The sequence below is a fragment of the Lynx rufus genome, unplaced genomic scaffold (assembly GCF_022079265.1).
Source record: "Lynx rufus isolate CCGP_SWC_20201006 ecotype Redwood Valley unplaced genomic scaffold, mLynRuf1.p SCAF_9, whole genome shotgun sequence".
Lineage (NCBI taxonomy): Eukaryota > Metazoa > Chordata > Mammalia > Carnivora > Felidae > Lynx > Lynx rufus.
The window spans coordinates 8,844,033-9,132,390 of record NW_025814897.1 but is presented as its reverse complement, the minus strand read 5'-3'; the positions used below and the strand labels follow the sequence as shown (position 1 = coordinate 9,132,390).

At 40.5% G+C, this 288,358-nt stretch overlaps 1 protein-coding gene and 1 pseudogene across 1 annotated transcript; both read left to right on the top strand.

The window, feature by feature from the left end:
- The first annotated feature begins 96,271 nt into the window (after positions 1-96,271).
- ARHGAP20 (Rho GTPase activating protein 20) lies at positions 96,272-221,723 on the top strand. The gene is made up of 15 exons (XM_047072269.1): positions 96,272-96,376; positions 115,691-115,773; positions 172,657-172,821; positions 181,039-181,188; positions 187,201-187,242; positions 188,131-188,215; positions 191,812-191,889; positions 194,435-194,501; positions 197,000-197,188; positions 209,443-209,621; positions 210,955-211,116; positions 214,896-215,005; positions 217,490-217,679; positions 218,853-218,967; positions 219,868-221,723. Exons 1-15 carry the CDS (start codon positions 96,272-96,274, stop codon positions 221,721-221,723), a joined length of 3,576 nt encoding a protein of 1,191 aa, XP_046928225.1.
- Positions 221,724-232,825: 11,102 nt separating this feature from the next.
- Positions 232,826-233,416, top strand: LOC124505068 (mitochondrial import inner membrane translocase subunit Tim17-A-like; annotated as a pseudogene).
- Positions 233,417-288,358: the final 54,942 nt, after the last annotated feature.

The window sequence follows — 288,358 nt, the reverse complement described above, 5'->3', positions numbered from 1 at the left end:
CCACCTGTAAGCACGTAGGTGTGTGTCTTCCCTTCCCACCCCAGCCCCACAGACAGATCAGGGATTGCCCTCTTCGAGAAGAGCACTGAAATAATTACACAAAATGTCATCACTGAGGGGAAGTTTAGAGATCATCTGGTCAAAGGTTTGTAAGCTCTGTTGTTGTTTTTTTTAAAGCGGTGGACACTTTTCTTCGAACGAAATCTTACATGGAAGCCCCACGTGTACATGAAATTGATCAAAGTAGAACTTCTCTAGTTGAAGCAGGGACTCAGAGCCCCACTCAGATTATCCTCACCTCTGCAGAAAGCAGGACACCATGACATAGTTTGAAAACCACACATCTCCTCATTTTATTCATGTGATAGCATGACAGTTAGAGCCCAGAGGGGTGATGGGATGTGCCCAAGACCATACAGCAAGTTTGCAGCAAAAATAAGACCACTGCCCCATCTTCCCAGTTCCTCGTTGTGATTTCTTCCCACTGCATCAGTCTGTGTCAGTCTGATCATTATGATGAGGTTTATTTAAACTTTCTAGTGGAAATATTTCATATGTTCCACATAAATTTTAACCAAGTATTGAGTACCTGAGCCATATATTTTTTTAACTGTATCTTTCCTTTGAAGACTCACTCAAGGCTCTCTCCTCAAGCTCTTTTTGGATATACAAAATTACCAGGTGCCATTTTTAACAAACTTGCTGACAGGCATGCCTCCTAAATTGTGACAACAAAGGAGTGAGAACCGATGTTTTGAGGTGGGGCATATCCCATTCTTTCCCCCCCCAGTAAAAGGCACCAAAAAACCCAGGTATAATCTCTGAACCCAGTCTTACCGCCATCAAACCAGAAGGAAGGAGAGCAGTAACATGAACCACCCCAACTTTGATTCTTTTCCAGGACCGTCTTCCAGTTGAGTTGTGAACTAGCACTAAAATCACCAGCAGGCAGGTGAGCAGCTGGAGATATTGGTATTAAAGAGCCTAACTAATTGGCAAACTAGCCAACCAGACCCAGGATTGTCAAGAATTTAAAATTGCTTTGAAGAAATATTTCTTGGTCATCTGCTCTGCACTGTTACTTTCTCCAAGAAAAGATGAGAGAGGGCAGGGGTGATATGATTATCAGGTAACACATGATACCCCCCACCATTTTCACCATCTGAGTTACAGGAGAGAAGCACCTACTCAGTGCAATGAGAGAGGGTCCCAATGTGAGAGAAGCATGAGGTCGCAATGCGCAATTCCAGAAAATGACTTTGTCAGGATATCCATCTTGTCTTTTAGCGTGACCCGAATTTTGGGACCAGGATAAAGCACGACAAGAGGCATGTAACAACGAGGGTTCTGCAGAGAAACAAAACCAATAGGAGATAGTTATTTACAGTCAAACCTTGGATTGCGAGTAACTTGTTCTGCGAGTGTTCTGAAAGATGAGCAAACATTTCTAACAAATTTTAACTTGATAAATAAGTTATGTCATGCAACACGAGTAGTATGTGACACCAAATGTGACATGATCACAACTGAGCCAATGGTTCTTGAAATTCATTTTGATATACAGTGCTTTGGATTACAAGCTTGTTTCTGGAACAAATTATGCTCGCAGACCAAGGTTTTACTTACATATTTATTTTAAGGAATTGGTTCACATGATTATAGAGGCTGAGAATTCCTAAGATCTTCAGTCCGAAGGCCTGAGAACAGGGAGGGCTGATACTATAAGTCCCGGGTTGAGTCTGAGTCCACAGTCAGGAGATGACTGGTGTCCCAGCTTGAAGATCTTCAAGCGGAGAAAGTGAATTCTCTCTCACGCAGCCTTTTTATCCTATTGGTGCCTTCAGTGGACCTCAACCCAAATAGAGGACAACAATCTGTTACTCAGACCACTGATTCAAATGTTAATCTCATCCAGAAACAGTCTTGCAGATACACTCCAGAAAAATGTTTAACCAGGCATCTAGGCGCCCCCTGACCAAGTCAAGTTGACACACACAGTTAACCATCACAAGGCCTGAGGAAGCAGGAAGGTTCTCAGCTGGTGTGCCCCTGAAAGCGTGTCACTACAGACACAAACTGGAGTCTATCTCAGGAGGTGTCCAGAGCCCATTCCGGAGCCCAACATGACTGAGGATGAGGCCACTCCGACAAGCCCTAGACTTGACTTTAACATTCCTCTTGAATGAAGCCATTGTCCATATGGGAAGAAATATAGAAAGGATTAAAAAAAAAAGTGTTCTGGAGCATTTTTAGGTTCTTTGGTTAATAAATGTGGGGAGATGTGGAGAGGCAAACTTGGAAACAAGTCTCAAAATGATTTGGCAGGAGAAACAGCAGGCTGTTGACAGCTTCTTGACTTGGCCTCAATGGCATAATAAGGGGACACCCGTTGCAGACATTCATCTGCAAATAAGGTCCCAGGGCATGGAGAAGACTGAAAGGCTGACTTTTCTTTAGAACAAGTTGATTATTTGATGTTAACGGATATTCTAACCATTTCTCATAAGAAGCTGCTTCCGAATAAAAGAGCCTAAAGGAGTCTATCCCCTTGCAAGATCTGGCAAGCGATGTAAGGCAGGGGTCCTTCAATGATCATTTCTTTAAAGGATTTTTGCTGTCCTGGTTTGTCTGAATTGGCCTCTTAGGCACAAGATTTGGCAAAGATCCATAATTCACTCATTTTCCTAACTTGCTTCAAGCAATCATAACTTTCCATTGACCTAGAATTCCTCCAGCTCGGGACAGACCTCAGCCCAACAGAGAACCAGCAGAGAGCCTGAATGCCCACTGAACTGAAAGATTGTTGATGCTTGCACAACACGGATTTGAACTGGGCAGGCCGGCTTACACACGGGTTTTTATTTTTATTTTTTGATAAATGCAGTACAGTAATGCGAATGTATTTTCTCTTCCTTACGATTTTCTTGATAACATCTTTTCTCTAGCTGACCTTATTGTAAGAATACAGTATGTATACATATAACATACGATATACGTGTTAATCAACCGATTATGTTGTCAGTAAGGCTTCTGGTCCACAGTAGGCTACTAGTTAAGTTTTGGGGGGAATTAAAAGTTATGTGCAGACTTTTGACTGCACGGGGTGGGGGATGACATGTCTAAGCCCCGCGTTGTTCAGGGGGCCACTGTACTATCCCTTTAATGCTGCATGACCAGGTATATTTACACAAGGATTCCCTCTACTTAGTAAACATCAGGTTTTTGACATAACTCATCCCTAAGCCACTTGTCAAGAACCTGCGGCAGGCAAATTTATCTCATAACCAGCTTAAATTGACAATATAAAACAGAAACCATAAAGTCTGTGAAAAAGCCAGACTTACGGGGGAAAGACAGACAGGTCTTTGGTTCTAAACCTGGATATAAGTGAAAAATCAGAATATTAATCGTCTGAAAGGACTACCCTGCCTCCCTCCCCCATTTTCCTGACCCCTCCAGGATACTCAGGAAATGGCATGTTTCTGCTGGGTTGGGTGATTGAGGGGAACGAACCTGAATTATAAAGTGTTACAGGCTCTTGGAAGAAGGAAGGTGCTGTCAGAATAAAAGATGCTGTACTTCACTCTCTCTGTGGCATTTGTATATAAGTCCACAGTTTGTGACCTGTTTTATAGTTGGCTGACTGGTCTCTCCTCCCCGCTCTTATTAAACAAAAGACTTGCAGGTTCTGGAAAGTACTGGCTACGATGCAGCCACGCCCCGTCATCCCAGCCGTGCTGTGATGTGCCGAAAAGAGCCCCAGGTTGGAGGCAGAGAGCAGCTCTGGCCACTGTGGGGTGCCTGCGACGGGCTCTGGACAAGGGTGGCCCAGGGTAGCAAGGGAGGCTGCTGGGGGAGGAATGTGCAGCAGCTCCCATCACACAGGCTTCATCAGCTTCTCTTCCCGCTCCCCCCCTCGCTGAGACTCAGGCCCTCCACTTTCTGTCACCTACGTCTCTCTTCCATCTATGACCAACTTGTCTCTATTTTATCACTTCAGATTCATTCAATACACATTTATTAGGCACCTGCCACCGCTGTTCAGCGCGCCTCAGTCTACCCTTCATCCTCACTGCCCTCACTGCTCTGGACAAGGGCACCTGTCTGTTGTTCCCAGCGCTCTCTCCGTGGCATCTGAGAGCACTGATCTCGGCACGTTTCATAAAATTTGCTCACCCTTTGCCTTCCTTAATAACCCTCTCCCTTGGTGTTGCTCCTTCCTCCGATGCCTCCCTCTGGGCCTCCTTCTCGTGCCTTGTCCTTTTTCAGCATTCAGTGTGGATATGTCCCAGAGCGACATTCCTAACCCTCTTCTACTTCTACACACTGCCCTGGATCGCCCCATGACTTCCCAGGGTGTCCCCCATCATCTACAATGCAGAAAACCTGGGGGGCCACATCGCTAGCCCGAACGTCTCTTCTGAACTGCAGACACGTTTCGTCAGCTGCTTGCACAACACAACCGTCTGTCCCAGTGAGCAAGGCTGCGTGACAAGTCACCCCCAAACCGAGCGGCATAAAACAACCATGGACTGGGTCAGGAGCTCAGGGCACAGGAAAGGCACTTGTTTCTGCTGTATGGCGTGTGGAGCTTCACCTGGGAGAAGTGAAAGGCTGGAGTGATTTAACAGCTGAACAACGGAATAACCTGGAAGCACCTCCACTCATATGTCTAGTGGTTGGTGTCTGTAATGACGTCACGTGTCTGTTGGCTGCGATCTCACCCGGGACTCTCAGTCAGAACACCTACACATGGCTTCTCCATGGGCCCAGGCTTCCTTACGGCATGGCAACCTCACGGTCCCTGGACTTCCTACCAGGCAGCTCAGGGCTCCAAGGGTCAGTGTCCTAGCTAACAATGAAGAAGCTGCACCACCTTTTGTGACCTAGTCACAGAAAGCACTTAATGTACTCCCGTCACTTGATACCAGTACAAGGCGTCACAAGCCGCCATATTCGGGGGGGAGGGGATGAGACCCCATCTGGTGATGGGGGCTGTGGAAAAGCCGTAGAAGAGCATGCAGGGCAGAAGATGTGACATCACTCCTGCGTCCCCAGCCTCATAACGGTGCTCCATCCGTACAGATGCATCACAGTGCCACATACACTCTCTTTCCTCCATGCTTTTACACATACTATTCCCCTGACTGGAGCATCTTCCCCTGTCTTCTAGCTCCCACCAGCATCTGACTTTTCTCTCTCACTGCTCTTTGTCCTTCAAGCCTCATCTCAGATGCCACTCCCTTCAGATCCAAGTTTGTCCTTATAAGAGATGCAGGGTCCACCTCATCTTGCTTTCCTCCCACCTCCCGTTGGTCTCCCTTACTCACTCGACAACTGGATGTGGAGGGACATCCCATGCCCGAGCTCTGCGTCACCTCACCTGAGCTCAAAGTCTGGTTGTGCCACTTGCTGATCCTGTGAACCTGAGCGATTTGCTTAACTTCATAAAACTTTCGTTCCCGCCTCTATAAAGTGAGAAAACGATTCTACCGCCTTTTGGGGCTGAGGGCTAAATGGGATGGTGTAAAGATATCAGCCCATAATTGCTAGCTATTAACACGATCCTCAGAACAGCTGTATGGGTCAAAGATTCATTTGAAGAACCGGTGTTTACAGTGCAAACATTGCCCCTCTAGTGCTGAGAAGCTAGATTGCTCAAAAAAGTAAACTTCTTAAGCTATATTTAACGCACAGGCATCTACTGACTCTATTTTCTTTTTTTTTTCTTTTTTTTTTAATGTTTATTTCTGAGACAGAGAGAGAGCGTGACTGGGGAAGGGCAGAGAGAGAGAGGGAGGCACAGAATCCGAAGCAGGCTCCAGGCTCTGAGCCGTCAGCCCAGAGCCTGACGCGGGGCTTGATCTCACTGACCGTTAGATCATGAACTGAGTCGAAGTCAGACACCTAACCGACTGAGCCACCCAGGCGCCCCCTATTGTCTCTATTTCTATACTTTCTTGTTTTAATGGTTACACTTAATGTACATTCGGTATTTAGGCAGCCATTCTTAAGTACGAGCATTTGTATAGTATGTCCTATATTTGGCACAGCTAATTATCTCTCACCAAACATGCTTTTACTTCCTACTGACGTTAGAGAGAATCTTCTGCTTTTAAAAAGACACTTGCCCTAGTTATTTCTCCTAGGAAGGGTACCTCTCTTTCTGCTTGCACCATGACCCCAGGAGGGCAGCCAGTTCAGCATAATTACTACCCACATGTGACTTTTCTTTCTCTCTTTGGTTCCACTAACCACTGTGTTTGGTGCTCACCATGCATGGTTTCGATCTGCTCTGGGCATTGAACATAGGGCTCCCTAAGATTGCCGTTGGGCAGAAAGCAGGCCCTGTTAACATATTTGCAGTGAAAAGCCACGTTCTTCTGGTGATTTTGAGGTGGTATTTTTGGTTTTGTGGTGATTTTTGTTTATTTCTGTTTTTGTTTTGCTTCTTTTCATTGCACTTTTCTAGCATGCCAGGCAGTTACTGTTTGCGCAATTTGTGTGGACGGACTGTTTGTTTTAGGCATGACCATGCCAGGGAAGAGAAGACTTCAGTGTTGTTCAAACGTCACGCATAAAATGACCCAAGTTTGAGCAGAATACAGGGAATACACAGGAGCGATGGAGAAAGCAATATAGGGACACAGATATCAGTTAAGCACAGGGATAGAGCCACTGGCAGAACGGAATGAGTCACTTGCCTTAGAGGCGATGAGCTTTCTATATTGGCTTATTGAAGCACTGCTTCATCAGCAAATTGTAAGGAAAATTTAAAAATCAGTGAAAGTTGGATTAAGATACCTTATTCTTCCAAGATTCATAACAAAATGCCACGAAGATTCACCACAATTGCTGGACAGCAGCTCTAGGCTGCATTGCCCGGGCCCTGGAGGAGAATAGATCTAGAAGAGCTGTATCTGCAGATGAAGAATTTAGTGTCCCCCAGTTACTGTGATGGTGAATACTGTGTGATCAGCCCCCCCCACACACACACACAAAGGGAGTCCAGAAAAGTGACATATTCTACAGCTGCTTGAATCTTCACCAGTACATGGAGACTGTCCACTAGAATTCTCTGAACCTATTCTTTCAAATTCAGACTCATGTTTGTCTCCATCTCCAAAAGTGTGCATTTGGTCCCCCGTCATATCCTTTCAGTATTCAAACTAGAGATGTGGTGATGGGTTAACAGAAGAGGCAAGGCAGGCCAATAAGAATGAATACACAGGAAATTAGAAAAACTGACCGAACAAGTACAGATACACCACGACCTCGTGTCTTTAAAATCCTTAAGACATTCTTGCTGGGAACAGTGTTGGGTGATCAGGGCCTGGAACCAGTGTGCCTCTCGTTACAGAGTCGTCTGTGGTACAAGAAGTCGGCTTCAGAGCTTAAAGCCACAGCCCACCGCTGTGCCCAGAGATTGGCATAAGAATTTAAACAGTGTTTAAAGGGGGAACATGGTCCCAGGATTTCAAAGCCAAAGAGGAAATAGCAAAATATTTAATTCAATCATTCTACTTTGTAATTTTCAGTTTAAATGTCACTTTCTCAAATAAACTTCTTCTAGGTTTCTGGACTGGATTAAGTTTCTAGTTGTATGCTCTATGACACAATGTACTTTATAGTACTTAATAGTACTATATAGTACTTACTTTATAGTACTTAATACGATTAGAATTAAAAAGTAGATGATGTAATAAATGGTGCAGTGTCTTTCCCCAACAATCTTTATGTTCCCAGAGGGAAGCAATTGTCTCTCTTCGCTATGTATTCCCATATTTCACTGGAGTACCTGACATTTAAGTAGGTTTTGGATAATATTGGTTTAATAAGTTAGATGAAAGTTAAGCTCAGATAAATTAGCAGTGAAAAATTAAGTGAATGTTACAGCCCAACGCACACCTCATTCCCAGCTCCTAGCTGTAGTTTGCGTACAGAGAGATAAAAGGAAGGAGAATCAACTGGGGCGCCTGGGTGGCTCGGTTGAGCGTCCAACTTTGGCTCAGGTCATGATCTCACAGTTCATGCGCCAGGCTCTGTGCTGACAGCTTAGAACCTGGAGCTTCCTTTGGATTCTGTCTCTCTTTCTCTCTCTGCCCCTTCCCTGCTCACACTCTGCATCTCTGTCTCTCAAAAATGAACATTAATTTTTTTTTAAAAAGGGGGTGCCTGGGTGGCTCAGTCGGCAAAGCATCCAACTTCGGCTCAGGTAATGATCTCACGGTTTCTGGGTTCCAGTCCCACGTCGGGCTTTGTGCTGACAGCTTGGAGCCTGGAGCCTGCTTTGGATTCTGTGTCTCCCTCTCTGTCTCTCCCAAGCTCATGCTCTGTCTGTCTCTCAATAATAAATAAATGTTAAAAATTTTTTTTAATTAAAAAAAAAGGAAAGTGAATCAAGGAAGGTTTTCTGCTACCTTGGATTTCCCAAGAATCTAAGAAATACCAAAGTATGTACATTTCATCTCATCTCGGATAGTTGCCATAGTTTCTACCTCACTCATTCAATAAATATTTCTCCAGTGCCTACTAGAGTCAGACACTGAGTTAAATGCTGGAGATACAAACAAAGAAAATGTTTCATTTCACTCTGTTTCCCTGTATCCAGTCTGCAGGAGCAATTTTTAATTTACAAAATCTCTTCACAAGTTAAAGCTTTCAAGCTTCCATGTCTAGAAGTTCATAGAAAAAATGTTCAGGAAGCATGTAACAAATGGATCCTCTGACATGATCCCAATAGCCAAAGTAATAATCGTTAGCAGGATTCAGGCCAGATATCCTCTCTCATAGGTTGGGTTACCCCAGAAGCAGAGTCTGAGATGAGAACATGAGAGCCAGGGATGTAGGAAATGGGACAGAAATGGCGTATTATCAAGCAAGATTCTTCTGTGGGCAACTGGGGCTTAATCCTGCTGGGGAATTCTGGAAAACCAGATACAACACATCTGAGTTCTCCCACGTGAAGGACAAGAAAATTTGAATATTCATCTTGAAATTCCCATCCAGTCATTGGCAGAGGGCTGCTTAATGGCAAATGTCTCCCTGGCCTGCCTTCAGTCACGGGAAGTCCATGAAGCTCTTGGAATGCACAGGGTGGTGCGGGCAAAGGGCCTCCGGACAACGTGCTGACGGTGTCGACTGTATTTTCACCTCCATTCAAAGAAAGTCTCAACATATGAAAATTGAGTTTTGGTCTTCCCTCTTCACTGTCTCTGTTTCCATTCTTCTCTCATCACCCCTGCAGTCCTGGAAAGCTGGCTGGAAATTCATGCCTGGTATGAGAATAAAGACAAGACTCTGTCTGGGCCAGGGCCCTGTGCTCAATGAATGACAACGACTGGGCAAGGGAAGGTGTGAGAACAACATGGGTACGATCCATTATCTTCATACCCACTCTGTACGGCAGCACATGGATGGAGAACGCCTTTAAAATGTAGATTCCGGGGCGCCCGGGTGGCTCAGTCGGTTAAGTGTCCGACTTCGGCTGAGGTCATGATCTCACAATCCGTGAGTTCAAGCTCCGTGTCGGGCTCTGTGTGGACAGCTCGACGCCTGGAGCCCATTTCAGATTCTGTGTCTCCCTCTCTCTCTGCCCCTCCCCTGTTCATGCTCTGTCTTTCTCTGTCTCAAAAATAAATAAACGTTAAAAAAAATTTTTTTTAAATGTAGATTCCAATCACACCACTCTAGGAATAAATCCTTCCCTTATTCCACAAGGCCCTCCAGGACTTGGCTCCAGCCAACCTCTCTGACTTCATCTCCTGTCACTTTGTCCTCACTCACTCTGCGCCAGCCTCACTGGCCTTCTTTCTCCTGCTCGAGCATGCCAAACTTGTTCCTGCCATAGACTCATGCACTTGTGGTTCCTCTGTCTAGAACGCTGCCTCCCGCTTGTCACAAGGCCACAGGGGCTTCATTTACATCGTGGCTCAAGTATCACTTCTCCAAATAAGATGCCCTTAACTGCCTCCACGTCATTACTTATTCATCAACCACGCTGCATGTTCTCTGTAGGACTTAACACTTCCCAAGTTTTCCTTATAGTTTATTTCTCACACACACATATGCCCAAACTAGACTGTAAGCTCCATGAGAGCAGGGACTTTGATGTCTTGTTCCTTAAACCTTCACTGCCTAGATTAGCATGTGTTCACCCATGAATATTTGATGAATATGATTATGGCCTAGGTCACTGCCCCTGCTGGAGCACACAGGGAGATGAAAAGCAATGTGAGTCTAAGAACATCCCTACAGAAATCCCTCTGTCTGGCTTTTATCAGCTTCAATATTCTCCTTTGAAATCAGTTTGCTATATATTGCTATTTCCTTTGACACAGGATAATTGTGTTATTCAGTAACAAGGATGGCTGCTTTCAGCACTCCCATTCAACACAGCACTGGAAGTTCGAGACAGAGCCGTTAGGCAATAAATAAACATATGGTGTCCCACGTGGAAAGGAAGAAACAAAATGATCTGTTTGCAAATGACATGATTTCATCTGTAGAAAACCTAAAAGATTCCACAGAAATGCTATTATAACTAATAAACCAAGCAAAGTTGCAAGACACAAAATCAACACACACAAAAAAGTTGTATTTCTATACACTAACAATGAACAATCCAAAAAGGAAACAATTCCATTTATAATAGCACACATACACACAAATATCTAGAAATCAATTTAACCCAGGAGGCAAAAGACTGATACACCGAAAACTACAAAAATTGCTGTAAGAAATTAAAGACAGAGACGCGGAAAGACAATCCATTTTTATGGACTGGAAGACTATTGTGAAGATGTCAATATTACCCAAAGCAGTCTACATATTTAATGCAATCTCTATCAAAATCCCAACAGCATTTTTGCAGAAATAGAAAAAATCCATCCTAAAATTTAGGTTGAATCTCAAGGGACTCTGAAGAGACGGGAACGATCTTGAAAAAAGAAGAGCAAAGTTGGAGGCCTCACATTCCCTGATTTCAAAACTTACTATGAAACTACAGCAATTAAAACAGTACGGTACTGGCCTAAGATGTATATATAGACCAAGAGGATAGAACAGACAGCCTAGAGATAAATACTTGTATATATGGTCAAATGACTTCCCTTTTTTTTTTTTAATGTTTATTTTTGAGGGAGAGAGAGACAGAGCATGAGTGGGGATGGGACAGAGAGAGAGGGAGATACAGAATCCGAAGCAGGAGTGCAGGCTCTGAGCAGCAGCACAGAGCCTGATGCGGGGCTTGAACCCACAAACTGTGAAAACATGACTCGAGCTGAAGTCAGACGCTTAACCAACTGAGCGACCCAGGTGCCCCGGTCAAATGACTTTACGCGAGGGTCCCACGACCATTCAATGGAGAGAGGGCAATCTCAACAAATGCTTTTAGAAAAACTGGGAGATCCACATGCAAAAGAGTAAATGTAGATCCTTACCTTCTACCCTATACAACAATTAACTCAAAATTATTGAAAGACATAAACCTAAGAGCTAAAACTATAAAGCTCCTAGAAGGAAACCAAAGAAAATCTTCATGACATTGGATTTGGCAATGATTTCTTAGATGGGACACCAAAAGCACAGGCAACGAAAGAAAAAAATAGATAAAATGGATCACACGAAAAATGAAAACTTCTGCGCATCAAAGGACACAATCAGCAGAGTGAAAGGGCAACCCACAGAATGGGAGAAATATTTGCAAATCATATGTCTGAGAAAGGATTAATATCCAGAGTACATAAAAAACTCCTACAAGCCAACATCAACAAAAATAAATAACGAGATTTTAAAACAAGCAGAAGACTGTAGTTGATGTTTCTCTAGGTGTGATATACAGATGGCCAGTAAGCATATGAGGAGATGGTCAACACCACTAGTCATTAATGAAATACAATAGGAACTACAGTGAGATGCCACATGTTCATTCGGATGACTACTTGCAAAAAAAAAAAACAAAAAACAAAAAACAAAAAAACAGAAAATACTTGTTGGTGAGGATGTGGAGAAATTGAAACCCTGGCACTGAGGGTGGGAATATAAGTGGTACAGTCACTATGGAAAACAGCCTATCAGTTCCTCAAAAATATAAAATAGAGAGTTAATTATGACCCAGCAATTCCTCTCCTTGAGTATACACCCAAAGGAATTGAAAGCAGGGTCTTGAAGAGATAGTCATACATCCATATTCATAGAAGCCATTATTCACAATAGTCAAGAGGTAGAGGTAACCCAAGTGTCCATCAACAGAGGAATGGAGAAACAAGATGTGGTATACATAGACAATGGAATCTTACTCAGTTTTAGGAAGGGAATTCTGTCACATGCTATACCATATAAGAACCTTGAAGACATTAAGCTGAGTCAAATAAGCTAGTCACAAAAAGACAAATACTGTATGATTCCACTTACATGATGTACCTGGAGTAGTCAAAGTCACGGAGACAGAAGTGGAAAGGTGATTGCCAGGGGGTGGGGGGTAGGGAGAAATGGGGAGTTGCTATTTAATGGGTATGGAGTTTCAGGTTTGCAATATGAAAACATTCTGGATATTGGCTGCATAATAACGTGAATATAATTGGCACTATTGAATTGTATACTTGAAATGGTTAATTTCATGTTACATGTATTTTACTACAATTAGAATTTTTGAATTGAAAAAAAAATACTAGCTTCTCAATTCATGCAGGAGAAAGAAAGTCTACAACGCAAATAATTTAGAAATTCTATTAACTCAAGCTTATAGAAGATATGAAGTCATTCTTTAAAATGTCATGGCCGGGGCGCCTGGGTGGCGCAGTCGGTTAAGCGTCCAACTTCAGCCAGGTCACGATCTCGTGGTGCGTGAGTTCGAGCCCCGCGTCAGGCTCTAGGCTGATGGCTCAGAGCCTGGAGCCTGTTTCTGATTCTGTGTCTCCCTCTCTCTCTGCCCCTCCCCCGTTCATGCTCTGTCTCTCTCTGTCCCAAAAATAAATAAACGTTGAAAAAAAAGAAATTTTAAAATGTCATGGCCTCGGGGCACCTGGGTGGCTCAGTCAGTTGAGCACCTGATTCTTTTTTTTTTTTTTAATTTTCTTTTAACGTTTATTTATTTTTGAGACAGAGAGAGACAGAGCATGAACAGGGAGGGGCAGAGAGAGAGGGAGACACAGAATCCAAAACAGGCTCCAGGCTCTGAGCTGTCAGCACAGAGCCCAACGCGGGGCTCGAACTCACGGACCGTGAAATCATGACCTGAGCCGAAGTCAGACGCCCAACGGACCAAGCCACCCAGGCACCCCAAGCACCTTGATTTCGGCTCTGGTTGTGACCCCCGGGTCCTGGTGTCTCCCCGCGTTGGGCTCTACACTGAGCATACAGGCTGCCTTGGAATATCTCTCTCTCTCTCTCTCTCTCTCTCTCCCTCCCTCTGCCCCTCTCCCACACTCATACTCTCTCACTCTCTCTCTCTAAAATAAAAAAGGAAAAACAAATAGAAAAAAAATAAAATGTCATTGCCTCCTTCAGCTGAAAAGCACTACTAGGGAGAAACTTAGCATATTTTCCATTTACACTTTGAGCACCCCAGCTCTGTCGCAGCTCCAAAACTTTTGGACTTTTCTTCAAGCAAACCTCTAAATCTGTGATGATTTTCAGAAAGGGGAATACACAGAGGCTTACGAGACAGAGGTGTCCATAGTTTTCTGCCGGAGGCAGTGTTAAACTGAAGAACCGCATGTGACAGGAGACAAATAAGGGAACAAGTCCAAGCTCAAAAAACCCACTGTGTTCCAACATACATTTAGTGGAACATATGTGGTGGCTAGAACACTGTTCTGAGAGTCAGAGGACTTGAGTTTTAGTCCCAACTCTGCCACCAAAGAGCTTCCTAAGCTTAGACAAGCATCTCATTGTGTTCTTTGTAAAATAAGCAAGAGGGAGAGATCATTTAGGACCCTGCCCACTCCTCCTCAACACACAGGAAAACAAGTTAAGAATCTGTTTAAAGCAGAAATTAATCACCTTGCTTGTGTATTCTCAAACTTGTAAAAAGGTAGCAAAGACAATTCAGTGTCCTGAAGTCTTCAAAGAATCGCTAGAGAAATCTGGCAAAATCCCACCTGCTCTGTATCGCCTTCGCTGCTATTACAAACTCACTTCAGGGGGTGCCTGGGTGGTTCAGTTGGTTAAGCGTCCGACTTGGGCTCAGGTCATGATCTCGCCATTTGTGGGTTCAAGCCCCACGTCAGGCTCTGTGCTGAGAGCTCAGAGCCTGGAGCCTGCTTCAGATTCTGTGTCTCCCTCTCTCTGCCCCTCCCCTGCTCGGGCCCTCTTGCTCTCTCTCTCTCCCCTTCTCTCTCTCTCTCCCTCAGAGAATAAATAAACATTTATAAACATTTTTAAAATAAACATTTTTAAAAATAAAAAAAAACAATTTCACTTCAAGCTGTGTGGTGGTAAACCGGAACCTGGTGTCACAAAATGCAATTACTTACCCTCCCCATAGCATCTCCCTACTGGGCGCAATTGGGTCTGCACACTGGGACATGGAGGCTTCTTCCAACTACGGAGTGAACCACTGGTGGGGTCATGTTCTCAGGGAAACTAATTTTCCCTTCGGCAGGTCTACCCCACGGAAACCGTGCCCAGCATCAGCGGACGTGAACGCTGCGACAGGACTGTACTCAGGCCCAACCTCGGTGCACCCGTCCGGTCTGAGATGGTCCAAATAGAGCTCAGCGTCTCCCTTCCCACCCCCTCCTCCTCCCACCACATCCTCCTGCCCTCCTACAACACGCCATGGAAAGGACTGAGGAAGACAATGTGTATTTCTTTTTCTTCCTGACAAAAATAAACATTCATATCATGTTTTAAAGTCTTCAGAGAAGTTTTCATATGCTTGTCTCATTTAATCCCCACACGGATGAGATAAGTGGTATTTTTACCCCTTTGCATAGACAGAGAAATTCAGACTTGGAGGATTGTGTAGCTTGTCGTAAATGACAGAGCCCGCAAATGGGGCATCCTGACGAGCGGTCACTGATGGCGCTAAGATGTGTCAAGTTCTCTTGCTGCTGGGTCCAAACAACAGTGTTTACTGAATGCCTAGCGGGCTTTATAGTAGACGGTCACAAACTGCTTTTAATATAAGCAAGAACAGAGTTTGAATACCAGCTCCGTCCCTTGCTAATCTTATAACATGGGTTGCATTACTCTTTTCTTTATTCATTCAGCAATAGTTACTAGGTGCCCTCTGTGCCAAGTGCTGTCCTAGGCTCTGGGAACACAGCAGCGGACAAAATGGGCAGGGGCATCATTCTTGGGGGCTTTACAGTGAGAGGGGAGAAAGCAAACTAGATGTACTACCAAAATAGTTGTAGGGAGATAAATGCCATGAAGAAAATGATACAGAGGAAGATGACAGAGAGCAATTCGGGGGAAGAAAATGCTAATTTAAATAGAATAGTCAGGGAAGGCCTCTTTCAAGATATGGGGTTTGACCTGCAATCTGATTAACAAAAACAATCTAGGCATTTGAGGAATCCGGGGCCAAGGGTAAAGAAAGTCCAGAGGCTCTAAGGCAAGATTAATTTGGGGTTTCACACAAAAAGAAGGCCCTTGAGACTAGAGCATAGAGAAAAAAGCATAGAGAAAGGCCCAGATATAAGTTGGGCCATATTATAGAGAGCATGGAGGCCAAAGTAAGGAGGCTGGATTATTCTAATCACAACAGGAAGCCACTAAATTTTTTAAGCATAAGAGTAACATTATCTGATTTATATTAACCGCTCATAATACAAGGACTGAATTTCCTAAGCCTAAATTTCCTCATCTGCAAAATTCTTTTTTTTTAGGTTTGTTTTTTTGTTTACTTATATAAAATTTAAAAGTTTTTTTAATGTTTATTTTTGAGAGAGTGAGAGACAAAGTGCAAGTGGAGGAGAGGCAGAGAGAGAGACAAAAGAATCTTTGTCTAGACAAAGAATCTGAAGCAGGCTCCAGGCTCCCAGCTATCAGCATAGAGCACAACGCAAGGCTCGAACCCAAGAGCTGGGGCCTCATGACCTGAGCTGAAGTCAGACACTTAACCAACTGAGCCATCCAGGTGCCTCTAAGTTTATTTACTTTTGAGAGAGAGACAGAGACAGAGAGAGAGCGTTCATGAGCAGGGGAGGGGCAGAGAGAGAGGGGGGACAGAGGACCAGAAGTTGGCTCTGCGCTGACAGGAGTGAACCCAAAGCAGGGCTCAAATTCACAAACCATGAGATCATGACCTGAAAAGAAGTTGGACGCTTAACCAACTGAGCCACCAGGTGCACCCATCTGCAAAATTTTTATAATAATAGTAGCTACTTGATTGTTTTGTTGAGAAAACTCAATTTGGCCAATGACAGTTCAATATCTAATAGCTCCTTTTCTTCTTCTTCTTCTCCTCCTCCTCCTCCTCTTCCCCCTCCCCCTCCTCTCCCCCTCCCCTTCTCCTTCCCCTCTCCCTCCTCCCTCTCCTCCTCCTCCTCTCCCTCTTCCCCCTCCACCTCCTCCTCTCCCTCCTCCCCCTCCTCCTCCTTCTTCTTCTGGTTATGGTTATGGTTAAGGGATGGGTGACATTTGAACTCCTAACAAGGAGCATAATAATCAGAATACACCATGTAATACTCATAGCATACACTAAAGGTATAAATTGCATATAGACACACAGGTTTCTAGACGACTTCAGGCTGCAAATTCTGGAGGCATTTGCTGCTTTGTGACTCGGCCTTATTCCCTGGGAGAGGAAGTGGGGAACATAAACTGTTTCAGCAGAGGGTATCCTGTTCTCTTCCCTCCAGCTTTTTCTTCTCTCAGGTGGGTCTCCAGAAGCCGCTCTGGCTTAGTTCTCCATTCCCCATTCATGGTTGTGGCAAAAACTGTTTGCTATCCACCAACTATTTCCTCTCTTCCTGGCATCACGAATGGGTGGGTTGCCTTTCCCAGCCACCGTTGGCCACTTAGCAGTAAGCCCGGACACTGAATGTGACCACAGGTGATTTGTATCACTTCCTGGTCAGCCTAGCCTGTAAAATCCTCTTATGTAATATCCCCTATGCTCTTTCCCCTTACCCTGGCCAGATATGTATGCCTGGGACAATGATGGGAAGTATGTATTAAAGGGGGTGGAACCTCCATCAACCTTGGCCCCTAAGTCATTTGCAGAGCACAGTCCTCGGACCCACCTGGAACTATCTGGGCTTCGCTATATGCTGTAGCAGACTGAAGAACAAGTCTGAGGTAACACAGTCCTGCATTCCATTTCTACAGTCTTGTTATATTAAAAATCGCCAGTGTTTGTGGCCTAGTTTCTGAAAATACATGGTTCTTGACAGAAAGCCTTCCACGGGCACTCATAAGACCCTGAAGGGTCTTCTCTGGTTTGATGGCATATTTTTCACTTTCCAGCCACATCTATCCATCAGCTTCTCTCTTAGATAGCAGCATAAAAGTTGCTATAGATTTATATCTAGTTCAGTGATGAGTATCCAGAAAGGGGACATAGAACCTCTATTTAGGGACCTTCAGCCACAAATTTAACTCCTCCATGGAATTATTTTAGGTTCAGCCTACTCTGTTCTCAGTGCACTGTGCTTCCCTCAGCAGGGCTGTATTTTTGGTGTGTCTGTCTCCTCCCCACGGCTCCCGAGGGTACATTCAACGTCTAGTGCAGCTTTGTGTCCTCAATACCTACCCTGCGACTCGTCCCGAGGAGGTGCTTAGGGATTGCATTAATGGTGGGGGGAGGGTGTTGTGGTTTTTCTAAACTTACTGATTCGACACAGACGTTAGACTATTGCACTAGCAGGTATCATTAACCAACATCCAACAAGTAACTACAAGCAATGTCTTAAACTCACTTCGGGAATGTTCCCAAGGCAACAGTTCTCAGTCACCAGGGCACCCACCGAAGATTCAGAGCAGTGCTATGATATCTACATCCTGTCCACAGTGCTTTCCTCTGAATCACGAACGGTACGTGGAGGCAAGGACAGTGGCAGCTTATGATAAACACTCGTGCACTTCCTGGCCTGCCTTCAGAGCTAACAAGGGAGGTGTGTGGTTCCCATCTTCCCCTGGGTACAGGGCTAGGCTCCCGACATGTTACAGGATCAATTAAAATCGAGAACTGGCCTTGTTCACATTTTTAAAGACTTTTTGGCTCTCCAGCAGTCTTGTTAGATTTGGGCAAGGGGAGAAGAAATCACCATGATTCTGTTCACTGCAATTTTGTTGTTGTTGTTTCAAATTTGAAAACGTCAGAAGGAAGTGGTAGGGACCTTGAGAAAAAGTGATCCAGTGGATAAGGGCAAAGGCTTGGGAGTTTGGGAGATCCAGATTGGAATTCAGATGCAACGCTTGCTAGCTTTTGAACCTCAGTACCCTGTTTAAACTGTCCAAGCCTCAGTTTTTTCATCTGCAGTTGGAAAGTGAAAATAGTACCCACTTCAAAGGATTGCTGATAAGAAAGTGAGATCATGTATATGCTTAGCACCGTGCCTATCATGTAGTAAGTAATCTATACACATATTAACTATTAACATAGAACTATAACATAGAACTACTAACATATTAACTATAACATTTTAACTATATTGGGGTTTTTTTGTGATTATCTTGTCCCTTACTTTTATAATTGAGTAAACTGAGTCCTGGAGAGATTAAATAATTTAAGCAACTAATTAGGAGCAGAGCAACTGCAATAAAACAGATTATTCTGAGCCTCACTCTGGGGGTCTGCCTATTACAGCACTGGATTTATTCTCGTGCCCCAGGATCTCAATGAAATGCTCCCCTGATTTGGAATACAATTTCCATTTGCTTGCAAGACTTTCAAACCAATTGTCAGGAGAGAGAGTCTTCCTGCCTTCAAGGAGGTCATAACGTAAGCACAATCTGAAACCTTTCCAGGTAGATGGAAATAGAAGATACTCAGATCACATACTGAGCTGGAAAAACAGATGTTCTAACATTGTTTCCAAGGTAATGTCCTTAGGAAGAGGCTGCAGATAATTTGGAATCTTTCTAATAAATCTTGAAGATGAAGAAAGTAGACACTCAAGCCAAGTGAAAAAAAATATCAAGGGATGCTAAGATCAGAGCTCGGCTCCACCCTCTGGGAGGAGTGTGGAGGAAAGCCCGAGGAGGGATAATACCCCTTACAGGTGAGAAAACCAAGAGGTGGGGTATTCACACACCACAGAAGTCTCAGAATGAATTCACACCCAATGTGTCCTTATATGAATTATTTTACCCAGTTCCTCACCATGCTTCAATCTGTTCCTTCTGTCCTTGACTCTGCGGGTGGTCTTTCCAGTCTCCTGTCCCCCAAGCTAGAAATCTTGGCTTCATCCTCCACTCTTCCTTCTCCTTCGCACCAAGCCATCGATAAATTCTATCTTTCCAACCAAACAAACTCAATCCAGATTTGGAAACTGGCCCCACCTCTTATCTCCACCGCCAATGCCCTATCAGAACATGGGCTTTACCTATTGTAGATACTCCAGCGGCCTCCTGTCTCACTCTCCTCTCTTCTAGAAGACATCAGAGTAGAGCAACTGATACAGAAAGTCAGCCATCCTTCAGTCTGGTCATGCATTTGATTCAGTACTTCTGTTTCAAAGGAAAAAAAAAAAAAAACAGACATAAATAGGGCAATTAGCACCATAGAGTGTGAGATCTGTCAGCCACTAAATCAGTGAGAAAGTTTTGTTTTGTTTTTGAGTAATAAACATCTATATCTGATTATGGAAGAGAAGCTTAGGTTTATTTTTTAACTGCAGGAATAACTAAACATTTTGAGATTAAGAATTCTCCAGCTCCTTCTACACTTTATCTCCTAGTACAATAATGAAGACATTTTAGGGTTTTCATGTGGAATGAGAATGAATTAATTGGATAATAAGCCTGAAAGAAAGATGAAACATCTCTCTTTCAAGTGTTTACTTAGCGCCTCCTACATACTGAACTCTCTCACAGTCAGGTACTATAACTGTGGCAAAAGAATTTTAAGACCTGGTCCCTGCTCTGAAGGACAACATAATCTCGTCCTGTGATAAAATGAAAACACACGATACCACTAGAGAATAACACAAGTTACCATTTGGTAGTATTAAGTGCAAAAAAATAAATAGATAGATAAAGTCCCAGAACAGGACATGAAACTAATCCGCGAACAACTTGTTCTAGCCTCATGATGCTGCATATTTCCAGAATATTAAAATTTGGTTCAGTCTATTTTTAAATGCTTTGTCAAGTTTCAAGGTCATTTCAGGTGAGCACTGTTACCCGTTATTTCAAAATGTTGCACATCATCATCCCCCAAATATGTAGAATTTCCTAGAATTTAGCTTGTACTGTTTTCAAACCATCTGTTCTAGTGCAGTCAGATATTGGAAGAAATATACATCTTCAGAGTCATGACTATTGGCTATAAGGCCACCAGAGGTGCTTTAGTAAACTGAATTTTTTTCAAAATCAATTTTCTTTTCCTTTTCTTATTAGTAAAGTAACCCATTTTGTGTAGATGTTTCTGCTACCGGTTGTTTGTTTTTCCTTCCAATCTCTCATTATTTCCATACATTTGCCTTTTCACACCAATGAAAACTTTCCTCCATGCACTGATGATAGTAAGAACATTTAATGGCTTCCCTTTGAGAGGCTTCTAAATACGAACCCCAGGCTAAGTGCTTTGTATGCCATATCCGTGCCTAATCCTTACAACACTCTGCAGGATAGGTGTTAACTAGCATAATTTTACAGATGAAGAAACTGAGGCTTCAAGAGGAAAGAAGCTTCAAGTAGAGGAAACTAGGACTGAACCAGAGCCTGTCTTTAACTGCTTCCTATCACCTCCATCTATTTACTCTCTGTAGCAAATGGTATAGATGCCAAAAGGACCGAATGACAAGGATGTGAGAGCAGTGTGACCAGCATCCCTAGGCACTGCCATCCTCCAGCCCGAGGGCCATGAGCTTCTCCTCACGGAGGACAGCAGCTCTGTCCTCGGGTCCTGTTTGACTGGGTCCCAGGTACAAGATCCGTCCAGGGTCTGTCTTCGGATCCACGATGATGACGAGCCACAGAGCACAGCATGTGCTGTGATTACTTCTTGCTTTTAAAATGGCATCATTCATTTCAGAAAGGCTGGATTATACAATATGTTGGAAATTCATAACATTTCCTTCTGGAGTTGACACTGACCATTGGCTCAGATTTCTATAATCAGGTTCTGGCATGGGGCCATGTTTTTAGAAGAAAAACAAATTCCTGTGAAAGCATTCAAAGTGGGATGATCACAGCAACCCTATGGCAATCACAGAACAGAAGGATGGAGCTTCTAAAATAGGTTGAAATGTATAAAATACACTGAAACTTCTAAAAGAGCCTGAAAGGCTTTGGAAGAAAAGTTCTGCATAAAATAAAAAATAAACATACGGCCAAAAGACTGTAATATGTATATACATAACTATTTATGTTAACACATGAATGAAATACAGGGTACTGAGAATATATTTAATAGAAGCAAAAAACATGTACATAGACATCACCTTGGGCCCCTCGCACTTTCTTGGGAGATCCTGAGCGACGTAACAGGAGCCTAAATCCACAGCCTGGAGAGGCTCCAACGCCTCCTCTACATTTTCTATGACTTCTGGGACGTCCTTCATCAGGCCTTTCTCTACCCCTCCCCTTGTACTGCCTATATCCTGTCCACCCAGACTACAAAGTCCAGCCCCTGCAACATGTTCCCTGGACCTCCCACCCATACAAATCCACCTGTACCCAAGCATTGAAGATTTAACGACTTTACTGATGATGTAGGGATTATGAGGTTGAATTAATTTCAGCATCTCATGACCTCCAACATCACCCCTTCCCTCCTCTCTTCTTCCTCCTTCCTCTCCTACTGGATTAATAAGGGGATTCTTTTCTCTCACATGTAAAGAAATTCGACTTCTATCTCTCTATCTCAGTTCTCTCCTTCTCAAACAAATGCTGTGTCCTTCCTAAGAGGAACTAGAAAATACAATTGTCTCCATCTCTGTATGTACGTCCACTTACATTCACAATGCACGGAACCCATTCCTCTTCACAACAACTCTCTTACATATTTATGGGTCAGGACTCTGGTCTGCAAGGGGCAGAAACCAAGCTCACACTGGCAGAAGCATACAAAGGAATCTAAGGGCTCATGAAATTAAAAAGTCTAAGGGTGCTAACCATGGATGAAACTTGAAACAGGGACTCAACTGAGCCATCGGGGTCTCCCTACATCACACAGGTCTGCTTTCTTTCTAAGGCAGGTCCTCAACAGGTGGTGGTCCTTGAAATTCCGGTGTTAAGAAAAGTTCTACCCTACTGCTAGATCATTATGAAGCCAATCACATAATGTTTATTTTTGCTTGGTGCCTAGTACACTGCCTGGAACATAATGAGAACCCAATAAATGTGAGTTGAATTCAATTATTTGTTTAATATTTATTCAGGGCCTATGTGCGTCCACCTAGAGAATGCAGCAGCACACCAGAGTCTCTGCTGTCATCTGGCTTTACAATTCTGCTGAAGGGGACAGGTAATAAACAAATCAGATAATTTCACACAGCAAAAAAGGGCTATGAATAAATTAAACAAGGCAATATGATAGATGGTGACTAAGGTGTGACGGAGGGCTCCCTTAGACAGGGTTAGGGAAGGATTGCTTTGAAGAGGAAATATTTGACCCTACATCTGGATGGTGAGGAGCCAACTGTGTGGAAATAGAAAAGAATGTTCCAAGCAAAGACAGAAGCAGAGCAAAAGCCTTATGGCGGGAAGGAGTTTAGCAGGTCTGATCTATGAGACAGATGATCAGTGACACTGGCACATTCCATGTAAAGACAGTGCTGTTACATGAGGTCATGGAGGTAGGCAGTTCACAAATCAGTGGGGCCTATAGTTCAAAAGGGGTCATTTGGATTTTATTCTGGTGCAGTGAGGAGCTACTAGAAGATTCTATGCGAGAATGCTGTGATCTGACTTACTTTTTTATGGTAAAATACATATAACACAAAATGTAACCATTTGCCATCTTAATTTTTAAGTGTACAATTGTTGTGCAACCAATCTGCAGAACTTTTCCCTATCACAAAACTGAAACTATACCCACTAAAACAACAAAAAACAAAAAAACTCCTCCTCCCTCCCTCCCTCAGCCCCTGTGAACCACCATTGCACTTTCTGGCTCTATGAATGGGACTACTTTTGATACCTAATCTCATATAAATAGAATACTACAATATTTATCCTTTTGTGACTTATTTCACTTAGCAAAATGTCTTCAAGGCTCATCCTTGTTGTACCATGAGTCTGAATCAGAATCTCCCTCCTTTTAAGACTGAATAATATTCCCTTGTGTGTATATTTTGTTTATTCATCTCCTGATGAATACTTACATTGCTCCCACCTTTTAGTTATTGTGAATATTGCTGCTACGATCATGGGTGTGCAGATATCTCTTCAAGACCCTGCTTTCAATTCTTTGGGGTATATACTCAGAAGCGGAATTGCTGGAACATAAGTAACTCTGTTTCTAATTTTTGAGGACTGCCATGCTGTTTCTCACGGTGGGTGCATGATTTTTACATTCCCACCAACAGTGCGTGAGGGTTTCAATTTCTCCATATCCTCACCACACCTGTTATTTTCTATTTTTCCACACTCATCCTAATGAACGTAAGCTGGGGTCTCACTGTGGTTTTCCTTTGCTTTTCCCTAATGGTTAATGAGATCGAGCAGCTTTTCATGTGTTTGTTGGCCTTTTGTATATCATCCCTGAAGATGTATCTTTTCAAATCCTTTGCCCATTTTTCAATTCGGTTGTTTGGTTTTTAGTTGTTGACTTGTAGGAGCTCTTCATATATATTCTGGATATTAACTCCTTATCTGATATATCATTTGCAAATATTTTCTCTCCTTCTTGTAATTGCCTTTTACTCAGTTATGCCCTTTGATGCACAGGTTTTTAGTTTTAATGTAGTCCAACTTATCTGTTTTTTTTTCTTTTGTTGTCTATGCTTTTGTCATACATATCCAAGAAATCACTGCCAAATCCAACGTCATGAGCTTTAACACTATTTTTTCTTCTAGGAATGTTATAGCTTTAGCTCTTACATTTGGTTCAACTTGCATTTTTAAAAGATCACTTTGACCCCCAGTGGGAAATGGACTGTAGAAAGGGAAGAATGGAGGCGGGAGTGATCAGTTAGGACACTCTTACCGTAGCAAGAGATGATGGCGACCTGGACCAGAATGGAAGAGTGATGGCTTAATCCAACTGTACAAACACTTATCGAGAGTCTTCTGCAAGGTAATAGCAACTGTTGAGGGTAGCAGAGGCTGCTGGCTGCTTGCACAATATCCTCGGTCCTTCTCTTTACTATGAGACCCTCGATCCTGCTTATGATGTCAAAATGGGTGGATTGAAATATCTGCCCTCTCAGATTCCCTTACAGTCAGGGGAGGCCATGAGAAAAGTTCTGGCCTGTGACATCTAAATAGAAGTCTCGTAGAGATTTCTGGGCGAGTTTTGGCTTTCCCGATACAGGCATTACCCTTTCCTTTTTCTTTCCTTCTTCCTGAATAGAACATGAGGCTGGAGGCGGAGTGGCCATCTTGTTATCATGACTTAACAAGCATAAAAAAGGAAGCCATATGCTAAGGAAGGCAGATACGAAAGTTCACAGGATTCTGGGACACTGGAACTATCCTAGTCTCTACACCAGCCCTGCACTGCTTCCCCCGGGACTTCCTAATTCGCCAGGAAAACAAACCCCGACTTGGTTAAGCCATGAGAGTTGGAGCTCTAGGAACCAAACACAAGTCTAACTCCCACACAGACACAGTGCTAAGCACCTACACACCATATTTTTGGGGATCGTCAAAACAACTATATGAAGTAGGTACTAGTTGTTCCCATTTTATAGATGATAACACTGACACTTATACACAAAACTCTGTTCCATACGTGAGACACTGGGTGAACAATAAGAAAACACAGAAAAATCTAATTCATGAGCAACGGCATTAGAAGATCCAGACATCTCATGAATTATATACAAGTAGAAAAAAATAATAATAATTCAAAAGGAAAATGGACAACAATGATCGTCTTACTTGTCCGGCCAACTCCTATTCATCTTTAAGACCCAATGGAAATGCCCACTCCTCAGTGAGATCTTCTCAGAATCCCCCAGGTCTAAGTGTCAATGCCGTAGTCCTCCCGCCCCACAGAGCTCCCCCTGTAGTAATATTTGTTGTGTGTTCTTGTAATTGATGTGCTCACACGTCTGTCTCAACCACCAGCCTGTGAGCTCTTGAAAGGGAGGAACCAGGTTCAGCCATTCAGCTCTTTCTACAGGCAAACACAAAATCTGGCACAATGGGTGGTGGAGTGCATGGTTTTGAACTTAATGGAACTAATGACCTCTTCATTAATAACATCTAAAGGTGATGCTTTCTGATTTTCAGACTGAGATCTCGGCAAACAATGAGGTGCTGTGAAGCAGCTTTGATAACGGGCAACAAATTACAAATGTAGGAAATTAATTATTAGGAGGAATCATGAGAGAGATAAATTGCAGTAAACGGAAAATTGCAACAATGCAAATCAGGGGCTTCCCTGAACTTATGTGGAACGACAACGTCTGCAGAAGTTACAGCAAAGGGAGCAGCGTCTGTCTCAGTTTGGTTTGGTTGTTAAATACCCGAGAACGTTTTTTTTAGCAGCTGCTAAAACTAAGACCAGAGTCATGAATGCCTTTTTGCTGTTCCTTTTCTTTTTCTCCTTTTCTTTTCTTTTCTTTTCTTTTCTCCTTTTCTTTCTTTCTTTCTTTCTTTCTTTCTTTCTTTCTTTCTTTCTTCCTCCCTCCCTCCCTCCCTCCCTCCCTCCCTCCATTTCTTTTTCTTGCTTGCTTGCTTGCTTGCTTCCTTGCTTTCTGGGCAAGGTTTACAAAAAGAAATATCTGAAAAACTTTACTTTATGACAGGCATTAAAGTTTAGATAAGGGCTCACACTAATCTTGTAGGAACATATTTGTGCTGTTTACTGGTATATTATCAAAGCACAAACAACAAGATCCTAATAAAGCAATAACATCCCAGACATAAGGCAAGTGGGGTCCTGTCTTCAGTTCCACACCTTAGAGGCTACGTTCAGGCCTCTGCTATCGGCTCCTCCGCACGAGGCAAAAAGTCCACAGAGCCCGTGTCCCTACTTCCAGGTTCTTGGAACTCTAGAATTTCCTAAACCAATGGCCTCAATCCCACTTCTGGGGCCAGTTGCAGCTCTTTCTTGGGTCAGTTCTCCTGAGGGCAGATTGGGCTAGGCCCAAAGGACTGCCACCAAGTAGCTACTAGTGGCGTGTGGGAGGTGAACAAGGCTTAAACATGCAGGAGGGATGTCCCCTTGCGTGCCCCCAAGGTCGTTCAACTAGTGCCTGAGGCAGGGAGGAAGAGGGGCCACAGACCTGTGCTATCTCTCTAAACAGTACAGAAAACCCCAAGCTGAGTAACTATGGTTAACTCAAACCTGGCCTCCCAAGTGCTTAGGGGGTACTTTTGTCCAAGTAGGAAGATAGAATGTCTTTTATCTAACAGTTTGTTATCCTGACTGTAACTTAAAAAATTAAGAGGTTTGCAGTGACGAGTACCTAGACCCCTATTTATGCTCTCGCCCCAGGTACTAATGTGAGCTATCAGTGAAGACAGAGACAGCAAATAAAATTGAGAGGGGAAATCACACACAAAAGACTAACAGTTTTAAAGCCTTTTGCTATAAATTCACAATCAATGTGAGCTCTGGGATGGGAAGGACTTCAGAGCCTGCCTAAGAGCCCATGACGCAAAATAGATGCTCATTAAACATTTGTGGAGTGAATTAACAAGGAACAAACGTGTTCACTGCATGCTCTGTTTGACAACCAACACTAGAGGTAAAGTCACCGTGACCAGCACCACCTTCCCCTTACCATTCCCCCGCCCCAGGGTGCTAGGCTCCACTGCACCTCCCCATGCCGTTAATGGCATTTCCATTCTCTTAACGTCCAAGCCTGACACCTCGGCAGTATCCCTGAGCCCTCCCTTCATTCTACCTCACCCTTAGCCAATCAGCAGCCTCCACCACTTCATTCCCAGTCCCTGCTCATCCCCCAAATTAATGTAGCCATCTCCACCTAGCTCCCTCCCTTAGAGGGAAACCCATTATATGTGACAACAACGTACTATTTGGGCTTTCCCACAGCACCCAGCACAGGGCCTCACACCCAAGTGGCACCGAGGAAAGTGTGTTGACTATTCACGGAATGAACCTGAGATGCCGCGGAACCTTTTCAAGACAGTTTTGTGTTCCTGAGGTCCACACCAATACTCTGTGTGAAGAGTGTGGGCTCTGGAGATGGGCTGCCTGGGTTCGTATCCCTGCTCTGCTGCTCCCTGCCTGTGCCATCTTGCACAAATCCAACTCAGCCTCCTCTGGAAAATGGGAACGATAATACCTACCCCATAGGGTCAGGCTGGGAATTGAGTGAGTTCATACGTGTAATGGGAAAAGCCCTCAGAACTGTGCCGGCCAGGCACAGAGTAAGCATTAGATACAGGGTAACTCATATTTTTTATTTTCTTTTAACTTGTCAACAACCTTACTTGGTAGGTACTGTTGCCCCATTTTATAGCTAGGGAAACCAGTTCCTGCTGGACTCCAGTGAAGTGTCAGGCGTCACAGAGCTGGTGTGGTGTGGCAGGATCAAAATATGAACCAAAGTCAACCCACCCCAGCCCTACGGCGACCGACGCCCCCACCTACACTGTTGCAGCCCACAAGGCGGTCACTAACGCCCAGTGACTCAGGGTGACAGTAACAATGGTACAGACACCACGCAGGTGCAAACGCATCAGCCCAACTGCCCTGTGGTTTGACGCTCTGGGAATAGGGAAGCACGGCTGGGGTAATTCCTCAAATCACACAGCCCTTTTGAGTCAGGCCTGGGAATAAATGTGCACTGAATATTTGCTTCCATGATCCTTCAGGTCTGCCCCATCACTTCCTCTGGCACCAGGAACACAATGCCTGGAGTGCCGGATTCTGTTGCACAACACGCCCCTCGGGCTATATAAAGAGCCACACGGCAGCTGTAGGAAAAGAAATTGGAGGTTTTGCAATGTGTACCATGACAGTTTAGCACTTAATGGTTTTAGCAGCACGAGGCTGGCTAAGAATCCAGCAGGCACTCAATAAATACCTGGGAGCTTGCCTGCTTGATAGAACATTCCCACCCTGGACAACTAGCCACATCATTGCTTGTGAAAACCACCTCTGTTCCACCCCTCCGTCACCTCCCCACCCATGACAAATTAAGCCTTTAATCAAAGAGCCAAAGAAAGCGGAAGAAGCTGTTTTTTGTCCATATATGAGGTTTTAAGCTCTGCAAATCTCAAGGCTCTGACATACTGGGTTTGTGTTAAAAAAAAACTCTTTTGAAAAACATATGCACTGCATACCCCGTAACAGGGAATCGGACCAGGATACCACAGTAATGATTCCTGATGCCAGGAAAAAGCAAAAATGAGTAGACCACAAAAGAAAGGACTCTAGAATGTATTCAGGTCATTCATTGGCTTGATGGGGTGTTCTTTCTTAGATTCTTTTTAAATCTTAATTTCATGTCAGGTGCTTCAAGGTTATTTTACTGTAATATTACAATTTCTTATTTTCAAAAATTTTCATTAACCATTGAATCCTCTCCGTTTTGGATACTTTGGTAAATCAAATTTAGCAATTTCTTTAAGGTCAAATCTTCAGGAATAAGCTGTCACTGAAGTAATAGTAACCAAAAGCTAAATTAATCCAAATTGAAATCGTAGCATTAAACAAGAAATTTGGTTCAGTTTTTCTAAAGAGAAAGAAAATAACTAGAAAAGCTTTATCCTCCTGAGTACTATGCTTAGGTGAATTATGCAAATGACAACGAAACAGGCCAACATAAGAGAATTGTTTTTCAAAACAGAGTATTTCAAGCTATACATCATAGTTCAATGACAGGTCATGAAATCAATTTAGTAGGTCACAGATAGCATTCTTTTCAAAAAGGAAATAGAATAGATTAGTGTAAAAATAATACAGCATTGCAGCTGGTAAGTACAGGTTTGCAAAAGCTTTCTTTCAACTATTTATATGGGTGTGTGTGTGTGTGTGTGTGTGTGTGTGTGTTGGTAAATGGTTTGCAATATAAAATGTATCTTTTTACTGGGGGTTGCTATAAAAGGGGTTGAAGACTCCTCGAGCATATCTTGGAGTCAACACGTCTGCCCAGTCCTCTATACCGTGTACATCTATAGCTCAGTACACTCAACAAATGTTTCTTGAATGTCTTGTGTAAGAATTAACAGCCCTGCTCATGACCCCGCACCATTCACCATCCTACAGTAAATTTCAACATGGATCAAAATGAAAAGGGTATCAGAGTTAATTCCCAAGTAAACAAAAAAATTAAATTAACTAGAAAACACCATTGTTCAAACACACTGGTTGTTATTTATAATCACCCTTTGGAAACTTGAAACTGAAAACTACTTCCTTAGCTTTTTTTTTTTTTTCCCCATCCTGTGCACACACTGATAAGTTATTGCAGGGCAAGGAGTGTTTGGGGAGGATATGAGTTAGCATAGCATTTTTCATTCAAGGGGGAAAATGTTTGTTTTGAGAAGAAATGTCATGTAAAAAATTATTCAGTTTCAAAACTTTTAAGCAGTGTATGGTTTCTGAAGCTTGATGGTGTCTCTTTTGGCATAATTTCCCAGTCTATTTAAATACTATGAACTTTAATCATTACTTAAAAATTTGCTTTCAAGAAAAATTCCATCTCAATTACGTCAATTCACTGTCATGAACTTTTTAGAAAGAATTTCTTTGGTCTGTAGCTTAGAACAATACCCAAACTCATTGATCCTAGAAGATTCTGCATTTGTGGGGGCTTTGCTCAAAAAGTTAGTAGTATAACTCGAATGGTTGTTAAACTTTTAAGTATCACTTCAATGTTTAAAATTTTAAATCATTTTGGGTACCTTAAGTACTTTAGAGAAATATCTCACACAGGATAAGCTCTGAATAAACGTTGATTAAATAAGTGCACAGCAATCAAGTAATTGCATAAAAAAATTGCTAAAACATACAGAGCCTCTGCTGTGTGCCAGGAACTGGGTTAAGCACTTTACATGTGTTATCCCATTTAATCCTCACAAAGTGTGGAAGTAGATATAATGGAGCATTATGCCCATTATAGAGACGAAATAAACTTTCTCAAGGTCTCACAGCTGGTAAGTGGCAGAATGGGATCTGGGATATGAGATGCAAAACGAAATTCAACTGTAGGCTCAAATTTCAACAATCTTAAGAGAAATCCTTTGAAATGCTTTGCCCTTATGAGCCTTTCCACCCCACCCTCAAGACCAGAACTCTTTGCTACTCCTTTTTGGAGTCTCTGAGAAACTGGATATATATATATATATATATATATATATATATATATATATATATATACCTCATATATATATGAGAGAGAAAATCTTGTTCATAGTAAAGGTAAAATGATGAGGGGGTTTTGCAACTGTGAGAGCATAGGAGGCCTCTGAGGCTAAGCCACTGATCTGCTCAAGGCAATTTCCCTCCCTCATACTCACACACCTGACACTTAGATGTCCTGGATCTGTCAGTCAAGTTTCTCTTCTGCTGGGAACCTGCAGACCTGCCCCTCCCAAGGGAGGCAGAGCTGGGCTGTTCTCTGCAAAGCACTGGCTGCCGGTTGAATCAATGGTAGGTGAAGTGGACGAGAAACCCACTAGGTGCATTAATTCAAAGAGCCTCACCCGACAAAGGTAGTAATGGTGAGCCAAGCTAGCCGAGCGAAGTTCCTCCGGGATTTGACCTGGAAAGAATGAGAAGGGAATGGAGAAGAATGTGGAAAGAAACTAAGACAAGAGGGGAACTATACAATAGGCCACAAGAGAGAAACAAGGAGATGAAAAAGACTCTAGAACTGGTTTTCTGTTCTGGCTCCAATCCATGCATAGTCATATATTTAATTTTTTAAAAAATTATAAATGACTCTTTTTTCCTTAAGGTACTCACTAAGTTTCTTCTCCTAACCAACCCATTTAAACTCTCACTGTGGATATGAAGCACAGAATTAAAACCATAGATACTACTCCATGAGCATCTATTAACAATGATCTCATATTAACTGTGTCACCCAGATTTTGTCAAAGGTTGAGAAAGGTCTGTGCTTTTTCCAGTGCGTTCCTGGTATATGTAAAAATGTCAAAACACCTTTAGGCAAGTCATAGAAAAGTTAAAGCTTCCCAGTGGGCCTTTTATTCTTCGGTCCTGTCAGTGGATCTCTCTGTGACCAAATAAACCTCATCCAAAGATCAGAACAAAACTCGGGCCTTGAGGCTCTACATGAACATGAAGCCAAATAGTCCTTTTTTTCCTGCCACTCTGCTAAACCTCGGAACTGTTTTAGGAAGGAGAGGGCAGAGCCCAAACAGAAGGGAAGGGGACACAGGACGGATGTGCAGGGCACAGGGATGTTTGGTCCCAGTTCATCTCCGCAGCCTCTGAGCAAGAGTGCTGAGAGCCCATGAGAAAGACAAGGTTAGGGAGGAAGAAAGAACACATAATAAACATCGGGGGAGCAACAAGAAGAGGGCAAAATTAAACTGCTCACTTCACATTTTTGCCTAGGGTCTAGTTCTGATCACACAAATACTTTGGCCTTGGGTTTCAGTCTCGTGACACTAAACCTCAAAACACAAATCTCATAACATCAACATCATGCTTTATAGTTTACAAAGACTTTCACTCACCATGCTTAATTCTTATAACCATCAAAGTGGGACAATATTGTTAATAACTCTGTTATTTTACAGATAAAACAGAGGCCAATGCTATAAATTTTGGACAACACAGGGAGAAGCCAACTCCAAATCCAGGAATCTTTTCCAATATGCCACTCTGGACACAGGTGGATGAAAAGCTTCCCCCAGGCATCACCTCTGTCTTTGCCCGTCCATTGAGACCAAGATAGAAGAAAAATGAAAATACTAATTTTCTAGAATATAGAACCTTGATTCAATATAAATGGATGTTTCTGCTACAGTTATTTTATATCCAGGATGCTGTAAGGATTTACCTTCAGATGACTCCATCCCTTCTTAGTGCCCAACTATATATAGCCCTTGTTATTTTGACACAAAAATGAATATTTCATTTACGCAAGCTGATTGAAAAGGGTAACACCCTATATGGGTTGCCCTACTTAAAAAGAGATTCTTTATGCTTTCTTGAGGTTAAAAATAGCTTGATTTTGCAGCAAAAGCCTAATACCACACATCCAACATAGAAAGTGTATCTGATTATGTCCCAGAACTGGTCTTTCTCACTCTCTCTAGTCTGTTATTTTCTTTCAGGCTCCCTACCAAACCTCACAAATTCTTGATACAAAACAAATAATTTTATGTTTTATTCATTTTTAGTTGAATCTCTGTAAAAATGTGTGGAATTTTTACCAAACGGTATGACTGCTAGCATATATTCATGAATGCGTGGTTTATAAAATGTTTGTATAAGCACCACATAACTAATAACACCCAGAAATTACTATTATTCCCTTTGTATAAATGTTGCTACTCAGAATCAGAAAAGTTTAGTAACTTTCCCAAAAGTTTCACAGTGGTTAGCGGCAGATCTAGAATCAGAACCCAGAATAGTGTGCTCAGTCTCTTTTCAACATTCTGCACTGATTTCTGTATCAATAGGAAATCCAGACAGGACAATTTACTTAACAAACAAGCAATAAAACCCTATTCATCCATTCACTCATTCATTCATTCATTCAACAAATATTTTCTGAGCCCTTCCTGTATGCACTTTTTTAGGTACTGAGGCTATGGCATTGAAAAAATAGAATCTTACATTCCAGTCAAGGATCCAGGTAATAATTAAGACATGTGTGTGTGTGCACGTGCATGCGTGTGCACGCGCACAATACAAGCTACTGATAAATATTAAGGAGAAAAATTAAGCATGCATGAAAGAGGAAACAACTTCTTATTCACGTACATCGGGAAAATATAAGACTGCTCATTGATGCTTTGATTTTGTAGTTTTAATATAAAACCACTGCAAACAACCCAAATGTTCATTTTCATGAAAATGGATAAATGATGTGTGGCATATTCATAGAATATAACATTATGCAATAGCAAAACTGTAAGCTACAACATGAATAGTATAATTAATATATAACATTGTAATGTATATGTAATTTATATACTAATTAAAATTTAAAATATATCACTAATTATAAGTATATGTTATAAATATATGTATTATTTATATACTATTTCTAATAAATTATATTAATATAGTAATAATTTTGTTAATACAATTATATGTAAACATAACATAAATTATGTAAATCTGTAAGTTATAGAACTAGTACATAGTAATATACAAATTATATGTATTTAATCTAATAATATTAATATTATAATGTTAATACACTAACATTATAATTTTAATAATAAAAATATAACATTAAGTGGGAAAAACGAGGCAGTCTCAAGAGACTATATATAGTATGGTGTCATTTTTATAAACTCAAAAACAAGCAATATACAGTTTAGGGATATATACATATATGGTAAAACTATTTTAAAAAATTAAGAACACAAACTCTAAAGGGAAAGCAGAGTTGAATCAGAGAAAAGCATGAAGGGTTTTTTCAAGGACATCAAGAATGTTCTAGTACCTAGAATGGTTGGTGGGTTTGTAGATGCTCATTTAATTATTATGCTTCAAAATTTAAACATATGTTACATACGTATTATTGTATATTATCATAATTTATCAAAATTCATGAATTTCATAAATTCATAAATGTATCAAAATTTATATAATAATTAATTTACAAAACGAGTACAGGAAGAATTGTGAAAACTGTCATCCTTGATAGCTCCAGATTGTTTATATCAGAAAATAACATTTTACATTTGAGTAGCAGAGGTCCAAGGATATTTGTACAGTATACTGAAGTTTTCAAAGGTCTTTCTCGTAAATTGTCTTTTTAAAATATTTCACGGTATTTATTATTATCCCTACCTTACAAGTGAGTAAACCAAGGGAGAGCTCAAGTGATTTATTCAATTTCACCTAGCTAGTCAATGGCAGAGATGTCTTAATTGTATAAAATTAATCCTCTTATAATCATTAAGAAGCATGGGGCTTTCTTACTGAACAACAGACCAAATGAATCCTAGAATGTTAGAGCTGGAAGAAGCCTGAAATCAGACTTTTAATCTCCCCATTTCACAGACGGAGAAACTAAAACCCACATACAATAAGGATTTGCCCAGCATCACACAGCTAGTTTAAATGAAAGAAAGGATAATTGACTCACAACTTCCGACTCCAAGTCAAGCTGTTTTTCAATTTGCCAGATTACCTTTCAAGTAGATAGACATCATTATTTTGTAGCCAGTGGCTAAAAGGGAACCCAAAACTTGAATTGTAAGGCATCTACGTGTATCCATTGTTCTGATGAATGTTAGAAAACTGTAATATACAATAAAAAAAAAGCTGTAGTATGGAGCCTTGTGTATAACAAAATTAACCAATATATTAAATAATGGGAGCATTTTAATTAATGGACATCAGTTTGACCTTTGAAAGAAATGCCTATAATGTAAGATAAAGAAGGGCCAAACAACTGCTTTCTGAAGACAGGAAAGGTCTGAGCCTTAGTTTAATACTCTGTAAGGTGATGATGATGATAAGTGCCGTAGAGAATTATGGGAAATGTACGGGAAAGGTCTTGGTAAACTGCAATATACGATACAAATACCCTTAGAGCTTTCATGCAAAATCCTGTGATTCAGTCATTTGGTCATTCAGTCAGCCACTCAATAAAATATACTGAGCACCTATTCAGTGAACGGATGACACTGCTCTACATCCACGCCCTGGAGCCTCCAGAGACGCAAGAGACCTAGTCTGTGCCCTTCAGGAACAGTTTTCTTTCTTTTTTTTTTTTAAGGTACATAAATAATTACAATGTGGACCTTCATGTGGTAACTCCAAGACGATTAGTACCGGTGGGGTGGAGGGGAGGGAAATGATGTGGGACCCCAAGTTTGAGAGAGACCGGTTCTGACTAGAATGTAAGGAAGGGCTTCCTAAAGGGGCCAGATGCTAATGAAGGTAATTTCCAAAGGACAAAGATGGCATTCCATAAGGCTGGACGGGGGAAGCGTGAGTGAGGACGGAGAAGCAGAAAAGCACACCTTCCGACATTATACCTGGGTCTTTGGCATTTGACTCCTATTCTGGCACCTGTTTCCATTCACCAGCGTTCTCTGTAAGTCCACTCACCTCAAACAGACCATGAGTTCTTTGAGCACCGGGATCTCACAGAGATCTCACGGGGCCCAAGGCGGCGCACGGCCCATGATGGGTCCACAATGGGGGTTCAGGAAATGAGCTGCTGGTGTATTTTTAAGGAAGGCTTACGTACACTTTCCATATGAGAGGGTAAGAAATAGAAAAATACCGTTACAGAAAATTGCTTTAAAACCAGTACGTTTCCCACTAACTTTCCTATTTTTTCCATAAGCTCTATGTTTCCTGATTTGGAAAACAAATCAGACAGAGCAAAAAAAAAAAAAAAAAAAAAAAAGCTGGGAAATAAGGTTTTTCTTGGGGTTTTAAGGATTCTTTCTTTTTCAGAGCAAACCTTTTAACCTGAATTCATAGACATTCAGGGCAACAAGCCTAATACCAATATGATAGATGTTGAATTCTATGGCAACATCTTTCTCTTGGCTTTGATTCTTCTTTTCATAATTACATTATAGTATTATTAGAGGGATCCTTGATCTGTTCCCTGTCCCTCAAGCAAGATAGTTGAGAGTGAATCCTAATATCAAATCCAAAACACTTGGTTTGAATTAGAAGCTGTAGTAAGATTCATCCTCAATGTAAAGTCATCTGTAGGAAAAATATTCCAAGACACTGTATGTGTAAATTACTAGCATATGCATTCTCAGTGAATCTTTTTTTCTCACTCTTTTGGTCCTGTGAGACAGCAGGAAAAAATATATTGCCAATAGAAATATTTGCAAAACTTTATTTCTATTCACTTTGACATAGAAGAGTACAAGTTTTTGAGATGATCCCCCAGCAAAAAGAGGCTATGTTTATCATATACGTTAACAATTACTCTATGGTTTGACTCTGCACAAAATAAGATGAAAACCCATACACTGGAAAGTTGGTATTGATATTTTTGTAAAGAAATAAATGCCAAGCAATCATACAGTATTGCTCTAGGGAAGTTTTCTGGCCTAAGGGTTTAAAAAAATATTTTTATTTATATAAAAGTATGAAGTAAGATCAATTTTGTTTCCTTTTCATTAAATAGCAGTAGATAGTTTTGTCTGCATTGCATGTGAGAGATACTGGTCTTCTTGCTTTTGGCGACATATGAAATTGTCTTGAAGACAGCAATGGATAGGAAAAGAGACATCTCTTCATATTGGCATCATATTTTGGATTCTAGGAAGAGTTGCTCTTGAAAACTGCTCCACTTTGATTTTTGACTTTTTAAAAAGCACTGATGAGTGCCAGAACAGAGTGGAGAACTGAACAATGTATCCAGTGATTTGAACTCTAAATGGCTTGCTTGGATAATTCAAGGGGAAAACACCTCCTAATCTCACTCCTCCATTCATTCACCCAACAAATGCTCTTCCCTGACACTCCGTGGTACCAGGCCCGTGTTCGGCCCTGGACAGACAGTGGGGAACAAGATGGGCAGAGCCCCACCCTCTGCCTATTAAATGACCTTCTCAGGACTCTCACTCTTCCCAGTTATAAGAAAATCATCTTCTGTCCAAGAATAGAGAGAATGCAAGCAAGAAAGCCTCCAGAAATAATGTTAATAATAATTCTGTAAGCACTGCTTGTGCTTTACATTATAAAATCACTTCTGTCATTACATTAGTCAAAAGATGTGCCTGAAAGCTCACTGCTTCTAAGTTGAGAGGCTTCAAGGTCAGTAAAGTTGATTGTTAAATGTACCGTACTATGAACACTGGCCATTAGTGTGAGCCCAAGTTTTCAAGGACAGTCTTCTAGAATTATTTTCCCGTAAACAGAATCCTTCTTATTGGGAGAGCTGTTTGCAGGGCAAGGAGTGGGAAGATGAACAGAGCATCTAGCCCACTTTTTCCTATTGATAATATATATAATTTAAGGAAGAATGTTAGGGATAACAAGATCGAAGGAACCCATTAACACGGGGTTTCTTTTTATCACTAAGCCTTAGTTTATGATAAACTGTAGTTCTCTCTGTTCAGTTCAATTCTGATCTTCCCTACTTCACTTCTAAGAGCAAACACTGGCCTTAACTTTCCCTTACGAAGTCAATAGATCCCATTTTGCACCCCCTCCCCAGAGACTAGAATCAGAGGGATGCTGGTCCCATTCCTCAGGCTGGCTCTGACCGCCCAAACAAAAGCCACTTAATAGTGTCTGCTGATCCCAGAAAGGCCCTAATCATGCTGTCCTCCATCCTGATAACTAGCCTGTGTCTTTCTGGTTCCAAAAATAAAATTTCCACATGCCTCGAAGGCCTCACTTAGAAAACGGGATCAATGATGATTCCTAACCACATCATGCAAGGCCCTCTCAAACGCAGGGAGAACTGATGAGCTGAGAAAACTCATAATGCTTAGAAGAAATGATTTTCTAACATGAGGCTTCCACCTCCCCAATAACTTTTCTTGCAGGGATATTTGATGTCTAATGGCCGAGATGTACTAAACACATATGACTACATTTTAAATGATACTATCAATGGTGGGTTTTCCTAGTATGGCATTAGCACTAATAAGATAGCAAACGTGATTATTATGAAGTATTACACAGATTTAGGAGTGGGAGAAGAAAAAACATTTGGTTAACGCACGTATCATATTGATGTCGGGGATATAGTACCTGTGGACACCTGTCCTAAAGTCACACGTTGCTGTAGAGCAGTGGTGATCCAAACAGAACAGGATGACTTCAGTTCAAGCCTGACAAATGTATGTAAAAGCAAGATGTGTAGACCCTCGCTGTTGGCTTCTTTGTTTTAAATAACAGTAGTAGTGGTAATAACTCTATCACATTAATTATATTCCATTAACTATATTATATTAGCTAATGTTTGTGAGCAGAAAATATGGACCTCACTCCTTAGGCATGAGATCATGTAATCAGCACAGCAGCCCTACTGAGGTAAGTACTGTCATTATCTTCATTTTACATATAAGGAAACTGAGGCACAGACACATTAATTTGCCCAAAGTTATGCTGCTAGTAAGTAATAAACTCAGGACTCAAGCCCAGGCAGTCTACTTTCATTACGCAACAGGACTAATGCCTGGATAACGAGAACAAAAAGTTCTGGCACTTGGCATTTGCTATAATGGAAAAAGGCAGGGTGAAACCTAAAGAAAAGAAGGCTTACAGTCCCTGGGAGCAGGAAAGGAAGTAAATACAGCATCTTTCAAACATTCCTTTACAGGAGATTCTTCATAGGAGAAACTCAAAACAGTTCTATGATTAAATAGGTTTATGAAATACTGGAGTAAGCCAAGTGAGACAGAGTTTCTTGCTGGAGTGTGTCTGAGAGTCTTAATACACAGAAATCACCCCAAATCTCTGAAATGGAGAGGTGGAAAGGAGGTCTTTAATGGAGAACACTTTTCTTTTTATGGGGCATGTCTGAAGAGATAAACTGAGGTCTTCCAACACGGGGTTGAGAAAAGCCAATCTAATGGACAAACTGGAGAAGCAGAGTCTGGGCAAGGAGAGCAGAGTCTGGGGGAGGGGAAGGGCACCCGATGCCAAGAAGGTAGCTTCTCTGGGGGTCTGAGCAAGCTCGGTCAGTCATTTGTGGATAGACTAAGTCACCTCATAATAGGTATTAGTGAAACATATTACATAGCAAAACACACTTAAAAAATTTTTAACAATTTTTTTTATGATTATTTAGTTTTGAGAGATAGAGTGAGACAGAGTGTGAGTGGGGGAGGGGCAAAGAGAGAGGGAGACACAGAATCCAAACCAGGCTCCAGGCTCTAGGCTCTGAGCTGCCACAGCACAGAGCCCAACGCAGGGCTTGAACCCACAAACCATGAGATCATGACCTGAGCTGGAGTTGGATGCTTAATCAACTGAGCCACCCAGGTGCCCCTATTTTAAAAAATTTTTAATGTTTATCTATTTATTTTTATGGGGGGGATGGGGCAGAGAGAAAAAGAGAGAGAGAATCCCAAGTAGGCTCCACACTGTCAGCACAGAGCCCAACATGGGGCTTGATATCACAAACCGTGAGATCAGGACCTGAGCCAAAATCAAGAGTCAGATGCTCAACCGACTGAGCTACCCAGGCACCCCAAATATACTTTTATGACTGAAAGTTCTGCAGGAATCCAGGAGGTCAAAGAATCACTCTTTTGGCAGTTTCTTCTCCAAGGAGGAGGAAGTGAGGCTATTTGCCCCCTTGACCACGATCATGGCTGGAAGCCACCAACTGACAGCCTGAGAGGCAGCAGGCCTGGCACAACCCATGCTGAAGGGGACAGAGCAGCCACGGAGAGGACTGCAGAGTCTGGGCCACTATCCAGTTGGCTTGCCATTTTGGAGGATCCGTGGGACCAACCTCAGAGGAGGAGAGGTGGCCATGGAGGATACAAGTGGCAGCTTTGATGACCAATTCTGACGGATACGAGAGGCACAAACTGGAATGTCAAAGGACTCTATAAGTGAATGTATACACAATTCTCCTAAGGGCTTCCTGAATTAGGTGAGAGGAATTTGAGTGTAGCTGAAGACTCCTCAGTTGCCCAGGTGGAAGCTGAGCCAGAAAAAGAGTAACAATGGCAGCTACCGTTGCTTGAGCCCTTACCTGGGTGCTAGGCACTATGTTAATGATTTTGTACTGTGCAATCCCCAAACCATCCTATGACGCAGACATTCTTCTCATTTTACAGTTAGAAACCAAGGATAGTTCCATTTACTTGTACAATGCAAAGAACTAGGAAATCAGAAACGAATAGCAGTCAAGGTTAGTTGTAAAATGTAGCTCCTATAAGCCCTACACCTCTTATGTAAGCCCTCCCATGACACTTCATCCAGCTCAAGCCAAACTCTTTTTCCTGGCTCAAGGTCAAAGTAGCCTGACTCTACACTGTCTCTACTATTCCAAAACTTAGTGGCTTAAAACTGAGGAGATAAAATTATAACTCATAATTTTGTGTGTTAGGATTTCAGGCAAGGCTTTGCTGGATGGTTCTTTTGTTTCATGATGCATTTATGGGAGTCACTCGGTGTATTCAGCTGAGAGCTAAGCTGGTCCAAGATCACTTGTCTGGTACCTTAGCAAAGACAATTGCTGGACTCAGCTGGGTCTCATCCTTTTTATGTATTCTCAGGGCCTTTCCTGTGGTCTCTTCAGTGGGTGATCAGCCTCCTTACCTGTCAGTTTAGGACCACAGAGGACCAAGGAAGAAGTGCTAGTCATCTTAAAGCCTAGGCTCAGAACTTGCACAGCATCACTTGTCACACTCTGGTGGTCAAAACAGTCAGAGGCCAGCCCAGATCCAAGAGGAAGAGAAACAGACCCACCTCTCTACAGGAGGCATCTCAAAGAATGGGCGGCCATCCTGGTTTTATCTGCCAAACTGTCCAACCTCCCCTGGTCCTACTGTTCCCTCACTCACAGTGCTCTAGCCACACGGGCTTTCTTTCTGTTCTTCAAATAGGACAAGGTTATTCCTCTGTCAGAACTTTACGTGTGACTATGCCAGAAGTGATCTTAACTCCTGGACCTTTCTTGTCATTCAGGTTTCACCTTAATTTCACTTCTATAGAAGCCCCCCTCCTCACCATCATGTGGAGACTTTCTCTGGTCACCCAATCTACCTCCCTAATTTATTTTCATGACATTATTGCCATCACTCTGAGATCATCTCTATTTTTGCTTCTGTTTTTCACTATTTCCTCCAATTAGAACAGAAAACCAGGGGAATGGGGCCCTTGTCTATCCTGTTGGCTCCCACATTCTCAGCACTTACAACTGTGCCTGGCACAGAATAAATCCTTAGTAAATATTTGTCAAGTGAAAGTATGAAGTAGTGAGTTGGGATTCAAAACTAGATCTGACTGACTTCAGAACTAAAACCAAACTGTCCTTGTATGTATTCCAGGCAGATATGGGCAGCCTAGGCTCTAGGGCAAAGATGCTGCATAAAGAAGACAGCTTGTGCAGCAAGGAAGCTTCAGCCAGACCAAACTACATTGACAATTCGAAGAGAACAGTCCATTCCCGCAAAGCCCCCAAACATTTCTTTGCCTTCATTTCAGCCATTCTTGTGTTGACTCTTGGAGATGAAAGATCTCCAAGGTGTGGAGCTGCCTCAAGGCCACGTGTAGCTCAGGCCTGGTCTCTGGCTGGACCCCTCCAATGCTCAGCTTTGCTGGGGCCACACTGCTGAGTGTTGCCCTGGCCAATCTGGAATTGGGCCACAGCCATGTTTGTGCTGAGGCTTCAGGGAAACACGATTTATAAACGCGTGTTTCCTCTGAGTCACGGCACAGACTTGTCCCTTCAGTACAAACATTCCATTTGGTTTTATAACTGGGGAAAGAGGGGGTGGGGGCCAAGGCTAACTGGACCGGGTTTGAAAGGAAAGGGGAAGTGAGAAAATTTAAATAGAGTTTTCTATATTAGTGAGAGTCACAAAGGAACCCTTATCTGGGGTTCAGAGGCAGGCACAAAGTTTCATCTTTATTTATTTATTTGCCTCAGCAAAAAAAAAAAAAGTTCACAGAGTGATTTTTTTTCCCTTCAAGCTTCCATAAAAATACTGGAAATGTGGCAAAAGTTTTCTGAAAACAATTTAAGAACAATTAGCACACATATAACCATTTTTTGAAGTTATATTAAATGCCCTTTACTAAATAAAAAGGAGTTTTGTTTCTCATTTCCTGGCATTGTTGACTATATTATTCTTTAACTAACCAACTATTAACTTTTAGCATTACTCTAAGTTTTCTGCAAATTATGCATTCCAGATCAAAAGAATTCTTTCTTTTCTGCTATTTATATAGATCATTCTACCCCATAACTTAATGCCAGGTTTCTTATCTGTAGAATTTGGCTGATGATAACAATATTTCCTCGTAAGTAACTCATACAGTTACTACGAGACTCAAATATAATTAAATAATGAATATAAAAATATGATTCCTAATTCATTCAATAACCACCTGACTTTGTGTAAATTATCATCATAACTATTGAGCTCAGACAGTTAGGAGTTCCATTAGGTGTGGAGTCCAAAGCCTGGCATGGAGAATTACGAGATAAGCGTCACAATTCCTCATCTCGGGACGCCTGGGTGGCTCAGTCAGTTAAGCACCCAACCTCGGCTCAGGTCATGATCTCACCGTTCGTGGGTTCGACCCCTCCATTGGGCTCTTTGCTGACAGCTCAGAACCTGGAGCCTGCTTCAGATTCTGTGTTTGCCTCCCTCTCTGTCCCTCCCTTGCTCACGCTCTGTCTCTCTTTCTCTCAAAAATAAACAAACATAAAAAAAAAGGTTAGAGAGGGAGGAAGCCAAAACATAAGAGACTCTTAAAAACTGAGAACAAACTGAGGGTTGATGGGGGGTGGGAGGGAAAGGAGGGTGATAGGTATTGAGGAGGGCACCTGTTGGGATGAGCCCAGGGTGTTGTATGGAAACCAATTTGACAATAAATTTCATATTTAAAAAAATTTTTTAAAGGAAACAATCTCTCATCCCAAGAGGACTGTATTTCAGGACAAAACTAGATATGACCCCTACTGAGCCATGGGTCCTTCATCAGTGATTTAGAGTGCTGTATGTGAAAATACTGAATACTGTGCCTGACAGAGAATGCAAGTACCTCAAATAAATTCCATAGCAGAATCTGTCAGTATCCTGCCTGGCCTACTCCCCACAACCTCTAACAAGAATCTGCTCCCAATTACAATATGGAGGTGTTCCCCTCACCCCCAAGCAATTCTCAGACTCCAGCTGGGTGACAGTTCAGCTCAAATCTGACACTATCTACCTGGAGACAGTGTCAGATCTCACAGGTGAGGATTCAGTACTGCAAGACTGTCCCACTACCCAACCCCCTGCACTTTGGATGCTGGTCGTAAGTCCAGGTTGTCAACTGTGCCTTTGATTCACCGACTATAGATAGATCAAAGGTTCCAACAATCCCTTCCTTGGGTTCAACTAATTTGCTAGAGCCACTCACAGCATAGAGAGACATTTTACTTACTAGATCACTGGTTCATTATGAAAGGATATAACTCAAGAACAGTCCTCCAAACCCTGGGTTTGGGTTTTCATGGAGACTTCATTCCATAGTCATGATTGATTAAAACATTGGCCATTGGTGATTAAATCAACCTCCAGCCTCACCCCCTCCCCAGAAAGGGTTAGAGGATGGGACTAAAAATTCTCCCCAATCATGTGGTTGGATCCACTAGTGACCAGTCCCCATCCTCTGGTTACTTAGGTACGATCCAAAAGTCACCTAATTAACATAACAAAAGACACCTTAATCACTCTCAGTACTTAGGAAATTGCAATCGATTTAAGAGTTCTGTGCCAGAAACAGGGAAGAAGACCAAATACCTATTTCTTATTATAAATTACAATATTGCCACCCATGATGGACTTTTCAGAAGGCTGCACTGGTAGCCACACACCATACCCTCTCACCCACACAGAAACAGGCTGGAAGTACACCCCCACCCAACTCCTCACAGTCTTCAAGCAATGAGCGATAGGAATGAGTGCATAAAATCCCCAGTTCCCTCAACTCTCAAGTGGGATAATTCTGAGGCATGTGTTTTATACTTTTCCTAGAGTTTTCCCGTGAGAATAAGCTTCAGTCACCCACTTTGGTAGCTGGCTTAATAACACATCCGTTCTTCACTGCCTTCCCTTTCCTGTATCACTTCCTTTTTTCCCCTGCTGGTGTCTCATGGGATCTTCTCCCTCATACAGCATTTGCACTTGAACCCTTGTCTTAGGGATTACTTCCACAGAAAAATCCACACTGAGAGTTTTCCTTTATACTATACAAGTTAGGGTTCAATGCCCAGATGAGCCAGCTAGCTTTGCACAAAATAAAAACTCCATTTCATTACCACATGTAGCAATCTTATTAATCTTGGTTATTGTTATTACCTTATGAATATCTAAAAATATAGTAAGCAAATTTATATTCAAGTTCTTCAATATACATGGCATCACTTAATCTTCACCAACAGCCCCAAGAGATAGAGAAAACTGACACTGGAGGAGAGGTTAACTGACTTGCCAAAAGTTATAGGGTCAGTGAGTAAGGGAACTGGACCTCAGGCCAAAGTCTTGTAACAGCAGGTCCTTTTCTCCTTACCCCCAGACTTCTGGGTGAGACAATGTATGGAGCTGAGACCAGACTTCCTGGAGAGGTGACTCTAAGTACATATTCTCCTGTTAAGGTCAGGAGTACCATCTTTATTTATAAATGTGAACTTCCCAAGCTATACTTTTTATATGAGAGAATGGTCATCACTTAATACCTCTGGAAAGGGCTTTAAATAGCAGTATGTTCTGAGGAAAGACAATAAGTGAACATGGCCTAAGTAGTCTGATCTTAACTGTTCCATGACACTCTCGACTATGAAGATTTAAAGTACCTTGATAGGTGACCTCTAAGGGCCTTAAGTCAGAGGCATTGAAAGGTTTGGAAGTGTGGATGAGCTTGGCGGCAACAGGGTACCAGAGCGCAGAGCGTGGATCCTGATGGCTCTAGCGTTCTTCTTTCCCTGCTCAGGAAAGCTTTAGTTTCTCTTCTGTAGAGTGAAGCTCATATCATCAATCTCTATTACCAATATTTCTTGTTATATGAAAAGATTGGAGAGTGAAATGCATGTTCTTTATTCTTAGCACTACTGAGGACATGCTTCATTGCGGTCATAATTGTGAGCTCAGATGAAAGGCATACAAGGAACCAAGTCACACAGGTCAAGGAGAAAGGTGGGAAATGGAAACCAGGACTGAGGCCTGAGTTTGCTGTCTCAACACCAGTGTTCAAAAATGCAGGATACTATAGAACCAAAGCAGTGGATGGGCCCAGTGGCAGGGGAATCCAGCTAGAGGTCCTATTACATTCAATTGGGTAGAAGCAAACCAGCTCTGTCAATTCAGAATCCCATTCAGAAGTTGGGTGATGTGGAGGACTGAGGCCAGCCTGGCCATGGATTATGCACTAGGCTTCAGGAAGGAGATTCTGTCCCAGTGGGAAAATGGACTATTGAGCAGGAAACCAAAGCACAAGGGAGACTCCTGATGTGACCCACGTAGTACGCCTTCAGGGAAGATTATGGCTAAATGGGCAAGTGCCCAGAGCTCCCTCCAGGCAGGTCATTCACGTGTCAATGTAACACAATAAATTCTAGAATACAAAACCTGGTTGAGATGGGATATAGGAGAGTGGGGTAGGAAGTCTCCTAATGCACCCTTTACCTTGGCCTGGACTGTCTCAGGAACCTCCACAGAGATGGGCTTCTTCATTGGTTACAGTGACTAAGGAAGGGGAAGGAAAGGGCTCTGGGACAACAGAGGGATGTGTGCTCTGGTCCCTGCCCTCAAGGAGCTAATAATCCTGTTAGGGAGCCAAGCCATGCACCCATTAAAGAGTCATGAACAGCATGGAAAAGCTTTATAATTGAAGGACAAAACAGAAAACCAGAAGCCAGTGATGGATTGATTATTTAGGGCAGCAGTAAACTAAAGGTAGTTTTATGGAGAAACTAGCCCTTGAGGTTGAGTAGCCTTGAAAGCAATAGCTACAAAGGAAATGATTGCTACCCTAAATTTCCTGATTTGCAAGGCTTATGGACATGAAGACCTTTGGAAGAGTAACCGATTTGGCTCACTAACGCTTCCTATAAATATGAAGAACCACAGTTGTTCCCACCCACAGTTTCCTAAGGATTTTGAAATAGGCACATATGGTAATGCAGAGTGTCATTTAACATTGACTCTGTGTCTCTACCATCTTTTCTTCGGAGACCTAAGGAGAACTGCCACAGGATATGGGCTCTGAAGCTTTCTAGACTTGGCCTCCGACCACTATTTTTGGGTGTTTTGTTCATTGCCCAGGAAAAACTCACAGAACACACGATTGCCCAGGAAAAACTCACAGAGCACACTCTGGAACAGCTCTTAGAGGAGGGAAGGGGCAAGAATGCTGTTGCCCTCACTCGTGAGAAGACATGGTACTTGCAATATGCCAAGAGTGTCTTTCTGGGTTACTGTGGAGACCCAGATCACACACATCAGAGTTCCCCTAACCTTTATCATACAAATACAATGCATTGTCATCTGAGACATTCCAAGACCTCCGAGGCAGCATAAGGAAACGGAAACCCTAGGGGAAAGTGGAAATGACAGAGGTTCTAAAGTTGAAGAGACCAGGAATCAAATTTCTGCTCAGCTGGGTGCCCTTAGGCCAATATTATAATATCTCTACAAAATGAGAAAATTATTTACATCTCAAGTTAGTTAGTAAAATTAATTGAGATAACTCAAGTAGACCTTATTAAGCAGCTCTTATGTTCCAGATTTGTAATTAGATACCGAGGACATAAAGATGAATCCATTCATTCATTCACTCACTCATTCATTCTGAAAATGCATACTGAGTACCTACTGTTAGCCTCATGAATAAAACAGAACAGTTTATGTTCTGTTGAAGGATATAGGTGAAAAAACACACGACTCAACACATATGTCCAATGTGTTTATAGCACAATTAATCCATGCTATAAAGAAAAACAGAGCTAAGGGGGCAGAGGCTGAGTGGGGAGGTGTAGGCCTTCTCTAAGTAGAGTGGCCAGGGAAGATCTCTCTGAGGAGAGGACATGTAAGCAGAAACTGGAATGAAATAAATGAGCAAGCTGAGTAGCTATCTCATGGAAGAGCATCCCAGCACAGAAGAGAGGAGATGTGTGCCTTATTGTGGGAGCATGCTTGCCATGTTCAAGCAAAAGCTTGGCTGCCCCTGCAGCTGAAGGGAAGTGGGCAAGGGTGAGCGTGGCAGGGTCTTAGAAACACCAGAATAAGTTCTGAGAGTTGTGAGAAGCCACCAGAGGGTCTTGACCAGGGGAATGACAAGATAGGGGTTTGTATCGCCAAGGGATCACTATGGAGTTGCATGGAGAATAGACTTGAAGGGAGCAGATGAGAACAGAGGCAGGTGAAGCTAGGACAGGTTAGGAGAGAGGACAAGGACTAGGACTAGGGAGCAGTGACAGATGTGTTGAGAAGTGACAAGACCTGAGGTAGATTTTGAAGATAAAACTAATAGAATTTTCTGATGTATTGGATACGGGTGTGAGAGGACTACAGTCAGAGCAAGTGGATGAACATTAGCATGACTCACTGTGATTGGTAAGGGGAAGGAAATCAACAGTTCTGTTTCGTACAGGTTAGGTTGAAGACACCAAACAGAGATATCCAGTAGGCATCTGGGTATGTGCACATGGACTTGTGGGGAGAGATGAGAGCTGCTGATATAAATGTGGGAGCCTTCAGGATAGGGATGGCATGTAAAGCCAAGAGAGGATGAGATCACCCACGAGTTAGCGCACATAAAGAAAAGAAGTACATAAAACAAGCCCAATAGAACACCACTGTTTAGAATTTGGGACATGAGAAGGAACAGATGGAAATAAGTAAGTCTCACCCTCAAGGAGCTCACTACTACGTACGGTAACTAGCACCAGATCTGGGATGTATCAGATGATCAATAATCATTGCTTTTCCTTTCTTCACCCTTGATAGAATCACTGGACTTTAAGGAGAGGCAGGTGACCACGTGAATTAAAATGGAGATAATATCTATTTCTCACCAGGCACATCTGTGCATTGGGGGAGGAAGCCTTGGTGCCCTGTTAATAAGCATACTCCTTGTCTCCAGTAGTTGAAAGCTGTTGCAAGATTCTGCATGACCATCTCACTGGAACATCTGTTCACTGAAGGGCAGGAGAACAAGATAAGGTAAAGGTGGGAAGTGGACTGAATATCAAAATTATGTTGATCCATTCATTGAAAGTATTACATTTTGATGCATGCTTCTTCTTAATTAGCTACAAAAGTATGTAGAAAAACCGGGACATGTTCTATATCCTTCTTGTGTTTGTTTCCTAGGGACACTGGTACTGGGAAACAAAAAGTCAAAAGAGAGGATGAAACAGAGCACTAGACTAGTTTTGAAGCCACAAAGATTAGATTTGGTAAGCTTCTTCGGGTCTCTAAATCTCACTTTCCTTCTCTATGAAATTGGGGTAATAATAATAACACCTTATTTACAAAGCATTTGTGAGGTTTAATTGAGATAGTGTATATAAAAATACATCATGACATGCAAAATGTCATATATATTTGTTGATAATTGCTTAAGCTATCATATTTTTAAGATGTGATGCAGTAGTCTTGAAATATGTCCAAAAATTCTTTAACACTCTTCTTCCAAAAGGTGGAATCCAATCCTCCATCCCTTGAATGCAGGCCAGACTTAGTGAATCACTACTAATTAAGTCAAATACAATAGAAGTCATGCTAGACAAATTCTGAGTCTAGACAATAAAATGGAAGGCTTTTACCTGTTGCTCTCTCTTGGATTTCAAGATCTAGGAGAAGCTTGCCACCATGTTATGAGGATACTCGAGCAGATTCTGGAAAGAACAGAGGCCTTACACCAACAGCCAGTACTAACTTCAACTTCGAAGTGCATAGTTCAGCCCCATTCAACGCTCAGATGACTGCAAACCCAGCCAACACCCCAACTACAACGTGGGAGACTATGAGCCAGACGCAATCGGTCAGGCCACCTCTGAGCTCCTGACTGACGGGATGGTGAGAACCAATAAACATGTTTTGAGTCACTAGGTTTTGAGGTAATGTGTTACACAGCAAAAGATAACTACTTCACACGGTCACATTAGCTCAAATCCGGTTAAAGAATGGAAGGTGAAGCTTTTCACCAATGGTGGCTCAGGTGAAGAAGAGAGAGAGAATGTTGGCGAGGGCTGAAGCAACCTGGGCTCTGCTCCCAGAACAGTCATGGGGGAGCTGCACCGTAGGCTAACTTCACACACTTTGTCTCTGCTGTCTCCATCTCTACAGTAAAGAGCCCTATCTGGGAAGCTTGTGGCTCCTGGATTTCTCATTCTCTGAAGGCTAATTTGACTCCTGGGGTTAAGACGAGTGTTTTCCAGATCTGAACATCATGTGTACACTTGAATACTTTCTGCCCTGGACACTTCACTAGGACTCACTTGTCATGGGGCCAACCAGCCTCATAACCTCTCGATGTATCAGCCAAAGCCTACCCCCTCCAACTAGCTTACAGATAATTGAAATTCCACAATTAAGAATTGATTCCTGGGGTGCCTGGGTGGCTCAGCTGGTTAAGTGTCCAACTTCGGCTCGGGTCATGAGCTCACAGTTTGTGAGCTCGAGCCCTGCATCGGGCTCTGTGCTGACAGCTCAGAGCCTGGAGCCTGCTTCGGAGACTGGATCTCCCTCTCTCTCTGCCCTCCCCCACTCGCACTCTGTCTCTGCCTCTCTCAGAAATAAACATTAAAGAATTGATTCCTTGCTTTGCCTAATATTAAAATGTACATTCCAGCAAAATCCCCTGTATCAATTTCCTTCTGCTACCATAAGGAATTACCACAAACATAGAGGCTTAAAACCACACAACTCTACTATCTTACAGTACTTGAGGTCTCAAGTGCAAAATTACTCTCTGTATATTAAAATCAAGATGTCAGCCAATCTGAATTCCTTCTGGAGACTCTAGGGGAGAATCCATCTCCTTGTCTTTTGCAGCTTCTAGAAGATTCCTGCTTTCCTTGGCTCCTGGCTCCACATTACCCCAACTTTTACTTCTGTCATCATATCTCCTTCTCTGACACTCACTCTCCTCCCTCCCTCTTATAAGGATTCTTGTAATTATATTGGATGCACTGATAATCCAGTGTGGGGATAATGTCCCCATCTCAAGATCCTTAACATCACATCTGTCAAGCCTCTTTTTCCACGTAAGATAACATATTCATAGGTTCTGGGGATTAGGATGTAAACGTCTTTGGGGGAGGGCATTATTCAGCCTACTGTACTTACAAACTCTAACTTTGAAGTTATTTATCTGTCAGTCTCAATCATGCAAGCTTTAGCAGAGAACTGGAAATCAGTCAAAAAAATAAGGCACCAAAATATATTCATAAAGTCCATACAATTTAATCATAAGAGAGCTCCCTCAGGCTTTCACTCAATTAAGTTCAATGAATGAAGATAAAGCATTTACTATATATAATATTACTAGATGCTCTAAGGAATACCAAGAAGCCTAAAAATTAGTTCCTGCCTTTTACAAGACTCACTCTCTAAGAAATAAAAGACAAGGGCATAAATAAATGAAGTACAAAGCAAAATGTGGTCTAGCTAACCCAACTGTACAACATTTAGTAGAAAGGAGAACTTAAGGTAGATTACTATCAGGTGAAGATTTTAAGGAAAATGTCAGGGGAAATGAGAGGAAGGAAACAAAGACAGCTGTAGGTATTCAAGCCCAGGTAACTAAGTAAAAATGAAGGAGTTGTCATCAATACAATCATGGAAATTAGAATGGCCATGGGGGGGGGTGTGGGCAGGGGCAGGCGGGCTGTCTCAGGAATGTAATGGGTGCAGTTTGAGACTTATTCTAGAATACCTAGGTCAGGATACCAGCAGATAGTTGGAAAGGAGAATGCATTCAGAGTCAAAAAGTGAAGCTCAGGTTGGAGATATAAATGAAAGTCAGTTCTACGGAGAAGCAGGTGAAATCACAAAAAGTACAATTTAAGAGGGTCGAAGAAAGAACTTTTAAAAGACAGGAAGATAGAGAAGAACAAGCAAAGGAAAGAAGAATAGTAAAAGAGGGACATCGACACAGTGAATATCACAAAAGCTGAGGAGGAGTTTCAAAAGAGAAGAGGAGGTCAGAGCTATGGTCAATTTTAAGTTACCAGTGTGAATGTAGAGTTGGAAGAGAAGCTCACCATTATAGAATATTTCCACTCAGAGGCAATAGATAAAATAACCTCAATAGCATATATAATAGTAAACTACTGTAGGAGCACCTGGGTGACTCACTTGGTTAAACGTCTGACTCTTGACTTCAGCTCAGGTCATGATCTCGTGGCCCATGAGATCAAGCCCTCTGGGCTCTGTGCTGACAGTGCATAGTCTGCTTAAGATTCTCTCTCCCTCCCTCTCTGCCCCTACCCCCACTTGTGTGGGCACGCACGCTATCTCAAAATAAATAAATAACCATTAAAAAATAGTAAAATACTGTAAAATAATGAAAAAGTTTCAGTTTTGACAATTTATTTTTTTTGTTGTAATATAATGCATTTAGTTGTAAATTTATATACTTTAACTTTCAGTAACTGTTGTGTTTAACAAGTTCACATAATTCCTGAAAATGTAATGATTGGTAACCGCAAGCCAGAAAGAGCCTGCTGCAGCAGCATATCGGTGATCAAACTTAAAAATTCCCACATCCATTCAATCATTCGTTCACATTGATTTCATCTCTGCACTTTGCTAGGCACTGAGCTAGTTACTGAGGAGACAATGATAAAGAAGACATAGGCTTTCCACCCGAGGATCTCAGGTTAATGGGATATACATACTTGCAAACAAACACCACAAACAAGCAGAAAAGGGTATATAGGTCTGACATGAGCACACAAGAGGGAGTAACCAGTCCAGCTCCATGAAAAATAAAAAGCCATATTCTTTTAGCATAAAGACCTCTGTGAGCCGGTCTCTCCTTACCTCATCTCCCATAATGCTCTCCTTTGCACCCAGCTGAGAGTGAAACATGATGATTAGAGACACTGGCTGTATCGTCAGGTGGATGTGGGTTCAAATACACATTCCACCGCTTATCAGTATTCAGTGACTAAGTAATCTTTATCTGCAAAAAGGGGGCTAATAATACCTACACCACAGGTTGTTGTGAAGACTGATGGAGATGATGTCTATAAAACATTTAGCGAGTACTCGATACCTAGCTTGCGATAAATTGTAGCAGGTGTTCTTATTTTATTCGTCCCCCACTAAGTTCAAATGAAAATGAAGTGCTTGCAGTTTTCTGAGCACAACATGCTTCTCGGGGACCTGTGCCTTTGCCTGGTGAATTGCTTCTCGCTCTTCAAAATTTAATGCAAACATCTGGTCTCCTCTGTCAAGAGTTAGTCATTCTCTGTGTCACCAGAAACCAAGAAAATACCTCACTGTGGCACCGATCACAGAATCACTTTGAACTGAGGATCCCTTGAGGCTAGGGACCATGTGTTATTCCTCTTGGTCTCTCCAGCACCCGACACAAAGTAGACACAAGATAAATGCTCGATTAGTGAGCATATTTAATAGGAAAAGATAAAAATTGAAATGAAGAAGGAAAGATTTCAGATTCTAGAGACTTCATGTTTTTTAAATGCTCTTGCATTTAAAATCAGCAATTCTAACTCTAGGAATTAATTAGGAAATAATCCTAATAAGAGAAATGTATACATATAAAAGGGTTTTTTTTGCACCATTACTTACAATTTCACAAACCATAACAAAGGAAAGAAATTGAATATATAATAATAGAACTATGATGAACATTGAAAATATTTGTGATTATAACCACTTGACAAAATATTACTAAATCATTAAATATGACAGCTGTAAAAGGTATACAATGACAAGAGAACATGCCAATGATATGCACATATGTGAAAAAAGAAGAATGCAGGATTAAAAGTGTTACCTAAATGCACACAAGCATGCATGGGTGTGTACATACACGCATAGAGAAAGGACTGGAGGGGGAAAGAAAACTGGCAAACAGAGCTCGTTTTCGAGAACAGGATCATAAGTGGTTAGTGATTTCTTTCCTTTAGTGGGAAAGAGACCATTTCAAAATTTGTCTTTCACATGTCTATAAATAATATATTACTTTTACAAAGTTTTAAAATTTTGATGTGCCGTTCAACGTGTTTTCCGAAATTTCTCTGGGAACGTTCAGCAGCCTAAGGGCAGGATCAGAGGAACCTCATCACTGGACTTCCCCAGAAGTGAAGAGATGTGGGGATCCTAATGAGAGTGTCATAGGCTTGGCTCACAATGAGATCCAGTCTGCATAAGGAAGTATATAAAAACCAGAATAGGGTCGTGGTCTCAAAAAATGTGGTGAGAGAGAATTTCAAAGCTCTCAATCTTGCAAATAAAGTCACTCTGAAAGCCAAGCTGACAAAAATGGATAGATTATTTGGTCTTACTTGAAGACACTTTTCTAATAGGCTAATCATCTGGCTTCCCAGCCCACAAGAGGTTAGAAGCAGTTAGTTGAAGGGGGAAGAGTAAGCCAGGTTGGATAGCTCAAACTGCTGGATACAGCTTCTCCAGCAATGAGAAATAGGAGGTGTCTCTGCAGAGGTGGGAGACACAAAGGCCCAGAAAGCATTGCAAACAAATGAGGACCTTAACAAGAGGCAACTGACGCTGACCCATGAATGGGCATGAAATACATCATCGTATCAGAGTGTGGTATGAATTATACTATAGTAACTTGTACTTGAAACAATGATTCCCATACTATGAACATGAGCCCAATGTCTTCCTTTAAAAACTGTCAAAATCAATGAGGAAATGTATGTGAAAGCACTGTGTAATGTGTAAAATGCGGCACAATTGGTCAATTATTATTTCTAATATCCTCAGCATATGAAGACGGGGATACACACAATGCATTTTTAAATGCTTCTATCCAAGCCAATTAATTCTTTTAATTGGCACTTAACACATATAATTTTCACTTATCTGGAAATTTTATTTATGTATATATTCTATTTATGACTCATTTTCTAATACTGCTGAATAAAAAGGACATTATTGTCCTACTGGGATGATGTCTCATAACTTAGAACAAATGAGTTATTCAGATTCTTTCCAGAGCAAATTTTGAGAGAGAGAGAGAGAGAGAACACAATAGTTCAGGGTGTCTGGGGGAAGGGAAGCCGCAGATGTGGAACGAAGGAGAAAGAGGCAGTAGGGTTGTCTAAAATAAACTTTCCTTATTCTCCACTTTTGCTAAGTGTTGGCTAGTGACTCGCTGCCAGGCTGCATGCCAAATTCCAAAGGACAAGTAAATAAACAGTTAATGTGAGTTATTCTGCAAATTTGCACATGCCCACCCACACAAGCACTAAATTAAACTTTCTCCAGCTGAAGCCAGTATGCCAATTGCAAGCGAATAAGAATTGTTACCTATTCTTTCCTCCTTAGGTATCCTTTAGGGGACTCTGGCTATGGGGAACATTTTGGTTACCAAGCAAGCACATAGTTAATTTGAACCCTTTTTCGTAAGTCAGATCCCTCCCTGAATAGGCAACTTTACTTGTTGTCCTCGAGGAGAAGCTACAGACAGTGGTGTGGTCAGATTTATGCTTGTAGAAAAAACAAACCCAAATTCCCTGAAATGTCTTCACGTTGACCAGCTCAAACTGGATTTTATTGCTGTTTGATTTCCAGAGGGCCATGTGCCTGGCCGCCCGGGGGAATAGACAGTGCTCAGAATGAATATTGAAATACCGAGTCATTATTTGCTCTGGGGGACTGCCAGCGCTGCCTGCTGCCTGGGTTTTAGGGGAGCCGAATAAAGGGTTCCTATTTTAAAGACCCAGAGTAAAAGAATTCTCTGTAATCCTTTCCAGAAAGAACAAAATGAAGCCACTGCAAACAGTATGAATCAGAATAATATGTATGATGAGAAAGAGCATTTTTTTTATTGTGACCAAAAAGCCAATGGTAGGTCCTGGGACGGGAACCATTCTAACTGGCCCCTTTACCTGTGCTACCCAGCACTTGTGTGCAGACGCAAGTGGTGAAAAATTAATGTCAAGGACAGATTTGAAAGGGGGCAGGGAATACGTCAGTGGTCCTACCAATGACTTTCAACTTCCTGTGTGAGCGGGTTGAGCAGAGGGGCGAAGGGGGAAGCTGATTGTGGATGCATAAAGTATATGCCTCTCTTAAGGCTCACAGTATGTTAGCTGGTGCCCTCTGAGTGCCTCATTTATCACAGGCAGAGGCAGTTAGGCAACGGATCAGGGGAATGGGCTGAGGCTTCCCCAGGCACTTTCCTGAAGACTGGCAGCTCCAAAGGTCATCCCGCCAACATGGGAAGTAATTTCACAGGCGGCTGGTGATTCTGCCTTGGGTAGTGGTAGACAAAGTTGAGACCAGTCATGATACTTGGGATCCCCCACTATGTAGGGATGAAGGAGAGTGATTCTGTTGAATTCTGATTAGTTTGGGGGAGGAATGCAAAGAACACTCATTTTCCCTGTAGAGGGAATGTGCTCATTGGAGGTAAATGGCCCTTACCTGAGGCAGGTCCCAAGCTCCTATTAGGAGTAAATAGGAGCTTTCCTTTCAGGGAGTAGTAGCATTTTTAATTATAAAAGCACCCCATAAAGCATTAAAAAATAATAATAAGGATAACTCACCCAAACGCCTGCCGTTGTATGCTACAGCACACAGGGATGTGGGCCCCCGTTTGGATGGGACCAGACTGGAATGCTGGATCAGAGTTCCACATTCACCCTGGATAAAAGATGGGACCCTTGATTTGAGTGTAAGCCAACTCTGGAGTTTCCTGTAACCATGGCAACCAGATCAGAAGCACATATTAATGATAAGCAAAAACAACTGGCAGCTTGCCTCGGCATCATTTAGAAGCATTAGCTTCCCAAGGTGAGTGTTGCAAATAAAGAGTCTGCAGAACGATGGTTCTGGAACAGTCACAGTTCAGCAGTACGCCTTTGTTCCTGAGAAAAAATCACTTTGCAGGCTGCCACTGTGCTGGGGGTTTCCCCAGGGGTTGCAGATACAGAAGCGCTGTGTAAGAGCAGGAAGTGGAGCCCACTCCTGGGCTGATTTCTGGGATTCTCTGCCTCTTTCTCATCAGGTATGTTCCAATTATGGATACATATTTCCCTCACATAGCCTTTGGTAATCCACCTGTACTAGTCCACTGAGATGTTACACTGCTCACCATAACATCAGGGTAGGCCCTGACCCATCTACGGACAGGGTATTGGCTCCCCATGGAATATGTGGGGGCCCAGGAGTCCTACAAGGGGAGTTTCAGGTCCCTAATCACATTACAATCATCAGCGAAACATGTTGAACAGAATACAAGCGTTAGCTTCTGGAGACCTGAGTTCTAATCTAAGTTTGCTGTCTTATTTCCTGCATAACTTTGGGCAACTGGCCTCAGATTCAGTTACTTATTCCATCTCTCAAATGAAGATAATCAGCTTCCACATTAAGGATTTCACAGGATTAAATGAGATACTGTATTCCAGGGCATTTGTCTTCGCCATAAAAAATGACCACTTTCTTCTGTGCGCTCATAGCTCATTTTATTTAATATGTCTCCTATTAGACACCCTGCAGTCTGGCCCTTACTGATAGTTTTATGTAAGTCTATCTCATTAAATTATGAGCTCCTTGAAGGCAGGAATACCTTTGATTAATTTCTTTGAGTCTCTAACCCTGAACCTAGTTCATTTGTACAGATTAGCACATTCACGTAATTCATATTATAAGGAGCTCAATAAATATATGTTGAACTAAATTTAACTGCCCTATTTGCCCCTCAACTACCACCTCCTACTCAGATTATCTGGATTGAGCACAGCTGGGCAGTTTGGGCAAGTGGGAATCTGAACCAGATTCCAATCAAGAGTTTGGATGGAGTTGAAGCAGCAAACCATAGGATTGGAGTTGTATCTGCCATGACCTTCTGTATAGGCTGAGGGTGTATAGGCAAATTAAACCATTTGAGCCAGGTTTCTCCTGTCACTACTCCTCTTCTTACCTAGATGACTGCAGAGATGACCCTTTCACTAATCCCATTTGCCCAAATTTGTTTCTCTACTTCTAGACTCAGGGTGCTATCTATCTCTTTAAGAAAAACTGTAGGAGGAGAAAGATTGGAAATGACTTTGGAGGTAATAAGTGCATTTGTATCTTCCCCTTAATACTTACTTTAATGTTATGAACTTTTAATGAAGATATCTGGCCTTTATTCCTCACAGGTGAGCAGCTTGAGCAGCAAGGCTAAGGGGGTAGCTCATTAGAGAATGTATTGGAAAGACTATTTGCAAACTTCAAAAGACTACACCAAGTTAAGCTGGTGTGATAAGGATAAAAATGAAGCATGGCTTCAGTTGCCTCTGCTCGATCTCTTTTAATTTAAAATATTTCTGAACTTGGATTCACATCCTGGAGACAGCTCCTAAGTCCAGCTGTCAGGAACATCACAGCTGAGTCAGGGTGTTCTGTGGGACATGCTCCCGTCCCCAGGATCTCCTCTCCCTGCACTGGGCCACCCATTAGTTGGACCTTTGCCTGTGTCATGCCAGTTATGCTCTCAAGCGTAGGACAAATAGAAACCAAGTTTCTTTGGGTGTTTCTGGGGGCTAGACATTCTTGACTTTGCAATCATACGGTACTTCATTATCTTCTACGAGCATTGCTTTTTGTAGCCAGCGTTGCTCTAGGAAGTACCAAATGCCCTGGCTGAAAGTGAGTCCTGGAGTCTTCCAGTACTAGCAGGGAAAATGATGCTTTAGTAGTAGCTGGCATTCCAAACTTACAAGACAAGAAATTCAATCTTTCAAAAACAGGGATCACAATAATAACAAACACTTCCACAGTACTAGATATGTGCCAGGCACCATCCTAAATTATTTCTGGTTACACATACTTAGTTAATTCATACTACAGCACTATGAGGTTGGTATTTTTATTAAACACATTTTTATATATGATGAGGCTGGGGCACGGAGAAATCAATGCCCTGCCCAAGGTCGTACAGCTATGCAATAGTGGTGCTAGCATTTGAATCCAAATAGTACGGTTTCGTCCTCTTAATTGCTAGGCTCTTCATTCACAGAAACACAGAAACGGGACATGGGAAAGCAAAAGACTCAAGTTCCAAAATCTCATGATAACAGTAATTTCAACCATTTCCCCCTCATTACGACTCTTTCCAGATGCAGTTTTGTCACTGAAGTGTTTTCTCCTACCATCTTTCTGGTGATGATGAGCAAGCAAATGGACAAAAGGAAAAAAAGAATCCTTCCTCTCCACTTTTCCTCTTTCCTTCCTTCCCATATTTATATAGTGAATTCTATGATTTACTAGGAACTAACTTCAGAGTGGAATATGAACACAAATAATGTCCAAAAATAGATCACAAGCTACAGGTGGCAACAGACACATAAGTGGTAGGTCAAAGTATTAGGGTCGAAATATAAAGAGCATTGCTTTTTGCAGGAGCACTGTGGGGTTCTAGAAAGGCAGAAAGAGAAAGAAAGGAAACAAGGATTTGGGAAAAGTCCAGAAGTAGGCACTAACCCCAATAACGGAAAGTTCTTTTAATTCAGTAGTTGCTTCTACAGAATCTACTATAAATGTAGCATTCTATTTGCGGCCAAAAGAATATTAAAGATAATATGACCAGGCCCTTACCTCAAGATGTATACAGTCTTACTGAGGGGGTAAGTTATACCCACAAAATTATTAGAAGTCCATTATAAAGTGCCAAATGCACCATATAGACAAATACACTAGAAGGTGAAAGAAAGGGGCTATAAATATAGTCAGGGAGTCACAAAGAATTTCATGGAGATGCGACCTCACTATAAGTGTTTTGTGTACTAACCTTATCATGGCTTCAACTTATTTATCTACCCTTATTTTCTCTTAGTTGGAATTTCTGCTTTTTTTTTTCATTTTGTTACATTTATTTTTATAAGCCCATTTAAATCTTTTTGATAAAAGGGTAAGCAAAATGAGGGAAGAAAAGAGGAGGGAAAAAGGAAGAAGGGAAGGACGAGAATCCCCATTAACCCTTGGACCTTATGCTCTAAGCTGTGCAGTCCAATCGCATATTATTATGTAGACACTACAGTAAAGCAGAAAGGTTAAGAACCGAACCTTAAGAGCTAAACTTCAGGGACTCAACTCTTGGTTCTGCCACTCACAGGCATGTGACCTGTGAAAAATCCCTGAAAAGAGAAGTTTGAAACTATTTTCTATGTTGAGATTTTGAAAGTTTTTGTGTATTTTGCTTCTCTAGGCTCCCTATTTCATAAACCACTTTTGAGGCCTCATCTATGAAGTGGAAATAATAATACTTCCTTCAATAGGTACATTGGGAGGATAAAATGAGGTAATTACATTAAAATGTTTAGGGCAGTCTCTACACATAATTATTATTCATTAGTCATTCAACAGTTATTTCCTCACATTCAGTATATTCCAAGAACCGAGCTAAATCCTGGGAATATGTAAATAAACAAATTACAATCCCTAAATTTAAATATTTCACAATCTAGCAGAAGAAACACTAAACAAATAATTAGCAGTATGTACAACCATATTTTCATGGTATACTTTTCTAGTGTAGCATACAAATGTATTAACTTTTTACAAGCCATACAATCACTGGCTAAAATTGAGCTTGTGGTCAACTAAACCTACTGGATTTTGTCATAGGAATCATTGCTGTTTCAAGTCTTCTCCTTCCTATACTATGCAATCAAATTTTTATGTGTTTTTTTTCTTCTGCATAATATTTCATCTGCTTTAAGTATATTATTCCAACTCTTTTGGATGGGTTTAAAGCTAAGTATCATTGCATGCCATCACTCTCCCTCCCATTTTTGTCTTTGGTAGATTCAATGAGCATACCTTCCATATCTTCACTAGATTTATTGAAGAGGACAAAGTCATGTACAGAGCCCCATGGCACCATGAAAGATATCCTTTCATGTTAATACCTACTTATTAATCACCCTTTTGAAATGCAACCAATTATAAGTTTTACCTCACTGTGGGATCATTCAGTCCATGTTTTCCAGTTTTGCTTACCAGAATATGTAACTGAGGTGCCATATTGGGTAATAAACTATGGTGTTTTGTTAACTTTATTTAACGTTTGTTTATTATTTTTGAGAGAGAGAGAGAGAGAGAGAGAGAGAGAGAGAGAGAGAGAGAAACAGAGCAGGGAAGGGGCAGAGAGAGAGGGAGACACAGAATTCAAAGCAGGCTCCAGGCTCTGAGCTGTCAGCACAGAGCCCTATGTGGGGCTCACAAACCACAAGATCATGACCTGAGCTAAAGTTGGCCATTCAACCAAATGAGCCGCCCAGGGGCCCCTAGAGTGTTTTGCTAAAGTCAAGAGACATTTACTCCCTGTATAGTACTCCCTGCTCTACTAGTTCAATAACACTATCAGAGAAGGAAAATAAATCCTTTTTCATGGTTCATTCTGACTCCTGACAATCACCACCTCTTTTCTAGTATTAAAATGCCTAATAGGGGGTGCCTGGGTGGCTCAGTCAGTTAAGCATCCAACTCTTGATTTTGGCTTAGGTCATGATCTCCCAGTCATGAGATGGAGCCCCGTGTTGGGCTCCAGGCTCAGTGTTCAGCCTGCTTAAGATTCTCTTCCTCTCACTCTGCCCCTCCCCAGCTCATGCTCTCTCTCTCTCTGTCTCTCAAAAAATAAAAAATGAAATGAAATGAAATGAAATGAAATGAAATAAAATGCCTAATGATTATCCCATCTCTCCAAATCCCCATTTCCCCCACCCTTCTCACCTCCTAAATTTTGAGCTCTCCTAGGTCAGAACCATATAACTTTTTGTCCATAGTGCCTAGCATAATTCCTGACATATAACAGACGATCAATAAATAGCTGTTGAATAAATGAATGAAACCATCTGTCCTACTTGGTTTTGGTTCAAGTTTTATCCGGGATATTTCTTTGCTAAATTGCAACAACTATTCCCTGCCAAGTATGTGATCACACTTTGGAATTTATTAAGTTATGGGTTATTAATAATAATAATAATAATTCCAGGCATTAACTTAAGAATGATGGTGTAATGTTAATGTATAACAAAAAAATATATAGAGCATGATTTCTGTTTTACTTTTGCCTTTTCAGGGAAAATTATCTCCATTTGAAAAGGATAGAATAAAATGGGTGAGGTAGATACAGAGATTGTAGGAAACAATGTGCCTACTCCTAGTGAGTTCAAGTTCCCCAGTGGATTAAAACCAGGGAAGTCAGAAATGTTGCAGGCAAAATCACTGCCCATACTAGTGAACTCTAAAGTAGAGAAGGAGTTTTAGCAGCTATAAGAAGTAAAGGTAAATAGCACTCTAATTTTCTAAAGGGGAAATAAAGTGGATTAGTGTTTTATTTATTTACTTATAGGCATTTAATTTAATTTTATTTATTCTTTGTCTAGATTTGGTTATTACTGTTATAAAGGTTATGTAATATTTTTAAAACTTTTTTTAATGTTCATTTATTTTTGAGAGACAGAGAGAGAGAGACAGAGCACAAGTGGGGGAGGGCCAGAGAGAGAGGGAGACACAGAATCTGAAGCAGGCTCCAGGCTCTGAGCTGTCAGCACACAGCCTGATGCAGGGCTTGAACTCCTGAACCGTGAGATCATGAACTGAGCCAACATCAGACACTTAACCTACTGAGCCACCCAGGTGCCCTGGTTATGTAATATTTTTTACAGGTTATTTAATATTATAAAATGAGTTGGAAATTTTTTTCCTATTGTTTATTTTTCCCATTGTTTTGAAGACTTTGTGTAAGACTAAAATAATCTGTTCCTTAGAGTTTGATGGAACTCTCATAAAATCATTACAAAATGTTTTTATCCTAGGAAGGCTGTTGATTACTGATGGAATTTTTTTTAAGTTTATTTATTTATTTTGAGACAGAGAGAGAGAGAGAGCAAACATGAATGGGGAAGGGGCAGAGAGTAAAGGAGAGAAAATCCCAAGTATGCCCCATACTGTCAGGGTGGAGCTCTACCCAGGGCTCAAACCCACAAACCTGTGCGATCATGACCTGAGAAGAAACCAAGAGTCAGACGCTTAACCAGCTGAGCTACCCAGGAGTCCCCTGATGGATTTTTTTAAAATTATAGGACTATTTAGGTTTTCTATTTCTCCTTAAGGAGTATATCCATTTTGTATATGTTTAAATTTTATGGGCAAAATGTAAATATATTATTCTCTACCTAAGTCTGTTGTATTGTATTATGAGCACTTTTCATTCCTAAGAGTTTGTATTACCTTTTTCTTTTTTTTTTTTTTTTTCAACGTTTATTTATTTTTGGGACAGAGAGAGACAGAGCATGAACGGGGGAGGGGCAGAGAGAGAGGGAGACACAGAATCGGAAATAGGCTCCGGGCTCTGAGCCATCAGCCCAGAGCCCGACGCGGGGCTCGAACTCACAGACCGCGAGATCGTGACCTGGCTGAAGTCGGACGCTTAACCGACTGCACCACCCAGGCGCCCCTGTATTACCTTTTTCATGATCACTTTCACCAAAGTTGTGCCTATTAATTTTTGGCTATATTGATCTAAATGATGGTATATGTATTTTCTGTTTTTAAGTTTCTGCTTTTGTTATCTCATTGCTTTTATTTTATTTAGATTAATTCTGTTGTTCCTTTTCTAACTTAAATTTTATCCTTAGCTCATTAAATTTCACTTTCTTCTTTTTTTGATAAAAGCATTTAAAACTATAAAATTCTCTATACCCACTTTTTTACCTATATCCCCCACATTTTGAATCATATTATTTTCATTACTATTTAGTTCTAAGTGTTTTCTAAGTTTTTTGGGGGAAAGGTTAGCTTATACTTCAATTATACTGTAGACACATAATATAATTGGTGAACATGATCCCTTGATAGTTGAGGTTTGTTGTTTGGTTTTTGGTGTCTTTTTTTTTTTTTTTTTTTTTTTTTGCCTGGAATGTGCTCAATATTTGTAAATTCTTCTTGTGTGCTTATTAAGAAAAACATAGTTGATCTTAATTATTTGTAGATTTCATATTTGTGAATTCACCTACTCACTAAAATTTTATTTGGAATGCCAAATTCAATACTTAGGGTGCTTTTGCATTCATTTATGGATACTCACATAGCAGTGAAAAATGGGAATTTCCCAATGTGCGTGTTCTCAATTGAGATCGAACAAGGTGACACCCTGCCTTTTTGTTTCAGCTCGCATACTCTCAAGAAGTGTCCTTTTCACAATCTATTTAGTGTCACATTTTTGTATTTTTGTGCATTTTGAGGGTGATCCTTCTCTCTAACATGGCCTCTGACCATAGTGCCAAAGTACTGTGTGGAGTCTCTAAGTACAAGAAAGCTGTCATGTGCCTTATGGAGAAAACACATGCATGAGACAAGCTTCACTCAGGTATGAGTTAGAGTGCTTTTGGCATTGAGCTTAGTGTTAATGAGTCAACAGTTTACATTAAATAAGGTGTCTTTAAAAAGAATACACATAAAATAAGGTTATGTATTGTTGATCATTGTAAGCCTCTGATCACAATAAAAATGTCAGATCAGAGGCTTACAGGAACTTATCCTTGTATTTCTCCCTGGACCAATGATTCCAGTATGCACTAATTAAGTGTTGTTGAGGGTAGGTGGGTAGGGGCAAAATAGATACAGGGTTTTCATAGGTAAAAACTTCCAGTTATAACATAAATAAGTCATAGAGATGAAAAGTACAGCATAGGGAATATAATCAATAACATTTTATGGTGACAGATGGTGACAACACTTTCGTGGTGATCAGTGAGTAATGTATAAAATTGTCAAATCAATATGTTGCATACCTGAAACCTAATATAATATTGTATGTCAATTTTATTTCGATCTATATTTTTTAAATGGAAAAAAAGAGCTGTTGGGACATTATAGACCATAACTACCACCGATAACAAGAATCAACCATATATACTCACTAATTATTGGGTAAATATTTCTAAATATACCTATTAAATTTTTTAAAGGAATATGTAGCCATAGTGTCAAAAATATGGCAAATCTGGACAATAGCAGGCTATTTTACAAGGTCTCTTATAACTTGAGGAATAAGATGAAGGAAGCCCAGAAGGAACCATTTAAATAATCATATTCAGAGAGGACTTATTAAGGGGCCAGCATCTTACTTACAGGGAGATTTCCAGTAGCTGGCTCCAGGGCAAAGGCCCTGACTGTCCCTTCAACACATTTATCGCGGTAGAGGATACGTTCTTGGCAACGTCTTGAATCCTACCAGTTTTATATATTTTTTCATCTTCTTGACCTACCAAGTTAAATTCTACCACCATTCACTTTCTCCATGATGCCCTTCTTCATTCAAGACTGGCGACAGAGTAGGGGTGCCTGCATGGCTCAGTCAGTCATCGAGCTCTTGATTTTGAATCAGGTCATGATCTCATGGTTTGTGGGATCAAGCCCCAAGTCGAGCTCAAGGATGACCCTGCTTGGGATTCTCTTTCCCTCTCTTTCTGCCCCTTGCCTGCTCTCTCTCTCTCTCTCTCTCTGTCAAAATAATTAAATAAACATTAAAAAAAAGACTGGATACAGAGTAAAATGCAGTTTCACTGTTCTTTTGTTATTTCTAGGGACTAGTACACAAATCCTCTTGTTTTAAGAGTTTTGAGTATTATTGCTATAAGGAAATACAAGATAAATTTGAGAAAGTTAACATGCTTTTCCAAAGAGCTAATAGTTACAGTCCCTAGTCTGTATTTAATTCATTTTGACTTAAAGATCATGATTCTGAACATCAAGCATAGGCCAGGCACTGTGCAAAGTGCCTCCAGGGACATGAAGAGAATAAAATTATTACACTGCCTTCAAGCAAGCTGAGGCTTCTTCCTTCACTGGAGCTGGTGATACCAGCCTGGGAGGCCAGCAGTCCTGGGGGCATTCCCCCAAGCCAATTTAGGAGTGTTGGCCTTTGTGAGTGCTTCAAGCTTCTGTGATTCTCATTACAAAGGATCTCAGCACAGTGAGAGAGCCGGTCCTGGGGCATTTCCTCAGCCCTATTTACCAACATATAGATGACCCCAATACACCACACCACCACCACCATTACCACCAACAATAACAGTTTGTAGGTGATTTGAATCTAGAAGAAAACACAACTATATAAAATGAGAGTTAGGATCCAATCCCCAAATCCAAATGAAACAAAGTAATGTAGCCAGATGTCGACAGGGCAAGGGTAAAAATGGACAGTTTTGGTTATTTGATTGTGTCACCTTTGTACTAGTTTATCTTGTTTATTCTAAGAAATAATTGAAAACTATACTGGGGGCTGAAGAAGGAAGGAATGGGGAGTTACTATTTAATGGGTATAGAGTCTCAGTTTTGCAAGTTGAAAGAGTTCTGGAGATGGATGGGGATGATGTTTGCACAGCAATATAAATAAATGCACTTAATACCATTAAACTATACACTTAAAAATGGTTAAGTTGGTAAATTTTATGGTATATGTATTTTACCACAAAAAAAAAATTTAAAGGAAGAAAACTATACCAAATGTTGAGGACAAGGCAAATACATAATTTTCAAATTTCATTTCCACTGCATAGGATTCTGTCCTCCACTTCCTAATCCTCTCTATGTACACTCTCTAGGTGGTCCCATCTAGTCCCAAATGCTTTAAGATAAAGACTTTGACATTTCTAGCCCGAGTTCAGGAATTCTTAAACTTTGGTGCCTTGAACCTCTTTGATGAAGCCTAGGAACGCCTTCACAGGATAACATTTTTAAATGTATAAAATAAAAATACAGAGTATTACAAAAAAATAACTTTTACTGAAACCCAGTTAGCAGATATAAAAAATACCTATGATATTTTAATAAAAGGTACTGTTTTTTTAACTGAGTAATATGATATAGCAGAGGGCCTAGTAACCACCATCTTTTCGGTGCCATAGTGAGTGTAAACAATATTCAAGATATGTTTAACAGTAATAAGATATGAAAATATCTCATTTTTACTGGTGAATATATCACAAGTATTGTTAATATTACTATGGTTTATTGCCTACAATCATAATTGGGGAAATACTAAATTTCAATTAAAAATATTCAATAAGACATAAGATAAATCATGACATAGTGCAATTTGCCCCAGGGAAACAAGACTGGTTTACTGTTGAAAGAAGCAGTAAGTATAATTTACCACATAAAAGATAAAGGAGGAAATTATGTGATCATCTCAAAAGATGAGAAAAAAAAAAACCAAGCATTTGACAAAATTTAATACCTATTCATGACTTTAAAACCTTTTTCAAACTAGAAATAGAAAGAAATTTTCTCAATCTGATAAGGGGCATCTATGAAACAATCTACAAATAACATCAGAAAAAAATGATGAAATTTCAAACCCTTTCTTCCCATGTTCAGGGTGAAATAAAGGATGTTTGTTTTCACCACTTTTCATTCAACCTTCTTTTAGAGATCCTAGCCAGTGAAATAGGCAATAAAATAAATAAAAGGCATAAATGTTAAAAATGAAGGCATATAACTTAATTCGTAGGTGACTGAGCATATAGACAATCCAAAGAAATCCTAAAACTAGCCACCAAAAGTGATGACTAAATTCGGCAATGTCACAGTATGCAAGGTCAAAACACAAAAACCAATTGCATTTCTATATAGTAGCAGCCATTAATTTAAAAGAGATTAAAAAAAATTATACCACTTACAATCACACAAAAAATGAAATGCTTAGAAATAAATTTAACAAAATATTATAAGACTTGAAGAATAAAAACTGTAACATAAAAACCACATGTTGTAGAAGGAAGCTGGGAGGATGGCAGAGAAGGAGACACTAAGCTCACCTCCTCCCTTGGCTACAACTAGATAACACATCAGCATAAATACAACCCAGAATCCAACCCAAAGACTGGCAGAACGAACTCTACAACTAAAGGTAGAAAAGAGGCCACATCCAAGAGGGTCGGAAGGGCAAAGACACAGCAGGGGAGCTAAAAGGGCCCCAGCTGTCTGTGGCCACGAGACAGCCTGGGGGCACGGAGAGGAGAGATAAACAGACAATTACTCAGGGAGCCCAAACCTGTGCCCCGGAAGATACATCACCAAAACATTTGGCTTTGAATGCAAAAGGGGGCAAATGTCACCATTTCTTAAGACCAGTGAGTCCTAAAGCTTGGAATTTAAAAAATCAGAGGGCTGCTCTGGGAGAGCCCAGGGGGCATTTGGAAGCTGAGTCCCCCACGCTTAAAGAGACAGCATGACAAACAGCCCATGGAGACCCAGCAAAAAAGTAGAAGTTTGAAAAGTGCCTGGGGTGTACAGCAGGCACAGGTATTTACTCATCTCAGAGCATGTTCCCAGAGGCAGGTATCCCAGGGAGACCCTCCAGAAACACAGGAGCTAGCAGGTGCCACTTCCTCGCCACCCACCTCAGCATAAACAGCCAGCCACCTGCGGAACCAGCACAGTGCAGACACTACCTAATTTGCTTACACCACACTCCATCCCGCTTCAGCAGATCTGCCCTTTCCAATCACCCTTGCCTCAGTCCCAGAGCGGCACATTCCCTCCCCCCAGAAGACCCGCCTAGACGTGGCCAAAACAGTGTCCCCTCCGGCCTGCATTTTGTGGGGCATCGGTCGGTCCGGGAGCAGCAGAGGCTGCTGAGGCACCCCTTGTTAAAGGCACACACCTGGCCCGTGTAGCCCCAGGCCTGGCTGCAGCAGCAGGTCTCATCTCACAAGCAGACCAGCACGCCCTTTGGTAAAGCTGCACACACCACCCTGGCCAGGGACCAAACGCTGCCCACGACAGGCAAGAAGAGCCACTGCAGACAACTAGACTGAAGAGAAAAGCGGCCAGGACACACTAGCAGGGCACGTGCAACACACATAGCAGACACCCCCTGAAGTGCCAGGTCCCGCAGGGGACACAAAACAAAGGGCACTACAAGACCTCTTCTTCATAGGGCCATTACCTTCAAGAGCGGGAGACAGAGCTGACTTTCCTACCTACCTACAGAGATGCAGACGGTTAGACAAATTGAGGAGACAGGGGAATACGTCCAAAATGAAAGAACAGGACAAAACCACAGCAAGAGATCTAAACAAAACAGATGTAAGTAATATGACTGATAGAGAATTTAAAGTAATGATCACAAAAATACTCACTGAACTTGAGAAAAGAGTGGAAAACATCAGTGAGACCCTTAACAAAGAGATAAAAAAGAACCAATAAGAGATGAAGAACACAATAAATGAAATTAATAATACACTCGATTAGGGGTGCCTGGGTAGCTCAGTTGGTTAAGCGACCAACTTCAGCTCAGGTCATGATCCCATGGTTTGTGAGTTTGAGCCCCGCATTGGGCTCTGCACTGACAGCTCAGAGCCTGGAGCCCGTTTTGGATTGTGTTTCCCTCTCTCTCTGCCCCTCCCCCCGCTCATGCTCTGTCTCTTTCCTTCAAAAATAAATAAACATTAACAAAAATTAAAAACAAAAATAAATATACACTCGATAGAGAAAAGAGCAGGCTACAGGAAGCAGAGGAACAAATTAATCACTTAGAAGACAGAGTAATAGAAAGTAATCAAGCTGAACAAAAGAGAGAAAAAAGAATTATGCAAAATGAGAATAATTTAGGGAACTCAGTAATCCCATCAAGTGTAGTAACATTCGCATTACAGAAGAAGAGCGAGAAAAGGGGGCAGAAGAAATTATTTGAAGAAATAATAGCTGCAGACTTTCCTAATCTGGGGAAGGGAACAGATATCCACATCTAGGAGGCAGAGAGATCCTCCAACAAAATCAACCCAAAGAGGTCCACACCAAGACACATAGTAATTAAAATGGCAAAAAGTAGTGATACAGAAAAAACATTAAAAGCAGAAGGAGAAGAAAACAATTACATACAAGGGGAAACCCCGAAGGCTATCAGCAGATTTTTCATCAGAAATTTTGCATGCCAGAGGGGAGTGGAAATGATATATTTAAAGTGCTGAAACAGAAAAATCTGCAGCCAAGAATACTCTTCTAGCAAGGCCATCATTCAGAATAGAAGCAGAGATAAAGTGTTTCTTAAACAAATAAAAACTAAAGGAGTTCATATGACTAAACTAAATCTACAAGAAATGTTAGAGAGAATTCCTTTGGTGGAAAGGAAAAACGATAAATAAGAGTATAAAAAGTAGTAAACACAGAAGCAGTAAAAATAAGTATATGTGTAAATAAGTCAAGGGATTCACAAAATAAAAAGATAAAATGTAACACCATACACTTAAAATGTGGGGAGGAGAGGAGTAAAGAATGAGTTCAAACTTAAGTGACATCAACTTCATATAGACTGCTATATACAGAAGGTGTTATATACAAACCAAACGGTAACCACAAATCAAAAACCAGTAATAGTCACGCAAAGAATAAAGAGAAAGGAATCCAAGTATATCACTAAAGAAAGCCAGCAAACCATGAAAAAGAGAAAGAGAAAAAAGTATCAGAGAAAAACTACAAAAACAACCATAAAACAAGTAACAAAATGGCAATAAATGCATATCTTTCAATAGTGACTATGAACGTCGCTGGACTAAATGTTCCAATTAAAAGACATGGGGTGACAGAATGGATTAAAAAAAAAACAAAACCCATCTATATGCTGCCTGCAAGAGATGCATCTCAGACCAAAAGACACCTGCAGATCAAAAGTGGGGGGGTGGAGAAACTTTGTCATGTAAATGGATATCAAAAGAGAGCCAGGATACCAATACTTATATCAGACAAAGTAAACTTTAAAACAAATACTGTAACAAGAGATAACGAATGACACTTGTAATAGTAAAGGGGACAATCCAACAAGAAGATGTAACAACTGTAAATATTTATGCACCCAACACAGAACACCAAAATACAAAAAATAGATAAAAACAAACATAAAGGAACAAATCACTAATAATATTATAATAATAGGGGACCTTAACATCCCACTTACATCAACAGGTAGATCATCTAGGCAAAAAATTGACAAGGAAAGAGTGGCCATGAATGATACACTGGACCAGATTTAACAGATGTAGTCAGAACATCCCACCCTAAAGAATGTGGAATACACATTCTTTTCAAGAGCACATGGAAAATTCTCCAGAACAGATCACATAGTAGGCCACAAAATAAATGTCAACAAAGTGAAAAAGATCAAAGTTATACCATGCATCCTTTCTGTACATGATGCCATGAAACTAGACATCAACCACAAGAAAAAAATCTGGAAAGAGCATAAATACATGGAAGTTAAATAACATGCTACTAAACAATGAATAGGTCAACCAAGAAATCAAAAAAAGAATAAAAAATTACATGGAAACAAATGAAAATGAAAACACAGCAGTCCAAAATCTTTGGGATGCAGCAAAAGTGATTCTAAGAGGGAAGTTTAGAGTAATACAGTCCTACCTCAAGAAGGAAGAAAAATCTCAAATAAACAGTCTAACATTACATCTAATGGAGGTAGAAAAAACAGCAATGAACAAAACCCAAACCCAGCAAAAGGAAGGAAATAATAAAGAGTAGAGCAGAAATAAATGATACAGAAACAAACAAACAAAAAACAATAGAACAGGTCAATGAAACCATGAGCTGGTTCTTTGAAAAGATCAGCAGAATTGATAAACTTCTATCCAGACTCATAAAAAAAAAGACAGGACTCAAGTAAACAAAATTACTAACAACAGAGTACTAATAGTAGCCAACACCACAGAAATATAAATAATTGTAAGAGGATATTGTGAAAAACTATAAGCCAACAAATGAGACATCCTAGAAGAAATGGATGAATTCCTAGAAACATATGACCTACCAAAACTGAAGCAGAAAGAAATAGAAAATTTGAACAGAATGATAACCAGCAAAGAAGTGAATCAGTTTAAAAAAAAAAAACCCTCAACAAACAAAAGTCCAGGACTAGATGGCTTCACAGGTGAATTCTACCAAACATTCAAAGAAGAGCTAGTACCTATTTTTCTCCAACTATTTAAAAAAATAGAAAAGGAAGAAAAACTTCCAAATTCATTCTGAGTGCAGTACAACCCTGATACCAAAACCAGGTAAAGACACCACTACAAAAGAGAACTACAGGTCAATACTCCTGACGATCATAGATGCAAAAATCCTCAACAAAATCCTAGCAAAACAAATCCAATAATACATTTAAATAATCATCCACCACAGCTCAAGTGGGATTTATTCCTACAAGTGTGGTTCAATATTTGCATATCAATCAACGTGATACATCATATCAATAAGAGAAAAGATAAGAACAATATGATCATTTCAATAAAAGCCAAAAAAAAAATTTGACAAAGTACAACATTGATTCACAATGAAAATCCTCAACAAAGTAGGCTTATAGGGAACATACCTCAACATAATAAAGGCCATATATGAAAAACCCATAACTAACATAATCCTTAGAGGGGGAAAAACTGAGGGCTTTTCCCCCAATGTCAGAAAGAAGACACAGATGTCCACTCTCACCACTTTTATTCCATATAGTACTGGAAGTCCTAGCCATAGCAATCAGACAACAAAAAGAAATAAAAAGCATCTAACTTGGTAAGGAAGAAGTAAAACTTTCACTGTTGCAGATGGCATGATACTCTGTATAGAAAACCTAAAAGACTCCACCAAAAAACTGCTAGAACCAATATATGAATTCAGTAAAGTCGCAGGATACAAAATCAATGTACAGAAATCTGTTTCATTTGTATACACCAATAATGAAGCAGCAGAAAGAGAAATTAAGAAAACATTTACAATTATACCAAAAATAAGAAGATACCTAGGAATAAACCTAACCAAAGAGATGAAAGACCTGTACTCTGAAAACTAATAAAACACTGATGAACGATACTGAAGACAACACAAAGAAATGGAAAGACATTCCATGCTCATGGATTGGAAGAACAAATATTGTTGAAATGTCCTGTACTACCCAAAGCAATCTACACATTTAATGCAATCCTTGTCAAAATACCAACAGCATTTTTCACAAAACTAGAACAAACAATCCTAAAAGTTGTATGGAACCACAAAAGACACTGAGCAGCCAAAGCAACCTTGAAAAAGAACAAAACTGGAGTTATCACAATTTCGTATTTCAAGATATATTACAAAGCTGTAGTAATCAAAACAGTAGGTACTGGCACAAAAATAGACACATAGATTGGGAGAACAAAATAGAAAATCCAGAAATAAAACCACAACTATATGGTCAATTAATCCTTCAACAAGGGAGAAAAGAATATGCAATGGGAAAAACAAAGTCTCTTCAAGAAATGGTGCTTAGAAAACTGGACAGCAAGGTATAAAAGAACAAAACTGGACCACTTTCTTACACCATGCATGGAAATAAACTCAAAATGGATGAAGGGATTAAGGCACCAAATGTGAGACATGAAAACATAAAAATCCTAGAAGAGATCACAGGCAAATAATTTCTCTGACAACAGCTGTAGCAACATTTTTCTAGATATGTTTCCTAAGGCAAGGGAAACAAAAGCAAAAATATTGGGACTACATCAAAATAAAAAGCTTCTGCACAGAAAAGGAAGCAATCAACAAAACTAAAAGGCAACCTATGGAATGGAAGAAGATATTTGCAAATGATATACTAATAAAGGGTTAGTACCCAAAGTATATAAAGAAATTGTGCAATTCAACACCAAAAAAACCCCAAAAACCCAAATAATCCAATTAAAAAATGGTCAGAAGACATGAGCACATATTTCTCCAAAGATGACATCCAAATGACCAACAGATACACGAAAAGACGTTCAAAATCACTCATCATCAGAAAATGCAAATCAAAACTACAGTGAGGTATCACCTCACACCTGTCAGAATGACTAAAAAACACAAGAAACAACAAATGCTTCCCAGGATGTGGAGAAAAAGGAACACTTTAGCACTGTTGGTGGGAATGCAAACTGGTATAGCCACTCTGGAAAACAGTATGGAGGTTACTCAAAAAGTTAAAAACAGAACTACCTAGTAATCACACTACTGAGTATTTACCCAAAAAGTATAAAAACTCTAATCTAAAGAGATACATGCACCCTGATGTTTATAGCAGCATTATCAACAATAGCCAAATTATGGTAAGAGCCCCAATGCCCGTTGACTAATGAATAGGATAAAGAAGATGCAGTACATATATTATATAAGTAATATTATTCAGCCTAAAAAAGAATGAAATATTGCCATTTGCAACAACATGGATGAAGCCAGAGAGCATAATGCTAAGTGAAATAAATCAGAGAAATACAAATACCATATGATTTCCCTCATATGTGGAATTTAAGAAACAAAACAAAGGTTAGAAAAAATAAAAGAAGGGAGAGAGAGTAACAAACCAAGAAACGGACTCTTTTTTTTTAATTTTTTTTAACATTTATTTATTTTTGAAACAGAGAGAGATAGAGCATGAGCAGGGGAGGGTCGGAGAGAGGGGGAGACACAGAATCCGAAACAGGCTCCAGGCTCTGAGCTGTCAGCCCAGAGCCCGATGCGGGCTCGAACTCACGGACCGCAAGATCACGACCTGAGCTGAAGTCGGAAGCCCAACCGACTGAGCCACCCAGGCGCCCCAAGAAACAGACTCTTGACCACAGAGAACAAACTGATGGTTACCAGAGGGGAGGGGAGTGGGGGATGGGTGAAATAGGTGAAGGGGATTTAAGAGCACACTTATCATGATGTACACTGAGTAATGTATAGAATTGTTGAAACACTATATTGTGCACCTGAAAGTAATATAATACTGTATGTTAACTATACTGAAATTGAAAAAAATAAATAAATAAACAACTACATGTTCTGGGAAAAAACTAAATAAGACCAAAATAAAGGTAAAGAAACACCATGTTCATGGATTGCAAGAATTGAGATTATTAAAAGATTAATTCTAGTCTCCTTAAGTGATCTATAGATCCAATGCAACTGGAATTAAAATCCAGTCAGGGTTTGTTTATTTGTTAGAAAATGAAAATCTAGGGGAGCCTGGTTGGCTCAGTCAGTTGAGTGTCCGACTTTGGCTCAGGTCACGATCTGACGGTTAGTGGGTTCAAGCCCTGCGTCGGGCTCTGTGCTGACAGCTCAGAGCCTGGAGCCTGTTTTGGATTCTGTGTCTCCCTCTCTCTCTGTCCCTCCCCTGCTCACACTCTTGTCTCTCTCTCTCTCTCAAAATAAATAAACATAAAAAAAAGAAAATGAAAATCTAATTCTTAAATTTTGTGGAAATTCAATGGACTTAGTATAGTCAAAGAAATCTGGAAAATAATCAACATTGAAAGGTTTATCTATAAGATTTCAAGACTTACTATAAAGACATGGTAGTCAATACAGTGTTCTACTGGCATAAAGATAGAGAAATAGATCAATGTAACAAATTAAAGAATCCAGAAATAGGCCCACATATATATAATAATTGATTTTTAGCAAAAATATTAGTGCAGTTTAAATGGGGAAAATCTTCCATACGATCGGATAACCATATATTAAAAAACAAATATGGGGGAACCTGGGTAGCTCAGTCAGTTGAATGACTAACTTCAGCTCAGGTCATGATCTCACGGTTCATGAGTTCAAGCCCCCCATGTGGCTCACTGCTGTCAGTGCAGAGCCCACTTCGGATCCTCTGTCCCCCCTCTCTACCCCTCCCCAACTTGTGCTCTCTCAAAAATAAACATTAAAAAAAAATACAACCTCAATTCCTCTACCTTACACTACATATGGAATTAATTGGAGATAGATCATACACCTAAATCTAAAAGCTAAAACTACAAAGCTTCCAGAAGAAAACATAGGAGATTATTTTTTCAACTTGATGCAAACAGATTTCTCTTTTTTTTTTTTTTTTATTATTTTTTTTTTTTTAATTTTTTTTTTTTCAACGTTTATTTTATTTTTGGGACAGAGAGAGACAGAGCATGAACGGGGGAGGGGCAGAGAGAGAGGGAGACACAGAATCGGAAGCAGGCTCCAGGCTCTGAGCCATCAGCCCAGAGCCTGACGCGGGGCTCGAACTCACGGACCGTGAGATCGTGACCTGGCTGAAGTCGGACGCTTAACCGACTGCGCCACCCAGGCGCCCCAGATTTCTCTTTTTTTAATTAATTTATTTTTTCTTGAGAAAGGGAGAGAGAGCAGAGGAGGGGCAGAGAGAGAGAGAGAATCCCAAACAGGCTGCATGCTGTCAGCATAGAGCCCAACTCTGGGCTCGAACTCATGAACCATGAGATCATGACCTGAGCCAAAAGCAAGAGTCAGATGCTCAACCAACTGAGCCACCCAGGCACCCTGATATAAACAGATTTCTTGAACAGATTTCTTAGTTAATGCAAAAGCACTAACTATAACAAAACTTTAAAAAAAAAAAAAAAACTTCGTGAAAATACAAAACTTTTGCTCTAAAGAAACATCATTAGATTATTTTAAAATAAGCATATACTTCAGCTGATATATATATATATATATATATATATATAACATTATATATATATATGTATGTGTGTGTGTGTATAAGACTTTTATCCAGAGCATGTAAAAACAAATCAATAACAAAAGATAACCCAAATTTAAAACATACAAAAAAAATTGACTAGATGCCATGTCACAAAAGAAGGTTTATAAGTGATCTTTAATTTCATGTGTCCACTTGACTGGGCCATGGGATGCCCAAATATTTGGTTGAACATTATTCTAGGCATTTCTGTGAAGGTGGTTTTGGATGAGAATAACATCGAAACGTATAGTCTACGTAAAGCAAGTTGCCCTCCCTGATGTAGGTACACCTCCTTCAATCCATACAGATATCTCATATGGAGGAGACAGAGATTTGCATTCACTTTTGGCAACTGATAAACAGGTGGTACAACTGAGAGAAAGAAGGGGAACAGTATAATGGGGAAGAGGAAGAGTCCCACTTAAATGTGTTGTATTTGAGTGTTTGCCTCAAGGAAATGTAGTTACAATAATATATTTAATGGAAAACATCTAAATTGAGTGGGCAGAGTCAGCCCTTCAGTGATCCTCGTTCATAGATTTTTCTTACACAAGTCCTATTAAGTCACAAAGAATGAGTTTCACCAGACTACAAATAGAAGGATAATAGAATGTCAGAGTTTCTTCTCTTCATCGTTCCCACTCCAGATTTGAGGCCTGTTAGCAGGAATGCTCTGAGAGATGATCAATCGTTATAACATTTTCTGTTCTTTCCAAAAGTCAAGTGGGCTGGTACTATTTGTACAATCTACCAGGTAGAGAGACTTAGAAAATGAGCAAGAAAATCTTTACCATACTAGACCATTGCTTCAAAGGATTCTTTAAAAAAGTATTTCTCGGGGCGCCTGGGTGGCGCAGTCGGTTAGGCGTCCGACTTCAGCCAGGTCACGATCTCGCCGTCCATGAGTTCGAGCCCCGCGTCAGGCTCTGGGCTGATGGCTCGGAGCCTGGAGCCTGTTTCCGATTCTGTGTCTCCCTCTCTCTCTGCCCCTCCCCCGTTCATGCTCTGTCTCTCTCTGTCCCAAAAATAAATAAACGTTGAAAAAAAAAATTTTTTTAAAAAGTATTTCTCTGGGGGCTCCTGCGTGGCTCAGTCAGGTAAGCATCCAACTCTTGATTTCAGCTCAGATCACGGTCAGTCAGGAGATCAAGCCCCGTGTCGGGCTCTGTGCTAAAGCATGGAGTCTGTTTGGGATTCTCTCTCTCTCTCTCTCTCTCTCTCTCTCTCAAAAAAAATTTTTTTTCTGAAGTCAAAGTAGAATATCTTTATTTGGCAGAGAAAAAAAATAGACTTTTCAATAGTATACAGCTATCAGAGGCATCCAAACCAGATCAGTCTATGTGAAAATGACTCCATAAGACAATTCAATCAAGTCAGCGTATTCTGGTATGAATTACTTTCCTCATTCCACCCACAGTTTGGGAATTAAATTTCAAAAAAGTTAATTTAATTTTAAAAAATAAATAAAATTTAAAAAAATTTAATTATGCTGAGCCCCTCTCTCATATGTTCTTTTAGGACATTAAGCTATTTATCTGCAATAGATTTCCTTCCTTAGGAAAGGTGGCCACAGTAGTTACAAAAGTTATTCTAATCAATTTGCACAACACACTGTATAGGTGGTATAAGAACTTGGGTGAGTTTCTTCTCCACCATAAGGTATTTCTATCGAATGCAGTGAAAGGCCTAATGTTTTTCTACCTCCCAGTCCTAGGTAAGTCCTTCACATACTTCTTAGAGATTTGGTAAATCTAAATTTTTTGCATACAATTATCGTTTTTTCTTTTCCTTTCCTTTCCTTCTCTTCTTTCCTTTCTTCCTCCTTCCCTCCTCTTTTCTCTTTCTCTCTCTCTCTCTCTTTCTCTCCCTCCCTCCCTCCCTCCTTCCACCCCCCTCACTCTCCCTGTCTTTCCCAAACACAGATCTGGACGTTTGAAGGTCAGCAAGTTGACTATGACAGTTAATGCAATGTGATCGTGTGGGCCAGGGAGACACTTGTCTCCAATTCTGCATCTGTGCCTGCGTAAATAAGACACAACACAAATGTGTAAAAGCATCAGCCAATAAAATGCTTAAATTCAGAATTCCCCCAATTTCTCTAGTTGTATTTCATTAGCATTTGGGAAGAGTATTAATATTTTGTTAAGCTAAGCCCTGCTGCTATTCTTGCCAAGATAACATAAAAATGCAGTATCAGCTGTAATTTTATCTTGTCCCCCCTTGATATCCCCCTACAGAGCAACAGTACGCCTTTAGCAATGCAGTCTGTGATACACTGGAGAGATCTTTACTTGGTGTTTTCCTTCTAGAAAGCATCATATTCTCACCTTGTCCTTGGATCCAGTGTAGTTGGTGCCTCATGTTTCCTCTTAACCAAAAGACTTAGAAAGATGTATCACACGCTCCTCAGAGAACCAATATGTATTTCTCTCCCTTCCCTGCCACACACAGTGTGCAAACAAAAGACTGATCGCCTGACCTGATGGGGCTAGCCCTTAAGCAATGCCACATGCTTAAAGCACATTTCTGCAAACTTTAATTGCCTAAAAACCCCATTAAACATTTATGTGCACTTTATTCCCTTCCATTCCTTGCTGATTACTAAAGCATTTCTGTGTGTCAACATAAGCATATTCTTTTCTCTTCACTCTCCTCTTCCTGCTCCGTTCTGAGTTATGGCATCATTCAGTAATTTAAGATCGAAATATTTTATCACGGAAACTATGAAAACAGCTTTCAGTGCCTTAATGATCAGCTCACACAGAAAAGAAAACTCTTCTCAAATTGAATTTACAGGGCACTGAATTCCTATTGTTTCACTCTTATTTGCATAGTCTCTGGTTTATAAGGCCTTTTTTGCATGGCTTGGGAAAGATGAATGGAAAGACCATTTCTCCCCTCCCTTCTTCTCTGTCCTCTCAGGAAAGGTCAGTGCCTGTCACAAGGTTTAGAGAGTCAGGAAATTCCAGAATTAACCCAAGGCTCCCACCTTAGAGCAAAGGTTCAGGGAATCTCATGTCTGAACTAAACTGAAGAGAACAATAGATACCACTTCTGTGGTGCTTTACATGGTTCGACATGCTTTTACCTACATCTCATACATGCCAAGCCAGAAAACCCTTGAGTAAGTGTTAAATGTGTTTAAATTGAAGTTCAGAGTTTGCTCATATTTACACAGTTGGGAAGTGGAGCCAGGAAACAAACTTAGACCCCTGGATCCAGACGGAATTTCTCCACTTAATTCCATACTTTGTGCTAATGGTTCTTAAAGGAAGTACCAGAAGCAAATTCATACATTTAGGTAAGGTTTTTTAATTGACATATAATTGACATATAAAATTAGTGTCAGGTGTACAACATAAGGATTCTATATGTGTGTGTATTGCAAAACGGTCACCACAATAAGTGTAGTTCATATCCATCACCACACAATTATAATTTTTTTCTTGTGATGAGCATTGTCAGGACCTATGACAGTCTTAGCAACTTTCAAATATATATTATGGTATTATTAACTGTAATCACCATGCATTACGGCCCCAGGATTTAATATTTTACAACTGGAAATTTGTACTTTTTGGCCATCTTCACCCATCTTAGATGTTTCTTTACTTTCTATTTTTAAGAATAAATTAGTTTCCACTTTAAATACAATGCTAGGGGGGGCGCCTGAGTGGTTCAGTCGGTTGGGCGTCCGACTTCAGCTCAGGTCACGATCTCACGGTCTGTGAGTTCGAGCCCCGTGTCGGGCTCTGGGCTGATGGCTCAGAGCCTGGAGCCTGCTTCAGATTCTGTGTCTCCCTCTCTCTCTGCGCCTCCCCCATTCATGCTCTGTCTCTCTCTGTCTCAAAAATAAAATAAACGTTAAAAAAAATTTTTTTAATAATAAATAAATAAATACAATGCTAGGTAGTCGAGTTATGGGATGTTCACATTGTGCATGAAAGTGCCAGGAGGAGCACCTGGGTGGTTCAGTGGGTTGAGCATACAACTTCGGCTCAGGTCATGATCTCATGGTTCATGGGTTCAAACCCTGAGTGGGGTTCTCTGCTGTCTGCACAGAGCCTGGAGCCTGCTTCAGATCCTCTGTCCCCTTCAATCTCTGTCCCTCCCCCACTTGCCCTCTCTCTCTCTCTCTTAAAAAATAAGTAAACATTTTTTAAAAACACCAGAAACATAAAGTGAGCACAAAAGATAATGTAAATTGGGGCGCCTGGGTGGCGCAGTCGGTTAAGCGTCCGACTTCAGCCAGGTCACGATCTCGCCGTCTGTGAGTTCGAGCCCCGCGTCGGGCTCTGGGCTGATGGCTCAGAGCCTGGAGCCTGTTTCCGATTCTGTGTCTCCCTCTCTCTCTGCCCCTCGCCCGTTCATGCTCTGTCTCTCTCTGTCCCAAAAATAAATAAACGTTGAAAAAAAAAATTAAAAAAAAAAAAAAAGATAATGTAAATATGCTTGGGAGATTAAAATATTTTTATGGAGCAGCTACTTGCTCTTCCCTGGATAAATATTGCAGGTCTTCTTGATTCTCTTGGAATAAAACAGCTTTTAGGATTCATACTTTAAATAATCCACTATAAAAGGTTCCTTCAAATAGCCATTCCATAAAATGATTTGTTAACCCAACCTAGGCATAAAAGGAATGAAGAGAACAGATTCAGGATTAAGTGCTATTTAAGTGTTCCTTACCCAGAGACAGATACATTTGCAAAGCTATAATCCTAGACCAGTGGCCTCCCTGAATCAACCAGTCAACATTTACTATTCTAGGAAATTAGTTCAATTGTAACATTACCCTAAATATGGTACAGTTAACGTATACACAAAAGACCCCTACTAATATTACCAAACACAGTGAACACATTCTTAAACTAATTATAAATTACTTTTTGCCTCATTTGTGGTTTTGATTATCTACATTTTGGATCTGTTACTTAATAATCTAAAACGTACTATTTTGCTTGAAGAACTTTTTTAAAAGGGTGTCTTGTGTTTGTAAATTTTCAGAGGAGCATCTATGGATTTTTTTTCATCCACGATTCCATGATTCTTACAGGGCACACCATTCCAAGAAACTAAAAGCTCAGTTCAAAGCATGATAGAAGCTTCTGTCCACAGCCTACTACCTCAGAATGTGAGTTCATAACACAGTAGAATAAAATCAGGGCATAAATTACTAACTGACAATGTGGTCTATTACACAAAAATAAAACCTATATTAATTGAGTTGCTCGTCCCTGAAGTGTTACATACTTCTGTACACATATCAAATACTTCTTTTCACATAACCCATGCCAAAGCAATTGCTCCTTCAAGGTCTTCTGTTTTCTAATTCACGAACACCAGTATTTGGCGATTGCTTCATAGAATCATATTGTAAAACATCTCCACATGTGACCATCTCACAGTAACTCCATAACTGGGAACTTTCATTCTAAAGCAATATATATATACATCCTTAGAAAAAAAAAGAAGAAAAAAAAAACAAAGAAAAGAAAGGACAAGGAAGGAACTATCTGAACAGACAGAGAAACTAGAGCTTATAGACTTGTTTTGTTTTCCTCAGGAAAACTTTGTTTCCAGGCGAAGGAATTCAGTAGAACAATAGTATTTAGTTATATTGTGAGAATCTCACCACTCTCTGCCCTGCTCTAATTTCTTTGGCTTCTGAAGCACATCTGGAACACAAGCTCTGTAGCCACAAAGTTCAGTTCTGATCTTGAATTAAAAATTGCCAAGGGCATGTTTACTAGATCATAAAATCGAGTTAAGTGAGTCATAGGAATCAGGACTTCTCTATACAGCATGTTTTCCAAGAAAAGGTGAAGAGGAGATGGGAGTGGGTAGACTCAGATGAAATTAATAATTAAGCCCACACACAAACACACACATGAACATACACACAAAATTCTAAAGGTTGGCACACTGGAAAGCCCATGACTGGTGGAATTATATAGGCCTGAATTGAAGCCCTATCAGGTGTTTGGGAAAATTATTTCACCTTTTAATACTTAAGTTTTGTCTTGTTTTGTTTTTAATCCGAGCAGGGGGGAAAATCATCCGGAGAATTATGATGAGAATTAAATGAGAGAATTACTATAAAGGCATATGAAGTCAGAATGCCTGGATTCTGGGCTCACAGAATCGTGGCAAGTGATTTTATGTCGCAGAACTTCAGACTCCTCATTTTTTTCAACGTTTATTTATTTTTTTTGGGACAGAGAGAGACAGAGCATGAACGGGGGAGGGGCAGAGAGAGAGGGAGACACAGAATCGGAAACAGGCTCCAGGCTCTGAGCCATCAGCCCAGAGCCTGACGCGGGGCTCGAACTCACGGACGGCGAGATCGTGACCTGGCTGAAGTCGGACGCTTAACCGACTGCGCCACCCAGGCGCCCCCAGACTCCTCATTTTTAAAAACAGGAATAATTATAGTACTTCCGTCATAGGTTCATTGTTAAGACTAAATGAGATAGGGATGCCTGAGTGGCTCAGTCGGTTAAGCGTCTGTCTACAGCTCAGGTCATGATCTCGTGGTTTGTGAATCTGAGCCCCCTTTCGGGCTCTGTGCTGACAGCTTAGAGCCTGGAGCCTGCTTCCGATTCTGTGTCTCCCTCTCTCTCTGCTCCTCCTCTGCTCGTGCTCCATCTCTGTCTCTCAAAAATGAATAAACGTTAAAAAAAAATTTTTTTTAATAAAAAAGACTAAATGAGATAATGTGCAAAGGACTTGGTCCAGTGCCATTTTGGCTGGGTAAAACTCTTGAGTCACTTTTCCTTTTACAACTTTGCAGTTATTAGTGTGTTTTCTTCTAGCTATGGAGAGGCCTAAAGCCAGTCTCAACTCTTTTCCCTTGTAGGTAATTTGTTTTTATTTCTTTTAAGGTTTTATTTTTTTAGAGCAAGTTTAAGTTTACAGTAAAATTGCAAGGAAGGTACAGAGATTTTCCACATACTCTCCGCCCCCCATATATATAGCCTTCCCCATGATCAATGTCATTCACTAGAATAGTACATTTTTACTAAAGATGAACCCATATTGACATGTTATAATCACACAAAGTCCAAAGTTTACCTAAGGGTTCACTCTTGATGTTGTACATTCAATGGGTTTGGACGAATGAATAATGACATATACCCATCTTTATAATATCAGGCAGGGTGTTTTCACTGCCCTAAAAATCCTCTTTGCTCTGTCTACTCATCTTCCCTCCCCCAACCCCTCTGCCAATCACGGATCTTTTTATTGTTTCTGTAGTTTTGTATTTTTCAGAGTGTCATAGAGTTGGATCATACAGTATGCAGCCTTCTCAGACTGACTCCTTCCACTTAGTACTCTGCACTTAAGTTCTTCCGTGTCTTGGTCCTCCATGTATCATAGTTTATTTGTCCAGTCAAGATGCAGGGCATCTTCGTTGCTTTCAAGGTTTGGCAATTAATGAATAAAGTTGCTGTAAATGTCAGCACGCATGTTTTTATGTGGACATATGGTATCAGCTCCTTTAAGTAAATATTAAGGAGCACAATTACTGGATCCTATGGTAAATATATTTAATTTTGTAAGAAAACACCAAACTGTCTTCCAAAATGGCTGTACCATTTTGCATTCCCATTCGGCAATGCTTGAGAGTTCTTATTGTTCTACATCCTCATCAGCATTTGGTTTTGTCACTGATTTGAATTTTGACCATTCTAATAGGTATGTGGTGGCATCTCATTGTTTTCATTTGCATTTTCCTGATGACACATGGTACGAAGCATCTTTTCTTATGCTTATTTTCCATCTGTATATCTTCTTTGGTGAGGGGTCTTTAAGGTTGTTGGCCCATATTTTAACCAGTGTGTTTGTTTTCTTATTGTTGAGTTTTAAGAGTTCTTTGTACATTTTGGATAACTATCTTTTATCAGATGTGTCTTTTGCAAATATTTTCTCCAATCTGTGTATTCTCTTCTAATTCTCTTGATAATGTTTTTTGCAGAGCAAAAGTTTTAAATTTATTAACTTTTTATTTTATGGGTAATTTCTTTGGTGTTGCATCTAAAAATGCATCACCATAACCAAAGTCACCCAGGTTTTCTCCTATGTCAATGTTCTAGGAGTTTCATAGTTTTGCATTCCACATTTAGGTCTATAATCCATCTTGAGTTAATTTTTGTGATGGGCTTAATGTCTGTGTCTAGATTCATTTTTTTGGTAGAAGGAGGGGAGAGGGCATACAGATGTCCAGTTGTTCCAGCACCATTTGTTGAAGAAATTATCTTTACTCCATTGTATTGCCTTTGCACTGTGATCAAAGATCACCTGACTTCATTTATTGAGAGTCTATTTCTGGGCTCTGTATTCTGTTATATTAATCTATATGACTGCTTTTCACCAATATCACACTCTTGATTACTGTATCTTTACAGTAAGTCTTAAAATCAGGTAGCATCAGTCCTCCAAATTTATTCTTCACTTTTGATATTGTGTTGGGTATTTTGGGTCTTTTGCCTCTCCACATAAATTTTAGAATCAGTTTATCAATATTCACAAAATAATTTATTAGGATTTTATTGGGATTGCATTGAATCCATAGGTCAAGTTGGGGATAATAGGTACCATGTCAACATTAAGTCTTCCTATCAATTAACATAGAATATCTTTTCATTTATTTAGTTCCTCTTTAATATCATTTGTCAAAATTTTATAGTTTTCATCGTATGGATCTTTTGTACATTTTGATATATCTAAGTATTTTATTTTTTTGGATGGTAATGGAAATGTTATTGTGTTTTTAGTTTCAAATTCCGCTTCTTCATTGTTGGCACATAGGAAAGCAATTGACTTTTGTATACTAACTTTGTATACTGTATCCTTGCTATAATCACTTATTGGGTCCAGGAGTTATTTGATTTTTTTCAATGTTCTACATAGATGACTGTGCCATTTAGGAGAAAAAAATGAGGAAAAGGAAAAAATGAAAAAGAAAAAAAATAAAAAAGACTTTTATGTTTTCCTTCTAATTTGTATACCTTTTCTTTTTTTTAAGTAGGCTTCACCCCCAATATGGGACTTGAACTCACAATCCTGAGATCAAAACTGGCGCTAAGATCAAGAGTTGTATGCTTAACAACCTGAGCCACCCATGTGCACCTACCTTTTATTTTCTTTTCTTGCCTTATTGCATTAGCAAAGACTTCCAGTATGATGTTGAAAAGAAGTGATGCAAAGGAACATCCTTGTCTTTTACCTGATCTTAGCGGGAAAGCTTTGAGTTTCTCACCATTAAGTATTATGTTAGTTGCATATGTGTGTATACATATACATATACATATGTATACATAACTAAATACACTGGCCACAATTATTGTTTTTAACAAACTGTTATCTGTTAGAGCAGTTAAGAATAAGAAAAAAAATTTTATCTTCACTTGTTTGTATTGATGCTTTTCCTTTTTTTTATGTAGATCTGAGTTTCTAATGTATATTATATTCCTTCTAATGAATTTCTTTTAATGTTTCTTGCAAGGCAGGTCTATTAGCAAGCAATTCTGTCAATTTTTATCTACATTTTTATTTCTCCTTCACTTTTTAATAATAATTTTTCAGGGTGCAGAATTCTAGGTTGATGTTTTTATTTCTCTCAACATTTCATTTTATTTTATTTTGTTTTATGTTATTCTATTCTATTCTACTCTATTTTGAGAGAGAGAGCAAGCAAGTGTGCAAGCAGGGGGGAGGGAGAAAAATTTAAGCAGGCTTCGTGTCCATTGCAGAGCCTAACATGGGGCTCAATCCCGCGACAGATCATGACCTGAGCTGAAATCAAGAGTCAGGTGCTCAACCAACTGAGCCACCCAGGTGCCCTTCTCTCAACACTTTAAATATTTCACTCCATTGTCTTCTTGTTAGCATGGTTTCTGAGAAGTCACATGTAATTACCTTTGCTTCTCTTTAGGTAAGGTTTTTTTTACCTCTAGATTTTTTCACTATTTTTTATTTCATCTTTGATTTTCTGTTATGTGAAAATTATACACTTAGGTGTAGTTTGTTTGTTATTTATCCTATGTAGTGTTCTGGACTTCCTGGATCTGTGGTCTCATGTCTGACATTAATTTGGAGAAACTTTCCATCATTATTGTTTCAAACCATTTATTCTGTCCCTTTTTCTCTTTCTTCTCCTTATCACTGGGTATTCTCATGAGTATTGTCATTATGTGTAAGCCTTTGTTCTCTTTGCTTTTTGGTCTTTTCAGGTATTCTGTTGATATATCCTCTAGCTCAGAGTCATTCCTCAGCCATGTCCAATCCACCAATGAGCCCATCAAAGACATTCTTCATTTCTGTTACTGTTTTTTTTAATCTCTAGCATTTTTTTTCCATTACAATTTCCATCTTTCTGCTTACACTGTCCACCTGTTCTTGCATGCTGTCCACTTCATTCAGTATATCCCGTATTATATTAATCATAGTTGTTCTAAATTCCAAGTCTGATAAATCTAATGGCTGTTATCTGATGCTTACCCTGTTTCTTCAAATTGTGGTGGTTTTTTTTTTTTTTGCCTTTTGTTATGCTTTATAACTTTATCTTGATAGCTAGACATGAGACACTAGGTTAAAGGAACTTCTATGAATAGGCCTTTAATAATGTGCTGGTGAGGTGTGGGAGAAGGGACAGGGGTTGATAGTTCTATGATTAGGTCTGTGTTTTCATGAACCTATGCTCCTGGACTGTGAACTTTACAAGGATTTCTCAGCTTTTTTTCTCGCCTGTTGGGTGGGACAGGATGGCTAATGAGGGCCGGGATTGGATATTTCCTTTCTCCAGGTCACTTAAGCTCTGATAATATCCCAGGTTAAACTCTGGTGAACTAGTTTTCCCTGAAAAGCAGGCCTTAATTAGAAAAACAGAATGCTCTGGTGTATTTCAAAATGGTTCTTTTCCCCCTGTCTCAGTTGGAAGACCTAGGGATTTTCCTCCACTACTTAGTACCTTAGAAATCTTACAATGTTGGGGTACACCCCCTACACCATGTCTGGGTCCCCCTGGACAACTTTCAGGTGGTCCACACTGAGCCTCCAGCAACTCATCAGTTACAGTTCAGGTTCTCCCATGCTGGGGCTGCAACAGCTTCTGTTTCTGAGTCTCCACGTCAGTAAGCCCAGGTTCCCTGTATTTGCTTGTCTCTCCAACCTTAGGTGCAGCACTTTGCCCTGTGTCTTCCCGTCCTATGGATCCAAAAAGAGTGGTTAATTTTTCAGTCTGTTCAGCTTTTTACTTTTTAAGCTCTGTTGGCAACTTCCAACCTCCTTATAAGTGGAATTAGAAATTAGATAACTTGGTTTTCATGCCTGAATAAGTGAAGTAATCTTCCTTTAGGCTTTCATTCATTCAACATATATTTTCTGGACACCTGTAACTTGCCCAACGTTTTCTAGGCACTAACAATATAGCCGTGAACAAAACAAACTCATGGCTTCACAGAACTTACATTTTGGCAGAACCTTGAAGTTTAATAGTTTACTAAGGGTGTATCCTTGTGCTAATTATTCTGTTTTTAATTTACCAAGAACATAGGATGTTCTTTTGATCTTAAAATTAAGTTTTTGCATCTAGTTTGCTTATTTGTTTTGTAATGACTTTGATTTGATTCTCGTTTTAGGCTTACAACCTCCCTTCATCTGTCATTTCAGCTTTGAGTTCCTATTCATTCAATACTGGTCCTCATTATGTTCTACAGAATGCAGCATTTATAAATTGTTTTCTATTCCTTTAGTTCATATTTCATTTAGGTTAGACTCTATCTTTTGCATGCAATGCATGGCTTCCATGCTGTGCTATAGTATTTTTCCATCACTGCCATGTCATTTTATGACATGTTTATGTTTCATCTTGCTCATTCCCTGCTATCTCTTCTGAGATTTTATTATATATTCTATACTAAGACTCTCTGCTTCTCTCTGCTTGCTTGTAGCTGGGGTGGAGGGTGGTACACCATTCAATAAAGGAAGACCTTCAAGCTTTAGATCATTTCTTGACTTGTAGCTCCAAAGTCCCCCTTTCCATAAGAAAAAGGCAGCTTCATTGTTCCTTTTATTATCACCATTTTCTTTTTAGCAGCAGTTCTGCTAATCATTGATCGGAGAAAAGGAGAAAAGTTTGCCCTCCAGGATTTGAGTGGCATAAGGAACATAAACCATCGCTACTCTTCTTTACTACTCTCTGGAAACTTTTTCACACTCCCCACTCCCCAACTTCCAACAACATGTTTTGGAATGTTTTACTTAGGTCAGTATTGTTTAACCTAATGCAGTATTGTTTAATGCAGGTAGGGAGCTTTAAAAAAATTCTACATTTAGGATGTACCCCAGACCAACTAAATTAGAATTTCTGTAGAAGATGCCCCAATATTATGTTGAAAGGTTCTCAAGGTGAAACGTTTTTTTTCAATGCTTGAGACTAAGCTTGAGAACTGCAGGCTTAGGTTCTGTTCCTTTCCTTCTCTGGTGGCAGTAGGTGACTTTTAAAAACTCTTTTTGTTCATTTTGTGGATATGCATTTCAGGAGAAATTTGATGGTAAGATTTTATGGTATGGTAAAATTTTAACCTGCCATCTTCCTAATCACTGCTTAACAGAAAATTGAGAAGTTCTCAGTAACTGTTTGCTAATTGCTTATGTGTTTTTCATATGTATGATGCAGTCCTCTGAAATCCACTTCTTCTTTCCTTCATTCAACACACACCTATTTATCAGAGGAAAAACATCAACTTCCCATTTCATTCATGTGTGATAGAACAATCCTTATTTTGAATAAAAATAATAGTATAAGTGTTATAGTTATACCTAGTATTTGGAAAATCATAAAGTCACTTATTCAAAATTTGTGGGATCAAAAGTCATGACTCTTCTCTTCAACACCTTAAGTGTGTGTGTGTGTCTGCCCACACAAGTGTGTGCTGGGAAAGGAGAAGTGACAGGGCCTTGAGAGATGCATATATTAAACATGTGAGTAGGAAAAGAGGATCCAGTGAAGGTGACTTTGAGAATTCAGAAAAATAGAGCAACTGGAAAATAAGCTTTAGAAGAGTAGAAAGCATGTCTAAATTGTTCATTTTGTGTCTTCAGTGCCCACCATAACTAGGTAGTTGATATATATTGGTAAAATGAATGAATGAATGAATGAATGAATGCAAGAGTAGTGTCATGGCTGCCAAGAGAAGAGTGGCAGGACATATGCTACAAAGTGTCATCTTGGAACTAATAATAGAAGCTATTGTGTTTGTTCACTGGGAAATGATGAAAGGGATCTCATAGATGCAAGAAGGGAAGGCAATGAAAAAGCAGAGGTAGTTTATATGGATTCCTTTCTCCAAAATCTGGTAATGAGGAAAAAAAGAAAGGCGAGGGGAGGGTAGTAAGTGATACTTCAAGAAGAAAGCATGATAGAAGAAAGTTTTATTTTAAAATTGTAAGGATGTGAGTGCACTGTACATCTAGAGAAAGAAACCACGGAGAGCACGTGACTAAAGGGTAACAGGCCCCATTCTCCCATCTACACTGCATTACAATTCATTGCATACCCAGCAATGTTCTTACAGGGCTATGTATTAACATGTTTAGCACAGAGAGGCAGAAAAAGATTAAGCACGTTTTTTTTCTTAACTACAGAATTCATCAAAGATTTACTATACCACATTTTATACGTACATTATCACATTAGTGGTATTTCCCATAGAACCCTTGACTATAGAACCCCTCCTTTTAATCCTAAGGGACTAGTGTTGCATACAACATGCTTTGGAAAATATGCTTTAAGATAAAAATTTTTTTAGAATTTCTATATCTAACTTCTTTTTAGTTGACATAAACACTATTAAAAAATAAACCTTTTTTGGTTTTGTTGTTTTATTTTTTAATTCAAGTAGAATTACCAGAGTGTTATACAGTAGCTTCAGGTGTACAATATAATGATTCAATAATTCTCTATATTACTCAGTGCTCATTATGATAAGTATGCTCTTAATCTCTACCACCTATTTCATCCACCTCCCCTCTGGCAACCGCCAGTTTGTTTTCTATATTTGAGAGTCTGGGAGATTCTCTTTATTACTTTGTTCATTTGTTCTGTTTCTTACATTCCATGTATGAGTGAAATCATATGGTATTTGTTTTTCTCTGACTGGCTTACTTTGCTTAGTGTAATACCCTCTAGGTCCATCCATGTTGCTGCAAATGGCAGATATCATTCTTTTTGTGGCTGAGTAGTATTCCATGCTGTATAGACACTACATCTTCTTTATCCATTCATCTATCAATGGACACTTGGGTTGCTTCCATAATTTGGCTACTATAGATAATGCTGCAATCAACATATTTTTGTTTTATTACCATATCATCTTCTGTTATTTCCTATGGCAAGTATGCAATAATTGATTTTCATATGTAATTTAAATAAGATTTAAGGGGAAGGATTTAAGTTTCATACTTCTGAGAGTTAGAACTGGACTGGAACACTGTTGCACCGTTTATTAGCTGAGTAATCTTGCACAACTTACTGAACCTACTCGTGTACTGGACCAGCACAGACAATACTCACCTCGCAGCAGATACAGCCGTGAAACAGGAGCATAGTTAGGAGAGCTAGTTTCCACAAATGTCCAGGGAAGATTATAACATAAATGTGTAGACAGAGCTAAAAACATGTCAATTGAAATGCCTAGGAAAAACAAAGAAAAAAAGGAAAAGAAACCTAAAGGGCTTTGTGGGGGGAGAGACAGCACAGATTGTGCTTACCCTTGAAGAATGGGCAAGAGCATAAGGCATGTGGTAGAAAATAAATGATAATCAGTTAATTAACGTGATCTGACTCACAGAGCAACCTAAAACTCTGATGGAAAACAGACATTTCTCCTTTTTGCTGTTTCTTATTAAAATATCAAGTTGTTTTGTAATATAACATACACTTTAAAAATAATTAAGCTAAGCCTCTGACCAGCAAGCAAGCTTACCATGAACTGAGTGGAAGGGTTTAGAGTCATATCTGGTTTTATCTCCCATGAAATGAATGGAACACAATTTATGATACTCCTCAGTCACAAGGAACAAAAATAAGACCATCAAGTGCAGGAGTTAAGAGCATGAGTTTTGGTGTCCTGGGTTTAATTCTGGCTCTTGGACTCAGTAGCCATATGATCTTTGATAAGTAGCTTAATCTCTCTGAGCTCTTCATTTGTATAGTAGGCATAAAAATACAAAACATTAGGCTTGTCTCAAAGATTATGACAGTGTGTAAAGTGTTTAGCTTAGTGTTTGATGACCAAATATATATCTCCGTATCCTTCAAAGTTAACTCCCAATGAATGATAGCTATTATTATTATAATATGGTGACATCATAACCATATAGCCTTTAAACTCAGTCAGATCTGGGTTCAATTCCTGGCTCCATCACTTTTTGGCTATGTCACCTCAGAAAGTTGCTAGTTTCTTGAGCCTGATTTTCATATTTAAAATGAGTATAAGAACACCAACGTCTTTGGTGACAGTAGAGGTTAAATGAGATAACGCATGTAATGTACATCTAACACATGGCAGGCATTCAACAAATGCCAGTCATTTTTACCACTTTCCTCAGAGAACAATGTCCAAATTTTACCATAGAATCCAAGGTCCTTCGTAGTCTGGCCAAGCTCTTTTGCCAGCCTCAGCTCTTAACATCCTCCTTCTATACTCCCCTTCCTCTTTTCTTCCTTCTCTGCTTTCCCTAACTTCTCCCACTTCATAAAACTTCTACTCTTAAATCCGGGATTCTGTTCTTTAAGGAAATAACCCCCTTTGAGATTCCAGGCAAGGGATGAGAAAGGAAGCCCCTGTATCTGACCCCGATAATTAACTAAGCCAAAATCTCTCTTATATCAAGGCTCATAGTCACCTTGGGGACGGCTTGATCTCTTGCAACAATAAGACACTCTCAACTTTTTCTCTTCCTGAAAAATTGTATCACTTTAAAACACACACACATACACACTCACTTGGTGTTTCTCATTCTTCTCTGGTCTCTTTACCTCTCTTGCCAGTTTTTCATCTTCCACTACCTTACTGTTAGTAGTTACCCAGCACTAGAGACAGTGGTGACTATGACAACCATAGAGTTGTCATGAGCATTAAATGTAATAACGCAGCTGCAACTCAGTTTTAGCTGACTGTTGCTTGGAGAAATTTCACCCAGATTTCTATGTGAAATATCTTGATTTTTAAGGTTGGCAACAAATTTGAAAAAAAAAATGAAAGGTTTATATGATGAAAAACACACCTGAATTCACTCTGTGGCCCCTCAGCTTGCAACCTTTGCTCTAGAAAATTCAGATAGCACTGCCCATGATTCTTGTGTGCATCTTGGGGCTCACGAGGGTCACACTTGAGGACTCAACTTGACTATATTCCAAGCGCATGGCACAGTGTCTGGCACATAGCAGGCACACAATAAATATACATTTGATGAATGAGTTGCACAGACATCCCCTTTCATAGTTAAATTTATTCACTGTTACTCATTCTAATGGTTGGCTAAACATTTTGGTTTCATTCTTAGACTAGTTCCTGTTAAAGGTCTGCTATTGGTGTTTCCCAGCTGCTTCACTTTGCTATTCTTAGTACTTTGCTTTACAGTTTGTTTCAAAATATTCTGGATGCATCCTGCTTGTGTCAGACATGGTCATCACACTCCTTAAAATGCCTTGTCATCACTTTTATTTTCTGGCATCATCCTTTTCTGCAACATAACATTCCCAGTGCAGGCAAAATTCTTTCACGGTCTAAGGAATGATACAGGACTAGTCCACGGTTATTTCTCCCCCATCAGAGCATCTTCCTTAAACTGTATGGCTTAATGAAAATGGTTGTTTTTACTACTTCACTCATTCATTCAAAACAAAGTTGTTGAAAAAAAATCATTAAGAGTGTAACTCTGCTTGGCACAAAGAAGAAAAGACAAAGCACAACCTTTAATTTCAAGAAGCATAAGCATGATAATAGTGTAGTGGAATGTGTGCTATGAAGAGAAGGAGCCACATGGGAAAGGCAGTATATGTAAGGGGTTAAGAGCACTTGTTCTGGGAGCGCTTGGTGGCTCAGTCAGTTGAACATCTGACTCTTGATTTCGAATCAGGTCATGATCTCACAGTCATGAGATAGAGCCCCACGACAGGCTTTTAACTGATGGTGCAGAGCCTGCTTGGGGTCTCTCTCTCTGTCCCTCTCCCCACCCCTGTGCACTCTCTCTCTCTCAAAATAAATTAAAAATAAACTGTAATTAAAAAAAAAAAAGAGAGAGAGAACTGGTTCTGGAACACAGCTCCCAGTTTCCAGGTTTGGTCTCACTACTTACCATCTGTTTGAACAAGTTATTTAACATCTTTGTGGCTTGGTTTCCCCAACTGTAAAATGGGGTGTAAGGGAATCTACCTTGTAGGATTACTATTAAGATTTAAGTGAATTAGTAGGTGTAAAATGTTTAGATTAGTATCTGGTATAAAGTAAGCACTCAATAAATGTCATGCTACTACCACAGAAGGTACACTTAACCCTGTGTGTGTGGTTGCTGTGTAGAAGTAGCTAGGTAGGGGCGCTGGTGGCTTAGTCGGTTGAGCATGCGACTCTTGGTTTCAACTCAGGTCATGACCTCACAGTTTGGTTTGTGAGATCGAGCCTGGTATCCAGCTCCACACTGGCATTGCGGAGCCTGGTTGGGATTCTCTGTCTCCCTCTCTCTGCCCCTCCCCCCCCTCAAATAATTAAATAGATATTTTTAAAAATTAGCTAGGTAAAGAGAAGTAAATTCAGAAAGATTTTCCGGAGGTAATTATTGACATAAAGATTTCTTTCCTCAACAAATTCTTATCATGTATTTACTATACACCAGGAACTAGAGGAATACATGTAAAACAACAGAGATTGGAACATATAGATGGAAAACTTCCTAGACAATGGGAACAGCAGGTTCAAAGGCATGAAGATGTGAGAGGTCCAAGCGCTCTTGGAAGTGCAAATAGTTCAGTGTGAGGGAGAACAGGGTGAGTGAGGGTTGAAGTAGGGCAGGAGAGAAGACAAAGAAGTGGGAGTGAGGCCTCAGATTGTAGGCAGCTTTGTATATCACACTGTGGCATTTGAAATTTATTACATAGACTTAGGAGCCAAGGAAGGTTTTAAGCTGGGGAGTGACCGTGATCAGATTTGTGTTCTCACAACATTATTCTGGTGATATTAATCTGAGCAAACACAATTTTCTTTACAAAGCGAGACCTCCCTCTAAACTCCTGAGTGGAATGGTTTTTTTATGCAAATCAAAATTCATGGAATTTGAAATAAAAGCACTTACAAATTCGGAACTGAAAGTGAGTTTTCCACATGTGCAGTATAAATAATACTTTGATTGGAGCATGAGATATTATCTCTGCATAAAATAACCAACTCAGGCCTGGCCCTTCTGGATCTATCTCATATCCTTTCTGTGTCTCACTCATTCATTCAACTAACAAACATTTGTTGTGCTGGACAGGGCTCTAGGCTCTTGAGATACAACAACAAACAACAAGATTTCTGACCCATGGAAGACAAACATAAATCACATTAAACATAATAAATGAAATATTAAATGAAATGCATATTTCGTAAATGTTTTATTTTCATAAATATAACTATTTCCTATTTAAGGAAATATTAGAAGGGGATAAGTATTATTGAAATTTAAAAAATGAAGCAGAGTAAGGAAAATTGGGATTGTCCATTCATGATAGGAAACACAACAGCATGATTTCAACAAGGAATGAAAGGACTGCAAAGCCCTCTGTGATATAAAAAATTCATGACAAACTCTATGGTGGGTGAAGTCGGCACTACACATGGGTCTAAGCGGGAAGCCACCCCTGAAAAACTGTGTCTGTGCACACATATATCCATATATATATTAGAATGATTTATGTACATATGTATTATATAAATCAAGACTTATAAAGCCTGTATAAGTCTGCTTTGAACAATGTGATGTGGACAAGGCTTAAAATGGGCTGGAACATTTTCTCCCTGTTACTTCCATAATAAACAATTCCGGAGTTTGGGGTTGTGTGTGTGTGTGTGTGTGTGTGTGTGTGTGTGTGTCTGTGTGTGTGTGTTTTGGATAGCATCTCCTGCTTGGAACAGAGCCGGCCAGAGCCCCATTCTTCTACAACCTGTCCTGATAACAGCCCAACCCCACAGGAACCTCGATCTTTTTTTTTTTTAACCACAAAAACAAATAAACCCCCTTCAACCACATAGTATCATGCAGTGGTGTCCTTCATTACTAATCCGCCCTTTCTGTAGTCCTGACTCCAAGGGAAGAATGCCACCTACCGAATCATCCGCACCAGTCAGTTGGTCCTGCAAAGTGCAGCAACACTCAACTCGACCCGGGTCGGCTCCAAATCCCCTCCCTCTGATTATTCTTTGGCCTTAAAAAAATTTGCCACTATTTGGGCTGTCAGGAAGTTATGCTCTCGGCGCAGATATCTGATAAACACTTCCACATATTGTAGCCTTCTCAATGGCTAAGCCAAATTTCAGAGTGCTCTCTCTCGCCTGCATGTTCCTTAACTGCGCTTTCACGTTCGGAATGCCAGTGTCTCTGCAGCCGCAGACAGCGGAAACCGCTGGTGCAAATTGTGCAGGGTCTGCTGACCTGCGGCTGCAGAAGCCAACGAGGGCTACCCGAACAGGCTAACGTTCGGGATTGCTCCAGAGGTTAAGCGACAGTGGGGGCTGCTCAGTGTGCGCGAACGCGGCACCCTGCGACGCGCAGCTCCATCCCGAGGCTTTGCGGGTGGAGTAGGGGTGGGGGTGGGGTGCGGGTGGGGGCGACCCCTCTGCAGTCCGCCGAAAGCGAGGCGGGAGTCACCGCAACTCCTCCGTTCGGGCTGAGGTCGCCGCGACTGCGCCGCCGCACGCGCCGCCGCGTCGCGGTCCCCCGCGGGCGCAGCGCTGACAGGAATGGGGGTCGGGTGCGCGTGGGCCGGGCGGCGGGAGAGGCGCGTGTCCGTGCCCTAGAGGTCCCCGTTCGTGACACGGGCCGGTGAGCTCCTGCGGGCTGGCAAGGTCAGTCGGTCGCCTGTACCCCTGGCAGAGCCGTGTCTGCAGAGAAAGACGCCCGGCCCCGCGCGCCGCAGTCCGAGGCAGCCGCTGGGAGCGCCGCGGCCCGGGGACGGCGGCCGGGGGCGGGTCCCCGCGCGGGGCGCCCGGCGCGGAGGGGGCGGGCCCGAGGCGGGGCGGGCCGCGGCGCGGACTGCCGGTCGCCGCCGCAATCGCCTGCAGCCCGCGGTGGTGAGCGCAGCGGCGGTGCATGGCCCCGACGGGAGGCGCGCCGCCCGCACCCGGAGCCCGGCTCCCAGCCTGAGCGCCGCAGCCGCCTCGGGCCCGCGCGTCCTCGCTCTGGCCGCCGTCCCGAGGACATGACCGCGTAGCCTCCTCCTGGGCTGGGCTCTGCGGGAAAGTCTTCTTCATGGAAGCGATGTCCCCCCAGCAGGAGACTCTAGGGGGGCAGCCGGGGCGCTCCTCTTCTCTGACAGGAGTGTCTCGGATCGCGGGAGGCCCCGGCACCAAGAAGGTGAGGACGTTGAGCGGCGCCCCCCGCCCGCCGCCGCCGCCGCCGCCGCCGCCCCACTCCCCGCGCGCGCCCTCCGCGCCGCCACCGCCGCGCGCGAGCCGACCGCCTCGGGGTTTTAACGCTCGAGGCTCGCGGCCCGCTGCGTGTGTCCCGGGACGTTCCCGCCTTCCCCGCCCTCACGGCGCCGCCGTCTCCCAAGTCACCCCGAGACCCCCGGGCCCTCAGCGTCTAGAGTCGTAATCGCTCCCGGAGCGGCCCCGCAGCCTCCCTCCCCGCGTCCGTCCGCCGCGGGGTTGGCGGCCCGGCTGCTCTTTCAGTCGGGGCGCGCGGGCCGGCTTTGGGGCACCGCCTGTCCCCCGTCCACCGCCCCCCCCGACACCCCCCGCCGCTCACCGCCAGCAGACGGGTCAGCTTCGAGTCGTCAGGGCCCGCGCTGAGGAAGGTAGGAGGGCGGGCTGCGGCGCTCAGCCCCTCACCTGGACGCTGAGGCGCGGCCGCTGCGCGGGTTTTTGTGGGTGTTTTTGGAGGGGGGGGGGTCGGTTCCTGCGCCCCGCGCGGAGCTTCCGCCACGACTCCGGGTCCGTGGAGTGGTTGGTGGTCAGACCCGCAGGTATGGTTGGGATGCTAACGGTCTGCAAAGCGGGGACACGGTGGTTTGGGTCGGCCTGGAACCGGACTGGGTGGGGCCGGAGGGCTGCGGGGAGGGTCGTGGGGGCCGGGCACAGGGGCCTTCGTCCTGCGGGTTCCCCGGGCCGCGGCGGGGCCGGAGTGGGGCCCGGGCGTGGGCGTGGAGCGGTGCGGGGGTGCCCCGCCAGAGCCGGGAGGGGACGCGGGCGACAACTTGTAGCGTTCCGCTCCCGTGCACCCGGCCGCTATGCTGCGTGCCGGTACCGACCCGGCCGGGCGTCTTGGAAAGGTCCCCGGAGCAAGTGCACGTGGCCTCGAGCCCCCGGCCTCTGCTGCAAGGCTCTCCGGGGACTGGATTTGGGGGTGTCTGGCAGCAGCCCTCGCCCTCCTCTCCTCCCCCCTCCCAGGACCTCCTGGTATTTGGCCTTTTATTGCCCTGTGTCTCGGTGGTGCCCTCCCAGCTTCTGTGGAAACACATGGGGATTAGAGGAGATCGCCGAACTCTTCCCAGAGAAATGCCTGGAGGCACTGCATTTATATTAGAGCCTGGAGGGGCTGCTCAGGCCTTCCTTTGGTGCGGATCTCACAGCCTTTCCTGAGTCTGCCCAGCAGGGTCCTGGGTTGGCTGAAGGTCAGTTGAGGAGAGCAGAGGTGGTGCCCCGGAGTATCGAAGGGAATGGGAGCTGCCAAGGACGTTGACCGTGTCGCGGAGCCACCTAGGAGTGCCCATGAACTTGGTGATTTATGTATGGGCTGTAGGGCTGGCCAGCCTTTGATGTATTGAGGCTATGGTTTGTCCTTGTCGCTCTTCCCCTTGCGAGATGAGACACAGGGATAGCGTGTGTGTGTGTGTGTGTGTGTGTGTGTGTGTGTGAGAGAGAGAGAGAGAGAGAGAGAGAGAGAGAGAGAGGGAATTTACCAGGCTAGCGCCACATTCAGGAAGGTAAATGAATGTTCAAAGTAATTGATTTTAAAGCCTTTTTTTTTTATTCTTGCAAACTTAAGGAATTGGGAAAATTCGAAGATTTATATTCCTGGACAGTTGTCTTCCTTTTTTTACTAAGGGAAATTAAGCATACTGGCAAAGGGCTTTGGAGTAGCTTGATCATTTATCAAGTAGTACTTGTTGAAGAAATGAAAGGTTGCCTCCAGTCTTAAGCCATTGTCCTTAAGATGCTGTCCTTCATTATACATCATAATGGGTTGTCACATTACCAGCAGTTTTTTTTTTCTTTTCTTTTTCTTTATTAACTTAAAGGAAATAGATTTTGCTAACCTGGTCATTCTACAGCTTTTTACTCCCTTTGGGGCAGAAATGAGGTTGAAGAACTGTTTTATTTTGCATTTAATATTTTTTTTCCAGAAAAGTGCATCTCTGCATATTTTAAATAGTAACAGGCATGCCTTGATTTCAGACCTCCATGTTAGCAATAGAAAGGAATAATAATAATAAACATTTCCAAAATGTAGCTCATAGAATCATTGCCATTTATACTGTTGTGGACTCCAGTCTTCATGTAACCCAAATATCCAACAGATTGATCTTTTTTATGTTTCATCTTGCCTTTTTGGTGTTTGGTAGTTTTAGTGAGTCACAAGACTTCTAAAAAAGTCTACCCTGCGGTTGTAGTGTTAATTTCCAAGGCTTGGATCAATGTTGTTTAAATTGACAGTTACAATCAACATTATAAAACATTAACTAGAAAAAGAAATGGTAGCAGGTTAGTAATGATAAGTACAGTTTTGTAGTACTTCTTTTTCTCTATTTCATACATGTATATGTATTTTGGGTAGTAATGTAAAATGTGTTTTTTTCTAATTGGCCAAAATTTTTAAAGACAAGTTTATTGGCCAAATCACTGTGGGGAATCAGTTCACCTGGCTTTTCTTTCTAGTTCTATTGCTCTCTTAATGATCTTGAGGAAATCACTTGTTTCGTTGTCCTCATTTGTGAAATGGGAATCAAAAGGGTAATGGTGCAGAAACTGCTTTGAAAAGCATATAGATGGAAATTGTATCCATTATTCTATGAAAATAAGGTGATCTTGAATAAGAGAACAAACAAAACAATAGCATCTTGCAAGCTAGTCATCCTGAGAGACTTTTAATCCAGTGTACTGCCATTGCCTAAAATATGGCTCACATTCCCAGAAATTAACTGTCAAGAAGGCAGTTTCATACAATGTGGTGAAATTTGGAGTGTGTTGACCTAGGTTCAAGTCTCTACTGTGTTGGTACTATCTTTCTGACCTAGGAAAATTACTTAAACTTAACCATCAGTTTCTTATTTATAAAATGAAAATAACAATAGTTAGTACCTATCTTCTCAAGATTGTTGGGAATATTAAATGTCAAATTGAGTGAATATTGTCATATAATAAGCATTCAGTATTAGCCCTAATTGAAGTTTCTCCCAGATTTGTAGTATACTGTGTGACACTTGTTTAAGCCAAAATCTCGGATTCATTTTTGACTCCTCTCATTTCCTTACTCTACAGCAACCTTCAGAAAGGCCAGTCAACTATTACTTCAAAGCGTTATCTTTAATTTCTCCACCCCACATCTACTGCTGCCACTGTCGTCCAAGCCAAACCACCACCATCTCTCCCTTCTACCTTTGCAGAAACTCCCTAACCTTATCTAACATCTTTCTTGTTCTTCCCTGGCCCCATTTCCACTTAGCAGCGCCAGGACTTTAAAAACATAAATTGTATTGCTCACTTGTTTAAAGTTCGTAGTGGCTTTCCATCATATTTAGAATGAAATTCAGACTCCTTTTCTTAGCTTTCTCTATTTCTCCCACCTTATCTACCTTTTCTATCTTGTGTATTCTCCAGCCACGTGGATCTTCTTTTTGACACATCAGACCTTCATATTCATTCCTCTTCATTACCTCTGCTTCTGCCACAGGTCTTTGCAATATTGACTTCCTCATGTTGTTCACGTGTTAGGTCCTAGAAGCCTGTTCTGACTGCCTAAGTGGAAGTTCCCTCTCAGTCATTCTGTGTACCTTCTGTTGTTGTTGTTCTGCTTTTTTTTGTTTGTTTTTTTAGTGTTTATTTTTGAGAGGGGGAGGGGCAGAGAGAGAGAGGGAGACAGAATCTGAAGCAGGCCCTGGGCTCTGCACAGAGCCTGACGTGAAGCGTGAACTCATGGACCACGAAATCATGACCTGAGCTTAAGTCAGAAGCTTAACTGACTGAGCCACCCAGGCACCCCTCTACCTTCTGTTTTATTGTCATCTTAGCATTCATCCTTACCTATTTGCTTACTTACTTCTTGTTATGTTACCTGATCCCTTCACCAGATTGTGAAAACCATGAGAATAAGGCTCTTACTTGTGTCGTTCAAGGCTGCCTCTCCATTGCTTAGGACAGTGCTACATATTAGGTACTCAATAAACATTAGTTGGTTTATGTACGACAATGAACAGGACAGATATGGCCCCTGTGTTCAGAGTTTTTTATGTAGACCAGAGTCAGCAAACCTTTTCTTAAGGGGCCAGATAGTAAATAATATAGGTTTGTAGACCGTAAGATATCTGTTACAGCCATCCAACGTTGCTGTTATAGCAGATAAAGCTGTCATAGACAGTATGTAGTTGAGTGGGCATAACTGTGTTCCAGTAAAGCTCTACTTAGAAAAACAAGTGGTTGGGTCCCTGGTGTATAGTTTGCTGACCCCTGGCTTAGATCATTGCTGTTGATTTTTTCATTGACCCCTGGCTTAGATCATTGCTGTTCAATTTTCTGTGCTGATGAAACTGCTCTTGATCTACGATGTCCAGTTTGATAGCCACCAGCTACATGTGACTGTTGAGCACTTGAAATGTGGCTAGTACAACTGAAGAACTAAAAAAATTTTAATGGCTTCACTGAGCTATAATTGACATACAATAAACTGTACGCATTTAAAGCATATAAATCCATAACCTTTGACATATGTGTATACTTGTGAAACCACCACCGCAGTCAAGATAATGAACATATTTATCATCCCCTAACATCTGTGCCCCTTTCTAATTCCTTAGTTTCCTCCCCATTTCTAGCAACCATTGGTCTGTTTTCTGTCAATACAGATTAATTTTCATTTTCAGTAATTGTATATAAATGAAATCATACTATGTATTTTTTTTGGTGTGGCTTCTTTAATCAATATAATTATTTGAAGATTCATCCATGTTTTTGCACATGTAAGTAGTTCACTTCATTGCTGAGTAGTATTCCATCATGTGAAGAAACCAGTTCGTTTATCCCTTTACCTGTTTAATAGATATTTGGGTTGTTTCCACATTTTGACTATTACAAATAAAGTTGCTATGAACATTCATGTACAAGTCTTTGTATGGACCTACGCTTTCATTTCCTTTGGGTAAACACTTAGAGGTTGAATGGCTGCATCATATTTTAGGTGTATGTTTAACTTTTTAAGAAACTGTCAGATTGTTTTCCAAAGTGGTTTTACATTCCCACCAACAGTGTATAAGAGTCTAATTTCTCCACATGTTTACCTACACTTAATTATCTTTTTGATTTTAGTCATCTTAGAAGGTATAATGTAGTATTTCACTATGGTTCTGGTTTTCATTTCCCTAATGACCCATGTTGAGCATCTTTTTATGTGCTTGCTTGTCATCCATGTGTTCTTGTTAGTGAAGGGTCTATTCAAATATTTTGCCTAATTTTAGTTGGATTTTCAGTTTTCATGTTATTGAGTTTTGAGAGTTATTTGTGTATTCTGGACTCAAGTTCTTTATCAGATATGTGATTTATAAATGCTTTTTTCCTGTCCTGTGGCTGGTCATTTTATTCTTTTAACAGTGTCTTTCAAGGAACTGAGTTCTCAATTTTGATGAAATCCAAATTTGTCATTTTCTTTAATTTTACTTAATTATGATTTATTTGAATTTAAATTCAAGTTGCCACATGAGTCTAGTGGATAATATACTGGAAAGCACAGGTTGAGAGGAAGAGACAGAAACAACAATAATAACAAATAAATGGTGATGACTGTTATTTAAAACAACAAATGCGATGCCAATTTAGACAAACATGGATGTGCAGCTAGGCCACTCTAGAATTAAGGTTTCAGGGAAAGCCTCTTTTAAGTGAGGCTTTACTCTTTTATGAGTGGAAACGAGATGCTGTAAAAAGATTTCAAAAAGTGGGAGCAATTATTTAAAGATCCTGAAGCAGGAAAGAGTCTGATGCGTTTCAGGAGCCAGTCTGTAGATGCTGTATAAGAAGCTACTCTCTTTATTTTAATAGCCACATTTATTATTTTAACCTGAAGCAGAGTTTCTTACCTGGTTTATCCACCTTTATTCACTAGTCAGATAATTTGATTACTTCTAGAAAGCAAGGATTTTCTGTCACTTAGGCTCTTCAGAAGATACACAATAGAATTGTATAGTAATTTCTAAAAATATGGTTCTAAAAGATAATAGAAACATATATATGTGTGTGTGTGTGTGTGTGTATATATATGTATATATATATATATATATAATGCTTCTGGATAATGAATTCTCGATAAAACTGTATAAATCTTCTGGGTAATGTATCTTTGAAGATATCTACATTTGGGATAGAGCAGTTTTTATGAAATGAAATGGAAGCACATATTAGAATAATTTTGGTTAGGGATCACTTGTGTCATACTCAAGCACCCTCTTGGGTTTCATGTGTTAATTGAAAACTTCTTAAATAAGACGGGTGTTGGGGTACAGAAGACAGACTTACAGGCGCAGAAAGTCAGTCAAAGCAATAGGATTTTAAAATAGCTCCAACATTTTAAAATGTGGCAGCTGTTGTTGTACACTTCATTCTGTCTTTTCTTTCTGCATTCTCTGGGTCCAGATCTGTTTATAGCAGCTCATGGTAGAACACCCACGAGAGCCAACTTTGGCCATGTGTATGTGTCTTATGCTGGGGTTTGAATGAAACATCTTGGTGAGTAAGCTTTAGTTTTACTCTGTAATACTGAGAAAATATTGTATTTGTGGTTAAACCAGGATCCTACTGAATCCTTTTCCGGTGTTATTCACAAAGTGAATTTCATAAAATCAGGTACATGAAGTGGTTTTGGCTGAGAGGAGTCTGGAAGTATCAAGATCTGAATTAGATTAATGAAAAATGGCCTCTGTTATCACTGGTGTGAACTCTGAACTTGTGAATGTACTTTGTTTCTTTGTCTGTAAAATGGTGGTGATAATCCATGTCTTGTATATCTCAAGGTTGTTTCTTATGGGTTAAAAGAAGAAAGTATTTTCTGCACTTTTGAGAAAACTGACGAAGCCAATTAGTATCTTTTAGCAGGTGGAAGGACGGGTAAAGCAATAAAAAGAGTTTTATTTCATTGAATTTAATACAAGAATATTTACATGCAAATGAGTGAATGCTATCTTATTGGGCTCAGGCTGCCATAACAAAATGCCATAAATTGGGTAGTTTAAACATCAAACATTGATTTCTTACAGTTCTGGAGGCTCCGAATTCCCATGAACTCAGTGTCGGCCAATTCAGTTCCTGGTGAGAGTTTACTTTTGGCTTGTGATTGGCCATCTTCTTTCTGTGTCTTCATGGGAAGGGTTGGGGGAATCAGGGAAAGGAAGAGAGAGGAGGATGAACTAGTTACTTCTGGTCTCTTCTTATAAGGGCACTAATTTCATCACAGCGGCCTCACTTTCATGACCTCCTTTAAACCTAATCACCTCCCAAAAACCCCACCTCCTAATACCATCACAATGGGAATTAGGGCTTCAACATCTGAATTTGAGGGGGACACGGACATTCAGTCCGTAACACTGTCTTTCAAAGGGGTCACCCTTGAAGGTCATAAATGTCAAATAAGATGGAAACTTGAGCAGAAAGATAAGAATTTAATGTTATAATGTATGGGATAGTAAAAATTTTAAAACCTCTTTATGTGAATGCCTAACTATATATAATACACATCAATGATATGAGGTAAGAATTATTAACCTATTTCTGCAGAAGAAGGAGCTGAGCTCTGCCAAGGCTACATGTAGTAAGCAGCAAAGCTGAAATTGGAACCAGATCTTCCAACTCTATTTCTCTTCCTAACTAGATTATAGGTGCTGTTGTTGTTATTTATAACATTAGATGTAGGAGAGAGTAGATCTGAATTCTATGTAACCAGCTGAGAAAAGCACATTTGAGAGGTTTTTATCCTGAGAGGTAATTTCATTCTTTGGGGAGCAGAGTCTGTCTCCAGTGCTGCCCTTAGGTAAACGTTAGGTAAATGCATTAGTCAGGGTTCTCCAGAGAAACAGACCAATAAAAGTCCCATGATCTGCCATCTGTAAGCAAAATACCCAGAAAAGTGTAGTTTAATTCACCACTGTCTTTTCCTGAGTCAAGAGGAGGTGAGATGTCCCAGCTTAACAGTGAGGCAGTAAAAAAGGGGCACATTTCTCCTTCCTCCACTCTTTGTTCCATGAAGGCCCTCCAGAGATTGAATGGTGCCCACTCAGTGTGGGGAAGGCAGTGTGCTTTATTGAATCCAATGAGATAAATGGTGATCTCATCCAGAAATAGTTCACAGACATACCTAGAAATGTTTAATCTGGGAATCTGTGGACAGTCAAGTTGACTGATAAAGTAAATCATCACAATAAATATGAACCAATAGTGACAATCAGTGCTACAGTCATTGGTCTGATTACGTTGGAAATGTGTAATTTTTATGCCTTGGTAGCTGTCATTTTCAGAAGTTTTATTTAAGGCACTTGTTGTACTTCCGGAGTTCCTCAGCCAGGCCTATTTGCCACGGTGATCTATCAGTCTTGCTTGCTGTTGGAAAGCTTGGCATATTCCCCAAACTTCTAGAACTGCAGTTCCAAGTTATGTGTGGGTGCAATGAATTCTGTGCCTCAGATGATTCCACTATGGACAGTAACATGTTTGGGAAACCCAGTTGAAACTCTCTCAATTCAGAAAACATTTTATATCCTGAATCTTTTTTTAAATGTTTATTTAACTTTGAGAGAGAGGGAGCACATGTTAGTAGGGAAGGGGCATAGTGAGAGGAGAGAGAGAGCATGTGTATGGGTAAGGGAGAGAGAGAATCCCAACCAGGCTCCACGCTATCAGCACAGAGCCCGATGCCGGGCGCCATCCCACAGACTGTGGGATCATGATCAAATCCAATGAGTCAAAATCAAGAGTGAGACTCTGAACCTACTGACTCACCCAGGAGCCCCTTATGTCCTGAATCTTGAGTATAGGAAGACATTACATATGCTTCCTGGTTATTCCATTTCATACGCTTCCTATAACTATGCTTCTATAGTTATTTTTATTTAAAATGTGAGCACAATATTGCAATTTAACATGGCAAAAGAAAAATTATTTTTTTTCTGAATCTAACATTCGTATGTTAGGACAGAATAAATTATGTTTTTATGGAATAAAACTTAGGACGATCTTATTTTTACACATTGATATAAAAAGTAATTACCAATTTAGGGGCGCCTGGGTGGCTCCGTCGGTTGAGCGGCCGACTTCGGCTCAGGTCATGATCTCGTGGTCCGTGAGTTCAAGCCCTGCTTTGGGCTCTGTGCTGACAGCTGAGAGCCTGGAGCCTGTTTCAGATTCTGTGTCTCCCTCTCTCTCTGACCCTCCCCCGTTCATGCTCTGTCTCTCTCTGTCTCAAAAATAAATAAACGTTAAAAAAAATTATAAAAAAAAAAGAAAAAGAAAAAAAGTAATTACCAATTTAAAGTAAAATAGCCAATCTGGAGAGTTGCAACTTAATGGACTTGAGTATTCACAAGTCACAGATACCTAAATAGTGCAGTTGTTGCTTTCAGTAGTGAAGTGAAGATTGTTGTGAAGCAGTTTCTCACTGTCCGTTTTGTCCCGGGTCTGGTTTGGTGGAATGTGTGTGGACAGAAGGTGGAACATGTTCCGTGGACCAGGAGAGGTGAGACGGCTGATGGCGCCTGCAGAAAATGGGACTTGAGTAACCGAGGTGTCTGAATTCCTTCATAGTTCTTATCTTGCCTCCAGGACTTGGTGGCTGTGCTTCGCAAAGTAAAGATATCTTCTGCCTTAAAGGACCACGTAACAACATAACAAAAATATGTGATTATACAGCTTTCCTTCCTGGGAGTTATCTGTAGCTGAAAATGTACTAGATTTCAATTTAAATTGCCACTAACGTGTTATAAACTACAGTGTCACAAAAATAAGTGGGTATATAGCATCAGGGTTATGTATGTGCATGTATACACACACTCGTGTACATAGTGCTTTGAAGAAATGTATGTACATCACATTACTGTGATCTGTTGGAGTTTCATGACTCATGCCTCTCATGTCTCCAGAGCATTTAGCAAAAACCTCTGCTACAGGGTGAATGTTTGTGCCCTTTCTCCAAATTCATGTTGAAGGCTAACCCCCAGGATTAGATGCCGGGGCCTTTGGGAGATGATTAGGTTAGATGAGGTCACAAGGGCAGAACCCTCATGATGGGATTAGTGCCCGACTAAGAGACCAGAGAGCTTGCTCTCTCTGTGTGTTTCTCTGTCTCCCCATATGAGGTGACAGCTAGAAGACAGCCTTCTACAAATGAGAGAGAGAGGGTCTTCACCAAGAACTGAATCTGCTGGTACCTTGACCTTGGACTTCCCAGCCTCCAAAACTATGAGAAATCGGTCTGTTGTTCAGACCACCAGGTCTATGTTATTTTGTTATAGTATCCTGAACATCCTGCCTCTAAGATAAACTTTTGTTGAGAGGAACGTCTGCTCTCCCGTTCTTCCTGTTGGTATCTCAAGTGTTCTAGATCACAGGGACTCTGCAGATGCCGGTGTGTGCAGAAAGCCTGCGGGGTGAATGCTCAGTTTGGTAGTAGCAACTGCAGCGGTTTTTCTGAAGCAACCTTGGATGGGGGTGGGGTTCAGCCTTTGTTTACTTATGAAGACTTGGCTACAGTGTGGGAGGCTGGAAAGGGAGCAGAGGAAGCTGCCCCCTGTCAGCCACCAATAATGGGGCTTGCAGGCAACACGGCCCAGTTTATTTTATAATTTTGTTTCAGTCTGATTTTCCTTATCTAGGACAAGTTTAGATTAGAAACATCCGACCAGCAGCAGAAATAGGCCTGTCAGCGCTGTATGTCAGCGCTGTGCTGGGCAGCCTTGACCTAATTTTGACGGACAGCTGTCACATGGCACAACTGAAAGGTAACACCTATTTCTGGATGTTTGGTCACTTGTGTAGGCACTCTGAAAATGGAACATATGTGTGCCCACATCAGCTCACATTTCAGAGATCTGGAAAACCCAGCTGCTCTATGGCCTTTTGCCTTCCTTGTTTACCTGGGTCCTAATTTACACCTAGGAGAGTGTCTGTATTTTCTCTTCCACCCCTGCATTCGTCTTCTTGAACCTCAGCTTTGGCAATAGTCATTACCTGGTTATTCTCTGTCTGAATCTAGATAGACCTGGGCCTGTCTTCTATTCTCATTTTATACATTCTTGGTTTTTTTGTTTTGTTTTGTTTTTTACTATGATGGTTTTTGGACTTGATTACTATACTCTTTCCCTGTGCATGAGAAAAGTCAGAGGAGGCTGTAATGGTAGAGCCAACCATTAGAGCTGTGTGAGATACACTCAGCCCCTTAGCCTCTGGGCAGGCAGATGGGTACCAGGGCAGCCGTAGAACCTCTTTGTTTACCATAGTGTGCCATGGATGTGTAAATAATATCACATTGTATGGGCCATGATGTGTATGATGTATGGAAAAGATGCAGTGAAGCCCTGCCTTGTAAGGGGTTATGAGGGAGAGGGCATTGGTGTTTGACCCTGTCTACTCCAGGATGCTCCCGAAAGGGAATGCGTCGGACCAGAGGTTGAAACTGGTGACTTTGCCACAAAAGAATGTCCAGCCAACTTCAGGGCCCTCACTGATACTCCAGAAGCCCTAAGGGTCCGGTGGAGGCAGAGGAACAAAGAATAATGTGTAAAGGGAGTCCTACCATCCTCATATTTATGTATGTAGAGTACGTATGCACTCTAAAGCACTCCTCTATATGTTACACTGTCACATCTCAGTGCTTTCCAATCAGAGGTCTCGCACATATAATCTTATTCTGTTCTTTGTGGTAGGTGGGACAGTTATGTCATCTTACAGAGAGGACTCAGAGGTTAAGTGCTAGAAACAGGGTGCAGAATTTAGGTCCAGTGCCTCCTAACTCAGAGCCCATTCTTCTACATTACATAGATTCTCATGTTTATTGTTTTATTTCAAAGTGGTTGTCTCCTAGAAAGAAGAAATGTAGCCAAAAGTAAAAACATTACTTAATCTCTGAAAAGAGCTTCTATTCTTGTACAACAGTCTACCGTGATGACATTTGTTTTAATCAAATGCTCACATTGATTCTGGATAGGATGATTATGAGTGAATAGAAGGTCATTCACATCACAGACCAAACTGCCAGTAGTGAGAAGCTTCAGCTCACCCAGCGGTCAAAACATGGTTGTAATACTAGGACCTAGAAGCAAGGCAGAAGGTTAAAATTAATGTTCTTGTTTCCTTGCAGAGCCAGTGTCTTTGAGGTATGTCTCCACAAATTAAAAGCTGTGTGTTGGGAAGACCAGAAAGAAACTGTTTATTGCTTGCAAAATTGTACAGACCATTCACAAAAGGATTAGCTTTGTCAAATTCGAGTAAGCTAATTTGTAAACTTGATTTTGTTTTTCTAGCCTTGAAACTTAAATTCTTTAAAAGCTTTCCTCAAAGCCTTTGTTTTGATGCTATGGTCATTTTAAATGTTTGAAAGCGACTTCACATTTGACTTAAATTCAGTGGAAATGCTTGGATTTTTTTTTGTTATAAAAGTGACTGTCACAGAGGAAAGTATGAAAACTTGCAGTTTATCTGACTTAAATCTTTCATCCTGCTCCTTTCTTTTGAAAGGCATTCTTTTCCTATAATCTCTGTGAGAACTAAGGATGACCAGATTCGGAGTGATTTAGAGGTCCAAAACTCATACGGTATCTCTTGGTTGATATGAAGTTAAACTTCAAGTGAGGGACTACATGCAGGTTTTTATGTAAACAGTGTTTTCTGAGTTGTTGAAAATAAAAGAACAGAACTTTTTTTCTTCAGTTACCTGTTTACAATTTCATTTTCCTGCATAGACATGCTTGTATTACCACCTTGAACTCTCATACAGGCAGTGTTAAGTTGCTGACTTCAGATACTGCTACTGAAATTTTACTGCATGAAAATAGTGAGTAGGGCTAGGGCGCCCTGGAGAGGAGGGGAGAGGAGGGGGAGGGAGGGCCGGTGGCAAACCCCAGTAGACAGGTGGGCATACTCCTCAGATCTCTGAGGAATTCAAATGGAGAGCCACTCAAACAGTTGGTACAAAAACATGTTGAACAAAATGCAAACAATTTTCATTTTCTTATATGCTACTACAGATGATTCTTACACAAATAAAGAAAATTATGGCTCTTGGTTGTGAACCAGTTTGCTAGGATGGAACCCAGTGTTTTAGTAGTTTGGTATTTAGCTCTTTTTTTTTTCTTTTTCATAGTTTTATTGAGCTATAATTCACATACCACACAGTTCACTCATTTAAAGTATATGATTCAGTGGCTTTTAGTCTATTGCAAGAATTGTGTATCCATTGTTACAGTCAGTTTCAGGACATTTTCATTACCCCAAAAAGGAACACCACACCCCTTCATCATCACATCCCAGTCACCTTACATCCCCAAACTCTGGGCAACCACTAATCTACTTTAAGTATGTAGATTTGTTTATTCTGGATTTTTCATATAAATGGGGTCATATGATACGTGGTCCTTTGGGACCTGACTTTTAATTAGCATAATGTTTTTAAGATTCATTCATGTTGTTACATATGTCAGTACATCTTTTATTGCCAAGTAATATTCCATTATATGGATATACCACATCGCGTTTATTCATTCATCAGTTGATGGACACTGGGGTTATTTCCACTTTTTAACCATTATAAATGATGCTGCTGTGAAGATTCATGTGCACGTTTTGTGTGGATTTGTTTTCATTTTCTTGAGTATGTACCTGGAGGAATAGCAGGATCATATGGTAACTCTGTGTTTAACCATTTGCAGAACCTCTGAACTATTTTCCAAAGTGACGGCACCATTTTACATTCCCACCAGCATTTTATGAGAGTTCAATTTATCCACATCTTCAGTAGCACTTCTTATGTCTTTTTTATTACAGCCATCCTAATGAGTATAAAATGATAGTTCATAGTTTTGATTTGCTTTTTCCTGATGGCTTATGATGTTGAGCATCTTCTCATATACTTATAGGCCATTTGTGTATCTTCTTTGGAGAACTGCCCATTCATACTGTTTGCCCATTGTAAAATTGGAGTATTTATCTTTATTGAATTGTGGCAATTCAGTAACAATTCTTTATATACAAATCCTTTGTCAAATTTTCTTCCATTCTGTGGGTTTTCTTTTCACTTCCTTAACAATGTCCTTTGAAGCACAGAAGTTTTTAATCTTGACAGTGTCCAAGTTATCTGTTCTTTTTCTTTTGTTGTTTGTGCTTTCGGTGTCATATCTAAGAAACCACTGCCCAATCCATAGTCACAAATATTTCTGCCCATGTGTCTTTCTAAAATTTTTTTACAATTTCAGCTCAAAAATACAATCTTTGATCCATTTTGAGTTAATTTTTATGTATGGTATGAGGTAAGATCCAACTTAATTCTTTTGCATGTGCATAGCCAGGTGTCTTTGTACCTTTTGTTGGCAGGTAATTAACTTTAATCAGCAGATGTTTACCATGTGGCTCAAAGAGGTACGTCAACAACACTATGTCAAAAGATGTAGTTTGTGTTGTATAAGGATGGCTCATAACTATACAGCTCACAGCAAATGCTTACATTTGCTTAATGATAGCATGCCAGCAGAGCCCCTTAAAGGTTTATTTGTTTTTCTGCGAGTGTGTATTTAGGGATAGCGATATAGGTATGGAGAATAGTAGGTTTTAAAATTCATATAAAGCTTTCATTTATTGAGTGCATACTTTGTGCCAGGCTTTGTAATAGGCTTGGGGAATGCAGAGATAGACCTACCACAGAGCAGAATTTCAGTAAATAATTGTTGAAGGACAGGAAAAAGTTGGGAAGAGGTTATAATCCCTACCCTCTAGAAAGTGGCAGAAAGATAAATAGTGTAACACGAGATGCCATAACTGAGGTGCAGTATGTGAAGCAAGATAGGAACACAGAGAATTGAACACATAGTGAATCCAACTGAGATGGAAAGCAACTTGTAGATTAGCTGCTAATGTTGTGCATTATTGAAATACCAAAAAAATGAATTGCAGGCATTTGGTTCTTATTTTCAATTATGGTCTCTATTTCACTTTTGGCAGAATGGATTTTTCCCTTTTTTACTAAATATAACTGCAGAGGAGACAGCTTAGGAAACCAAAGATCTAATTACTTTCTTGTGTTCATGTTATATTTCCCTAATTGCTGTTAGTAAAAAGAGGCATTTTTAAAATTTAATTGCATTTCTTCCCTTTTACAATTTCTCACAAGGTCCTCTTTATCTTTCCCAATTAGAGGTGGAGGGGTAAATAAATGCTACTTCATGTTTGTTTGTTTTTTAGCTCATACAAAATTCTTGTTTAGTTTTTTGGGCTCTTGAATACTAGGTAAATGGTACACTATCAATAAAATCATTCCCAAAAGATTAATGCAGTTTATTTTTTAACCTAATATGTATTTTATATTTTAAAAAGATTACCTTTTTATTTTTATTTGTTTATTTTTAAATGTTTATTTGTTTTTGAGACAGAGAAAGAGCATGAATGGAGGAGGGTCAGAGAGAGGGAGACAGAATCTGAAGCAGGCTCCAGGCTCCGAGCTGTCAGCACAAAGCCCGATGCGGGGCCCGAACTCACAGGCTGTGAGATCATGACCTGAGCCAAAGTCGGATGCTTAACCGACTGAGCCACCCAGGCGCCCCAAAAGATTACCTTTTTACAATACTCACTTTCAGAATGACATCCAGTATTTATGAGGTCATCTAGATAGGAACATCAAACACGTGGGCATTCTGAAAAATCATGCTGTAAATTGTGATTTTTAAGCTAACAACAAAAAGCACTGTCTTAAACTACCCTGTTTTCTGTGAGGCAAAGAATCATAGTTTTTCCTGTCATTGAACAACTGAAATTTGTTGATGTTGGGCAAGTATAGCTTCAACCTGTCCTGACAAGTTTGCACTGTAATCTATTTGTAAAGGAATCAGTAGTCTCATTCTATTTCCATGCATTGTCTTTCACGCAGTTGTTATAAACAAAAAGAAAATCCAGGTCTTTATTGCCTGAGAACAGAGTCTCTGATAGATAAGTGAATTTGTTTCGAAGTCACCATTGGCCCTTTGTTTTGCTACACTTTTGAGCCAAAGAAAGAGATCTGTGTATGTTTAACTAATTGATACCTAAATCTATCTATTAAGCTCATATTGGCCATTCTTAAGATTTTTAATTACTTACAAGAGGAATGAATCCTGTGAATCTTAAATTGGCAAATGTGATGTTTATTTCCATGCATATCTAAGGTAAATCGTTGGTGGACACTTAACATGAGAATATCAAAAATAGAAGGGACCTAAGAACCTATGTAGTCCAGATTTTCTGATTTTCTGGATTGGGAAATGAAATGCCCAGAGGAGTGACTGAATTGCCTTGGATGTTGGATTTCTCAATAGCGGTAGAGTGAGTCTCACTACAAACAATTGGATCTCAAAAATAATACTTTTCCCGTGGTTTGATCACACTCTGTGCATGTGAATCCAATAGATGAGGTGGACACACTCTGCATTGGACTCCTCATACATCTGACAATTTTATGACTAAGAAAACACAGTATAATTAGTGTGTGTATGAATGGTCCTCTACATTAAGCCTCCATGAAAAACTCCTATTTTAAAAGCACAGAAGAAAATTTGTCACCCTTCTTTGACTATTCGTTCTCATGTTTAGCAGCCATCACTCTCAGGAAGATTTCCTTATCGCAGAAGGTTTTAAATTTGGGGTCTGTGAATCCCCAAGGAATCCATTTTATGTGGGTTGCTGAACCCCTTGAAAAATTGTGTGCAGAACTTAATTCACAGCTTTTGTAAATTCCTCAAAGAACCACTACCCAAGACCAACCTGGATTTCTTTTTGCTTTATCTTCCTTGGGTGATGCTTTCTATCCTCTGTATTATGACTGCATTAATTTGGAGATTATTACTGTTTACAAATGAAGAATTTCAGGTCATTTTAGCCTTTCTCACAGATTCTTCTTCCCCCCACATTTTAAATCATATTTATGGCTATCTTTTGAATCCTTTCCAAATTCTCTGTAAACCTGAAAGGCAAGGAGCTCAGAATGAGAAATCGTTTATTAATGAAGATTTTGTTAGGAGCTTGGATCTGGGGACAGTGGTGTCAGAGGGTTAGGGGCCTCAGAAGTAAGTCTGCTGAGATAAATACAGGAATGTGGTTCCCACTAAGGTAGACTAGGCAGACCCTAAGGTCAAAACGGAGGATAAGGAGCCCAGGTAAAACTTAAAGGATTGGGCACATTTCAAAGTTTGAAGCATGGTAAATAGATACTGAATAAAGGGAGTCAGGAAGATTGGGAGTATAAATCTAGCCCAGACCTAAAGGTGAAACAGAATCCTGTGGAAAATCTGCATGTGAACAGATTGCTACCTTTCTTAGTAAAATCAACTAGTCTTTTACTATTGAGACTCTTCACATCAGGACAGGCCACTGGACCTTGTGGCACAAATACTTGTCTCCCAGATTTTCCTTCTTCCTGCCACCTCTGCGGTCACACTGGCCTCGGAATGGTGGATTCAGGAGAGTTAGGTTCCCAAGAGATATGAGTATGGAAACAGTGGGATGGGGCTTACAGCTTAAGATAGAAAGTAGGTTATCAGAATCACAGACTTTTCTGGGAACCTAATGAAAATCGTGGGCTTTCTCTCCAGAAGGAAGGCACTATATACATACTGTGTAAAAAAGAAAATTAAACAGTTTAACCCTCCCTGAAACCCATTCATGGTTAGTAACTTCTGATTGAGAAGAATGGTATTCTATATTTCTTGCCCATTTGTTTCCTGTCCTTTACCTTTATTCATGGTTTATTATTTCAGTTGCTATCTGAGCCATATTAAGGAGGATTCAGCATAGAGTTTCCACATGTGAACCAAAAGATTAATGGGGGGGGATCGACAACACTGAGGCATGACACTGGTGACAACAGTAACTGGGGAGAGATCCTGGGACATGGTGAATTTGGGGGATAAGAATTGTATCCCCTTCTCACTGGATTATTCTTCCTGTGTTCCTAGGCTAGGATCTAGGTTTTATTTTACTAGCTAAGAAGTAGTTCCTTTATGAATAATGTAATGAGGTACTGCCACTGAGCCAGTTACGTTTTCTATGGTTCCTGTTGGAGCATACCCAGTTCCCAGGATGGCTGGCCTGGGTCCTCCAGCAGTCGGTGAGCCCTCTGGCCAGGACGGGGTGGGGAACAGAAGAGTGTCCACAGCCTGTGCCTTGCTTATGGCTCGTTATGACTCTGTTGGTGATTTTACTCATCCGTATCTGGCAGCATGCCCTCTGACTCTATCTAGACTTGTTAAATATAAAAGACTGAATTTAGAGAGTACTTATCTGAATAATCCAAGTTGAGTAAATCCCCATTTACCATGAATTTTAGGTCCTTGAAACAGAGTACTTGAATTATCCAGTTAATCCTATGTTTATATACCACTTAGAAAAGAAAAAAGTGTTCTTTTGGTTTTTTTTTAAGTTCCAGCAAAAAAAAAAATCTGTGTGGAAGAAGGGAGTCCCAGATGTGTAAATATTTAAATTTAAAGGTCTATGAGATGTGTAAGAATCTAGTCTCTTTTGCTTTAATTTTTTTTTTTTCCTCCCTTTACTTGACCTTTTCAAATCCTGATTCCCCTTGAAGCCCAGTTTGGGGCCCACCCTGCCTGTGAAATAGAGATAGTGGAGCCTACCTACTCAGATGACATTTAGGGGTATAAATGAGATAATCCAGTCCTGCCTTTAGCACAGGGCCAGGTACATAATAAGTAATATTGTTAGCTGCAATTGATGATAATGGTTATGATCAAATACTCTGATCAACATTTAACCTCCTTATTCTCTATTCATAAAAAATATTTACTGCCTGTTTCACTTCTTGACACGTACTATTCTAGTTTAGATGTGATTATCTCTGTAATGAGACTGCAAACTCTTGGAGAGGCAAGGATCGGCAATACAAAATTTGCTGAATTGGTTTGAAAGTTGGCATTTACTTGCTTTAGAAGTCACGCGGTCTTGGGGCGCCTGGGTGGCGCAGTCGGTTAAGCGTCCGACTTCAGCCAGGTCACGATCTCGCGCTCCGTGAGTTCGAGCCCCGCGTCGGGCTCTGGGCTGATGGCTCAGAGCCTGGAGCCTGTTTCCCATTCTGTGTCTCCCTCTCTCTCTGGCCCTCCCCCGTTCATGCTCTGTCTCTCTCTCTGTCCCAAAAATAAATAAACGTTGAAAAAAAAAAATTTAAAAAAAAATAAAAATAAAAAAAAAGAAGTCACGCGGTCTTCATTTTGATTTTTTTTTTTCTCAACAGAAAATGAAAACACTAGCAGAAAGGAGGAGGAGTGCGCCATCTCTTATCCTGGATAAAGCCCTACAAAAAAGGCCCAGTACCAAGTAAGTAAATAGCTTTGTAGTACACATTTGGCAAGTGCTACGTTTTTCTTTTTTTTTTTTCAACGTATGGGGTTTTTTGTTTTTTATCAGCACCAGAATTCTCTGTTTAATAATAGAAAATATGACTTCTGTTCTGATATTATTTAAGAAGGGCTGTATTTTATGTGAATCATAAAGCCTTTTAGAGCTGGTCTGTGATCAGATGCAAGAATCTCACAGCACATAGTACACAAATGTGCAGGCCTCCGCGTATTGGTAAAGTTTATTTATAGAAACAAGTAGCGATCAGAATACTAAAAGATGAGTTATTTTAATCACCATATATCTTTGGTAACACACGAACTTTAGCTTATTTTTTATAATAAGGTGATGCTTGTGCATGGGCATAAGGTAAATTTTTACCAATTTTAGATATGAAGAAAGATAACCCAAGTTGAGATTATAAAAAACGGAATGCTGATTTCTTGTGTGCATTATTAAATTAATTAGTGAATTAATCAACAGAATTTGAAGTGGAAAAACAGGCTAATTAGCTGTTGCAAGGGCCATTTCACCTACTGAGGCTAAATACCGTTTCAATAGACATTTTAAGAAAGTCTTTAATAAGGTGTAGAAATTGAATGAATATTGCATCATTAACTTATTCATTAATCTTTAAATGGCATTTTAACCAGGAGTTTTTATGTTCAAAGGAATCCTGTGATGATTTCCTCTAATCTGTGAATCCTTTTACATAAAGTGAAGTCCTTATCCCCTTTACTTAAAGTGAGGGTATATCTGGTATTTCTGTGAATGATGTGCTAATTTAACATAAAATCTCTATGGAGGCATGAATTTTTTTCAGTGCCAAAAAGAAATTATATAACCAAATCCCAATTAGTGAAAATTTCAAAATACTTCAATCTCTCTCTTAGGACTCTTCATGTTCTCAGACTCAGGCAGCTCCTCAGCCTGCCACCAGAAGACACACGCTTTAGTCGTTGGGTTGATCAGGAAATGAAAGTAACTTTTAATAGATGCCTAATCAAAACTTAAGTAGGAAGATGTTCTTCTTCCAAATAAATAATATATTTCAGTGCCATTTGTAAATGACTTTTGGATTATTTTCATTAATGTATCTCTGCATTAGTATGGAAAAAAGAGAATGGTAATATTTTCAGTTTGACCCTGATTACCTAGAAAACTTAGGAGAAAGTATTTTTTTAGGGGAAGTAGAGAGAAGAGACAGAATTATTAGTACAACTGTGTATATGGATATACTCTACATGTAAAAATAGCCTTATTATCTACTTTTAAAAATACAGATAGAAAAAAGTTTTAGGTATAATTTCTTACTGGAAGCTTCTGGGATAGATGTATCCCAGGCTTTTCAATTACAAGTAGCCCTTATATCAGAGAATCTTTAGCCCAAGATCAGGGGTCAATAGTGGCCCACTTATCCCCTAGGCCAGTGTGAGAACCTATAATATTTATGCCATGTAGATATTTCAAGTTCATGTATACCAGTGATTCTCAGTGGGGTGGCACTAACTTCTAGGGGGCATTTTGGAATTTTGTGGAGCATTTGAGTTTGTCTCAGTGATTTAGTGGACCATGGCCAGAGATGGGAGACATCCTGTAATGCACAGGGCATCCTAATATAAAAGAATTGTGTGGTTCCTACATAGCCTTGAATATCACATGTATGGCATTTTTGTGAAGGGGACTAGAAAACTTTATATGATTGTCCATGCCTGTAACCTAACTCTACTTTATATACAAAATATTTTTACATATTTTTATCTGTTTCAATAAACACTAAATTTTCCAGAAATGCCACGATTTTGCATATCAAAGATAGTTGTACTTTATATTGTTTGGAACCATTTCAGAAAATCACGTGACTTTACTTCATTTTCCTATATTTGTTGTATGTCATAGTTTCTTATCATCCAGCTTCTCTTAAATTTAAATATATTAAATGTAAGTAGTGTAAGCATATGACTACTTCATTGTATTTTAGTATAGTCATGCCAGGACATACGCATATTGAAATACATAATTTATTATTAATTACTTTTATTTCATTTTCTTTTATGTTGCTGTTAGGGTATTTTGATGATATTTTTTGAAATTCTGTTAAACATCTGTGAATTTCTTTTCAGGATAGAAAAGGAGGAACTAAAATGAATATGTGTAGACTTTAATATAACAAAGGGGAATTGGGTCTAATAGGGTTGAGAACTGACAGAGATGAAGTGCCAGGCTAGAGAAAATGGTAACACTTACCCACTTTATGGGACTGTGTTTAGTTAGAGAACCAATATGATAGTACACAGCCATGCCTTTCCCCATTCCTGTCTTCCCATCACCTCTGCAATAACTGGTGCTTACATTAGAGCCAGTTCCCAAATTTATGCCTGAGATAGCGAAATATGATGGGTTTGTGTTAAAATAGCCACAGGAAAAAAGTTTATTGGAGTTGAAGCTGTACGTGTTTTAGTCTTCAGTTTGTCTCCTATGAGTTTCTCTAGGACAGTAAAGTGAGTGCACAGAGCCGAGGAGGAGGGCCTTCTCCCATCTTATAGAAATAATGCTTCTCCTCTGTGCAGTGTTGGGCGGTTAATGTGTATGAAAAGAAAGCTGTTGGGTGTTGAAAGTGTACAGAGTATTTGTAGGTAATGAAATCTCCAGATTGGAAAGAATCATAAAGGTCATCTGGTCTGGTGGTTTCCAGAGCTTTCTAAGTTAATGTTCTGCAGAGGTACCCAAGCAGCTGCATAATTGTCAGAAACTCTTCATGGCTGATTCTGATACACTCTCGAAGGAAAACCACTATGGCAAGCTACAAAAAAAAAAATCCTTTTTCCCCCCCAAAAGAATGCTTTTAAAAAATGAATATTGAAACTGAATTTTAAGAAAGTACAGAATTGCAATACGTACTTCTTATAAAACAAACAATGTGGACATTATAAAACAACAAAGTCCCTACAGGCTCCTCAGGAGTAACCACTATTAATCACTTGTTTGTCCCTCTAAACCCTTGTCTATGCAAATGTGATTAGAATGTTTATTTGCTTCCTTACTGTTTAAATTCCCACTTTAACATAATTATATAAGTTCTTTTCATTTTCAAGTCTTCAGGGTTTTTTTGTGGTTAGAGACCAAATCCTGTTATACCAACCATTTGAGAAAGCCTTTGAATTTTGTCCACCTATATATAATGTATGTTCTTGAAAAGTTACATGAATCAGACTATTAACGAACTTGCTATTTTAAAGAAATCCTATAGTGAATTGTTTTATAAAGTGAATCATTTCTTTTTCCAAAGTTGTTAAAAATAACTCATTTTCATAATTCAAGAATTTTGCTTTTCTATCAGACCCAGAAAACATGAAAAACTTCTAAAGTCCAAGCTGATAGCACACCTGTTTCAAGTAGAACTTTGTACAACAGAATTCTAGTACCTAAAAAGAATCTTTACTATTTCTTTACATGTAATATCATGGGAGTTAACTTGTTAAAGAATAGAGTACTTTAGCATTTCATATTTCTTGGATGAAATACAATCATCATAACATTGCATATTTCTTGAATTATACCCTTACTTGATTTTGGCTTCGTGATAGAACCTTGATGTTTCTTCTTGTGACTTCCTGATAAGGTGTTGCTTAGTAATTAATGATGATAAAGTTTTTATCCAAAGTTTAGCAAACATCTACAGGGGATTTAAAAGAATCCCTTCACTTAACAGCTGTTGCACCTCAATTTTTATTGAATTTAATGAACAAGAGCTAGGTTTAAAAGAGAGGGAAGACTTAGGTTGGTTGGTGAGTTAACTGTATTTATGTGTTAAACAATTTTATATCCAGAGTTCGTGGATCAGCACATACAGTACAGAAGGAGAGGTGGTTTATAGATTGTAACTTTTCTTTTTTGTATGTGGATACCATTCAGGTCAGCTGGAGGTGATTTCTCTAAGTAATTATTTTATTATGTGGCATAGCAGATGACAGACCTCTTTTACACTGAGGTTAGTGGTTTGCCAGCATGGCTGCATTTACCTATTCTTATTCTCAAACATCACATTGTTCAGTTCTGTGTTTAAGGACAACCTCACCTCATGCAGTAGACGTCCTTGGTAGGACACTAGGCACCTAATTTGAGGGCTTAGTTTCATTAAATGTAAAATGACAGTGTCGAACTTATTATCCAATAAAACCCTTCTAATTCTATAGCTACATAATTATGATTTGTGAAATTCAGTAAATCAACAGATCTCCTTATGCATGCTCTGAACTCTGATCAGTCTGAACTATAGCCAGTTTTCCTAAACTCACTCTACTCTACCGCTGGCTCAGGTGTCACCTCCTTCTGGCACTCCTCTAACCCATCATAAATAATGTTCATGCTTCCGGATCTCCTTGTGTTTCTTGTAATCCTAAGCACTCATGCCACTGCATTGGCATCACCATTTATGTCATGTTCCCTTTAATGTCCATGCCTTTGATTGATAAAATAATGCCTTGTACATACCTGGTGTTCATTTATTATTGTTGGATGATTGGTGAAAGAACAAGTGATTCCCATTTCCAAACCAAAATAGGAATTTAGTAAGTAAGCATAGTAGTTTCTGACTTTGCTGCCCTCCTTTCAGTATCCAATACCTAAGAGACCTTCCTTGTTTATTGGCATGATTTGTGAAATTCTGGCTAAGGAGAAAGGTAGGTTCCTTTTGACAAAATGATTCTGAGTTATTGTTAGGAGGTTATATCGTGCAGCAGAATACCTCAAGAACTCATGTATGTGGTCTGGAAATACCACATGAATAGCTTGTGGTATTTCTTCATCCTTTACTTGGGTACACTCAAGTCCTCCAGACTTTCCCTCCAGAAATTCACTCGTTTGGATAGGTACCCAACCCACCTTGTAGAAGTTACACAAAAATATACCCACCCACTTTTGTTTTAAGTTACAATCTATTAGCACTTTTAAGTTCATATTCACCTGTCTCCTCACCTCCAAATTAATTTATGTGTGGTTCGCAGGACTTTGTGCTCTGTACTTTATATGTTACCTTTAAGCGTCCGCTCAGTACTGCTGAGAGGAGAGGCCACGCCAGGCAAGCGCGGTGGGTGGTGAGGCAGGAAGTGCTTGGGCTTTGGCTCTCCACCCTGAGTTTCTGTGTGACCTTGGAATAATCACCTAATCTCTGAGACTCCATGTTTTCCTCTGTAAAATCTGAATCTCATGCTTGGAATATGGAATGTGAAAATTCTCAGAAGATTGACTTAGTTATTATTAGTTGCCTCTTTCCTTCCCTCAGACACTTTTCATTTTTCAAGCTTTAAACCTCCTGACTCATCCAGAAAACTCAAGTTTGTTAATGAAAAGCATCAACTTTATCTTCAAAGCATTGTATAACCAGGAGCAAATCATTGAGCCTGGCTTATTGTATAGTGGAAATTGAGTCAAAGACTTGCCCTAAGTCACACAGTTTATTATAGCTTTAGAGACGGGGGAACCGGTCCCCCTGGTCTTCATGGTATATTCTTTGCATTACGTAAACAAAAGTGTCTAAAAGCATGGATTCTGGAGCCAAATTGGCAGTTTTAAATCCCGATACTGGTCCTGACTAGCTGTGTGATCTTGGTAAGTTTATAAATCAGAGATAATAACAAAATCTATCTCATAAGGTTGTAAGGAAGACTAAATAGGTCTTTGCGTGTAAATTTCTTTGTTTTTAATTTTTTAATATTTATTTTATTTTTGAGAGAGACAGACAGAGAGACAGAATCTGAAACAGGCCCCAGACTCTGAGCTGTCAGCACAGAGTCCGACGTGGGTTTCAAACCCACAAACCGTGAGATCGTGACCTGGGCCAAAGCCGGATACTTAACTGACCGAGCCACCCAGGCGCCCCACATGTAAATTTCTTAATGTAATTGCTAACACATAGTCAGTGCTATATGTATGAAGGCTATTATTATTGTTACTAGTAGTAGTAGCAATAGTAACAACAGAAATAGAAGTACATAATCCTCATAGAAAGACTCTTTGAGGAGCATAACAGATTAGAAATAAAAAGGATGAAAGATGCCATATAAAAGCCAGCTAGACTCTAATACTAAATTCATTTTAGCAAGACAGTTATATTTCTAGGTCTGGCCTGAAGCATGGTTAGCTCAGAACATTTTGGATTTATTCTTGTTAGACCCTGACAACTCTTGATATCTCTGTAGGCAGAAGTTTGAAGTACACCTAGAATGATTCTGGAAAATAAGGCCCTGAAACATGGAAGATTTACCTGGTTTGCTCAGTTCCTCAAGGCAAAGAGTCTCCAGGAGATCCATATGTGCCAAAGCTATGAGTCAAGGGAAGGCACAGGTAGAATTGGCTAGTTTGGAATAAGGATGCTAGGGTGACAGAGCCATATAAAAGGGCATTGGAGAACTAGGAAAGCAGCTGTTTGCTAACTGGCTTCTGCTTCCTTTTGGTCAATTCACCCTGTCGTGCATAACTACACACACACACACACACACACACACACACACACACACACGCCAACGTTGCCTTACTTAGGCTATCCCCATTGTGTTCTACAAATTTCTCATCATCCCATTTCCTTGTTTCTCTGTTATGTTAGCATTATAATTTTAACACTAGTCTAAAGTAGATGATAACTTATCATACCTTCACATGCAAGGAGTATATTTATATTCTGGAGTAGTTTTCTGAGGACTGTGATCAAATCTACTCTCACAATATGAAAACCACCTCTACCTGTGATGGTTTAATGTGAACTTTCCAGATACAGTAACTGGAATGAATTGAATGACCTTATGAAGGCCATTCTCATACTGCACACCCTAAGATAGTTGTGGTAGCACTTTGATATAATTTGATGGAAAGGTCAGTTTGAAAGAGAAGTTACTAGATTTTCTTTTGGAATTCTGCAAACCTTCTACACCTAGGTACAATTTCTTGGTACAAGACTTTGAAATAAAAATTTGAATTTTAGAGGAATTTTGAAAAAATTTTTAATACTTTTACAAAATTATACTAAGCTATATAGATATGTTATCTTAGAAAAAAAGCCTGTGCCAAATACTATCCATTGTGCTGCCTGGCATTATATGCCAGTTGGCTCTACATAAGGCCTGTTCTTACAGTTTTGGACAATACATCCTTGGGTTTTAATTGAGAGACCCATAGATAATTCAAGGTATATGATCAGAAGAACAAAGTAGAAGTTTAATACATGAAGATTGCCAGTGGCCTGCAAGATCTCTGTTTCCTTGTGAGGAATATTTTCCAAAATTGTAAAATTCAACTGTAAAGGAAAGAGACAGCTATTGCTTTATAAAGTGGCAAAGTTGACAAATTTTTACCAAAATTGAATTCATTGCTTTGTTAAGCAAAAGGCTTCCCAGACCTACAGATCACTTTTTTTTTTCAAGCTACTTTTCATGTTCCTTAAAAATGATCAAATACATCTGGTCCTGGTATATTGTGCTGTTTTCCTATGGCATGATTCCTGGAGAAAATCATTGGAAGATCATATTAAGTCTGTCCACATTCTAGTGGGCTTTGACAGGGTCAGTCAATTTATTTTTGCAATTGCAAAACAGTGCATCCATTTAGTTTCTTCATTCCAACTATAGCCTAATTTGCTAATTGCAGTTATGATTCAATTTTATCTTTCATGTTGACACCAGGAAAGCACTGTCTCATTAGTGAATGTTTATTCGCCTTTCCTCACCCCTTCCACAGGGTGAGCCTGCTGTCCTGAGACATCCTTATTGTACTGGGCTGGGTCATCCCTTTCCCCTGTACAGCTTGAAAGCTAGGATTTCACAGAGGAGCTTCAGAATTTCAGAACTGGCTCTCCTTCAGAACCCTGAGAAAAGATTTTATGGGGGAGGCAGAATGATTGTCACTATTATTGAGAAGCTTCATGGTATCGTGGTTACAAAAGTGTGGACCCGCAGCCATCCTACCTTAGAATCTGGCCCTGCTTCTTACCAGGAGAGAGAACTTTGACAAGTTCCTTAACTTCTTAAGGCCTCATTTTTGCTCATCTATAAAATGAGGATAATCTCATAGGAGATTCAGAGAGTTAATACTGGAATGTATCTGACACACTGTAAGTATTATGGAAGTTTCTTGCTAAATAAAACTGTTAAAATACATAAATCCTTGTGCCGCCCTGTCATGTGATGTGTAATTGTCTTAGTAGTCCACATTTAGGCCTTGTTTTCTCCACCTGACTGCTTTTTGAGTGAAGGGACCATGTTTCCTGCTCTTCGCATGTACACGTTCAGTGCTGGGTACGGAACGGATACTCTAAATATTAGCTGAGCTGAATGAGTGATTCCTCCCTTCCCCCAGCTAAGTAGGGCAACTCTCAGTTGGAGTGGAAAGAAGGGTAAGAGTCCACTACTGCCTGATCAAGGAATGCAGCCAGCGTCAAAAGACCACACAAAGAAATACCAATTCTGGAGTGACGAGCTGTATAATGCATGTTGATTCAATGCTCGCTTGGGTAACATACCATCTGTACTAAGACTCGCTGCCACTGGTTCTTTGATGTACAGCTCCTGGTGTACTAAGACACAGAGAATGGAGTCTAGTCCCTGCTCTATCACTGTATATGACCCTGGTAGAGTCACCTTGCCTTTCTGCAACCTGGACTCTTTGTTCATCTGTCAGTGGTAGGGAGGAGAGAGTGAGGTTGACTAAGTCAGATCATTTATGTACTTCCTCCGTCAGTCCCTGACTCCACAGTTTTGTTTCTTGACTCTAATCCTAACTCCATCACATGGAAAATGGAAAATGGTATGAATGCTCCTTGCAAACCTTTTTATCACAACTCTTCCATCTCCAAGGGTGTGTCTGTCATACTGCTAAGGAATATGTATCCTGTCTGTCCCCTTTCATTGTACAAGTCAAACGTTTGCTTATGTGGGATCTTTGGTCTGTTCATTGTCATAATGTTATTTTGCTCGCCAGCCTCCATAATGGCCCCAGTGATTCCCACCTCATGGTATTCACATTCTTGTCTAATCCCTTCCCACATTATATCAGAATCAATCTGTGTATTCAGTAGAATATTGCAAAAATGATGGCGTATCACTTTTAAGATTATAAAGGCCCAAGCTTCTATCTTGATTGCACTCATGCTCTCTCTGTCTCTATTATCACCTGCTTGGGGTTGGGTCAGAGGGAACCACGTCCTGAGAGGTCCCATGGAGCAGCATATAGGGGAAGAACTGAAGCCTCTAACCACCACCACATGAGTGAGCTTAGAATCGGATTTTCTGACCCCAGTCAAGTTTTCAGGGATTGCAGGCCTAGCTTAACTGCAGCCTCATAAGAGTTCTGAGCCAGACCCAGCCAGCGAAGCTACTCCCTGCTTCCTGACCAATAGAAACTGTGCAAGATCATAAATGTTTGTTGTTTGAAGATGCTGTGTTTCGGAGTAGTTTGTTATGCAGTGATAGATAACCAGTAGTCATCTTCAGTTTATGAAACTAACTTTCTAGAATGTTTCTCCCATGTACCTTTTATGTATTCTTATAGCTAGAAGTGAAAAGATGGGAACAAATCTGTTCCATTTGTAAATGAAAACGCTCATTTTCCAGATCATGTAATTTGTTGGAAAGGGGGCCAGATGACATCATTTTTTTCTTTAAACAGCTTTATTGAGACACAGTTTATACCATATAATTCACCCACTTAAAATATACAATTCAGTGGTTTTTAATATATTCACAGAATTGTGCAGCTATTACCTTGATCTTAAAGCATTTTCATCCTGCCTACAAGAAACCCTATAACCATTAGCTAGCGGTCCTTTCTCATCACCCATGTCCCATCTTCCCCTGTCTCCAGTTCTAAGCAGGCACTTCCCTCTTTATGTTCTTATAGCTTGCCTCATCTGGCCATTTCATATGAAAGCAGTCGTGCACTGTGTGCTCTTTTGTGGCTGGTTTCTTTGAGTTAGCATCAGGCTCATTCACAGTGTAACTGTGTTGGTACTTCATTACTTTTGATAGTGAAATAGTATTCCATTAGAAGCATAGCTGGACGACATTTTGTTTACTTGCTCATCAGTTGGTGAACATCTGGGTATTTTGTACCTTTTAGCTTTTATGAATAATGCTGCCATGAAAATTCCTGTACAAGTTTTTGTGCGGACATGCATTTCATTTCTCTCGGATTATACCTAGGATGGGATTGTTGGGTCGTGTGGGAACTCTGTGTTTAACTTTTTAAGGAGCCGTCAAACCGTTTTCCAAGACAGCTGCACTGTCCCACAGTCCCACTGGCAACATGTACGGGTTTGAATTTCTCCCGGTCCTTAACATGCCTTGTTACTTTCCGTCTTTTTGATGATAGCTGTCTCTGTGAGTGTGAGAAGGTACCTCTTCAGGGTTTTCATTTACATTTCCCTTATGATGTAGAGCATCTTTTCATGTGTTTATTTGCCATTTGTGCCTTGTTGAGGAAACATAGTATTTAAAAGAGCATTTTTAAAAATTTTTTTAAATTTTGAGACAGAGAGAGACAGAGCATGAGCAGGGGAGGGGCAGAGAGAGAGGGAGACACAGAATCCGAAGCAGGCTCCAGGCTCTGAGCTGTCAGCACAGAGCCCGATGAGGGACTCGAACTCACGGACTGTGAGATCATGACCTGAGCTGAAGTCGGACGCTTAACCGACTGAGCTACCCAGGCACCCCAAAACTTGGAGCATTTTTAATTGGGTTATTTATCTTTTCATTAGTGAGTTGTAAGGGTTCTTTATATATTGTCAAACAATATTCTTAACGTTATGTGTGTATATACAAGCAGAGCACAGGCTGTAGCACTGATTTCTGGCTTCTGAGGCCCGCAAAGTACCTGAGCCTGAAACATCTGGATAATTCCATTGTCCACTTCATTTTGTATTTACATACTTTGGGTTTGCTTGCTTGCTTGCTTGCTTTCTTTCTTCCTCTTCATTGAAACTAACCCTTCTGTTTTGGGGAAGAAAATTTCTACAAGTTGAATCCCAAGCATGGTGCTTTAGCAGATTTCTATGATGTATATACTCTACAAATTAACTTAGTTTGAGAGATTTAATAATCAACTTTTTTGATAATTATGGTTTTCTGGAATACCTATTTTCTTATTTATTCTTTAAAAATACAGTTGTTAGAAAGTTAATATATGTGCATTTTAGAAAATGCACAGGTGACATAATGTTTTAATGAGAACATAATGTTTAATGAGAATATAAATTAGAGCTCACAGTTTGTAGAAAGGAGTGACAGGAGATGAGGCTAGCAAAACAGATAAGACCAGATTGGAAATGGCCTTTATCAGGCTGAGGACTTTGGATTTCTAAGTAGGAAAGCATAATCTAAGAAAATGCATTAATGATATGATTTAATTCTTGATTTTGAAAAACAGAATTGATCGGAAGAGAGATGGTCAGGGTAGGTAGACTATTAAGGAGACAGTTGAAAATTATTCAGGCAAATGAAAATGAAGAGCTTATATGGTGAAGGGGAAGAATTGAGAGTAATAATCAGATTTGGATGTAAAGGAAGTGGGAGGAGTTAAGAATGAAGTTTTGAAATTTGGAAGACTAGATAGATTTGGTGACATTAACAGATTGGCTAATTGAGCAAGTTTTCAACATCATGAATTTTGAGGTGTAGGACAAAGTATTAGTGTTAGCAATACTAATAAAAGCTATAATGTAAATTGAATGCTTAGGATTTACCAGGTTCTTATTTAAGTATTTTATGTATACATTTTTAAGTGACTTTTTTGTTTTACAGTAAAGATGTTTAATCTTAGAATTCAATCTTAGAAATCTTAGAAACTTAATAATTTAGCTTAAGTCTCAGCTGTTAAGTAGTGGAGTTGAAATTTAAATCTACTTGTCTCTAATGTTACAATTTGTGACCGTACCCGCCATACTATACTAAGTCAGTAAAGTCATTTCAATTTTCAGAATTTCCTATCTCATAAGATAAAGAACATTTCTAGAAGATAGGTTTATGCAACTTCATTGTTACTGTTATAATCTCATTGTGACCATTAGATTCTATTATGGACAGATCAGAGATCATCACTATTTTTTTTTTTAACTTTTTAAATGTTTATTTATTTTTGAGAGAGAGAGAGAGAGCGAGCGAGCATGAGTGGGGGAAAGGCAGAGAGAAAGGGGGACACAGAATCCAAAGCAGGCTCCAGGCTCTGAGCTGTCAGCACAGAGCCCCACACAGGGCTTGAATTTCTGAACTGTGAGATCATGACCTGAGCCGAAGTTGGATGCTTAACCCACTGAGTCACCCAGGTGTACCCCAGAGATCATCACTTTAAATGAAAATGATAGAATGGCTCTCAAATGATTCTGCTACTTTATCTCCAACTCAAAAGAGGCTAATCCTGGGGCACCTGGGTGCCTCAGTTGGTTAAGCGTCTGACTTCAGCGCAGGTCATGATCTCATGGCTCATGAGTTCAAGCCCCGCATCAGGCTCTATGCTGACAGCACAGAACCTGGAGCCTGGTTCGGATTCTGTGTCTCTCTCTTTCTGCCCTTTCCCCACTCATGCTGTGTCTCTCTCTCTCTCTCTCTCCTTCAAAAATAAATAAACATTAAAAAAATTTTAAAACAAAAAAAAAAGAGTCTAATCCTATAAATTACATTGTTTAATGTAATTATTTGTTTAACTTTGGGTATTTTCTAGTATAAAGCAGGAAGTTGAAATATTATATACTGCATTTTATATAACTTTGTTTTGTTTTTATTTTTTTTTTAATTTTTTTTCAACGTTTATTTAATTTTTTTGGGACAGAGAGAGACAGAGCATGAACGGGGGAGGGGCAGAGAGAGAGGGAGACACAGAGTCGGAAACAGGCTCCAGGCTCTGAGCCATCAGCCCAGAGCCTGACGCAGGGCTCGAACTCACAGACCGCGAGATCGTGACCTGGCTGAAGTCGGACGCTTAACCGACTGCGCCACCCAGGCGCCCCATTGTTTTGTTTTTATTTTTGACTATAATTTTTAATGTTAATAGCTAAATTTATGGCCTATACCAGAGAATATGGTTGTATGGTATATGATTTCTAAATTTTCTTTATGACTTGATACATAGGTTTTTGAAGCACTACATGTATGTTGAAAAATATGTAGCCACGTAAATCATCAATCCCTTCCTAGTGTTTTGTCCTCTTGTTCTGTCACTCCCTAAAAGAGCTGTGTAGTGTTTCCCACTTCAGCTGTGGACATGTACATTTCTTCATGTTACTGTATTCGTTTCTTGCTTTATGTGTTTTGAAATTATATTGTGAGGTCCATAAAGCTCAGGATAGTTCTGTCTTTCATCAAGTGGAAATACCTTTCTTTTGTCCTATTTATTTCTTTTGTACCTGTCTCCTTTGGCTCAGCAGAATGTTTTTGAGATTCATCTATGTTACATATATCAAAAGTTTGTTCCTTTTTATTGCCAAGCAATATTTCATCATATGGATATACCACAGTTAGCTTCCTTAGTTCGTGTTGGTAGACATTTGAGTTGTTTGCAGTTTAGAGCTATTATGAAGAAAACTGCTGTGAACATTTGAATATGGATCTTAATGTTTTCACTCTGTTGGGTAAATACCAAAGAGTTAAATTACTGGATCCTATAATTAAGTGTTTAAGTTTAAAATAAACTTCCAGACTATTTTCTAAAGTGTTTATAGTATTTTACGTACCCACCAGCAATGCATGAGAGTTCCAGTTGTTCCACATCCTTGCCGAAACTTGCTCATTGACTGTTCAAAATGGTTATCCTTACCATTTTGGTAAGTGGGTATGTAGTGGTATCTCACCATTGTTTCCATTTGCATTTTCCTGAAGACTAAGATACTGTGCATCATTTCATGTAATCATTGCCTGTTTTTCTTTGTGCAGTGACCTGATTAAATCTTTTGCACATTTCTTTATTTGTAAACCTAGGGAATTATAAAAGTTCTTTGTATGTTCTAGGTAGATAGGTCCATTGTCAGATACATATAGTAAAAATATTTCCTCTAAATCTGTCTTTTCATTTTTCTTAACAGTGCTTTTTGAAGAGCAAAAGTTTTAAGTTATGATGAAGTTTAATTTAACATATTTTCTCTTTTACAGCTTATATATTATGTGTCTTATCTAAGAAATATTTGAATACTGGAATGTCTCAAAGATAGTATGCTGTGTTTTCTTCTCTACTAGGCCTATGATCAAGTTGATTAATTTTTATATATGGCATAAAGGAAGGGTATAGGTTTATTACTTTTACTTATGGATATCCAGTTGTAGCAGTACCAATGATTGAAAAGAGGTTTTTTTTGCCAATTGGGAAAAAAGGACATATGTCTTCATTCTGGAATGTTTTTTCAAAAATCAACTGGCCATACTTGTGTAGATCTACTTCTAAATTCTGTTCTTTTCCATCAGTCTATAGGTCTGTCCTTACCAATACTATAAAATTTTCATTACTGAACTTTGTAATAAGTCTTTTATGGTTTTTGTTGATATTATAACTTTCTATTGCATGTTCCATTTGATCATTGCTAATATATAGAAAGACAGTTGATTTTTTGTTTATTGACTTTTAATCCTTTGATCTTATTAAATTCACTTATTCTGTTAGCTTTTTAAAAAATTCTATTAGTTTTAATAGATATTCTCAGGATATTCTGTATACACATTCATTTCCTTTGTGGATAAAGAGAGTTTTACTTCTTCCATTCTGATCTGTTAAGTTTTTATTTTATTTTCTTACCTTCATGTACTGGCTAGAATCTCTGGTACATTGCTTAATAGAAGTGGTATGAGCAGACTTGACCTTTTTTCTTCCTCATTTTAGGCAGGAAAATACTTAGCCTTTCACCATGGCATGTGATATTAGCTAGCTGCAGAGTCTTTTTGTACATGTCTTTTATTAAATTGAGGAAGTACTCTTTTATTCTAACAGCTTTTTAGTGTTTTATCATGCATGGGAATTGAATTTTGTCACATACTTCTGCTGCAACTTTGAAATGATCACATGATGGGTCACCGTGGTGGCTCAGTCAGTTAAGCATCTGACTCTTGATTTCGGCTCAGGTCATGATCTCATGGTTCCTGAGCTAGAACCCCGCATCAGGCTCTGTGCTGACAGCATGGAGCCTGCTTGGGATTTTCTCTCTCCATCTCCCTCCGCCCCTTCCCACCTTGCATGAGTGGCCACTTTCTCTCAAAAACAAATGTTCATATGTTGTTGGTCTCCTCTTTTAGTCTTAATATAGTGAATGACATTGATTTTTTTTTAAGTAAACTTTTATTTTAGAATAGATCTGAGATTTACAGAAAAGTTGCAAGAATATTAGAGTTTATGGGTACCCTCAAACAGTGTTCCTTGTTAACATCTTAAAATACTACAGGATATTTGTCACAACTAATGAACCAATATTAATACATTATTATTAACTAAAGGTCATACTTCTTAGATTTTTACTTACCTTTTTCTATCCCAGGATCTCATTCCAAATACAATACTAGATTTAGTCATTACATCTTCCTTAAGCACCTCTAGACTATGACAGTTGCTCAGACTTCTGTTTTTGATGACCTTGACAGTTTTTTTTAAGTTTATTTATTTATTTTGAGAGAGAGAGAGTGAGCAGGGATGAGGCAGAGAGAGAGGGAGAGAGAGAATCCCAAGCAGGTTCCATGCTGTCAGCGCAGAGCCCAACATAGAGCTTGATCCCATGACCATGAGATCATGACCTGACCCAAAATCAAGAGTCAGCTGCTTAACTGACTGAGGCACCCAGGTGCCCCAGATGACCTTGACAGTTTTGAGGCATTTAGTAGAAAGTGCTTCAATTTGGGTTTGTCTGATGTTTTCTTATAGTAAGAAAGGGTTATGTGTAGTTAGAAAGGGTTTATAGAGTATTTGCAGTCCATATACATTAGAAACAGGGTCTGCAGTTTTCCTGTGCCATTTTTGTCTGGTTTGGGCATGAGGGTAATGGTGGCTTCATAAAATGAGTTGGGAAGTACTACTTCTTCAAGAAGGGTGTGAAAGGGAATGCCATTGTATCTTCCTAAAACGCTTGGTAAAATTCACTAGTAAAGTTGTCTAGGGTTTGAGGTATTTGGGGGAGGAAAGCTTTCAATTATGATTTTCATTTCTTTACCAAAGATAGAACTATCTGGGTGTTCTGTTCCTTTTGAGTTAGTTTTGTTAATTTGTTTATTAAAAAAGTCAAGGAAAGTATGCATTTCATCCCACTTGTAAGCTTATTCACCACAGTTATTCATAACCTTTTTTATGCTTTTAATGTCTGTAAGAACTGTAGTGATATTACTTCTTTAATTTTTGATATTAGTAATTACTGAATTCTTTTTTTTTTCTAGATCAGTCTAACTAGGGGCATGACAATTTTACTTATTTTTTCAAAGAACCAGCTTTTGGTTTTGTTGCTTTTCCCTACTGTGTGTTCACTTTTTATTTCATTGATTTTTTTTGTTTTTAAAGATTCGTTAGAGTTTAATTATGTACAGTTCAGTACTCATATTTAAAGTGTGCAGTTTGATGAGTTTTTTGCATATGATGTCCATGAAACCACCACTACAATCAAGGTAATGAACATTTTCATAACTTCAAAAGCTTCCTCACGTGCCTTTGTACTTCATACTTTCCTGCTACCCTGCTGACTTCTCCTCAGGCAATCAGGGAACTTCCTGATGTCACTATAGGTTAGCTTACATTTCTGCAGATTTTATATAAATATACCATGTTACTTTTTATTGCTGAGCAGTATCGTAACAGTATCGTGTGTGGGTATGCCACAAGTTGTGTATCCCTTTTATCTACTCATAGGGTATTTTCCAATTTTGTGATTAAAAATAAAGTTGCTTTGTACATTTATGTACAGTATTTGTGTGTACTTTCATTTCATATGTTTTTGTTTTTTGCTAAGTACCAAGAAGTAGAATGGCTGGTTGTATGGTAGATGTAGTAAGAAACTGCCCAAGTGTTTTCCAAAAGGGTTATACCATTTTAGGTTCCCAGTAGCAGTATATGAAAGTTACAGATGTCCCACATCTTCACCAACACTTAGTATGGTCATTTTTTAAAATTTTAGTCATTCTGGAATATATTTTACCCTTTGTGGTTTCAGTTTGTGTTTTCCTGATTACTAATGAACTTGAGCATCTTCTCACAAGTTTATTTGTTACCCATATATATCATCTTTGGTAAAGTGTCAGGTCATATCACTTCATGGGGGGGGGGGGTCTTACTGTTGAATTTTAAGTATTCTTTATAAAATCCAGAGCTGTGCTGCCCAGTATGGTAGCTGGGAGCCACTGGCAGTGTAAATTTAAATTAAACTGAATACTATAAATTCAGTTCCTGTGTCACAGCAGCTACATTTCAAGTGCTCACTTAGTCACATATGAATAGTGGCTACCTGTTAGTGCAGATACAAGGTATTTCCATAATCTCTGAAAATTCAGTTGTCAGTACCATTCTAAATGTAAGTCCCTTGTTGAGCCCTAGGTTTTGTGAATATTGTTTTCTAGTATGTAGCTTGCCTTTTCATTTCAATAACAATGTCTTTCGAAGAGCCAAGTTTCAAATTAGGATGAAATCTGTCATTTTTTTTTCTTTTACACTTTTGTGCACTCTGTGTACTACTGAGTTTTTTTTCCTAGACCCAAGGTCCACATCTCTTCCTATGTGTTATGTTAGAATTTTTATAGTTTCAGATTTTACATTTAGGGTGACAATCTATTTTGAGTTAATTTTTGTATATCATATGAGATCAGCATCAATACTTTTATTTCATATGGCTCTCCAGTTGTTCCAGCATCAGTTTTGAAAAGATTTTTGTTTCCCCGCTTAATTATCTTTGCACCATTGTCAGATAATCATTTGGCTATGTAAATTTGTGTCCACTTCTGGACACTGTTCATGCTAGTATCACTCTGTCCTGATAACTGTGGCTTTAAAATGTTTTTAAATCAGATTGTGAGAGTTCTTCAACTTTGTTCTTATTTTTCAAAATTGCTTTGGTATTAGGTCCTATAAGCTTCCATAGAAATTTTTTAATGAATATGACAATTTCTGTAAGAATGTTGCTGGGATTTTTTAAGAATTTAAACCCAAGTTAGTTAACATATAGTGGAATAATTTCAGGAGTAGAATTTAGTGATCCATTGTTTACATACAACACCCAGTGCTCATCCCAACAAGTGCCCTCCTTAATGCCCATCTCCCATTTAGCCCATCCCACCACCCAATATCCCTCCAGCAACCCTCAGTTTGTTCTTTGTATTTAAAAGTCTCTTATGGTTTGCCTCCCTCTTTCTTTTTATCTTATTTTTCCTTCCCTTCCCCTATGTTCATCTGTTTTGTTTCTTAAGTTCCACATATGAATGAGATTATATTTATCTTTCTCTGATTTATTTCGCTTAGCATAATACACTCTAGTTCCAAACCACATTGTTGCAAATGGCAAGATTTCATTCTTTTTGATTGTCAAGTAATATTCCATTGTATATATAAACCACATCTTCTTTATCATTTCATCAGTCAATGGACATTTGGCTCTTTCTATGCTTTGGCTATTGTCAATAGTGCTGCTATAAACAAACATTAGGGTGCATGGGCCGCTTTGAATCACCACTCCTGTATCCTTTGGATAAATACCTAGTAGTGTAATTGCTAGTTCATAGGGTAGTTCTAGCTTCAGTTTTTTGAGGAACCTCCATACTGTTTTCCAGAGTGGCTGCACCAGTTTGCATTCCCACCAGCAGTGCAAAAACATTCCCCTTTCTCTGCATCCTTGCCAACATCTGTTGTTTCCTGAGTTTTTGATTTTAGCCATTCTGACAGGTGTGAGGTGGTATCTCATTGTGATTTTGATTTGTATTTCCCTGATGATTAGTGATTTGAGCATCTTTTCATATGTCTGTTAGCCATCTGGATGTCTTCTCGGAAAACTGTTCAGGTCTTTTGCCCACTTCTTCCCTGGGTTGTTTAGCTTTTGGGTGTTGAGTTTGATAAATTCTCTATAGATTTTGGATGCTAATCCTTTATCTGATATGTCACTTGCAAGTACCTTCTCCCATTCCATTGATTGCCTTTTAGTTTTACTGATTGTTTCCTTCACTGTGCAGAAGGCTTTTATCTTGATGAGGTCTCAGTAGTTCATTTTTGCTTTTCTTTCCCTTGCCTCTAGAGACATGTCAAGTAAGAAATGGATATGGCCGAGGTCAAAGAGATTGTGACCTGTTTTCTCCTTTAGGATTTTGGTGGCTTCTTGTCTTGCATTTAGCTCTTTCATCCATTTTGAGTTTATTTTTTGTATATAGTGTAAGAAAGTGGTCCAGGTTCATTTTTCTGCATGATGCTGTCCAGTTTTCGCAACACCATTTACTGAAGAGACTGTGTCTTTTTTCTAATGGATATTCTTTCCTTCTTTGTCAAAGATCAGTTGACCGTATCGTTGTGAGTCCATTTCTGGGTTTTCTATTGTGTTCCATTTGTGCCAGTGTCTGTTTTTGTGCCATACCATACTGTCTTGATGATTACAGCTTAGTTCAAAGTTCAAATTGTGATGCCTCTGGCTTTGGTTTTCTTTTCAACATTACTTTGGCCATTCGGGGTCTTTTCTGGTTCCATACAAATTTTAGAAATGTTTCTTTTAGCTCTGTGAAGAATGCTGGTGTTATTTTTATAGGGATTGCGTTAAAGTATGTAGATTGCTTTGGGTAGTATTGACATTTTAACAGTATTTGTTCTTCCAATCCATGAGCATGTAGTGTTTTTCCATTTCTTTGTGTCTTCTTCGATTTCTTTCATAAGCTTTGTATACTTTTTAGTGCGTAAATCTTTTACCTCTTTGGTTAGGTTTGTTACTAGGTGTTTTATGGTTTTTGGTGTGATTGTAAATGAGATCGATGCCTTGATTTCTCTTTCTGCTGCTTCTTTACTGGTGTGTAGAAATGCAACCAATTTCTGTATGTTGATTTTATATCCTGTGACTTAGCAGGTTTTCGGTGGAGTCTCTTGGGTTTTCCATGTAGAGTATCATGTCATTTGTGAAGAGTGAAAGTTTGACTTCCTCCTTGGTGATTTCGATGCCTTTTATTTATTTGTGTTGGCTGATTGCTGAGGCTAGGACTTCCAACACTGTGTTGAATAACAGCAGTGAGAGTGGACATCCCTGTTGTGTTCCTGACCTTAGGGGGAAAACTTTCATTTTTTTCCCATTAAGGATAATATTAGCTGTGGGTCTTTCATATATGGCCTTTATGATCTTGAGGTATGTATCTTCTATCCCTACTTTCTTGAGAGTTTTTATCAAGAAAGGATGTTGTATTTTGTCAAATGCTTTTTCTGCATTAATTGAGAGGATCATGCGGTTCTTGTCCTTTCTTTTATTAATGTGATGTATCACATTGATTGATTTGCAGATGTTGAATCAGCCCTGCAGCCCAGGAATGAACCCCATTTGATCGTGGTGAATAATTCTTTTAATGTGTTGTTGGATCTAGTTTGCTGGTCTCTTGTTGAGAACTTTTGCATCTATGTTCATTAGGAAAATTGGTCCGTGGTTCTTTTTAGTGAGATCTTTGTCTGGTTTTGGAATCAAGGTAATGCTGGCCTTGTAGAATAAGTTCAGAAGTTTCCTTCCATTTCTATTTTTTGGGACAGCTTCAAAAGAATAGGTGTTAACTCTTTAAATGTTTGATAGAATTCCCCTGGAAAGCCATGTGGCCCTGGACTCTTGTTTATTGGGAGATTTTTTATTACTGATTCAATTTCTTTACTGGTTATGGGTCTGTTCAAATTTTCTATTTCTTACTTTTTCAGTTTTAGTAGTTTATATGTTTCCAGGAATTTGTCCATTTCATCCAGGTTGCCCAATTTGTTGACATGTAATTGCTCATAATATTCTCTTGTTATTATTTGTATTTCTGTGGTATTGTGTGTGAGCTCTCCTCTTACATTTGTGATTTTATTTATTTGGGTCCCTTCTTTTATCTTTTTGATCAATCTGGCTAGGGGTTTATCAATTTTGTTAATTCTTTCATTGATCTGTTCTTTTTTAAATTTTGATACCATTGATTTCTGCTCTAATCTTTATTATTTCCCTTCTTCTGCTGCTTTTGGGCCTTATTTGCTGTTCTTTTTGCAGCTCCTTTAGGTGTAAGGTTAGGTTATGTATTTGAGACTTTTATTCCTTCTTTAGGAAGGCCTGGATTGCTATATACTTCCCTCTTATGATTGCCTTTGCTGCATCCCAGTGGTTTTGACTGTGATGTTTTCATTTTCATTGGCTCTATGTACTTTTTAATTTCCTCTTTGATTTCTTGGTTAACCCATTCATTCTTTAGTAGGAGTTCTTTAATCTCCAAGTATTCATGGTCTTTTCAAATTTTTTCTTGTGGTTCATTTCAAGTTTCATAGTGTTGTGGCCTGAAAATATGCATGGTATGATAGCGATCTTTTTGTACCTGTTGAGGGCTGATTTGTGACCCAGTATGTGATCTATTCTGGAGAATGTTCCTTGTGCACTCAAAAAGAATGTGTATTCTGCTGCTTTAGGGTGAAATGTTCTGAATGTATCTGTTAAGTCCATCCAGTCCAGTGTGTCCTTCAAAGCCATTGTTTGCTTGTTGATTTTCTACTTAGATGATCTGTCCGTTGCTGTAAGTGGGGTGTTGAAGTCCCCTACTGTTATGGTATTATCATCGATGAGTTTCTTTATGTTTGGGGACATAAATATTTACAACTGTTATATCTTCCTGGTAGATAGACCCCTTAATTATGATATAATGCCCTTCTTCATCTCTTGTTACGGTCTTGGTTTTAAAATCTAGTTTGTGTGATAGAAATATGGCTATTCTGGCTATCTTTTGATGGCCATTAGCATGATAGATGGTTCTCCATCCCCTTACTTTCAATCTGCAGGTCCTTAGGTCTAAAATGAGTCTCTTGTAGGCAGCGTTGCTGGAATTTTAATGCTGATTTCATTTCATTAATATCAGTAGAGGTAAATTGGTATTTTAGCAATATTGAGTATTACCATCCATAAACATAATATTTCTTCATTTATTTCAGCCTGTTTTTATTTCTCTCAACAATATTTTATTGTTTTCAGGGTATTGTATATATTCTGTCAAATTTATCCCTGGGTATTGTAAATTGGTGCTGTTATAAGTGGTACAGTTTAAAATTTTTAATTTCCCAATTATTCATTGCTAATATATAGAAAAATCACATAGTAATTGTATTTGGCAACCTTATTAAATTTTCTTATTAGTTCCAATAGCACTCTTTTGGTAGATTCATTAGGACTTTCTACATAAATAATCATACCAACTTTCACCCAAAGCCCCTTACATTAATGAGGTTCCTCTGCTTTGGCCATTGGAAACATGAACTCTTTCTACCTCTGTATTAGTTCTACCTGCTTTTTCCTGGTGATCATTTCCCTGGCCCCAGGTCACTTCCTCACACATATGCTTTGGTCAGTTCTCATATGAAAACTTGAGCGGAACCCTTAGCAGATCTCTGAGCTCTGTCCCTAGACAGCTCTTTCTTCATTGGTTCCTCCACTTTGTGAATTCTAGCCACTGTGGCCTACTTGAATTATTAACTCTTTCTTTTCAAGCGGGGGTCAGTTTGCCTTCCTCTTCCCTGCACTGTGGATTAGATCTCTATTCAGAGGTCTGGGATAACCTTCGAACTCACCTCATTTGTTTCTCTCTTCTTAGGGCTCACTGTTCTGTGCTCCTGTTGTCCACTTGTGAAATGGTTGTCGGTTTGTTTCTTTCCTCCATTCTTTCTCTTGCTTGCTTGCTTGCTTGCTTGCTTTTTTTTTTTTTTAAGTGGTTTCAGTTTTTCTAGCATGGTTGAGAACAGAAATCTCTTATTTTAATGACTTTTGCCCTTAACTTTATTATTTCCTTCCTTTCATTTATTTTGGAATTTATTTGTTCTTCTTTCCCTAACTTCTTAAAATGGAAGCTTGGATTAGTGATTTTTAACCTTTTCATCCTTTAAAAATGAAAAATTTTTTTCTAAGCAATATTCTAGCTGCATTTCACAAATTTGGATATGTTGTATTTACATTCTCTTTTAGTTCAAAAATATTTTTCAATTTCCCTGTAATTTCTTCTTATACACATGGTTATTACATTGTGATATTTAATTTCCATGTATTTTTGGGCTTTACCAGTGTTTTTCTGTCTTGGATTGCAATTTTAATTCTGTGGTAATTGGAAAACATTCTTTGTATGATTTCTGCAAATTACCAATGAAGATTTTGAATCTGTAGATCAATCAAGGCAGGATTGATGTTTTAAGAATATGTATTTCTCCATTTATGTAGGTCTTCTTTAGTATTTCTTAGCAATGTTTTATCTTTTTTAGTTTACTGATGTTTTACATATTTTGTCATATTTGCCCCTAAGTATTTCATATTTTATAAAGTGTTTTTTTATTTTTTTCAAGTGTTTGTTGCCTGTATGTAGAAATACAATTGATTGTCATACATTGCGCATTGTTTATCCTGCAACCTTGCTAAACTCACTTATTAGTTTTCATAGATTTTTTTTGTTCGTTCTGTTGAACTTTCTACAAAGATGATCATGTTGTCTGTGAACAAGGATAGTTCTGCTTCCTTCCAATCTAGATGCCCTTTATTTCCCTTTTTTGCCTGATTTCTCTGGCCAAAGCCTGAGTACAGTGTTGAAAAGAAGTAATGATGGTGGACATCTTTGTCTTATTCCTGACATTAGGAGGAAAAAAGAAATTCCCTTCTATTCCTAAATTGCTGACTCGTTATAAGAATATTAAGTTTTGTCAAACGTTTTTTTATCATCTAGTGAGACACTCATATGATTTTTTTATTTTTAATTTGTTAATATGTGAGTTATGTTGCTTGGTTTTAGAATGTTAAAGCAACTCTGCGTTCTTGAGATCAACCCAACTTGGTCATGATATAACATCCTTTTCAGATATTGTTGAATTCAGTTTGCCGAAGAGTATTTTTTTAAATGTTGGCATCTGTGTTCATGAGGGATATTGGTCTTTAGTTTTCTTTTCTTACACTATCTTGGTGTGTGTGTGGTATCAGGGTAATGCTAACCTCTATGACTGAGTTGGGATCTTTCTTGTCTTTACTTTTCTGGAAGAGTTTGTGTAGGATTAGTATTCTTTCTTAAATGTTTGGGAATTTACCTGTGAAGCTGCATAGGCATAACATTTTGTTTTGTGGGAAGGCTTCAACTACATATTCAATGTCTTTAATAGGACTATTTAGGTTATTTATTTCTTTTTGAGTAAACTGTGGTAAATTATGTAATTTAAAGATTTTTTCCATTTCATCATGCATTGTCTAATTTATAGCCATATAATTCTCCATAACCCTTCCTTATTAATTCTGTCAACATCTGTAGAATCTGTAGTGATATTTCCTCTCAAATTTCTGATACTAATAATTCTAATATTAGTATATTATATAATAGTAATATTAGTGTCTTTTTTTTATTCTTGATCAGCCTACCAAAGGTTTAACAATTTTTATCAGTATTCTCAAAGAACCAGTTTTTGGTTTCATTAATTTTCCCAATTTTCTGTTTTCTATTTCAATGATTTCCACTTTGATCTTGATTATTACTTTCTTCTTGTTTTGGGTTCAACTTGCTATTATTTTTGTTAAGTTTCTTAAGGTGGAAGTTGGGGTAGTTGACTTAAGATCTTTGTCCTCTTCTAACATAGGCGATGAACAGCATAAATTCCTCCTTAAGTGCTACTTCAGTGGCATCCCACAAATTCTGATATGCAGTGTTTTCCTTCTCAGTTGAAAACACTTCTTAATTTTCCTTTTGACTTATTTCCTCTTTGATAAATGGTTGTTTAAAAAGGTGTGGTTTTCAGTTTTGACAAGATGTTCCTGGTATATCTTGTGTATTTCCTGCTTCAGACGCGGAATCAGGTATTTCTTCAAGACTATAATCTGGGCACTTGGCACATACATTGCTACTAGGTTGGTCATCATTTTTCATTTTTAGGTCTTTTTCAATGGATATCATAAGAAGACTGTATCTCCTTTAGAGACGAAATATGTAGTAACTGAATATAAGTCAGTTTCCAACTCAGATTCAGGTGTTTTACTTAACATAGTTGCTGTTAATATTCATGTTTCCTTTCCTTCATGCTGATAATACCACTCCCAGTGACTCCAGGAATGTAGGAAGTAGAATATCGAATAATCACATTATCTTGTAATATATAAATATACAACAGTTTCAGAATTACTTCAGTAATTTCAGATTACTGAAAATAGTGTGACTCCTTATCTTTGTGGCATATCCCAGCAGTGATAGTTAGTTATATTATCGTTTTTTAAAATAACTTGGAATAATTTTTCTGTAGGTGATTATTTTGGCTAATTTGTTTTAATTTTATTTTTATGATTTCATAAAGTTTTATTATAAATTAAAACTATAATTTTACAAAATGTTTATTGTTTTATATATTACAATTTTACAATTTTATAGTTTTGTATAAAAACTAACTTTTTATACATTTATACGATTTTATAATTACATAGATATTTACATGGCACAAGTTGAATCTGTTAAGACAAGATATAGTCAAACAAGTTTAGTTTATTTTTCTTTAGTTTCTTTCAACTTTGTTTTTTTCCCCTTTCCCATTAGTAATTTTGAAAAAACTCCAGTATAAGCAAATGTGAATGTATATGTTATTTATCCTCTTTCTGAAACAATAATATACTATATGCTTTCTACCCCACTTCTTTTACATAACAATATATCTGTGTGATCACTTTGTACTTGAATATAGATATATTTTTCTTCCTTTTTTACAGCTTCCTGGTAAACCATTGCTTTATATGTACCATAAGCCAGTCCTTTAACTTATGAATGATTGATTACTTTGTTTCCATTCTTTTTCTGTAAATGAACCTGCAGTGAAAATCTGATACTTATCAGAACTAGGATCGCCATGCATAATTTTGCTGGATATTGCCACATTTTCCCTTGGTAAAAGTTGTACTGTTTCTGTTCTCCCCAGTGAGGTAGATGAGTTCCTGTTCTCGCCACAGCCTCGCTAACAGTGTATGGTTGATGTGAGGGATCAGGGTAGTTTGGGGTTTTTTTTAATGTTTTAAATTTTATTTAAATCCAAGTTAGTTAACATGTGGTGTAATAATGATTTCAAGAGTAGAATTTAGTGATTCATCACTTGTAAATAACACCCAGTGCTCATCCTAATACGTGCCTTCCTTAATGCCCATCACCCGTCTAGCCCATCCTCCCCACCTCCCCCCAGCAACCCTCAGTTTGTTCTCTGCATTTAAGAGTCTCTTATGGTTTGCCTCCTGCTGTTTTTATCACATTTTTCCTTCCTTTCCCCTATGTTGAGCTGTTGTATTTCTTAAATTCCACATATGAATGAAATCGGGTGATATTTGTCTTTCTCTGACTGACTTAATTTCGCTTAGCACATCACACTCTAGTTCCATCCACATTGTTGAAAATGGCAAGATTTCATTCTTTTTGATTACCAAGTAACATTCCATTATATATGTATACCACATCTTCTTTATCCATTCCTCAGTCGATAGACATTTGGGCTCTTGCCATACTTCGGCTATTGTCAGTAGCACTTCTATCAACATTGGGGTACATGTGCTGGGATCAGGGTAGTTTTCATTTAATTTTCTGTTGGTGTGAAGTAAAACTTATATATTAAATTGTATGTTACAATAAGTAAATGTAAAGTAAATTTTAAAATATTTACTCTGCCATGGAAGCATAATTAGAAGTATATGACATAAAAACAAAACTCATCAATGCAGTATAGAAATAAAAAATGCTGAGTTATTTTGACTATAAAGTGGCTATGTCAGTTTTTTAAGTATAATTTGGATGTGTTGATGATGAGAGTGTCAGTGAATTGTTCTTTAACTGAGAGCTTACACCCAGGTAATATTTTCATATTGGTATTACAGTAAGTAAAATTTCACCCAGATAATATTTTCATATCAATATTACAGTAAGAAAATTTTTTTAACTTGCAGATTAACTCGTTGGTTTTAAAGAACCTTTTTCAGTTAACTTCTGGATGTGAATTCCTTGTCCTCCTGCTGTTTTTCCCCCACTGTGATTTCCCCTCCTGTGTTTTGGATAAACACATAAGTTCTTCATTTATTATATAAAAATGAGCTTATGGTTATGTTTGTGCACCTGGATACTGAAATGGACTAATTCCTCTTGGACTTCGTAATTGTCTGCTTTTTTTATGAGAAAGGAAGTAAGATGAAAACAGGAAAAGAGGACAAAGTAATCAGTACCAACTTCTAATTTTTTAGCCTCCAGCAAACATTGGACAGATAGGACAACTTTTAAGTGGAATGACTGGTTCAACAATAGTCCTCTGATATGCTTGTTTTGGAATTGTGCAAACATTTGAACCGAATATCAGCAGTCTGTTGTGTAGAAATCTGGACTCCGTTCCCATAGGGCTAAATTTTTTTTTTAATCTAAAGACGATTATCTATAATGGGGGCAGGGGGGACATTCCAATGCTCTTTAACATTTTAAAATAGGAAAAATTGTAAACATAGAAGTTTATAGAATAGTACAATGAACTCTTACATACCCACTACCTGTATTTTATCTATAATTGTTAACATTTGCCTTATTTGTTTCATCCGTATTTATCTAGGTACCTGTATAAGCTATACTTTTTATGAAGCATTTGAAATTAAATTGCAGACATAGTGCTTTCAGCAAGATAGCACAAAACTCTTAACAATAGAGCATTCTTCCATACAACGTCGAAATCATTATCACACCTGAGAAAATTAAAATTTCCTTGATATCATCTAATACATGTGTATATTCAAGTCGTCCTAACAGTCACTACATTTTTTAACAGCTACTGTTTTTTAAACCAGGATTTAAATCAGAGTTCACAATTTGGTTGTTATGTGTCTTTACCTTCTTGTAATATAGAAAAGTACCTGCAACTGTCTTTTTTTTAATTCCTATTAACTTTTTAAGGAACTAGTCCTAACTTCTGGTTTTGTCTATGGGACAGCTGACTTATTATCTATTTCTGTGTAACAAGTTATTCCAAACCTAGAAGCTTCAAACAACAAACATTTCACACAGGTTTTGAGCATGAGAAGTCTAGAAGCAGTTTAGCTGAGTGTGTCTGGCTCAGAATCTCTGATGAGGCTATAATCAAGACGTCAGCTGGCCCTGCAGTCATCTTATGGCTTGACTGATGCTTTAGGATCCACCACCGGGAACCCACATGACTATTGCCAGGAGGCCTCAGTTTTTGCCATGTGGATCTTTCCATAGGGTTGCAAACAACTTGGCCTCTAACTCCATCCACAGTAGGTAATCCAAGAGAAAGTCACACACACACACACACACACACACACACACACACACACACGAGATGAAACCTATGTTATTTTTTGTAACATAGTCTTAGAAGTGACATATGTCACTTCTGCCATATTATCTTGGTCATAAGAACCAACATTAATACAGTGTGGAAGGGGATAAGAGGGTATAAATACCAATAGGCAGCTATCATGGCATGCCAACCTAGAGCCTGGCCACTATAGCCCATGTTCCAAATTTGTCTCGTTTCTTTGTGTTATCATTTTATTTATTCCTTTATTACACCCATATTTCTTATAAACTGGAAGTTGTGTCTAACTGCTTGATGGTACCCAAGTCATCATTTTGTGCAAGAATCTGTATTTCATACTGCATCACTTCAGGAAGTACATAATGTCATGTTGTCATATGTGGCCAAGGCGATCTGATATCCTTTGTAAAGGTGCAATTAGAAAGTAATCTGCAAGTTGATAGTTTGGACCGTTTACCAGATGTCTTGTTCTTTGGGCAAGAATTTGAATTTCATGTGATCTTTAATAGCAGTAGATAACTTTTTTTGTGCGTTTGTTACCTGCTTAGTGCTTTTAAATACATTTCTTCATTTTAACTTCCACAGTGCTCTGAGATAGGTCCTCTTAATTATCCCCATTCATAGAAAATTTTAAGCTCCTAGAATTTAAATGTTAAGGCACACAACTAATAAATGACAAAGCCGGTATTTAAACTCAGGTTTATCTGACTCCAGAACCCATGTTCTTGACCGCACTGCTTACAGAAAGAAAGGGAGAATTTACAGAGACCGTTACACAAGGTGTTGAAAGGAAGTCTCTTGAAGATACAGGTGGGAACCCTGAAGTACGAAGGGTAACCTCTGAAGGTTGTTATCTATGCCTCAGATACATGACATTACAGGCAGTATCCCTAGCTTCAAAGCAGAATCATACCTAAACTATTCTAGGCAGATGAGAAGCTGTGCTGTGTTAAGGATTTCTAGAGGCTATTGTACTACTAAAGAACTCGTTTCTTGGCAAAAATCATTTTCTATTCTGGAAATAGAATTGTGTTGTAAAGTTACATATTTCTGATGTATAGTTGTAGTTACAACTATAACATCAAGTTAAGATTGAGGCAAACGTGTAAATGATTCCAGGCAGAGTTTTTATTGGTGGGAGTGAGGGAAGGAGAAAAGAGGAAAGAAATGTGCCTCTTTTCAGGAAAGAGAACCGTTGACTCTTTCACGATTAGACCTTGAAAGCAGTGCTGACAAGTAGTATTTTAGTGATGAGGAAAGTGTTCTATGTGTGGCTAGGAGGTACCGCATTGAACCGAGCAACTTGAAAGGGTAGTTACAAAATCACATAGAATTCACTGTTCTTTTATTGTGTCTCTTCATTTCAGATACAAATATCCCTCTTTTCATACTGGGAAGGAAATATGGAATCTTGGAGTTTCAGAATTAGAAAGACTTTTCTAAAATAATCCTATAGCTCTTTCCACCACCAGTTCTTTTTATGAATAAGGAGGCTGAAAGTCAGAAGGATTGACTTACGCAGTCAAGGGAGTAAGGGCTGGGGCTGGGGCTGGCGCTAGGACCCAAGCCTTCACTGTCCCCGCTCTAGCTCCGTTGTTCTCTCCTATCTGACCTCACAAATAAGAAAGTGGATGTAAAAGGGACCAACGTAATCAAGCACAGGGCAGTCAGAAAGAAAAAAAATCAGAAGTCCCTGTTTGTTTTAAAAGCGGTACTCAGAAATGTGAGTAAAGTCTCTTAGTTCTGAGAGGAATGACCTCTGGGGAAAGATGGGGATAATTGGCCTTAGTGATTTTGTTCCTAAGACTATCCACTACACTTTGGTGTGTTAAGTAGGATGGAGCAAATGTTAATGGGCTTGGGTAAATTGGTTCTGTGCCCCCAGATCTAATAAAAATAATATGAAAAAAAAGGCTGACCTACCAACACTCCACCAACCCCAAAGTTAAGCCGCGGGTTTCAGCCCCTTTTAAAAACCGATGGAAGAACAATTGATCTCTCTTTCTTCTCTGCCCTTGCCTTGCCCTGTGTTATTTATTCACTGTATCCCATTGGTACAGTTGTCTCGATGAGCCAGTGACAGTGGACTCTTATAACACACGCCTCAGGTAAGCAGACGATACTCCTTCTGTGAAGACAAAAACTTCTGAAGGCAGTGGTCCTCCAAGTGTGGTCCTGGGACCCGGAGCATCAGCATCACCTAGGAATGTTCTAGAAATACCAATTCGAGGGCCCATTCCATCATGAATCAGAAATTCCAGGACCGGGGCTCAGCATCGTGTGTTTTAGCCAGTCCTACGTATCATTCAGATACAGGCTAAACTTTGAAAAGCACTGTCCTAGGCCTTTCTCTAGGTGAAGTCCTACTCTATGATGCAGTTAAGCTGTAGCCAGGGAGCATAGCCCAGGGAGTGAAATTCACGGAATATAGGTTAATTCTTAGCAACACTAAGGAAGCAATTTCCAGACCTCTTCGGGATTCCTAAATGTATGCAGAGAGCTGCTGCAGGCTCTGGTCGCCCAAGACAAAAGCAGACAAACAAACAACAGCTTGAGTCTTGGATGTTGTAGCCATGGGCTAATCCTTAGTTCTGAGTACAGGAATGGAGGGAGTCATTGCTGAGCAGTATATCTGTGTTTCACTGTAGTTGCGCTATGTGAACTTGAGTTTTAACTCTGGCCTGTAAATAAGAATGGTTTTTGAGTGTGTGCTTTTTTTAAATCTGTTTTCCCTCCTACGTCGACACAGTGAAACAGATGAAATTAGTAGTTCTTCCCGCTTGCCAGGCATAAATTGTTACTTGTGGTTTCCAGTAGGAGGGACTCTGAGCTACTTTTAAATATGTATTCTGGCTTTTGTGCCAAAAAGGAGATAGGAACTGTAATGTCTTAAGGAAGAAGAGGATTTTATACTCAGGCCACATGGAGACAATTGTTTTCCTAAAGCAGGTGACCCTCTAGGCTTCTTAAGATTTCTAGAAAAGTCCTAAATGACCAGCCATTATGTATGGAGCACAGATGCGTTCCAGATGTGCTTAGCTAGACTGTAGGTGGATTATCTCATTTCATCCTCACAACAAACCTGAGAGGTAAGCATGAATACTTTCATTTCACAGACTGGGAAATGCAGTTTAAAGGGCTTTACCACCTGTCCAAAGTCACACAGTCTTGAAATAGCAGACCAGGTTTCAAACTCGGGTGTGTCTGAGTCCACAGCTTCTGTTCCTCTCCTCAGACTCCCCGCACTCCCTCCCCACACCACCAGTCCTAAACCCTGCTATGGTGTATTTCCCTTTCTTTTCCTTGAATATCCTTCTCTCCTGCTTCCTCACTAAACAACTACTTCAAGACTCAGTTCAATTTATACCTTGTTATAGTTTTCCTGGCCAGATTTTCCTCTTTCCTCTCCAGCCTCCCCCAGTTCCTCACACTAAGTTCCCATCATGATTTTCCATGTAAGCTAGTTTGTATCTTTCTCATTGTAACACATTGTAACATGATCTTTTTTTAGGTGTCTGTGTCTCTCAATGGCCAGTGACTACCTCAGAGCCAGATTTAGTTTCTTATTCTCTTTCCTCATAGCTCCAGCCTACATTTATATTTCCCTTCTGTGATAGTCTCAGAATCTGACGAAGTTAGAAGTGGAAGAGACTTAACAAAAAAGAAAAGATGTAACTCACATCTTCAAGGACTGGGGTTGAAAAAGTACCAAATGTCTGATAACTGCTGCTTTCCTTAGTAAAATCAATACTCAGGTGACCATCATTCCCATCACAACCATGAGTAAAGGCCACAAAATCTTCAATTTATAACTTTTTTTGAACAAGTTGGTGAGCTGAGTTTGTAAGACAACCAAGTGAATTTAATTCCAGAGTGTTGAGCATTCTGAGCAGAGATGGGATACACAAGCTGTTTCACCTTCAGAACACAGAGGGGATTCCCATTCGCTTGCTGGTTATTTTTCGTGGGCCTCCTTTGGTTTTCTCACAAGAAAGATTAGAGGTAGGTCAGGAGATAGAAAGGAGCCCACATGAGTGTCACAGGTATGCCAGAGTTGGTTGGTTGTCTCCAGGAGACAGGCATGAAACACCCCCTTCTTCATCAGAATCTTCTGTTGCATTAAGCAAAGGCCTTAAAGCCACAAGGGGAGGGTCAGCAACCCTCTCACTCCCAGGGCCCAAGTGAAGATCCACTGCTTCCTAAGGAGGGGAAGCAGCAGACCCCATCTGCTTCTTGGAAAGGAACTTCTTACTCACTTACACACCTCCCAGGTACCCACTGCTTCTGGACCTTCTGCCTGTATGGGAAGGACAGAAACACCTGTTGGTCCCAGCATTCTGCACCAATAAAAACCAGAGGTCTGCTACCACTGGGGAGAACCTGGGAACTCTTTCTGCCTAAGAGCTGTCACTAATTCAAGGCAGAATTTGGCTCTTGTGGAGATTGAGGAGGGGCAGAAATTTAAAACCCCGCCGCAGAGGCCTGGGCGCGTAGACTCTGCCTAATGCTAAGTAACAAGCACTAGGATTCTATTGCTAGGGCAAGAGCAGGACTTGGCAGGAGACCCCCTTGTAGTGCAGGCATTCACGGACTGCTGAAAGCTGAAAGTAGAGCAGGGACGGTGACATAAACTCCAGGCCTCTCACCAAGCACAAGGCAGCGGTCGTCCACCACCAGACGGATCTGCAGCCGGTGGCACACTGAGGTTGAAGACGGCAACAACAAGATGCAAACCCAGCCCAACAGCTGATGAAGTTGACACAGGGTCTCATGCTAACGTCCTCGCAGAAGAAGAGGCACGCCTGTTTCCATGAGTACATACTGTTTACCTCAGTCTCCCTTCTTCTTCTATCACAATGTCCGGTGTTCAGGAAAAATGTCCCAACACATCACGTAGTAAGAAAAAAACCCACTGACACAAGATGAAGAAGTCAGGAGGAGTTTGGGAAGATGGCGGGGTAGGACAACCCGGAGCTCACCCCATCGCACGTTTCTGACTAGATGTCATCCACCTCCAAGTCATAAACCGGAGAGCTATCTGAAGACTGGCAGAATAAACTCTGCAACTAAGTGTAGAGAAGAAGCTGCCTCTGAAAGGGTAGGAAGATCAGAAAGATGAGGGGAGGCTGGCCACAGGAGGGAGGGAGCCGTGCGCATGGACAGCAGAGAGAAATGGACCCTCGTACCAGGGAGCTCACACAGGGAGAACTAATTCCCACAACGTTTGGCTCTGAAAACGAGAGGGGCTGAATTCCTTGAGTATAACCAGTGGGACTTGGAGCCTGGACCTTGAAGTCAGCTGACTCAGCACTGGGTGAGCCGGGAAGGCCAGTGACGGCTGGGTTACTGCCCTTAAAGAGACAACAGCCTGCATGGAGAGGCAACGTAAAAATGGCAGTTTGTACAATACCAGAGGCAAATGGGAGGCAGATATGTTCATACTGATTTCAGAGTGTGTTTGGGGACTTCTGTGAAAACAAGGGAGCCAGCGCGTGCCATTTTCCTCCCCCACCCCCCCCACCCCCAGCATAAACACAAAGCCATCTGCAGGAGGCACAACTACACAGGCCCTTGCTACCTGACCTTCTAGCAAGTGTGCCACACCCATGAGTTCTCCTGAGGATCTGCCCACTCCAAGCCTGCTAACCTCTGCCCTGGATTCAGGGAAAATTTTGTTAAAATCATGTGCCTATCGTGCCCAGCCTCGCAACCCCCAGGTGCCCTGGCACCTAGCCCCAACCCACCGCAGCACTTCAGGGGATCAGGCTTAAGACTAGTGGCCCAATGCAAATTTTGCTGACATTGCTGCCCACCTCCCAAGTTCCCCAGCAAGCATGCTGCCCCAACAGAGCTGGCCTGCCTGGGTCCCACTGACACCACAGAGAGCAAACACAGCCCACAACAGGCAGAAAGTCAGTGCAGATGACTGCACTGAAAGGAAAAGTGACTCAGACAAAACAGCAGGGCATAAGCGACACACACAGGATACTCTCCTGAAGTGCCAGTTTCTGATGAAAGGGGCACTTCCCTGCAGGGTACTCCAGGACCTCTTCTTCATAAAGTCACTACTTCTAAGAGAAGACATAGCTGACCTTCCTAACACACAGAAACAGACACAGAAAGGCAGACAAAATGAGGAGAGAAATTGAACCCAAATAAAAGAGCAGGACAAGGCCATGGCCTGAGATCTAAGCGAAACAGATATAATTAACATTCCTGACAGAGTATTCAAGGCAATGATCATAATAATACTCACTGGACTTGAGAAAAGAACAGAAGACATGAGTGAGACCCTTTACACACAGATAAGAAACAACGTGGCAGAAATAAAGGACTCAATAAATGTAATGAGAGGGGCGCCTGGGTGGCTCAGTCGGTTGAGCATCCGACTTCAGCTCAGGTCATGATCTCACGGTCCGTGAGTTCGAGCCCCACGTTAGGCTCTGTGCTGACAGCTCAGAACCTGGAGCCTGCTTCTGATTCTATGTCTCCCTCGCTCTCTGACCCTCCCCCCATTCATACTCTGTCTCTCTCTGTCTCAAAAATAAATAAACGTTTAAAAAAATTTTTTAAAAATGTAATGAGAAACATGCTTGGTGGAATGAACAGCAGCCTGGAAGAAGCAGAGGAACAAATTAATGACATAAAAGAGTAATGCAGAGTAACCAAGCTGAACAAAAGAGAGAAAAAAGAATTATGCAAAAAGAGAATAGACTTACGGAACTCAGTGACTCCATGAAACATGGTAATGTTCGTATTCTAGGAGTCCCAGAAGAAGAAGAGGGGGCAGAAAATTTATTTGAAGAATTAATAGGTGAAAACTTCCCTAATATGAGGAAGGAAGCAGATAATCCAGATCTAGGAGGCACAGAGAGCTCCCATCAGAAACAACAAAAGCAGATCCACCCTAAGACATATTGTGGTTAAACTGGCAAAATACAACGATAAGAAATTTTAAAGGCCAAAAGAAAAAAATACAGTAACATACAAGGGAAAACCCATAAGGCTAGTAGGGCATTCTTTAGCAGAAATTTTCCAAGCAGTAAGCATGATGTATTCAAAATGCTGAATGGGAAAAATCTGCAGCCAAGAATACTGTATCCATCAAGACTATCATTCAGAAGAGAAGGAAAGATAGTTTCCCAGATAAACAAAAACTAAAGGAGTTCATGACCACTAAGCCAGCCCTGCAAGAAACATTGAAGGGTACTCTTTGAGTGAAAAGGAGAGACCAAAAGTGACAGTATAAAGGTAGGAAACAAAAAAGCAGTAACAATGAATATTTCTCTAAAACATATCAGTCAAGGAATTGACAAGATAAAACAATATGAAATACGACAACATATACATAAAATGTGGGGAGGAGAGGAGTAAATAATGGGTTCAAACTTAAACAACCATCAACTTAATACAGACTGCTCTATACAGAAGATGTTATATACAAACCAAATGGTATATGCAAACCAAAAACCACTAATGTTGCAAAGAACAAAGAGAAATAACCCCAAATATATCACTGAAGAAAATCAGCAAATCATAAAAGAAAGATAAAAAAGGATCAGAAAATTTTCAGAAACAACCATAAGATATAATGAAATGACAATAAATACATATCTGTCAATAATTTCTTTGAATGTAAATGGAGTAAATGCTCCAATCAGAAGGCACAGGACATCAGAATGATTGGGGAAAAAAAAAATAAGACCCATCTATATACTCCCTAGGGAAGACTCATTTTAGACGTAAAGACACCTACAGATTGAGAGGGGATGAAGAAACATCTGCCATGCAAATGGATGTCAAAAGAAAGCTAGAGTAGCAATACTTGCATTGGACCAAATGGACTTTAAAACAAAGTCTGTAACAAGATACAAAGAAGGACATTATATAACAATAAAGGGGACGATCCAACAAGAAGATATAACAGTTGTAAATATTTATGCACCCAACATAGGAGAACCCAAATGCATAAGGCAGTCAAACATAAAGGAACTGATTGATAATAATATAGTAATAGTAAAAGACTTTAACACCCCACTTAATATCAGTGGACAGATCATCTAAACAAAATCAACAAGGAAATAATGGCTTTGAATGACACACCCTACCAGATGGATATAACAGATATACTCAGAACATTCCATTCTGAAACAGCAGAATACACATTCTTTTCACGTGTACATGGAACATTCTCCAGAATAGGCCACAAAACAAGCTTTAGCAAAATTCAAGAAAATAAAAGTCATACCATGCATCTTTTCTGACCACAGCAGTATGAAACTAGAACTCAACCACAAGAGAAAGTCTGGAAAGACCATCTATACATGGATATTAAATAACATGCTACTAAACAGTCAAGAAGTCAGCCGTAAAATAAAAGAAGAAATTAAAAAGTACCTGGAAACAAATGAAAATGAATGGCTAAAACCTTGGGGATGAAGCAAAAGCAGTTCTAAAGGGGAAGTTTATAGCAGTACAGACCTACCTCAAGAAGTAAGAAAAATCCCAAATAAAACCCTAACCTCACACTTAAAGGAGCTAGAAAAAGAACAATAAACAAAACCTAACATGAGCAGAAGGAAGAAAATGATAAAGATTGGAGGAGAAATAAATTATAACAGAAACTAAAAAACAAAAACAGTAGAATGTATCAATGAAACCGAGAGCTGGTTCTTTGAAAAGTCAATAAAATTGACAAACCTCTAGCCACACTTCTCAAGAAAAAAAAAAAAAGAGAAACTGAAATAAAATCACAAATGAAAGGGGAAAAATAACAACCAACACCACAGAAATATGAAAAATTATGACAGAATATAATGAAAAACCATATGCCAAAAAATTGTACAACCTAGAAGCAGTGGTTAATTCCTAGGAATATAAACTACCAAAACTGAAACCGGAAGACACAGAAAATTTGAACAGACCGGGGCATCTTTGAGCATCTGACTTTGGCTCAGGTCATGATCTCACAGTTCAGGCCCTGCATTGGGCTCTCTAATGTCAGTGCAAGAGCCCACTTCAGATCCTCTGTCTGCCTCTCTTTCTGCCCCTCCCCTGCTTGTGCACTCTTGCTCTCAAAAATAAATAAAACATTAATAAAAAAGAAAAGAAAATTTTGACAGATAACCAGCAAAAGAAGTTGAATCAGTAATCAAAAAACTACCAACAAACAAAAAGCTCAGGACCAGATGACTTCACAGGTGAATTCTACCAAACAGTACCTGTTCTTCTCAAACTATCCAAAAAATAGAAAAAGAAGAAAAACTTTCACATTCATTCTATGAGGCCAGTATTACCCTGATACCAAAACCAGATAAAGACTCCACTAAAAAAGACAACTACAGGCCAGTATCTCTGATGAACTCAGATACAGAAATTCTTAGTAAAATACTAACAAACTGAATCCTACAATACATTAAAACAGTCGTCCTCCACAATCAAGTAGGATTTATTTCTGAGTTGCAGGGGTGGTTCACTATTTGCAAGTCAGTGAGTGTAATACATCACATCAGTAAGAGAAAGGATAAGAACAATATGATCATTTCAATAGATGCCAAAAAAAAAAAGCCTTTGACAAAGCACAACATACATTCGTGATAAAACTCCAACAAAGTAGACTTAAAGGGAACATGCCTCAACATAATAAAGGCCATATATGAAAAACCCATAGCTAACATAATCCTTAATGGGGAAAAACTAAGAGCTTTTCCCCCGAGGTAAGGAACAAGACAAGGGTGTCCACTCTCACCATTTTTATTCAGCATTGTACTAGAAGTACAGAAATCAAACAACAAAAAAATAAAAATAAAAAGCATCCAGATTGGTAAGGAAGAAGTAAAACTTTAACCATTTGCAAATGACATGATAGTCTATATAGAAAACCTGAAAGACTCCACCAAAAAACTTCTAGAACGTATAAACAAATTCAGTAAAGTCACAGGATACAAAATCAATGTACAGAAATCTGTTCCTTTTGTATGCACCAGTATTTAAGCAGCAAAAAGAAATTTAGAAAAACCTTAACGGTTGCACCAAAAACAATAGAAATTGATACCTAGGAATAAACCTAACCAAAGAGGTGAAAGACTTGTACTCTGAAAACTAAAAACCACAGACGAAAGAAACTGAAGTAACACAGAAGTGGAAAGACGGTCCAGGCTCATAAATTGGAAGAACAAATATTGCTAAAATGTCTATACTACCCAAAACAACATATGCATTTAATGCAATCCTTATCAAAATACCGACAGCATTTTTCACAGAACTAGAACAAACAATCCTAAAATTTGTTTGGAACCACAAAAGACCTCGAATAGCCAGAATGATCTTGAAAAAGAAAAGCACAACTAGAGGCCTCAGAATTCTGGACTTCAAGTTATGTTACAAAGCTGTAGTCATCAAAACAGCATGGTATTGGCACATAAATAGACACATACATCAGTAGAACAGCATAGAAAACCCAGAAATAAACCCACAGTTATATGGTCAGTTAATCTTCAACAAAGCAAGAAAGAATATCCAGTGAGAAAAAGACAGTCTCTTCAACAAATAATACTGGGGAAACTGAACAGCCATATACAAAAGAATGAAACTGGACCACTTTCTTACACCATACACAAAAATAAATTCAAAATTGGTTAAATATCTAAATGTGGAACCTGAAACCAAAAAATCCTAGAAGAGATCACAGGCAGTAACTTCTGTGACAACAGCTGTAGAACTTTTTTCAAGATATGTCTCCAGAGGCAAAGGAAACAAAAGCAAACATAAACTATTGGGATTACATCAAAATAGAAAGTTTCCGCACAGTGTAAGAACAATCAACAAAACTAAAAGTCAGCCTGCTTAATGAGAGAATATATGTGTAAATGACATATCCAATAAAAGGTTAGTATCCAGAATATATAAAGAACTTAAACGACTCAAACTCAAAAAACAAATGATGCAATTAAAAAAATGAGCAGAAGACATGATAAGATGTTTCTCAAAGGTGACCAACAGATCCGTAAAAAGATATTCATCATACCTTTACCATCAGGAAAATGCAAATCAAAACTACGATGAGATCACTTTACACCTGTCAAAATGGCTAAAATCAACAACACAAGAAACAACAGATGTTGAGGAGGATGTGGAGAAAAAGGAACCCTCATGTACTGTTGGTGGGAATGAAAAGGGGTTGCAGCCACAGTGGAAAACAGTATGGAGGTTACACAAAATTTGAAATAGAACTACCCTATGATCCAGCATTTGCACTACTGGGTATTTACCCAAAGAATACAAGAACACTAATTCAAAGGGATACATGCACCCCTATGTTTATAGCAGCATTATTTATAGTAGCCAAGATACAGAAGCAGCCCAAGTGTGTGTCTACGGATGAATAAAGTTGTGGTATGTACATACAATGGAATATTATTCAGCCATAAGGAAGAATGATATCTTTCCATTTGCACCAACATGAATGGAGCTAGAGGGAATAATGCTAAGCAAAATAAGTGAGTCAGAGAAAGACAAATACCACATGATTTCACTCATATGTGGAATTTAAGAAACAACAGAGGAAAAGGAAAAAAGAGAAAGACAAATCAAGAAACAGACTTTTAACTGTAGAGAACAAACTGGTGGTTACCAGAAGAGAGGAGGGTGAGGGGATGGGTGAAACAGGTTATGAGGATTAAGTAGTGTACTTGTCATGATGGGCACTGGGTGATATATGGAATTATTGAATCACCATATTGTGTACCTAAAACTAATATAATGCCACATGTTAACTAAAATTGAAATTAAAACTTTCTTTGAATGCTACTTTTATACATAAAAAAAGCACAAACCAGACTGAAATGAGCTAGATGTTGGCACTCTCCATCAGGGTCATGAAAACAACTATGATTAATACAGAAAGGATCTAGGGGCGCCTGGGTGTCTCATTTGGTGGAACAGGAGACTCTTGATCTTGGGTCATGAATTCAAGCTCCACATGAGGCATAGAGATTACTTTAAAAAATATGTAAAGGATCTTGTAGAAAAGATGAACAGCATTCATGAGCAGATGGGAAATTTTAGCAGAGAGAAAGAAACAGAAAAAGAGTCAAATGTAAATCTTAGAGATTAACATGTGATGCCAAAGGTGAAGAATTCTTTCAATATGTGTATGTGCAGACTTGATGCAGCTAAGGAAAGAATCAGTAAACATGAAGATTGAGAAGTAGAAATTTTCCCAAGTGAAACACAAAGGAGAAAAATGTGAAGCATCCAGGAGCTGTGGAACAATATCCAGTGGTCTAACGTACATGTAATTATGTCCAAGAAGAGAGAGAAATGAGGTAGAAAAAATAATTGAAGATTATGGCCAAGAATTTTACAAAATTAATGAAGGCGCTCAGAAACTCTCACGCAAAATAAATAAAACCTAGGGTGTCTTACACTGGTAGTGGAGGGAGAATATCCAAGTGGGGAAGAGCGGCCGGGGCGGGGGGGGGGGAAGGGACAGCTGGAACTCTCAATTCAGTCTTAGCCCTTGTTTTGCAAACACCATGGAGCATCTCTCCCCAGTTATCCCTGATATCACCACACTGACAATTTAAGACTGGCCCAAGAGGAAATCCAAGGATCTTTCCTTAGAGCCAGCCACACAGCCAAGGAAGTCTAAATGGGGTTACCTAAGCAAGACACAGGGCTGCATTTCTCACGTGTGTCAATGCAAATGGGAAGCATTTCTCCTGTCAGAGGTTCAGTTGGGGAGAAGAAAGGTTTTTCATCAGTTTACACTGTATGTATAGCATAGTAAAAGCTCTGTGAAATAGGGATGTAAAGAAACATCTTCAATCTGGTGTTTCCCTCAGGCTTCTTTTTCCTGATGTTATGTCATCATGGGAAATAAACTCGAGAAGAGACAGGCATTTTGTTGGTGTCATCTCTTAGAACATTGCCTAGCAATTGTTAATTCATTCCACAAATAATTAAGTGACAGCTTTGTATCAGACACTTTCTAGGCATTTCTAGGCATTTGCCTGATATAGCTGTAAGGTCCCTGCTTTCACGGAGTTTACATTCTAGTGGGTGGGGATGTGGATAGCAAAATATAACAAATGAGAGTATTAGAAAGTAGTACCCAGGGGGAGCCTGGCTGGCCCAGTCAGTAGAGCATGTGACTCTTGATCTTAGGGTTGTGAGTTGGAGCCCCACATTGGGTGTGGAGATGACTTAAAAAATAAATAATAAAAAAGGAAAAAAGAAAAAAATAAACTAGTACCTTGTATGAGAAGACAAAACGGGGCAGTTAGAGAGGGAGTAACTTGGGTGAGTACTCACAGCAGTCTTCCCTGAGCTGATCACCTGTTAACATCCCATGGGAGATAACTCAGAGAAACGCTGGGCTCTAAAAGAAATAAAGACAACATCATCCCATTAGAAAATATCATCCGTAAGTAAGGACTTGTTCTTTCCTCCCTTTCTTCTGGTCATCTCAGTGCCAACCCCAAGGAGCTCTTTTATAAGACAGCAGATCAAAGAAAAAGTGCGAAGGCAGAGCTGGGCACTCTGGCCCACTTCAGAGACCTGCCTCCTTCCCACATCACTAACCCCGACAATATATGCCACCTTCAAAAAAGCCCCACAACTGTCTATAGCAGTCATAACAAGATGAGCATTCATCATCATAATTCATTTAGCAGATATTTTATTGAGTCTTTCCTGGGGCCAGGCACTGCCGGGAACATAGCAGTGAACAAGACAGACAGAAACCCTTGCCCTCAAGGAGGACAGGGACCCTGATTTTGTTCTGAGTATTTGGGGCATATGGAGCTCTGGTTCTAGAAGAGAAGAAGTCTTGCCCTCTCTCCTCCACCCCTACCATCACCACCCGTCTTCTTCTTTTTCCATAGAGTCAATCTACTTAGCTTCCTGGTTATAAAAAGGAGAATAGAATTTAGGCAGCTCTAGAAATGTAGTTAATTCGACTCTGTTTTTGTGGAATACTAACACTTTATGTAAATATCCAGAGTTGAGTTTCAGTGGAGAAGCTTTTTCTGAGGAATCAGGAGAATGACACTTCCATTAGAATTTAATCCCGTTTTACTTCAAAATTTATTCTCCAGTTTTCTCCAAACCCTCTGGAATTTTTTTCCAATGTAATTTTATTGGGAATGATGGAAACGGTAGAGCACTTCCCACTAACGTCTGCTTCCAGTAAGGCCTCTCTGACAGGGCGTATTGCTTAAGCACTTGTGCCCATCGGTCTGAGAAGGCACCTTCTAGCAGCGCACTAAAATGTTCACAGTCTGCAAGTAAATCGGGCCACATGTGTGTTTGCTCAGCTCAACCAACAGAGACGCAGTGCATGCTTTTTGCTTTGTGAAGGCAATGATGTCACTTTAGCTATGCAAAAAATGACTTAAAATGTGGTGTGGTTTTAGTTGAGCTGTCGAGTGTTATTTTGTCTAGCTTTTACTATGTGGGTTTCACACTTTAACACACACCAGCAGGCATTTTTAAGGGTTCCATTGATTATTAACATTTTTAAAGACTTCGAGTGGAATAGAAATGAAGACATGTGTTATTCAGCATTCATTTATGAACATTGTGAGCCCTCTCTTGATAACTTGAACATGAGAAAAAAAAAGTTTTGAGAAGGACAAGAGGATTTTTAATATGATTTTAATAAGATGGTTCCCCATGACTGGGATCCGTTTAGAGAGTACTTTAATGTTTCTTGGGTGTCTTTAGTTTACTCTGGGTTTCAGTTCAGCAAACACTTGTTGAGTGTATGCCAGGCTTTGTATTTTGTAAAGAGCAAAATTGAAAGGTTTGCCCTTGCATCAGGGGTTAGAATTTCAGAACCATGCTGAGCATCACAGTGCACACTTTTGCACATGTGCACCGCAGCCCAAGTCTTGGAGTGGCTGAGTTTGAGTTAGAGTCTGTGAACTTGGGCAAGAGAGACAGTTGGCTTAGGTTATTTCTAATAGCTTTTAGCTTTTTCTCACTGTTTGGAATGCTTTGATCACTGGGAAAAAAGCCCCACCACTCTGAACTAAATTGTGTGAAGCCAAATATTCATCTTTCTGGAATTCTTTGCCCCTCCTCTTTTATTTTAATTTAGGAGCACTGATGGAAGAGAATTCCAGAAATAGAGTGGCGTGTGACTGCAGTCATAAAGTAAGGTAGAGAACAGAAGCGAACAATCAAATGGGTCTGCCTCCCCTCAAGAGAGTCACTTTCGTTCTTTACCCAGTGCTCCCCTGGGCCACTGGGCTACTGGAACCGTGATAACCATCAGTCAGAAGCCACCCCTACCCTACTCCAGCTGAAAAGCATTACTAACAGCGCAGATTCAGAGCAAAGTGGTTTTGGGGTTTGGTCTTGATTTCTGAATGATGCAGATAAATTGAGTGATTTCTCAACTTGTTTTGTAGGGGGAGAAGAAATTAAGAAACTAAGGATGTTCTATTTCACTGTTCATCCTGGAAACATCTGAGGCTTCTGTATGAGGCACAGTTCTAGAAATGGGATTAAAAATAAGACACGGATCCTACCTTGATGCAGGATATAAAGGGCTCACTAGGAGCTTGCCTTCCAGCTGGGGAGACACGGCATATAGATAGGAAATAAGTAGAGGGCACAAAAGATAATATACAATTAAGTGCCATGTAGCACATTTGTAGTACGTTCTGTCAGCAGGTAATTATAATAACCTGTTATGAGTCAGATACTGCTAACATACCAGGATACTGACATTTTTACAAAAGGTTTCATATAGTTTCTGTGTTTAGAGAAGAGGATTATCACATAAGTTACATAAACAAATATTTCCTGTTCTCGGTGTCCTTTTTTGCCAAATGTTTGCTAATACCTTTCTTATCGTGACTTATTTCAGCCAGAAAAACAGGAAGTAGGTAAAGATCATTTATTATGAGAAGAACTATGTGAAAAGTACCACCAAAACTGCTGCTTTTGTCCCAAGTTTAATGCCTAATCGAAAGCCTACTTGCTTTGGGCACTGAGAAACCATTTTCCCAGGCCTGACTCTACAAAGAGTAGCTTTGTGACCTTTAGCAGATCACCTGATCTTTTTATGCTGAAGTTTTTCTCAGTTGTCAAAAACATAACTCTCCAAAGGCCTCCAATCAAATGCTGACTCCTCCGTGAAACTTTTCCCAGTCTCATGTCTTTCTCCTTGCGCATCCCTCTTCTTCCTTCTCTGCTACTTCGTTGTCTTGAAGGACACTTCCTGACTCCCAAACTCCCTTAATACTGGAGGTTATACCTCTTTTCTGTGGCCTTTTGTTGCATCTTTTTTATATCTGATTACACTGTTTTCAACGCATTTAGATGTCAATCAAAATATCCCTGGGCAATTTAGAGGATTTTTTGCGTTTGTCTTAGTTCTTATTCTGGTGACAGATGTTAAAATTGCACCAGATGAAAGGATTTTTTTAAAATACCAGGCCTTTCAATATGTAACAATATGTTACATCATATTTCATTCAGATACTTGTACCAATGGTGAGAGTCCCAGGTGAAAAGGATCAGTAGTTGGAAAATAGACAGTTTCTTATGCAGTAGTAAACTCAATACCTGTGTCTCTTTACTGTTTAAAAAAAAAAAATGTAGCACAACATTTGTTGACAGTAAATATTGTGTTGTACATAAAGCTTATTTTATGGTTTGGGTTTACTTTTGTTTGAAATTGGAAGGTATGTTAGAATTTGAATGCTTTAAAAGGTTAGTAACATCAACATGAGATTTCCCAGCATCTGCTTGCATGAAACACTTGAGATATATTAAGTCAGCCCTAACTCCCATAAACCACAGCATCTTTTTAATATGTTATTGTTTTTATTGTGCAGTAAGTAAGGTTTTAGTACAGTAAAATAAACAATCAGGTCACCTGGAAAGCTCAGTTACTTGAATTTTGGGTGCTTTTATCAAAAGGAGACCAATGAGAATATTTTATTGCAGGCCAACAGCAGAGATGTACTTATTTAAGAATCATTTCACGTTATGGCATGGGACTTCTGAGCCTTTTTTTTTTTTTTTTTTTTTGGAATTATAATTACTGGTGTCCTTACCAATTGTTAAATCCTGTTTTCAAGGATTCAGTCATCTGTATGACTGAGTTTGGTGGACAGAGTTTGGTTCAGTCCCAGCAGTTGAATGAAACAGCATCCCAGGCTTTTTGGTAGTTATTCAGGTACCTTTTGTGTACAGAGTAGTTTTAAAACGTACTCTTGTTTGTAAACTGAAATGCCTGTCAAAGAAAGTTCTGACATCTTTTCCTTATAACATACTAACTGATCCTTAAGTACCAATTTTATGAAAAGCTGCTAGTGTTTGATAGAATTTACTGCCACTAAGCACAAGAAAGCATGCTTTGCATTCTCAGAGGGAAAGTACTTTCTTAGTGCTGTGAGGGAGAAATTTCTGGAACATATGAAAATATCTGTTCTAATTACGAGATAGCTTATATGTTCCGTTCAGTTTAGCTGTGTTATCTATTATAGTGAGAGTCTACTGTTGGAGCTTTGTGATAGTCCTCCCAACTAATGACCAAGACCGTTTTATAAGTACTTCCTTGGGTTTAGATACTTCTTTTGTGTGTTTTCAGTTTTATTTGATATCTTTTTAACTGTTTTCTTTCAAAAGTTGAATGTGCTTTTGGACAGGTTAGACAGTGACTGCAGAATCATCAATTACCAAACATCTGATGTTAACCAGACTGGAATCATTTCTTCATAAAATTATTCTTGACAGGGTCGCTGGAAGTAGCAGATAACTTAAGTCACTGCCTTTAGCTTACTGCATTGAGAACTTTATAATTCACAGGTATAATACGATATTTCTTAATTTTCTAACTAGAAATTATCTGATGATATTTTTTAACTTTAGCATATCCAGAAATTGTAGATAGAACTGCCTTTATTCAGGTATGATTCTTTTGTTCTTTTCAGTGTACGATTGTATAATTATTGCCTGAATCAAACTAGTCAAGCCACTGGAGTGCCCAGTCAGGATATTGGTAACCTGGCTCATTGTTGAATCAGTAAACAAACTAACATATAAAGCATAACACATTGTAATCACTACACATATAAATCTCCTTGAGTAGCTTATATATATGGTCAGCATTCTTATCTGATTCAAGATGGCCCAAACCAATTTTAGTTGGCTATTAAGATATACAGTATTTTTAAGTCAATAGGCCACACAAGTGACTAAATTGGTTTCTCCAGTCCTTAGTTGGAATCTCTCTGTTCCTACTGATTATTTCGTAATCAAGTAGATTTGTTCTCAAAGACTTGCCGTTTTCACTGGAGCGTTTGTAGTTCTAAAACTCAGGTTTTTCTCCCCTCGGGCCTACATCATTGTGTATCATTTGTATGTAAACTGGTTTTTTTTTTTAACTCTCAGAGTTAAAATGTGTGATCTTGTTCTCTCCTTCCTTGTAATGTCTTGTCAAGGACAAGACTTGTCAAGACTTTCCTAAGTGAATTCCTAATAGATGTTAAGCATCTTCTGTCAAGGCTCTAAAGAAGTTATGTAGTTCAGTCCCGTTTTTGGAAGTAATGTCTCTTTGTGTATGATCGTGTGCTGTTAGTGTAACTGTTCATTAGTGTCCTTCTCGGTCCTTCACTCTCTCCTTCCATATTGCTGTTCTGTCTTTGCTTATGTAATGTTTATGTTTTCATCACTCTGTGTCTTTTTTAAGTTTTATTTCTTTATTTTGAGAGCGAGAGAGAGAGAATGCAAGTGGGGGAGGGATAGGGAGAGAGGCACAGAGAGAGAATCCCAATCATGCTCTGTGCTGTCAGTGCAGAGCCCGATGTGGACTTGAACTCACAAACAGTGAGATCATGACCTGAGCTGAAACCGAGAGTCAGATGCTGAACTGACTGAGCCATCAAGGCACCCCTCCTTGCTCTTTAAATATTAACACTGATGATATAAGACTGCTGTTACACCACTTGTGCTGCATGTTCCAGTCAGCATTTTGGTAATTTAAAAGTTCTCCGTTGTGTATTTCTTGTTTTTAAGGCCTTGCTCACGCTATTTATCCAACCATTCATTCATGTACTTACTCTACAAACCCTTGTCCTAGCTTAGTTCATTTTGATCCTGCCATTAACGTTATCACTAGGCTCCATTCTATAATTCCAAGTCAGGATTCAAACTGTATAACATGAGCTACATGATGCATCTCTAATGTTAATGTGAAGTGGACATGATTGCACATACTGCGTACAGCCACATCATGTTAGAATCTGTATGCAGTTTTCTTTGGTAATTTGGATGTGATTTTTTTTCCTAGATGATGACTATTGAAGTGTAATAGTGCTTTCCCATGTTTTATCCTATCAGTAAGACAGATTATTGCTTCAGACTAGGTTTCCTAAAGATCTGCTTTCAATGTTGACACATCTGAGATAGTCATGAGCGCCTGATGGACGTATTTTTATTGCTGACTAAGATAAAATTTTGATGTCGATAGTGGTTTTGTGGCTTCATTTCAATAGTCATCTCTTTTTGTTCTGAAGTGTTTCTGGACTGATTTATTCTGTTAAGACTCACCAGGGTTACTTTGACACAGGCAATATAGAGAGTTCCAACCTGAGATTCCATCAACCAGGTAGGGTTAACAGATGTCAGAACTTGAAAGCTAGGTTAATGAGTTGGGCTGCTTCTTTCGACAGTGCCCATGCCGTGTGTGATCATTGGCATGTACGTTGGAAAGACTGATTTGATGGAAGTTAGAAGCTGGTGGTATAGATTGAAGAAGGGAGAGCAAGGAAGTTAAGAGTTCGGTTAGGAGTTCGTTACAAACCGTAGGAGAGGGTGTGAGTATCTAGACTCAGAAGATTTTATTTTTAGTTTGAATATCCTTAGAAGGTAAGATGTGGTTCTATGTGGAGACCAAAGAGGGAAGAGTCAAAAGTATGGGCCCTTATGCATTGCTGATGGGAATGTATAATCATACCGCCACTGTGGAAAAGAGTTTGGCAGTTGCTCGATAATTTAAACATGGAATTGCTGTATGATCCAGAAGCTCCCTTCCTGGGTTTATACTCAAAAAAAGAAAAAACCTAAAAAAACAGATGTTCAAGTATCATACGTACATGAATTTTTAGAGCACCGCTATTCACAGTAGACATAAGGTGGAAACAGCCCTAATGAACATCAGCTAATAACTAATGAATGGATAAATAAGTGTGATCCGTCCATACAATGGAATGTTATTCATCAGTATGAAGGAATGAAGTACCGATAGATGCTACAATGTGGATGAACCTGAAAAACATTATGCCAAGTGAAAGAGGCCAGTCACAAAAGGCCTTGTGTCATATGATAGGAAATGTCTCGAACAGGCAAGTCCATGGAGACAGGAAGATGTTAGTCGCTGCCAGGGACTGACTAGAGTGGGGAACGGGCAGCGACTGCTTAATAGGCACAGGTGTTCCTTTGGGGATGATGAGGATACTGAGAACTGGACAGTGGTGATGGCTGCACAACACTGCGAATATAGTTAATGCCACTGGATTATACCTTATTACAGTGGTTTAATTGATAACTTTTATTTTATGTGTGTTTTCCCGTAATTAAAAAAAAAAAACTAAAAATTAAGCTGTAAACATGTAAAAGAAAGTAACACTAGGACACAAATCACACAGATTTAAATGCTTTCAGGTCCCTGAGAGGTGCAGTAAACAGAGGGGGGGAAAAGTGGAAAGAGAGGGAATGTGGTGAACTGGATATTCAAAACTAAATGTTTTTGAGGCCTCTGGGTGGGCCAAATAAAATACGATTGTGGGCTGTGGTTTTCAACCTCTGCTGCAAACGGAACTGAGCAAAAAATGATGGGTGATGTCAAGAACCTAGCTGACGGTTTAACTAGACTGAGAGTTTCACCAGAGGAGAGGATTGCTTACCCCATTTCTTCGCATTTAGCAGCAGGCCTACCCGACACATACAGAGGCTTAGCAGACATTTGTTGGATGAAAAATAAAACTGAATAAATAAATAGAGTCTGGGTGCTAAGTTAGTATTTTTTTTTCTTAGCTCTATCTCTGTCTCACCCCCATAACTAATTAATCACTTTGCAGATTTCAACAATGTATATTTTTAATATCTCTCTAATATGTTTTTTTCCTGTATCTTCTGTCCTTTCCTCACTGCCAAATCTGGTCCATGAGCTTTCTTGCCTTAGATCACTGCAGTGAATTCCTGAAGGTCTCCCTTCCTCTAAGCTTGCCCTCGTCTCTTTTCTTCAGGAAATTACAAGACACGATGTCTCGCTTGACACTTCTTAGTGCTTTCACATAAAGTCAAATGTGATAGAAACATCCAGTATGTGGCCCTTTCCTCATCCACTGCTGCTCCTCTTCAGGCCTGTGTCACCCATCTTCCTGAACTTCCCCCGGTCACTCGCAGCATCCGGCACGTGTGCTGTGCTCTTTCTGCATAGCCTGCCCATCAGCCTTCATCCGTCCGTCCATCCTTTAAGACTGGTTCCTCCAAGAAACTTCTCTAAGCAGTCCGGTCTCACATAGGGGCTCTTATGGTTGCTCCTCTCGGTGCCCCCGTACTATGAAGTTCTCTAGTGGCACTTACCAGTCTAGTTTAACATTGTTTACTTGTCTGATGTATCTGTAGCACTAACTCCCTGACTCTAAGGACCATGCCTATCTCCAGCACCTGGTCCATGGCAGGCACCCACCAAAGGCGACCCTTATCACTGTAATAATTAATTTGTCATGTGGTGATCATAGACCCAATACATGTTGAATGAGAATATTTAAGAGGTACAAGGCAGGATATAAGTCCTAGATATCAGATAAGAGATACCAATGAAGAATTCAACTGAATAAAATTTTCATGGAAGAGATGGCATTTGGAGTGAGTGGTGACCATGTGCTAGGCTTTGAGGTTATCAAGATCCTATCTAGTACTTGTCATCATAATCATTAATTACTGGTTATAAACATAGAAATATTCAAGAAGTATTCTGAATTTTAGTTTATTTTCTTCTGTGATTAAGGATGAAGCACGACCTCCTCTAAAACTGTACCTAAAAGTAAACTCACTTTTACAATGAGCCCTAGTAATAAGTATTAAGAGGTATTACGGTGACCCAAGTTTCATGAAAGCTATTATCTAATTTTAGTAAAAAAATCACTAAGGTTAAAAAATTCCTTTTTGCCTTTTAGAAATGGATTCACAAACCTATTTGAAAATGGAATGTTAATACATACGTAAGAAGCCGGCAGCAGGTTAATTCTTAGACTCAGCTTGTATTTGTTAGATCATTTTAGAGTTCTGTTAATTATAACTTGTAAATCCTAATCAGGCTATATTAAGAGGCTAAATAGAAGGTTACAGTCTTGCCCTCCTCCCCATTTCCATACTCTAAAAGACTAAAATAAACACATCTACATTGCACTCAGAATAAAAATAAACACTTCAGACTCACATAATTGAGAAATACATTTTTAAGTAGGAAACACTGATTAAGATTGTAGTTTTAAAAACACAAAGGTTATTTGTGCTTTTGTTTCCTTCTGGGACAGATTTTTTTCATTTTAAATTATGTGAGTACTGAGATGTTTATCTTTACCCTAGACTACTGCATAAATGTTGGTTGTATTTTTTTTCTTTTTAACCAACGCTTAGCTTGCTAAAGTCATGAGGTATCTCGTGCCATACTTATATGTGGATCTTCAAAATGACAGACCGCAGACGTGTACGTGGATAAATCCACACTGAAAAAGAAAAATATTTTAACTTCATTGTGGATTCTCCACACCACTGTCAAATCTACTTATTTGAAAGTATTATTGTAAGGTGGAAAAAGAATTATTACATGTGACAATCCTTTGGAGTTGCTTTAAAATGCAAAACATTTTTTTAGTGCCCTAATTAAATTTTGGTCTACACTAATCCCAAACAAACAGACAATTCTAATTCCCTAAGTGTTTCAGATTAGTCTTTATTTATAAGTATTTAAATGTTTTAGAACTAGGGCACCTGGGTATCTCAGTCGGGTAAGTGTCTGACTTAGACTCAGATCATGACCTCATGGTTCGCTGGTTCCGGCCACATTTGGGCTCTCTGCTGACAGCACAGAGCCTGCTTTCGATCCTCTGTCTCTCTCTCTCTCTCAAAAACAAATGGACATTTAAAAAGATAAATAAGTAAAACTAAATGTTTTAGAACTATTGTTTAAATCGGGGGTCATCAAACTATGACCCAGATAAGCAGATCACAGCCTCACCTGTTGGTGTAGGTATTGTCTGTGGCTGATTCTGAGACACAATGGCAGAGAGTTGAGCCCGCAAAGCCTAAACTATTTACTGTTGGAACCTTTGAGTAGTAGTTTGAACATCCCTATTTTCAGCCATACTGCTATCTAATGGTTTATAATTATAATTGAAAAGCAGTTAGTTATTAAACCTAAAACTAAAACGCCACAGGTGAGTTTTCTCCTGGAGAAGAGCTTCTGTCGGGCACTAACAGAACTACAGCTACGTAGAATGTGGTGTTAACCGTCCCTTCATCTGTCCAGGGCTTGCTAGCCTTGTCCTTGCTCAATTCTCATAACAGCAAGTGAAGTTTCATTCTTTTTTTGTTGTAAACTTGAAAATCACTACATAATAGAGGATGATAAAAGATGCCATTATGTCTCCTCCCACTCCCCAATCCCAAAAGAATTTGAAATAGAAAGGATTTTTTTCTATGATGGTGAATATGGGCCTTTTCTCACTGCCTAATTTCAGTCTATAACATTAAACATAGAAGCTTCCTTTTCCTTTTCTTTCAAAGGTCTTTGGTGTACTTGCTTTGTTCCTCACACGTGTCTTTAAATTACACATGGTATGTGCTTAAATAGTAATAAGTGAGCATAATGGAATTCACTTCTTCGGAGAGGTAACGGTGGCCCGAAAATGGCAGGAAAAGATGGAATAGCTCTCAGAAGCTCACCTTACCTGAAATGTAGATATAGATGCTACTAATACTTACTTACTTTGAACACAGAGTTGTAGAATTTTCTAATGTTAGAACCAGAATGTGTTACAGGGTCTTGGAGCGCATTGGTTCTCAAACTTCGGTGTGCATTAGAATTATCTGAAGACCTTGCTAAAATACAGAATGCTGAGCCAACCCCCTCCCCCAAGCTTCTGTTTGAGTAAGTCTGAGATGGTCCTGAGAGTTTGCATTTTTAAGAGGCCGATGCTGCTTGCCGGCCTCACACTTTGAGGACAGCTGTAGCAGAGGAAGGGACGGCTGACCACTTGGACATTCTCTCAGAGCGTACTCGGGTTTTTAGTGTACCCAGGAGAGCTCAGGCGCCGTGAGCCACACTGTCCCAACCCAAGAAATGTGGATAACCCAGAATCCCCACCTATGCTGGCCACCACATGGACCAGATACTCAGGATGACAGGACATGGCCTCTTCCACCTGATACTTTGATGGGAGACCCTGACAAATTCTTGTTCTGTGAGCTCCTTTTTAAAATTAGACTAATAAGGAAGTGTTTTTCAGTTCTCAGTGCTATTTTTGTTATTACTGTTTTTTGGTTTCTATTTTATTTGAGTTCCAACTTGTTTCCCTGAGGTGACTCTCAAGTATGCTTGTCCCTGTATTTATAAACTGTAGGTTAGGGTTGCTTGCTAACCATATCCATTATCTATTTCCTTCTCATCAGTAATCTTAATTCCACCTTTTGAGTACAGGTTTTTATACTTAGTCCCATATACAAATTATAAAAACAATTTAAGGGTCTTTCACTCCAACTGACTTTATTTTACAGATGAGGAAACTGAGACAACCACATAACTCCCCATGTTACACTACTTAGCAGAAAAGCTTGGATTAGCCCACTTCTTCCCCCACCCCCATTAAGTCCTAAACTGCTGAGCTCAGTTACCATGGGTGGATGAGGGATGAGTCAACGTGAATGAAAGACTACATGGAATTTTTTTAAGTACATGTTTTGAAACCATGCTTACTTGTAAATCCCTTTCACTTAGCAGCTGTGTTTTTTAACTGCCCTGAACATCAGCTTCCAAATCTGTAAAATGAGGGATAATAACACCTGCCTTCAGGGCTGATTGTTTCTCAACTCTTCCTGCCTTTCCTCTTAAAGTTGCCTTCTAGGGTTTAGCTGCTAACAAATAACCAGAACCAGCCTTTAAGTCTTTACTTTTCATTCCTTAACTCCTCATGCCCCAGGCCACTTGAGTTCCGCAGAACCTTACTGTTCGTTCTCCTGGAACTGTTTTCTTGAAAGTCCTAATGAGCAACTGATTTTTTTTCCCAGACATCTTTTCAAGCTTCAGCCCGTTATCCTTTCTACCAGTGTCAGCACCCCAGACCTCCTCTGCTTTTCATTCTTCTTCCTCTGCTACTTTTCACCAGCCTCCGTCTCCTTCGCAGATTCTCCTTTCCTCACCACCTCAAATCACCTCTTTTCTCAGGGAACTGTTTCTGCCTTTTTTTTTCTTTTTTTTCATATACTGTGCTCCTTCCCTAGGCAGTTCTAGCACTCCCATAGTATTATTTATGCACATGTCTTTGTATGATCACCAGTTCTACATCTCATTCTGACCCCTCTTCTGAGTGCTAGCTGTCTGCCGCATTTCCCCATGCCATCTGGTCCACTGATAATTTCAAACAAAGTTTATTTGAAACTGAGCTCAGTTCTTCTTCCCCAGCCTCAATAGACTTTCTCTCTTGTGTTCTTCATGTTTATACTTGCTAAAATGTATATGGAAAGGCAAAGGGCTCAGATTATCCAAAGCAATCTCAAAACAGAAAAAGTTGGTAGAGTTATACTACCTAATTTCATGATTTACTACAAAGATAAAACAGTAAGACGTTGTGTTTCTGGCATAAAAATTAACGAATAGATCAGTGGAACAGAACAGAGAGCCCAGAAATAGACCCATGCTTTATACTCATGTCATTTTTAACAGAGGTGCCAAAGCAATCCATAGAAGAAGAGTCTTTTGTGCACATAGTGCTGAATAATAAGGTGTCCATATAGAAAAGCAAAATGAACCTTAGCCCCTGCCTTCTACTGTGAAGAAGTTTTTTTGACATAGATCATATATTTAGAAGTAAAAACTAAAATTATACAGACTTTAGTGGAAAAAATTAGAGAATATCTTTTATAACCACTTGGGAGGAGGTGAGGATTTCTTAGAAAGGTCACAAAGAATAAATACCATTCAAAAATGATAAATTAGACTTCATCAAAATTTTAAAACTACATCAAAAACGCAATTAAGAAAACGTACAGGCAACAGGCAAGGAAAAAAAAATATTTGCAAAACATACCTGACAAAGGACTTTTATCCAGGATATGTAAAAAAAATTCCTATAACTCATCCATAAAAAGATACCTAACCCAATTTTTCTAAATAGGCAAAATATTTGAAGATGATGCACAAATGACCAAAAAGAACATGAGTCAACATCATTAGTCATCATAGAAGCGCAAATTAAAATCTTAATGAGATGCTACTATGTATCCACTGGAATGGCCAAAATTTGAAAGAGTGACAACACCACATGTTGGCAGGGCTGTGGAGCAACCGACCTCTCCGGAAATATTCTTGGCAATAAAAATTGGGGTGACCACTTTGGAAAACTGGCACTTTTTTCTAAAATTAAACATCCACCGGGGCACCTGGTGGCCCAGTCAGTTAAGCATCCGACTTTGGCTCAGGTCGTGATCTCACAGTTTGTGAGTTTGAGCCCCACATTGGGCTCTGTGCTGCCAGCTCAGAGCTCGGGGCCTGCTTCGGATTCTGTGTCTCCCTCTCTCTCTGCCCCTCCCCTGCTCGTGCTGTCTCACGCTCGCTCTCTCGCTGTCTCTCAAAAATAAATAAAAACATTAATAAAATTTGTTTAATTAAACATCTACCTACTCTGTGACCCAACAATTCCATTCTGAGGTATTTATTCAAAAGAAATTAAAACATAGGCCACAAAAAGACCAGGACAATGTTTAATTTATATAATAGCTGAAAACTGGAAAGAGTCCAGGTCTGTCAATAGGAGAATGGGTAAACAAACTTTGATATATTTATGTCATGGAATACTATTCAACCATATTAAAGCAATAGATTACTGGTTAATGTAAAAAAAAGTATGCTAACTAAAAAATATCTTACACAAAGAAGTACATATGGTAGCTCCATGTGAAATTGCAAAACAGGCAAAACTCGTCTTCATTGGGGAAAAAAAAAAGTCATAATAGTGGTTGCCTTGAGGTTGATGGGGTGGGGATAGACTGTTGTAAGGAATTTGTGAGACTTAGGGGCTAAACAAGGAAAAAGATCTCATTGGGCAGGGTTGCATCAGAAAGGAAACCCCTCATAACATGCGACTGTCTTGAGGTTTGGGGCCTAAAGACCACCAACCAGAAGGAGAGGAGGGCAAAGGAGCTCCTGAGGTGGCGGAGACCATAGAGTGTCTCTGGGGATTCCTTGTCCAGGGATGCAGGTCCCTGGTGCAGCAGGGAATCTCTGGGTCAGAGAACTCTGAAGGGAAGTCTTAGAGTCTTAGAATCATTAGACTCTATCTTACCAAGGCTAGCCGATATTGGGTGTAGTTACGTGGCATATGCAAAGCAGGCAAGCTACAAGTGGCTAAGAATCTGCTTGTTTGGACTATTTTTTAAATAATCAAGTGTATAAAAATTTCAGTTTGGTGCCAGTAGACTTTTGAGCTGATGGGTCTCAGCCTGCAGTGAAGAAATAAACAACCCAAAAGCCAATACATAGAAGCCATCTTCAGTTAATATATAAAACATCTGAGAAGGTACAAGAGGAAATATTTTGGTGTGATGATAATGTTCTCATCTTGGTAAGATTTAGACTACACAGGTGAATACATTTTTCAGAACTCAGTGAATATACACCTAAGGTTTGTGCATTTTGTGCATTGTGCATTCATGTTTTTTAAATTGTTAGTAAATGTTGAACCCTAGTCAGTGACCTCCATGCCAGAGTACTTAAGGGGAGACAAACTGCTGTGTTCAGTTAACACTGAAAGGCCAAAAATGGAACGGATTATTAAACAGATAGAAGGATGGGTAGTTCGATGGATGCATGATAAAGCAGGTGCAGTAAATTTTCATGGTAGAATCTAGGTTGGGGGTATATCATACAGCTTACACTTTGCTTTATGTTTGAAAAATTTTCATAATGAAATGTAAAAGACCACTGTGTTAGAGAGAGACTGAGGGACCAGTTAGGAAACTATGTCATGGCATTAAAAAGATACAGAGAGCTTTATTTATTTATTTATTTTTGACAACCAGAAGCTATAATTTTATAGAACTCCATCCTATATTTGATCATTTGACTAAAGATCTGTGGTGTTTGATCTGTGACAGGGAAAGTCCTTCTGCCAGCGTGGACACGTGTACATTTCTCTCATCGTTCGTGTGCTCCAGTAGGACCTTGCTAATTGATGGCCGGGTAGAACTCAAAAGAGGCCTGCAGAGACAGGAGCGGCATCTTTTCCTGTTCAATGATCTGTTTGTTGTGGCCAAAATCAAGTAAGTACACCGTGAGCTCTCTCCCAGTTACCCTTATACAATTGCATTCCCACTAACAGGGTAGCCTTTCCGTCCAGTGCTTACTGTAAGGAATGTCTGGCTTCTGTTACCAGAGCTAATATTTGAAGTAACTTTTATGTTTTTTTTGTTTTATTTTTGCAAAGAAAAAGTTTCAGTTGTTTATTCATTCAACAAGTGTTCATTTTAGGCCCCACTCAGTGCCATGTTCTGAACACATACAGGGAATACGGTGAAGAATGGGACAGGTATGGTCCCTGCGTTTTTGGCGCTTTTGTTCTAACATGTGGAGGAGTTGCAGATTGTGGTTAGTGCTGTGAAGAAAATAGGGTGCTGGGTGAGGTAAAATACAGGATATATGTTGGTAGGTACAGTCGGGGGAAAAAATCATCTAGGGCTGAAAAGCAACCAGCCATTCAGGTGGTAGAAGGAGGAGCCTTCTGGGAGAGGCAAGAGCAGGGGGTGGGAAGAGCTTGGCCCCTTGTCGGAGCTAAAGAAAAGCTGAGCATAATGGGCAGGAGACTGTGAACTGAGATTGGAGAAATCGATGAGGACCAGGTTATCGGGACCCTCTTGGGCTGTATTAATGATCTATTCCCATGTAACAAGTCACCCGAAACTTGTTTATACCTGCACACATCTCGGACTCAGGAAGACTCACGTCATCCTTAGCACTCTCCTACTGAGGAGGGGCTTGGCTGGTGGTTCTGGCTCAAAGTCCCCTTGAGGTCGCAGTCAAGCTGTTGACCAGGCTAGAATCATCTGACATCCTGATGGCAGCTGGCGAATCCACTTCCCCAGTCGCTCATGTGGACGCTGGCAGGCCTCAGTTCCTCCCTGGCTGTTGGCCAGACTCTGCAGGTTCTGGCCACGTGGGTGTCTCCACAGGGCTGCTCGTAACAGGGTATCGCTTCCTTCAAAGGAGGGCGGGACACAGTGTAAGCACGTGAGAGAACACCCAAACTAGAAGCCACGGTCTTTCATAACCCGATCCTGGAAGTGGTGTGCTGTCATTTCTGACGTGCTGTTGGCCACACAGACCCACGGGAGTGCAGCATGGAAGATACCCGTGCGACGGTGTGGATGCCAGGAAGCCAGGATCACTAGCGGCCTCTCGGAGGCCAGCTGCAACAGAGGCTGTGATAAGGAGTTTGGGTTTATTCTAAGGGATTTCAGTTAGAGGAGTTCATATTTTTAAGCTATTGTTTCTGAAAGGGCACCTGGGTGGCTCAGTCCGTTAAGCATCCGACTCTCGGTTTAGCTCAGGTCATGATTTGTGAGTTGGAGCCCCATGTCGGGCTCCACACTGGCAGTGTGGAGCCTGCTTGGGATGTATTCTCTCTCTCTCTCTCTCTCTCTCTCTCTCTCTGTCTCTCCCCCTCTCTCCCTCCCTCCTTGTCTCCCTCTCTAAAAATAAATAAACTTAATTTAAAAAAAAAAAAGATCTTGTTTCTGGCTGTGATAGGTAACGGGTTAGAGGGTAAGCGTGAGAAGAGAAGCAAGCAGCCTGGACAGGAGGTTCTAATAGTCCTGATGAAACGTAGTGAGGGTTTATGTGGGGAAGTGGCACTTAAATGAAGGATACACACATACTTGGAATGTATGTCACAGGTAGCCAGAAGAATTGACTTTCTGCTCAATACTCAGTGCCCCTGCGACCTGGTGGTTGCTCCTTGCTCCATCCTCCATTCTCATTGTTTACCGAACCTAATAAAAGATCAGAGTGTTTCAGTAAATCCAGTAACATTAACAAGATTTTAGTCACCAGAGAACAGTAAATACTTTTTTCTACTGTTGTCACTCGCACACCTAAGTTACGCCATGTCGTAAAGAAGACGCGGACAAGGCTCAATACTAATTTTGCAAAGCAGTGTATTTAGTCTGAGTGGTGCTAACAACAATAGAGACCTCACATTTATTTGGATCTTATTGTATAATAGGGATTTTTCTAGAGACTTTAACCTGTATAACTGTTCTGTCAGGCAGATGCTATTTTTTTCTTTTTAAAGAAGAAATTGATACTCAGAGAAGTTAAGTGACTTCAGCAAGATCACAGTTAGTAATTAGTTGAGCCCACATTTGAACCTAGGTCTGTGCTTTTTTTTTTTTTTTTAAGTAGGCTCCACATCCAGCATGGAACCTAATGCACAGCTCACACCCACAAACCTGAGATCTAGACCCGAGTTTCGAGTCAGACACTTAACCGACTGAGCCACCCAGATGCCCCCAGAGTGCTTTTAACCAGTATGTGTTCTGCTGTCTCGCTAGAATGCTTAGTGAGCCATTGATATTTTCTTTTGAAAGTTAGAGGCAAGGATAAAGATAAGAAAACTGTTTCGAAATGTGCTTCAGAATGTATTTTTTTATTATTACGGGAAGAACACTTAACAGGAAATCCTCTTAAATGTTTAAGTGTACAAGACAGTATTATTAACTAATAGGCACAGTGTTGTATAACAGATCTCTAGAATGTATTCATCTTGCATAATTGAAACTTTATACTTGTTAATTAGCAAAACTCTTCATTTTCTCTCTCCCCTCAGCCCTTGGCAACCAACATTCCACTCTGATTCTATGGGTTTGACTATTTTATATGCCTCATGTAAGTGGCATCACACAGTATTTGTACTTCTGTGACTGGTTTATTTCATTAGCACAGTGTCCGCTAGGTTAATGCGCATTGTTGCATATTGCAGGATTTCCTTCTTTTTAAAGTCTGCTGAATAATATTCCATTGTATGTATATACCACATTTTCTTTATCCATTCATTTACCAGTGGACATTTAGGCTCTTTCCATACCTTGGCTATTGTAAATAGTGCAGCACTGAACACGAGTGTTAATATTTCTTCAACATCTTGATTTCACTTCTTTGATAAATACCTAGAAGTGGGATTTCTGGATCTGCTTTTATTTTTTTTTGAGGAACCTCCATACTGTTTTCCATAGTGGCCGCACTATTTTACATTCCCACCAACAATGCACAAGGGTTGGAGTGTCTCCATGTCCTTACCGACACTCGTCTTTTTGTCGTTTTCGTTTGTTTTGTTTTTTTGGTTTCTTTTTTTTAAATAAAAGCCCTCCTGACCAGCAGTAGCTCAGGTCTTAACAAAATTAGTAAGGTTGAAATCTTACCACATATTTTTTATGATGACAGAGGAATGAAACTCAAAATTAGCAAAGCTTAAAACATTTTTTGAACACAAGTAATGCCTACAGATGTCGTTTTGGAAGTGGATTTGTTGTTATAGATAGCAATATAGCAATGTAGAGAAAGGAAAGTCTGTCCATGGAAGCCTCTGTATTAGGTCCATTTGAAGCTATGTGTTGTCAAATGAGGAACAAATCATTATTTTTTTAATGTACATTAGTTGCCGTTTCGTTACATAAAATGTATTGGATGGGTTCTGTATGCTAGATACTATAACAGAGTCACAAAGATCTTATTAGATTTTCCTAACAATCCTGCAAGATAAGACTTGTTTTAGCTCATGAATACTGAGACTCAGGGGGGTTTGTCCCAAAGTCATGTAACAGGAGTTGTGGTGGACTGGGATTTTAATCTAGGCCTTATTTCCAGTGGGTGGCCCTTTGTACTGTTCCCCATTTTACTCATTATGTGCATGGTTTTGTGCTCAGCCTGCAGAGAGATAAGCAAACAACAAAAACCTATTACAGTAATCCATTTCCTATATTTTAGGATCTTAGAGACTATTTACTTATAGCTTGTATTCAGTTCTTGTGAAGGAAAGTATTTTCCTTCACCTTTTTTGGATGTTTTTTCCTCAACAATTATGATAATATTTAGAGTAGAAGACTTGTTTTCTTACCTGTCACTTACTGTTCTGGTTATTGCTAATGTAGACATTATGTGGTTTTATGTAACCTGTATAGTGTTTTGCTGAAAAAATTTTTATATAGTTTCTTTACCACTAGAAAATTGCTGTTTTAATTATACTGCCAAATCTGTGCCCATCATCTACTTGTATAGCTGACTTTTTATTTTGATTGTCCCTTTCTCACATAAGATATACACCATGTTTTTTCACCTACTGCTTTTGGGATACCTGTTTGTGTCTACCTAAATGTTTTTATTAAGTGACAAAATCTAGTAACAGTTGATTTAATTCTGTTTTTATTTAAGAGAGTCAATTCATGAAAGATTATTTTAAGTACTTTCTACATTTATTGAGGATATTAAAAAGTGTGAGTGATTGAAGTTAATTTGGGGCGAGGGGCATGAGCCCAAGACCCTTGCCATAGAGAGGACATAAGGATTTGAGAAGATAATCATGATTTGTGAATACTGCCACCTTGCAGAAATTCTGACCACAATTTATCATTATATGGTCATTCTCGTAGATAACATTTGATATATTCACAGATCCTTCTTAATAAGAACTTAATACTTTTTCCTGAAATAAACGGCAACCAAGAAGAACCAGCCCCTATAATACCAGATCTCTGCCACTTTTTACCCTGTGACAGAAGATGGGGTTATACCCTCAATCAATTCATTTGTTGAAATGATAGGAGTTACTTAGTGCTTAGTAAACAAATTCACTACCTCAAGTTCAATACTACTTCAGCTCATCTTCAGGCTCCATTTGGGAACTGCTTTCAGCCCTTAGGTTGATGCTGTAGAAATAAGTTCAGGTGGGGTAACTAGTTGACCAGCTGTTCCGTATTTATTTATATTTATTTAGTGAAACTAAGTGATTTTAGTGAATGCAATAATACAAATCGTTTTTAATTTTTGTACTTTTACTGGCTAAGGTATTTTATTCACTTTATGCTGAATGTTGACAATGTTTACCTAAAATTACCTTGAGTTTGTGGTCGTTCTTTTCCATACTCAATTAGAACAAGTATTAAAACTGAATGGGACCTTAGGGACTACTTTCATATTCCTTCAAAAGCTAAATAAAAAGCTATTTTTCTGATAGAATTATGGCTTTCCATCTTTTAAGACAGTGCTTAAAAACTTTAAAGTATTTAGAAGGAAGTTAATACTCCATTAATAACTATAAAGCAGCCATTTGGAATTTACTAAAAGGAAGTGACTAGGTACTTTGTACCTTCCTAAGCCATAGCTTTTCTCATATTAATTTCCTATATAAATAGGGAAATAATGATGTGTTCTATTTAGGTCACAAAGATGATGAGAAAAAAAAGTTCTGATCATGTATTCATTATCAGTAGAATTATCATCAGATTCTTGTGGAATATACCATGTTCTCTACCCCAAAACGTATTTAGTAAAACATCTCCATCTTAGACTGGAGGGGCATCTCCCTAGAATCCTGTGTGTTTCAGCAGTTTCTTGGCATTCCTTCTAGTACAAAGACTGGAGCATAGAAAAACAAGGACATACATCTCTCATCTTAATAAATTTGTAGTAAGGGACTACACTGTGGAAATAAAGAATTGCTTTTTGGGTTGTTACTTTGTAAATTTTATTAGAATAGTCTAATACTATTGGAAATTGAGAGTGAAAATTTTGAAGAAACACACTATGACCCCAGAACTATCCATCTTAATATAAAAATATTATTTAATACAGGTTTTAAATATTTTGAAACTACTCCATTTATCTTTGCAGACATGAGTGGGTATGAGATTCCTCTCCACCTCTGTAGTGACAGTCCCATCAGAAAACCATGGAGATACAGAGAGAGAAAAAACAGGCTGAAGATAGAAAAGCTGAAGGGAACTTCATGGTAAAATACTTGCATCCAGATGCTTTATAAGACTGACAACATCCAGGGCTTTTTATAAATACATAGTTAAGAGCATTAAATTAGCTAGGAAGTCAACACTGCTCAAGTTCAGATTCAAGCTGTGTGACTTTTGGCAAGTTACTTAGCTAAATCTCTCCATAACTCCTTATCTGTAAACTGTTTGAGGATTAAACTAATAATATGTGTAAAGTGTTTACCACAATGACTGGATGGCAAATGGGAAATTCTCAGTAAATAATAGCTAGTAGAATGGAAGTGATTGTTTACACTTTTAGGCAACTTCTTATTTTTTGTATCAGAAGGTAGGTAATCTTGGCACTTTATTGATTTAGGGAAAAAAATAATCGCAATGACTTTTCTTCAGGGCCGTAAATGTGAACAGCTCCCACCTGGTATCTGAAGTATCTGATATAGAGAGACCTGCATTAGAAAACACAAACTGTGTGACAAGAGATACGGAAACATACCTTTCTTTGAAAAACGTGTACTTTCAGTTTTAGATTACCTAAATAGTCGCTCTCAAAAAATAATACTTTTTAAAAAGGAAATAAAATTTTATCTTCAGTGTCTGTTTGATTTTTAAAAATCCAAAGTTTTGGGGACTGCCTGGGTGGCTCGGTTGCTTAAGCGTCCGACTTCGGCTCAGGTCATGATCTCACGGTTCATGAGTTCAAGCCCTGCGTCGGGCTCTGTGCTGACAGCTCAGAGCCTGGAGCCTGCTTTGGATTCTGCGTCTTCCTCTCTGTCTCTGCCCCACCCCCGCTTGCACGCTGTCTCTCAAAAATAAATAATTGTTAAGAAAAATTTTTTAATCCAAAGATTTGTAGCAATGGGATGAAAAAAAATATTGAAATGAAATATAGAAAAATGCTATTATGCCACAAGGTGCTTTTCTGTTACACTTACAGTGAGTGTGCCCCACAGGAAGTATAAATGAAGCTTTGAATCTAGGTTATCCTTCATGCGTAGTTCCTGCAAGATCCTTTTTCATTTCATAAATCCGACTGAAGAGTTTTGGCTTTAAATATTCCATGGAGGAGTTTTAGGAATACTGCCATATGAAGTGTCTTTGATTTCATGTCAGTTTTTTTCTGTTTCCACAAATGGCTCTGAGTGATAGGAAGTGTCCAAGTTTCCCTAAGCATTCTCTTTATCTTTCCCAGTGCCTTCTAACTAAGTCTCAGGTCCATTATGAGCATGAAATCTGTGAATTTAGGTCAAGAGATAATGGTGGTTTCAATATTAGGTTCTAAGGAAGATTAGGTAGAAATTGTCAAAAAGCGATTTCAATGCTAACTTAAAGTAGATTACCTTCTGGGTCCTTGGAGATAAATATTAATTGTGTTAACTCCACTTAAGTGTAGTACTTCCTGCCTTTTTTTTTTTTTCCAGTTTAGTTAAGGGTCTGTTTTTAGCTAGAGTTTTTCAATTTTAGCCAGAATACAAGGGGAAATGATATGAACAAACTTTTAAGAAAGGAAATTTAGGGGCACCTGAGTGGTTCAGTTGGTTGAGTATCCAACTGTTGACTTCAGCTCCATCCTTGATCCCAGGGTCGTGGAATCGAGCCCCATGTTGGGCTCTGCGCTGTGCATGGGGCTTGCTTGCGATTCTCTCTCTGTCTCCCCTGCTGCCTCTCTCCCCTGCTCATTCTCTTGCTCTCTAAAAGAAAAAAAAATTTTTTAATTTTTTAATGTTTATTCTTTTTTGAGAGACAGAGAGCTTGAGTGAGAGAGGGTTAGAGAGAGGGAGACAGAATCTAAAGCAGGTTCTAGGCTCTGAGCGGTCAGCACAGAGCCCAATACTGGGCTTGAACTCCAGAACCACGATATCATGACCTGAGCTGAAGTCAGACACCTAACTGACTGAGCCACCCAGGCATCCTAGAAAAAACATTTTTTTTAAAGAAATTTAACTAACCTTTGCTTGTAAAGTCTAGAAAAACTTGTAACCATTCAGTTGGAAATATGCTGAAAATTCCTCCAATTCTAGATTATAATTTTTATGTGCATCTCTCTCTCTTAAGGTGAAAATTTTATAAATATTTTAATAAGTAATGTGTATTTTAACCTTTTGTTCATCCACTCAAATCTTTTTGGAAGTATGGAAGTTATAAATAATAAGTGCATTAATTTTTTAGTACGGCAGTAAATTTAAAATTAGATTTTTGATCCAAATGTAATGCTCAACTTAGATAAAAAATATAGTTTATGGCCGTTTGCTGCCCATAAATGCAGGCATAAGGACTAATACAACACATGTTTCCAGAGCCTTTGGGGTCACAGGTAACCAGCCATCTTACAGTCTCCTGCTGTAGGCACTGAAGTCACAAACAGTGAATAAGACACTCTTTGCCTATGATTAGTGGAAACTGTCCTCTTGTCACAAGTACAGGAGCTCTCATAAAATTTAGGAAAACAAAACAACAAGAAGTCCTGTGTGGTTTTTATCTTTCTAGATATAACAACAACTTTAAGATAAAAAATAAAATTAAATTAAGTGACATGTGGACAGCAAGCTGTGTGGACGAAGTGGGAGAAGGCAACACCAATGCCCTGAAATCGTTTGTCTTGGGCTGGCCCACGGTGAACTTCGTGGCCACTTTCAGGTAAGAACCATAGCGTCTGCTGTATTTACATGTTAAATGCAGTCAACTAGGTAATTTCTAGGATGAAAAAGAAAAAGTTAATCCAGTTTTGTTCTATTGATTTTTCAAAGGGAAATATTTTATTCTGATTTATTCTGAAGTCATCTTTTGACGTGCCCCCAGTAAAGACACTCGTATGCCTTGTGTTTCTCCTCAAGAGCTTCTTATTAAAACATGTGGAGAGTAATGGTAAATAGAACACTGGAGTCCTCTATCTTGGTTTGACCAGTGATTTTTAGAGGGGCTCTGCTGAAAGACCTCGGGGCTATGGGAGAGGAATAGAGGCTCACGCAGAGACCGCAGTCTCCAACCTCCCCTTTGCTTGTGTTCAGGTATTGTTTTACATAGTGAGCTTTTGACTTGATCTTTTCAACCCACTGAAATAGACTTTTACTAAAAAATTGTATAGAATCGTCCAGTTAAGCTTGAATAACTTTTATACTCCCAGATTTGCTAATGAAATAGTTTTTAATGATAGAAATGAAATTAATGTTGTGAAATAATGGGGGTACCTGAACTGTACAATCAGGTTCTGATTTGGCATAGAGATGTGACAATCAAAAATGAATTCATGACCCAAGAAGTAGAAGTTAGTTTCCTAAGACTCACCCTGTGACTGGGATGGGGATGGAGAATGTATAAATAGAGAATCTTTGTACTCTCAACCCGAACGTGCCACATTGGCACTTCTCAGGTCCAGGTGAGCATACCAAACCTCACACCTGTGATTTCGAACAGCTGCACCCTCACGTCTGGTATTTGTTTTACACTTAAAGAATTGGGCTCATCACATGCACACGTTTTTCTCTTGGTCTCTTCTCTCCCCTCTACCACCAGACACGTCAGGTATCATCCTAAAGCCAGATAACTCAAAATTTCCAAGCTGTTAATCTTCTAATAAAAAACAGGCATGTCATTAAGTTCTATTATGCATTATTGGCCTACCACAAGATTTTAAGAACTTACTTGGAAGAAACATGTGTGTATATCATTGTCTGCATATCTTCTTTTCCATGACAGATTTCTCTAGATAGTATCATTTTCCGTTGCCTAATCTCCTTGGAGTTACAGGTGAAAGGAAGGGATTTCTAGAGAGGGACAAGACTACATGAGGTCTTTAATTAAGAGGTTTTTATGAAACTTGTTATAAGAAGAAGTACAGATGTATAAACAAGTTTTACATATGTTGTATTCTTCAAAAACTATAGTACCTTACCCAGAAAGATTAAGGTTAACATGACTAATGATGTCATGTGCCCCTTGATAGAATGTGATGAGAAGAGCAGGTCACCGTTGTATTATCCTCGTCAAAACCCATAGTCCCAGTCCAAGCATGAGATGAACATCAAACAAGCCCAGATTGAAGGATATTCTGTAGGTTAAGCTGACCAGCACTCCTCCAGATTATCACAGCAAAAAACAAAAACAAACCAAAAAAAACAAAACAGGAAAAACTGTCATAGACCAGTCACTAAGGAGATGTGATAACTAAATGCAATGTGTTATCCTGGTTTGGGTCCCAGAACAGAAAAAGGACATTAATGGAAAAACTGATAAAATCTGAATAGTCAAGAACTTAGTTAATAGTAATGTACCAGTAATGGTTTCTTAGTTTGACAAGTGTGCCATGATACTATAAGAGGATAACTTTAGGAAACTGAAACTGGTGAGAGGTATACAAGGACCCTCTGTACTATCGCAGCAACTTTTCTGAAAGTCTAAACTTATTTCAAGTTTAAAATAGTATTTAAAATTAAAAAAAGTTGTGTTGACGAGTTCTGTCCCTGATACAGCAGACAGAGTGAGGTCTTAATAGACTGACCACCATACAGATAACAACTCTAAACTCTGAATAAAATACAGACAACGACCACCTAAAGGGTCTGGAAAGTGAACAAAAGTTGGCAGATTTTGGAGAGGAATTGAAACTTGGAAGGAGGCACCAGCATTGGGTGAGTTTCCCATGTTTAAGGCATTGGCCTAAGGGCAGGCTACAGTCATGTCATGGTGCAGGGCAACTAAACTGACAGAAACCCCCAGTCTTTCTGGCTGAACAACCAGAATAAGAGCCTGAGTCAGCCACAGCCACAAGACCGTGAGGGAAGGAGTCTCAAAAAGGATGGCACCAGAGAAGGGAAGGCTCACATTTTGCGGACAGACTCTACCCAAGTCTCTGGCTGATTGCTGAACCAACATGCATGGAAGAGACTCAAAACAGCTTGAATCTGAGGATCAAAGAATGGAACCAAGGTTCTGTTCACCACAAGTAAGATAGAATTTGCACCTTCAGTCTAATCATGTTAGTTACCTGTTAATAACAAAAACACCAATACTCTTTTGCAAATATAACAGCACTCAGAGTCTCTAAAACAAAATATTCATAATGTCTAGAATACAGTATAAAATTTCTTGACATACAAGGAATCAGAAAAGGGAAAAGGTCACCAATAGAGGCCAATCCTGAGATGATCCATATGTTGGAATTACCCAAAAAGAACTTTAAAGCAACTTTTATATTGTGTTCTCTAGGTAAAAGGAAAAAAGCCAAGTGAAATGAATGAAAGATTTCTCAACAGCGAAAGAGAAAATATAAAAAAGAGCCAAATGAAAATTTTAGAACTGAAAAACCGCAATATCTTAAATTAATAGTTACAGAATAGAAATGAAAGGGGAAAGAGTCAGTGAATTTGAGGATACATTGATACAAATTGTCCAATGTGCAGAACAGAGAAAACAAAGACATTTTTTAACGAAAAATGCACCAGAAACTTGTTAGAAAATACCAGAAGATATAACACACATGTAATTGGAACTCCGGAAAAGGAGAGAAGGGAAATGGGACCAAACAAATAGTTGAAGAAATGATGGTTTGGAAACATTCCAAATTTTGTGAAAGATACCAATGTACAGAATCATTGAACCCCAAACAGGAATATGAAGGGAATTTCACTTAGTTATGTTATATAGACAAACTGCTATAAACCAAAGATGAGAGGAAATCTTAATAGCAGCCAGAGAAAAACAGCACATTACATTTAGGGGAGCAGTATTTGCACCACTGTGGTTTTTTCATCAGAAACTTGGGCAATTTCAGAAGACAGTGGAATGGAAATGGAAAACTCTCAAACTAGAATACTATGTCCAGCAAAAATATCCTTCAGAAATGAAGGTAAAATAGAGATTTTTTTTTAACTCTAAAAATTTATTCCAGCAGAACATTGTTCCAAAAAAAAAAAAAAATGCTGACAAGTTTTTCAGCCCGAAGTGAAATGATATTGGAGGGAAGCTTGGATCTTTAGGAAGGGTTGAAGAATGCCAGAAATGGTATATATCAAATAAATATTAAGAAAAATCTAGGTCATGATCAGTTTAAAATACCATCAGGCTAGCAGCTCAAGAAGCAGTCTCTCCTAGCCAGTCACTATAACGTCTGTAAAGAAACCGAAAGTTAAAGACTGATAGTTTTGAAATCTAGGACTGACAACTGCCAGAATCAGTGAGGAATTCCCAGTTGTGTCAAGTTAGGGGAAGAGCCAACACTGAACTTTTCATGCTTTACCTTAGGAAACAGAGTACTTCATCACATCTCAAAAAAGACCAGAAGGAATTTCCTATCTCTTGTACCCTGATCCTCAAACCTAGGATCTATATCTACCAGAAAAACAGGTACCGTGCCTTGATATTACAGATAACTACACAGTAATGAGAACATTATTCAAAAGACACAGGAAGTACTTAAATCTGACATGGATCTATCTGTCAGAAGAATCAGAGGAAGAATATTTTAACTTAAGCACCTAATATGGATCTCAGTCTATAAACTCAGGTAGTCAAGAAAAGCCTGTTTATTTATAGATCAAATTAAAACTCACCCTGAGCCTCCATTTGCCAGCCTGTTAGGAAATCAAATTTTCTTCTTTACTGGAACCCTGTTTTCTTAGAGTAGAACCAGAATGCAGGAGGTTTCTGTGATGTCTTCCAAACAGATGAAAGGTTTTGACCTTTGGTCTGTTGTGGTCACTGCTGACATTATCTTTTTCTGTGCCCAGAGTTGTCCTTTACATTCAGAGATGCTCTGACTCCTTGCCGCGTGTGGGATGCAGCTGTTTTCACGGATATAAAAACTTAGGAACAGGCCTCCCCAGTTACTGCCAGCAGTCATTTCCTGTGGGGTCTTTCTCTTTCCTGAGGCACCTCAACCAAATAACATCCGGGTCCCTGTGCACTCTCAAGGATAACAGAGTCTGTCCCCTCCCAAACTTGAGAGAATCTGTCCAGGATGCCCTGCCATTTCTCCTTCTCTACGATATAATTCTTTTCTCCTCTTCTTGCTCTTATCACATGAGCTTAGGTGTTTGTGAAACTCTGAGATAACTTTGTTCTTATTTCTGTAGAAGTGCCAGAGATTAAAAATCACTGAAGAAAGAGAAGGTCTGGATTCTTACACAGGCTAGGTGAAGGGGAAAACACAGGAATGCTATATAAATCAATCTCAGTGAGTTAACTTGCACACTTCATAAACTGTTCATTTTTGAAGTAATTCATGCTGTATATTCAAACAATGGAACGCAATACAGCAGTGAGAATGAATGTCCTAAGAACAGTAATATACCTAAGTCTCAGAAACATAATGTGGAAGGAAAGAAGCCAGACACAAAATAGTACATATTGTTTGGTTACATTTATAATAGAGAAAACAAAACTATCCAGTTCTGTTAGAAGTTAGCCGCACACAGAGTCTTCCCGAGGTTTCGTAATCTGAATTTCAATCACACAGGTGTGTTCACTTTGTAAAAAATTTTCAAGCTGTACACTTAAGCATTACATAGTTTTTTCTGTGCCTTTCATGTCAATAAAAAATTAAAAGTTAACAAAAAATACCAAGTGTTTTAAAGGGGCAATTTTCTTTAACTGCTTTGAAAAAAGTTCACAGGTCTAAGGAAAACTCACCTGTTTTTCAACACAGTTTTTTGTAAATAAGTCTAAGATTTGACACAAATGAACGTAGAAAATGTTCTGTTTAAGAAAGGTGAATACATCAAAAGGTTGTAAAGAATTGTGGGAGATGGAAATTGTATGGTCAGTGGTAAAAGAGATGTCATACACTTTCTGATAACTGATCTTAGGAGGTTGCGGGTGGAGAAAATTGCTAAGCAACAGAGTTAGAAACAAGTTACAAATATTTGTTAAGTGTATTTTTCTGGAACAGAAGAACTAGGGTTTCCAAGTTTGTTAAGAAGATTAGAAATATGACTTTACAAGATAGTGAGTAACAAGACCATATAGAAATAAACATTGAATTATTTCTTAGCTTAAGAATTAAGCTAAGCAATAACTTCAGAAAAATTATTAATAATGATTTAGTTGTAAACTAATTGATCTTAGAAGATTATAGTAATTAAGGATACGTTTTATGAGAACCAGTTTGCTAAATTATGCTGTTTACATGTATAAATACTTCTTTTCCTGACAGGAAACTGGTTTCTGGCCCAAGATATGTCCATCAATATGCCAAATTTCTCTTTAATTGAGCATACTTTATATTTGTGTAACAATTAAAGCTGCAAAAACACTCTGAGACAACTAGCCCCATTTTACAGATGTGGAAACAAGCTTAGAGATGAGAAGTGATCTGCTCATGATCAGATAGCTTGTGTATGTTTTTGACCAGCCAAGTGTTTGGATTCCAGATCAAATTAGACTTATACTTGCAAAAAAGCCATTAAGTGGAAAGTGGCCCTGTCTTGGATCTACTCAAGAGGTTTTAGTAAAACTGAACTCGACCGTACAGTTTTTCCTGGTGGGGATTTTCCGGCTGAGGACTCTCCAGAACGCAGCTCTGTCAGAGTTGTGGGAGTATGTGGCTGCCCCAGCGACAGGCCACTGATAGTTCGTCTGGAACGACAGTCTCAGATATGTTAGCATAAATGTGTTGTGTGTTTAATTTTTCTCTCCTATTTTCTTTGATTGCAGTTCTCCAGAACAAAAGGACAAATGGCTCTCTCTCCTTCAGAGGTATTGTTTCCATGTGCATATTTTTAATCTTTAACTTGTAGTTAAAAGAATTAAATTCTTCTCCACAGAGATATACCCCAAGCTATTCCCCTTTTTCTTAGTAGAAATTATTCATTTGTCCTCAAAATAAACTATTGTGTGAACTGTACACCAGCTACTACTTACTGTAAATAATCTCTTCATTACATGTATTCCTTACTTCCTAGGAGGGAGAACTGAGGTCTGGTTAGATCATTCTAGACAGAAATTAGTCCATAATCTCTCGCATCTCCCGAGCCTACCATTTGGAGCTAACAGTTTCCTCAAAGCGTGTATTAAGTTTCCAAATATGGAGGGTTTTCTGAGCACCTCAGAGCTCAATTAGGATCTCCACCTTTGAGCATACAGACGAAAAATGGTCAGCTTGAGGTTCATCTCTTATTTCTATAACCCTTCCCTCCCTTCTCCCCTCTCTGCCTTCCTAAGGGAAGATATACACTCAACAAGAGAGCTAAATGAGAATTAAAAGGCCACTGTCTTAGTTTGGTGCAGTAAGGTATTATATATGTTACTGTACTTGTCAGTAAGATTCCGGGCCTCTCCAGAGAAGGTAGGAAAACTTGGAAGATGAAACACCCAGAGGTGCCTAAACCTGACTGTGCTCCTCAAACCTCAAGTGAAATAGATCCCCCATTCGTTTTGTGCCTGTACCTAATGTCCTGAGAATTTTTTTTAATGATCTTTCAACCCATAATGCAATCAGATTCTGCCGAATCTTTCCATCTGTCTTTTAAAAAATAGCATATAAGTATACTGAAAATATTAGCAAAATAGATTGATTTTAAGATAAGCCATTAGCGAAATCCATCTGACTCAGTGTTGTTTTGGGCTGTCGTTGCTTTTGATTAGATACATCAATCTAGAGAAAGAGAAGGACTACCCGAAGACCATTCCCCTCAAAATCTTTGCCAAGGACGTTGGGAATTGTGCCTACGTAAGTGTTTCTAAGCCAGAAAATTAAATTCCAACTCCCTGCATAAAGCAGAGCACTGTGGATAAAAACAGAGACAGGCAAACAGATAGACAGGCTATGTTTGTGCTATGGAAGGTAGGCATTTAGAAGTACCGTTGTGGGGGGGCGCCTGGGTGGCGCAGTCGGTTAAGCGTCCGACTTCAGCCAGGTCACGATCTCGCGGTCCGTGAGTTCGAGCCCCGCGTCAGGCTCTGGGCTGATGGCTCAGAGCCTGGAGCCTGTTTCCGATTCTGTGTCTCCCTCTCTCTGCCCCTCCCCGTTCATGCTCTGTCTCTCTCTATCCCAAAAATAAATAAACGTTGAAAAAAAAAAAATTTAGAAGTACCGTTGTGGGGAAAATGCATTTTTCTGGGTATATGTATGTCTTTGTATATGTGAAAAGTAAACCCTAGAGAAAGAGAAGCAAGAGAAATTACTATTCACAACAGTGTTTAACATTTACACTTGGAAAGAATATTGGTTGTCAGATGTCTCTTTCCTCCCTCTGGCATTAATGTTTCTCTGGATCCTTTCAGTAGCAGCTGCAGCAGCTTGTAGTAAAGCCATTTCCACAAGGATGTATTTCCTATTAGTATTAAGCAATTTTTTCTAACCTGTCACTTCTTTTTTTTTTTTTTTTTTTTTAATTTTTTTTTTCAACGTTTATTTATTTTTGGGACAGAGAGAGACAGAGCATGAACGGGGGAGGGGCAGAGAGAGAGGGAGACACAGAATCGGAAACAGGCTCCAGGCTCTGAGCCGTCAGCACAGAGCCCGACGCGGGGCTCGAACTCACGGACCGCGAGATCGTGACCTGGCTGAAGTCGGACGCTTAACCGACTGCACCACCCAGGCGCCCCTCTAACCTGTCACTTCTTAAGTAGAAGGTGGTTTGAGTTTTTCATTCTCTGAGTTTTTAGGGATTGAATCCATTGGCTTAATAAATGTATGAGCTGGGAGAGATGACATTTTTAAGGGATCAGCATGTTCCTACCCCACAGTTTTTATCATATTGGTCAAATAAAAATTAAGTCTACTTATCCCTCGTTATTATGTAGAATTTGATGGCTAAAGATAGAGAATAAATGCCAAGATGCTATCAACAACGAATAAAATGGACACTTGTGGATATTTTTATGACATTGTGCATTGCCATACTTCACAACAACTCTACATCACACTGGAAAAGGATGTAGTACAAAATAGTTATGCTTTGGCCAAAGGCCAATGTTATGCAAATGTTCTGACTTGAGTGCCAGATGTCACTGCTTGAGGGAAATACTCAAATTTTTACGGTGTGAAACACAGAGATCTACTATAGCAAAGTAGCAAAAAACAAACAAAAACCCACCTTCTGCCGGTCTTGATTTAATTGTTGTGGCAATTGGTTACATTTAGGATTTTCACGGAAAATCCCCTGCAATTTTTTTTTTTTAACATTTTCAGTATATGGAAAGCATGTATTTGACAAAGGACCAGAGTCCCACTCTTTTTTGGAAGAGAAGACAGGAGATGTCAGGTTGGGTGCTCTGTGTTTATCAACGGTACCCTGGTTAACTCAACAATGATATGACACACTATCCTTTGCTCTCTGAAGTTGCTTCATGGCAAGAGTCTCCTCTCAGGGAGGCCCGGCTTCCAGAAAAAGTGATTGCCACCAAAATAGGCATGCATGTATGGAAAACATTCTTTATCCTCGGCCTTTAGTTATACCCAACCGGTCAGTGAATTCTGCTAACGTGGTGGGGGGGAAAAATCCACATTTTCATTTTTGTCTGTTTTTTTTATTTGTTTATTAGCCAGAGAGGACTATCTGCCGAAATTCATTTGTTTTGTCTGCCACAAAGGCATGCAAGGGAAAACACACATCTTACAATTACTGGGTTTTTTTTTTATAATTACTGTTTTGAACATATGTCTAATATTAAGAAAAATCATTATCTTAGAAACCAGGTACATTGGGAGATAGTATTACAGGATAGATTGTTCACTTTACAAAAGACTTCATGAGAGAATTTCTTTAAAATTTAATTTAAGGATGGGTTTTTGGACTGAAAATTTTTAAAGGCAGATGCCGTTCATGAAATTATATCTCAGGTTAAAGTCCAGTTTGCAAAACATCTGTGCCACTCCAGTAGAAGACAGACACTGGGATTGGTGCTCAAAGCCCTGCCTGTTGGGTTCTCAGACGCTTTTGCATAATCCTTGGAGTTACAAGGAGCACAATTTGAAATCAGTTGGCAAACAACTTTCAGAGGCAGTTTGTCATGTTGAGTAATTGGCTCATAGAGAAAGAAAAATACTGTAATGGAAGGATAAGTGGTGAGTTGTCAGTGGATTTCACTTTAGCATTATTTTTATATCATTTTTATTTTTATGGGATTTTGTTTCCATTTATACTACTTATTTGTACCGTTTAAGCCCTATGGGGGACACAGCCCTCATTGCTGATTCATCTGATAATTATAACACATAAATCCTATGTGCATAGTAAATATTTCTTTTTTGATAGCATAGCGTTGTCCTATATTTAAGTGTCTTGGAATTGTATGAACTCTATATAGAAATCTCAAAATCTTGTTAATCCCTTTTCTGTTTGCTGCAAACTTTCTTTCTATTTTTAAGTAGTAACTTCTAAATGTAATTTAGCACAGAGCTATTCCGGATATCCTCTTCAGTAGCAGAGTTGATAACAGAATTGAGCTTTGTGAAATTTTCAGTTCTAGACCCACTGGTTTTAAGGCCTCTGCAGATTTCAACATTGGAAATCCCAGTAGCCACAGTGTTTGACATATAGAAGGTGCTTCAAAGAATAGTGGTTTTAAAAATTCTAAACTTGAAATGTCTTTGTGTAGCCAGTTTTTATTCTGATTTTACCTCCACTTTTTGCCATGTGGAGAAAATGACAGCGGGACCCACACCGTGTCAAACCCGCACTGCGGAGCCCGCGCTCAGGACACAGTGCGAAGTGGCGCAGCGCTCTCCCTTCTTCGTGACGGGTTGTGTGAGGGACGCGATGCATCGACCAACCTGTCTAGGTCCTTTTTTGTGGCTGGGAGAGTAGTCCATCTACTCTCTCTCATATGTAGTTAATCTTTTTCTTTCTTGTTTAAGGCCTTCTTTTTGGTGAGCCCCGTATTCCTTATATTAAGAGAAATAGGTGTTTTATCAAAAGCCATAGGGGCGCCTGGGTGGCGCAGTCGGTTAAGCGTCTGACTTCAGCCAGGTCACGATCTCGCGGTCAGGGAGTTCGAGCCCCGCGTCGGGCTCTGGGCTGATGGCTCGGAGCCTGGAGCCTGTTTCCGATTCTGTGTCTCCCTCTCTCTCTCCCCCTCCCCCGTTCATGCTCTGTCTCTCTCTGTCCCAAAAATAAAAAAAAAAAAAAAAAGCCATAATATATAATGGAATGAAAGTAAATGAATATCAAGAGTTTGTTTTCTACTTAAGTCATGTGCTTTACGCCGTCAACACTTGAAATCGAGAGATGCCTTTGGGTAATCATTTCACAGTACTTATTTGTTCACCTGATTTAATACCCTTTATTTATAACTATATTTCTCATTTTTTTTTTCCTGCAGTCTAAAACAATAACAGTAAGGAATTCAGATACAGCAAATGAAGTTATCAACATGTCACTACCAATGCTAGGGATAACTGTAAGTTACTCTCCTACATACTCTTAGTGAAAAACAAACTTTTTATTCTTTAGGTTCATATAAATATTATCCCTTTCATCATAAGACAGCTGATTACTGGCAATACCTAATTCATGTTTTGTCCCCCCCAAAATGGAGGAAATAAGGACAGGAAAGCCTTACTATTAGATGCTCCTCTTATACTGCCGTTGTAAAACTTACCTGAGCTGGAAAGCATAGTAAGATTAGACTCTACTGTTAGAATGATAATAATATGTGTTTTTATTGTATATGCTGTATACATATTCAGTTGGGGAGTTTTCTTGGTATAAGATTCTAATGAGTAAGTTCTAACCTCCTTCACATGTACGTGTCTCTCTACGACTGTTCTTCTCTTCTCTCCTTTCCTGGTTCTTCTCCTCTACCTAATTATTCTATTATCCCAAGATTCCATCAGTCTTAGGATGGTGAATTCTGAAGGATTTGTTCTGTAGTAGAATTTATACATGAAGAACACATAGCTAGAATCAATGTTCACTGACTGCAGATCCAGAAGATGAGTTGGCTGGTACCTCTAATGAATTGGTAAATTGAAAAACAAGCTTTGAGAGGGGCGTTAAGGAGGACACTTGTTGGGATGAGCACTGCACGTTGTAGTAAGGGGATGAAGCACTGACTTCTACTCCTGAAATCATTATTGCACTTTATGCTAACTAACTTGGATGTAAATTTAAATAAATAAATAAATAAATAAATAAATAAATAAATAAATAAATAAATAAATAACTTTTAAAAACAACAACAAGCTTTGAATCAGATCCTGGATTTAAAGAGTTTTAGTGTGCATCCCACATCTCCCCTCCATTTTACTTTTAGCTTCTGCTTTTTTCTGTTTTGCGGGGCAAAGGTGAGTTTTTGAAATTTAATTAATGGAGAAGATTGGCGTGTTTGAGGATGAGGTAGGGAGAACACTGGAAAATCCTCGTCCTCTCCGCCCTGCCAGTGTATAGACCGCATAACGTGGGCCTTGTGTTAACGGGAGTGACTTTCAGAGGGACGGACACTAGAGGAAGCACTTGAACAACACCACTTCTTGAGTAAGACTGTCTACGAACATGAAAGCGCGGTGTTACTGTGCTGCAGCATGCCAAACGTCTTAGATGTGTCACAGTCTTCTAAGCTGCATTTCAATTCACTTGGACACAGTGCTATCCTACGCCCCTAGGCACTCAGAGAAATCACAATTTAGGGTAAGAGATCTCATTTATTTTAGTCACATTTAATAATATACTTAAGATATGATTAGATTTATGTGCACTGGGTAAAGCTGGCGCCTCTGCATTGATTTTTAAGCTCATGTGTTTATATCTTGGAATAGTTTAAGGGAAGGGAAAGGAGATTGATTAGTGACAGGATTCATTTTACTTATGCTTTTCCTTTGAGAAAAGTAATCCATGTCCTGAGACCAAAAATATTCCTATTCATTATAATTAGGAATGGAGGCTATTTGGTTATGCTCTTCTAATGGGTTATTGCATATTTTCAGATACTACAAAAAAAAAAATAAAGGATTTTTATCAGATTGCCTGCCGTCCCTATTTGCAATAAAATTTTTTAAGTTGAGAATGGGGAAGGAAGTGACAAATAGGGTAGAGGAGGGGGCCAGAAGTAATTCTCCACATCCAGGACCCTCTATTATAAAGTCAGAACGTTGATTTTTAATCCAAGGATAAAGGCAAGAATATTGAATATTGCCAGTCTCTTCTAGCTTCATTTAGAACCTTTGTCCTTTATCCTGTCCTAGAGGATGCAGCAAAGTCTATTGAATTTGGTATTATTTCTTTCAAGTGAGATTTTTAGTATTGCTGGGCTATAATTCTGCCCGTGAACAATTTCTTTGTGTTCTATGACTGGGCCTATTCTCTAGAATTCTTGTCCTTTCTGTATCCAGGACTGGACTTGCCCAGAATAAAACCAGTGTAGACTGTGCCAGCCACCTATCTCCTCAAAGCCTCTTGGTCATTCTCCTTCTGCTCAGAAACTGCTGAGCTAATACAGTCAGCCCTTGAGATTTCACTTTTTCATCACAGACACAGCATTGTTGTGGCTTTCTGGATAACGAGGATGTCTTTGCAGGGGCATGTTGGAGATTAAGTCCAGTATTTTCTGAGAAGTCCAGAGGCATGGCAGAAGTCAGGACTCTAATGAAGAGATCAGCCTTTTAGAAAACTAGGACATTTCTTTCTGCTTTGTAAAGGGGCTTATAATTTTACGTTCTGTGGGCTACCCATAACCATAAGGGCTTTCTTCCATTGCAGTCTATGGATCGCTGGTCATCACTAGGAAGAGAGGACAGGACTGCTGAGTCCTCTGCCAGGGATGAGACAGGAATATGGATTGTAGGAATTAGCATTGCCATCTTCAAAAACTGTATTCACCCCCATGAACTTGAACAGCATTTATATTGTCCCCATTTTTTCTCCAAACATAAAAATCCACCCCCAAAATATGTCCTTATTCAGTTACCAAACATGACAGAATTATTGTTAATATTTTTATCTCCAAGGGCTCTGAGAGAGATTACCAGCTTTGGGTCAATTCTGGCAAAGAAGAGGCACCATACCCACTTATTGGTAAGTTTCTTCAAATATCTAAGATAGGATTGTGTTTTAATTATAATTCTAAGTGTCTATGAGAACTGGTCATGGAGTCCTGAATTTAAGTGCCATCAAATATTATATCTCATATAATATTTATTCATTCATGCAGTAAATACCTATCAACCATTTCCTAAGGGCTAGGCAAATAGTGTCTCTTCACTCAAGCAGTTAATGGTGTAGGTGAGAAGAGAAATGTAAATTTCTCTTTGTTTTTTTTTTTTACTTTACAAACACCTATTTTGCAAACCTTTTTAAAATTTTTTCCATGAGAAAACAACATGTATTGGTATTCCTTTTCCCTATATATATTTTTCATCTTCAGTTCTTGAATTTCCTGTTCCCTTTCCTCCCTACTACATTGCCTCTGTGGAAGACCATCTGTAATCCAGTCATGCCTCTTAGTTGATCAGTGAGTATTCAACACCTGCCCTAGGCATCCTAAAGAAAAGGAGATTAATCCATTTAGAGTCCTAAAAATATTCACTGACTTGTAAGCGAGCTACTACTTCAGTACTTTGCTATTTCTCTAGACAGATTTTCCAGCATTTGTTCTGGGGAATTATTGGAAGTGAATAGGTTACATCTCACCTTGTTTAAACTATTTAGCTAAAAAAAAAAAAATACTTCTTTTTTGTTTGTTTGTTTGTTTGTTTTGGGTGTTTTGTTTCTGTTTGTGTTTGTTTGCTTTGAGGAGGAGAGCGAGGGAAGGATAGAGAGAGAGGAAGAGAGAGAATCTTACAACCCTGAGGTCATGACTTGAGCCAGAATCAAGAGTCAGATGCTTAACCACTGAGCCACGCAGGCACCCCCGCTAAAAATACTTCTTGATCAGTAAGGTCACCCAGTGTGGTTTAACAGAAATAGAGCAAATAAAATAAGGGACAGTATCTGTAACAGATCTTGAGATGATAACAGTAATAATTATAAGGATGATAATGATTTCTGCCAATAAAAAAAAAATGCTTACTAGCTGCCAGAAAGTGTGCAGAGCATATTATATGCATTATCTCATGTAATCCTTTCATTTACCTGGGAGATCACTGCTTTCTAATTCAGGATGTTTCAAGTGATCTGAATAATCTAAAACCAACATATTCTCAGACTTAAAGTAAAGCAACCTGTCATGCACATAGCTGAGGATAAAATTCACTGCATTTGTTTTCTTTTTTAATGGTGTCATTTTTGTAAAAATCAGCAATGAGATTGTGATTAAAAATCAAATAAATAATTGTTTTAATAAAAATCTATTGATTAAAACTATTCGGATGGTAGCTTTCAGGCTTAAAACAGCTTCAAGCTTGATTGCTAACTCGCACTAAATAAATAAATAAATAACCAACCAACCAACCAACCAACCAACCATGGGACACGATTTAGCAGCGATTCTCCATTGTATATTTCAGTGTGCCTTGGAAACTTCGGTTGTAGTGTAGCTGCTGGCTACTCGTTTTTTGGCCTTAATCCGTGGAAGCAGCTGTAGAGCTTGATATCATTGGAACATTGGTATTACATGCCTCTGCTGGATGGACAGGGAAGAGGTCACAGGGTGACATCCAGTGATAAATTAGAAATAGAAGAGAACTTATTCTCTGTACTTAAAAAAAAATAAAAATAAAAAAAGGCAGATCTACAGCACAGTGGAACTTGAAGGTTTCAGTGAAGGAAATGCAACCACCGAGAAGACTAAAGAGCAATCAGATGTCCAGGATTTAGTTTTTGTTTGCCATTTCCTCTTTGAATCCTGTTTCTGTGTTTCTAATACCCCGCAGTCTTCCTTCTGATTATTGCCTGTGAACACTACCCTCAGAGGGCAGCAGTGGGAGGAAAGCATAAATCACACAAACCAGTCTTAATGCTCTGAAGTAACTCTGATTATATAAGTAATAAGAAGTGATGAAATGTCTTTTTCAGACAGACATCTTGTGTTGAATAATAGCGATGCTTGAAATAGATAGTCCTTTGCTCTTACTATTTGAATAATATTAACCATTAAAGTTTACTTATTTGATCCTTATCGCTGTGTGATTTTTTAATCCGTGGATTTAAGGGTGAGAGATGTCAAGGATTTGCTGAGGATTTACAGATACGGTTCGTGTTGAAGGAAAACTAGAATACCTTTAAATATTCTCAGAAGCGAACATAGGAAAAGTCAACATCATGCAACTCACAAGCTAATCTGTGCATTCCAAAGAAGATATTCTTTTAAGATTCTTTTCCCTTTGCTTTTTTTTCTCACCTCCCCCCCCCCCGCCCCCCGCCCCCAACCACCTGCTTAAAACTACTTTGATAGGGCCACCTGCATTATGCTGTGGTCTCCAAGCGTAAGAGCGTGCTTAGTGATCATTCAGTCAACAAAAGGATTCTTTATTCCCGAAGTCCCAGGAGCAAACTGCAGTGTGTTGTAGTATGTGGCACACATGTCCCCGGTGCCCGTCAGCCTGAAGTCTACATTGAGATTTTTCTCTGTGTAGGGCATGAATATCCCTATGGAATTAAAATGAGCCATCTTCGGGACACTGTGCTCCTGACACAGGGATCGAAGGACAGCAGCACGCCGTCCGGCCTCCAGGAGTCCTTCCTCATGGAGCAGCTGCCCCGAGAGCTGCAGTGCCAGTTCATCCTGAAGCCCAGCCGCCTGGCCGCAGCCCAGCAGCTGAGCGGTGAGTTGCTTCTCCTCCTTCGCGGAGTCTGTTTTGAGCAAAAGTTTTTATTCTTGAAAAAAAGTCAGTACAAAGGCAGAGATCCAAACTTCCAGCCAGATGAGGTATTTTTTTTTCTTTTGAATTTGCTAAGTGTTTTGAAGGGAAAGATGGAGTTTTAGAAGATAATTTTATAAATCAGCAGTAGGCGTGTACTCAGCAGTTAGCAGAACAGGCTGTTCCTTCTGTCTTCACTGTGCTTTTCCCCTTTAACCTTCTGCTCGCTGCAGCGTCAGAGGCACCGGGCAGTGGCTCAGGTCCTCACTGCCTTCTTTGTACTGTAACACATCACCCTGTGTGGTGCCCCTAACTGGTCACATGATAAGAGGGAGTCCGTCAGTGACGGGGCTCAGGAGACTGTGGATCTTGCTGTAGATAAGTATGTGAAGACTAAGGTGATCTGCATGGGAATCTCTCCCTAATCTGCTAATCTAATCTGCATTCCCTGTCAACATAGCCATCTCTTTCACTCACCCCATAATACTTTAGAATGATAAAAGTGATCTTGAACACATGAGGCCCGTTACTTACCCGAAACCATGTTTGAGCTTTAAGCCCTCAGTCTGAAAGCTAGGTTGTATGGGAAATAGAAGAAAATGCATCATACAGAAAGTGTGAGTGGGTGAGCAGAAAGTTGATGCCGAATTTCCGTAGACACCTTTGTCCCTTTGAACCAGCTGGGGGATCGGGTGAACACGGCAACTCTTCTGTGTGCATTCCCCCACACAGGCACGTGCCCCCTGTCCCTCTGTGGTGGTGACCAACCTCAGACTTCATACTCCACTGAAGCCCTCCATCGGGGGCTGCGCCATCTTGCCAGCACAGCTGTAAAAGCCTAACCTTGCGTGTGCGCCGGCCACCTTCCCTCCTAGGATGGTAAATTGAGCTTTGGGGACTCCAAGGCTGTTTCCTCACATCTTTGGGCCATTTTGAAGGGGTATCATAGAGACGTCATAGTTTTCCATCCACTAAAACGTGAGCTCCGTGAAGGCGGGTATTGTGGTCTGTTTTGTTATTCTCAGCACCTGGAACAGTGCTTGACATACCTACAAGTAAGTGCTCAATAAATATGTGTTGGTCTTTAAAGATGCAAAAGGAATGTCGCCTCTATAAGCTGAGAAGAATATTTCGCTCTTCTACCTTAATACTCAGGTTTTTCAAAATTATTTCTCTGTGTCCCTTGTCACTTTCATTTTAATTAGTTTGACCAATAATCAGGAGTCAAAAATCCTAAGGGTTTTACCCAATTTTGCCAACGACTTGCTTAATTAAATTGTAGGCACTCTGTGCTTATTAATCCTCTGTTTCTCCTAATTGGAAGTTAGGATAATTGTGGTTACAGCTATAAGAGGATCAGAGATGGAGTAATTATAGACCAATGGTGCCAACAAAGCTGGGCATCAGAATCACCTGTGCAACTAAAAAGTTACGGTTGAACCAGTGCTGTATTTTTTAACACATAAGATTTAGAGCTACAGCTGCTTTGGAAACCACTAATTTAAATCAGGGTTCAGATTTTTTCCGTAAAGGGCCAGATAGTAAACTTTGCAGGTCAACAAAAAAAATTGAGGAAATTATGTAGCTACTCATGTGACAAGAGAGAAAACAAATTGCCACTCATTTTTATTGATGATAATTAATATATAGTAATGAGTACAATTTCATGTAATACAGGTCTAGTAATGAGAAGAACTGAATTCTTTTGGAGGAATAACCTTTTGCATAATTGGAGCACCAAGGTCATCATAATTGAATGCAAAATGTTCTGATCTGTAATGAGATTTTATATATTTTATCGTCTTTGAAAATATCTTTTCACATAGGTAGTTCCAAGTACTACTTTCATTCTACTAACATATAATTTTAGTTGCATATATTCCCCTCTTCGAAGGCGTTTGTAGAATTTTGATATTTGTCTTTGAGCATGTCACTGTAGATGAATCACTTCCAATTGAAGATGGGGCAGAAGCTTCTCAATGGCACAGTTAAAGGATCTTGGGAATCTGGAAATTTCCTTTGCACTTGCATTGAGGTTGGTAAAATAGCACTGCAACTGTAGTTGGAGCTCAGAAAATATATCTGTTACCAATGTGTGTGAGAATGGAGATCTTGCTTAACTTCTGATAGCACAAGAAGGGGAGAAACAGCTTGACGTTACTCGTGGTTAAGTGTCAGTTGTTTTCAACATGAAACTTTCAGAAGTTTTATGTCTAAACACGTTTTTGCCTTGTAATTCATTAAGAAACATCATCCAATTTGCAGCAAAAACTAATTTCCAGAGCCAGTCACTACTAGAAAAAATCTTCTCTTTCATAAAAATTTCAATCTCAGCCATGAGCTCAAATCTCATTATAAAACTTTACCCCTGGTGAGCCATTGAGCTGCTATGTGATAGCACAGGTCAGGCCAGTCAGCTTCTGTTTCTGACAGAAATTCACAGAAATGGCAATGGGTAAGTCCAGGAGAGCGAATCAAGTTTACTGTTGACTCTGCTGGTCCAGTAATCCATGATGGATGCAAATACTTCCCGTGCGGTACTGCTGATGAATTATACACTGAATACCGCTGGTTACTAAACACTTTACATTTTCACAAGCTTTGCAAATTTGTCAAATTACATCTTTTTTCTGGAATCTGAAGATTCCACTTGAGGTTGTACTGAACTATTATTAACTTTTCAAATTCTATGACAGCATTCTTACCTGTAGTTGTTCTTTGCAGACTGTTCAAGGCTGACACCTCAGTCACTTCAAACGAGGCACTGACTTCTCAAATAAACAACTGAACAGTATTGGTAACATCTGCCAACTAATCAAGAACCAAGGAAAGTCGCTCAAAATAATTTGCCTTGTTTTTTAGTTTCCTATTAATGTTACTCCGAATGTTCTCAACTATTCAAGCAGCTGTTCTCACCAAAAAGGCTAATATCCTCAAGTGTAGTTTCTGTGTACACATCTCTTTGTCAGCTGCAAGCATACAAAACTTAAGCAGCTGACCCCTGGTAAATGGCCTTACCTGCATCAATGAGCCGCTGAGAAACGGACATTTTTTGGAGCCTCATTTTTTTTTTTATTTTTGTGAAGAAATTCTGCAATGCTGAGATATTTCATTTAAATATTCCACACTTTTCTACTCATCACTTTCTTCTGAGTTGGGAATATTGTGCTGAGTTCCTAGTGTGATTATGTCAACATATAGTATATTCTTTTACCACAGCTGTTATATCCTTGCATGATTTATTGCAATAACGCAGTCATCCATACTGCTCTGTGCCTTAAAAGCTCAACACTAGACATGACAGGTAATAAAAAATTAAAATTTTACAGTATCATGATACCCAAGGCACTCAAAATATTATCCACATGTAAATGTGTCATTGCAGTTCGTTGTGTTGAGCAGCAGTGCAAAGCATCAGTGAGAGCCCCACTGATGGCCTTTGTCACAACTACTAGGCTGCCATTGAGCATGACGTCAAAGCAGCCATGGACAGTACATAAACGAATTAATGTAGCTGTGTTCCAGCAAGAATTTCATATTATTTTTAGGTGTCACTGAATGTTGTTGTTCTTTTGATTTTTTTCAACTTTCAAAAATGTAAAGACCTTGAAGGCTGTCCAGAAAGAGATGTAAGGCCAGATTTGGCCCATGGAGCATAGTTTGCTCCCTCAAATGTAGAATTTTGTCAAGTGCATTTTCCGCATCTACTGAAATGATGATATGACTTTAACTCTTCCTTTTGGTGATGTGCTGTACCACATTGATTGGTTTGCCAATGTTGAACCATCCTTGCATCCCTGGAATAAGTCAATAAGGTGTATGATCCTTCTAATGTATTGTTGACTTTGGTTTGCTAATGATATTCTTGAGAATTTTTGCATCATGTTCGTTAAGGATATTGGCCTGCAATTTTATTTTCTTGTGTCTTTGTCTGATTTTGATATCAGAGTAGTGCTGGCCTTACAAAATGAGTTTGACAGTGTCCTTCCTCTTCTATTTTGTGAAAGAGTTTGAGAGGGATTTGTATTAATTCCTCTTTGCATACTTGGTAGAATTCACTAGTTAAGCAATTTGGTCCTGGACTTTTGTTTGTGGGGAGGATTTTAATTACTGATATTATCACCTTACCAGTAACTGTTTAGATTTTATTTTTTTTCTTAATGGATTTTATTTTTATTTTTATTTGAGAGAGGGAGAGAGAGCATGTGAGAGTGTGGAAGGGGTAGAAGGGGAGATAGAATCCCAAGCAGGCTCCATGCCCGGTGCAGAGCCCAATACAGGGCCCTATCCAACAACTGTGAAATCATGACCTGAGCCAAAATCAAGAGTCGGATGCTCAACTGACTGAGCCACCCAGGCTCCCCTGGTCTGTTTAGATTTTCTGTTTCTTCCATTATTCAGGCTTGTAAGGTTGTATGTTTCTAGGATTTTATCCATTTCTCCTAGGTTTTCCAATTTGTTGGTATGTAATCGTTCACAGTAGTCTCTCATGATCATTTGTATTTTTGTAATATCAGCTGTAAGCCTCCTATTTCATTTCCAATTTTATTTATTTGAGCCTTCTCTTTTTCTTGGTGAGCTAGCTTAAGATTTGTTAATTTTCTTTATCTTTTCAAAGAAGCAGCTCCTGGTTTCAGTGATTTTTCTCTTGTCATTTTAGTCTTTGTTTCATTTATTGCTGCTCTGATCTTTGTTATTTCCTTCCTTCTGATAACTTTGGGCTTTGGTTGTTCTCCTTTTTCTAGTTCCTTGAGGTTTAAGGTTAGGTGGTTTATTTTAGATTTTCCTGTTTCTTGGCATAGGCATTTATTTCTACTAATTTCCCTCTTAGAACTGCTTTTGCTGCATCCCGTAAGTTTTGGTATGTGGTATTTTTTTTTTGACCCATGTTTTTCAGTAATTTTCAGTTTGTTTAATCTTCATGCATTTGAATTTTCCAGTTTTCTTTTTGTAACTGATTTCTAGTTTCATACCGTTGTGGTCAGAAAACATGCTTGAATATGACTTCACCTTCTTAAATTTGTTAAGACCACTTTTGTGGCCTAATATATGATCTCTCCTGGAGAGTTTTTCCATTTTCACTTGAGAAGAATGTGTGTTCTGTTCTGTTTGGATGGAGTGCTCTGTATGTATGTATGTGAAGTCCATCTGGTCTACCATGTCGTTTAAGGCTAGTATTTCTTTATTGATTTTTGGTCTGGATGGTCTATCCATTGATGTAAGTGGGGTATCCCACTTTACAATGTTATTTCCTCTGTGGATTGATCTCTTTATCATTATATAATGACTTTCTTTGTTTCTTATTATAGACTTTGTTTTTGAAGTCTGTTTTGTCCGATGTGACATAAGTATAGCTTCTTCAGCTTTCTTTTGGTTTACATTTGCAGGGAATATCTTTTTCTATCACTTCATTTTCAGTCTGTGTATGTCCTTAAGTCTGAAGCAAGTCTCTTGTAAGTAGCATATAGATGACTCTTACGTTTGTTTTTTTAATCCATTCAGCCACTCTGTGTCTTTTAATTGGAGCTTTTAGTACATTTACATTTAAAGTCGTTATTCATAGGTATGTGATTATGGCCATTTTGTTATTTGTTTTCTGGCTGTTTTGTAGTTCCTCTGTTCCTTTCTTCTTTTAAGCCTCTCTTCCCTTTGGTTTGATGGTGTTCTTTAGTGATGCCTTAGTTCCTTTCTCATTGTCTTTTGTGTATCTACTGTAGATTTTTGCTCGGTGGTTACCATGAGACTTACATACAACAGATTTATAACATTCTAGTTTAAGTTGATAGTAACTCAAGTTTCTAAAACTCTGCATTTTTACTCTACCCTGCTGTGTTTTGTTTTTGATGTCACATTTTACATCTTTTTATCTTGTGTAACCCTTAACTAATTATTATAGTTTGTTATTTTTACTACTCTTGTCTTTTAACCTTCATGTTAGCTTTATAAGTGATCATTCCACTATCTTATATGTTTATTTACCTTTACCATTGGGAGTTATATTTTTATATGTGTTATATTTTTATATGTTTTCAGCTTGAAAATGTCCCTTTAACTTTCTTGTAAGGCTGATTTAGTAGTGATGAACTCCTTTAGCTCTTACTTTTCTGGAAGACTATCTCTTCTTTAATTCTGAATGATAAGTTTCCTGTGTAGTATATTCTTCCTTGGAAATTTTTTTCTTTCAGCACTTTGAATATATCATGCTACTCCCTCTAGCCTGCAGAGTTTCTGCTGAAAAATCTAATAGCCTTATGGGGGTTCTCTTGTACATAACAAGTGATTTTTCTCCTGATGCTTTTAAGATTCCCTCCTGGTCTTTAAATTTTGGCATTTAATTATTATGTGTTTTTGTGTGGGTCTCTTTGGATTCATCATATTTGGAACTCTCTAGGATTCCAGGGTGTGGATGTCTTTTTTTTTTCACAGCTCAGGGAAGTTTTTAGCCATTATTTCTTCAAATAAGTTTTCTGACCCTTTCTCTATTTCCTCTCCTTTTAGGAATCCTAAAATGCAAATATTAGTTTGCTTGATATTGTCCCACAAGTCCCTTTACCATCTTTAGTCTTTTTTTTTTTTTTCATTCCTTTTTCTTTTTGCTGCTTAGATCAGGTGAGCACCTCTGCCTGGTCTTCAGGTTCACTGATCCTTTCTTCTACTTCCTCTGGTCTGTTGTTGAACTCTTCTATTGTCTTTTGTTTTGTTTTGTTTTGTTTTAAGTTTATTTATTTTGAGAGAGAGCAGGGGAGGGGCACAGAGGGAGAGAGAGAATCCCAAGCAGGCTTCACACCAGCAGTATGGAGCCTGACACAGGGCTTGAACTCATCAACCATTAGATCATGACCTGAGCCAAAACCGAGAATCGGACGCTTAACTGACTGAGCCACCTAGGCTCCACTACTGTGTTTTTTTAGTTCAGTTATGATACTCTTCAGCTCTGTGACTTCTGCTTAGAACTTTCCTGTATTTTCTGTCCCTTTGTTGAAGTTCTGTGTGTATCCATTCTTCTTCTGAGTTCAGTGAGAATCTAAATGGTCATTACTTTGAATTCTTTATCATTACTTACCTTCACTTCATTAAGTTTTTTGAGGTTTTTTTCTTCTGTTTGTAATATCTTCCTGTGTTTCTTCATTTTGCTTAACTCTCTGTACAAGTTTCTATAGATTAAATTCTATGCAACTACTTCTCCCAGTCTTTAAGTGTCGGCCTTGTGTAGGAGATGAACGTTAACATTCACCCCTGCCCTGGCTCTGGGTTGTCTCTAAAACCTTTGTGATTGTCCAAGCAGCCTGTCTTATTGTCAATAACTCCCAGTAGTTGAGGGTGTGCCAAGACCAGTCAGTGTTCCAAAGGGGGAGGATCTCACTCAGCACCTATATTTAAGCTGATTGGAAGCCAGACCTCCAGGCAGCAGCTTTTAAAGAATGCAAATATATGCTGTCCTTTGGGACCACAAGCGTACAACCTGCTGGTCCCTAAAGCCAGGCCATCTGAAGGTGTCCCCTGGGCAACAGTAGCAAAAGTCAGGGTTCCAGATAAAAGTGTAAGCTTCTTTCTGGGAAATACCGGTGATCTATAAAGAGGCAGAGGGGAAGTGCAAAAATGTATCCACCATCCTGTGTTCCCTGAGAATACCTTCATGGCCTCTAGATGTGTGCCAAATCTGAAGCTTGTCCCTAAAGCTGAATCTTCAGGACTGGCAAGTAGGCCTCGTTCACAGAAATGATGGGGGTGTGTTTCAGTCTGCTGTCTTCAGTGCTCTGGGTGTAATAGTCTGCCAGGAACCATCTGTGATTCTTACAGTTTCATGAGACATAGGAATGCAAGTCACCGTGGCCTCCAGTACCAGGCAGTCATTGGGCATCCCCTGGGTGAAAGCCACAAAAACCTGTCAAAACTGGTCACCAGACATGTGTATCTCCAGGAGAGGAAGAGCATGAAAATGGCATCCACTGGCTGGAGCAAGGCAGACGGGGAGTGTAAAAACAGCACCTGCCCAAAAAAGCGGAAAAAAAGGAAAAGGAAAAAAAAGGAAGGGAGGGAGGGAGGAAGGAAGGAAGGAAGGAAGGAAGGAAAGGAAGGAAGGAAAGGCAAAGGGAAAGAAAAAGAAAAAGAAAAAAAGAAAAAGGAAGGGGGAAAAAATGGCACCTGCCAGCTTTAGTTAGGCAGAGGGAGAGCGTGGAAGATGATGCCCACCCACTGGAACATAAGGATCATAAAGATGGCACCTGCTGTAAAGGGAACTGTGTGTGTGTGTGTGTGTGTGTGTGTGTGTGTGTGTGTGTGTGAAATATATATACATGGTACCTGTTAGCTTTAGCAAGGCAGAGGAAGAGCAGGAAGCCTCCATCCCTATAGAGTGTCCCGGTGGGTCCCTAACCCTCAGACCAGTGCTCTAAAATTAGGAAATGAGTCTCTTACAGATAAAGTATGGGTGCTTTACAAAGAGCCGCTTCTGCACTGGGCAGTGGGGCCAGTGAATCTGCACGTGGGCATTTCAAAAGCCATTCCTCAGTTGGGCACCGCCCTGTGGGTATTGTGAGTGTAAGCCTTAGTGGTCTTCGAAACCACACATTTTGGGGACTCATCTCTCAGGTGCCAGTCTTGAAAGCTGGGATGCCTCATGTGTGGGGTATGAACGCTGCACTCCTCAGGGAGAAGCTCCAGATTTTGAATTTCCTCCCAACTGTGGATCACCATGTCAGTGGTGGAGTTTATGACAAGGTTGTACCTCAGCCTTTACTACCCACTTTGATGTGGTTTCCCTCTTTTTCCCAGTATGAAGGCATTGCTCCAGCCGTTTTTAGGTTTCTTTAGAGGAAGTTGTTCCATATCTAGCTGTAGACTAGTGTCCCTGTGGGAGGAGGTGAGTTTAGGACCTTCCTATGTTTCCATCTTGCTAGATTTCTAACTAAGGGCTCTTTTAAATTATTTTGCCATAACAATTTATAAGCACAGACTTTTAAGAATTGTAATTTTTAACATTCAGATCCCTAATTTAAGCATGAAGAAACAATAGCTTGGACATTGCTGGGATTGTTCAGTAAAGCTCAATCTATTCAAATTTAGTTTGCTCTACAATTACATCTCCCTTATATTTTTTATAGCAATCGCATGTTTTTTCATCAGCCTTTGACGTTTAGAAAGTAAGAGCTATGCATTGAAATCTCTGCAAGAGGGGCGCCTGGGTGGCGCAGTCGGTTAAGCGTCCGACTTCAGCCAGGTCACGATCTCGCGGTCCGTGAGTTCGAGCCCCGCGTCAGGCTCTGGGCTGATGGCTCGGAGCCTGGAGCCTGTTTCCGATTCTGTGTCTCCCTCTCTCTCTGCACCTCCCCCGTTCATGCTCTGTCTCTCTCTGTCCCAAAAATAAAAAAAAAATAAAAAAAAAAAATCTCTGCAAGAAAATAAACTTTATAATGAAAATGTTTTTCTCTAGGTCCCAGAGTGAACATGAACTCTGAAATTGAATGTTGTACATAACAAAAGGCATGGCCGCAGCTGAAAGTATTTATAATGAAGTACAGGACTCCATTTCTGCTTTATCCTCTGTCAACACTCATAGGATAGCTGGGTATATAACTTCATGGTGAAGCATTTTTCCTAAATGTTGGAAAGCTAAAAAGTTAAATAAATCTGAGAGTTTTAGAAGTAACAAAAACAGGTTAAATGCAAGGAAAGTACACTGAGTACAACTACTCAACATATATGAACATACATATTAAACAAACATTTGCAGATTGACATTGGTAAACACAGGACCCCCCCCCCCCCCGCCCCTTCCTGGGTTTAAGGATGGGTTTGGTTTCCTTTTCTGTTTCTTTAAAATGTTGAAGGTTGGGAATGTCAAGGCAGGAAGTGCTCTGGTTAAGCAGAGTCTGGTATTCCTTTCTGTCTGCACATTCCCAAAGGGTGTTTCACTAAATGGATAATGGAAAGAGGAGGGGGTCCTCTTTGTGGGGAGGAGGTGGAGGACTTTGCAGTTTTAATCAAAACTGCTGTGGCCCATACCCTTGCAAAGCAGTACTTTAACATCCATTTAATCCTCTTGACAAGGCTTTGAGTTGTAGGTCATAAGGTTAAGTAACTTGCCCAAATAAATATCTGAACCAGGAGTCTCCCTGGGCTCCTGATTCCAGAGCCACAGACCTTCACACCTGAATATCTGTACACTGATGAGGCACTTACTGTATTCTAAGGAAGCCAACGGTGGATGATGGTCTGAAGCCATTTGGTAAGATATCACTTGTATGATTGTCTTCCCACAGTTGGCTTTTGTGGTGTTTGGTTTTAAGTTGGTTTTTCTGAGGACATAATAGCCGAACAATATAAAACTCTTCTAGAAAACACATATTTGAAATTAGTATTTGACACTTACGACCTTTTCCACCCTGAAAAGACAGTCCCCTTTAAATGTCCCATTCTTAGGCAATGTTGAGCAGCTGACCATCCTCTGTGGTAGCTTGCTCGGCTATGGTGCCCTGCGGCACAGTCGGGTGACTGATCGCCGCGCACTCTTCCTGGAGAAAATAGCGTCCGATGTTGTGTGGGCACCACCTGAGGGTTCTCCCGCCTCAGACCTCTGTTCTCTGAGTCTTAATCACAAGCCGTTTTGAATCTGCCTCACACGTGTGTGTCTGGTGGGCCAGCCAGAGATTAGGGCAGAACCTAGACACGATATTTGGGGCTCCCACTCTTCATTTTTCTCCTTTCTGGGATTCCCCAAACACATACACTCTCCAGCTGCTGTGGTTCCCCCCATCTCCATTCTGTCGCTCTTCCAGCCAGCGAGAGTGCAGGTTTCCACAGATTTCAGTGACCCTACTGCCCTGGAGCCTGTCCTCAGGCTAAAAGCTGTGAACATGGGAAAGCTGTCTTGTGCCATCCCTTCTTGTAAGCGTCACACTTTTACTTACCCACTGTCTTCTGGTCACTGTTTCCTGCCTTTAGGTAGGCTATCGTATTTTAAAATTTCATCTAGAGTTTATCATTGTTACCAATGTATAATGTGCTGGGGTTGGGGAACCGCAGTGGAGGGGTCCAAAGGAACCTTAGAGAGCTGTCTTTTTATGTATCAGATCGTGTGCAAATCCATCAACTTTCCAGTTAAAATTAGATACAGATGACATCAAAAATGTTTTAGCGCTATGACCTCACAGTCATGATTCACTGTCGACCTTTCTTCTGCCTGTTTTGTTCACGCTGTCCCTTTCCGGCTAAATCTCTCAATTCAGTTACTGCTAGAGAATGATTTACTGAGTACTTACAGGGTGCGAGCCATGATGCCAGGTGCTCTTGTTGAAATTTTGTTCATTCAAAATCCAAATCAAATGCAAATGCCTCCAGGATCACTCCCTCCCCCTCAATGGGTAGATGTGCTTTACCATTCTTCTGAATGCCTTTGGTGCTTTGTCCTTCCCTTAGGAGATTTTATTTATTAATATACTTGCTCCCCCCCCGCCACCAGACTTGTTCCCCCATTAGATCATCAACTTCACCTTGGCAAGGGCAAGTCTCACGCAAGTTTGCACCCATCTGTGCTGCCTTAAATATGCTTTTTAAAGTCAGGAACTAAAAAGATACCTTAGAAAAAGTCTTTGCAGTTGGAAAGAAGTGGGGGGAATGTAGAGCATTAGCTTCCTGTCTTTGTTTTTAGCTCTAGAGAGGGGCATCAAGTAATAAAGCATCATTTATGTGTAAAGAACATCTGAATAAAGACAACTCTTGTTTTTTTCCTTCTCCATCCTCCTCCTCTTCTTCCTTCTTCCCCTTCTCATTTTCTCCCTTCTCCTTTTCCTTCCTCTTCCCTTCTGTTTCTCACCATTTAATTGTGGTTTGATTTAATCTTCAGCTTCTTTGTGTGCATGGTCTCATTTTAAAATGGGATAATATATGTGTACATATGAAACAATTTTTGCTTTAAGTTGTTATATTTCAATAAGGGAGGCTTTTCTTTGTCTTTGAAGGTCTAGTGTCAAAGCTCAAGTAAATAGACCAGTGATGTTCCAAAGTTGGGATGGAGAATAACCCAAATGTTTGATTTTTCCTTAATTTATAAAATGTTACAGTGAAATTTCTTTGATTGAATTATCAGTAACAAAGAACACCTGTAAGCATTTTTTTCCTCTTTGAACCATAGTAATGAACATACTGTGAGTTGGAAACTATAAAAGTAAGGTTAAGTGAATAAAAGAGTTTTTCTCATAATCTCACTTCTTCCTTAGATTCAGGACAGAAGACATTTAAAAGGAGAAGGTCTCTCATAAACTGGGCCTTTTGGCGAGGGTCTAGCATTCATCTGGATAACTTGCCTGTGTCACCAACATCCCCTCTGCCGGGGCAGCTCTTTGGAGTTTCTCTGCCAAATATCTGTGAGAACGACAATCTGCCCAAACCTGTCTTGGTGAGTTTTGGCCTGTGACACTAATGGGAAACGAGAGCTCTGGGAGGGAACTCTGTTCTTAAATAGAAAAATTATAGACACCCATGGCTTGGCTGAGAATATTATCACTTCATAGAATAAAGTCTGATTAAGCTGTTGCAGAATCATAAGGAACACATAATAGGGAGAGAGCGTGTCGGCTGCTGGTTCCAGGAAAAAGCCACACAAGTCTGCTCACCTAAACACAGTTCGCTCTGTAGGCAGAGTCCACGCGAGAGTCCCGTTAACCCTCACATTTCTCTCACGGTCTTTCTTGAACTCTGTGTGGTTCTGGAAGTTTGCTTTAGTCACCCTAGAAACAGAAACTACCCATTTTTGTACTTGTTAAAAATCTGGCGTGTGTCATATTTGTGCTTCAGGTGTTTACACATATACATCCTCTGGCATCTAGTTGCCTCCCATAAATAGAATGGGTCAGATGAAACCACTGAGTCTGTCCTGTCTCCTTGCTCTGTGAAATGATCACTGCAGGGACGCTGTGTTGAGTGTCCACTATCAAGATGCATAGCACTTACCCTGTATTGTGCACTCGTAACATGCCATACATTTCTCTAGCCGCTTTATGGGCTTACGCCTCACAGCAGAGTTAGCAGTTAGTATCACTACCCTGGCCCCCGCTTTACAAATTAAACAAAATAAAAGCTTCAAGTTTACCAGAGGTCACACAGGTTTCTGGTCCCATGGATTGCCTGTCCCCAACACCCACCCTCCTTCCTACACTGCAAGCAGAGGAAATTTCTTTGCTAGAAAGCAAGCAAAATGAAGCATTGATCATGATGCAATGGAGCGGGGAAAGCTTCCTGGAAAAGGTGATTTTTTTTTTCTTTTTAGCTGGATTTTAAAAGAATGACGTAAATACAGGAAGTAGAATAAGGAAGAAAGACAAGTGAGTGGAGAATGAGTCTGGCAAGGATATTTCCATATTCAGGGAAAGAGTCCGAATTAGAGAATAAAGGGCAAAGGGTAGTGAGGTAAGGAGAGAGAGACAAGTTTACAAGGGACCGTGAAGCAGTCCGAGAAATTTGATTTTCAAGCGGCTGGTTGTTGTTGGTTCATTGAAGAAAAGACGATGTCAGTGAAGTAAAATATTTTAGATGCTGAATATAGCAAGGAAAAAACGGGGAAAAGATTTAGAGATACCAAAAAACAAACAATTGAGTCCTTCTAGCAGCTCCTCCTTCACCACTCTTGCCCTGGGCCATCCTCACCGCTGGCAGCCAGAGAGGGCAGGTATGTGTTCCCGTGCTTGTATGTGTGAAGTGCCATTTTGGTTTTTTCCTTTGCTTCCTTATAGGATATGCTTTTCTTTCTTAATCAAAAAGGACCCCTCACAAAAGGTATCTTCCGACAGTCGGCCAATGTGAAATCCTGCAGAGAGTTAAAAGAGAAACTGAATTCTGGAGTTGAAGTACACCTAGACTGTGAATCTATTTTTGTGATAGCATCTGTCTTAAAGGTAGGAAAGGTTCTCCCTTCGTCTATCCCTGCCATAGCTCTGGAGAAACATGACTGGTTCCTCCCATGACAACATTTTTCCCAGCTGCAAAGAACCGTAATAGATTTAGAATCTAAGAAGTGTTAAAAACACTTCACAAAGCCAACACTGGCCCTCAAAAGCCACTGCCAGCGATTTGGTGTGTCAGATGTGCTTGTATGTCTTCTCACCCCACCCCGCTCCCCCCATCACTGTGCTGCCCCATACCAAAAATAATAAAATTAAAAATCACCAAAGTACGTGTGGCATATTTACCAAAATAAACATCCTGATTATGATGACTTCTTCACAGTCTCATTACCTTCCTAATAAAGGCAAATTTTCAAAAAGAAACCTGTATTAAACTTTGAAGCAGAGTTTATCATAATAAGCATTTGTCGAACAACTAAAACAAAAAATTTCTCCGAGACCGCTGAAAATCCCATTCACTTTTACAATCACCAAGCCTTCCCCTGTCCCCTAGTGCCTTTTTAAAGTGAAAGTGGAGTAGGAAAGACTCCGACATCTGGGTTTTTTATAAAACCCTTATTACTGCATTTGGCATTTGTTATGGTTCTTAGCCTTCACCCCATGGTTATTTAACTCACATCCATAGCTGAGTTAGAGCTCTTCTAGAATGTTTTCCTCCCCACATTCTTGAAAACGCCTCACATTTTTTGAACACCTAGAGTCAGAACCAACTCGGAGCAGAGGCTTCAGCCGCAGCAACAGCCTCTGCAGCCCCGCCTCAGGCTCCCGTCTCCCAGCCCGGCTGGAACTCAGCGGGGCCCCGGCCAGAGGCCAGGCGGGGAGGAAGACCCTTCCATGTCCCTCCTCCTGGTCAGCTGCTTACTTCATGACTTTAGGAACAGTCACGTGTTTCCCGGCACATGAGCCATGTCTGCTCTCAGCCCCTGCTGTAGGCTTTTGCAAAAAAGCCTCACTCACAAAACCTGGAGAGCTGGAGCTAGGGTCATCTCATGTGCTTTGCACAGTTTGTCACTCCTCTTCACTCCTGAAACACAACACACGTATGTGTGGTGCGCATAGCCAGGCATGTGTGCGGGGTAGATAGGCACAAGGAATTTTCTTTTTCTTATCATGTAATTGGCTTTCTTCCATCTCTTAAGAGGTTAAAGCCTACGTTTTAGAAAATTTTCCTTACCATGCTGTTCTTCCTTCACAGCACCACACTTAAAATTTTGTGCTAAATTTTTGAGGCTTTTATCAAGAAATATGATTCTAGAGGAGTCAAATTGTATCTCCAATTGCAGAAATAACACTTGTACAAAAATAAGCAAAAGACAAATGATTGAAACATCTGGTTAAATGGGTTCCAAGTAATTGAAGTTTTATAATCACATAACTGTGTTTTACTCTCATTTCTTCCAAGTGGTTGCAGGAAAGGAGATACTTTTTGCCAAAAGTTTTTCAACTTTTGGTTTGTTTTGTTTCTTGTGTTTAAGACTATTTGGAAGTGGTACTTAAGTTTTCCTTTATTTTTTACTTAGGCTGGTTTTGCTTAAATACAAGCTTAACTCTTTAAACTGTAATTGGAAGAAAATTGCTTGAGACACTGTAACTTTGATCCTTCGAACCTTTGAGGAAGAGTTCCCTTTTAATCCTAGAGAAATCTCATCTCAAATTAATTTGGGAGTTCTGCTGATGACCTGGGCTCTGCTCTCGGAGGGAAGGAGACTCATTGGAGGGCTGTGAGCTGGTGATTGTAATTCAGAACCAGCTCTCACATCCTTTCCCGGCTGTGATGGTGGTCGTATTTCGTAACTTGTTATGCCAGCTGTGCAGAGTTCATTGAGATGTTACGAGTTATTATCTTTCAAGTGTAGGTTTAAGATTTAATGATGTTTTTCTTCAAGACAGATCATAAGTATGTTTTCCACTGAGATTTAAAAAGAGAGCTATTGTCACTGCCCCACTTTGAAATAACAAAATTTGCCTCTTCTAAATCTGACTTTTAAAGTAGGTGCAGCAACTAAAATTAGTTTGGAATTATGAAAATTCAGTAGCTTTACCCAAAAGGAGATAACTGTCCTGTGATGACACATCTGAGTTACACGTATGCAGGTGCACTTCTACGGAAGATGTACTAGAACAGAGAAAGACTTTGAAGCAATCTCTTCCTACTTGTTAGCCACTTTTTAAAAAATGTATAATAGGTAACATCACTACAAAGGGGTGTTTTAAATTATCTTAGAATCTCAAGTACAGTTAGTTGGCCTTCCTTTGTTCCTTTTCAATATTTGACCATGTGAAAACTAGCAACAGTTCAGTAATGACCTCTACTTTGTCTGGGACTGTGTGGCATTGCGGTGCACCAAGGAGAAGTTGAGGGTGTATCCGTGCCCTGGAGGAGCTCATCCTGGGGAAGATGCACACCTAATCCCCTAAGTGTAACAATTAGATACCACAGCCTCCTGGGGCGCCTGGGTGGCGCAGTCGGTTAAGCGCCCGACTTCAGCCAGGTCACGATCTCGCGGTCCGTGAGTTCGAGCCCCGCGTCGGGCTCTGGGCTGATGGCTCAGAGCCTGGAGCCTGTTTCCGATTCTGTGTCTCCCTCTCTCTCTGCCCCTCCCCCGTTCATGCTCTGTCTCTGTCTGTCCCAAAAATAAATAAACGTTGAAAAAAAATAAATAAAATGTTAGATACCACAGCCTCCCTATCAGTGATAACAAACATGGCACGTGAGTAACACGTGTGCCTTCTGTAGGCACTTGGGTGAAGCTACTGACTCGGTTTTGCAGGCAGAGTTAAAATTGAAGTGTTGCTGACTTTGACCTTCTCTGTGTTGTTAGCGGGTGCTTGCAGGAGGCTCGTCAACCATGGGTGCAGTGCTGAGACATGAAATTGAGTTTTCTCTGCCTGAGGTTTATTGAGGTAGAGATCAGACTTTGCAAGCTTGGCCCTGTTAATACCATGCCAAAAGCAACAGAGAGAGTTGGCCGGGAACAGAAATGAATATAGGACCAGGACCAAATTTAATTTATTTTTAAGCTTTTTATAAACAAAAGTCAAACAACAAATACCTTTGGTCATATCCTACTCGCATTATAGTCTGGTTCCACCACACCCAGCCCTGCCAGCAGTCTCAGCAGATGGGAGTCTCAAAGGCCAGAAAGGATGGTGTACTAGGGACGTGCTTAGTGTCCCTAGGCATGTGGGTGCGGCCCCATGCTCCCAGAGCCTGGCCAGGCCTGGTCCGGCATGCTGTCTCCCCTCCCCAAATGTGGGAAGGGAGTGCCAGGGGAAACTCTTAAGTACCTCTGGATGGAGCTGGGCTTTGTTTTCTTCACCTCTCTATCCCTAGCACCTCGAACAGCACCTGGCACACAGGAGCACATGTGTGTAGAGCAATAGGATGACGGACTATGGCGTTTTGAACCTCACAAGTGTGTCAGTGCATTTCTTGGAACTGGAGATTTGAGAGGGAAAAAAAGGACTTGGGATGGTTTGCCAGACCCCTGTCACATGCTAACATGTATGCAAAGGAGATTTCAGCCCAAACAGGTTGTCCTTATCTTTCCCACTACAGTCCAGACTCCAATTTGCCTCTGCTTTTTGTTAGAAAAAATCAAAGCATGTGTTTCTTATGTGTGCACGACAGTAGAGTGGGCACAGAGCTCTGTATATTCCAAAGAAGGGAGGACTTAACTTTTCAACAAAACGCTTGCTTTCTGATTTCCCCAGTACATATTTAGCATGAGAATAATGATTTAAAATATTTATTTTTCCTCCTGTGTAAGGATTTTCTGCGAAATATTCCAGGAAGTATTTTTTCATCAGATCTCTATGATCATTGGGTCTGTGTAATGGATCAAGGAAATGATGAAGAGAAAATAAATACAATTCAAAGGTAATTCTTCTAATTTGGTCATGTCTCAAAAATACTTAAAAAATAACTTCTATTTTATAAGCTTGTCTATTCAAGTAATGATGACTAGCAAAGTCAGATCCATGAGGGCCAGTTTAAAAACAGATTTATGCTAACTGCTATCATTGTTATTATTGTTCTCCCCTAATCTTAGTCACATGGAATGCTTGACCATTGTACACCTCCTGTGTATCTGAATCTGATAGAGCTGAAACCCATTAAACCAATAATACTGTAGACTCAATCTACGATCTGTGATCTTAATTTTGGTAAATATTTAACTAACCAGACAACTCCTCGTATATCTCATTCAGCAACTGAATTCACACAGAGAAAATTCCCTCCCCTCAAGGAACTCACTGTCTAGTAGAGTGGGTAGGTAAACCAAGAATCACAGTGTAGCATAATGGGTGCTATAAAAGAAATGTGAAAGAGGTATTGTGGGAGCACTGGAGAGAGTTAATTGTTGAAAGTGTCACAGAAAAAGGGAGTTGCACAGCCTTAGTCTTATCACAAAGAATGCATTGTCTTTTCTCCTGCGAAGAGAGGTTGCTGGCAGAACTCACAGCTGGTATTCCGATCGCTTCCTGCCCTTATAAGGGAATAGGAAAGAAGTGTCCAAAATGCAGTACTCCAGTTCTGTGAAAACCCAGGAATCCCAAAATCGTTTATTTGCATTTGCTTGTTTAGTACAGTTTTTTTTTTTCCTTGAGCGGCTTTCAAATATGAATTATTACCTATCTACTGCTATTGATAGACATCTATCAGTAGAACATAGTACAACTTCTGATATGCTAGAAATCAAAGCCACATCACACATGCTATCTCTATGCTTCCATTATGGTTTGGTGAAAGCCATTCAGAGATCTTGAACATCAGCTTCTCTACTTCGTTGCCCATTGTCTAAAATTTTATATTCTACAAACTGTTAAAGGATGATTAAAAAAACGGTAAAATTAAGACTTCTACAAATATACAGGCGCTTAGGTGGTTCTGTTGGTTGGGCATCTGACTTCAGCTCAGGTCATGATCTCATGGTCCGTTCCGTGAGTTCGAGCCCCGCATCAAGCTCTGTGCTGACAGCTCACAGCCTGGAGCCTGCTTCAGATGCTGTGTCTCCCTCTGTCTCTGCCCCGCCCCCCCCCACTTGCACTGTGTCTCTCTCTCTCTCTCTGAAAAAATAAACACAAAATTTTTTTTCAAGAAAGACTCCTACAAATATAAAATGAACACATGTGAAAATTTTTATTTAACTCTTTAATTAATGAGAGAACCAGTAAGATGTTACCATCAGTTCAAAGGAGATTTCAGACTACCACACCTATGTAGTTGAATCAGAAATGCTGAAATGAATTTACATATGAATGCAAAACTGGCTTTTTCTACTGTAGTGTGAAGGGGAAGCAAATAAATCATTTGTCTCGCCACCAGACGGAATTGTCAAGTCTGTAGACAAATGTTAGGTATGCTGCTGTCAGTAATCTACAATTTACAGAATTATAAAATAGCTCAAAGGCATAGGGCCTCTGGGGAATCAGATAACCCAGAAGCTTATGCTAGACAATACCTTACTCTCCATTGAATACACTCAGCAATCTTTTGGTTTATTTCAATATCTTTGATAATTTGTCTGTACAAAACCATACTCAGTGTCAGTCCATCACACTTGAAGAAATGCCTCTGGGCTCTTTATGCAGCAGGAGTCAGATCGCCTTACTTTCTCTCCCAGGTTGCAGACTTCTGTTGGGAAAAAAACAACCATGAGTATCAACATATACATCTCTTTACCGGATAATAGTAAAAATAATTTTCAGTGAGTGATAATCTTAAGATCCCTGATCAATTACAAAATAGAAACAGTAGGAAATGTACTAGTATAAGCTTGACTTATATATGTGAAAGTGATACCAATGAGATAAAGATATTTGGGACGAAATCTGGCCTTGGAAGCTGGTGGAACAGAGCGTCAGCTCTCAGATGGATCTCAAAGTCTCAGTAGTGAAGGTTTGGGCTCTCACCAAGGGACTGCATTCCTGTGTTGCTACTTGGAAATAAAGAACCACTAAAATTTAAGTGTTTAATTTCATCAAAAAGCTCTTGGGAGGTGGGGGGTTGGTTGAGAATATCCTGAAACATTACAGCATCTGCCTGAGTTAAAACACATTGTACTAATTTCAGGTACATATTTCAGGCAGCATTTTTTTTACAAGCTGTTTTTCTGCATTCTTTGACATCTTCGCTGGGTTGTGAAGACAGTGTACGGAATAAATAAATGAATCCCCAGTGCATATTCGCATTCTCTGTGTAGAGGTAGCCCTTACTTTGCATGTGCGATGTTAACTGAAACCCCACGTATCTGAACCGGGTTCTTGCTTTGCGTGGTTCCCTGTGAAAACCCAGGGTTGCCTATCGACGCAAGCTTCTTATGGAATGTCTTTATTAAAGAGTGCATTTTTCTGTCTTTAGGCTATTAGACCAGCTCCCGAGAGCCAATGTTGTTCTCCTAAGGTATCTTTTTGGGATATTACACAACATTGAGCAGTGTTCCTCGTCCAATCAGATGACTGCATTCAATTTAGCGGTGTGTATAGCTCCAAGCATTCTGTGGCCTCCTACTTCCTGCAGCCCAGAACTAGAAAATGAATTTACAAAAAAGGTAATGAGGTTTCTCATTTTTATGCCCTGGGGGATTGAGTCCCCATCTCGAACCTAAAATTCAGAGTATTAATTCTGAAACACATTTTCTTAAATAACTTAAATACACCTCCTTAGAAATTTGAGTGCATTGAGTGTTTTATACCTATGTTTTATACCTACCTACCTATCCTGGTAGATTATAGAAAGGTGATCTCTTAAGCAAAAAAGTGATAGCAGTTGGGTTACTTCTCTTTTCCCTTTAAGGAGGCAAAAACGCCATGACCGACTTCACCCTTAGAGTCATAAGAAAGCAATTGATATATTTTAATATAGAAAAAAGGACTTTGGACTTAGGTAAGCCAAGATTCATTCCTCAGCCCCACCACTTGCCAGATGTACAATCTTGGGTGAAATTAATTACATTGATCCAGTTTCCTCATCTAAAAAATGGAGGTAGTGATACTACCTAGTTCAGGTATCTGAAATCATACTCCTCTAGTGCCTGGTAGTTAACATGGGGCTTAGGGATATTGATTCCCGTTGCTCCCAACATTCTGCCTGCTCCTTTGCCTTGTCTCTTGGGGCAAGGAAGCTAAGGAAAGGTTCCAGTACATCCCAGTGGAGGTGCAAAGCTCTCCAGTAAAATCTTACCTCTTCCCCAAGCTCCTCCAGGGAGCCTAAGGGAGGGAAATGCCTAGGTAGAGACTATTGAGGCAGAATGCAAGGGTTCTCTAGCTGTCTCTCTACTTTACAAGAAACCCACAGAGGATGCATAATTCCCACACTTCTGACAACTGCCTTTTACATAGGAAATACATTTCATAAGTCTTTATCTAATAGTGATACTTTGTGAATTTTAATGAAGTTTATTGCTTCACCCCAAATGCCCTATGAAGAATGCTTTAAGTTACCCTAATTTTAAAGACCGAGCATTAGTATAAATATGTTAGCACTGAGCTAAGGCAACAGGTGACTTCAGTCCACCAATTAAAAATAATTTCTATGTCCAAACTAGTCTTGTAAGTATCATTGCCTTTTAGGGGGAACTGTTCTGTATACTTTTAAAGAAGACATGAATTTTTCTCAGGATTCTTTTTCATTTTTGGCAAAATCAGGATTTATATGTGAAATGTGACTAGTTGATGTGCTATATATGAAAAGCAGCACTTTGTTTTTGTCCTTTTTCATGCAGGTTTCTCTGCTTATCCAATTTCTGATTGAAAATTGCTGTAGGATATTCGGAGAAGAAATCACTTCCCTCTTAGGAGAGGTTTCAGTGAGGTGTGATTCTCAAGAGAATGCGTCAGGTACTGTGAGTGCTTGGAACATTGTTTGCCGGGGCCGTGGCTGTCTTGGGGGCCACAGCTCAGGGAAGGAGGCCCCTGCTCCTCCCTGGACCACCTGAGTGTTACCACTGGTGGGGTTAAGCAATGTGTAAGATGAGGTCCAAAACTTTCAGAAGCATCATCTGGTATGTTTCTGCCCTTTTAAAAAATCTTTACAAAGGTCCCTAATGTCTGCAGTACCACTGCTGTGGCTGAAACTGGCATGAGAAGCCCAGCAGGGAGAGGCAGGCCTGCTCTTCTTCCCCCTCCTTCCTCCGAGCGGCCCAGAGACACTCCAGCCAAGCAGCAGTTTAGAAACAACCAGCACTGTAGGACCTGGGGCGATTTTGAAACCATTCAACCTTCCAGAATTACTAGTTAGGTTATCTTTGACCAGTTATTCTAGGCCACTGAACATGAATATTTTCAACTATAAATATAGGTAACCATAATATGTAACCTCTATGGTTGTTGTGAAGGTTAGATAAAGTAGTGAATGGTAAAGAGTTTTGCTTAGTAAGGTTTCTCTGAGACTAAATCGTGTGCACTCACCAGCAAGCAGCTCCTGAACCTGGATACACCCGGCATGAATTCCTTTGTCTTTTTTACCATTTCTTGGTATTACAACATGTCCTCATTGCTTTGAGGAAATCTTAATTAAGAAAGCCTATTTCTTCAGGAACTGAGTTAAATTTAGAAATGCAACATTTTTTTTTTAATTCTGGGAAGACAGTGAAAGTTCCTTTCTTTCTTGAGAGTACGAATATGAACAATCTATATGAAAGGAGAATTAAATTAACATAGATTTTTTTTTCTTTTTTTAACACAGCATGCAATTTCAGTAAGTAAAAATGTTAATTATAGTTTGATTTTTTTTGACAGATATCTCTTGCTTCCAACTGAACGACTCCTCCTATGACAGCTTGGAAAATGAGCTAAATGAGGATGTCGATGCTCCTTGTAGTGACTTGGTGAAGAAACTTGGTCAGGGTAGCAGAAGCATGGACTCTGTGTTAACCCTCAGTGACTATGACCTCGACCAGCCTGAGGTGGAAGGCCTCTTAACCCTGAGCGACTTTGACTTAGACCGTTCTAAAGATGAAGACATTCAAATGGAACGGCCTCTTGAACCCAAGCCGGTGGACCTCACAGGAGTGTATGCAAAGGTCCCACTGCGAGATCAGGCCCGGGCCCCGTCGGGCCTGAGCACTCCTGGCTACCTGTCCACAGCTGCCGCAGGGGTTCCAAAAAGCCTGAGGCGACACCGACGCTCCTCGGAGCCCAGCATCGATTATCTAGATTCTAAGCTTTCGTATCTCAGGGAATTTTATCAGAAAAAGCTACGCAAGTCCAGCTGTGATGCAATTCTCTCTCGAAAAGATGAGGATTATCTGAAGCAGAATCAGCCCCTCCAGGAAGAGGGTAAGACATGTTTTAAACAGAGTTTAGTCGCAGGCACTGATACCAAGAAAAACGCCACTAATAAAAATGTTAAGAAGAAAAGCTTGTCTGGTAATGAAGGAAATCATGTGAAACTCTTTTCTAAATCCAAGCCAGTGGCCATCTCTGTGGCATCTTACAGTCACATGTCGTCTCAGGACCATCCCGGGAGCCAGCCCTTCGGCACAGACACATCTGGATACTCCCCGACACACACAGCGGATGCCCTCAAGAGCTCGCGGAGGCACCGGCGCTGCTCGGAGCCCAGCATGGATGACCAGCACTGCAAACTGACCTATCTCAGGGGAATTTATTCAAAGAAACAGCATAAAACCAGCTGCGGAGCCGGTCTCCTGCACGGAGAGGAAGCTTATCTGGAGCGGCACAAGTCTTTGCAAATGGAGGGGCAAAAGCTCATTAACCAGAGTTTGGTGATGGGGATTGAGGTGGGCAAGAGCAGTAGCACAAACAGGAACACCGAGAAGGGCTTACCCCCAAGACTAAATGTTTGCCCGCGGACCAGCTACTCCAGCTTGTCCTCCCCAGGCACTTCCCCCTCTGGCTCGTCAGTGAGCTCCCAAGACAGCGCTTTTTCTCAGATTTCGGAACACTCTGTGTTTACCCCCACTGAAACTTCCTCTCCAATAGATTGCACTTTTCAAGCTCCAAGAAAACAGGAAGAGCTTGCTTCTGATTTTAGCAATTCCAGCCTCATTTCTGCAACTCCTGGTCCCTCATCAGGGCAGGCCAGCAGCCGCCTGGCGTATACAAAAAAGGATGTTGTAGAGTGGCACTCACAAATACATTCTGTAACTCTTCACCCAAGCACATGGTTGAGAAATGGTGTGGCCAGTTTGAAAAACTGGTCCCTCAAAAAGAAGGCAAGGGCATCCAGACCAGAGGAAAAGAAAGTAAGTTCTCTAAAAGGACCCATGGAGCCACCTCCCTATGCTTCTGGTATTTCAGAAGCCAGCCCACTGCAAGAGACACAGGAAGACATGCCCCAAAGGGCAACGGAAGGACTTGGAGCTGTGCAGACAGCCCAGTGGTATAGCTCGTACCCCAGCCAGGACTCAGAGAAGCACTGTAGCTCTCCATTCAGCCTGGTGGAGGATGGACTCAAGCTTTGTGTGAAGTCACACAAGGAAGGAGAGAGCAGTGAGCAGCGCTCTCCTGGTACTCTGCCGTGTAAGAGATCCTCACCCAGCTCCTTGACTGTGGACGATGCACCCAGCCCAGACTCGGGGCCTACAGTGGTTTGTGATATTGGGGACCAGCATTTAACCAAAGACGTTTAACCATAGTAAGAACGTGATATGTACAAGAGCAGAAACTGGGCTAATAATGACATAAAGACAAGAGTACTATGACCCCTTTGTATAAAATACGTGGGATGGGTAGCATAAGGATAATCATTGCTAACACTTAGGACAACAAAAGAATTCTCTTTACTGAGACTATTTGGCAAAAAGTTTAAACTAACAAATTTCAGCTCCTGTTTGGGAGGCTTTTCCTTATTAGAGCATGGGATTGGTCCTATCATGTGTTTTTAGAGATAACTAGCAGGGGGCCAGAGAAAACATCTTCTGTAGGGAGAATATGGCCTACATGTTGAGTGAGATTCATATCCTGAGGCCAGGATATCTTAAGTGAAGAATAAGGACTGTGGAAACGGGGAGGGTGCAGAGAAAACGTCCGTGTTCCGTGGAATATGTTTAACAACTAAGCAAGAAAAGGCCAGTAATCAAAGTATTAAAAAAAAGAAAGTATGTCCAGTAATGAAGGAAATCATGTGAAACGTTTCCCTGAATGCAAGCCACTAGCCATTTCTGTGACATTCTCTAGTCACGTGCCATCACAGGAAGATTCCAGGAGTCAGCCCATTGATGCAGCTAGAATGGAATAAACTAGAATATCCAAGAGCCATGAGTATGATAGTTTATTTGTTGGTTGTGTTGGTTGGTTGGTTTTTCTGTTGGTGTTCCACTGTTCTTCCAAGGCTCCAGGACACAGGACTGTGAAGGGGAAGAAGGAAATGGTTGCTTGTTTCAGGGTCCTTTTTAAAGATGCCAGTGCTAGGAACATTCTCCAGAAATGCAACTTTTCCTATTAGGAGGCGACCTCCTGACCTCATCCGCTGTCCTAGTGAGGCAAAGAGGGCCACACGAAGCTGCTGCCAGCATGCACTCAATGGAGGCTCCTCTTTGCTGTGCTGGGTAGTGTTTTTCCACAGCCCTGCCTCTTCGATTAGCAGCCAGAAACAATTACTGATAAATCATCCCCTTTCTGACGGCCACTGGCAGTTGAGAGAGCGGTTTTAAAGTTGGCAGTTTACAAAGAGTCACAGAATGGAATCCCCACCAAAGTAGCAGTCAGGCCTTCCTCTCAGGCAGTCATTGGCTTTGGATTTTCTTACCTCCACAAGTTTTATATACTTCTGTCCCAGAGTATTCATGGTTTACATCCCATTAGTTTATCTCACATCCATCAATGCTTCTCCCCTCTCTGACCTTAAAGGTCATACCTGTACATCTCCTGGATTATCTCCACGGATTCTTAGGCCTCCCAGCCAGTATGAAAGGATAGAATCAGGAATGGATGTGCATCTCCCTTCATTTTAGCTACTTACAAGAAGTTGCTTAGAACCCATTTAGTCTCTTTAATTCACCATCAGATGGACCTTTCTCCCACAAACTAGCTTATCCCCAATTATTTTTCTTAGCCACTAGGAAACTTTCATGTCAAATGTTCTTTCCCTGTTGTCCTAAAGGTTTCCTTTTTCAGTTATAGAAAAAAAATAATAATGTATTCTGTAAAGTAGAAGTCCTTTCAGTATTAGCTGTTAAGTGCTGCCTACCTCTGTGGGACATGGCCCCTGTTGGCCCTAAGCATTGTAATTAACTTTCAGAACTCTGTTTCCAAAGAGCTCCTTCATGACACTGGCCATCTCAGTCACAGATGTGAAGTAGATTGTACCTTATAAACAGCCACTCCTGTATTTAGACTCCTGAGTGTCCATATGCATCTTTTGTGGTATAATATCTAAAGGCAATAGGGATTCATTTCCCTTACCCTTAGGGCTTACTACTGTTGGAACTGCAAGATGTGAATGACATTCTTACAGCTTGGAGTGTCTTTCTGGAAGAAATTGTTTCTCCACTTACAAAATAATAGTTCTGTCCTTTTTTCTTTCATATGGGTGGGTAGAAAATTATCCACCCAATTTGAAGCATAGAAGAAAATAGATGCTGAGGTTTTCAATAACTATTCCTATTCGCTGTGTTCCCTTAGATACTCCTGTAATATTTCATGTGAATAGTTTGTTAATATTGCTGTAAAGTATTATATTGTATGATTTGAAGACAGACTACATGTCATTTTATTATACTCTGTCAATCTATAATATATTAGACTGATGCTTTATCTAAAATGCTTTGAGTTTGTATAATATATCTTGACAAATTTTACTACCATATGTAATGTAATAAATGTGTATTTTTGTACTTGCAGAAACTGCTGCTAACTTTTAAAGTTGTTTGGTTTTCAAGGCACTGATAATGGATATGTATGAAGTCCATGCTGTCTATTAAATAATAAAAAATATACATGCTGTAGAGTTAACAGTCCCTCCAGAGCAATATTGCCCTTTGTAGAATTGTTAATGAACCCAATTTCTGCTTAAGCTTGGAAATTTTATAAAATGTACTTAATATTGAATTGGAACTTTGAACTTTTAGTCATAGACTATGGTCAGTCTTTCTAGAAAAAGAGGGTGTTTTTTTTTTCTTTTATGTTTTCCTAATCTTATCATTTACCAAATAAGTCCTGCTTTAGACACATCATGTTCATTTTCTTAGAGATTGTGTTTTCATTTTGCTCCTGGAATCAGATATGATCTATGTTCTCATATCAAAAGAACCATTAATTCAATTCGATCGATTGTAGATCGTCTTACCCAAATTTGAACCATTCTGCCCCGAGTACCCAGTTGACCCCAGACACATCCAGACAATCCAAGATGTCTGGATTCAGGTACCCCAAGACATCAGAACTTATAAAGTCATGTAAACTTACTAAATGTTACCGGTCTCTCATGACTGCTGTATGTTTCCCTTCTCAGAATTCATTGGGGTTCACTCTGTGCAAGTTCAGCCACCATTTCAAAGAGATTCAAAAATATAAACTACCTTAGTCCAGAAAAAGTGATTTGCCCTAATGGAACCCTGAAGACTACCTACCAACTCCACAGTTGGAAATGGCACTGATTACATCTGGGTGTACAGAGACAATGATGTTAATTTCTCTCTAAATTTTACAGAAATACAGATAATTTTTCTTTTAAAAAAGAGTTCAGTCGACTGAAAACACTGGATTCAAGGAATTATCTCACGTTGTGTTTTTCTACTTTTCATGGCATGACATTGAATTTGAAAGGATCTAATGTATCCTTGAACTACTGGCATATTCTGTCTGTTGAAAAGAAACTCTTAAGAATATTATGTATCTTAATCATAATTATGGTAGTAAGTGTTTTACTGATATTTTCCTACCTTGTCATGTTTTAATGGCTTGAGAGGAAGTCTTTGTAAACTGCATAGATCAATACAAAGAAAAAATGGAATAATAAAGTTAGGTAAGATGTTAACTTTCTTTAATATCTATTCTGGTTATCAGGATATCTCATAAGCTAAGTTTCCTGCTGAAAGGAAGAGTTCTCTTGAGTTCTGTGCTGTCTACCCCAAGTATGAGTCCTACTCATTTTCTGAGCCACCTGTGAGTATAAATCCTTCATCTTTATTGTTTGTGGGGTTTTTAAAATACAGTGAGCTCCTTGAGTTTCCAGTCTGCATAATGTCAGATGTATGGCAGAATTGGCAGAAGGTGTGCAATTTGGAAAATTGTGTTGTGAAGTCTCAAAGAGACATGTACAGAGGGAGGTATTAGATGCATATTGTCCCTAACTTCATAGAGTGTGTGTTCACTAGAGCGTACATATGTATGTAGATAATTCAGGGTCTTTTTCCAGCCTATTTAATTTGTGAGGGCAAAGTAAATACATTTTCTGGAGTTTGATTTTATTTCACATGGCAGTATTAAGGTGCAGACACGAAGGAAGGGATTTAAATATTATTTACGTATAGGCTTGATTCTAAATCACAGTAACTTGGAATCAAATTCAGAACTTCTGGCAGCTTCTTGATCTGCTTTGAAGAGTGAATACATTGGCCAAAAACCTGAACTTATGAAATAGACCCATTTCTGAGCAAGTAACATGGATGGTATAAAGAAATACTCTGCCAGGTCACAGGGGCTGTGATTGCTACCGCCTAAAATTTTCAGGATGAAAAAAAACATTTTATATCTCTGTTCAAGAATGAGATGACTGAAAAATAAAAGAAGATAAAAACAGAGAGGGAGGCAAACCATAAGAGGCTCTTAAACACAAAGAACACACTGAGGGTTGCTGGAGGGGTGTTGGGTGGGGTGGATGGGATAAGTGGGTGATGGGCATTAAAGAGAGCACTTGTTGGGATGAGCGGGTGTTATATGTAAGTGATGAATCACTAAATTCTCCTGAAACCAACATTCCACTATATGTTAACTAACTTGAATTTAAATTAAAAAAAAAATGAGATGACTGAGAAGCAGAATCATCAAAATACGTGAATACAGAGAAGCTAACTTATTGAAGGTACAGTAAATGGAGAGAGGAGGAGGAAAGCTGTGGATGAGCTCATTAATTCAAGCAAGAAACTGAAGTCACAAGGAGTTCAAAGAAAATTGGAAAAGGGGGAAGAGTAAGGCTTGCGGGGAGTAGAGGGTGTCATAAATGATTTAATGCTATTCAGGTAGTTTAATTGTTATTACCAGGTACTCTTCTAGTCCCTAGAGATACAAGGTAAAAAAAAATTGTTTCAGTCCTCAGGAACTTTAAACAACTAAGGAAGAAATTAGGCTGTGTAGAAGAAAGCTAACAGTAATATTCACTGGGCACTTACCGTTGCCTGCATGCAACTGATAATCAGTACATCCTATGTATTGTTTCATTTAATGCTCACAGTAGTCCTGTATGGTGGGTACATTCAGCTAGAGCATCAATCTGACTGTGGGCTCTTTTTTCTCACCTTTTCACCTTAAAATTGGGATGGTAATAAAGCTTCTTCCACACTAGGGGCATCTGGGTGGCTCGGTCTGTTGGGCATCCAATTCTTGATTTCGGCTCAGGTCATGATCTCATAGTTTGTGAGAGAGAGGCCCACATCAGGCTCTGTACTTACAACACGAAGCCTGCTTGGGATTCATTCTCTGCCCCTCCCCCCCCCTTCTCTGCCCCTTCCCAGCTCGCTAGCTCTCCTTTTCTCAAAATAGATAAGTAAACTTTAAAAAAGAAAAACTTCTTCTGTAATAAAGCAGACAAAAGTTACAGGCATGAGGACAAATCCAAACTCTATTTAAAGTTAAGGAAACAGCTAGATATATCTAATATAAAAAAATAATAACCCAGTACTGGGACTAATTCAGAAAACTATGACAAATGTAAAAATTATTGAGCTGAAAATTTGTTCCAGAGAAAATGGTGTCGACTTGTGTCTCCCTACTTCTCCCCACTAAATACAACTACCAACCCTGGAAATAATACAAAAGACTACCAAAGGAGAACTCTAAATGGTGGTAAGGGGAAGGTGAATTGGTTCAGAAACCTAGGGCTAGAGAAACAGCACAGTAATTGAGCATCTTACATCCCCTTACCCCATAGAAAAAGGTGACCAAAGCCTACCTTTCTCAGCCTGGCAACAGAAGACAGCCCAGATGTGTACATTTCCCCCGTGATCAATCCAGAGTCCCTCTGACACCTTCAGGTAAGCCAGACACCACCCGCAAGTGGAATAGATGAATGCCCTGCTAACAGGTGGCCGTGGCGAGAGTTATCCTTTCCTACTAGGCCTGAAATCCCTCTTCCCCACTGGGAGATACCAGAATGGCCAGGCAACTACAGAAAGAAGAACCCAGTCAGAACAGACAGCTCGGCCTGGGAAACATCTCTCTCTCTCTCTCTCTCTCTCTCTCTCTCTCTCTCTCTCTGCCCCTTCCCAGCTCACTAGCTCTCCTTTTCTCAAAATAGATAAGTAAACTTTAAAAAAGGAAAACTGATGCCCAGCAGGCATAAGACTCCCCTCCCCCAGCCAAGACACCAAGACTGCCAGATGGCATGGTCAGGAGGCCTCTACCATGAAAAGCACCAAGCCAGGGGAATCTAAGGCCTGTGGGACTGAGAGGCTTCTCTGGCTGAGAACAGATCACAATGACACCAGAGAGTCTAAAAATTAAGTGGCCCATGGACCCACAACTCCTGAATATAGGCCAGGACCTGTGAGTAATAACATCCAAAACATCCAACATTTGTATCTTTGGAGTTCCAAAAAGAACTCCAAAAGGCTGAAACAGTCATTCAGGGAAATGGTGACTGACAACAGCCCAAATTTGGTGAAAGACCAATCTGCACATTCCAGAAGCTGAATAAGACCCAAACTAGATAAAGCAAAACTATATGTCTTAATTAAATGTTTAGAAACTAAAGACAAAAAAAGGTCTTGAAAGCAGACAGAAATGACATCTTACCTATACGGGAACACTAATTTTCAGATTAATCATTTGAAACCACAAAGACCAAAAGAAAGTGGCACATGAATTTTCAAGTGTTGAAAGGAAAGAACTGTTAACCCAGAATTTCATATGCAGTGAAACTGTCTTTCATGAATTAAGGGTAAATAAGGACATTCTCAGATGAAAGGAAACTTAAGAATTTATCACTAACTGGTATACCCATTAAAGATTGGCTAAAGCAAGTTCTTTAAACAAAAAGTAATAAAAGGAGGAAATTGGGAGCAGTAGGAAGGAAAAAAGGACAACAGACAGCAGAAGTGAGAGTACTTGATAGACTAGTCTCATGAGTTTTATAAATCATATTTAGTGCTTGAAACAAAAATTGTAGCATCATTTGATACTCAGGACAGGGGCACCTGGGTGGCTCAGTTGGTTAAGCATCTCACTCTTAATTTCAGCTCAGGTCAGATCCCATGTTGGGCTCTGCTGACAGAGCAGAACCTGCTTTGGGATTCTCTCTCCCTGTCTCTTTGCCCCTCCCCCACTTGCGTGCACATGCACTCTCTCAAAATAAGTAAACTTTATTAACAAAAAAAAAAAAGATACTCAAGACAATGATATTTAAAAGTGGGAAAAACAAAGAGTGCTAAATGGAAATGGAGTTCTCATATTTCCCTTGAAGTGGTAGAATGTTGATAATAGTGAAATAGGATATGATATATATGTATATTTTAATACTTAGAGCAACTATAGAAACTATATATTTGGAGAGTCTATCTCTCTAAAACACTGTAAGTAAATCATGGTGGAATCCTAAAAAAAAATGGTTAACCCACAGTAAGGTAAATAAAAAGAGAGGAACAAGAAACAGAGTAAAAAGAAAAAAAGAAAAGAAAACAAATAAAATGGCATACTTTAGGTCTAACATATCAAGAATTGCCTTAATCACAAATGATCTACATAGACTAATCAAAAGACAAAGATTGACAGAGTGGATTTAAAACAAAACAAAAAACTACCTAACTATATCCTATCTATAGGAAATTTACTTCAAATTTAATGACCTATGTAGGTTGAAAGTAAAAGGATAAAAAAGATATACCATGCGAACATTGATCAAAAGAAACATTGATCAAAAGTATTAAAATTGGATAAGGTGGACTTGAGAGCAAAGAAAATTGCCAGCGACAGGGACATTCTATAACAATAAAGGGCTCAGTCCGCCAAGAAGACATCACAGGCCTAAAATGTGTATGCACAAACAACAAAGCTTCAAAATATGTAAAACAAAAACTGACAAAACTGAAAACAGAAATAAACAAAACCACAATTACAGTTGAAGACTTTAATGCTCCTCTCTCACTAGTTGATAAAGCAACTAGACAGAACACCACCAATGATATAAAACTCATGAATGCCATAAACTGAAAGCTTAATATTGGCAATTATAGGACATTTCACCCAAAGATAGCAAGATACACATTCTCTTCAATTGCCCATGGAACATAAATCAGAACAGACCATGGCCTGAACCATAAAACATTAACATTTTAAAAGAATTAAAATCATGTTGCATATGTTTTCTGAGCACAATGCAGTCAAACTAGAAATCGATAACAAAGATAACAGGAAAATCTTCAAACACTTGGAAGCCAAAAAACACACTTCTAAATAATCTATTGGTCAAAGAGGACATTTTAAAGGAAATTTTTCTAAATCGTACAACTAAATGAAAATACCTGTCAAAATACGTGGGATACTGCTAACAGTGTTGAGTAAAATGTGTAACATTGAATGCTTACATCATAAAAGGAAAGATCTTAAATCAATAAGCTAACTTTTTCAAGAAACTAGAAAAAGAAGAGCAAGCGGAAGAAAGGAAGTGAGAAGGATTAGAATAGAAAACTCTAAAATTGAATATAGGAAAACAATAGAGCAAATGAAAACAACAAGTTCATTTAAAAAATAAAGTATAGGGGTACCTGGGTGGCTCAGTCGGTTAAGTGTCTGACTTCAGCTCAGGTCATGATCTCACAGTTGGTGAGTTCAAGCCCCACGTAGGGCTCTGTGCTGATAGCTCGGAGCCTGGAACCTGCTTCGGATTCTGTCTCCCTCTCTCTCTGCCCCTCCCCTGCTTGCACTCTGTCTCTCTCAAAAGTAAATAAACATTAAAAGTAAATAAAGTATATAAACCTCTACTGAGACTGATGGCAAAAAAAATTGAAAAAAAAACCATAAATCACCACTATCAGAACAAAAACAGGTTATCATCATAGATCCTACACTATTAAGAGGATAATAAAAGAACACTCTGAATAATTTTTACATTCATAAATTTGACAATTTAAAAGAGATGGGAAAATTCCTCAAAAAACACAAATTACCAAGCTTCAACCAAGATAAAAAAAAAATCTGACCATTCCTATAACCATTAAATAAGTTGAATTCACAATTTAAAAACACCTGAAAATAATAATAAATACATACACACAAGCTAATAAAGAAAAATCTCTAGGCCTAAATCTCTTCTAAAGGAGAAGTCTAACAAACATTTAAAGAAAAATTAACACAATTTACATACAATGTTTTCCAGAAAATAGAAGGGAGCACTTTCAATTCATTTATGAGGCCAGGATTACCCTGATAAGGAAACCAAACGAAGCCAGTACAAAAACAAAATTGCCAATTAATGTCTCTCATGAACTTAAATGCCAAAAAGCAAAAATATTAACAAACCAAAAACAGTGAATAAAAAGAATTACACGATATGACCATGTAGAATTATTTTCCAAGTATGCGGGATCGTTTAACATTTGAAAATCAGTGTTACCTATGAAAAGCTAAAGATGGAGAATCACAATATATCAATTAACACAAAAACATTTGACAAAATTTGACTCCTATTTGTGATTTCTGAAATTCAACAAATTAGAAGGAAATTATCTCAACATCTACAAAAAGTCTACAGCTATCATCATGCTTCATGATGGAAGAGTACTTACTTATTCCTAAGATTGGGAACAAAGCAAGGGTGTCTGTTCTTACTACTCTTATACTACTAGAAGGTATAGCCACTGGGATAGAGCAAGAAAAAATTTAAAAAGATACCCTGGGGCACCTGGGTGACTCTGTTGGTTAAACATCCTGACTCTTGATTTCGGTTCAGATCATTGATTCACAGTTTGTGAGATTGAGCCTTGCGTTGGTATCTGCCGTGACAATGTAAAGCCTGCATGGGATTCTTTCTCTCCCTCTCTCTCCTCCTCACACACTCTCTCTCTCTTCTCCCCCACCAAATAAATCAATAAACCTTAAAAAAATAAATAAATAAATAAAGATACCCAGATTGAAAAAGAAGAAATAAAACTATTTGCAGATGATGTGATTGTTCACATAGAAAATTCCAAGGAATCTACGGAAAAAAAAAAAATCTACAAGTAATAACTGAATTTAGCAGGGTCACAAGATACAAGGTCAACACACAGAAATCCTTTACACTTGTATATGCTTTAAGTATGCAGAAACTAAAGTTAAAAATAATACCATTTATAATCACTCAATAAACTTAAATACTTTAATAAAAATTTAATGAAACATGCATTAGGTATGTATTCTGAAAATTACGAAATGTTGACAAAATTCTGATGAAAGAAATAAGACCTAAGTAAATGGAGAGAGATGCATGGACTGGAAGAGTCAACATAGTAAAATGTCATCTCTTCCCAAATTGATACATAGGCTTAATGCAATCCCAGCCAAAATCCCAGAAAGGACTGTTGTAGACAGACAAACTTATTCTTTACAAAATACGTGTAAAGGCACGGGCCATAGAATAGGTAAAACAATTTTGACAATCATGAAGTGAGAGGGATCTCTCTATCCAATATTAAGACTTCCTGTAGAACTACAGCAATCAAGACAGTATGGTATTGGAAAGACAGACAAATAGGTCAGTGGAATAGAGTGACCTACACAAATATGGTCAACTGGAATAGAGATCAGGTAGCCTTTTCTACAAACAGTGCTGGTGCATTTGGACATCTAAAGGCAAAAAATACAACAACCTAAATTTCACATGTTGTACAAAAAATTCAAAATTGATCGTGGAGTTAAATGTCAATTTTAAACCATAAAACCTTTAGTAAAAATAACAGGTGAAGATCTTTAGGATCTAGATGTAGGCATAAACTTCTTAGATTTGACATTAAAAGCATGATCTATAAAAGAAAAACATTGGACCTCATAAAAATAAAATAAAACAAACTGGACCTCCGCAGAATTAAAAACTTTTGCTCTGAAAGAACATGTGAAGAGGATATGAAGCTCTACCCTGGGAGAAAATGTTTGCAAGGCACATATTTGACAAAGTAGTAGGATCTAGAATATGTAAACTCAAAACTCAATAGTAAAAAAAACAAAAACAAAAACAACTTTTTTTTGAAGTCTAGTCTGGCCTATAAGGAGTTTGAAAGTTTTCCTCACAACAAGCAAAAAGGCTGAACAAAGAAAATCAACAAGTCTCCTCAGATCCATCAGAGAATGGACATTGAAGGTAAAACTGCTGCCCCCAAATTGAGAGAGGCAAGCAGATACAGAGAGGGACAGCACCCCAGAACAGAGGCCCAGAAGTAGAAACTTTTGCTGGAACCAGTACTGAGTAAGAAAAATTGTAATTGACATATTGTTGGAGGCTCAGCCTAAGACAAGTTTGAGAGTTAAAAGTTCCAGGGTGCCCATTCTTAGGAGACCGCCACACTTCTGTGAGTTTTACTGACAGGAGCCTTACCAAGTTCTCATGGTAAAGATCAGAAAAAGGATCTTTTGCACTGATGGAGTCAAGGTGGAAGAGTACACACGCCCTTGCCCTTGGCAACCTGGATGGTTGTGGTGGGGCCTTTACAATGGGTACCACAGGCGCCCATTGAATGATACCATTCAAGCAGTCAAAAGGTTTTTGCAATTCTGCAGTGGGAATAAACCACAGACTACAAGGCAGTTTGACAGCTTTTAGAACCAGGGCTCCGCAGTTGGGAGGTAGCTTTGCAGTTTCGGAGGTTTATTTTCCGTGATTGACGGCAGCATGGTTCAAGTCAGGGGGAAAGAGACCCCTGGAACTCCATCACAAGGGGTGCCTTAACGGAGCCATGCTGGCAGCAAGAAATGGACCAGTGGCATGGTTGGGTCAGCCACAATGGGTGGCATTCTCCTAGCATTAATTGAAGGAGCTGCCTTGTTGACAAGGTCTGCCTCTGCACAATTTCCCAATGGTCCTCAGTTTGCTGAAGACCCCTCTCAGTTGCCTTCAGCCCCGTTACCATCGTCACCTTTTGGAAATTATCAACAATATCAATACACTTTCTTTCCCAGGATTTCTGTAACAGAATGAACGGTAGTTCAAGAAGGAATTTGAGAAGATAAGTTACAGTCTGTTTTTAAACCATAGGTGAGATAGCTATGGCCAAATAGGCTATGAAAAGACACTTAGCTCTTTTTTTTTATTTAAAGGAACATGGGGAGGGGCAGATGTTAAAAGATAACACATTTATTTATTCTCACTTGAATTGCATTTGTGATTAAAATAGCTAATATCTTTAAAAGAAAATATAATAAATACTTAGAAGATGAAGGACCAAAGGGCAAACAGCAATGAAACCTGACCATCATTTCCTTGGGCCCATCTCCACCTGGTTTTGTGTGTTCTGTCAGTCAAACAATAAGAATCTACTGGAATTTGCTCTTTCAAAAGGAAGGAAGGAGGGAAGGGAAGCAAGGAAGGGAAGGAGAGGGAGGGAGGGAGGAAGGAAGGAAGGAATCAAGGAAGGAATTTCATGCTTCCAGCAAGGAGACAAGCAGCCATTTTGAAATATGCCTATTCTGTTCTTTTTCACAAGGCCCGCCCTGAAGGAAAACTATTTTATCAGCACTAACCGACAAATGGAAATGGTTACATTCAACTCCAGCCCACTTAGCGTTCTGTGGTGGGGGTGGGGAGGATACCCAACTCCTGTCCCTTCCAGCCTTGCGGTCTCACCTGAGGAAGAGCAGGGAGGGAAAGAGGCAAAAACCTAGTCATTGGAAATGTTTTATTCTGTCTTTCAAGAAGCTGGGGGTCAGGAACATAGAATCACTCAGCCTCAGTATCCTAATTTGTTAATGAAAGTTATCTGCTCTACTTAAATGACAGAAAACAATTACTAACTCATTCAACAAACACATATTAATCACTGTGTGCAAGGTGCTATCCCAGGTGGGTACAGCAATGAGCAAGCTGTGCACAAGGGGAAAGCTCTGGCCCTTGTGGAGTTCACATTCTAGTGTGGAAGGCAGACAAGACAAATAAGGAAATATTTCGTGTATTACATGAGGGTAAGTGCTAAGGAGAAAACAAGCAGGGAAGAGAGATGGAAGCAGCAGGTGAAATTTTACATCAAAGAAGGCCCCCAGATGGCAAGTTTAGGTAACAAGTTGGAGGGAGTGTGGGAGGCAGGCAGAGAGCTTTGTGGATATCGAGCGCTGGAGCATGACTGGCAGTGTGGTGAGTGAGACAGTCAAAAGTTCATAGCATCGTATACGTGTACAGGTGAGGGAGAAATATTCCGATGTCTTCTTTGGTATTTTGTGGTCTGATTTTTCCTTCTGTTTTCTCTAGCTTTTGTCCAAAGATTATTACCTAAAATCAGAGCCATTTGAAGTCATCTAAGAAATCGGCAGGCCAACCTCACATGATCCCCAGAGAGGCCACATCTGGCAGAGTTTTCCACGGTCAGGAAGGGGCGAGCATGTCTCAGTGCTCTTTCTCTGGTCCACATTCATCCCTGCATTTGTCTACCTGGGAAGGTGACATTTGAGGTCCACTGAGAACCCACAACTGGGTTAAGCCAAGTCCAGGGTGTAACCCAGAGGCTAGTTTCCCTAAGGCATTTCTCAAATGCCAAACCCTGTCTTAGCTGAGGATGTGTTTTGGGGGGGGGAGGGGCTCTGGTTTCTAATTCTCTCAGTTGCAAACCCAGCACGGTGTCTTTGAGCTTTTTACCCCCCACAACACTTTCCATTCAGGGCAACAACTAATGCCACATACACACCTGGATTGTGGCAGTGGACAGAACAGCGCTTGGTCCTTCGAGAGCAGGGCGTATGGAAACGGCACCCAGGTTGGTGATGTTTGACTCAGTCTGGGTCCGAGGAGTTCTCTTACACAGGGCTCTACCTTCCCTCTACACGGTGCCAATGCAGGCTGTGGACTCCGCATGTCGGAGCGGCTGATTTCAGTCAAAACAGCCCTTGGTGCCATGTGGCACCAATGTAAACAACTGGTTGGTTTGGTGTCATGTAGACAGAACGACTCTTTGATGGATTGGGTTTTCGCTTTTCACTCGGCTCAAGTTGGCATGAGTCTAGGGCGGTGCCTGCCAAGTATGTGGGCAGGTGGGGGCCCTGCACGGGTTGCTGGGTGTGGTGCTGGCAGCAGACCTGTGTTCCCACCGCCTTTTAGCTGTCTGCAGTGCTCGGTTTCGAGGGTGGGGGCAACAGAAGAGAGCTAAGTTTGGGAAGCCGATAACTAGGGTGGGGACTGAGTAGGTCAGTCACCTGAAAAAGTCGCAGATGTTTCCCAAGTTTACCGTCTTGTCCAGAGTGGAATTTGCCAGGACTTTGACATTCTCCCCAGCCGGTGCCTGTGTGTGACTGACCAGGCTGCAGCAAAGGCTTTCTTGGAATCTGAGGCTAAGAAAGATGAAAGGCCAATGCCGCCTGTCTGTCTGCAATGGGCATATTGCACAATAATAACTCTCTCTGATCTTTCTTTTGCATGTTCTTGGTTTCTCCACTTCTTTCTTTCAGCTTTGTAATATGACACCCAGCTGCTTCTTATCTTTGCTGCCTCCCCTCACCTCTCAACTCTCCTCTCTCAGATCCACACAGAGAGCACAGACCACTCCTGATTTGAAGCCTTAAGGACCCTGTCACTTCCCTTAATACCCTCTGTTTTCTGGACTCACTGCTTAATGATGCTGTAGCCAGGTGAGGACCGTAAACCAAGCCCCTCAACCCCTGCCTTTACCCTGCCTTCATTTCCTCCGTCTTTCAATTACAAGATGTCTTAGACAGACTCCTCATAGACCCCGGAGGCCCCTTCTCGAGATAGGGACAAGGACCTAGATTTGAATCTTTTATTTGGAGTTTTTTGGCTCCTCTGTAAACTTAGGAGGTGTGGAAAACCAGACTATTGACTTTCTTAGGTGGCTTCTATACTTTGTAAACTTCTTCTGGAGGATAACAAAGAGGCTTGTACTGTCAGGCTAAGCCCAAAAGACATGGTGTTTTCCGTTTGTGGGCCAGCTTCTGGGGTTACCACAGTCCAGTCGCCCCCCAGGTTTGGCCACTGGGTAGCTGCATGATGAGCTGTGACGTGAAAGACCTGTCTTGACCCTTCTGGGTCTGAGGAGTCAAAGCCACCAGCTCAGCAGGGGCATAACGAGAGTAGGTGTTTTCCAAGTATCCCAAACTCGGAAAACAGATCATTCCCATCACCAGTGGACAATTTACTTCATAAAGAGAGTCCCTGCCTGCTTCCTTTGCAACTTCCAAGAAGGTGGACTGTACTTTGAAGCAAGAAAAGAATTGCCCTCCCTATACCTTCTCTCAAAGACTTTGAATGCAATGGACAGGGGCCCCCAGCTGCTTGGGCCTCTCAGAGGTAGGAGTGGAGATTCCCACATAATTTTCAACATTAAGAAAAGCCAGTTATGAAATCACACGGGCTAATGGCAATATCAGCAGCATCTTTTACTTTTAGTTGTAACACATGAGCCTAGTATGTTAACCTATGGGAAAATAAGGTCTGCCTCCTGACAAACTACTTAAAATAATTTAAGTGAGGGATTATTTTGCTAGAAAAGTATGTTTAAAACTGGGACGTGCAGGGAACCATAATCAAAGGACCCATTAGAGGGGGAAAGGCAAGATGCATTTGGCGGCTTGTTCAGGAGTTTGTTGTGTGGGAACCTCTTCCAGATGTCCCTTTCTTTACACAGAGCTCAGTGCCCGACACACAGTCCCAGGGGACTGACACACTTCACGGATTTTTTTCTGGGAACACAGATAACAGGAGATGGATTTAGGTTTCACAATCCTTCCTTTCTGCTCATCCCCCAAGAAAGACGTAAAGATGCTTAATAATGAGGGTTGAGGGCGGAGGAAGAGGGATAAGATAATACAAGCAGGATAATGGACAGGAATAGGGCTGATGATAATAATGGCGGTAGTTACCCTCTGCTTGTGCTCTGTCTCTGTCTTTCAAAAATGAATAAACATAAAAAAAAAATTTTTTTAAAGGGGGGGGGGCACCTGCGTGGCTCAGTCAGTTGAGCGTCCGACTTCGGCTCAGGTCATGATCTCCGGCACTTGAGTTCCAGCCCCGTGTCGGGCTCTGTGCTGACAGCTCATTGCCTGGAGCCTGCTTCAAATTCTGTGTCCCCCCCACCCCTCTCTCCGCCCCACCCCTGCTTGTGCTCTTGTCTCTCTGTCTTCCAAAAATGAATAAACATTTTTAAAAAAAAATTTTTTTAAATACTGGTGGTAGTTACTGTAAGACTCATGATTGCTTGTCTGTGGATTTCAGAGTTTATTTAAATCCCATCGTCCAGAGCCCATTATGATGTCAGCTAAGCAAGTGTGACTACCTCCATTTTGCAGATGAATAAATTGGTTACTCAGTAAATTGGTTTGAATCTAGACCTCCCAATTACTCAGTTAACCTTATGTCTTTCCAGAGTACCAAGCTACAGGGCTATGGTACAGTTTAAAGATGCTACCAGTCCTGCCCCACTCCTAATTATTCCAGAGCCTTTTGTGGTTCCTAGACCTATGTTTTATGGTCGAAAACAACCTCTCACAGGAAAATTAGACTACCCATAACTAATGATAAAAGAAAAAATTTACAGCATCAGAATTGAACTTTTCTCCTCATAAAAAGACATCTTTAAGAAAATAAATGGATCATCCACAGATGAATGGGAAAAATATACATAGCCAATATCTGACAAATCTGGGACAAATCAAGAGCAAAAAGACAATGTAATTTATAAAATGGGCAAAAAATCTGAAAGATATTTCACCAAAGGAGGTACACAAATGGCCAATAAGCATGTGAAAAAATGCTCAGCATCATCGGTCATAAAATGCAAATGAAAACCCCCGAGGTAGCACTACATACCCACTAGAGTGGCTAAAATTTCTTAAAGGGACATCACTAAAGGATGTGGAGCAACTGGAACTCTCATACATTGCTGGGGCATTCATAAAATGGTCCACCCACTTTGGAAACCTACCAGTGTGTTATAAACACACATTCACTCTAGCTACTTACCTAATAATAAGACTGACAAATATTTGTCCATACAAAGAGTTATAGCCAAATATTCATTGCAGATTTTATAGCCAAAACCACTAAACAACCTAAGTGTTCAGTGAGAGGAGAATGGATAAATAAGCTTTGGCATATTCGTCAAATGGAATGCTACTCATCACTAAAGAGGAATAAATGACAGACTCCTACAGCAACATGATAGAATCTCAAACACACTGTGCTGGGTAAAAGAAGACAGACACAAAAGAGCACATCCTGTATGAGGCCACTTATGTGGAGACCAAGAACAGAAAAAATATATATAAACTTACAGTGATAGAAGTCAGAAAGTGGGTAGGAGGGTGGTAGAATTGATATGAGAAGGATCGAAGGGAAATTTGGAGGGTAATAGAGATGTTCTCCGTTTTGAGTCGTGGTTACATAGGTGTCTAAAACTGTCAAAACTCTTCTAACTCTCTGAACTCTTAAGATCTACACATTTTATTGCATGTTAAGTATATCTCAATAAATTATTTTTTTCAGCGGACCCTGCTCAGTTAGCCACAAGGGTTATGGCCTTGCTCCTTGGAGGCCAATTTCTTCCCCTCTGGCTGAAATCTGAGATCTAAGCTAATGAAGTCCCCCAGCAGCCTGGGCCTAACTGGTGAAGGCCAGTGAAGGTGATGAACAGTTTCAGCAAAACAACTCTAACCAAAAGGCCTTTCTGCACAGTGGTGCTCAAAAGGCTGCTTCTCTCTGCTGCACCCCCGCCCCAGGGATCTACTGACCCCTTATTTATTATCTTCATCTGTTAAAACTCAAAGGGCGAATACCAGAGGCTCTTGCCAGTCATTTCTCACTGTTGTCCAAAAAGGAGTAAAGTACAAGTCTCTGTAGAATGCAGCTGGTTTAATAGGCCCAGAGTTACCCATCATACTGGGTGGGGAGATACTTCATTGTTGACCTAGAAGCCAGCTCCAGTGGCAGACTTACTCCTAATTTTAAGGTTCCCTGGGCCTCACATAGAGATAGATTTTTAAACTTCGGGAAGGGATAATAAAAAAGGAGACTCAAGCCAGACCCATATGTTTCTAGACCAAGGATGCATGGTTTCCCCAGCGGAAGGATGATGGTATTTAAACATTCCCTGGGGACCAGGGAGTGCCTATGCCAGTGAGACCAGGGGAATTCTAAACGAGTCAGGGACAGTCACAAGAATCATGTGCCTTTATCCTGGATAGAGTATAGGAAGATTCCACAGCCATTTACTTGAAAGACTGTCTAAAGAAAGAAGAAACAGGCTTTATGTATCCAAATGGCAAAACTGACTAATGTATAGCAGTCACAAGAAACTGGATTTCTTTTTTTTTTTTTTTTTATGAAATTTATTGTCAAATTGGTTTCCATACAACACCCAGTGCTCATCCCAGCAGGTGCCCTCCTCAGTGCCCATCACACACTTTCCTCTCCCTCCCACCCCCCATCAGCCCTCAGTTTATTCTCAGTTTTTAAGAGTCTCTTATGCTTTGGCTCCCTCCCTCTCTAACTTTTTTTTCCTCTTCCCCTCCCCCATGGGTTTCTGTTAAGTTTCTCAGGATCCACATAAGAGTAAAAACATATGGTATCTGTCTTTCTCTGCCTGAGTTATTTCACTTAGCATAACACTCTCCAGTTCCATCCACATTGCTACAAAAGGCCATATTTCATTCTTTCTCATTGCCAAGTAGTATTCCATTGTATATATAAACCACAACTTCTTTATCCATTCATCATCAGTTGATGGACATTTATGGTTCGTTCCATAATTTGGCTATTGTTGAAAGTGCTGCTATAAACATTGGGATACGGGTGCCCCTATGCATCAGCATCCTCTTCCCACCAACAGTGCGAGAGGGGTCCCATTTCTCCACATCCTCTCCAGCATCTATAGTCTCCTGATTTGTTCATTTTAGCCACTCTGACTCGCTGAGGTGGTATCTCAGTGTGGTTTTGATTTGTATTTCCCTGATGAGGAGTGGAGTTGAACATCTTTTCATGTGCCTGTTGGCCATCTGGATGTCTTCTTTAGAGAAGTGTCTATTCATGTCTTCTGCACATTTCTTCACTGTATTGTTTGTTTTTCAGGAGTGGAGTTTGGTGAGTTCTTTATAGATTTTTGGATACTAGCCCTTTGTCTGATATGTCATTTGCAAATATCTTTTCCCATTCCATCAGTTGCCTTTTAGTTTTTGTTGATTGTTTCCTTTGCTGTGCAGAAGGTTTTTATCTTCATGAGGTCCCAATAATTCATTTTTGCTTTTAATTCCCTTGCCTTTGGAGATGTGTCGAGTAAGAAATTGCTGCAACTGAGGTCAGAGAGGTTTTTTCCTGCTTTCTCCTCTAGAGTTTTGATGGTTTCCTGCCTCACATTCAGATCCTTTATCCATTTTGAGTTTATTTTTGTGAATGGTGTAAGAAAGTGGTCTAGTTTCATTCTTCTGCATGTTGCTGTCCAGTTCTCCTAGCACCATCTGTTAAAAAGACTGTCTTTTTTCCATTGGATATTCTTTCCTGCTTTGTCAAAGATTAGTTGGCCATACTTTTGTGGGTCCAATTCTGGAGCCTCTATTCTATTCCATTGGTCTATGTGTCTGTTTTTGTGCCAATACCATGCTGTCTTGATGATGACAGCTTTGTAGTAGAGGCTAACGTCTGGGATTGTGATGCCTCCTGCTTTTGTCTTCTTCGAAATTACTTTGGCTATTTGCGGTCTTTTGCGGTTCCATACAAATTTTAGGATTGCTTATTCTAGCTTCGAGAAGAATGCTGGTGCAAGTTTGATTGGGATTGCATTGAATATGTAGATTGCTTTGGGTAGTATTGACATTTTAACAATATTTATTCTTCCAATCTATGAGCGTGGAATGTTTTTCCATTTCTTTGTATCTTCTTCAATTTCTTTCATAAGCTTTCTATAGTTGTCAGCATACAGATCTTTTGCATCTTTGGTTAGGTTTATTCCTAGGTGTATTATGCTTCTTGGTGCAATTGTGAATGGGATCAGTTTCTTTATTTGTCTTTCTGTTGCTTCATTATTAGTGTATAAGAAGGCAACTGATTTCTGTACATTAATTTTGTATCCTACGACTTTGCTGAATTCATGTATCAGTTCTAGCAGACTTCTGGTGGAGTCTATCGGGTTTTCCATGTATGATATCATGTCATCTGCAAAAAGTGAAAGCTTGACTTCATCATTGCCAATTTTGATGCCTTTGATTTCCTTTTGTTGTCTGATTGCTGATGCTAGCATTTCCAACACTATGTTCAACAACAGCGGTGAGAGTGGACATCCCTGTCGTGTTCCTAATCTCAGAGGGAAAGCTCTCAGTTTTTCCCCACTGAGGATGATATTAGCTGTGGGATTTTCATAAATGGCTTTTATGATGTGTGAGTATGTTCCTTCTATCCCGACTTTCTCGAGGGTTTTTATTAAGAAAGGATGCTGAATTTTGTCACATGCTTTTTCTGCATCGATTGACAGGATCATATGGTTCTTATCTTTTCTTTTATTAATGTGATGTATCACATTGATTGATTTGTGAATGTTGAACCAGCCCTGCAGCCCAGGAATGAATCCCACTTGATCATGGTGAATAATTATTTTTATATGCTGTTGAATTCCATTCGCTAGTATATTGTTGAGAATTTTTGCATCCATATTCATCAGGGATATTGGCCTGTAGTTCTCTTTTTTTTGCTGGTTCTCTGTCTGGTTTGGGAATCAAAGTAATGCTGGCTTCGTAGAATGAGTCTGGAAGTTTTTCTTCCCTTTCTATTTTTTGGAATAGCTTGAGAAGGATAGGTATTATCTCTGTTTTAAATGTCTGGTAGAATTCCCCAGAGAAGCCATCTGGTCCTGGACTCTTATTGTTGGGAGGTTTTTGATAACTGATTCAATTTCTTTGCTGGTTATGGGTCTGTTCAAGTTTTCTGTTTCTTCCTGCTTGAGTTTTGGAAGTGTGTGGGTGCTTAGGAATTTGTCCATTTCTTCCAGGTTGTCCAGTTTGTTGGCATATAATTTTTCATAGTATTCCCTGATAATTGCTTGTGTTTCTGAGGAATTGGTTGTAATAATTCCATTTTCATTCATGATTTTATCTATTTGGGTCATCTCCCTTTTCTTTTTGAGAAGCCTGGATAGAGGTTTATCAATTTTGTTTATTTTTTCAAAAAAAAACAACTCTTGGTTTCATTGATCTGCTCTACTGTTTTTTTAGATTCTATATTGTTTATTCCTGCTCTAATCTTTATTATTTCTCTTCTTCTGCTGGGTTTCAGGTGTCTTTGCTGTTCTGCTTCTATTTCCTTTAGGTATGCTGTTAGATTCTGTATTTGGAATTTTTCTTGTTTCTTGAGATAGGCCTGGACTGCAGACTGCAATGTATTTTCCTCTCAGGACTGCCTTCGCTGCATCCCAAAGCATTTGGATTGTTGTATTTTCATTTTCATTTGTTTCTATATATTTTTTAATTTCTTCTCTAATTGCCTGGTTGACCCATTCATTCTTTAGTACGGTGTTCTTTAACCTCCATGCTTTTGGAGGTTTTCCAGAATTTTTCTTTAATACCCCACTTACAACAATGGATAGATCGTCTAGACACAGGATCAATAAAGAAAGAAGGGCCCTGAATGATACATTGGATCAGATGGACTTGACAGATACATTTAGAACTCTGCATCACAAAACAACAAAATATACTTTCTCCTCGAGTGCACATGGAACATTCTCCAAGATAGATCACATATTGGGTCACAAAACAGCCCTTAATAAGTATGAAAGAACTGAGATCATAGCATGCACACTTTCAGACCACAATGCTATGAAACTTGAAATCAACCACAAGAAGCTGGATTTCGATGCAACATAAAAAGGGCGTTTGTAACAACCAGAGCTTCTTGGCATTCCATTCACATACCTACCCATTCAGCCTGTAATTTTTGAGTACCTACTGTGCTGTGACACACCACACTGCATCAGTTGCAGACTCGGCCCTGAAAGATGTTCACTGCAGAACACAGGACAAGGTGTGACTGACTATAGGTAACGCAGATACAGGGCAGCAAGAGAGAAGCACAGGTATGAGGGCCACATCAAGAGAGGGAAGGATTATTTCTAGGCTCAGCCGGGCCCTCCATGAGGTTCACCAGTCATTTTGCTCCTCCTCATTTATTCTTTCATCCATTCAATAAATATTCATTGAGCTCTACTACATCTCAGGCACTGTTCCAAATGCTGGGGATACTGAGTGGATATGTCCTACTGCCAAAAAGCAAACAGATCTAGCATGTCAGTTGGTGACTGGTCCTATGGAGAAATAGGGTTGCTCTGGATCTTTATCACTCCCTTCAAGCAATCAAATAGTCCCTCTTCTCTCACTGGTGACTAGAGTGACCTCCCACCTCAGCAAGAAAATTGCCTCAGACCCCCCTCCCCTGCACATCCCAACTACCATCACCTCTTGCCATTCTTAGTTAATTAATTTCTGACTCAGAGAAAAGAAAAATTCTGACTCCTCCACTTATGCTCTTCCCCTCCCTCAAAGGCGGTGCTCTACACTAGGTGTTATATGTAGGGGATGAATCACTGGCTTCTACTCCTGAAATCATTATTGCACTATATGCTAACTAACTTGGATGTAAATTAAAAAATTAATTTGAGGGGCGCCTGGGTGGCGCAGTCGGTTAAGCGTCCGACTTCAGCCAGGTCACGATCTCGCGGTCCGGGAGTTCGAGCCCCGCGTCAGGCTCTGGGCTGATGGCTCAGAGCCTGGAGCCTGTTTCCGATTCTGTGTCTCCCTCTCTCTCTGCCCCTCCCCCGTTCATGCTCTGTCTCTCTCTGTCCCAAAAATAAATAAACGTTGAAAAAAAAAAATTAATTTAAAAAAAAAAAGGCCTTGCTCTCTCAGCTCTGCCAGTCCCCATGCTCCTTACCTTTTCTCTCCTCATTCATTGGCCTGTTTGAAATCCACACATTTTTCGTTCCTTATACTCCTAAAGCAACGTTCCTTGGCTGCACCCCCAAGATGGCAAGTAGTTTTTAGTCCAGAGCTAGTTGGACCGATTGGGGCCTTACCTTCCTGAGCATGGTGGCAAGGGAGAATTCCCCAGATCATGTGTGGACTCACAGAAAAGATATATCTGATGGGTTATTATGCTACTACCCATGGTCACAGAAAGCACCAGGTGTTGTGGGGTTCCTGATGAGCACCTGTGGGTCCTGTCGCACCCTGACTCTCCTTCTCAACCTTCAGTGCCAAACTTCTTCAGAGCTCATGTTATGCTTCTTGCCTCTACCAGTTCACCTCATTTTGATTACATCACCTAGCCCACCATGCTTCTGTCTACTGACCTGCTCCTGCAAAGAACACACAGTGATCACCTAAGTGCAGACACAATAGCTCTCCCCCTCATTGTGTCGGATATCTTGGGAGCATTAACTCTTGGTGTTCCCCAAGGTTGTGTCCTCCGGCCTCTGCTCACCTTTCCGTCACTTTTACTCTGGTAGCTTGTCCCTTCAGTCTCCTGCCCAGAGAGCTACCCTGAGCCACTGCACATTTCCACTTGGGACCTGCTGCGCATCACAAACTCTTGGTATTTAAAAGAAGACTCGTTATCCTCTCTCCAAATGCTTCCTGCTCCTGAATGCCATTTCATAGTTTATAGTCGTGCTCATCTTGCAAGCACTCGAGCCAGATTAGTTGAAGTGATTGTTGACCTCTTCCTCTCCTTTACCTTATATTCAAATCCATCACACACCCCTTTCTGTCAATACCACCTCAGAAATGTGTCGAATTCATGACCTCTTCTCTGTCCTCACTGCCACTTCCTTGGTTCCGGCTGTCGTCTCTCTCCCACAATTGGAATGACCTATTTATCTCCTTTTCTTTATGCTAACACCATGTCAGTCTAATTCTTGTCTTCTGCCACTAGAATTCTTGAGAGACAAACCTCAGCATGCTATTCCCTTAGTTAAAACCCCCTGGAAATTATCCAAATGTCCTTTAACCGGTGAGTGGTTAAACAAACATACCATGGAATACAACCCAGCAATGAGAAGAAACAGACTCTTTTTATGTGACACAATTGGGGTGAGTCTGAGGGAAATTATGCTGACTGAAAAAAACAAAAAGCCAATCTCAAAGGCTACATACTGCATGATTCCATTTATGTAACAGTCATGAAATGTCATAGACAAAGTATGGATTGGTGGTTGCCAAGTACCAGGGACAGGGGGATGGGTGTGGCTATAAAGCAGTGACACAGGGGAGTCTTTTTTTTTTTTTTTAACGTTTATTCCTTTTGTGAGAGACAGAGCACAAGGATGGGAGGGGTGGAGAGAGTGAGGGAGACACAGAATCTGAGAAGTCTCCAGGCTCTGAGCTGTTAGCACCGAGCTCGATGTGGGGCTCCAGCTCACGAACTGCAAGATCATGACCTGAGCCGAAATCAGACACTTAACCAACTGAGCCACCCAGGCGCCCCTGACACAGGGGAGTCTTGTGATTATGGCACAGTTGAGTATCTTGGTTGTGATGGAAGTTACTCATGGCTACACAAGTGATCAAGTTGCCTAGGGCTGTACATATGCACACACACAGATGAGTGCATATAAACTGGTGAAATCTGAATAAGCCCTGTGGATTGCATGAATCCTGGTTCCTCAGTTTTGATACTGTGCTATGGTTGGATAAGATACTAACATTGATGGAGGCCAGGGGAAGGGTACCTGGGACCTCCCTGGACCTTTCTTTACAAACTCCTAGGAATCTATAATTATTTCAAAGCTGTAAGGTAAAAAGTAAGTAAATTATTTTTAAAATAAAGTAAAAAACAAAGAATCTCAACAGCTCCCATATTTCACAGAACAAAATACAAACTCCTTTGCTCAACATTCAAGGTACTTAACTATGAGCTTCACGTCCCATTGCCCCTCTTTTTAGAGCCTTCATTCGTTCGTTCATTCATTCATTCATTCAATAACCATGGGGAACCCATGATGGGCTGGGACACTGAAACTATAATGGTAAGCAAATAGATAAGGCCTCTGCCCTCAGAAACTTCCAGTCTTTGGGGAAAACAACCAGTCAGATGAGCAATTCCACCTACATGGGCATGTGCTACAACTGAGAAGGACAAAAGGCTGTCTCAGTCTCCTCACCATCCCTTTTCATGTGTGCTGTTCCCTCTATCCAAAATGCCCTTCCCAGTACTAGTGAACTTCTAGTGTCAGCTCTTCTATGAAATCTCATTCATTCATTCATTCATTCAGCAAATATTTACTGAGTACCATCTCTGGGCCAGGCCTTGTTCCATGCCTTGGGGCTGCGCTGTGGACACCACAGCACAGCTTGGGCCTTCTTGCTGATATTAGTGGGTAAGACACATAATAAACAGGCAAATAGGAAAAATGGCAGCAGTCAGCTGTAAGAGCAGTTGGAGAGCTGATTTAAACTGGATGGGTCAGAGGATTCTCACCAACCAGATATTGAAACAGATTGCTCAAATGCTAAGAAAGAGCAGGGAGGAATAGTTAAGATAAAGGAAAGGGAAAAGCTGATGCAAAGTCTTAAGAAGGGAAACATTTTGGCCTACTGAAGGAACATAAAGGTTAGTGTGGTACAGCACAGTGGAAGAGGCAGACAGCGGAGGGAAGGTCCGAAAGGTGGGAAGCGGGCCATTTTGAAAGGCTTTATGAATCTGAGTGATAAGTTTGGATTTTATTCCAAGCATAACAGCAAGGGTCTGGAGGGCTTTAAGTAGGGGAAAGTCATATCTGATGGGCTTTTTAAATGATTATTCTGACCGCTGTGTGGAGAAGGAAATCTAAGGTAAGGGGGTTGGGCAAGAGAAGAATTAGACAAGTTAGTAGACAAGAGATGATGGCAGTCCTTGGTGGCCCTTGAAAGTCCTCGATCACATTGCTGTTGTCCATTTGTTACTTGGTTTAGGGTCTGTGGTTTCTGCGCCTGCCTTCCTGACTAGATGGTTGCTGATGGAAAAGATGGACCATTTGTATTTTTTTTCTCCCTCATGCCTACCTAGCTCAGCAGTTTCTTAAACTGAATTGAATAGTTACGTCCAGCACAGGAGGAAGGAAAGTGAGTCCAGGAAGACTAGAAAAAAACTGGCATTAAGTAGAACATGAAGGATGGGTAAAATTTGGACAGGTAGGAATGGGAGGAAATAGCCTTCTGGATGAAGGGGACAGCTCAGTGAAAGAAACAAAGATGGGAAAACATTGTGGATGGAGGAGGGACAGGATACAGTGATGTAGCAGTCAGCCTGGGGTGATGGCTGGTAGATGATAACAAGAGAAAATTAATTGGAACGACTGGAAAGATGGGTTGAAGAAAAATTATGGTGGCTCCTTGAAGGTCGAACCAAGGAACTGGTCTTAAATTTTGAGAACAAAAGGGAAGCTATGTAATGTTATTAAGCAGAGGAATGATAAAATTTTGAACCCTGTCTCAGAAAAAAGCCACTGGGTGAGAAGAGATAGGAGATGAGAAAAGTGATTTGCGGGAGGAGGGGGGGAAGCAGCTTTCAAGGTAAATGGTAATGAGTGTTACCTTGATCAGCCTTTGTTCTTCTCCACCTGAAGCACTTTGAAAGCACTCACACCATCATGTCAGGGTTTTTAATCACTATGAGACTTCATAAGGTCATCACAGAAAGTACAGGGAGGGTAGGTTAAGATTGTTTCAAGAGAAGTGTGGACCATTTCATTCCATCAGTTTCCAGACAGAAACCTAAGTACAGCTGAAGAGGGTTAAGAAAGATGGAACCTGCAGAAGGTGGAGCTTGAGGCTGGGAGCCCCTGCCCCCCACCCCCGGCCCCGGCCCAGGGACCAGGCGGAGATTCCGGGCCAGCCTGCTGACTCCAGGTCTGAGCGTCTGTTTTCCCACCAAATTTCCTTCCAAGAATGCAAATGTGTTTTCTTCTCTTGGTCACCGGTTTGCCACGCTTCCCAGCTCATTCCACTGGGTTGGATTACCCGCTGTGTTGGGTTGTTTTCCCCTGAATCCTTCCAGCTGCTTTACTCCCTGCCCTCTGCTTATGTGCACTTTCCCAGTCCTGGGGTGTTCTCCTCTCCCGCGATGCTATTCCCAGCACCAGTTGTGAATACAACTCTGATTTAGCTTCCTCCCTGCCCTCCCCTGCCTACCATTTGCTACTCCTACTCATTTCTATTTATGTTTCACTAGCCTCAGCAAGAGGAAAGGAACCAAAATTTAATATTTATTCAGCTCTTATTACATACCAGGCACCGTGCTGAACAATTTACATACGTCTATAATTCAGTCTTCACAGCAAGTCTATAAAATAGGTATTATTATTGTTTCCACTTACCAGATGAGGAAACTGATGTTCAGGAAGTTTCTATGCCTTGCCTGTGGCTGTAAAGCTTGAAGCCAGGATTTGACCCAGATCAGTGTGACCCTGGAGGTCATCTGTAGCACCAAGTACTTTAATAACTGATATTTTTTTTCTTTCTTTTTCTAAAACTCACATGAATGATTTCATATCAGGTTATCCTTATACAACTTGCTATTTTTCATTCAACAGTATATATTTGAGATTTATCCATGTTGATAAATTTACCCTACTTGCTTTCATAACAGTATTTCATTTTATGGATATACTAGATTAGTGAATGTTTAAGTCATTTGCAGTGTTCTGTTATTACAGTGTGTACTCCAGTACTTAGCTCTGTGTGCTGTGTGAGAGGTCTTTTTTAGGGTACATGCTAGAAATGAGACTTCTCAGTTGCAGGGTATGGGTGCCTCCATGTTTAACTGTCTTTGAACCGCTCTCGTCTAAGCGGTAGGATCAGCGTATACATTCTTACCATCACTTGGTGCTACCAAGTTCAGAAGCAAATACGGCAAAATCTGGATGGTAGGTGTGTGGATGTGCTGTGTTATCTTATTTTCTGTACTCCCCTGTACTTTTGAAATATTCCATAATTAAAATTAAAACTGTTATGATGACTGCCTACTTGCATCAGTGGCTGGGATGAAGACTTAGAATTCTTACTGATAGTGTCTGCAAATAACACAGAACTTAGAGAAGCAAGACCTGGGAATGCCAGTGTGATACTAAGAAATATATATCAGGCCTTCTACCCCATTCCTGGCACAGATCTCCTAAAACCCTCGGAATTTTCTAAGTAAGTGGGTGATGAAGGTGTCTTTTGTTACGTTAATGAAAGGACCTAAGGATGAGAGCTGGTTGCCTGGAGAACCAGCAGTGCAACAGTTACTCTTAGAGGGGTGGGGCTTTCAGTCCCATGCCCTGATTTCCCGGAAGGGTAGAGAGGCTGGAGGGTAAATCAGTTGCCAATGACGAATGATTTAATTGATTGTGCCTATGTAATGAAGCCTCCATAAAAACCCGAAAGGACTGGGTTCAGAGAACTTTCAGGTAGGCGAACATGTGGACGTTCTGGGAGTGGTGTACCTCGAGAGGGTATGGAAGAGCCACACCCTTCCCATATTCTTCGCCCTATGCATCTCTGCCATCTGGCTCTTGCATCCTTTTATAATAAACTGGAAATCTAGTAGAATGTTTTCCAAAATTCTGTGAGCCGCTGTATCTAGCAAATTAACTGAGCCTAAGGAAGGGTTCTTGGGAACTTCTGATCCAGAGCTAGTTGGTCAGAAGCATAGGTAGCAACCTGAGCTTGCGATTGGCATCTGAAGTGGGGAGGCTGGGGGGAGTAGTCTCCTAAAACTGAGCCCTTAATCTGTGGAATCTGATGCTATCTGTGGGGGCAATAGTGTCAGAATGAGCTGAATTCTTGGATACCAACAGTGTGCCCAAGAATAGCTTGTTGGGGTGGGAACCCCCCCACACACACACATTGGAAATTTGGGTCCCAGAATACCCCAATTTATCCTGGCATCCACATTAAAAATAACCTCAATGGAAATTGACCAAACCAACAAAATTAAGTTTAATGGAGATTGATTAAAAGTTAAAGATCACCTTCACAAGCACAGGATGGAGAGATCTAGCTTAGGGACAGCTTTGGTATAAAGGAGTGTGGTGGAGTGGGTTAAGGATGAGTTTGCATGACCAGAATCTCAATGTGATCCATCAGTGGAATATCTTTTTGTAATAAAGAGGTGAATGACTCTGCATCAGCCAGGGCTCCTTGACTACAACAACAGAAACCGACTCTAGCTAACTTACAAAGAAAAGGGGTTTAATAGCAAATAATTCCTGCTCAGGAAGTTGGCAGGAAATCTACAGAGCCAGGTTTGGAAATGAGCAAAAACCTGGATTACCTTGGAAGTAGTAACCACAGGAGAGATCTGGTAGCAGGAACGGTGGAGTATGAACCCCATCTGTAAACAGAGGTCCAGGGCAAGAGAAACATTGCTCCTAGTAGGTGTGAGCTGGCCAGCCCAGACCTCAGATAAAGTTCTCAGTTCCCACCTTGCATTTTAAAGAAACAAGCAGTTAGAAGAGGTAACCCTGGGAAACCTGGCTTTCACCGAAGACAGTCTGAAAGCCACTGCCAAGACCTGCCTCTTGTTACTCCACAGACTAGAAGAACTATGAACAATGAGTGGGAGTTCAAGGCGACAGAGTTGAGATCATTATGACCAGGCACTTTCTAATAAATAGAGCTAACCAACAATGTATTTAACAGCCTTCATGGTGACGAGCTCATTGGCCACTGCACTTGTTCAAGGAAAGACTGAATTCCCTGTGGTAGAATATAAAGGAAGGGAACCCTGCATTAATAAGAAATAGATAAGACAACCTAGAGGGTCCCTCTCAATTCCTTGACTTGTGATTTCAAGCAAGGCTTTTGTAGCTATTTATTTGCTGGAAATGAATATCCCCTACAGTCATTCCTGTCCCCTTCCACACCTTTGCTGACTGGATCGGACAGATAGTTGTTGAGTTATGTCAATATAAGATTAGAGATGCAAAATCATCTATAGTCATTAGTATTATCCTTTAGAATGTATTATTTATTCATTTTTCTTGTTATAAATACCATAACCGCCCCCACAGAAAATCTGGGGAAAAGAAAAGACAAAAAAGGCGTCTATAATCCGAACCACAACAAAAAAATGTGACCATTTGTGACTTTTCTTCCAATTTTTTTTATGTGCATTTTTCTTAAGTGAAAATAGTTAATTTCTTCTGAATGTAGAAATGACACACTATAGAAAAGTGTGTATGTTCAATCACTATAGAAAAGTTCAATCACTATTAAAAAGAAGTTAAAGATTATTTAAAATGTCACTACTTCAGACATTTTGGAACACATCCTTTGTGATGCTGCTGTATGCATAAATATGCATATGTAATATGTGTAACATTTTATATAAGCGGAATCCTATACGTAGGGGGTTTGTGATCCTTTTTTTATTACTCTGTCATAGAGTCCATTTTTTGCTAGTGAATATATAAATATTATCTTTCTTAATGACCACATAACATTCTTTAGGTGGTTGTTCCATAATTTAACAGATATCCTGTTAATGAACACTTAGAACATTTAGGTCATGGGGGTGGCTGGGTGGCTCGGTCGGTTAAGCATCCAACTCTTGATTTTGGCTCAGGTCATCATCTCACAGTTCCAAAGTTCAAGCCCCAAGTTGGTATTGTCAGTGCAGAATCTGCTTGCCATTCTCTCTCTCTGCCCCTCCGCCACTCATGGGCGCTGTCTCTCTCTCTCAAATAAACTTAAAAAAAAAAAAAAACATTTAGGATATGTCCAATTTTTTACTGTTTTGAACAATGCCACATTGAACATCCTTGTATATCTGGCCCTGTGTACCTTTCTGCTATCTTCTCAGACTATATTTTTTTCAAATAATTCTAAGGGAATTAGACTAACCAAAGTCAGTCTAGGGTTGTAAATGGGACAAGAGAAAGCTGGCAAACTCCAGCAGTAGATGCAACAAGGGTATATTTTGTGTAAGGGCAGAGAAACTGCCCTTCCCGACTGGTGAGATGCCCACCCCACTAGTGGACACTCCTAAAATGTTCTCTGGCACACCCTCAACAGAAGACTCCCAAAACTCACCACTGTTATCCGAGTGCTAAAGGTCCTCCCTCCACCCCCAGCCCCAGTGACCAAAGCTCTGCCTTTCCTTCCCTCAAACCTGCCTGCCCTGTTTCTAACCCTTTCCCCCAAGACACTGTCACTGCCATATGTGTTTCTCCCTCTAGGAAATGAGAATAAAGAAACTTGCTTTTTGCCCTCAAGGCTAGCTTCTTTCCATCCAAAGAGCAAAGTCACACCTTGTCACGCTGGTGCCTGGTGCCGTCTGGGTTAGCCCAGGTCAGTACATCTGCCCTCCAGAAACCAGTGAGTCAGAAACGGCCCAAGAGGACGTGAAGGGCTCTGAGTTAACTCTGGCGATTTACCTTACTAGAGGTTGGATTTTGAAGTCAGCTCATAAGCAATAACTCACTGTGGCAGAGAGGCTGTTTGCCTCCCCAGTAATCATTCTCCTCTTCTTTCATATTAACAGAACCCAAATTTTATTCTGGGTAACAGTATGCTCAGCTAAAGGTTTATATTTCCCTGTCTCTCTTGAAGTTAGGTGTGGCCAGTTATACATAAGCTACAGTTAATGGTTGGAGCTGCCAGGAAAGCATTTTAGATGGGAGATTCAACTTTTTTCTCTTTCCTCCCTTCTTCCTCCTTCTTGCCTGGATTATGAACTCTGAAATGTTTCTGTAACCATCCTGGGTCATGAGGGGACCTTGAGATGGAAATGTGTACCAACATTAGTAAAGCCAAAAGATGGGTCCCTAACAGCCATGGATGGAGTCACCAACACACTTTTATCTCTGGACATTTTTTTGGCTGGAAAGAAACCCGCTTGCTTAAGTCACTCAAGTTTTCCACTTTATGCATCTAAAGTAAACTTACACAATCTCAAATGATTTAAAATACTCTTGGAAATTCCTTGGGACAGTACCATGTTGGAGACCCTATCTGTCAGTAAGTTCAGCAGAGCCATGGTTTCCTTTATGGTTACAACATATCTGATTCTTCAACTGAGTATGAAATGGGAGCAGATGGATCACATAAAAAAAAAACCAACCAAACAAACAAACACAAAAACAAAACACCTCTCAACACCAAAGTGACAAATAACTCCCTCTCTGTAAGGTTCATAAAAGCTGAGACCACCTGAAGAAGGGACATATTTTAATTTCCCACCTATGCTTATAGGTCTGTAACCACTGAGTGGATAGGTAGGCAGGGAGAATAGCCCAGATCATTTAATCATTTAAGTGTGTATGTGTGTGTGTGTGTGTGTGTGTGTGTGTGTGTGTGTGTATGTGTTTGCACGTGTACATGCAAATCCCCGCACAAATTCTCAACATTTGTTCTTTATAGGTACTCAGCAGCTGTATTATAAGTTCCACAGGGGTGAACTCTCAGGCACTAGGCTAGGTGCCTTGCAGCAGAGGCTGGCCACAATGGTGAGCTGGGATGGGACCAAAACTCCCTTCCAGAGAAGTAACCTAAAAAGTGAGTGCTCTTTGCTTTATCTTTGCCTTTGCTTGACCACATCAACAGAGACAAGAAAAACTAACTCCATCTCACTCATTTGGCAAACTTTAGTCAATGCTACTAGTTCCCAAGCCCAGAAAAGTGTTGAAGGAAAGAGATGCCATTATAATGTCAGATAAACAGAATCCAGTCTTTGCCCACCTGTTGCTCACAGGCTAGTGAGCAACTAGCCCCAACTGTCAGACTATAAGCAGAGTCTCCAAATAACACAATGGGTGTTAAACAGAGGTCTCTGGGGGCCCAGTGGCATATGCCTAGACTGTATTAGTTTTTCAAATAATAGAAACTGAATGCATTATTAGGTATTAGAATATCATTAGCTGTCTTTTTTTTTTTTTTTTTTTTTTTTTTTAGCAAAACTTTGTTGAGTGAATAATTGATCATTTTGGAGCCACCATATGCCTTGGTCTTGCTCTGATGACTACAAATTCTAAGCCATCTATTCCCACGTGGGGAGACTTGGTGAATATTTGCTGCTGAGATGATGCATTTTACTCCTCCAACAGGAGGTAACCCACAGAGCCAGCAAGGGTTGGCTGCCCTTCCCCGGAGCACTGAACATCTTGAAGATATTTGTAATTTTATTCACAACTGGAGGATATAATTCATTGCTTGCTGAATCAAAGTCCACCAGCTGCCAGAGGGTTCCAGAGCCCATTTGTATGATCCCTAAAAGTAAAAACAAAATGCAATGGTTCTATTCTCATCCTGCCTTCCCTCAAACACAAATATACACACTCACCACTAAGGCGTGGGCTTTTGTTATCAGACAGAATAAGCCACACCACCTCCTGCTTGCCCCTGCCTCCCACTCCTTGTCTCTAAGGAGAGACGGTTCACCTCCTACTTGGGATATACAGACTTTGCAGATGCAAATCGGGCCCCAGCAGACTGCAAGTTTAAGAGTGAATTACTATCGGCTATGAGGGACTTGCGGGATAGAGGGAATCCCAGCCAGGGAGAGGGATGCAGACTTTCTCTCCTATGCAATTAATCATCTGTAAGTGCAAAGGGAATGGCTGCTGGGGAGATTAGGTGAGTCTCAGCAGCTTGCTAAGTGTCTGCTTTCCAGCTGGGGCCACAAGGTCAGGGCAGTTTGACCAAGCCCTCTACCTTGCCTGGACATTGGGGACTGGGAAAAAGCAGATTGCGAACCAACAGGAGGGACTGTGGGGAATGACAGTCTTTCCCAGCCATCCAGGGCTCACAGGCACTGTTCTGGTGCCGGGTACTCTGGCCTTGACTCTCCCCATAGTTTCTACACGCAGAAGCTGAGTAAATGCTGATTCTCAACCATATTCAACAGGTTGATTGTTCAATAGTAACAACTGCTGCCTTGTCCTGAAGGCCACCTATGTGTCCTGTACTACATTAACCATATGTACACCGTCTTACTCAGTCCTGATTGCAGTTTTTTGAGGCCGGGCACCATGCTTATCCCATTTATACAGATGACGAAAGTAAGGCTCAGAGAGTCTCAGTGACTTGTTCAAGGTCACACAGCTGTTCAGTGATGGATTTGAACTCAGGCTTGTCTGATTCAGAAGTCACTGTTTGGAACCACCAAACTACTGCCTGAGAGAAAGTATTCTTCGAACTGAGAGCAAGAGAAAAAGGTTTTATTCCCCTGAACACATGGTAGATTGTCTCTGCCTTAGTGAAAATAACTGTAAAAAGAACTAAGAGACAAATCTGTGGCTCAGACTACAGCAACAACCAGTTATGTTCTTCCAGCATAGTCTGAGTTTTATTTCCCTATTCTCATTCTCAACTTCTTGGCTTCTCACACCTTCCTATTCCTCTATGTGTGTGTTTGCTTGTTTTTTATTATGGTATGTGTTTTCTGTGATCCAATGCAAATCCTTCATAGAATGAGATGGGAAATAGACATACTGAAAAGGACTGGTAGATGCACAGAAAGATGGTGGATGGATGGATGGTTGTTCTGATAGATGGGTGGTTGGATGCACATACACAGAGATGGATGAAGAGATGGACAGACAAATGAACAAACACGTGGACAGATACACAGATGGACAAACAGATGGAGAACCAAGTGAGCAGACAGATAGATAGATGGACAGACAGATAAATAGGTGGATAGAGCTGCCCTGACCCATGTGCAGACTGACTCCGACGGACACCCATACTAGCTGCCTAGACCCTCTGAGCTGCCCATGGGGTAGCTGCACCTGTGAGGTCTTCTGAGGTCATAGCAATTTGGGACCTGGCTCTCTCATCCCTGGTCAGTAAGGAGGGTGTAGGAATGTCTTCATACAAACCCAGAAACACTGTTCCAGTTTACCTCCTCTGCCAGACCTTGCTCTGCTGCCCTGGTTCTTGCCTCCCCCATTCTTCATACCCCAAGGGGAACCAACCCTCTCCGTGTGGCCAACAGTAGCTTACCTGGTTTTCATCTTCTCTGCAGGAATTTTTGCACTCCTCCCCCACCTGCCAGACTGGAAGAACTCTGAGGGCAAGAAACACATCTCTCATGTCTGCTTGTCCAGCCTTTGCCTCAGTGCACGTTGATGACAAGATAGAAAATCATCTCATAAGTACATCATAAGTAAGTGCAAATCACAGGCTTCTGTGCTTGATGAAGTTTCTTTAGCCTCTTTGAGCCATGTCACAAAATGCACGCAGTGCTCAACATCTGCACATAGAACCATTATTTATGAAAATTTCCCAGTGCCACCATAACAATGTCTATTGGTTGAGTGCTTACTAAACACTTTACATAATAGCAGTTAGTAACTATAGAGCACTCACTGCTGATCTAAGTGCTGTCAAACAACCTGCTCAAGTTCATACATTCATAAGAGGCAGAGCTGGGGTTCCCATCTCAGTCCAACCTCAGCCCATGGTCTTAACTCCCAAGTTATGGGAGCACTTTAAGCGGGACAAGTGGGGTGAGCCCCCCTGACCTTGTGGAAAATCGTTAGGGTTTTAGTGGGCACCTCTTGACCAATTCTGACCACACAGACCATGTCTCTGATGAGTCAGAGCACTGCTAAAGTCCACCACAGAAACACAAGCTGCAATGGCTCACGGGGGGGCGGGGGGCAGGGGGGTGTGCATTTCCCAACCAGTTAGCAACCTGCCTCTCCCGCTCAACTCCCAAAGCCACAGTAGGAAGGACACCTGGCTGGAAAGTCAAGGCCTCTGTTCATGGCGGCCATTCATTGATTTTGTGATATACCCAAGTCACTTAACTTCTGTGAGCTTCAGTTTCCTTGTCTGCATAGGGCGGGGGCAGTAACATGGGCCTGGGGTCCTGCACAGGGCTGCTGTGAGAATCACATGAGGGACGGAGAGCAGAAGCCGCCTCATAAAGTGAGGGCAGCTCCACTCAGCTCTGCCAGGGCCCCTCAGAAAACATGGTCTAATTGGATGACTCAAACGGGCTTCCCAAATGCATTACAGATCATTGTTAGGAAATGCCAAGTGGTGTCCGAGAGTTCAACCAGCCCCAAAGGTTCCTCTCGAGGCTGGTGTGTAAACCACAGTTCTATCACCTCGGGCACCGAGCCACTTGGCTCCAGGGCTACAAACGCCTCAGGCTCACTCCATTCAGACGTGGTTTGACCACAATCATATTAAATATTAAATCATCTGGTGGCACTGGCGTAGAAAAACACTATGTCAGGCATTAGCTATTCTGCCTTTTGTTACTATCCATAACAATTTCCTAAGCATTTAGAATGCTCCAAGGCTTTGAGCCCAAGGCTTAACAAGAAATTATATCTAGCCTAAAAGAACTTTGTCCCAGTTTCACTGGAAATTAAAACTCAGTCCCCAGACACTGACGCTGTGTTTCTTCATGCTCTTGGCAAGCAAAAGCTCCACAGCAAAGGCAGGCCCTCTGCCCCCAGAGGGAGGCTCTCAGTGCCAGGACGAGGCCCCTGGCTTTCCTGTGCCACTCATCACACAGCAAATCCTGGCCCTGTCTCCTCTTTTGGGGCCCCATCCTCCCCTCTCCTGCAGCTGACGGCAGGGCCTCTACCTCACCTAGAGCTGTGCTTTTCAAACCAGAGGTCATCATCTTAACCTGGGACTCGCCAGCAGTGGGACACACTGACGTCATGAGCCCTCTCCTGGCGTGCCAGAGGAAGTGCACAAAATCACCTCCGCCCGCGATCACCGGGCTGGGAGTCACAAGGAGGCCGTCAGACAAATCTAGAATGTGGGACGTTCTAAGAGACAGTTGGCTCAAACTCTGCAGAAGTGTCAATTCCATTTTTAAAAAGGGCGCAAGACTGTTTATTTTTTTAAGTTTATTGATTTATTTTGAGAGAGAGAATGAGTAGGGGAGGGGCAGAGAGGGAGAGAGAGAATCCCAAAGCAGACTCCGTACTCAGCACGGTGCCCGATGCAGGGCTCGATCCCATGACTGTGAGATCAAGACCTGAGCCAAAATCAAGAGTCGGTCTCTGAACCCACTAAGCCACCCAGGTGCCCTGGTGTAGGACTGTTTAAAGGAGACTAAAGAAACATAACAAAATCCAAACCTGAATAGGATTCTGGTTCTCCAAAAACTGCCCTTTAAATTCTTGAGGATAATTGGAGAAGTTTGCATATCAGATGATATTATCGGGTGAAGGTTGGTTTTCCTGGGGGGCTTGATGGTAATGTAGTTATGCTGCAGAACGTCCTAACTCTGAAGAGGTGCGTTCAGGGGTGAAGACAGATGGTGTTTACAATAGTCAGGTATATATAAAGTTCATGCACAGTCTTCGCATGTCCCCCATTTGCAAATCTGTCTGCTTGCTAAGATTTATCTGTAACCCCCAAGTCAATACTCCTGGTGCTTTGGGGCCACCTGCACACAGGTGAAAACTTTGAGTCGCACAAGGTGCACATTCCTGGCAAAGGTCAAACAAGGCGACACTCTGCCTTCATTTCACTTGTTTTGTGCCAAAGACAGGTTTCTCTTTCACAGTCTATTTAGTGCCATGTTTTCCACATTTTTGTAGGGTTTTGTTTGTCTGCTTGTTTTTTGAAATTTTGCTTTTTAAAATGGCCCCAGCATAGTGCTCGAGTGCTGTCTAGTGACCCTCAGTGCAAGAAGGCTGTGACGTGCCACATGGAGAAAATTCAGCTGTCAGATAAGCTTTGCTCAGGCACGAATTATATAATGCTATTGGCTGTGAGTTCACTGTTCATGAAACAACAACATATATTTAAGAAAGTGTCTTTAAACAGAAACATGCATAAAACAAGGTTAATGAAAATGTGATCAGAGGCTCACAGGAACCCTGTGTTTCCCCTAGGAGCAATTTTTTAGTATTTGCTAATTCAGTGTTCACTGCAACTGTATAGAATGTAACTACCATGAATAAGGGAAACGGATCGTGTGTGTGTGTGTGTGTGTGTGTACATAAATACACATATATACATATGCACATACATGTGCTATTTTCACAAACAGGACGTGTGCACAAATGTGACCAAATGTTAACAATTTGTGAATCTAGTTGAAGAGGATATGGATGTTCTTGTTGTACTCTTATTTTTCTGTGGATTTAACTTTTTCAAAAGAAAATGTTGGAAAAGAACACACACACACACACACACACACACACACACACTGTGGCTTGTGACCTGTTAATGGGTTATAAGATCAATTTAAAGAGTCTATCAGCATTTTCGTAATGAAAGAGAATGAGATGGGATGGGATGGGATGGGATGGAGTAGGGTAGGATAGAAAAGAATATTAGGGTTGCCTCGATGGCTCAATTGGTTAAGTGTCCAACTTCACTCAGGTCATGATCTCCCAGGCTGTGAGTTCAAGCCTCACATCAGGCTCTGTGCTGACAGCTCAGAGCCTGGAGCCTGCTTCAGTTTCTGTATCTCCCTCTCTCTCTGTCCTTCCCCCACTCACACTTTGTTTCTCCCTCTCTTAAAAATAAATAAACATTTAAAAAGATTTTTTTTAAGAAAACATTAATGTTTCTCATGCCTGTTTTGTGAAACTTGTTTCCAGATAGGGTATATCTCTGCTGGTTTATAAAGTAAAATGTTTGCCTTATTATGACTTACAATCCAGAAAAATTTGCAAGTCTCAGGCTGATAGAACTAAAGACACCCACCTAATACCACCCCCTTCTCCTCTTTTTTCTCTTCATAGTGCTTCTGTGCCAGCTCTGTCCTTGTGGGGGAGTCCTTCTCCTTCCCCATCTGGCCCACTGTGCAGACTGTGGCTCCCCCGTCTCTGCTCTCACCCTGTCCATTCTCCTCAATTCTCTGTTGCTTCAGTGCTCCATGCATGACCATCTAGAATCATGCTTGTTCTCCCCATTACCAGTTCCTTGGTCCTGATACGTTTTGCTCTAGGCCTCTGCTAAGGCATGACTCTGTCATCAAGCCCTTGAACTTTCCTGTGATCAGTGCACCATGGAGGTGGTCACAGGATCGGTAAAGGCGGAGGGGGAAACCCTCGGAGGGAGGAAGATGGCAGGAAATGCTTCCAGGGGGAAGTGCTACCTGAGACATTAGAATTTTCTCTTACTAAGCAATTACCAGAGTTCTAAATGGGAGATAAAAATATTTAGTCACTTTCAGGAGACTAGACAGGAGTCCACATAGTAAAGAGTGGAAGGACAAGAGCATTGAAGGTAGCAGGAACAGTTGGAATAAAAGCAAGATGGAGGGGAACAGCAGCAAGAAACAAGTCTGAAAAAGTGGGATAACCCAAGAATCAGAAATGTGAGTGGGACTTCCTTCCTGGTGTCACAGAAAGCAACCCAAAAGCATACTGATGCTTCTTCATCATTGTGGAAGCCACCACTGAGTAGGAAGTGGTCTCTGTACCCTAACAGGAGCTCACAGCTCTGATGAAATAGAAGGTGTCTTGCTAATGAAGGAAACACTTTTCTCTATTTAGCTTAAGGTGGCACTAGCCAGTTTCCCTAAAAAGTGTCCATTCTTGAGATAGGTGTTTCCATTAACTGTTAGGCTCAAAAGAACAGAAATAAAAATAAGTGAGCCTGCATCTACAAAGAACATTGGATTTGGAAGACACATCCAGGAACACTGGTCTTACTTCTTTACTGCCTCACGCAGTTCTGTCAACAGAATCTTGCATGCATCAGAGGCCCAGGAGGCTCTTCTAACCTAACCTACTCAGATCAGGGAAATCACACGTAGAAGGGGAAAGAGTGAGGGTTCCAGGAGGTAGCTGGAGCTTCTCAGAGACCCAGCCTGATGAAGGGAGCAGAGAGGCAGGGGAAGACCTGGGGTGGCCCCTGAGAAAGACTTAATTCCTCCCATGCAGTCCTTTTGGGGCCCAAGGGAAGTCCAGGGTATGGAAACCAGATGGTTACCTCTTCCTGCCCTATGGGAGAACTCCTTCTGTTTTGTCCCAGCCCCTCGAGTAAACTCATAGCCGCTAACAGAGGTAGTCTCGGGGCACTGGAAGGATAGGTTGTAAGCGGAAAGAGAGGGGTCCTGGCCTGCGGGAGAAACAGTGTGGAGTGCGGTTAGCAGGAGGTTAGCTGGCAGCGGGGATGAGTCTCCCCCTGTGGACGCCCCTGATGGTACTCCGCCCTGCTGCCCCCTGTGTTTTAGAGAAAGTCTCTCTCTGAAAGGGGAAACGTTTTGGTAGCAATATCTAGGTTGTAAGCAGAAATTCCGAGGCAGGACTGGGAAAGAGATAAGGGCCAGGGGCTGAGTAGTGGCCAAGGCTTAGAAGGTAAGGAGGACCTGAAAGAAACTAGGACTTTATTCTTCAAGGCAATGTTCTTGACCTTGGCTAGTCTTCGGAGTTGTGGGGAGCTTCTAAAATACAACATTCAGTTCCTTTCCTGACTTCCCAACATAGAATCTGCAGGTATTCACTTCTGTATTTTGTCCCCACTGTTGGGTTGCGAGCCTCCTGAAGAAGGTGCTGTGTCAGATGGTCCAGCCGGTACAAGTACACCAGGGATCAATCAGCCAGGCCCTGTGGGCACAGAATTGGCATCAGGGAGGCCAAGGCCCCAGATGGCTGTGCTCTCCTTCATCCACTGGGCCACAAGGTCTCTTCCCCTGCTGCTTTCTGCTGGTTTGCTCTCCCTCCCCACTCTGACTTTGCAGGGCAGACTTCTCTATAATGGCTATTACTCTATATAATCTTTTACTTCAAATGTTCATGATCATCTATCCATGGTTTCTGAGCCTCTTGATAACAAGTTTTGAGAGAGAGTCCTTGTTTGCTGTCTGGCTGATGCACCAGCCGTCTTTAGTCAATTAAGGTACAAATTAGAAGGGACTAGGAAACAGGGTCGTGTGGCCCAAATATGGCCTCATAAGCCCACCCCCTTCATCAGTGGCCAGCAGAGCTGGGAAGGCAACATGAAATACTTCCACTGTTACGGAACCAGGCTGGAACGCTGGCAGAAAAACCAAGTGGCACTCAGAGATCTTGGTGGATCGGAGATTGATTTAACACTGGCAGACTCAGAGGAGGCCGTTTCTCCAAAGATCTGAGCTACGAATGCAAGTGAGGAGGGTAATTTATAGTCGTCAGTTTCCACATCTGTGGGGGTTTTCGCGTGCACAGCGAACAAAGGAAGAAGAACCCGGAGGAGGGGTCTCAGTTAGAGACCAGAGTCTGTTTTAGCCCCGTGGGCCATCTTTGGCATACTTTATTCACTTCTCCAGCACCGTGACATTCCTACACAGATAGTGCAACGTGAAAGTGAGCCTGAAGTTGTGGCTTAGAAAACCTCAAGCTTCGTAGAAAACTCTGCTATCTTCACCTATTATTAAAGTCATGAGGAAAGATACAAACTACACCCTGCAGACCTTTAGATGAAGTCAGAAAGCTAGTGAAGGTGCAGAAAAATGAGTTGGTTGCACAGTGGAAGTCAGGCAAGCTGAGTTGCAGTTCCAATCTTTTACCAACTGTCCGTGTGACCTCGAGATCTTTCTCCGTCTCTGGGTATTGATTTCCCAATTTTGTAAAATAAGAAGTCTAGATTGTAGGCTCTCTTCTTGCTCTGAGACTTCATGTGTTTCCAAGTGGCCCTCACTCTGCTAACTGTCACTGACCAGCAGTCTCATGTAAATGGATTTCGCAATCCCAGGGTGACTGAGCAAACCATGCATGAGATGAACTGGCTTGCACATGCAGGAGTTGGTTATGTATTCCCCCGGTTCCAAGCAGTCTTATTTCCATGGATTCTGTTTGCAATGGCCCAGTATCCTTATGGCATTGGCCTTTGCCTTGTCTAACACAGTGTTTCCTCACAGCTCAACCTGGGAAAACACAGCACGTGGCTACTCCTAGGCCAGGAAGAAACAGATGAGATCCTCCAGACCGAGGTTCCCTGCAGGAAGCAAATATTTGGCATTTGTGCATTAAGAATAGCCATTAGTGGTTTGCTTGTGTGGATTCTGAAAGGCCTGAGTATATGGTGCGTGAGAAGCCCATGTGTTCCGGGTTTGTCAAGCCTCTCTGGCCGCTCAGTGAGCGCTGTCATTGATTTAATATTCACTGTTTGAAAACTGCCATAATTCTGGGCACCCCACTAAGCTCTGTGCCCGCCACCTGCCTATGAAGCCACCTCTGTCCTCCCTGCTGGTTCTCTGTTTGTCACCAGCCACCTACCATTTATAATTTTTTAGGACGAAGCTCAAATTAGTGTCTCCCGACACGGATTGAGCAATTGCATTTGGCATACTGCTGGCCGGCATAATTGTATTTCTGCTGTTGTGTTTATTTTTTTTTTTTTTTTCAACGTTTATTTATTTTTGGGACAGAGAGAGACACAGCATGAACGGGGGAGGGGCAGAGAGAGAGGGAGACACAGAATCGGAAACAGGCTCCAGGCTCCAGGCTCTGAGCCATCAGCCCAGAGCCCGACGCGGGGCTCGAACTCACGGACCGCGAGATCGTGACCTGGCTGAAGTCAGACGCTTAACCGACTGCGCCACCCAGGCGCCCCATCTGCTGTTGTGTTTAAATCTTGAATTAACTGTTGGCTTTGAAATTTCGGAGGCTCCACCACGTTCTGGTTATCTATTGCCGCGTAACAAACCACCCAGACTTAGTGGCATAGAACGCATCCATGTCGTGTTTCTACAGGCCGGAAATTTGGACAGGGCACAGCTCAGAGGGCTGGTCTCTGCTCGCTCAAGTCTGGGGCTTCTGCAGGCAAGAGGCAAACAGTGGGGGACGCTGCTCAGACTAAACCTCTCACCCGTGTTCTCAGGATTAGTCCAGGTGAGCCCCCCACCTCTGTCATTTATTTAAAACATACATATTGAAAGATAGTGTTTAAGAAGTGATCCAAAATTGTATTTAAAAATTTTTTTTAATGTTTATTTATTTTTGAGAGAGAGAGAGAGAGAGAGTGAAAGCAGGGGAGGGGCAGAGAGAGAGGGAGACACAGAATATGACACAGGCTCCAAGCTGTCAGCACAGAGCCGGACGTGGGACTCGAACCCATGAACCGTGAGATCATGACCTGAGCCGAAGTCAGACGCTCAACCTGCTGAGCCACCCAGGCACCCCCAACATTGTATTTTTTTTTTAATGAAGGCACCCACACAGGCTTGTAAATTATTCCACTCACCACCACTCTCAAAAGGCAACACTGGTAAAAACCCATCTTTTCAGGGTCTTCCTAGTGGCATAATTGTGAATTTCCTGGAAAATAGCCCCAGGTCACCTCTAAGCTCCTGGCCTACACATATGAAAAGAAAGCCTTCTGGGACATTCTAAAGGTTTTTCACACCTTCTCCTCCACCTGGTTTCCCAGCTCAACTCCCCCTGGTTGTTAATTGTTTTCATGCAGATTTTCTAGGTCCCTTGACCTTCTGTGACAGATGTTAATGAATTTTGCAAAAGAGCAGAAATACTGGCATTTTCCCAGAATTTTTATTCTCATCCTCAAGTATCAGGCCCCAAGCTATCTATTTCATCAATGCCTGTGGCTTTAATAAATGCCTCACATTCCTCTTCCAATGTGTCATAATCTAACAAGTTTATTGTTACACTTCACATTTCATCCCATTAATGGGACCTAGGAACCATAAATTTGGAATTGCATAATTATCAGTGGACTCATAAGACTTTTGTTTGCTTAAATGCAAAATGCTTTTCATACTTTCAGTGAGTTGAAATGGCTCGTGTAATACAGTACCAGATTAAACAAATCCCTCATAAATTGTATGCTTCCTCTTGATGTTACATTTCTTTTACTAAATGGGCAAAAGTGGTCAGTGTTACTGAAAATGATTTAAAGTCTTCAGTAAAGCAGGGACCACAAGACTCCACTTGTGCGTGTCCTGTCCCAAGGAAACCTAAGCCAGCTCTCCTCATCCTCATCCGTTGAGGAGATGGGACAGATAATTGTTCTCACACAAGGCATGGCGTGAGACAGACCCGGGTTCAAGTCCCTACTTCGAATCTTTGGGAAAGTCTGGGTCTTAATTCTAAAATGAGGATCATGGTGTCTATACCTGGCAAGCCTATTGAGAGAATTGAATGCCTCCTTAACATCCCGCATGGCTTAATGGTTGAGTGCTTAAGTTGTCAAGAGAGAAAGACCTAGATTCAGATTCTGACATTAGGACTTACAAGTTGGGTGACCTTGGGCAAGGTCACGAAAACTCTCAGCCTTAACTTCTTGATCTCTAAAATGGGAATGGTAACTAAGGCTATTCCATAGGTTGTTGCAGAAATATAAATGAGGCACAGATACATGTAAAATGCTAATGCAGTGCCACCCATGGTGGGGGCTTTGATGTTTATGAGTTCCTCTTCCTTCCTTAGATCATGTGCTTCTGGACCTACTGTGCCTGCCTCACAGCTTTATCTTATTCCTGGCTTTCCAGGGCCTGGATTTGCAAGCATTCTGCCCACGTGTCAGAATGGGGGTCCCCATATCCAGCACCAGGATTCCTACAGCCCCGAGGGCCTGATCCAGGGGGTAAAAGCCCCCTCACAACACGTGGTAGGCTCCCACGTGCTGTTATCTGCCATATGGTCCAAAGCTCAGGGACTCTAAGGACTCAGTCTCAGTTTTGCAGCAGCCTCAGGCTTAGAGAGGGAAGAGGCTGTCCCAGGGTGGAGAAGCCTCTTTCCTGCAGCCTGCATGGTTGCTGTGGCCAAAGGAGGGTCTGCGGAAGAATCTGGAGGAGGAGAAACAGAATCGGAGTACAGTGGCCCCTCCCCATTCTCTCCCACAGCTCGGTTTCGACAGCTTCGAAACCGTGTGAGGACCCAGGCTATTTAGCCCCTGTGTCCACCAACACAGTGTCCCTTTGTCTCCATTTGGAGGGTGTGTCTGCTTTATGTTCAGACCAGGAAAGCGCCTGGAGAAAATGTTCTAGGAGGTGGCTTCTGCAGGGTCACACAGCTATTGAGAGGCAGTACCAGAATTAGAAGTCAGGTCCCACCTGAGGAAGCAGGCTGCAGGGGGTGTGCTCTTTTGTGGGCCCAGGGATAAAGACGAATACTGGAGGAGGCGAGGAGGTTATATATAATGTACATGTGTGTATATATGTGTATATACCCACATACAACTATAAGCATAACCTTTTCTATAACTACCACTTATCGGACATTTCTCAAGTGCTAGATTCTAATTAAATCATAATATCACTATGAGGCTGTTATTATTATTCTTACTTTACAATTAAACTGAAGTTCAGGGACATGAAGCAACTTGCCCAAAGTCCCATAGCCACTAAATAACTGAGCTAGAATTCGAATTTAGGCCTGGGTGTTCCAAAGACTGGCTCTTCACCTCCAAGAAACTCTTTCTCTCAAATCCAGGAGCGAGGTCGTGATGGAGAAGGGAGGCTGCTGTCAGTCTTTGTAATGATTCCCTGGAAGCTTCTTACAAGTCGAGAAAGCGAGCGGTCAGAGAAGGGAGCAGGAAGCCATCCAAGGCCTTGGGAGCAAAGAGAAGTCTGATGACGGTCAGGTGAGAAGCACGGCGCAGGTGTGGAGAGCTGGGTCTGGGACAGGCTGGGCCAGAGCTCCGGGAGTGAGGTCTGGAACAACAGAGGGCAAAGCCAAGTGGAGGCATCAAGGCGGGGTGGGCGGCTCACACAAGGGAGAGTATGTGACCAGCTGAGAGCCACACAGGTGCCAAAATGGCCCAGGGACCTTCTGGCTTGCTCTGGTGGTGTCTCCTCTCCCTTCATTAGCTGGCCAACAAGATCTTATAAGTAGTAGGAGGATGTCAACTCATGGAATTACTTGCAAGGTTATCATTCATAGGGAGTGCTAGTGACTGTACGATGCTTATTTCATAAGTAATTTTTTAACCTTAATGACAGCTCTGTGGTCAGGAGCCAGTGCCCCCCAACTTACCTACGAGGAAATGGGTTTAGAAAAGCTGAGACAAGGGGCGCCTGGGTGGCGCAGTCGGTTAAGCGTCCGACTTCAGCCAGGTCACGATCTCGCGGTCCGGGAGTTCGAGCCCCGCGTCAGGCTCTGGGCTGATGGCTCGGAGCCTGGAGCCTGTTTCCGATTCTGTGTCTCCCTCTCTCTCTGCCCCTCCCCCGTTCATGCTCTGTCTCTCTCTGTCCCAAAAATAAATAAACGTTGCAAAAAAAAAAATTTTTTTAAAAAAAGAAAAGCTGAGACATGTATTACTAGGTAGTAGACGGAAGTCACCTCCTTTCCCCTACACCACACAGTCCGGGCAAAATATTTCTCACGTACCTACCTGCCTGTGAGAGTGAGCACTTCTGTTAGTTGTCGACGTGTCACCTGGCTGAGTTACGCTTCTCAGTGGAGAGATTTGCTGTGGCTTTATTGTCATTCTCCCCACACCCCCTTTTCTTTATGAAGACCCCTCTCCTGCCCTCCCCTGCAGCACTGCTCACGCGGCTCCCTAGCGGGCAAGCCAGGCGCTGTGCCTCACCTCCAGCCAAACTCGCCAGGCTCCAGCGGGCCAGCCTCTGTCAGGCCCAGCGGGTGATAGATTGGCCTTCTCGCTGGAGTCGTACCAAGAATTTCTCCATCCCCCTTTGCCAGAATGCATGTTTCCAATTATGTGACGCTTCGGGAGAAGTTAACTTCCTTTTGAATTGGTTAAATAAAAACGCGGTGTTTGGGAAAGAACCACCGTGGCTTCGCGAGCGAGCCCCTGCAGAATGAGGCAAGGGCAGCCCCTGCCAGCGGGCCACACTGGGCGCCCTGCAAGCCAGCAGTGGGATTGCACAGGGCAACTTTCATTTCTTACGCTCAGTTTTTTTCCCATCCGCAAGATCAGGATGTCTGCTGTCAAGAAACGGGTCCCTGTGGCCACATTGTATCGGCTAAGTGCTGGAGGTGGGAGTGTGCATGCAACCCCTACACACACCTTGGATTTTCCAAGACATCCTGGAAGGAGGACTCTGGATTGGTAGTGCCAGAAGGTCCAAACCTTGATGTCAAGTGGCCTGGAAAAGAGCTGTCACATGGGATGACACTCTCCCTACCCCTTACCTGCCCAGAGGCCTGGCCCTTCCTCTCCCTCTGAGGGCCACCTCCTCCAAGCCTGTGGCCGCCTATGTTCAAGAATCTGTCTTCTTTCTCCCTTTCTCTCTGCTGCTTCCACCCAATTCTCCCCTCCCCACCGGACACATACACTCACATTGAGATTTCCACAAACACAAAGACAAGGAACATGGAGGTCCTGAAGGGCCGGAGAGGATGCCTGCCATCCTTGGCTGTCCCAGACTGATTTCTTCCAGCCAGCAGCCTCATATCCTCCAGGCCCACTCCAGTTTCATGTAGGCTGAGGGCCAAAGTGCCGATGCCAAATCCAAAGTAGAGTTAATCCTGGATCACCCTCCCTCCCACTGATGGTTTCCGCTGAGCAAGTTTTTCATACCATTGCCTAACAGATCTGAACTCCATCCCCCACACACACCGTCCCCCAGTCAGCCAGTTGCTGCTAAAATGGGGAACACCCACCATGTTAACTACTCATCTGAGGGGGAGAAGACAGAGTGGTGGTTGGGAGAGACTTCAGCAAGCCTCTGGTGCTTATACTGCGTCTTAAGAGATCTTTCAAGACTTTAAGACTTTAGGGTGCCTCCAGGGGAGGTGTTTGTGGGGTGGGTGGACTGAGTAAGAATGGACTTTCCAGGCAGAGAGGGTGAGAAAGGCACTGGGCAGAGGCAAAACCTCACAACCTGGCCCAGGAAGAGTAGAACCACATGAACCTCATCATGGCCAGATTGTAAGATGTGAGTCGGGTGCGGGTCAAAGGTGAGGCTGCAGGGGAAGCCAGGGCACATCATCACGGTCCCTGTGTATAATGTCAAGGATCTGGGACTCAGTCTTATGGAACAAAGGAGTCACTGAGGATTTTTAATCAAAAGAGATTTGCATTTTCCAGAAATCATTATGGGAGTGTCTGGAGGAAGACACTACTGGGAGCAGAGAAACTCTTGGGAAACTCATATAATGATAGTCCAAGAAAGAGGGGAGGAGCCTCAGAACCAAGGCTGCAGCAGTATGGGTGGAAAAGAGAAGAGTGACCCTGAAGGGGTATTTAACATGGAGAATTCACAGGACATCATGAGTGACTGTGTCTGAGGTTAGGACATGGTGATGTCCAGGTTTCCTGGCTCAGGGACTGGGTAGTTTACTTACTTACTTACTTACTTACTTACTTACTTATTTATTTATGAGAGAGAGAGAGCACAAGTGGGGGAGAGGCAGAGACAGAGAGAGACACAGAATCCGAAGCAGGCTCCAGGCTCTGAGCTGTCAGCACAGAGCCCGACGTGGGGCTCGAACTCACAAACCATGAGATCATGACCTGAGCCAAAGTCGAACGCTTAACCGACTGAGCCACCCAGGCGCCCCTCAGGGACTGGGTAGTTAATGGTGATATTAGTTCACGGAGATAGGACATTCCAGAAGAGCAGACGTTTTGGGAAAGCTCAGGATCAGTTTGGTCATGGACATGTGGAGTTTGAGGTGCCTTTAGGACATCCCAGTTGGCAATCGTTTTTTTTTTCAGGTCTAGGGTGAAAGAGTCTAGTCCATGCATTGGCCCATGGATCCCAGAATTCTAACCTGGCCCTCTTCCATTCACTTCTAACTGTCCTCACCCACCAATCTCAATCTGCCATAGTCCCCAGTCAACCAGAATGGTTTTGGGAATCATGCGGACAGTATGGCCTAAAGTCTAGAAACCAAACTTGTGTGAAACTCTCCAGCCCCTGCCCACTTGCCCCATGCCAGTTATCTCCCATCCAATAGGAGGAACTATCTGTTAAACTCTTGGTGTTTCCACCAGCGAATGGTAGGATTTTATGTAGGTACAGCATGCCTGGAATGAGAGAGCTGTGGAGTTTTGATGGTGGTGGTGTTTTGGGGGTACCTTCTAGAGCTTCATATGTCACATGTCCCGGAGCAGAGGGAAAATTATGTACAAAGTTCAGCAGACTAGAAAGAAGTTAGCACATTCAGGCACTGCAAATAGATATGTGTGAGTAATTGGGACAGGAAGGGTAGATAGGAACCAGATCTTGCAAGGTCTTACAAATCATGTTACAGAGTTTGGAGCTGGGAAGTGATGTGATCAAATTTAAACTTTAAAAAGATTATTCCAACTGCAAGATTAGAGCAGGGAGAGAAGGGCAATCTTGGAAGCTGGAAGACCAGGTAGGAAGAAGCCACTGCCATAGTTCAGGCAATATAATAACCTGACCTAGGGTAGTCACTGTTGAGGACAGACATAATAGAAAGACTTGAGGGCTTTTCTGAAAGTGGGAACTATGGTGTTTGAGTAGTAAGTCTCCTCAAGCCCTACATCAGCACCATCAGCTGCGATGTCTACCTACCCTTACCTGACAAGATGGGATCCCCAAGGCTATGAAGCAGGTTGTCCTGTGGCTCTAATGGTCATATACAGGTGACTGGTCTCCAGGCTTGGGAATCAGATAAACGTAGCATGGTTTTGGCATTCACAGGACACAGCGAAACAAGCCTTAGGCCACCAATTATTGCTTATATTGTGAACGTGGAAGAACATTTTCAAAGTGTTGTCAGGTGAGGCAAAAGAAATAATATATGAGGAGCTTACCATCTATTTGGAATAATTAATATAAGCATAAATAGCAAAATGATATGATACAATGAGATTTTAAGGGGATAGAGACTAAAAAGAATGTTCTGAGTGAGTTAATCAAAATACCTTCCAATTATTCATCACATACTACTGGTCAAGCATTGGCTCCTTTAAAATTTGTCACAGTAACTGTATGATGAAGGTACTATAATTGCCACTTTATGGATGAGGAAACTGAGACCCAAAGGTAAAATCTCCCACTGTATTAGTTATCAACCCTGAATAACAAATTATCTCAAAACATCATGGCTTAAAATAACAATACACATCTGTTATCTCTCACAAGACGGTGGGGGAATGTGGGGACATCTTAGCTGGTACTACTGGTCTCTCGTGAGGTTGTAGTCAAGATGTCAGTCAGACCTACCATCTGCTGGAAGCTTGACTGTGACTAGAAGATCCACTTCCAAGGAGGCTGACCCACACAGCTCGGTGGTGGTTGTTGATAGGAGGGTTCAGGTCCCTCCCAGTCCCATAGACTCTTCACAGAGCAGCTTGAGTGTCCTCACAACATGACAACTGGCTTCCCCTAGACTGAGCTGCCCAAGAAAACAAGGCAGAAGCCACAACCCCCTTTACTAGCTAGCCTCAGAAGTCACACACCACCACTCACACAATATTACATTGGTCACACAGCTTGGGAGGAGACTACACAGGGCATAAATATCACAAGTGAGAATCACTGAGGGCCATCTTAGAGACTGCCAACCTACCAGTAAGTTCTTCATTCGAGATGCAAGCTTGGGTCTGTGGAACATCTCACTTCACTTCCTTGGACAGAAGAAGGGTTCTGTGTTCAAATAAGCTTGGGAAACACTGGATTAAACAAAGGTACACACTTTACCTCCTCAGAGTCATGCATAGAGCAGGGTTATGTGACCTTGGAACAATTTGTGGAGTAGTACCCTGCCTGTGTTGATGGGAACCCTTGTTTTCAGATGGAAAGAGAAACACGTAGTAATCATTTTAAAGAGAAGAGCAGGGAGAGAAGTCTAGAGGCAAGTCACTGAGACATGAAGTTCAGCACTACCCGTATTATGCCAAACTATAAAGGGGATCAGTCCTACACTGCCTGTTTCAGTTCTAACCATGGCTCCAGGGTATACAGTCAAGTGCAAATAGATAGTAGATGGCTTTATCCAGATATATCGAGGGAAAACCATTTTTATTCACTTTACTCTCTGATGTCTTTAATAGGACACTTACATTATATAAGTTGTATTCACATGCTTTTGTATCTCAATGCAATTCAAGGTGAATATTTTGGACTGTAATGACCTTAGAGTGGTGGTTTGTCACCTGGTTACACAGTAGACTCACCTAGAGAAGCTTTAAAATAACACAGTCATACCTGGGCTCTACTCCAAATCAGCTAAATCTGAAATCCAGGATGTGAGGCTCAGGGACCAGTAGTTTTTAAAAAACTCCCCTAGGCCACTCATTTTAATATGTGGCCAGAGTTGGACACTATTCTTTCTATTGGTCTTGTTCTAGCATTCTCTCTCTTTCTTTCTCTACACGCCCACCCAAAGCCAAAACATCCAACTGTAGAATTACCTCAACACCATTTTTTTTTTCATCACAGCCCGCGGCACAGCGCCTGGTACGTGGTGGTGCTCAGGCCATACTTGTTGATCGGAGTTGAAGGCATTTCCCGAGGAGACCATTGCCCCCAACATCTTTCTGTTTGGCCTAACAGAACACACTCCTACTGATGGTCTGAGACCCTGGGCAGACAAGGGGTGTGCCTAGCCAAAAATTCTTTTGGGGGGTTTCAGCATTTGAATGCCACTACAGATAAGTTTTTCCATGGTATTGATCATTTCCTGCATGTACCTTAACGTTCAAGTTGACACTCAACAAATCTTTCTGGGATTTTGAGACACAAAACCTCTTACCAGATCATCTGAAGTCAGTAGAGAGTGGTCTGTAAAAACAAAAACAAAAACAAAACAAAACAAAAAAAAACCAGAGACAACAATTTTAAAGATGGCAACATAGTACTAGTTACATAACATGTATTTTTTATGTTTTTTAAAGGAAACGATCATCTCAAAAGATAATATAAGAAAATCTGGGAGATAAGCCTAGCAGAGGACAAATATTGGTTCCTAAGATTTCAGTCATTAAAAAACATTTAAGTAGTGATTATTTATGGGGAAAGGCACATGAGGACCAAGGTTGGGAAGAAAATTTATCTCTATTCTAAGTTCTTAAACTTACAGGTTTGTGAACCATGCGTATATATCACCTAATCAAAAATTAAATAAAAATAACTAGAATGCAATCAATTATATTGTATCAAGTGAAAAGAAATGGCATTACAAGATTAATGAATTGATTGCTTTCGTCTGTTAGTATTTATTTTGCTTTTCAAGTTTGAAGTAATTAAAAGCTAATCTCTTCCACATTGCTGAATAAGTTCATTGAATCACAAATTCTATGCCTTTTTTTTCTTGAAGTACATAAGTATTTTGAAAAGCCCCATTTTCTACCCTGGGCCTCCTCACTGGCTTCCCAGGACACTGAACACAGGACTCCAGGAGGCCTGATGCCCAGGAGATGGGCGAGAGAGCCATGGAACAAGCCAGGAAAAATAGGAAAAAATTCAGTCAGATGGAAGAAACCCTGGTTGGGCAAGGAAATACACCAGACTGGAAAATGATCAGGCTGGCATTTTCCTGACCAAATTGCCTTGCCTGTGCAGCATCTCTGGCCAGTGAGGCAGAACAATCTTTAGGGGAACCAGAGGAGCCAAGATGGCTGGAGAACAATGGCTTGGAGGCAGCCATCACGAGCGAGGCACCACCAGCCTCTCTCAGACAAGTGTAATCGCAGCCCCCAAGGTCACCCGGTCTTGCTCACCTACTTCCTGAAACTTCGCATTCCTTTACCTGGGGACTTAACCTTTCCTTCCAGGACCGAATTGCAGAGGGGGAAACCAATGGCCGTGGATGGCGCCATACCACAGCTTATGTGACTGGTATCAGGCCCCTCTAGGAGTGGGAGGGATGAAGCAAGGAAGCCGAAGGCTCCCACTCACCTCTCACTGGGCCTCATCGCCTCTTCCAGAGTCCCTGCTTTCCATGCTGCGTGTCCCACAGAGGCAGCTCCGTGGCTGCCCCTGCCCGTGGGCACAGCCTGGGGCAATGGAGAGGACAAGCCTCAGAGCCAGGCTGCCTGGACCCAAATCCCCTTGCTTTGCTAACCTGCGATTACATCACCAGCAGCAGAAACCGATTCTGGCTGACTTCGGCCTGGAGGAAATTTATTAGATGGGTGTTCTGCGTAGTGGCCAGGAGACCAGGACAAGAGCTGGGATGGCCCCTGAAATCTACGCCATGGACAGAGCTGCTGCTGCTGCTGCTGGAGAAAATCCAGTCCCAGCCTCCCCAGCCGAAGCTTCTCTCTGTGTGCTGTCAGAAGGAGGAAAGTGAGGCTGGGGGCTACAAAATCCCAGAATGTATTTAGCTCAGTGACACTGAGTAGCCACTTACCTTATCTCAGCCTCAGTTTGCTTAGATGTAAAATGGGGCTGTCCTTAGTATTTACCACCAGAGTTCCGAGGCATTAATAAAAACAGGTAGGGCAGGTGCTTAGACCAGTGCTTGGCCCACAGTGGCTGCTCAGTACATCTCAGTACATCTCAGTCATCGTTGTCAGTAGTTCCCATCTTTGGTTGGCCCATACCTTTGTTCAGAGGCAGACGGACCCCTTTTCTAGCTATGGCTGCTCTGTAGCCCACAGGCTCTGGTGGGACCACGGTGTTGTTGCAAGATGACCTGGCTCATTCCAACCACCTGGACAGGATCTGTGGCCACCGCCTCAAAAAGCTGCTCTCTTGATACACCCCAAGGGAAACCTCACAAATTCCTAGGAAGACTTGCTTTCAACAAAAGCATTTCATCCCAACAGTCGCATGTTAAGTGTATTGACCTCCCGCCCACCCCCACATCATCAGCAGGAATAGAAAACACGATTTACCTCTGTCACCCACAATCTGTCCCTTTGCTCACATGAGACTGTAAATACCCCTCAGCCTCACCCCTACCTCACCACCTGTGACTTCTGCTGAGTCTAGGCAAAGTGAGCAAATCTGATTAGCTGTTTCTCAGAGGTGTCATTTCTTAACTTCATAATTCAGTTAGCAGCTTGAAAATCACTTTTCCAAAGAGTACACATTGACTTGTGCCCTGCGCCCAACCCACCCCCAGCGCCTGCTTTCTCCCATGACTTTGCAGCAAGCCACTGCCCTGTGTGTCACAGAGAGCACCAGCCTTCAGGGTGGCCTTTAGCTAACTGATGAGCTCTCACCGCTGTTGCCTGCCCAATTTCAGGCAGTAAATTTCACTGCCTCCAAGACTTTTCTGATTCCTTCACCTGTGTAGACACAAATGTGCACATGCACACACACATGATGTGTGACGCCCGTGACCCCCCCTTCACTCACCGCCTCATGAAATACACAGTGCCATATTGCTTGTTTCTGGAGTACTGACATGCATTATTTATTGAAGCAGTTTATGGATTGGATCAGGGTTTGTGCAGCTGTTGAACAAAAAGAGCCCATCAGAATTCTGGCCATGGCAACACAGAGGGTGCTAGATTTTCAGGCTTTCTATAACAGCAAACCCAGCCTGCTAAGGAGGACCTCACAAAATCTACGTCTGCCCTCCAGGCTTTTCTCCCTTCCAGCCCATCCCTTCTGTTGTGGTGAAAGTGAGGTGTCCACACGGCAAATCCAAGAGTCCATAAAGCTCCCACCTCCTCCCCACCCCGTCCCCACCCCCTTTCTTTACATGTTGTCCTCAAACGAAGTTCAACTTCCCCATAAGGACTTATCTGACTCCTGCAGCCCCTCTCACCTCCTCCACTTCATCCAGCCACACTTAGCAGAGCCGTTCTCTCTCTCTCTGCTCAGGACCTCTTCCTCAGTCCCCTCCAGCCCTGGTTCAGGTCCCTCCTGGGCGCTCACCCCAATCAAAACACAACTTGATGTCTGAGGCTGTGTCCTTCCCGGCTGTCCTTCCCACTGTCAACTCAGCACCCTAGCCAAGCTGGCCCTCAATAATTAGGGATTGAATGAATGTGTGTGAATAAATTAAAAGGGGTGGGGCAGGGGCACCATTGAACCGAAAGATGTCTCGCTTAACCAATGGACTTGGGGCTAGTTTTCCATGAATTATGGGACAAGCCCATCTGGGATTAATTAGTTATTTACAGGATATGGAGATTATGGGGAAGGAAGCCAGTAACAAGTGAAAAGAATTAGTTATAAAGAGGAAATAAGGTGAATCGGAGTCAATTTAATCAACTAACTTATCCATTCAGCAAGCATTTACAGACCATCGTCGGCATGCCTAGCACCATGCTGGGTCCCAGGAATAAAAGAAAATGAGAAACAGTCCTTGCCCTCAAGGAACTCAAGGGTTTAGCAGGAGACAGATGTTTACCAAAATTAATAACAATAAAAATAAATGACACTAATAACAATAACAAATGCCTATGCCAAACATACCATGCATTCCACATCCTATCCTAGGCATTTTTACAGACCCTGCCTCGTCTTCCTCTTCCCAGCACATCACTAGGCAGGGTGGGTGGGGCAGGCGAGGAAGAGCCCTCCAGTGGAGGCTGCAGTGACAGCCGAGACTGGGTGCTGGGCGGAGCCAGCCACCCTTCAGCTCAGCTTTTCCTCCCCGGATAGCCCTGTTCAGGCCAGCATGGCCTTCCCACAGCTGGACCCAGGGCTGAGTCGATCAATCTTGCAGCCCAGACAGTCGCACTGGGGCCTTAGCAGAGCCCGTAATTAATCTGGCTGGAAACAGAACTTATTTTTACACCTCTTCACATCAGTCCCCACAGACCAGGCTTGAGCACAAAGTGAGAAAACGTGAATTGATCACAGCTGTGAAACCATGGTAATTAGTGTGAAGTGCTTAGACCCACATTTCTGTGGCTGGAAACCCTGGCCTCCTGGCCACAAGTGATTAATAACACAAATACCTATGCCCCAGCCTTCCACCCTGGTGTCCAGGCCCCGCTGGCAGCCCCCTGCTTACCTCCTGCCCAGTGATAGGTGAGCTCAAGTTCTATACTGGGCGTTGGAGGCATTAAATGGGAGGGCTCTGCTAAGGGCTGCTTGCTGCAGCCACAACCACAGGCCATTGTTGATGGGGTGAAGTGCAGCATCCTAAGGCTCACAGCCTGGTCCCTGAGACTGCAGTCTTGAAGTCAAGTCACCTGGGTTCAAATCCCAGCACCTACTTGCTAACTGGGTCATCTGGGCCCAGTAATTCATCTCTCTGAGCCTCTCTGTTTCCTCATCTATGAAATGGAAATAATCACTCTCACCTATCTGAAATAAAGGACCGGTTTTGGGATTGTCTTTCATTTTTTTCCCCCCAAACTTAGACTGATACTGGGGTAAAATACAATGAACATAAAATGCTTAAACAATGATCACATGCTTGGAGATGGTAGCAATGTCAAAATGCTACCAAAAATGTTTAAATACTCACTGTTGATTTCTGTACTTCCTGTGATGAGGCGTGAACAAACAGATCACACATCAACACCAATCCTAGATCATGTTCTGAGAAGCACAGAGACTGGCAGAGTAAGGGTGCACAAGTGTTAACTGCTATGATTATGAGTCCCCTTATCCATTCCCAAGCTCAGGCCTGCCACTGCACATACACAGCATCTGTCAACTCTGGACAGGTTTCAGGACTTTGTAAAGCGTCATCAGGCAAATGTACTGAGAGAGGAAACAAAAGTCACCCAAGTGCTATGAATATTTGTTTATCTATTTACTCTTCATTGGCAGGGTTCTGACCAAAACTGGTTGTTTAAATTTATTGGTATTTCTGTTTAGAGTTATTGACTTAAGTTCTACATCTTTTAGCGGCCATCTTAAGAGACTCAGGTCCGCTGCCCAGCAAAGCTGATTCAACTATAGATGGGTTACTATGGGCCTATTATGTTGGCCTGATTCTCTCCAGGGAATAAGAGCTCCTTGGATATTACAGACCTAAACACAGCCTATGTATATTGGCCCTTAAGTGGTTTATTTCTTCAACTCAGGCTGGGATCCATTAGCTCAAAATCCAAATAGCACCAAACTCAAATTTTTACACATCCAGTGGGCTTACGCAGCACCCAATGGCTGAGCAGAAGGGATTCCAGCCTCAGTGACACCTTGGAATTGAGTCTCTGTCACTGGTTCAAACTTTCCTCTCCCCCTGAAAGAATCCTGGAGTCATTTCATAATGGCTTTCTTAACTCAAGGTTGTATCAGAGCTAAAAAATAAAGGAGCTGAAGCATTCATAGGATGACAGAGTAAGAGCCTCTAAAAATCTGCTCCTCCATTAAAAGCAAAAACAACACTGGGAAAAATTGTGTGAAACCAACTTTTTTAGGACTTTAGAAATTAATTGAGCCTTTGCAACATTCCAAGGAGAATTTACTCCTGGGTAAAAAAAAAAAAAAAAAAAAAAAAAAAGTCTGGGTTGTGGAAAGAACATGAGGTTTATGGATTTCTAACTATCCCTACTCCCACCATCTGCCTCCCAACTACTCAGCCTTGAAAAGCAATGCCCCACAGACCACAACGCTATGAAACTCAAAACAAACCACAAGAAAAAATTTGGAAAGACAAATACTTGGAGATTAAAGAACATCCTACTGAAGAATGAATGGGTTAACCAGGAAATTAAAGAGGAGATTTAAAACTACATGGAAGGCAATGAAAATGATAACACAATGGCCCAAAACCTCTGGGATGCAGTGGAGACAGTCATAAAAGGTAAGTATATAACAAGCCAGGTCTTCCTAAAGAAGGAAGAAAGGTCTCAGATATACAACCTAACCTTACACCTTAAAGAGCTGGAAAAAGAACAGCAAATAAAGCCCAAAACCAACAGAAGACAGGAAATAATAAGGATTAGAGCAGAAATCAATGCTGTCAAACAACAACAACAACAACAAACAGAACAGATCAATGAAACCAGGAAATGGTTCTTTGAAAGAATTAACAAAATTGATAAACCCTTAGCCAAACTGATCAAAAAGAAAAAGGAAAGGACCCAAATAAATAAAATCACGAATGAAAGAGGAGAGATCACAGCCAACACTGCAGAAATACAAACAATAATAAGAGACTATTATGAGCAATTATATGCCAATAAATTGGGCAATCTGGAAGAAATGGACAAATTCCTAGAAACATATAAACTATTAAAATTGAAACAGGAAGAAATAGAAAATTTGAACAGACCCATGACCAGTAAAGAAACTGAATCAGTAATCAAAAATCTCCCAAAAAACAAAATCCAGGGCCAGATGGCTTTCCAGGGGAATTCTACCAAACATTTAAAGAAGAGTTAACACCTATTCTTTTGAAGCTGTTCCAAAAAATAGAAATGGAAGAAAAGCTTCCAAAATCATTCTATGAGGCTGGCATTTCCTTGACTCCAAAACCAGACAAAGACCCCACTAAAAAGGAGAACTACAGACCAATTTTCCCTAATGAACATGGATGCAAAAATTCTCAAGATACTAGCCAACCGGATCCAACTATACACTAAAAGAATTATTCACCACAATCAAGTGGGATTTATACCTGGGATGCAGGCCTAGTTCAATGTCCACAAATCAATCAATGTGATATATCACATTAATAAAAAAGAATAAGAACCACAGGATCCTCTCAATAGATGCAAGGAAAGCATTTGACAAAATACAGCATTCTTTATTGATAAAAACCCTCAAGAGAGTAGGTATAAAGGATCATGATCCATGAACTTATTAGCAAAGTCACAGGATATAAAACCAATGCACAGAAATCGGTTGCATTTCTATACACTAATAAAGAAGCAGCAGAAAGAGAAATCAAAGAATTGATCCCACTTAAAATTGCACCAAAAACTGTAAAATACCTAGGAGTAAACCTAACCAAAGAGGTAAAAAATCAATACACTAAAAACTATAGAAAGCTTATGAAAGAAATTAAAGAAGACACACACATAAAAGGAAAAACATCCCATGCTCATGGATTGGAAGAACAAATATTGTTAAAATGTTGATACTACCCAAAGCAATCTACATATTCGATGCAATCCCTATTAAAATAATATCAGCATTCTTCACAGAGCTAGAAAAAAACAATCCTAAAATTTGTATGGAACAAGAAAAGACCACAAATAGCCAAAGCAATCCTGAAAAAGAAAACCAAGCCTGCAAGCTCACAGTTCTGGACCTCACAATGTATTACAAAGCTGTAATCATCATGACAGTATGGTATTGGTACAAAAGCAGACACTTACATCAATAGAACAGAATCAAGAACCCATAAATGGACCCACAGACATATGGCCAGCTAATCTTTGACAAGGCAAGAAAGAATATCCAATGGAAAAAAAGACAGTCTCTTCAGCAAATGGTGTTGGGAAAACTAGACAGCAACATACAGAATGAACTTGGACGACTTTCTTACACCATACACAAAAATACACTCAAAATGGATAAAAGACCTAAACGTAAGACAGGAACCCATCAAAATCCTAGAGGAGAAAGCAGGCAAAAACCTGTTTGACCTCAGCCACAGCAACTGCTTAGTCAACCTGTCTCTGGAGGCAAAGGAAACAAAAACAAAAATGAACTATGGAGACCTCCTCAAGATAAAAAGCTTCTGCACAGCAAAGGAAACAGTCAGCAAAACTAAAAGGCAACCAATGGAATGGGAGAAGATATTTGCAAGTGACATATTGGGTAAAGGGATGGTATCTAAAATCTATAAAGAACTAATCAAACACAACACCCCAAAAAACAAATAATCCAGTGAAGAAATGGGCAAAAGATATGAATAGACACTTTTTCAAAGAAGACATCGAGATGGCTAAGAGACATATGAAAAAATGCTCAACATTACTCATTCTCAGGGAAATACAAATCAAAACCACAATGAGATACCACCTCACACCTGTCAGAATGGCTAACATTAACAACTCAGAAAACAACAGATGTTGGCGAGAATGCAGAGAAAGAGGAACCCTTTTGCACTGCTAGTGGGAGTGCAAACTGGTGCAGCCACTCTGGAAAATAGTATGGAAGTTCCTCAAAAATCAAAAAATATAACTATCCTATGACCCAGCAACTGGACTACTAGGTATTTATCCAAAGGATACAGGAGTGCTGTTTTGAAGGGGCACATGCACCCCAATGTATATAGGAGCACTGTCAACAATGGCCTAAGTATGGTAAGGGCCCGCATATCCATTGACTGAAAAATGGATAAAGATATGGTGTGTGTGTATATATATATATATATATATATATATGTGTGTGTGTGTGTGTGTGTGTGTGTGTGTATGTGTGTGTGTGTGTGTGTGTGTGTATATATATATACATATATATATATATATATATAAATATATATACCTACACACGCAATGGATTATTACTTGGCAATCAAAAAGAATGAAATCTTGCCATTTGCAACAACATGGGTGGAACTAGAGTGCTAAGCAGAATTAGTCACTCAGAGAAAAACAAATATATGACTTCACTCGTATGTGGAATTTAAGATACAAAACAGATGAACATAAGGGAAGAGAAGCAAAAATAATATAAAAACAGGGAGGGGGACCAAAAAAAACCCAATGCCCTCGCAACTACCAGTTGTTGCACTACTAGTTGTTAACTACTAGTTGTTAAAAGTGACCACCTTGCTATCACTTGAGAGGAAAGAGAAGGTTTGCAACTTGCCAAAAGCTCTATCGCCAGAGAATTGTCACTACTTGACTTGTCTGGCAGCTTGCTAAAACACTCCATTCTCAGAGCTTGTCTTTATTTACCTAACTCAGACTTTTCTCTCTGTAAACAGCTGTTCCCTTGCCATTCATCACCCACCCCATCCCCCCAAATCAGCATCATTTGTTTAACAATGCAGTTACCAGAAGAGATGATACCAGTTGGGGCTATCCAGACCTGAGCAAAAATCTTAAAAGGAAAAACTGGGGAATGAGATGTTTATAGGGGCCTCTGAAAAGCTCAAACATATTCCTGAGAATCTAGAAGGCCATACACATGTTTAGGACTATGAACCTACTCAGGAAAGATCTGAGAAGACCCTAATCTCTCACATTTACCTGACCTTGAGGCTTTGTGAAACAGGAAGTAAAGGCAAAGGCAGAGTTGTAAATTTCCTGTCTAATCATTGAATATGTGCCCCCAACATACATGCAGAGCTACTGGAAATCACTTGCCCAATCATTTGCTGACCTCTAAAGAAAATGAGCAGAGTATTCTGTGGCTGCATATGACAAAAAACACAGACTTTGAAAATTAATTCAGGAAAAATTCCATGACATTAGATCTGGCAATGATTTCTTGGCTATGACCTTAAAGGCACAGGCAACAAGAGAAAGAGTAGAGAAATTGTACCTCATGAAAAGTAAAAACTTTCGTGCATCAAAGGACACTATCATTAGAAGCATTATCAAAAAGACAACCCACAGAATGTGAGAAAATATTTGCAAACTGCATATATGATAAAGGATAACTATCCAGAATACATAGAGAGCTCCTACAACTCAACACCAACAACAACAAGACAACCCTATTCAAAAATGGTAAAAGGACTTGAACAGACATTTCTCCAAAGAAGATACTCAGATGGCCCATAAGCACATGGAAATATGCTCAACAGCAACAATCATTAAGAGAATGCAAATCACCCATTAGGATGGCTATATTCAAAAAAATCAGAAAATAATGAGTATTGGTGAAGATGTGGAGAAACTGGAAGCTGGTGCATTATTGATGGGAATGTAAAATGGTATAGCAGCTATGGAAAACAATATGGTAATTCCTCAAAAAATTAAGCATAGAATTGCCATATTATCCAGCAATTTCACTCTTACATGTATATCCAAAAGAATTGAATGCAGGGACTCAAAGAGATATTTTGTACACCGATGTTTATAACAGCATTATTCATAATAGCCAAAAGGTGGAATTAATCCAATCGTCTATCAATGAATAAATGGCAAGCAAAATGTGATATATTCACACAATGGAATATTATTCAGCCTTAGAAAGGAAGGAAATTCTGATACATGCCACAACATGGATGATCCTTAAAGACATGATGCTAAATGAAATAATCCAAATAAATGGATAAATATTGTATGATTTCACTTATATGAGGAACCTAGAATAGCTAAATACACTGAGTCGGAAAGTGGAACAGTGGTTACAGGGGCTGGAGGGAGGGGACAATGGGAAGTTATTGTTAAATGGGTACAGAATTTCAGTATGGGATCATGAACAAGTTCTAGGAAGTGAATAGTGACAATGGTTGCATAATAATGTGAATGGACTTAATGCCACTGAACTGTACATTTAAAATGGTAATTTTTAAGTTATGTGTATTTTGCCACAATAAAAAATTGGCAAAATAAAACAATATTGTCTAGGGAAGGTAGTCCCTATCTTACTTGGTTGATAGAACTATGAATAATAGCAAAGAAATTATTACCAATAAAAGAGAAAAAATACCGATACATTCTACAACGTGGATGCACTTTGAAAACATACTAAGTTGGAGAAGCAAGAAAACAAAAAACCCTATTTTGCATGATTCCATTTATATGAAATGTCCACAATAGGCAAGTGCATAGGTAGAGAAAATAGATTAGCGGTACCTGGTGCTAGGGCAATGGGAAGTGAGGAGTGATTGCTAACAGTATAGGGTTTCTTGGTGGGGTATTGAAATATTCTAAAATTAGGTCTTGGTGATGGTCATACAACTGTGTGAACATACAAAAGGCCACTGAATTTTGTGCTTTAAAAGTATGAATGTTATGATATGTGAAGTGTATCTCAATAAAGCTATTATTTAAAAAGGAGGGGGGTAAAGTGTTCTAATTATTTCTCCCAGAGGGCTCCTTGGCTCTGACATAAATTTGCCCACTCGCTCCCTGGAGTCTTCTGGGACAGGCTTTGTCAACTTAATAAGAAATTTTGCCCTTTACCCGTTATCATTTATAACTGAATAATTTATAATTTTTTTTAGGTTTATCTATTTATTTTGAGAGAGGGCATGCAGGACAGGCAGAAAGAGAGAGAGAGTCCCAAGCAGGCTTTGCACTGTCAGCACGGAGCCCGACGCTGGGCTCGAATTCACAGAAGTGTGAGATCACGACTGGAGCCGAAACAGGAGTCGGACACATAACTGACTGAGCCACACAGGCTCCCCTGTCACTGAATAATTTAGAGGCAGGATTCAAGTAGCTCTTCCCAAGGTGACCTATCTCCATTAATGCAGAGAAGTAGCTAACAACTTCCAAAGAGCAATTTTTCTCACTAAAACATGAACAACAAAACATGAGCTCTCCCTTACTGAGTATTCCTGATGTACGTGTTTATAGTGGCGAATGGAGCCTAATGAGACTAAGCCCAAAAAACTGCGATCCTCTGATATTTGTCCTTAAACTCAGTTCTTGGATCCTCAGGACCCACTTGGTTCTATCTCTGATGTCCCTGAGTCTCTGGGAATTTACATCATCTTCAAACACTTGAACCTGAAATGGAAAGGCCTTTTAAAGATAGTTCGTAGTTTCCGTACTTTTTCCAAAAACACTGGTTATCTGGTTCGGATGTGCAGTTTTCTATAGTCTGATATGAAATCCTATCTGCTCTCCCCTCGTGAACACCATAGGGGGATTTCTGCTAAATCTAAACTATAATATGTGGAGTGTGGGCACTTAAATAATGCTTCAGATGTTTATTAAGTGACTGCTCTATGCCAGGCACCGTGGTTGGTGCTGGGAATACAGAGATTTACCCAATGCCATCTTGTTCCTGCCTTCATCGAGCTTGCAGTCTTCCTGCAGGTTCCAGTGGATGGTTTTGGTTTTTGAGGAGAGAGACTCATGTCATCATTTCTCTCCCCAGTTCCAGTTTCCAGCACAAGATGTTGGTGTTGCCTCAATTCACAGCTTGGCCCCCCCCTAGCAATTCCCCATGTTCTTGCCTTTTTTTTTTTCTTTTTTGACCCTTCTCATGACACAAAAATTAAAGTCGACCAATACCTAAGTACCTTAAGAGTCCTGCTGGATGACAGGTTCATTTAATAAGCTAGGAACTTTAATAAATTTTGTTTTTCATTCTTCTTACATAAAATTATTTGGCATAAAAAGCAATCAGTAATATAAAGCCCAAGGCAGGAACATTGGAGTTGCTATTTAGAGACCCAGAGGATATTTTCGTGTCCTCCTAATCATACCATTGTTGAAAGACAAAGGAGTGACAGTTATAACCATTCATGTTTTTTTCTCTACAGTACATAGTGCTTTCGTGTACATGATATCACCCTGTGAGCTACGTAGTTATTCTTCCCATCAGAATGTCGGCTCCATGAGAAAAAGAATGTTTATGTTTTGCTCAACGTTGTAGGACAGAAGCACATGTCAGTACTTAATGAATATTTGCCAGATGCAGGAATGAATGAATGAATGAATGAATGAGCATACCATGTATAGGAAAAAGAACTGAGATTCAGACAGAGTGACAAGCTCAAAGTTAAATGGCAATGAGGTTTGAATCCAACAAAAACTTTGCGAAAGGACACAAAACTACAGTTTTCCAGAGAATATAATCAAAGGTATATGAAAAGCTGTTGTGTCTTATTAGTCATCAAAAACTACATATTAAAAACAGAGAGACTTGTTTTATGGCCAATGTCTACTTTAGTAAATGTTCCACGTGTGCTTGAAAAGAATTTGGGTTTTTTAGTTGTTGAATATAATGTCCTATAAGTAGCAATTAGGACAAGTTGGTTGATACTGTAGTACAAATCTTCCATATAATTGCTAGTTTTTTCATCTATTTCTATCATGTGCTAAGAAAAGGGTACTGAAATATCCAACTATAATTGTGAATTTGTCTATTTTCTCCAGTTCCATCTATTTTTACTGTATGTTTTAGAGCTTTGTTATTATGTGCACACACGTTTAGTATTTTTATGTCTTCTTGATGAATTGACCCTTTTATCATTATGAAATGTCCCTCTTTATCTCTAGTTATATTCCTTATTTAAAATCTACTTTTTTGATATTATTACAGTGACATCAATTTGCATGGTATTTTTTCCTTTTTTTTTTTTTTTTTTTTTTAGTTTTCATCTGTCTTTATGTTTAAAGTACATATCTTATAAATGCCATACAGTGGAGTCTTCCTTTTTTTTTTTAGTGCTGATAATCTCTGCCTTTTCATCAGAGTGTTTAATCTGTTAATATTTAAATGGGTTGAATAGTGTCCCCACAAAATTCACATCCACCTAGAACCTCCAAATGTGGAAATGGTGGCTTTGTAGATGATAGTTAAGGTGAGATCTTTCCAAATCAGAACAGACCCCAAATCTAATGACTGGTGTCCTTATAAGAAAAGGAGAGGACATGCACAGAGACACAGAGAGAAGACCATGTGAAGAGATTGGAGCAAGGCAGCTATGAGTCAAGGAACACTAAGAATTAAGAATTAGCAGCACTCTCCAGAAGCTGGGAAAGAGGCATGGGACAGATTCTCCCTCAGAGTCCCCAGAAGGAACCAGCATTGCTCAATGCCTTGATTTTGTACTTCTGGCCCCCTGAACTGTATGAGAATAAGTTCCTGTGGTTTTAGGCCACATAATTTGTGGTCATTTGTTATGGTAGTGCTAGACACTAACACAACATTTACTGTAATTATTGGTACAGTTGAGTTTATGTCTGCAATCTAGCTTTTTGTTTCTTTATTTCCCAGCTGTTTATTTCTTTTTCCTCCTTTCCTTTCTTTTTTTTTTTAAGCTTATTTATTTTGAAAGAGAGAGAGAAAGAGAGAGCACACACACATGCACAGATGAGGGGCAAAGAGAGAGGGAAACAGAGAATCCCAAACAGGCTCCCTGCTGTCAGCACAGAGTCTAACACGGGGCTCTATCTCAGAAACCAAACCGTGAGATCATGACCTGAGCCAAAATCAAGAGTCAGACACTTAACTGACTGAGCCACCCAGGTGCCCCATTTTCCTGTCTTCTTAATTTTTAATTAACATAATGCTTTTCATATTCTATTTTATTTCCTCTGTTGATTTTTTACCTGTATTTCTTTGTTGTATATATTTGAGTGGTTGATGTAGGGGATTATAATATGGCTTCTTATCAGTCTACCTGGAATTAATATTGTACCATTTCACATACAGTGACTAAATGTCACAATAGTGTAATTTCAGTAACTCCCCTTATCTGTTGTGCACCCAGTTTCTGCAGTTTCCTCTCCCCCAAGCCTCCCGTTTGTTCCCTTCTTTCCCATTACCAGATGATCTAATGGTAAGGCCAGATTTTTGTGTCATCTTACAGACTTGGGCATATCTGTCAATATTGGATTTTTCCAGGAAGTGCCTGGGGATCTACATAAGAGTTAATCTGTTTCGAGAAAAGTCTGAGCCTGAAGCATCACCAGCACTCAGATCAACAGAGGCAGGCAGGACTGGATGAAAACGGTCAAACCAGGATCACGAGGAACAGAAAGGAAGGTATGAATGGGCTAGCCGGGGAGACTTGTATAAGCTGAGGCTGGGATCCAGCGAGGCCTGAGGTCACAGGGCCTCTTGGGCCTCCCTCCTAAGGAGCTTGGATTTTATCCTGCTTGGATTTTTAAACCCACTAATGGAAATTAAGCAGGCGGCGGTGTGGGGAGGGGGGGGTGGTGTGTGTGACATGATATGATCACCTGCTGACCTGTGAGGAGCATGTGTTGTAGGAAAGCAAAGATGGGAGGCAGAGAGGCCAGGCTATTGCCGTTATCCATGAACTGCGGACGGGAAAGATCGATTTGTGTGAACTTCCCTGGAAGCCTGCTTTAAGGCTCCGTTTCCCCGAATCAGCGCGTGCAGTTAGTAAGGGAGCCGTCTCAGACTGTGAGATGAAAGAGGAAATGGCCTGTTTGCACCACAGCGGCAGAGCCAGCTGTCAGATGTAATAAACTGCCTTTACCTGAAGAGCAGAAGGGAAGTGGTCTGATGGAAGCAGAGACTAGCTACTTAGAAGGGCTGATTCCCTCCTCCCTGTGACCCCTCCAATTGCCTTGGGCACGACTAACGTGGAAGAGGCCAAATGCTATGGTTGCCTATTGGTTGCCTTGGCAGTAGCTCATTCCCGCTTTTCTAAAGTTAAGGAAATCCTCTCCCGAGTTGGAAAAGCAGTCCGTGAAGTCTTTGGCTACGGCGCAAACTGTTAGCAAGGCACTGGAACAGCTTTTCAAGGGCGTT

What these genes read in the sequence shown, in the direction of transcription:
- ARHGAP20 (XM_047072269.1), top strand. Translation starts at nt 96,272, where the DNA reads ATGGAAGCGATGTCCCCCCAGCAGGAGACTCTAGGGGGGCAGCCGGGG. An exon ending in TTTGTTGTGGCCAAAATCAA is followed by an intron (nt 172,822 to 181,038) that starts GTAAGTACACCG and finishes TTATCTTTCTAG; the next exon opens with ATATAACAACAACTTTAAGA. An exon ending in TACCAATGCTAGGGATAACT is followed by an intron (nt 191,890 to 194,434) that starts GTAAGTTACTCT and finishes TTTATCTCCAAG; the next exon opens with GGCTCTGAGAGAGATTACCA.